At 44.5% G+C, this 288,358-nt stretch overlaps 1 protein-coding gene across 1 annotated transcript; it reads right to left on the bottom strand.

The window, feature by feature from the left end:
- Positions 1-64,457: 64,457 nt before the first annotated feature.
- On the bottom strand, positions 64,458-202,614 carry LOC126142373 (proline-rich protein 36-like; the record flags this gene model as incomplete). Its single annotated transcript, XM_049915287.1, has 13 exons — positions 64,458-66,638; positions 68,336-68,486; positions 70,531-70,786; positions 73,542-73,574; positions 74,398-74,559; positions 74,871-75,070; positions 75,844-76,067; positions 78,321-78,479; positions 80,676-80,841; positions 80,964-81,042; positions 85,744-87,245; positions 103,319-103,361; positions 202,417-202,614. Coding segments are annotated over 13 exons (4,074 nt in total), but the record flags the coding sequence as incomplete, so codon positions are not given.
- Between the last annotated feature and the right edge of the window lie 85,744 nt (positions 202,615-288,358).

Raw genomic sequence — 288,358 nt, 5'->3', positions numbered from 1 at the left:
ATACCAATTCGATTCTACACAGAGTACGCGAAAGAACTTGCCCCCTTCTAACAGCCGTGTACCGCAAGTCTCTAGAGGAACAGAAGGTTCCAAATGATTGGAAAAGAGCACAGGTAGTCCCAGTCTTCAAGAAGGGTCGTCGAGCAGATGCGCAAAACTATAGACCTATATCTCTGACGTCGATCTGTTGTAGAATTTTGGAACATGTGTTTTGCTCGAGTATCATGTCGTTTTTGGAAACTCAGAATCTATTATGTAGGAATCAACATGGATTCCGGAAACAGCGATCGTGTGAAACCCAACTCGCTTTATTTGTTCATGAGACCCAGAAAATATTAGATACAGGCTCCCAGGTAGATGCTATTTTTCTTGACTTCCGGAAGGCGTTCGATACAGTTCCGCACTGTCGCCTGATAAACAAAGTAAGAGCCTACGGAATATCAGACCAGCTGTGTGGCTGGATTGAAGAGTTTTTAGCAAACAGAACACAGCATGTTGTTATCAACGGAGAGACGTCTACAGACATTAAAGTAACCTCTGGCGTGCCACAGGGGAGTGTTATGGGACCATTGCTTTTCACAATATATATAAATGACCTAGTAGATAGTGTCGGAAGTTCCATGCGGCTTTTCGCGGATGATGCTGTAGTATACAGAGAAGTTGCAGCATTAGAAAATTGTAGCGAAATGCAGGAAGATCTGCAGCGGATAGGCACTTGGTGCAGGGAGTGGCAACTGACCCTTAACATAGACAAATGTAATGTATTGCGAATACATAGAAAGAAGGATCCTTTATTGTATGATTATATGATAGCGGAACAAACACTGATAGCAGTTACTTCTGTAAAATATCTGGGAGTATGCGTGCGGAACGATTTGAAGTGGAATGATCATATAAAATTAATTGTTGGTAAGGCGGGTACCAGGTTGAGATTCATTGGGAGAGTCCTTAGAAAATGTAGTCCATCAACAAAGGAGGTGGCTTACAAAACACTCGTTCGACCTATACTTGAGTATTGCTCATCAGTGTGGGATCCGTACCAGATCGGGTTGACGGAGGTAATAGAGAAGATCCAAAGAAGAGCGGCGCGTTTCGTCACAGGGTTATTTGGTAACCGTGATAGCATTACGGAGATGTTTAACAAACTCAAGTGGCAGACTCTGCAAGAGAGGCGCTCTGCATCGTGGTGTAGCTTGCTCGCCAGGTTTCGAGAGGGTGCGTTTCTGGATGAGGTATCGAGTATATTGCTTCCCCCTACTTATACCTCCCGAGGAGATCACGAATGTAAAATTAGAGAGATTAGAGCGCGCACAGAGGCTTTCAGACAGTCGTTCTTCCCGCGAACCATACGCGACTGGAACAGGAAAGTGAGGTAATGACAGTGGCACGTAAAGTGCCCTCCGCCACACACCGTTGGGTGGCTTGCGGAGTATAAATGTAGATGTAGATCTAAAAAACTGTAAACAATGCACAAATACAAATCACCAAAATGGGGTGAGGAAAATCAACACTCAGTCTATGACTGAAAAAGTAATGCAGGGTGTGCTGCAGGGATCAATACTGGGACCATTTCTCTTTTATTTGTATGTAAATGTTATTAAACATCCTTCTAATTCCGTATAATTACTCTTGCGATGACACCTCTCTACTGTTTTACGGTGAACGTGAGGAGGGCATAACATATTTTTCAACATATGAAATACCTGAACTGACTACAAATTTTAGTAATCAAAGTCTTACACAAAATCAGTGCTACTGGAGTTCAAGGCAGGCAACTCATGCCACAGATGTATAGTAAATATCTGTAGGATTTCATATACAGACAATGAAGACTGTAAATTATTTGGTCTGCACTCAAATGGCAATCTTTGATGGCAAACCCATGTTAACGATGTCTGCAGTAAAATAAGCAGTGCATTGTACTCACTTAGCCAACTGTCCAATATAGTTTGTAATAAAATGCTAAAAACAGCATTCTGTGTGACAGTTTTTCCACTTATAAGTTATGTGATGAAGCTGTGGGGGTGTGCTGCTGATACGCCCTTGAACAGGATACTGGTGCTAAAAAAGAGAGCTGCTAGGCAGATACATGGCATGAGATACAGAGCTCTTATCAAAAATAAATAAATGTCTTTCTGTATAGTCTGCTCCAGTCCCGAATTCCTGAACCATTACACCAACAACCTGAAAACAGTTTTCGCATCCCGCAACTACCCTCCCGACCTGATACAGAAACAAATAACCAGAGCCACTTCCTCATCCCCTCATCCCCTCAAACCCAGAACCTCCCACAGAAGAACCCCAAAAGTGCCCCACTCGTGACAGGATACTTTCCGGGACTGGATCAGACTCTGAATGTGGCTCTCCAGCAGGGATACGACTTCCTCAAATCCTGCCCTGAAATGAGATCCATCCTTCATGAAATCCTCCCCACTCCACCAAGAGTGTCTTTCCGCTGTCCAACTAACCTTCGTAACCTCTTGGTTCATCCCTATGAAATCCCCAAACCACCTTCCCTACCCTCTGGCTCCTACCCTTGTACCCGCCCCCAGTGTAAAACCTGTCCCATGCACCCTCCCACCACCACCTACTCCAGTCCTGTAACCCGTAAGGTGTACACAATCAAAGGCAGAGCCACGTGTGAAAGCACCCACATGATTTACCAACTGACCTGCCTACACTGTGAAGCCTTCTATGTGGGAATGACCAGCAACAAACTGTCCATTCGCATGAACAGACACAGGCAGACAGTGTTTGTTGGTAATAAGGATCACCCTGTAGCTAAACATGCCTTGGTGCACGGCCAGCACATCTTGGCACAGTGTTACACCGTCCGGGTTATCTGGACACTTCCCACTAACACCAACCTGTCAGAACTCCAGAGATGGGAACTTGCCCTTCAGCATATCCTCTCTTCTCGCTATCCGCCAGGCCTCAATCTCCACTAATTTCTAATTTCAATTTGCCGCCGCCCATACCTCACCTGTCTTTCAACATCACCTTTGCCTCTGTACTTCCACCTCGACTGACATCTCTGCCCAAACTCTTTGCCTTTACAAATGTCTGCTTGTGTCTGTGTACATGCGGATGGATATGTGTGTGTGTGCGAGTGTATACCTGTCCTTTTTTCCCCCTAAGGTAAGTCTTTCCGCTCCCGGGATTGGAATGACTCCTTACCCTCTCCCTTAAAACCCACATCCTTTCGTCTTTCCCTCTCCTTCCCTCTTTCCTGACAAAGCAACCATTTGTTGCGAAAGCTTGAATTTTGTGTGTATGTTTGTGTTTGTTTGTGTTTCTATCGACCTGCCAGCGCTTTTGTTTGGTAAGTCTCATCATCTTTGTTTTTAGATATATTTTTCCCATGTGGAATGTTTCCCTCTATTATATATATATATATTTAAAAAGAAAGATGATGAGACTTACCCAACAAAAGCGCTGGCAGGTCGATAGACACACAAATAAACACAAACATACACAATTTGCCGCCGCCCATACCTCACCTGTCTTTCAACACCACCTTTGCCTCTGTACTTCCACCTCGACTGACATCTCTGCCCAAACTCTTTGCCTTTACAAATGTCTGCTTGTGTCTGTGTACATGCGGATGGATATGTGTGTGTGTGCGAGTGTATACCTGTCCTTTTTTCCCCCTAAGGTAAGTCTTATATATATATATATATGTATTTGTGTGTCTATCGACCTGCCAGCGCTTCTGTTTGGTAAGTCTCATCATCTTTCTTTTTAAATATATATATATATATATATATATATATATATATATATAATAGAGGGAAACATTCCACGTGAGAAAAATATATTTAAAAAGAAAGATGATGAGACTTACCCAACAAAAGCGCTGGCAGGTCGATAGACACACAAATAAACACAAACATACACAAAAAACTCTAGCTTTCGCAACCAACGGTTGCCTCGTCAGGAAAGAGGGAAGGAGAAGGAAAGACAAAAGGATTGGGTTTTAAGGGAGAGGGTAAGGAGTCATTCCAATCCCGGGAGCGGAAAGACTTACCTTAGGGGGAAAAAAGGACAGGTTTACACTCGCACACACACACACATATCCATCCACACATACACAGACACAAGCAGACATTTGTAAAGGCAAAGAGGAGAAAACTCTTTGCCTTTACAAATGTCTGCTTGTGTCTGTGTATGTGTGGATGGATATGTGTGTGTGTGTGCGAGTGTAAACCTGTCCTTTTTTCCCCCTAAGGTAAGTCTTTCCGCTCCCGGGATTGGAATGACTCCTTACCCTCTCCCTTAAAACCCAATCCTTTTGTCTTTCCTTCTCCTTCCCTCTTTCCTGACGAGGCAACCGTTGGTTGCGAAAGCTAGAGTTTTTTGTGTATGTTTGTGTTTATTTGTGTGTCTATCGACCTGCCAGCGCTTTTGTTGGGTAAGTCTCATCATCTTTCTTTTTAAATATATATATATATATATATATATATATATATATATATATGTATGTGTGTGTGTGTGTGTGTGTGTGTGTGTGTGTGTGTGTGTGTGTGTGTGTGTGTGTGTGTGTATATATATATATGTATACACCTAAAAAAAGTGCTGGCAGGTCGACAGACACACAAACTAACACAAACATACACACAAAATTCAAGCTTTCCCAACAAACTGTTGCCTCATCAGGAAAGAGGGAAGAAGAGGGAAAGACGAAAGGATGTGGGTTTTAAGGGAGAGGGTAAGGAGTCATTCCAGTCCCGGGAGCGGAAAGACTTACCTTAGGGGGATAAAAGGACGGGTATACACTCGCACACACACATATCCATCCACACATATACAGACACAAGCAGACATATTTTTCCTTCGTGGAATGTTTCCTTCTATTATAACTATATATATATATATATATATATATAGAGAGAGAGAGAGAGAGAGAGAGAGAGACTTATCACATTTATTAAGCCATCACGGTGACAAACCCAAATGCTAAATGAATTTACATATTCACAACACAATATATAAGAACTGTTATTACAGAAAAGAATGTGTGGAAATTCCTTTTTCTACAGCAAATTGTTGGGAAGAGGACACCACCAACACACAATCACATGAACTCTTACAATGGCCACTGATACTGGACTAAGTCAAAGATCGTAAAATACTACACCAGAGTAGTTCTTGTCTAAGATGATAACCACATGTTTGATATTGGTAGTCATCACTGAGCCACCCCCTCCCCCACCCCTAGCAGTGCAAAGCATGGGGCAGGAAATGGGGTAGTGGAGCCAAGGTCAATTGAGGGGACGTGGCAGTCAGTCAGTGTGAGGTCTCATCTGTGGCACATTTGCCTGACCAGATGTGTTGTGGCTGATACCAGGAGGGAGGTGTGGCTTGACCATTTCTTGTAGACTGGGCAAGTGCAGAGCTGTGTAGTTCTGAAACAACATAGTCTTGATGCCATGCCAGAGGGCAGGAAGTTGGCTGGCATGGGAGACAGGAAATGATCGGTCCTGCACAGTGGCGGCGTCATGCTGCATGGCAAGAGGCACTTGGATGGTAGGTTGGTCAAGGGCTCAATCAAAGCAGTGATGCCATCTTCTTCCACATCAGGAGGAAGGGTGAAGGCATGCAGGAGTGTGACATGATGTGTAGAGTTGTAATATTTCTGGCTTAGTCAGCCATCATATTAGGCTCCAAGAAGCTGTTCCCAGAGCAGTGGAGATGCAAGAAGTATATAGATGGTGAAATGTGGTGTGAGGTACCTGTGACAGATGTTAGATTCGGTACCATTCCCGTGAGAAATACCGCCTGCAGAATGCTACTGCTCTGTGATTGGCTGCTGTGTTCAGAGTAAGGGCGCCAAAACGTTAAAGTATAGTTATTATTATTAGTTAAAGTACTCATTGGAATGACTTCACTTTTTAATATAAATATCTCTCAACAGATGACTATCAATTAGTCATTTTAGAATTATTAAAAACAATTTAAATCAAACACAAAAGACTGACAAAATTGCGGACAAAGCACTTCGGAAGCGTTCGGATCATGCCTTTTCTGGTATGACGCATGAAGTATTTTGAACTGTTCTTCACTCTGGATTAGGCAGTCGAGATGTACAGTCATCTTGTCTGTTGCAGGATGTTTTTGCCAGTATTCAGTATTAAAAGATTCACTCCAGTAGTCATGAGGCACAGACACGTGCCACAAATAGTGTAAAGATACATTTTTGTAGACATTGGGTTTGATCATGTTCTTTTCTGTATCAGAAGGCGTTGTATTAAGATCATGTAGTCTTCTCGTGTGGCTATATTAAAATATGTGAGTGGCACCCCAAAGAAGTGATACATTATTTCAGAACAGAACCTCACTAAAAGTCAGTTTCAGCCTCAAGATACAGAACCTACGACCTGCGTGCTGTTTTCTGCGCTGGGGACATCAACTTGAAGACGGCAGGTTAGTGAACAGTGCAGTGGAAATAACTAGGCACCTCATGTGTACTGCATGCACAGAACAAATGTGTTCAGTGACAGGTGTTATGCAGTAATGCAGAGAAGGTAAAGGAGGATGATCGTTATTAACACCAACAATCAATTCATTCTTCCTTTCTTGCCACACATGGCATCCCTTGAAGAGAAATCTTTAATGTTTGAGTGCTTTGGAGATATGAGGCTTGATTATTAGTGAGAACTGTGAACTGTGAAAAATTTTAGTAAAAATTCATAACATCGAAATTGACTAATTTGCTAATAAAATATGACAGAACTGTGTAGGAACTGTGTCAAATGTCTTTGAACTGTTTTTGAACTCTCTTTTGAACTTTACTTGAACTTTGAATATTGATGCCACAGACATTTTTTTTTTTTTTACTCATGGAACATAACGTTTGTTGAGAGTGAAACTGGATGTCTTGATGTGCAATAGTCAAAAAACCAAATACGTGTGCACGGTCCATGGGATTACGTTATTATTTCTTCAAGAAGTTTTTGTTGTACTACGAGGTGATGCAACGCAATGCGGGTAGGCAGCAGTAGCAGTATGAACGGGCACAGTTCATTGCGGCAGATACACGCCTTGGCAACCAGCAGCAGTGCCGAGACATAGCTGTAGCAGCATTGCTGAACTGGGTGTTTCAGCAGTCCAAAAAGCAATATGTCATTGCAGCTTCAGCAGAAGGAGCAGGGAAGGAATTTCCCAATGGCAGCACACAGAATAGCATTTAAGAGTGTTACTCTGGTACAGCAATTTAATCTATGTAATGGACAGTTCAATAGTTGTAAAATCTTAAAGTGTAGTCTGAAATTGGTTCATTTAAACCTATTTGGCTAAAATTGATAAATTTTATAAATTATAAAATGTCTGACGAAAGGGAAAAGAGATATCTTCTTAGAAGTAGGGAAAGAGATCAAGTAAATATTGATGTCAATGATCCTTCAGATCAGCCACAAGACTTGCAAATAAATAACATTGTAGATGATTTAGCAGATCAGTTGCAAAGTTCAGATAATATTGAGATTAATAATGTTTCTGAAAATGTTGATTCTATGTTAAATGATTGCACTGAAAACGTACAACAAAATGGTAAATTTGGATGACGATGTCAGAGACACAGAATCTGACGTCGACATTACAAATGAGCCAACAGTGGAGTCAGGTAGATTAAGCCACAGAACTGATTCTTCTGACACCCTGCCAACTGAGAGTAATAGTCAGGACAAAGGAGTTGAGCAAGATCAAAATCAATCTATAATGTCAATGTTGCAATCATTTATAGCAGAGCAAAAATTACTTTTAAAAGAACAAAAAGAGGAAATTATAGCAGGGCAAAAAGAAACTGAAAGGAAAATAGATAATGGGCGAAAAGAAACTAAAGAGGAATTAGGAAAAAAAATAGAGACAGCATATGCAGCAATAACTCAAATCAATAGCAATTTCAAGGCTTTAGAACAAAAGGTGCTAAAACTGAAGCTTGTTCCAGTAAATTTATTTTTTTATTTATTATTTTATTTATCTCTTGTTCCAGTGATCCATGTTGTGACAGTATCACAGGATATGGAACGTGTCAATTTTATAAGCTTTTGGCCAGAATTTATGGTAATACATAAAACAAAACAAAAACAGTAAACCGTAACTTAGGTCCCACTACAAAAAAAAAAAAATACATTTTAGATACAGATAGAGATTACAAAACAAAAAACAGTGAACAGTAACTTAGGTCCCACTACAAAAATACATTTTAGAGAGAGATAAAGATTACAAAATAATAAGTGTTACAAAGAAATAAATATTGCAAAATATATGTTTACAATAAAAATATTCGGTATTATAAATACAAATTTGGGCATACAGTTGCAATTTACAATACAAGAGATGTTAAACACTGTAGTTCAGGAACTCTTCTAATGTATAAAATGATCCTTGCAATAGGAACTGCCTTAAGGTTTTTTTAAACAGGAGATCATCATCTATCAAACACTTAACTCTTGAAGGGAGGGCATTAAAAATCTTACAGCCACTGAAATGGACTCCTTTCTGCACCATACTTAGATTTGGCTGTTCATAGTGGATATCATGTTTCCTTCTAGTATTGTGACTGTGATATGCACTATTCAGCTTAAAGATAGATTTTTCTTTCCTTATGAAGCACATCAATGAGAATATATATTGCGCAGTGGATGTAAGTATTTCAAGCTTCTTAAAAAGATTCCTGCATGTGGCTCTAGGATGGACTCCACACATGATCCTTATGGCTCTTTTTTGTACACACAGTACTTTTTTAGCCAGTGGCTGAATTCCCCAAAATATAATTCCAAATGCCATAATTGCATGAAAGTAACCATAATATGCTGACTTCATGGTTTCCATATTTCTATAAGAAGAAACAATGCGCAATGCATATGTTGCTGAACTTAGTCTTTTGCACAGATCCACGATGTGGTTGGACCAATTCAGTTTGCTATCAATATTCAAGCCTAGGTATTTTGAGGAATCTACCCTGTTTATTCTCTGCTCACCTACCTTTACAAATATTTCCTCATCTTTGGATGTTTTGTGGAACTGAATGTAGTTTGTTTTACAGTAATTTAAAATAAGACCATTAATGTTGAACCAGTTCACCATTTCATTTAAAACCTTATTTGTGGTTACCTCAAGCTTATCTTCTGAATTATCAATAAGTAGTGTAGTGTCATCCGCGAAAATGGTGAATCTACAATATTCCGTAGAGAGAGGAAGATCATTTATAAATATAATAAAAAGTAGGGGGCCCAGAACTGAGCCCTGCGGCACTCCACATGTGATGGTACCCCATTCTGAAGATATTGGGACACCATCTTGACTATCTACTACAACTTTTTGTTTTCTGTTTGACAGATATGAGTCGAGCCATTTCCCTGCTGCACCACTTATACCGAGATGTGCAGCTTTTTGTAAAAGAATTTGGTGATTTACACAGTCAAATGCTTTTGTTAGGTCACAAAATATGCCAATCACTTTCAGTTTTTTGTTGATAGATTCCAAGAGTTTGCCAGTAAATGCAAATATTGCATCTTCTGTTAACAAACCTTTCTGAAATCCAAACTGACTTTTGCTGAAGCTATTGTGTTCACTGAGATGCTTAACTATCCTGGCATGCGTTAGTTTCTCTAAAACTTTTGAAAAGCTTGTCAGAAGTGATATTGGCCTATAGTTAGCAGTATCCGTCTTATCCCCCTTCTTATACAGCGGTTTTACAACTGCATACTTAAGCCTCTCAGGAACTATTCCTTGCTTAACTGATGCATCAAAAATGTGTCAAAGGACTTTACTTACATGGCTGGAGCAGTATTTTAATAATTTGTTAGAAATGTTGTCAATTCCAGCAGAGTTTTTACTTTTCAGGGATTTAATAACTCTTTCAATTTCTTGAACAGTGACTGTTTTTACCTTCATGTGTTGCAAAATAGATAGGGAAACAAAAGAATGGGATAAGAAATTAGAATTATATAATCTTGAAATAAATCAGAAGTTTGATAGTAAAGTTAAAAAGTTGAGTGATGATATGGAGGCTCAGGATTGTCTAATATCAACAATAAATAGTAATGTTAGTCAAGTAATAAAGGAGCAAGTCAAGGCTGCTAAAGAATGTAGTGATAAAAATGACCAGCAGTTAAGAGAGTCAGAAAACATCAAAGAAGAGCAGCAAGTACTTAGTTGTAAGGTTTCACAAATAGGTGCTCATTGTAAAGGTACCACAGATGCGAATCAAGGTGAATTGAAAGAAATTAGGGAAGTAGTGAATCGACTTCCAGAAAAACGCAAGGATAAAGTGTGTGTGCATGTTAGTGATGTAACAAGTCCCACTATTGAAACTTCCTGGCAGATTAAAACTGTGTGCCCGACCGAGACTCGAACTCGGGACCTTTGCCTTTCACGGGCAAGTGCTCTACCAACTGAGCTACCCAAGCACGACTCACGCCCGGTACTCACAGCTTTACTTCTGCCAGTACCTCGTCTCTCATTCCAGTCCCACTATTGTTTACCACCCTTTCTCTAGTAGATGTAACATACATCCAGTTGATTTTATTAAACAGTTCGAGGGTACGCTTCCTGAAAACCTAACAGAACAACAAAAAATAAAAGCTGTAGCAAGCAGATTTCAAGGAGACGTAATATCATGGGGAACAGGGGTCAGTAACACATGTACTACATACAAGGAATTTGTACAAGCATTCTTAAATCAATATTGGTCTACTAGCACACAAAACAGTGTCAGGAGCAAAATTTTTGAGGGCAGGAGTTTTGCAAAGTAGTGGTTGTAATAGCTATAAAGAGCTTTTTCAACACTACTGGAAAAATATGTTGTGTGATCATGACATAAAGCGTATTTACATAACCAAATACCATCCCCAATCAAATATGAGGGAAATAAACAGACTGTTTAGGGCTTACTGTTCTAAAAAGAATCACATGTGATTAGATTATGTGGAAGAGTTTGAGAGAGTTATAAACGAGTTGCCTCGCTCTACCACAGAAATACCTCCTCAGGAGCTATTGACAGGACAGAAAGTACCTAGTATTGTTGAACAGCAGGTAAGTTTTCCACCGAGAGATGACCTCTCAATTACTAAAAAAAAAGGGACCTAGCTCTAAGCAGGATTATAGAGAAATCAGATAAAAGACAAAGCAAATACAACAGGCAGGTTAAGAAAAGGAAATACCAAATTGACAAATTGGTGCTGATCAAGACAAGAACCAGGTCTTCTAAGATAAACTCAAAAATTAAGAAATTTCATGAAGTGTATGAAGGGCCATACAAAATAATTAGGATACCACACCCCAATGCTGTGGAAGTAGCTAAAACAAAAACGGGAGTAAGCAAAGGACTCTACAGTATTGTAGACATCAAAAACTACTTTGAACATTAGGTACCCTCAGTGGGGCAATAGCATTCTTTGCATTGGCAGGTAGATGACGACTACCAGGTACCCAAGTTAACTAACAGCATTACTTCATTTCCTTTCATGCTGTTCGTTCTTCCTCTTCTTTCATTCTGAGCTGTATTCTGTCTTCTTTAACATTCTATCCACAGCTATGACAAAAGTTTTAGATGAACTGTGACAACAAACCCAATTATTGACAGCATAGAAACCCAGCAGGATAAACATCTGTATTGCACGGGTGAAAAACAGGAATTGATGGAATGCAGATGCGATGCAGATAGCCGTACCGTAGGTGCAACCACAACAGAGGGGTATCTGTTGAGAGGCCAGACAAACATGTGGTTCCTGAAGAGGGGCAGCAGCCTTTTCAGTAGTTGCAACAGCAACAGTCTGGATGATTGACTGATCTGGCCTTGTAACACTAACCAAAACAGCCTTGCTGTGCTGGTACTGCGAATGGCTGAAAGCAAGGGGAAACTACGGCCATAATTTTTCCCGAGGGCATGCAGCTTTACTGTATGATTAAATGATGACGGCGTCCTCTTGGGTAAAATATTCCGGAGGTAAAATAGTCCCCCATTCGGATCTCCGGGCGGGGACTACTCAAGAGGATGTCATTATCAGGAGAAAGAAAACTGGCGTTGTACGGATCGGAGCATGGAATGTCAGATCCCTTAATCGGGCAGGTAGGTTAGAAAATTTAAAAAGGGAAATGGATAGGTTAAAGTTAGATATAGTGGGAATTAGTGAAGTTTGGTGGCAGGAGGAACAAGACTTCTGGTCAGGTGACTACAGGGTTATAAATACAAAATCAAATAGAGGTAATGCAGGAGTAGGTTTAATAATGAATAGGAAAATAGGAATGCGGGTAAGCTACTACAAACAGCATAGTGAACGCATTATTGTGGCCAAGATAGATACAAAGCCCACGCCTACTACAGTAGTACAAGTTTATATGCCAACTAGCTCTGCAGATGACGAAGAAATAGAAGAAATGTATGATGGAATAAAAGAAATTATTCAGATAGTGAAGGGTGACGAAAATTTAATAGTCATGGGTGATTGGAATTCGGAAGTAGGAAAAGGGAGAGAAGGAAACGTAGTAGGTGAATATGGATTGGGGCTAAGAAATGAAAGAGGAAGCTGCCTGGTGGAATTTTGCACAGAGCACAACTTAATCATAGCTAACACTTGGTTTAAGAATCATAAAAGAAGGCTGTATACATGGAAGAAGCCTGGAGATACTAAAAGGTATCAGATAGATTATATAATGGTAAGACAGAGATTTAGGAACCAGGTTTTAAATTGTAAGACATTTACAGGGGCAGATGTGGACTCTGACCACAATCTATTGGTTATGACCTGTAGATTAAAACTGAAGAAACTGCAAAAAGGTGGGAATTTAAGGAGATGGGACCTGGATAAACTGACTAAACCAGAGGTTGTACAGAGTTTCCGGAAGAGCATAAGGGAAAAATTGACAGGAATGGGGGAAAGAAATACAGTAGAAGAAGAATGGGTAGCTTTGAGGGATGAAGTAGTGAAGGCAGCAGAGGATCAAGTAGGTAAAAAGACAAGGGCTAGTAGAAATCCTTGGGTAACAGAAGAAATATTTAATTTAATTGATGAAAGGAGAAAATATAAAAATGCAGTAAATGAAGCAGGCAAAAAGGAATACAAACGTCTCAAAAATGAGATCGACAGGAAGTGCAAAATGGCTAAGTAGGGATGGCTAGAGGACAAATTTAAGGATGTAGAGGCTTATCTCACTAGGGGTAAAACAGATACTGCCTACAGGAAAATTAAAGAGACCTTTGGAGAAAAGATAACCACTTGTATGAACATCAAGAGCTCAGATGAAAACCCAGTTCTAAGCAAAGAAGGGAAAGCAGAAAGGTGGAAGGAGTATATAGAGGGTCTATACAAGGGCGATGTACTTGAGGACAATAAAAATACTAACTTGAATTCTTTACAGACGAATGGAATAGCTAGTAGAAGCCAACCTCGGGGAAGATCAGTTTGAATTCCGTAGAAATGTTGGAACACGTGAGGCAATACTGACCCTACGACTTATCTTAGAAGCTAGATTAAGGAAGGGCAAACCTACATTTCTAGCATTTGTAGACTTAGAGAAAGCTTTTGACAATGTTGACTGGAATATTCTCTTTCAAATTCTGAAGGTGGCAGGGGTAAAATACAGGGAGCGAAAGGCTATTTACAATTTGTACAGAAACCAGATGGCAGTTATAAGAGTCGAGGGTCACGAAAGGGAAGCATTGGTTGGGAAGGGAGTGAGACAGGGTTGTAGTCTCTCCCTGATGTTATTCAATCTGTATATTGAGCAAGCAGTGAAGGAAACAAAAGAAAAATTTGGAGTAGGTATTAAAATCCATGGAGAAGAAATAAAAACTTTGAGGTTCATCGATGACATTGTAATTCTGTCAGAGACAGCAAAGGACTTGGAAGAGCAGCTGAACGGAACGGATAGTGTCCTGAAAGGAGGATATAAGATGAATATCAACAAAAGCAAAACGAGGATAATGGAATGTAGTCGAATTAAGTCGGGTGATGCTGAGGGAATTAGATTAGGAAATGAGACACTTAAAGTAGTAAATGAGTTTTGCTATTTGGGGAGCAAAATAACTGATGATGGTCGAAGTAGAGAGGATATAAAATGTGGACTGGCAATGGCAAGGAAAGCGTTTCTGAAGAAGAGAAATTTGTTAACATCGAGTATTGATTTAAGTGTCAGGAAGTCATTTCTGAAAGTTTTTGTATGGAGTGTAGCCATGTATGGAAGTGAAACATGGACGATAACTAGTTTGGACAAGAAGAGAATAGAAGCTTTTGAAATGTGGTGCTACAGAAGAATGCTGAAGATTAGGTGGGTAGATCACATAACTAATGAGGAAGTATTGAATAGGATTGGGGAGAAGAGAAGTTTGTGGCACAACTTGACAAGAAGAAGGGATCGGTTGGTAGGACATGTTCTGAGGCATCAAAGGATCACCAATTTAGTATTGGAGGGCAGTGTGGAGGGTAAAAATCGTAGAGGCAGACCAAGAGATGAATACACTAAGCAGACTCAGCAGGATGTAGGTTGCAGTAGGTACTGGGAGATGAAGAAGCTTGCACAGGATAGAGTAGCATGGAGAGCTGCATCAAACCAGTCTCAGGACTGAAGACCACAACAACAACAACATCACAAAGTACACCATGGAACAATTCATTTTTGAATTTTAAAGAACCAGCAAGAATAAGATTATGCATTATGTTTAAAAAATCTGACAAAAGTAGCAGATAAGTGAAACATGGGCTTTAATTATATCAGACATGAAATACAATAAGTTTTCTAAAGATAAGCTAGCAGTCGCAGAAGAAGAGGATGATGCCAAACCAGGTAAGTGAATATGACAAAAATTACTAAAGAATAAGATTTGGTGGCAGAAAATGAGGTCAGGAGATTACTAGTGCAAAGGTTGTGTTAAGCTTTATGGAGGTAAATACTATATTAAGTATGAATTGCCAGTGATGTAGTTTCTGCTGAGGTAATTGAGTATGTGTTTATAGGCAAGGGATGGTCCTGCCAAAGAGGTTTATGTTGTGGGGGAGTATCAGTTTTAGGCGACAGGTAAGTCGGCTTATTGTAGATGAGAAGTGAGGAAAGGAGAATTATTTGGCGATGTGTAAGTCGGCCCATTATAATGTAGTGTGAGGAAGTGGAGGTTTAAGGCGACGTGTGAGTCGGCCCATTATTCAGGAGGTATTCATTGGCGAAGTGGTTTCCGCCAACTCGTTATGCAGTACAAGGGAATAGACGTATTATTATTTACATGAGCAAGACACAACACTAACATGAAAATCTCAAGGGACACAGACAATACATTTACAATTTAAAGATAAGGACACATTATATAAGGTATGGAGATTGGTTTATAATAAGGAGTATGAAGAGTAAAATGCTAGCTATGAACAATTCAGTCAGCCCCTACGAAAAGAAGTCACATAATGCTTAACATACGAATATTGATGCTATAATGTTATGAAATGATTACACATGTGTACACATGGAAACAGTTCCACTGACTGTTTAAGTAGTAACAAGATTTATGATAAGAGAAAGGTATGGTAACTCTTACTGTTGAGTGACGCAACGTTTCTGGTAGCCAAAATTTTCTTTAAGGGATTTATTCTAAAAAGTACTCTCAATATCTGTGAATCGCAACTGTGTGCCTATTAATGATTAAGAAACTGTTGAAGTAACAACTGAAATGAGACTGGAATGAAATTTTCACTCTACAGCAGAGTGTGCACTGATATGAAACTTCCTGGCAGATTAAAACTGTGTGCCGGACCAAGACTCGAACTCGGGCATTTGCCTTTTGTGGGCAAGTGCTCTACCAACTGAGCTACCCAAGCACGACTCACGCCCTGTCCTCACAGCTTTACTTCTGTCAGTACCTCGTCTCCTACCTTCCAAACTTTACAGAAGCTCTCCTGCGAAACTTGCAGAACTAGCACTCCTGAAAGAAAGGATATTGTGGATACATGGCTTAGCCACAGCCTGGGGGATGTTTCTAGGATGAAATTTTCACTCTACAGTGGAGTATGCACTGATATGAAACTTCCTGGCAGATTAAAACTGTGTGCCGCACCGAGACTCAAACGCGGGCCTTTGCCTTTCGCGGGCAAGTGCTCTACCAATTGAGTTTCAATCTACCAGAGAGTTTCATATCAGCGCACACTCCACTGTAGAGTGAAAATTTCATTCTAGAAACATCCCCCAGGCTGTGGCTAAGCCATGTCTACGCAATATCCTTTCTTACAGGAGTGCTAGTTCTGCAAGTTTCGCAGGAGAGCTTCTGTAAAGTTTGGAAGGTAGGAGACGAGGTACTGGCAGAAGTAAAGCTGTGGGGACGGGCCGTGAGTCGTGCTTCGGTAGCTCAGTTGGTAGAGCACTTGCCCGCAAAAGGCAAAGGCCCGAGTTCGAGTCTCGGTCTGGCACACAGTTTTAATCTGCCAGGAAGTTTCAAAATGAGACTGTATTAACAAAATGTAGATATAACATTACAGAATATGAGAGGTGTAGCAGTCAAATAAGTCTGCGTAACGAAACAGTTATACGGTGCTGCGCTGTCTGCTAGATTAAAAGCACATGACACCAGCTGTTGTCTGTATGAATGAATCGGTGAGTATGTCACATGTTGTGAATGGACCTGACCTTATGTTGCTATGGGCAACGCCCTATCCATATGTTAGCAGTCACTGTTTACAAACAGTGGCACTACATGTAAGAATAATGTTTACTTTTTGTGTCTATTTAGGTACATATTCATTAAATGGTTTAATCGAAAAGCTTATTCCAGGGTTTATTTAAGTTCTGGTAGAAATCTAATGTAAGGCATTTTGTATTGTTACATGAATTGTACCGGTCCTGTATGCTGGAGTTGGAGACTGAGAATGGACAGTCACTTGTCAAACCCAGCACCAATGGAGACTGAACTACACAATGTAAGACCACGGCATGGACAATGGAATATCAAGTTCCTGTTGTGGATCGCATTTGTTTGTTCCTGTAATGGTGAGAGTGAAGTGCTATTTCAAAGTGTACGTCAAATAGTGAATTGCAGTTCATTCTTTGTATTTCTAAAGTGAACATCAGTTTGACAAAGTGTTAGTAAAGTGTCCTTTAAAAGACGGTAATGAGCCGATAATAATATATATATTTAAAAATTTATGTAATTTATGTAACAGAGTAATTTTATTTGCACCTCTTAAAGGATGGCAATGAGCCAAAAATAGGTGATTATTTTTTGAGGGGCTATGTGTTTAGGTGACTTCATAACTTTCTTTGGTGAATTTGAAAGACAGCTATGAGCTGATTTTTATTCTGTTTTATGTGATTTCCTTTGAAAATTCTCATATTTTTCAAATGTTTTGTGTAATCATATAATGATATACTGTTTGTAAAATGTTGACTTCTTATTCAAAGTATTGTGTGATCAGTAGATGTAACTTCATGTTGATAATGTTTGTGGTGTAGGGTGTTACTGTTTTGAATTTATTGCAGTCATCATATAATTTTCTTATTCTCAGATTTTTGAAGAGTTTACTAATAATGATAGGGAAAATATGTAAAAGCCATCTCCATGTTTATGTGTTGATATCAAAGTAGGGATAGTGTGACAGCTTGGCTCTTGAGAGATTACCTATTAGTTTACAATTCTATCAAAATTTGGTTCAGTTTATTTATATATTTCCAAAATTGTGTGTTGTCTTCGAGAACATCCCAAGTTTTGGAAATCTCAGAAGGAAGGGGATGTGCAATATTTCTGGCTTAGTCAGCCATCATATTAGGCTCCAAGAAGCTGTTCCCAGAGCGGTGAAGATGCAAGAAGTATATAAATGATGAAATGTGGTGTGAGGTACCTGTGACAGATGTTAGATTCAGTACCATTCCCGTGAGAAAGACGGCCTGCATAATGCTACTGCTCTGTGATTGGCTGCTGTGTTCGGAGCAAGGGTGCCAAAACGTTAAAGTATAGTTATTGTTATTATTTAAACTACTCATTGGAATTACTTCACTTTTTAATATAAATATCTCTCAACAGCTGACTATAAATTAGTCATTTTAGAATTATTAAAAACAATTTAAATCGAAAACAAAAGACTTACGAAATTGCAGACAAAGCACTTCGGAAGCATTCGGGTCACGCCTTTTCTGGTACGGCGTGCGAAGTGTTTCGGGCTGTTCTTCACTCTGGATTAGGCAGTCGAGAAGAACAGACATGTTGTCTGTCGTAGGATGTTTTTCCAATTCTTATTTAAGTTTCTGTTCTTCACTCTGGATAAGGGAGTCTGGATTAGGGAGTTGAGAAGAACAGACATGTTGTCTGTCGTAGGATGTGTTTCCAATTTTTATTTAAGTTCCTGTTCGTCACTCTGGATAAGGGAGTCTGGATTAGGGAGTTGAGAAGAACAGACATGTTGTCTGTCATAGGATGTGGTTCCAATTTTTATTTAAGTTCCTGTTCATAATTCTGGATTAAGGAAGTTGAGTGTACAGTCATGTTGTCTGTTGCAGGATGTGTTTGCCAGTATTCAGTATTAAAAGATTCACTCCGGTAGTCATGAGACACAGACACGTGCCACAAATAGTGTAAAGATACATTGGGTTTAATCATGTGCTTTGCTGTATCAGAAGGTGTTGTATTAAGATCATGTAGTCTTCTCATGTGGCTATATTAAAATATGCAAGTGGCATCCCAAAGAAGTGATACATTATTTCAGAACAGATCCTCGCTAAAAGTCAGTTTCAGCCTCAAGATACAGAACCTACGACCTGTGTGCTGTTTTCTGCACTGGGGACATCAACTTGAAGACAGCAGGATAGTGAACTATAACAGAACCTTCGTATTCCACACAGTGCAGTGGAAATAACTAGGAACCTCACGTGTACTGCATGCACAGAACAAATGTGCTCAGTGACACACCATATGCAGTAATGCAGAGGAGGTAATGGAGGATGATCGTTATTAACACCAACAATCAATTCATTCTTCCTTTCTTGCTGTAGAGTCATCAGGCATGTGAGGAGGTGCACAGAGCATGAAGAAAGTGTGGTCATGTAACTGTAAGGAGAGATTATCAACCAAGCAAACAGAGATGTTGATGTTAAAGTGTGTGATGCAGGAGGGTGAGGGCACTGTGGGAAGCTTGAGGTGAGCACTCATAGTGGCAGTGTCAGAGTAGTAGTAGTAGTAGTAGTAGAAGGGTTGTGTGGGCGCACAACAGCAAGGTCTTCAGCGCCCGGCAGTGTCAGAAGGAGGCAAGTCACACAGTACTGAATCACATGGATCACATGTGTTGTTGGCAATGGCGGAGTGGACAGTGAGGGCAGAAGCTGGTACACAATGACAGTTGACCACCTTCTTCATTCCTTCTCATTATAAGTAACCTGTAATTTGTGTCTTACACAGGTCCTGTTATTGTTGTTCAATATATGTCTTTATTACTATCAACAGTAAAATTTACTTGAGAAATGTCTAAAATTACACGGAGACAAAATAACTGGGTAGTACGTTCAGAAGGCAAAATTTCAGGTACTGCCAATATGTAAATGAAACAGAATATTCTAAATTTTTAGGTATTAATACTGATAAGAATGTGAACTCGAAGTCAGATGTTACAGATTATCTTAAACATGTGTCCTCTGCTGTCTTTGCATTGCAAATAATATCAAATTTTTAAGATGAAAATGTGGAAAAGTTGACTTCCTCTTCCTACTCTCATTCACTAATGTTTTATGGTATCATATTCTGCTACAACTCATCATTGAGGAAGAAAATGTTTCTTGCACAAAGCATGTATAAGGATGACATGTGATGTTCACTCTAAAACCTCTTGTACAAAGCTATTTAAAGAGTGAGACGTAGCGACAAATTGCCTCATGGTATTCGCTTCTGAAAATTACAGACAATAATCAACCACATTTCAGAAATAACAAACTCATAAACATAACATTAGAAACCTTAGCATAGTACAGAAAAGATTGAGTGGCTTGGTCTTAAAAATCTTTGACCGCTTGCTCTGTGATGTGATGAATTTAATATGTAGTAAACTTAATTTCAGACAAACAGTGAATTCATGTCTACTTAACAAGTCCTCCAAGACAGAGACAGAGACAGAGACAGAGACAGAAACAGAAACAGAAATAGAAATAGGAGAAAGAGACAGTTGAATTGAACATAGTTAAGTAAATATCTCTGTTCAGGGTTCAAATCTAGCTGCAGCTTAAATTTGGAATAAAAACCATCAGCAGTGGTGGCCAAAGACTTCCAACATAAAAAATCATCCTCATTCCACTAACAGCCTTATCAAAGAGGGCAGAGGAGCAGACAAAAGTTCAGGGCATTCTCTTGCCCAAGGGGCAACAAACTGCCTTAAAAGGCAAAACAGACACCAAATCAGCAATGGCATGAGGGTTTAGAAAGCAATGGAATCCACTGCATTAAAGACGCACAAGGTGTAGCATCCACAGGACATGTGGCCTGTAATTTAAAAGTTTCGTATTGGTCTCTTCATTGGAAAAAGACTCCAGATTAGTTCCCCATTTGGACCTCCAGAAAGGATGAAAGATAGAACAATGAAAGGGCAACATTCTATGAGTCAGAAGTTCAACATGGCAAGGAAGCAAGGAAATCTGAAAAGAGAAATACTGATTCTTAATCTAGATATTGTGGTGGTCAGAGAAGTAAAATGGAAAGAAAATAAGGATTTCTGGTCAGGCAAATTTAGTGACTCATCAGCAGCAGCCAAAAATGTTGAAGCAGGAGTAGGATTTGTTATGAATAGGAAAGTAGGACAGAAAGTGAATCACTGTGATGAGACCAGTGAAAGGGTGTTTCTCATCAGAACTGAAAGCAAACCAAACCAAAGCAGACAACAATAGTTCAGGTATACATGCCAATGTCACAAGAAGAAGATAAGGAAATCGAGAGAGAAAGTATATGAGGCTACCTAATGGCTAATTTAGTATGTAAAGGGAGATGAAACTCTAATATTCATGAGGGATTGGAGTTTGGGTGTAGGGTAAGGAGTAAAAGAAAGAGTTATGGGAGAGTATTGGCTTGGTAGTAGGAATGAGAGAGGAGAAAGACTAATTGAGTTCTGCAATAAATGTCACCTAGTAATTGTGAATACTCTGTTCAAGAATCACAAACGGTAAGGTTCCAGCTATATTACATTACAGTCAGACAGAGATTCCAGGATCAGATACTCAATTTAAGGCATACTCAGAAGAAGATATAGAATCAGATTATAATTTAGTAATGTTAAGAAAAGACTGATGTTATGAGAATCGTCCAGAAGAATCAGTGTGGAAGGAAGCAGGATGCTGAAGTACTGAGGAATAATGAGATACATTTTAAGTTCGCTAAGGATGGGGATACTGTGATAAGGAATATCACAATAAGCAGTTCAGTTGGACAATGAGACATAGGTATAAGGAAGATAATAACCTTGTGGGAAAAAAAGGAATACTTTGATTGATAAAAAGCAATATAAATTACATAGGAATGAAAGAAAGTGGAAGTGCAGACAAGCCAAGGCACAATGGATGCTGGAAAAATATGAAGAACTCAAAGAAGAAATGATTGTCAGAACAACTGATTCAGCAAATAGAGAAGTCAAAACAACCTTCAGTGAAATTAAAAGCAAGGGTAGCAACATTAACTGTGCAATGGGAATTCCACTATTCAACACAGAGGAGAGAGTGGATACATGTAAAGAGTGTACTGAAGGCCTGTATGAGGAGGGAGGAATTATCTGATGATGCGGCAGAAGAAGAAACTGGAGTCAATATGGAACAGATGGGGGATCCAGTATTAGAGTCAGAACTTAGAAAAGATTTGGAAGACTTGAGGTCAAGTAAGGCATCACAATTCTTAAAATTTTTTGGGGAAGTGGCAACCCACATTATTCAAATTGGTGTGCGAAATCTGTGAGACTGATGACATACCATCCGACTTTTGGAGAAATATCATTTGCATAATTCAGCAGGTAGCAAGAACAGATAAGTGCAAGAACTATAGCACAATCAATTTAACAGTTCAGCCATTCAAATTGCTGACAAGAATAATACACAGAAGAAAGGAAAAGAATATTGAGGATCTAACAGATGCATCCATGGTCTAGGGGTCAAGTCAACTCTTAGCCGTATTGTGAAGCGGACATGCACAGGGACTCTGTACAGCTCTCCACAAGCAGGCCATTGTTTACTCATACAAACAGTGGTATTGTAGTGTAAACAGACCACCTCGAATGATGATGACACTTTTTTACAGTAAGGCCATGATCAAATTAATGTTCCATTCCCAGAACACAATACCTAAAGCATACAAAGTAGAGCGTTTCCTGCATGAAGTAATGCATGTCAATCCACGGGAACTTCTTGGCATACATCTTTCAATCATATCCAGCACAATTTACCTGAAATTTGTTGATGAAGCAGTGTGTGAATGGCTGATTCACCACGCCACCGATGGATATCATTTCCACCACTTGGATGGCAACGTGGGTGTAGTGAATGTCAACCATGCAGGACTCAGCATTTGGAACATATGAATCTGTGAGCTACTGTTTGAAGTTCTGACCACGCTTGTCATGAACTAAGTCATGAGGAAGAAAAGTGGCATATGTTCAAGACATACCCTGTTCTGAATGGAGTGCACCAGGTGCAAATCAAACAGCACAAACACGTCCCATAGTCTGTTACCTTTGGTGTCTGTCGAGCGATCATCATTTATGACAGTTAACCACGGACTTGTTCAGGTTGTGGGCAGGAAGGGCATCTATGCTCTGAATGCCTGCAGAGACGCGTCATCCAGATACCATGTGCAGACACAATGCCTACATCACAACCAACAACGCTGCCTTTTACATATGTTGAGGCAGTGAGGAATATGATAGATGCAGATGTTGTTCCGTTCCGGTTAGTGACCCTCGCGGGACCAGTCTCTAAGCCCACGACAACACTGCCTCCATCAGAACCGTCACCATGCGAGCGCCAGAAGATCGATTCAATCTCAGACATGGAGATACTGGAGGTGCCTACTGTTTGTTATGATATACAGGATGTGGACACGTGTTCCTGCAAGCAGAAGTCACCCAAGCTACGAAACAAGAGGAGGCTGTCTGCAGGAAATGCTTCGCGAGATGGTGACATGTTGCAGGAGGATGAGGACAATCCATCTGCGGCCTGGGCTGTGGACCCCACTTGATCAGTTCCTGATTCACTGCTGGCAATGTCCACCAAAGGACAAAGCCACATTGATGATGCTCAACTCATCGAAAAGTTCCCTGGTGATTTTGTAGCTAAGACACCAGATGAATGTCATGTGTCATCTAATGTACCACACCTCCAGCTTGGTGACTGTGTGTCCAAGATGGAGGTGGAAAGAATGATATCAGACTCAAGTGACAACCTGATGCCTGCAACCGACAGATTGTCAGATGGACCTTGTCTCTCCTGATCAGTAATTTATATGGTGCAGGTGGCAGGGACAGTCGGATGGGCAATGTGGCACTTACTGGCTTAAACGATTACAGGATATGTCATTGTACTATCCACTAACCCAGATGTATCAGACAGGTAAAGTCAATGTCAACGGCATTAGTTCCGCAATCAAAACAAAGCAGTTAAAGGACATGATTCGGATGGCAGACATTGATATCTTGTTCCTTCAAGAGGTACGGCCTGATCTGTGCCTGGATATTTATGGAATGCATTTTACGTCAACCCAACTTCTGACGGTGGTGGTGGTATGGCCATACTACAACACGTTGGCATCGAAGCAATGGGTATTCAGTATTTTCTGTCAGCGAGAGGCAGTGTGATCACCATCAGCGCAGTCTGCCTTGTGAATCTGTATGCCCCATCTGGTACTGCAAAGCATTGAGAGCAAACACACTTTTACTCCACTGAGGTAGCTTCATTGTTTCAAGGTGCTACAGAGCACTTGATGGTGGACGGGGAATTTAACAGCGTCTTAAGCACTGAGGATCAGATATGTCCCATGTCCAGCCCTTCAAGCTATGGCCAGGGATCTCACTTTGCATGGTACATGGACACTCATCCATTGAGACCAACGTGGATATACACACTTCACCAGTCACTCAGCCAGCAGGTTGGACAGGATTTACGTCTCCTGAGGTCTTCGGGCAGCAACTGTTGGTACCAAGCTGTGGCCCACTGCTTTCACTGACCATTAGGCCTTCATCTGCACTGTGACTCTGCCACAACAACAGACAAACCGTAGTAGAGGGCCTTGGACTCTTAACGTCAACATTCCCTGGGAAGAGGCTTGCTGTGTAGCTGCCACTACTACCTGGTACAAATATGAGCAACGGCATCATACTTACAATTCCATGACACAATGGTGGACATACTGCACTAAACCAGCTCTTCACCACATGCTCATGGCATATGGATGAGACAGAGTGCTTTGGCTCCAATTGAGAGAACTAGCATCGCAAATTCCTTCGCCAGAGCACCAAACGGCCATCCACTGGACACAGGCATGGCTTCTACAGATCAAGCTGACAGATTGGATGGCATGCGGTATCAAGCGAGACTGCAAGTTCCACCCTAGAGGAACATGCTTCTCTTTGTCACATCATCAGATAATGGAGATATTTTAAGAGACGACTCATCACAGCAATTATTTTGGTGGACGGGCGACATGCAGAGACACACAACGCCATCTCCTGTACCATCACAGATTATTACCGCACTCTCTATCTAGCAGATCAATCACATGACAATGACGTTGAGGACATCCTGCACTACCTGCCACCTTCAGGCAGGGAGCAAGGAGATGCCACATTCTTAGAGGTCGTCACAGGGCGTGAAAAACAAATCCCCTGGACCTGATGGTCTTCTGCTTGAATTTTACAACATCTTTTCTGACCTTATGGGAGGAGATTGGCAGCAGATGTGCTGCAAACTCCTGGATCCAGACTTTCGCGTCCCCTCCGAATTTTTCTAAGGCATGATCATCCCTGTGCCAAAACCAAATAGGCTGTGCAGACTGCAAGACTTCCGGCCTTTGATGTTAGTGAATTTGGATTACAAGCTGTTCACCCACATTCTTTATACTTGTCTCCTCACTATTGTCAAAAATTCCATTCATGCCAACCAAACATGGCTGAGAGGTGGCAGAGATATACACACTGTGTTAAGCTCTTTTAGAGATGTGGTAGCACTCATGTCGGCATGCTGCTTAGAAGGCGCCCTCATGGCAGTTGACCTAGACCACATATTTGACCAAGTTGAGCACCATTTCTTGCAGGCCGTCTTAGAGAAGATGGAGCTATCCCCAATATCAACTAGTGTGGTTCTCTGTCTCATTCACAGAGCCCCTCCACAGTCCAGGTCAATAGCTACCATTCGCCACCTTTCACTATTCAGTGCTCAGTGTGGCAAGGATGCCCAATGTCAGCCTTTCTCTTCGCCGTCACTCTTGAGCCTGCACTTCATGGACTATGACAGCATTTGGAGGGCATTTGCCTCTGTAATATGCGTTTTAAATGCTGTGCCTATGCAGACGATGTAGTTTTCTAGGCGACGTTGGCAGAAAATATATGTATGGCGATTGTGTGGCTTCAGTGATACGGCGAGGTGGCCAAGAGCTGCATCAACTTGCGAAAGTCAAACTACATGGAGATGGGCAGAGGACTGATTTTGAGTATGCCAGTGCCCATTACCAAGGTCCAGCTATGAAATGTTTGGGAGTGACCTTCCATGGGAACATGCAGCGTACAGCAGCAGATACACATCGCAGACTACTTAATTTGATCCACATGCAAGTTTGTCTCCATAACTTTCAAACACTTGACTTGATCACGTGGATACATTTTGTCAATGTCTACCTAGCTCCAAAATTTAGTCATTACATACACATTCTCCCAGTGGCTTCTATGGTATCTGCCCATTTCCATGTGGCCTTAGGTCATTTCATCAGCAATGGCAGGGGGTTCAAGAACCATTATAAGATGCTAACATTGCCCACACATGCAGGCAGCATTAGAATGATAAACATACACAACAGGGCGTGCACTTTCTTTCTGCAGACCCCTCCAGTCGCTAATTCATGTTGGACATACCATGGCAGCACTGTGTCACATTTACACCTATCTGGTCAACATGAGTTATCTTTTGAATGCCTTCCCAACCATGTGGGATCCTAGAACCAAGTATTTCTACCGCTACTTTCAGCTGACACTGCCTGATAATGCAGTTGAATGTTGACATCTGGAGGTTGGCTGGAGGCCAGTGTGGAGTAACATACACTGACCTTTCCTTTCCACCACAATCAGGGTGCTGCAGTATGTGATAACAACTGAAAAATTCCCCACCTGACAACATTTACATGTTATACTTCTTGCTGAGGATCCTCTCTGCCCCAGATGTGCCACTGTTGACACTGACATGTACCGTTTCATTAGTGGTACAGCTGCCGACTGCTGGCTCCTCACATGGTGCATGTTGGCGTTGTTGCTATGATGGACGCCTCGGTCTGTAGAGCCCAACGAACTGATCCATCCCAATGTTACTTACTACCCTGCTAATCATCATAATGCCACAGAATGGGATAAGGGTGTGGCACTGTCAGACTTTTTTTGTGAGAGTGTTGCAGGGTTGTTAGAATTTTGTCATTATTTAACAAGCAACTACACAGTTTCCAGAATGAAATTTTCACTCTGCAGCGGAGTGTGCGCTGATATGAAACTTCCTCGCAGATTAAAACTGTGTGCCCGACCGAGTTCGAGTCTCGGTCGGGCACACAGTTTTAATCTGCCAGGAAGTAACTACACAGTTTTATGGCACAAAGCATCGTATGGTTTGCTCTTTGCGAATTACTTGAGGTCACTATTTACGCCTCTCTATACCATTGAGGTGTACTGGATGTGAGAAGAGATTGAGATATAGTACATGATGGACTGATAAGAGACATCAGCAATAATTATGGGGTGTTCCACCCTTGCTGAACGAGAAGACAACTTGGACATCCTGCCATCTAGCTGCTGTGAACATCCCCAAAAGAAGATTAAAAAGATTAAAAAAAATAAAAAATATATGAACAACTTATTACAGATAAAAACATAACAACAAAAAAATTAAAAACAAATAAAATATAATACTAGTATTGTACCCCCTCCTTTATCCTTTTCTACTTTTAACAAAATGTTCAGAGGCGTATTTAATAATTATTTTTGTTCGTGGGTGGAGCCTGAAGTGGTGGTAAACAAACTTCCTAGTTAGCTTTTAAGGTGAAAGTGGCTGTGTCACTAGCTTTGTTTTTGTTTTTAGGTTAGACAGATTTTGGGGGGAGTAGTATGGGTGATAGGGGCCAACTCCTGAAGAGCAAGAGGTCTAAGGAAAAAATTAAACAAGAAAATAAAAAATAAAAAAGGGGTTAGTGTCTCTGAATCATAATCAACATGTCCTTGGTCCCGGGTTTGAAACTTGCCACTGCTTAAATTTTGATTACCAATCAGCACTGGGGGCTGGAGACTTCCAGCATAAGAAGTCACCCTCATTCTGTCAATGACCTTGTCAAAGAGGGCAGAGGAGCAGACAGAGGTTCAGGGCACTCTATTGTCCTTGGGGTGGGAAACTGCCCTTAAAGGCAGAAGAATCAGCAATGATCAATGGCATGAGGATGGAGAAGGCAATGGAAACCACTGCATTAAAGACACATAATGTGTATCCACAGGGCATGTAGCCTGTAATTGAAAAAGTATCATGATGATCTCTCCATTGGCAAAAGATTCCGGAATAGTCCCCCATTCAGATCTCCAGGAAGGGACTGCCAAGAGGAAGGTGCCCATGAGAAAAAGATTGAATTACCAATGAAAGGATAATGTTCTACAAGTTGGGGCATGGAATGTATGAAGCTTGAGAGCAGTAGTGAAGCTAGAAAATCTGATAAGAGAACTTGATAGTCTTCTTTCCATTTCTCTTCAATGACTCCTACTATATCTAGATTGAACCTTTGCATGGCTCAATCTAGATATAGTAAGAGTCAATGAAGAGAAATGGAAACAAGACTAGGATTTCTGGTCAGCTGAGTACAGGCTAATATCAACAGCAGCACAAAATGGTATTCATTATGCATAGGAAGCTAGGGCGGAGAGAGTGTTACTGTAAAGAGTTCAGTTAGAGGGATGTTCTCATCAGAATTGACATCAAGCCACCACCAACAACAATAATTGAGGTATACATGCGAAAGTCACAAGCTGAAGATGAAGAGATAGAGAAAGTATATGAGGACATTGAAAGGTAATACAGTATGTAATGGAAGATGAAAACCTAATAGTCATGGGGGACTGGAATGCAGTTGTAGGGGAAGGAGTAGAAGAAACAGTTACAGGAGAATACGGGCTTGGGGCAAGGAATGAGAGAAGAGAAAGACTAAGTAAGTTCTGTGATAAATTTCAGTTGGTAATTGCATATATGCTGTTCAAGAATCACAAGAGGAGGACGTATACTTCGAAAGGGCTGGGTCACACAGGAGGATGTTTGTTAGACTAAATCATGGTCAGGTAGAGAACCTGAAATCAGATACTGGATTGTAAGGCATATCCAGGAGCAGATACAGACTCAGATCACAATGTAGTTGTGAAGTTTCAGAGATTAGTCAGGAGGAATCAATACACAAAGAAGTGGGATGCAGAAGTACTAAGGAACAACAAGATACCCTTGAAGATGCAGCAATAAGGAATAGTATTATAGGCAGAACAGCTGAAGAGGAATGGACATCTCTAAAATGGGCAATCACAGAAGTTAGAAAGGAAAACTTAGGTACAAAGAAGTTAACTGCAAAGAAACCATGGGTAACAGAAGAAATACTTCAGTTGATTGATGAAAGCAGGGAATTCAAAAATGTTCAGGGAAATTCAAAAATTCAGAATACAAGTCACTGAGGAACAAAATAAATAGGAAGTGAAGGGAAGCTAAGATGAAATGGCTACAGGAGAAATGTGAAGAAATCAAAAAAGAAGTGATTGTTGGAATGACTAACTCAGCATATATGAAAGTCAAAACAACATTCAGTGAAATTCAAAGTGAGGGTGGTAGTATTAAGAGTGCAATGGGAATTCTACTGTTGAATGCAAAGAAGAGAGTGGATAGGTGGAAAGAGTACATTGAAGGCCTCTATGAGGGGGAAGATTTGTCTGATGTGATAGAAGAAGAAACAGGAGTTGATTTAGGAGAGATAGGGGATCCAGTATTACAATCAGAATTTAAGAGAGCTTTGGATAACTTAAGATCAAATAAGGCAGAAGGGATAGATAACATTCCATCAGAATTTCTAAAATCATTGGGAGAAGTGGCAACAAAACAACTATTCACTTCGGTGTATATAATGAATGAGTCTGGCAACATACCAACTGACTTTCGGAAAAATGTCATCCACACAATTCCGAAGACTGCTATAGCTGACAAATGCAAGAATTACCACACAATCAGATTAACAGTTCATGCATCCAAGTTGCCCACAAGAATAATATACAGAAGAATGGAAAATAAAATTGAGGGCATGTTAGATGACCAGCAGTTTGGCTTTAGGAAAGGTACGGGTACTAGAGAGGCTTCTGATGTTGTGGTTGATAATGGAGGCAAGACTACAGAAAAATCAAGACACATTCATAGGATCTGTCAAGCTTTAAAAAGCATTCATCAATGTAAAATGGTGCTAGAGGCTCGAAATTCTGAGGAAAATGGGGGTAAGCTATAGGGAGAAATGGGTAATACATAATATGAGGTGTGTTCAAAAAGAAACTGAACTTTTGAAATAGCATGCCAACCAACAGAGATAGCATGCTGCAAATACGGGGCATGCCTAGCAGCAGATTCAGGAGTGGTTTAAAGAATTTCAACAGGGCAGAATGTCAGCCTGTGATGATTCTAAGTCTGGACCTCCTTCCACATCAACACATGATGGCCATGTGGGTAGTGTTCAAGCTGTGATTCATGGAAATCATCGTTTAACTGTTCGGGAAGTTGCTGAGAAGTTGGGCATCAGCGTAGGATCATGCCATCACATTTAGAGTGAAAAACTTGAGTGCATTGTGTCAGTGCAAAATTTGTACCACCTTTGTTGACTGAAGATCAGGCACAGACCCACGTTGAAATGTGTGAGGGGCTGCTTTCTTTCCACTGTCAGTGACAATGAAAACTTTCTTAAGAACACCATAACAGGCAATGAGACATTGGTGTATGGCTATGATGCTGAAACGAAGATGTAATCATACCAGTTGGTGAGTGGGAAAAGGGCTACCTCATCCAGAAAAAGCACGCATGAGTTGGTCCAAGATCAAGGTGGTGATGGTTGTATTTTTGGACTACAAAAGCATTATCCATCATGAATTTGTGCCACATGGCCAGATGGTAAACATGGAAGTCTACCAAGGAATCCTAGTGCGCATGAGGGATGCTGTGCACAGGAAGATGCTTGAATAGTGCGAAAACCAGAGTTAGATGTTGCATGATGATAATGCGCCAGCCCAGGTGTCACTCTCTGTCTGCCACTATCCAGCAAAAATCCACTGTATTCACAGGACCTAGCCCCAGCACACTTTTTCCTATTTCCCAAACTGAAAAACATGTTGAAAGGACACCATTTCCAAACCATAGAGGAAATATAGCACAATGCAAAGAGAAATCTGTGCGACATCCCACAAAATGTGTTCCAGGGAGCATTCCGAAAACTGGGAGAAATGATTAAAACAGCACATTGCCAGTAGAGAGGACTATTTTGAGGCAGATGGCGCTTAAAATGTTGTACAATAATCAAATAAAGCTTATGCAGCAAAAGTTCTGTTTCTTTTTGAACACAATTCATATGTACAATAGGCAAGAGGAGACAACAATAGTGGAAGACCAAGAACAAAGTGTTCGAATTGAATAGGGTGTAAGACAGGGATGTTGCCTTTTGCCCTTATTGTTCAATGTGTACATCAAAGAAGCAGTGAAGGAAATAAAAGAAAAGTTCAGGAGTGGGACTAAAATTCAAGGTGAGAGACGATCAAAGATATGATCACTGCTATAATTGCTATCCTGAGTGAAAGTGAAGAAGATTACATGATGTGCTGAATGGAATGAACAGTATAATGAGTACAGAATATGGATTGAGAGTAAAATTGAAGGGAGACAAAAGTAATGAGAAGTAGTAGAAATAAGAACAGTGAGAAACTTAACATCAGGATTGATGATCATGAAGTAGATGAAGTTAAGGAATTCTGCTACCTATGCAGCAAAATAAACAATGACAGACAGAGCAAGGACGACATCAAAGGCAGACTAGCACTGGCAAAAAGGACAATCCTGGCCAAGAGAAGTCTACTAGCACCAAACATATGCCTTAATTTGAGGAAGAAATTTCTGAGAACGTAAGTTTGGAGCATAGCATTGTACGGTAGTGAAACATGGAGTGTTGGAAAATCAGAACAGAGCAGGACTGAAACATTTCAGATGTGGTGCTACAGACAAATGCTGAAAATTAGGTGGACTGATAGGGTAAGGAATGAAGACGTTCTGTGCAGAATCAGACAGGAAAGGAATATGCAGAAAACACTGACAAGGAGAAGGGATAGGATGATAGGACATCTGTTAAACAATCAGGGAATGACTTCCACACTACTAGAGGGAGCTGTAGAGGACAAAATCTGTAGAGGAAGAGCTGCGTGGGATTAGCCGAGAAGTTTAAGATTGCTGCAGTCATGGACTGCGCGGCTAGTCCCGGCAGAGGTTCGAGTCCTCCCTCGGGCATGGGTGTATGTGTGTGTTTGTCCTTATGATAATTTAGGTTAAGTAATGTGTAAGCTTAGGGGCTAATGACCTTAGCAGTTAATTCCCATAAGATTTCACACACATTTTTTTGATTTTGTAGAGGAAGACAGAGACTGGAATACACCCAGAAAACAATTGAGGACGTAGGTTGCAAGTGCTACTCTGAGAAGAAGAGGTTGGCACAGGAGAGGAATTTGTGGTGGGCTGCATCAAGCCAGTCAGAAGACTGATGACTGAAGAAAAGGGAATTATATGACAATCAGTTTGGCTTTGGGAAAGGTAAAGGCACCAGAGGGACTTCTCTGTCATTGCACTTGACAATGGAAGCAAATGCGAAGAAAAATCAAAATATGTTCCTAGGATTTGTCAACCAATAAAAGCATTTGACTGTGTAAAGTGGTGTAAGATGTCCCAAGTTCTAAGAAAAAAAGGTGTTCACTATAGGGAAAGGTGGGTAATATACAAGAACCAACAGGGAACACTAAGACTTGAAGACCAAGAATGAAGTGGTTGGATTAAAAAGGGTGTAAAACAGGGGTGCAGTCTTTCCCCTCTATTCTATTGTTCTACCTATACATTGATGAAACAATGACAGAAAAATAAGAAGGGTTCAAGAGAAGGCTTAAAATTCAGGGCAGAAAGATATCAGAGATAAAATTTGTGATGATTTTGCTATTGTCAGTGAAGATAAAGAAGAATTATAGGATCTGTTGAATGGTATGAACAGTTTAATGAGTACAAGATATGGCCAAAAGGAAACCAAAGAGAGACAAAATATATGAGAAGCAGCAGAAACAGGCTAGCGAGAAGCTTAACATCAAAACTGGTGATCATGAATTAGATGAATTTTAGGCTTCCTGCTACCTTGGAGCACAGCATTGTATGTTAGCAAATCATGGACTGTGAGAAAACTGTAAAATAAGCATTTGAGATGTGGTGTTACAGAAGATGCTTGAAAATTAGGAGTACTGGTAAGACAAGGAATGAGGAAGTTCTCCAAAAATCGGCAAAGAAAGTAATGTATGGGAACCACTGACAAGAAGAAGAGACAGATGACAGGGTATGCGTCAGGACATCAAGGAATAACTTCCACCTTACTAGAGAGAGCTATAGAGGATAAAAACTGCAGACAAAGACAGAGATTGGAACACATTCAACAGATAATTGAAAATGGTGAAAATGCTATTCTGATATACGAGGTTGGCACAAGACAGGAATTTTTGGTGGACTGCAACAAACCACTCTGAAGGCTGACGACTCAAAAAGTTCACATGGTAGCAGGAGGTCACAATAACCATCTTACAAAAACGTGGCATCCAGTGCATTTTGCTGCCCTCAACAAAGATTAAAAAGTCTTCTTTGTAATATTAAACTTATCCAGATCTGTGAAGGTTAGATATTTATAGCGTTCCGTGCAAATGTGGCAAGTCTTATGTGGCACAGAGATTCCAGGAACATCAGCGACCCCCCAATTAAAAGAATCAAGCAAGTCAGCTGCCACTGTACACTGCCTCAAATCTAATTATGAAATGTAATACAATGGAACCAATATTGTGGTGCAAACACCAACTTTCTGGGGCATCATAATTAAGGAGTCCACCGAACAGAGATGTCAGAAAACCTCTTAAACTGAGACAAAGGTTTCAATTTAAACAAAGCTTGGGATCTGACACTCAGTTTATTAAGATCTGGTCATCTCATCCACCACAGATGGAAAAATCTAAGAGACGGTGAATTTTATGGAATATCAGTGAGAACCATGAAAAAAACACACTAGGAGTCACACACACTATAATATTTTTTTTATTTTTTGTATTTGGATGAACAGCCTCGACATATTTTTCAAAATAAAACATTATCAGTCTGCATATAGATGTATCGAGAGAATAAGTTGAGGTTCATGTATGGAATAATGTGCATTTTCAGTGGCTAGATGTCAATTCATTTTGAAGTTGTACTGTACGTAGTTCTCCCACATGTACTATAAGATTTCCATATGTATTCCATGCAAAAAAAAACCTTAAAATTCATGTGTGGTTTCACAGGCACACAACATTAGGCTCTGCTGCAGTTGCCAGCAGCCTCAGAGTAGTAAACATGTTAAAGTATTAGGTAATAACAGAAGCTAACAGGTGTAAGAGTCGGGGGAGTGGTTTTCTCTCAAGGTGACTCTTTACTTCTATTGCACGTATTTGAAGTAATCCACACATTGATCCTGTATTTAACACTTTGTGAGAATTAGCACTATCCATAATTTGTTGTTATTGTACTTTACAAGAGTAGCCTGCAGTGGTTGCTTCTGCCTGTTAATGTGCAACTGTACCCATTCCACAGCCCTGATTTACTGTACATTACATTGTTGTTGTTGTATTCATCTGTGGATCACTTTTACAACAATATTGGACATGTGTGAATGAATTAATTAATGAAAAGCAAAACAGGGAATGCTAAACCTGAACAGAATCAACTGCAATTGAATAATACATGTGTTTTGAAAATCTCTATGTATACATAAACAAATATATCTAAAAACAAAGATGATGTAACTTACCAAACGAAAGTGTTGGTATGTTGATAGACACACAAACAAACACAAACACACACACACTCCTATCCTTAATAAAAGTCCTCAATCTTTCCTCTCCCACATCCACACCAGCTATTCAGAGCATCCTCCTACAGGCCAACCACAAATTAGAACAGCATGCCACCCTCCACCTCAAAAAACTATCCAATCTCCTGGTTTCCCACCTCCGGAAAGGCAACTCACTCACCCTCCACAACCTTTCCAGCAAACCTCAACCTCCTCTCATTGCACACAGACCCAGTCCCTCCCATCTACTCAGTCTCCCACTTCCAGCTCCACTCCCCCCAAAACCTCAAAATTCTAATCAACACAATCTGGAACCACAACACCCTAATTCAGTAGTTAACATTTCCTCCAAACCTCTCCCCATTCCGAAACCTCTGTCCTATCCAAAGGCCTCACCTTCAGCCCTACTCCCAGATTCAACCAAACAGCCCTCGTCAAAGATTTACTGTCCTACACTCGTACTCTCTGCTGGAAGTATCACTTTGCCATGAAGAAAAATAATCCTAATCCTACTCCTAATGATCCAACTCCCCAAGACACTATCCAAAAATAATCCTAATCCTACTCCTAATGATCCAAATCCCCAAGACACTATCCAAATTGAACCCTGCCTGGAACAGTTCCGTCCTCCGTCACAGCGGGACCCACCTCCTCTTCCTCAAAATCACACTCTCCAAACCTTCCAGGAATTTCTCACTTCCAGCCTTGCCTCCTTGCCTCTCAATCCTTCTTGAAAAACCTTAATCCTACTCCCAACTTCACCACTGCTGAAGCCCAGGCTATCCGTGATCTGAAGGCTGACCAATCCATTGTCATTCTTCCGGCAGACAAGGGTTCCATGATCATGGTACTTGATCGTCAAGAGTATGTGGCTGAGGGACTGCGTCAGCTTTCAGACAACACTACATACAAAGTTTTCCAAGGTAATTCCATTCCTAATGTCCAGGCGGAGCTTCAAGGAATCCTCAGAACCTTAGGCCCCCTACAAAACCTTTCACCTGACTCCATCAATCTCCTGACCCCACCGACACCCCACACCCCTATCTTCTACCTACTTTCTAAAATTCACAAACCCAATCATCCCAGCCTCCCCATTGTAGCTGGTTACCAAGCCCCCACAGAATGTATCTCTGCCTACGTAGATCAACACCTTCAACCCATTACGTGCAGTCTCCCATCCTTCATCAAAGACACCAACCACTTTCTCGAACACCTGGAATCCTTACCCAATCTGTTACCCCCAGAAACCATCCTTGTAACCATTGATGCCACTTCCTTATACACAAATATTCTGCACGTCCAGGGCCTCACTGCTATGGAGCACTTCCTTTCACGCCGATCACCTGCCACCCTACCTAAAACCTCTTTCCTCATTACCTTAGCCATCTTCATCCAGACTCACAACTTCTTCACTTTCAAAGGCCAGACATACCAACAATTAAAGGGAACAGCCATGGGTACCAGGATGGCCCCCTCGTATGCCAACCTATTTATGGGTTGCTTAGAGGAAGCCTTCTTGGTTACCTAGACCTGCCAACCCAAAGCTTGGTACAGATTTATTGATGACATCTTCATGATCTGGACTCACAGTGAAGAACTCCAGAATTTCCTCTCCAACCTCAACTCCTTTGGTTCCATCAGATTCACCTGGTCCTACTCCAAATCCCATGCCACTTTCCTTGACGTTGACCTCCATCTGTCCAATGGCCAGCTTCACACACCCGTCCACATCAAACCCACCAACAAGCAACAGTACCTCCATTATTACAGTTGCCACCCATTCCATATAAAACGGTCCCTTCCCTACAGCCTAGGTCTTCGTGGAAAACGAACCTGCTCCAGTCCGGAATCCCTGAACCATTACACCAACAACCTGAAAACAGCTTTTGCATCCCGCAACTACCCTCCCAACCTGGTACAGAAGCAAATAACCAGAGCCACTTCCTCATCCCCTCAAACCCAGAACCTCCCACAGAAGAACCCCGAAAGTTCCCCACTTGTGACAGGATACTTTCCAGGACTGGATCAGACTATGAATGTGGCTCTCCAGCAGGGACACGACTTCTTCAAATCCTGCCCTGAAATGAGATCCATCCTTCATGAAATCCTCCCCACTCCACCAAGAGTGTCTTTCTGCCGTCCACCTAACCTTCGTAACCTCTTGGCTCATCCCTATGAAATCCCCAAACCACCTTCCCTACCCTGTGGTTCCTACCCTTGTAACCACCCCCGGTGTAAAACCTGTCCCATGCACCCTCCCACCACCACCTACTCCAGTCCTGTAACCCGGAAGGTGTGCACGATCAAAGGCAGAGCCACGTGTGAAAGCACCCATATGATTTACCAACTGACCTGCCTACACTGTGAAGCTTTCTATGTGGGAATGACCAGCAACAAACTGTCCATTCACATGAATGGACACAGGCAGACTGTTTGTTGGTAATGATGATCACCCTGTGGCTAAACATGCCTTAATGCACGGCCAGCACATCTTGGCACAGTGTTACACAGTCCGGGTTATCTGGATACTTCCCACTAACACCAACCTGTCAGAACTGCTGAGATAGGAACTTGCCCTTCAATAAATCCTCTCTTCCCGTAACCCACCAGGCCTCAACCTCCGCTAATTTCAAGTTGCCGCCGCTCATACCTCACCTGTCATTCAACAACATCTTTGCCTCTGTACTTCCGCCTCGACTGACATCTCTGTCCAAACTCTTTGCCTTTACAAATGTCTGCTTGTGTCTGTATAAGTGCGGATGGGTATGTGTGTGTGTGCGAGTGTATACCTGTCCTTTTTTCCCCATTAGGTAAGTCTTTCTGCTCCCGGGATTGGAATGACTCCTTACCCTCTCCCTTAAAACCCACATCCTTTCGTCTTTCCCTCTCCTTCCCTCTTTCCTGATGAAGCAACCATGGGTTGCGAAAGCTTGAATTTTGTGTGTGTGTTCGTGTTTGTTTGTGTGTCTATCAACATACCAACACTTTTGTTTGGTAAGTTACATCATCTTTGTTTTTAGATATATTTTTCCCACGTGGAATGTTTCCCTCTATTATATTCATATACATAAACAAAGATATGTTTGAAAGATTTTCATGAAAGAAATCAAGTAAATAAATAAACTGTCTAGAAGATGATTAAAACTGTATAAAACATGATTATTTTGTTCTTTCTCCAGTCCATGGTTATTGTTTAAAGACACTTTATATTAAACTTGTAGGAAAAAAATACCTTGTAACAAATGGGAAGTATGGAAACAACCAACTAATTGGGCAAAAGCATTACTGTTGTTTGCAATATAATATCTTGACACAAAAGGAACAAGATCTGTTCGTATTACTAACCACCTCTCTGCCATATCAAGTTTTTATGCGTGACTGATTTGGAGTCTAGCAGTGTGTCCTTAGACTGCACAAATTCTATCAAAACTAATAAATTTAGTAGTAGTGAAAACAGTTTAGAATAGATGTGTTCTTGAACTCTGACAGAAAGTGTTTTTTATCCAAAAGAAATGAAACTGATTCAACAAATGTATTTACTTACAAATATGTTTAGTTAGTGGTAGTTGCCTTAAAAGTATACGCCATTTCAGTCAACAAATATCTGCAATTATTCCTTCAACTGCAGAAAGAGTACCTGCAAGCCATGTTTTTCCTTTATAATGGACACAGTTACAGTTACTGTGCAAGATGGCGGCGAGGTAAAAGTAACTCGTGTATCCCCGCGAAAAAAAGTAAATTTCGGTAGTAAAAAGAATACGTGTGTAAATTGTAAAGACGAGATCTCGAAGCTAAACGAACGAATATCCAGTTTACAAATGATAATCGGTTCTTTAAAGCTGGACATACAGAAACTTCATGCAGAAAAACGTGAGTCGCTGAAGAAGCAAGAATACTCGATCTCTGCACACAAGTGGCAAACAATGACGGGAGAAAACTGCACTAGGAAAGTGCAATCCCAAAATAGCAGTGAAACTTCAGTATGTATAAACAGTGAAACTTTAATGCATAAAAACTGCACTCAGAAAGTACAGTCTCAAAGCAGCAGTGAAACTTCAGTGTGTATAAACAGTGAAACTTTAATGCATAAAAACTGTCAAACTAGAACGTATAACGACCTCGTGGGAGTATTCACTACTGAAGATTCAATGAACACGCCAGCCAAAGTCGAAAAGTTACGAAATGAACCACAAAAAGTAAACAAACCGTTGCTTGGTGAACTTCCGACTGCTCACATTGTAAAATACGGAAAAATATGCGTGTTAGGCGATAGCCACGGCCGTGGAATTGCCGCAGTGCTAACGGAAAAATACAATTACAGGGCAAACGGTTTCGTGAAGCCTGGGGCTCCATTAAGTGAACTGAAAAACCTTACAAAATTACGTGAAGTAACTAGTTTGTGTAAGGATGACGTTGCTGTATTGCTGGGAAGATCAAATGACGTATATAGAAATGAGTCGTTCAAGGCTAGCACAAAATTGAGAAAATGCCTCAATAATTTATCTCACACGAAAGTACTCGTTGTCAATATCCCGCATCGTCACGATTTACCGAGGTGGTCGTGTGTAAACAGTGAAATTCATGCCGCAAACAAGAGTTTCAGTGAAATATGTACTGACTTTGTAAATTCAGACGTTATTGGCATAAACAGTTTGGAGCGAAGGCTCCATACAGTTCACAGTCTTCATTTGAATGCATTAGGAAAGGAGGTACTTACGGAAAAAATTTTTACTCGTATTTCGCGGTGCAATGAAGTACCCAGGACAAGTGGAAAACGATCGCAAATAACAAAGCGTTCTTTTCATGCAGCGAACAATATAGCCATCAATCAGTGTCAAATCAAACGAAATGGTTTAAAACCAATAGGCCAGAAACTAACATTCAAGCTCAGTCAGCTACATGCATTGACAATATTTTAACGAATTACGTATTTGAAGATGGATATAAATTTTGTCTAGATCTAGGAATTTCTGATCATTCAGCATTATTCATTGAGCTACCCAGAGCAGGTAGAGAAGTCCCATGTAAAAAAGGATCTTCAACCAAGAAACTTTGACTCTATTCCATGATAAGCTCAAGGAGACAGAATGGCACTTTGATAAAAATATTTCATGCACGGCAAATTTTGAAGCATTTCTAAGGGATTTTCTAAGTGTTTTCAATGAAATGTTTCCACAAAAACCTTATTTTAATAAAATGACAAAATTAAAATGGATCACTAAAGGTATAAAAATCTCCAGTGCTAAGAAAAGGCAGCTACATAAGGAACTAAGACATAATAAAAAAAATTGAATTTATTGAATATGTTAAACGATACAAAAGTACATTTAAGAAAGTTGCCAAAGCAGCAAAGGAAATGACAAATAATAAATTAATCTTAAAACATGAGAATAAATCAAAGGTAGTGTGGTCAGTTGTAAAACACAAATTAGGTATCAAAGCCTCTAGACATGGAATTAGTACAATTAAGCTTGAAGATGAAAACATTGTAAATCCGGCTCAAATTTCAGAATGCTTCAATGAGTTCTTCATTAATGTAGTGAAACCAGAGGTTAATGTTGCAGATTATGAGAACAATGTATGTCCCTTTGGACTAAATCATAATTCTGAATGCCTCACAAAATTCAAAACAGTTTCAACAATAGATGTAGAAAAAATTATATTAAAACTAAAAAACAAAAATTCTGCAGGTTGGGATGGAATACCAGCAAAAGTCCTTAAATTTGTGTGTAAAATAATAGGATACCCACTATCTAAAATAATAAACCAATCCTTTGAACAAGGAAGCTTCCCAGAGGTGCTGAAGTATGCGGAAGTAAACCCGTTGCTCAAAAAAGGGTCAAGAGAGGATATGGGGAATTATCGTCCCATCTCCCTCCTTCCAGTCCTTCCAGAAATCTTTTAAAATGCTGCTGCTGCTATGCAGATTCGAAATTTTATCTAGAAATATGATATTATAGAGGAAAACAAATTTGGTTTCCAGTGTGGCAAAAGTACTACTGATGCAATTAACAAGTTTATTGACAAGATCAGCACATCATTAGACAACCACAATTAAGTTGCAGGAATCTTTTGTGATCTCACAAATGCCTTTGACTCTTATCTATAAGCTTGACAAGTATGGGATCAAGGGTAATGTTCTAAATTGGCTTACTTCATACTTATGAAATAGGAAACAAAGAGTGATTGTCTCATCAAATTCAGCAAATTACTGTTCAAAATGGAAAACAGTAGCCCAGGGTGTCCCTCAGGGCTCGATTCTAGGACCTATTTTGTTCTTATTCTATGTTAATGATTTACCGAACAATATAAATGCTCCATCGATTTTATTTGCAGATGACACGTCTGTATTAATTAAAAACCACGAGCCAGAAAACATCCCTCTCTACATAATAAACACAATGAACAAACTAGAAACATGGTTCCAACTGAATGGATTAAGATTGAACATCCCCAAAACCTACATGGTCCAGTTCAGAACAAAACAGTCAAAGCCCCAAGAAATTAACTCATAAAAATCAGGATATAGAAGAAGTAGATTCTGTAAAGTTTTTAGGCTTAAACCTAGATAAAAATTTAAATTGGAATAAATATGTTGATTACATGTTAAACAAATTATGTAGCTTTGCATTTGCTATGCAAATATTAGCTGGTGCAACAGACATGAATACAAGGAAAATTGCATACCACAGCTACTTTCAATCAGTTGTAAGGTATGGTATTATTTTTTGGGGAAATTCAAGCAATATATTGCGGATACTAAAGCTACAGAAAAGAATAATAAGGAACATGTGTACTGCCCATCCAAGGACATCATGTCACCCACTATTTGAAAAACAACAGTTATTAACAGTTCCCTCCTTATATATCTATGATATTATCATCTTTCTACATAGCAATTTAGAGTTATTCGAGAAAAACTGTTTCAATCACGCATATAACACGAGAAACAAAGACAATTTTATGCTTCCCACTCATCGCTTAAACCTATATGCGCAGTCTCCTCAGTATACGGCAATGAAAATTCATAACAAGCTAAAAGGAAAGAATGTTCTGTGTATGAACCTAGAGACACTGAAAACAAAGCTATATGATATACTTGTCAAACGCTGCTGTTACACTGTTGAGGAGTTCATGAAGTATGAACTGAACATTTGAGCAGGATAAATTTACATATAGTCTTTGTAAATGTAGCTGTCCTTCACAAAAGGGAGGAAATAAAAATAAAAGTTTATATCAATGTTAAAATTCTTTGTACCAATTAGGCCTAAGTTGTGTTATCCATTTTTTGACGTGTTTCCTGTACACTAATCATATGATTAGAAATTGTATGTTATGAGATGAATAAAACATTATTCACTATTCACTATAGTCTGTAGCAAGCTTACCACCTGTTCCTTTGGACTTGTCAACTCTGATGAAACTTGACACAATGTAAAGGACATAGCTAATGTTCCTTAGTAATGCAAAGAGTCTAATTTAATTTGTGATCTATACTCTTTAAATATTCCTAAGTAACAAATTATTTGTAAAATAAGCATCACAACAGGCCCTTGAGACTCCAAACAAACATATTGATAACCTTAAATGGATTGTAGTTAACGTGAAACTTCTGCATTCATTTCCAAACACCAAATAATATTATGATGTTCAGAACTAATGCTGTTTCTTGTTTGTTATGAAATTGCTCTTTTTTACAGTGGCTCTTTGTGCCCTTCATGATTCTGTGATGCTTATTGAAGTAGGGATTCTCTATTTCTGATATTTAAACAAGTATTTCTGTATGACATACATAACAGATACATGTGGTAGTCAGCCAACAACTAGATCTTCTCATAACACTGACATAAATTAAGAATTGACTTGCATTTATGCAACACCCATTACCACTCAGGACTGGAGCAACTTAATTACATTCTCCGCCAGGGTTTCGACTACCTCTCGTCATGCCCTGAAATGAAAAATGCATTGCCTACTATCCTTCCCACCCCCCCTCACCCCACAGTGGTATTCTGCTGTCCACCGAACCTACACAATATCCTCATCCATTCCCGCACAACCGCTGCTCCCACCCCCTTGCCTTATGGCCCATATCCAGACTTAGATGCAAGACTTTCCCATACATCCTCCCATCACCACCTACCCCAGTCTGGTCACAAACATCACAGATCGCATCAAAGGTAGGGCTACCTGTGAAACCAGTCATATGATCTACAAGCTAAGCTGCAACCACTGTCCTGCATTCTATGTGGGTGTGACAACCAACAAGCTGTCTGTCCACATGAATGGCCACAAACTGTGGACAAGAAACAACTGGACCACCCTGTTGCTGAGCACACTGCCCAACAGCGCCTGTGCCATAAGGGTCCTTCCATCAACACCAGCTTTTCTCAATTGTGCTGGTGGGAACTCTCTCTGCAATATATCCTATGTTCTCATAATCTTCCTGGTCCCAGGCTTCGTTAGTCATTGTCCTTACCCATCTATCCCCTTCCCTGTTCCCTTTCCATCACTCACAGCCCTCTATTCCACCAATGCACCCAATCTTTTTACTTCTCTCCTTTTCCACTGCCATCCCTCTCTGCCTTCTTTGTCTAACCTCCTGACTGCATCTAGCTGCCCTAACATCTCTCCATCCCATCCCCATATGCCCCCCAGCAGCACTTTACCATCCCTCACCCTACCCTGTTATCCCTCCCTCTCTCCACCCCAGACTCCTCATTACCTCCACACAGTTGCCTCTCCCATTATGCACTGCTGCTGCTGCTCGTAGTCTGGCTTCAGCTACCGGAGACTGTGATCTTGTGTGTGAGAGTTGCATTTTCTTTATGTGTGTATTTATTGTCTATTTTTAGCAAAGGTCTTGTTGGCAGAAAGTTTATTTTGTAACAATCTTTTTGTTGTGCCTATCTGTGACTCACCATCTCCACTACATGGTTTCTATATTTCAGAATGATGATATAACCCAGAGAAAACTACGAAAACATTCCCCAGACCATAACACTCCCTCCTCCTTCTTAACAGTTGTTGCAGTGTGTTTGCTTTCAGATGTTTCACATCATACTCACCAATGGCTACCTCACTGATGGAGCATAAAACATGATTCATCTGGATAGGTCACCTTGTTGCCACTCGGTGGACATACAGCTGTGATAGTGATGTGCAAATCCGAGCTTTCAGCCCCCCAATGAACAGCAGTCAGCAATGGTGCATGAGCCATGTACCTGCTGCAGAGGCCCATGTGCAGCAACTTTCACTGAACGGTCTTTGAGAGGACACTATTGGTAGCCCTCAGTTCATCTGGCCAGTCAGTCACTCAACTGTTGCACATCTATTCACGCGCATTTATCTCCGCAGCTGCCTATGGCCCATGGTGTACCACAGCTGCCTTGGTGCTGGTTTTGAATAGCACCATTTTGCTATGCATAGTACACTTTAACCACAGTAGCATGCAAACAGTTTACAAATTTATCCATTTCAAAAATATATCTACACATGGCCCGAAAGCCAATGATTGTGTCCTCTTGCAATCAGATAAATTACTGCATTTCTGCATTATGCAATGACTCAACTTTCCTCAACAATCTTTACATATCCTCCGCTGCTAGTCATGCCACCTGCCATATGTGAGTGCAAAAACAGGCAGTGGGCACATTAATGTGAATGGGCCATGTAGCATAGTGGAGATGCTGAAGAGAACTGAAAACACTCCAAAAGAGCACCAAGTGACATGGCACCAGCATTTCAGAGAGACAATATTCAAATAAATGTCCAGCCTCCACTTTTTAAGTTTCCCATAGTTTCCCTAAATTGCTTTTCATGGATGCTGAGACCATTCCTTAAACAAAACTATAGCTGATTCCTTCCCACATCCTTATCTATAATGACTGTAACATCAGCAGTACGTTAAATTCTAATCTCACTTCCTTCTTTCATACTTTGTATCTGGAGACACACTGTTAACAGTACTACATCCCTTTTGTTCATGCTCATGAAGAAATTATGTAATAACTCCAAAAGCCTAAGGTTACACTGCTCTTTTAAATTTTTACATCTGCAAGTATTGTTATAGTTACAATATTTCAGCAAATGGTAAGTATATAATTATATGATAATTATTGTCTCCCAAATTAATTTTTCACTCTTCAGCAGTGTGTGCTGTTTTGAAAACTTGGTAGTTGAAGTATCCTTGGCGGAGTGGTGTGACTGGTACTGACTGAATTCACACATCCCATAAACAACTCTTTCTTTGTTAATCATGAACCACCTCAGAACAGCTTTTGAGGACAAAGTTCTACACTTCAGTACAGCTGAAAAGCCCATCTTGATAATATGTAGAGGGTGACCACTATGATGAAGTCCACAATTCTCGGAAGTGGTGATGAACCAGGAGGTATTGTGGATAATCAGCAGCACTGTACCACATGGCTGTGAGATTGTGGGCCACTGAAGCACAGATCCAAGCATGGATGCAACTGACAGATGTCCAGTGGCCGATGATCGTGCTAAAGGCTTGAGACAACACTGTCTGAGTGGTAGAATCAACTGCAGGGACAAGCACTGTGTTCCAAAGCGTAGTTTCATAATAGCTGATGGTCAGTCTGCAGCCTGGAGAACAACTGTCTTTCAAGGGGCTGAGTGGCAAACTGAATACTTCTCAGCAGACCAAAGCAAGTGCAGGGTCACATGGACACGTGACACACAGACACAAATAGGTGCCTGCAATTGCAGCACTAGATACCCCAACCTGGGCACCACATATATGTGTGGCTTGCTTCCCCAGACACTGTGACAGTTTGGCAGTAAATAGCAGTGACTCTTCTGTTGACAAACAACCTCCTGAGGTAAGGCAGGAGCCATGCCTGGCCTACAAACCACATCCATGAATGTGGTGGCCAAAGATGCAAGGGCCCAGGCCTGCTTATACTAACTACACTACTCCCCCTTGAAGATTGGTCCTGCAACCATCTCAGAGAAGCACAGCACTCAAGAGAGGAGTCACTGAGCAGCCACCAGAGCAGACTGAAATGAAACAACAGGAAAATTAGTCAATGAACACAAAAAAAGATCCCAATGAAAGAAGCACATCGTGTCCACATAGGGGAAAGGGAAAAGTCTGACACAGGTGGTCAGAAAGATCAGGCATGGGCAGGGCTGGCAGCAGTGGAATGTCCAAGAAGTCACAACCCAATGCGAAGAAAACATGACAGGATTGGCAGAGCCAGCAGAGATGGCCAGGCTGGCCTCAGGACTGCCACACGGGACTTGGGGAGGGGGTGGCAAGGCCAGGAACAGTGTCAAGATGGCTCACTACAATATGGCCATGGACCACTGCAGAAGCACTCATATGGATTGCTGCAGCAGCACCAGCGGGGACAGTGGGGCTGGCCACCAGTTTGCAGAGATGAGGGCTGGCTTCAACATTGCTGGCAACAAGGGCTAGCTGCAACTGGCCCAGCAAGAGCATGGACATCAGCTTCAACAGAGCTAATTAGTACACGAGGGCTAGCCAAGACAGTGCCGACGATGACAGGATCGTCGCTGATGACGTCACGAGCATGGGCTGGATCCGTACCATACTGAGTTCCATCAGAGAACTCTGAACAAGAATGGCAAGCAGCATGGCATGACAACATGGCAAACAACATGATGGAAAGTGGTACAGCTTGTCACACATAAAACTCCTGGATACCTCAACTGAATGCAGGTCCTGATCACGCCAACCTGAAAACAGTGAGGAAGACTGTATGACCCGAGTGAGCAGAGAGATGCTCTGTACCACGTCCAGAACTGCCTGACCCCAGAATAGAAGGTCCAGAGGCAATGGTGACTCTGGTGATTGAACAAGCGTGGTATACAGAAAGATGAGAAATGTACCAAGTAACTACTGAAAACAATGCAGACCAACAGCATAAAGGAAAAAAACACATTTTGAAACAACATATGAACAGACAGCTCAAACTATGCTGAAAAAAGAACATTGCAAAGAACTTGCATCTGCATCTACATGATCCACAATTAAGTGCATGTCAAGGGGTTCCTCAAACCACCTTCAGGCTATTTATTTACCATTCAACTTCCAAATAGTGCAAAAGAAAAAATTAAAATTAAATTTTTCTTTGTGTGCTCTGCTTTCTCTTATTTTATTATGTTGATATTTTCACACTCTCAGGGGAAAGTATGCGATTGAAATTTCATGAGATCTTGCCGCAATGAAAAATGCCTTTGTTTTAATGAGTGCCATCCAAATTTATGTGTCATACCCAAGCATTCTCTCCCCTATTTTGCAACAATACAAAAAGAGTTGCCCTTCTTTGAACTTTTTTGATGTCTTCTCTCAATCCTATCTGATACAGGTCCCACACCACACAGAAGTACTCCAGAAGGATGACCAAGTGTAGTGTAAGCAGTCTCTTTAGTAGACCTGTTGCATTTTCTAAGTGTTCTGCCAGTAAATCACAACTTTGGTTTGCTTTCCTCACAACATTATGTATGCAATAATTCTGGTTTAAGTCATTCGTAACAGTAATCCCTAAGTATTTAGCTGAAATTATTGCCTTTAGATTTGTCTGCTTTATCATGTAACCAGAATTTCATGGATTTCTTTCAGTAATCATGTGAATGACTTCACACTTTTCATTATTTAGAGTCAATTGCCATTTCCTACACATTACAGATATCCTGTTTAAATCATTTTGCAATTGGTTTTTATCATATGTTGACTGCAAAAAATGGTAAATGACAATATCATCTGTAAACAATGTAGTAAGAGAGCTGGTCAGATTGTCTCCTAAATCATTTATGTAGATCAGGAAAAGCAGAGGGCCTGTAAGACTCCCTTGTGGAACACAAGATATTACTTCTGTTTTACTCAGTGACTTTCCATCAATTAATACGAACTGTGACATATCGAAGAAAACCTACTGACAAATGTTTATAAACATTGAGACAACCACACAGCTGAAAACAGTTATAGAAACCTAGAATTGTACAGCCCATTCCTGGTGCACAGGTGGACACATTCACACTGTAGAAAGATCTAAATACAGACTGTCACAACACAGTAATGGAGGGCACCACCCCATTAAGCCAAACTAGCACATAAGAGAAAAATGCAAGTGTTTGAAAAACACATGAAGAACTGACAGAAAAAGGAAACCCTGCTCCAGAAAAATGAATGAAGATGCCAAGAAGTACTGAAACACATGTGAAGAAAAAGGCTCATCGTTCCTGACCTGTCCAGCTACTGCCACCCTCAGGAAGAGGGCTGACGAGACGTGGCTACAAGATCCGGGCAAAATATAACATGGCATGGCAGCTTCAGCCCTAGTATGGAGAGGAGAGGATGGTGGCCAGGTGATGGACGGGAGTAGGAGCTGGAATTGCAGTCAGAAAATCTCGAGCAGGTGTTAGGGAGTGAGAATCTTGAGCAGACAATGTACTGACAATCCACACAAACTATGAGAGCACTGAGAAACCACACGAAACCATTATTCTCATTGCCATATGGCAGACAACGAAAGAACACAGTAGCATGAAACAATTATCCTTGTCACCATTAACAAATACGATATCAAAAGTTAAATTTAATAAGAAGTATCTGAAGCGTTTGAGACAAAAATGTGTGTTAGACATGGGGACAGCTCATCACCTTTAACATTTCACTGCACTTTTGGAAAAAATTGTAATAAGGATCTGCAATTTGGAGCTAAAAAAAACTATAACTGAAGTAATAATTCTACAAAGGAAAGTAAAAGGAATTAAGGTAAACTGCTTGGCTTTTGCATACAAGTAAACTTCTGGAAAAAAATTGCAGATAGAACTGGTTTGGAAACTTCAGCTGATGCACCAAAATACACAGAAATGAGTGAGTTGTTAAATTTAAATGTCTTGGAGAAACTACACAGCAGAATGGACTAGGAAAATTTGTAATAGATGTAAGGGTTAATAAATGTAAAGAGCATACGGTTTGACAAAAACATCTACATAAAGACATACATATCTAGAAAAACCAAACTAAAGCACTATATCACAGTGGTAAGACCAGAATGTTTATATGCATGAGAGTTCTTTATTGTGAACTACAAGCTGAACAGGACAGAGGTACTTGAAAGATAGATTATTAGAAAAATAATGGGCTCAGTACAAGCTACAGATGGTTGGGAACTGAGAAATAATGAGTAGATCTATGAAAATATAAAGAAAATATCAGAAGTAATGGTAGAAATGAAGATTGAGCAATGGAAAGTCCAGAAAGGAATAACAACAATGCTATGAAAAGGATACATTTCTACTCACCATACAGAGGAGACACTGAGTCGCAGACAGGTAAAACAAAAAGACTGCTATACATTTTAGCTTTTAGCCAAGAGGCCTTCTTCTGAAGCAGAAAGCTCACACACATCCACATAAATGCAACACACACCCATGGTCACTGCCTTTGGCCACTGCAACATAAAGAGTTGCGTGTGGGAATTCTCCCTGAGTATCTCCTACATTCCCGTAAACCGCTTGGCCCAGCCTTCGCTAGTCCCTGTCTCTACATAAGTAACCCATCCCCTGCTCCCACTCCAGGACAACACAGCCTTCCATTCCCCAACGCACCCACTAGTCCTTTTCCCCTTCAATATCTCTTTTTTTTTCTCTCTCCCCCACCTCCCACCAAACTTCCTGACTGCAACTAGCAGCCCTACATTGTCCTCATCACGCCCCTGCACACTCCCCCAAGCTTCACTACACATTCTCCCAACCAACGTTACCATTCTGCCCCACTCCTCCCCACTCCATGCCGCCTCCTACCTCCCACCACTGCCAGACTGGTGCTCCCATCACAAGCAGTCAGAAGTCAGTCCAGCCCCAGCAGCCAGAGAGAGCAAGTTGGGCTTGTGTGTGTGTGTGTGTGTGTGTGTGTGTGTGTGTGTGTGTGTCTTTTTGTTGTGCCTGTCAGTGACTCTACGCAGGGGTGGTGGCAGGGCACTACAGCCCAGCCCCCCCCCCCCCCCCCCCCCCCCCATGGAGTATCATATTACACTGGATAAAATGACTTCAGAAATAAGCGAATATATTACTCCAACAGATTCAATCATTTTATTTTTTATAATTATGCAGCAATATATATTGCAATGTATTCCAAACACATTTTAACAAAAGAATAAGAGTGGCAAATAGCTTACTACCTAAACCAATAAATATCATTCAACTTAAAATAGGTGTCTTGTTATTTATTAATAGACATTTTTTACCCTGAATTCCAAAACAGTTACCAAAAACTACTCTACGCAACACCAAATTTTACCAATCTGTCTGTAGAGGACCCCAACTCTCCTTTTGTTAAGCCATATTCCATTCCCCAACTTCTAGAATCGCCCCCAACTCTACGTTTCCTCTATATAATGGGCTGCAGCCCATCCTTTTCACAACACACAAACGAAGATTAATATACTCTGGGAACTCCTACCAAATGAATAGGCTAATTAAACAAATATTCCTGTGTTTCTACAAATAGAAATTAACAATAGCTTGGATTACAGAAATAAGAAAAGAACTAGACAGAAACTTCAAAGAATCTGCTATAGCAAAAAGAAACCTTTTTTAAGAATAAAATATTAAATCTAGAAGGCTTTCAAGGCAAAAGAAATAAGAAATCACAAACAACATGGACAAAAATTGAAAAGACAACATGGGAAGAAGATGAAGGTGTGCTGGAAAAAATAGGACGCAACAAAGAAAGAAGAGGAATTAAAGTGGTTACTTGATCCTAGATAGTCAATATGAAGATAAAAAACATGTGTATCTTTTAACAAGTAAGTTCGTTAGTTAACAACATTCACAAGTACAGGGCTGATTTATGACATTGCTGTCCATATAATTTGACTGCCACATTTTTAAGCACATAAATTCATTCTGACATCATAATTATGGAAGATCAATCGAATCTAAAGCTTACACAAATTTGATCACAATGCAAGCCACATAAAAAAAGAAGCTTCAGTGAAAAAAATGACGAAAAGCTGATATACTATTCAACTTCAGTATTACACTTGTATTGCAACGCCACAGCTTGAAAGACAGGAGGACAGTAATTTAGGCTAAAATTTATTGCTTTTGCCACATCCATTTTATAGAAGGGGACCACACTGATTTACGTTGAGGACTGCAAACATCATGTGAAAGTCAAGGTGATAAAATTGACAGTTATCCAGTAAATATGAAATTGGTCACTGCAACATAAGGAGTTGAAAGAACATCAGCACAAAGGGAAATTAAATAGGAAGGTTCACTCTACACCAATCGTTCAATGAGAAGAAAATTTATTATCGGTGCAGGTATCATTTTCGAACTAGTGGCTTTCCTACTGATTTATATTTTATATTTATATAATGTTATATTTAGCTGTTGTAAACATAAAAATTGTTAAACAGTTCAGCTATAGTTCATTATTAATAGATTATACAGATTAAGTTCCCAAGAACTATTCCATTCTGTTAATGTCAGCTCTGCATCTTCATGGTTCTCCTTCTTGATGGGTCCTAGAGAACACAACTAATGACTGAATTAATTCAAATCTGTTTAAAAAAGGACACCTCTTAGTACAAGAATAACAAGAATCCTTGAACAACTCGATAGATTCAGAAAAGAAGTTTTCAATAGGTAGTCATGCTTGCCGACTACATGGGTGTTCTGGGGCTTCAGCGCCCTATAATCACCCCTCTTCCTTGCCTGTTTCTGGCCAAGAGAAAGGCACTCCCCACAATAACAATGGAAGTATACTATACATATAATCACATCTTTTAAGCTTGCTTTCACATTTCCTTACATATAACACACTACAATAAACCCACTTCATTTGGCAACAATTGTTTTAAAATAACTACTTGTTGAAACTGAGCACTAACAAACAATAAACCAAAATACAAGGAAGTAGATTGTGACCAACTACCTGAGTACTGTAGTTGATTTTTTCCGTCTTTTGTTTCAATCATATAAGAGCAGTGTGGTTTACGTTTTCAGCGAAGTTGTTTTCACGTAATCTGGTTTGTTATTGTTTTGCTTGTTCTATGAGACACAGTTGCTTCCAAGTACTGGGAGCTTAGATTTTAGACCAAGAAGTTCTCATTTTCAGAAAAATGGGACGTTACCATGATAATAGTACAAAGAAGAGGGTCTACTGACCAGGTAAGTGGAGCAAAAGCTCTTCCACGGGCAAAAATTTTCGCGATTTTCAAATGTGGCTCACTAACTGGACACGTGAAAACCTTAAACACTATTTTGAGTATTGCTTCTTTAATGTACTTTCGAATTCAAACAGTGCGTTTGCTAGTCGCTATGATAAAATTCTTGTTGCCATCATCACAGGTAGATATTACTGGCACTGAACATAGTGACAAACACATTCAGTCAAAAAATTAGGGACTCAAGAATATGTGTTCTGCCAGTTCCTGTACTACATTAGCAACAAACAAATAAAAGGTAAGCATTTTTAAAAATATTGAGACCATCCTGAATATATACACCTTGTTTCACCATCAATATGCACCTACAGAAAAGTCATTCCCCCTGTAGGCAGCACTAAAAGAAGTAACTCATGGATGAAGAGATGGTCTGCGAAGACAACAGATAACAGCAAACAGAATAAAAGGACTGTCACAAAAAGATTGCTGAAATGTTATTGATACTGAACACAATGTACTTTTTAAAAAAGAATGATGATTTAACTCTTGGCATTACAGAACTCTTATGCACGTTCATATGGTGGGATCAAACTATGTACAAAAAGCTGGAGCAGAAGTTGAGAGATAATTCTGAGCCATTGAAGCTTGTGTAATGTTGTTGCGTGCTATACTAAAAACAATGTGTGTCATTCATGCATTCACAATTATCAATGTCATACTCTGGCATCAAAATCACTATAAAGTTTCACACAGAGACCTGGAATATTTAACTACAGCTTTAACAATCATAGTGTAAGTGTAAGATAACATGTTCTGATCAACAAAGCACATTCCTCAAAATATACGCATACAAAACAAAACAACTTTTTAAAACAAAGTAACTTTCATTGACAAAACCAAAATCCTTTAGTACTAATTATTGTTTCCCTTTCATCAAATTTGTTACAAGCTAAGGAGTCTGAACACCATAAATGTGTTCATTCTAACTCTCTATGTATATAATAGAGGGAAACTTTCCACGTGGGAAAAAATATATCTAAAAACAAAGATGATGTGACTTACCAAACGAAAGCGCTGGCACGTCGATAGACACACAAACAAACACAAACATACACACAAAATTCTAGCTTTCGCAACCAACGACTGCATCGTCAGGAAAGAGGGAAGGAGAGGGAAAGACGAAAGGATTTGGGTTTTAAGGGAGAGGTGTGTGCGTGTGAGTGTATACCCATCCTTTTTCCCCCTAAGGTAAGTCTTTCCGCTCCCGGGATTGGAATGACTCCTTACCCTCTCCCTTAAAACCCAAATCCTTTCGTCTTTCCCTCTCCTTCCCTCTTTCCTGACGAGGCAACCGTTGGTTGCGAAAGCTAGAATTTTGTGTGTATGTTTGTGTGTCTATCGACGTGCCAGCGCTTTCGTTTGGTAAGTCACATCATCTTTGATTTAGATATATTTTTTCTCTATGTATATAACCACATATGCTGTAAAATTAATTGTTACAAATTTAAATAGAAAAGAAAAAATTTAAATAGAAAAGAACATCCAGCAGAAGCCTGTTTAGGGAACTAGGGATACTAACAACTGCTTCCCAATATATTTATTCCTTAATGAAATTTGTCTTTAAAAATATATCACTTTTTCAAACCAACAGCTCAATTCAAGGAATCAATACTAGAAATAAGAATAATCTTCACAAGGATTTAAAGTTACTTACTCTTGTACAAAGAGGTGTGCATTATTCAGGAACACACATCTTCAATAACTTGCCAGCAGCCATAAAAAACTTAACAACAAATGAAATTCAGTTTAAGAGAAGCCTAAAGGATTTATTGGTTGCCAACTCCTTCTACTCCATTGATGAATTTCTCAGCAGAACCAACTGATTTGTACAAGTGCAAAATAACTTCTGCACAATTTCGGCGCAGTAATGTGTTCATTGTAAATAAGTATTATAGTAGTTCAATTACATGTTTATTACCTTATAAATCAAAAAACTTTTTTTATTTTAAATTCAGTGCATTAATGTACGTAAAATGATTCTTTCATATAGAGTTCATTAAAAAAAATGACGATCATTCCACTTTGGACCTGTGGAAGGTACATTAGCTTATTTGTTTCAGTTGTAAATATTTGTGATGTATTATTGTTTTTCTGACATGTTCTACATCAAGGAGGATCTCCTCACTATGGATCAATTGGAATGAAAGTAAATCTAATCTAATTTAATCTGATCTAATCTATAGATACATACTTTCACTTAACTGACTGTTTAACATATATATTAGTTTCACTATTACATCTCATGTCTGGATACATCCAACAACAAAATGGATGACTTCTCTTAAGAAAAATAATTTTAAAGAGCTGGTGGAAACAATAAATAATGAAAATCTGGGGAACAACGACAGCAAAAAACAGTTAGGAAAAGGTGGCAGTTATTTGCTGTGTCATACAGCTTTCAAGCTAATACAATCATCAAGCAAAATATGTCAGTGGAAGACAAAGAATGACATTCAGCCTGCAGCAGTGTACATTGTTTCTAATTTCCAGGCAGATGAGAACTTGTGTATTGAATGAGAACCAAATCTCAGAACCTCATCTTCTATGCGTAATGTTTTACCATTAAAGAAACAGTTTAACTGCACCCTACTAGACGTTTTCTGAATCAATTTCCTGCAAAAAAAAAAAAAAAAAAAAAACACAGATTCCAGTCTCACTTCGGAACACTTTTAACGGCAGAAAATTTAACAAGTCAAAGTTGTTAATTTTTCCGCAATATAAAAAGCATCATCAGGAACACTACAAACCAAATGCACATACTGAAGGACATATTTCAAAAATTTAAGTCGGAACTCATTGACTTGAAAAATGTTACTGTATTCTGTCGATTTTACAAAAAAAGGCTTTTGGAACAATCCCTGCAAATAATCAAATATTTCCTGTTTAGTTTTTTTACCAAGACATATTTCCACACCTGTATGCTATCTTCAGTGGGTCTCACTTATTTATTCCAGTGCATCATACATTACCTTGATTTACAAAATGGTAAGTATTTGTTATGATCTAAAACCTTTCACCACTCTGCTGTTATTTCATTTCATCATTTAGCATGACAAAACAGGTTTAGAAATACGACACAATTTCAAAGAGAGATGTCAATACCACAAAAGAGAGAAATTGCAACTCGTCTTATAGCAGATATGCTGAGTCTTAGATAGGCACAACAAAAAGACTGCCAAACAGGTAAGCTTTCAAACGAAAAGACCTTCATTTGAATTAGACCCCACACACACACACACACACACACACACCACACACGCTGCATAGGTGCGTGCGCACACACTCCAGCAAACACATCTCGCACCCACATGGCCACTGTATCTGGCTGCCGAGGCCAGAGACAATGGCCGTGTGTGTGTGTGTGTGTGTGTGTGTGTGTGTGTGTGTGTGTGTGTGTGTGTTCTTATTCAAATGAAGGTTTTTCATCTGAAAGCTTACCTGTTTGACAGTCTTTTTGTTGTGCCTATCTGTGACTCAGCATCTCTGCTATATGGTGAGTTCAATCTATCCTTTTCATAATATTGTCAAAATTCCATCCTGGATTTTCCATTGTTCAAAGAGATATGTTACATGGAAACATGACATATACAAGGTCTGTTCTGGAACATTCATAACTTCACACCAGTGGCATGCCAGAGCAAAATGCGATTGGCATTCCTTGCATACACCTGTGTTTAATGTGTAACTGCTGGAAGCTTCATTGTTTTACGTCTTTTAGTTATTGCTCAGTGATGTATTAAGTGTTGTGTCGCACAGTTTGCGAATTTCAAAACAGCAGTGCATTAAATTTTATGTGAAACACAAGAAAATCTTTACAGAGATACACCAAATGATACAGGAACCCTATGCTGATGAGTGCTTAAGCAGTATTTGATGTTACGAATGGTTCACACAGTTTAAAAATAGCCAGACAGAAGTCAAAGTGACTTGTTCAGGATGCCCTTCCATGTCTACCAGCAACACTCATGTCAGGAATGTCAACAAAATTATGCATGCAAATTGAAGACTGACTGTCCGAGAGAATGCAAAACAATGTAACATTTCAGTTGGATAATGTCATGAAATCCTGACACAGCATCTAGGAATGCGTCATGTTGCCACCAAGTTTGTTCCACGGCTCACGAGTCAACACCAGACAGACCTTCGCCTCACAGTCTGTGAAGAGCTTTTGGATTGCACAAATGAGTACAAGATGCTCCTTCAGAGAATCATAACTGGTGATGAGACATGGGTCTATGGTTACAGGAGACCAAGCTTCAATCATCACAGTGAGTCGGGAAAGGTTCTCGACAACCAAAAAATGCTCGTCAGGTCACATCAAATGTCAAAGCCATGCTGATAGTTTTCTTTGACTTTGAAGGATTAGTTCATTACATATTCATGCCACATAGACAAACTGTTAATTGATGGTACTATTGGGACATGTTGCAACACCTGCAATAAAATGTGGTGAAATAATTCAGGGCTCTTGCATCATGATAACAAACCCGCACATTCATCTCTGTTAGTGCATGAATATTGCCCAAAAAACAAAATCATTGTGCTGCTTCATCCTCCGTACACTCCAGATCTGGCCCCTGTGGACTTTTTTTCTATTTTCTAAGTTGAAAAGCCTGTTGAAAGGATGAAGATTTGCAATGATAGATGAGATAAAAGAAAATTCGCAGACAGCGCTTCACATGATCCAGCAAGAGGCATACCAAGCCTGCTTCCAGGAATGGAAACGGCATTGGGAGTGCTTTATCAATTGTGGAGCAGAGTATTTCAAAGAAGACCATGCACAAAAAGTAAAAGGTTAGTATATAAAATTTTGTGGACAAAGTTCTGGAATTTTTTGAACAGACATTGCACATTGATATTGTTAACTGTTAAATCCAACTGATAAATTAAGCACTTAACAAATAAGGTGTTACCCATTGGAGTTTGGACATAGGTATTGAGACAAGTCTTGAAAAAGAGAAAGAAAAATATTCGGTATTGTGACAAATTTATTTGACAAGTGCACAGGGAGGAAGGCAATGACAACAGGAGCTTGTTAAATCATCAAGATGAAAGTATTTGAAATGTATTTTACCAAAAATTGCACACAGAAAATGGGAAAAGACCTCTCATCATGTAAAAAATTGTACAGCTGTCTGGCCAAAAGAACACACTGCAGCTTAAAATCATAACCCATCACAGTCACAGGAATGTTACCCAGGCTTTTGTAATATGTTTAGTGAGTGCAAACATAGAGACAATCAGTACACTTGATAAACCCAGTGCAATGGAAGAAATGAGGACAGAGGCAGCAGTCCTCAACTTATCATTCCCTCCAATACTTGTGGGCTGGAGAAATAGAGGCCATTACTGTTAGGATATGAAAGTCACATATCTTTTCATTAGCAGTAACAACTACAGCTACAATGTGTGTGTGTGTGTGTCAATAAGACATCAGTTTAAAAGAATACTGTTCATGTTTTCCCTTTCAAAAAACCATGTATTTTCTCTACTTTGTCTGCCCACTTCAACATAGTGCTACTAAACGTGAGACAGACAACAAAGTAAATCCTCTCCCAATACTTCCTTGATCACCAAATACAACTGATTCTAGTAAATTCATTCTCACAATTTAATTGCCTATGTGGTATTGTGAATATTACACATTATGTCTAGAGTGTTTCTAAAAGTTATGTGATTTTAATATTCTACAGCACACAACATTTCCACTCAGTACATACTGAATAGTGAACTAATCTAGCTTGTCCTCATTTGTGTCAAGAACACTCACTAGTATAATTGGTAAAATCTGAGACATATTCATTTTTTATGTGATTGGTATGAGTGTATCAATAATTTTTGAATTATTAAAATTTACAATAGAACAAATCTTTCATACTATATTCAATACCAAATTAACTGCTGAGCTATGCTTAATTTTCTGGAAATTTTATACACTTTACTCACAGAACATAACTTAAAAATCAAATCTGCAAAATATGAGATGCAGGTATGGCTAAAGAGAGAGTGGAGTGATGACACCAAATCTCAAACATTCAGATGTGTGAGTAGGTGGTGGCCAATAATCACAACTGTAGAAACATTTCTAGATAAAAAGTAATAAGTAATAACTGTAACAAGCAAGATTCAAGTAAAAGGTGCTTAAAAACTGAAATGAAATGGGTGTGCAGCTAGGGTCTCCCGTCGGGTACACCTGTCCCCCGTTGCAAGGCTTTTTAGTTGATGTCACACGGGTGACTCGCATGTCGATGAGGATGAAATAACGATGAAGTCAATACAACACCCAGTCTGTGAACAGAGAAAATCTCTGACCTGGTCAGGAATCAAATCCGAGCTCCTTGCATGACAGTCTGCCCTACCCACCACTCAGCTGCAGGGTTGGAGGATTAACAACTGAGGAAAACTGTCAGCTCACAGAGGAAAAAAAAATGTGCAGACAGGAACAATAATTAAAAAGAAAACTGGGTCAGGAAATAAAACTGTATACAGAAAACACATAAGAAATTATCATAAAGGGAGATACATGATAACAGAAAGATGGGAACATCCAGTCTGCGTTCAGATAAGGCAACTGGTGCATGTTAAAGGATAGTTCCAGTCAGAAACACTGACAGCGGAGGGATACGAATCTTCTACATATATCCAACCCACATTGAGTTACACGCAGAGCCATACCAAAGTGATCCTGCATCCTTGTTAGACTGCCAGTGACAAATCAAATCTGCACCTACACCTGCCCCCCCCCCCCCCCCCCCTGCAAAACTACATTTCTGCATTTAGCTATTATTATACTTGAAAACTATTATTTAACTGAACTATATTTATATAAAATACTGCACACTACAAATTAAATGTATCATTGTAGTAAATAAATCATACATAATATAAAAATTCTAAAAAAAATTACATTATTGTAATGTTCACAGAACTACTGTATATTGGTTTTAGTATGATCTATAACAAAGAATCAATATAAGAATCCCACTAAGTGATGTCACTGTGTAACTAGGTGGAGGTAAAATAAACTTAAAAAATTTTAGCAATTTTCCAGCACATAAATTAACCAACAGGAATGGCGTCAGATTCATTGCATTGTGTCAACAAAAGAATTTTGAAAATCATGTTGACCTCCCTGAGGAAAAATTTTTAGAAGCAAAGCCCTGAAGATAACCCATACAACTGTTAGATGAGTATCAAACCCATCACACTGCTATCACATACTGGTCTCAGAAAGAAGTTCACTATGTTTACTGATGAGCCAGAACGTCATGACCACCTACCTAATAGCCAGTTAAGTCTACCTTTAGCACAGATAATGCAGTTGACCCATCATGACAAGGAAGCAACGAGGCCTTGGCAAGTTGCTGGAGGCAGCCGGCACCACATCTGCACACCCAAGTCACCTAATTCCCATATATTCTGGGAAAGTGGGTGAGGAGCTCTGATGCCAAGTTCAGTCACATCCCAGATTTGTTCGATCTGGTCCAGATCAGGTGAGCTGGGGGCCCAGAATTCACCACTGTATTCCTCAAACCACTACATCACACTCCTGGCCTTGTGTAATGGTGCATTATCTTATTCAAAAATACCACTGCCGTCAGTCAATACGATCAATATGAAGGGGTGTACAAGGTCTGCAACTCACAGACGACACTCCTCGGCCACCGTTCTGCCTCGCACGAGCTACACTGGACCCGTGAACGCCCACTTGAATGTTCCCCAGAGCATAATGGAGTTGCCGCCAAAATGTTTCCATCCCACAATACACGGGTCAAGGAGCTGTTCTCCTCGAAGACAATGGATTTGCACACACTCATCAGCGTGACGGAGGAGGTGTCAGGATTCATCAGACCACGCAATGCTGTGCCGCTGTGCCAACGTCCAATGCTGTGCTGCTGTGTCAACGTCCAGTGCCAATGGTCACGTGTCCATTTCATAGTTGCCGATATGGTGTTAACATTTGCACACACACGGTTAGTCAGTGCAGAGACCCATCGTTACAAGCATTTGGTGCACTTTGTGTTCTGACACACTTGTACTCTGTCCAGCATTAAAGACTGGTATTAGTTCCACCACAGCTCACCACCTGTCCCGTTTTACCAGTCTGCCTAGCATACGATATCCGACATCTGTGACGAGGGGTGGCTGCCGAACCCCACAACATCTGGACGTAGTTTCACCTCGGTTTCACTATGTGTTGAAGATACTCACCACAGCACTCCTTGAACAACCGACAAGTCTTACAGTTTCCAAACTTGCTCATGCCAAGCCTCCAGGCCATCACACTCTGCCCTCGATCGTACTCAGATCACGTACCTTCCCTATTCTACACAAGGACAGCATGCTCACTGATACTACATGCACCATGCATGTCTGACTAGCAGTCATTCCTCACCAGGTGATGCTGCTATGCCATGGACGGGTTTATATCAATAGTAGTTTGATGGTCATAATGTTCTGGCTGATTAGTGTATAAACCCACAGGGATGCGAATATAGACTCGGATCACTATCTTGTTTGCATGAATTTATTCCAAATAAGCATACTGCAGAGTACACACAGCCAAAAAAATAGTGTAAAAAGATCCAAGCGTAAAAAGGATCCAAGAAAAGACAGTAATCTGGAATCAGTTCCAAACCCAGATTATCCAGAAAGCCAAAAAGCTAAACTGCAGAAGCAGAACACAAAACATGTTTGGTGAGACTAAACATGTGGAGACACTTGGAAAAAAACAAAACAAGAGCCTAACAGAAATATAACAGAAAAGAATCATCAGTGACTAAACATATTTATTTAAAGATCAGAGAGCTTGACATTACTCACACAAAGAGGAGAGACACAAGAGAAAAATATTAAATTGTTGAAAATAACTTTACAGAATACAACATGCATGACTTTTATGGGAAATTCAGTGGGGAGATCCTTGGGTACACACCACAGAATTTGTTTTAGAAAGCAGGATAGTAAACCTGCTGTGACAAATCACGACAACTTGAGGGAGCAATTTCAATACTTCTCTAAGCTACATAACTTTCGAAAACAACCTCTAAGATCTCCCAGGGAGATTGCTGTTCATCACTCCCAGAATCTCAACATCCCACCAATATGCAGTCTACAGATGTATCATTAGAATCAAAAACAACAGGATGTATGGGGAGGATTGCATAATTGCAAAATTACTGAAGCACATAGAAAAAAACACACTTGAAGAGTTTAAACAAATCATTGTGGATATTTGGCACACACAAAAAAAGTCAGAAGACTGGAAGTACATACTCATCCACCCACCCGACAAGAAAGATGACAGCACAGACCATAAATAACTACAGAGGGCTCCCTCTCCTTCGTCATAAGTCAGTCCTTCTCAGCACGATTACTTCAAAGAGGACAAACACAGTGTGAACACTGAGACAGGTGATAACTACACAAGTTTCCTACTAGGGTGCTCATGCATAGAATAGACCTTCACTCTAAAATCAATACTGAAATAATGCAGTAACCCGAAACAGCTCATTCATTTGCACTTTTGTGAATGTCAGGAAGACACAACTTGACTGACCAATTGTCTCTGGTTGATATCCTAGAAAGGCAGATGCTAAATCCAAAGGCAGTAAGTCTCATTAACCAAACATGTACACAATGTCCAAAGTAAAATTTACTTGGAAAGTATTAGAACCTTTTGTTCACCAAGGAGATGGACTATCACCATACATCTTGTATCTAATCTTTGATCAAGTCCTTAAGGAAAGGGAAAAAGAACTAAAAAAATCAAAATTTCTGGAAACCTTTTCCGATTTGACAAACAAAGATGACATTAATACCCCTTGTTTAGCTTTCACAGATGATTTAATGATGCTAGTACATAGTGAAATCACATAAATAAGGCAGACATCACAGAACTTGTTGAAAAGATTGGCCTACAAATACCTCTAAAAATAAAAAACTAAGTTAATCTGCATTAAATTTAACATTTAGAAATTAAAGTACACAAATCAAAACAGTCACATACATCAATTATGTCAGTGAGATCGATTACAAAAACTGAAAAGAAGGGGCAGGATAATGCACGACATCCACAACCAAACACGCATATTCATATGAACAAAGATTAGACATTATGCCAGTCATCAAATCTGAAGCTCTGTACACCAGCAAATTTTTATTTCTCAACAGAAATGGCAAAACATCCTTCAGGAAGAATGAAGGATTATAAGGAAATTTCCTGGCCTGGACAATACAGAGGATCAACAGAGATTGAAATCCTCTAAAGCAACAGAGAAATGGTCTAACCTGCCAACAGACATTAGAAAAAAAGGATTTAAATTTTGTGGACATGTTCAAAGAATCCTAATGAGTACACTATCGATCAAACAAGTTAAAGAGGACTTCAAGAAAGCCCAGAGAGAAGCTGTGAAAGTAGTAGAGAAGAATCTGTTTAGTCAAAATAAAAACTGTCGGGTAGAATGAGGGTCCACGAAAAACAGGAACCAAGTAAATTGAAGGAAGAAAATAACCAACAGAGAGAGAATGAGAGCCATGTGAAAGGTCAAGAAAATGAATCCAAAAGTGCTGCGTGATCCAGCAAGCACCAAACACAAATAATAACAACAACAACAACTACAAAGAAAAAGGGCCTAATTAAGATTTGATTATTTTATTGTTTTATGCCCTAAAAACTCATTGAGTCACTGAAGTCAAGTATGGATAAGATGTCAGAGTTGACAGTCTGCATTCACCCAAGATACTGCAGTCCCTGGCAACCCTATCTGCTCTTTCACCTGGAACTTGAAAGCATCTACTACTTTAACTAGCTACGCTGTATCAATATTGCTGCTATATTTGGCATCAAAATCAGCTGCATATTTTTCAAGACAAGACACAGAGTTTTCATTTAAGCCATTTCCTGACAGGAAATTAATGCCAGTTGAATTTTTTGATATATGACAATATTATGAAAATGATGAACCACACTACTCACCAGATGGCAGAGATGCCGAGTAGCAGATAGGCACAACAAAAAAGACCGTCAAACAATTAAGCTTTCGGCTGTTTGACAGTCTTTTGTTGTCCCTATCTGCAGCTCAGCATCTCTGCTATATGATGAGTAGTAATCTACCCTTTCCATAACATTATGTTTATTCCATCCTGGATTCACCATTGTTTGATTTTTTTATACACGTGGAATTTGTTTTCCACCACACTTATTATTCTGTTACAGTACTTTAAAGTGTTCTGGCTCAACCAGTCTCACCCCACTCCTCAGTTGGCAAAAATGAGATACCTTCAGTCAAGTAGTACATTTGCTTCAGCACCAGTCATCAATGCTCGTATACTACAACAACGCAACGAAGCTGCTGCAAGATCTCCACTGCTGAATACGTGTGAGTATTTAGGCGGCAACTGCGTGAACCAAGTGCACTGTTGCCACACAAACAGACATCTGTTCTTCATAATGCTAGACGTGCCTGCACCTTTGGCAGGGGCCTGGCTCTCCATTCCCTCAGTACGGCTGGCTACACAGCACTATGTGTCACTAGAAATAACTGCTTCTAATCACTAATTTGTCGTTAAGACCTAAAAGATACGATGCGACAGCATCCTTGTACAATAAATTCTGTGAGATCTAGCTGCCAACTGATGGAAAGATAAAATAGGGTGTCAACTATACCAAGTTTCCAGATAGTTCACTGGATCTAAAGTCAGGGAGTAGTTTAGTGAGTCACCTTTTTCAACTGTGTGCACTTTTTGTGGGTATTTAAGCTGTAATATGTTGTGATAAATGTACTGAACACATTTTTCAGGGGATACCATCTGGTATCTTCCTTCAAACATGGTTTTACACAGAGTTGTGTATGTGGATCTTATACTTAAAATTTTCTTGAAATATTAAAGTGTTTCAACATTTGTTAACTGAAATGTTGGTGTTCTACCCCTCAAGGGTTAACTTGTAAGATGTAATTCACAGTTTAAAATACAGCATCTGGTGACTGTGAAGGAGACAGTAACACGTCATAATTCTAAGAACAGTCTTTCTCTAGCTAGAATGCCCAAGACGAGACGAATAGACAACATAGTAGACAAAACACTACAAATCACTGATTTCCATGCATGTTGGTGAAGTACTACACTAAGCACTCCATCAAACCACCTCAAAGAAAAAATGCTGGAGACAGAAAGGAGAGGAGCAGAAAACAAAAAAGGAGAAGGAGAGAGAGAGAGAGAGAGATCAAATGAAAAAGAAATATATAAATTCTTCAGTGAACTATGACTTCATTTTTGTTTCTAATAAGCTTGTTAGGTAAATCCCTGATAACATACACCCCTCTTCTGAAGACAAAGTGTGCACACTCAGTAACATCAACTAGGTGTTTTCAAATAAGCAAAACACTCATTTATGATTTTTATCTGCAGCAAATGAATTAATTATTCACATTAAGTCCAATACATGTGCTGTTCCAATTTCTTTTAAGTACATCATTACCGCCCAGCAGAGAGAGAGAGAGAGAGAGAGAGAGAGAGAGAGAGAGAGAGAGAGTGAGTGTGTGTGTGTGTGTGTGTGTGTGTGTGTGTGTGTGTGTGTGTGTGTGCGTGCGTGTGTGTTTGTGTTTGTGTGTTTAGAAATGCCAATTGATAGTTCTCACTACTTAATTGCAGCTCTAAAGTAATTCTTGCATGCCACACTGCATGCAACACATTAGTCTTCATCGAATTTTATTCTGCTGTGCTAAACAACTACGACTGCTATCTTGTGATCTGAACTAACACAATAATCTTGAGACTGCCAATTATTGTTACTGAATTCTGCAACAAAAGAATGGAATTTTATCATTGCTATGAATGTTGAGGGAGAGGGGGGAAAAAATAAAAAAAAAATTATGGCTTTGAAACAGTTCTTTATGTTTCTAGTTAAAGAAACGCTATACATCATTTGACTGATCCCTTTACAAAGGATCACATTAAAAACTGCTCACTCAAAACCGCCGACTTCATCTGCGATTTGTCTACCAAAAAGAATTCTTTACAACGAATTAAAATTATCTACAAATATTTTGCTTTGACATACGTAAAAATTACAAGATGTTCACATCAATTCTAAGTCTTTTTTACAAGCATCGTTTGTTTAAAAAAAATACAACAACAACAAAGGGATAGTTTGGCCTCAGGAATTTTAAATTCCCTTCAAGAACACTGACGGCCCAAATTCCACGTTTCTCTTATCTCTGTACATTTTACAGGCATGTGAATTTACAAAATGCGAGAACACACGAAAATTATAATAATGGGCTTGCCACCCCACTTCACTTTCTAAGGACAAAGCATATTACCAATTATACTATGACAAATACACAGTCAGTATTTCTCAACTGTTTTCACCAAACACTTAGATAAAATTTGGCCACAGAAATTTTCAACTGCACACACTACTTGGACCACAGCCTCCATAAATGCTCTGTATTATAACTCTCGAGATTACAAAATGTTGCAGGACGACACGAGACATGGCAGCACCTATTGAAGCAACTAATAACTGATTTAACTTCATTTTATAAAGGTAAGTGAAATTCTGTTCTTAATGTTCCGAATCCATAGAATTTTATCTCATAAAATTACTCTGACAAGTTATTCTGAAAGACACATATTAAGTCATAAAGAAAAAAATAACTATTTCTTTGATCAAAAATATAATTGCCGAGATTGCTCACTCACTAAAAAAAGTATTTATTCTTCCTTATATTTAGAAAAACAATCACCGAATTCATAGTACGTCACATCTGCAAGATCCCTACCTCAGAAGAATCGGTCGGCAGAACATTATTTTTGCAAATCAAACTTTTGTCCCTTTATGTTACCTGAGGGGACGTATCCAATATCTACAACACAACATTATATTACTATTAAATTACACGCATACTCTCTTCTCGTAATAAAATAAATTAGCACTCAGACACAACTCAAGTTGTACAATGTCGCTCACATGTGATTTAACAATTTATACATGTCCTGTCGCAGCAATAAGACTGCGTAGGAAATGCTTGCATCAGCAGCCGACTGAATAAAGGAACCTATCTAGGGGTAAAAAAAAAACAACAACAAATGGAATAAAATACAAAAGGTACGGTAATAAATTAGAATGCCTCACTGCTGATACAATTGCTTCCTAAACACATTATCATCGTGACTGAGATGATTCTTCTTTTTTGTGCAGGTCTACGACATGGGGTGGCGGTGCAGCAGGGGAGCTCGGGCAAGCCACTTTGTGGGCCATGGTCGGCAGTGATGTCCGATGGTGCAAGTGATGATTGTTGGGGCTGGGTGCCTTTGCACGTTGGTGTGGCTGTGGGAAAGACTGGAACAGTTTTGCACGTTGCTGTTCCTCTTCTTCGGCACGGAAAGCGGCGGCCACGAGAGGATTGAAACGTAACTGAACAGGGTCAAAACGGTATGCACTGTCTCTGAAGGGATCAGCTGGTGGCCAGCCTGGAGGTACAGGCCCAGGAGCAAAATGTGGAGGTGCTATGGGTGGCGGGGGGCGCAACGACCCAGGCGGAGCGTGCCTCGCTGTCAGATAGTGGTAACCTGTCCTTCCCAAAAGTACTACATCGTCCTCTTTGGGTCGCGGCTCCTCCTTCACCCGTACAGCCTCTTCAGGTGCAGCACCAGCGGCAGATGTGCCGTTACGTATGGGAGATCTGTCGCGCACTACTGCCTGTTTGGCATGTTGTTGCTGCTGTTGATGTTGATGCTGTTGTTGCTGCTGTTGCTGCTGCTGCTGCTGTTGCTGCTGCTGTTGTAACAAACGCTCTCTTTCACGTTCCAGTTCACGTCGTTCCTTCTCGCGTCGCTCACGTTCCCTTTCCCGTTCAGCTTCCAACTTCCGCTGTTTCTCTCGTTCGCGCTGTTCTTCACGTTCCCTCTCTCTACGGCAGCGTTCCCTTTCACGTTCTCTTTCTTCCAATTCTGCTCTCCTCTCCAGCATGCTTGGTTCTGGTTTCAGACCCCATGGACCAGCAGCAGCTGCAGCTGCTGCTGCAGCTGCAGTTACTGGAAAACCAGCTGTTGTTCTCTGTAACCTGTAAGCAAACAGAAGGAGAAATAATTCCAAGTATTTTCCTTTTTTAAACATCTTTAAATGATAATAGAAAATACATGTATGTGTTGTAGAACGTGTTTGACACTAAGGATTCCAGTTGTTTCGTGACTACATATACTTACAGCAGTAAAACTGCATGAAGAGCCTCCTCTGTTTCTAACACTTATGTCTGAGCCTTAATTACTGGCTTCACACAATACAAGTAATGAACTGAACGAAACTGTACAGCTATGGAAGGAAAAATATACTAATGTTTGCAAAGCACAGGAATCATTGCTGACTTGGCAAAGGGCAATCTCCTGACCAAACAAAATTAGAAAGAAGGGGACAGTAAATCAAATGGAGAAATCTCTTCTACACGAAGAATGTCTTGGATTCTTCTCAACTAGAAAACAAGATAATATTGCTATAAGTGACGTCACTGTCGTGAGCTTGACAAAGAAGTTTTGTGACTGATGATAAAGGATCTCTCTCTCATTGTGCTTATGGGAAAATTAGGTGCACAGAAATTTTAAATTCACACAGAGAAAGAATGACTGGCCAGTCAAACATAGAACAAATGACATACAACACACGGTGACAAAACAAAATCATCAACATTTTCCTTTCTTAAAATTATGTAACATACACGCAGAAAATATTATGGATATTGAAACATACAATAGTAAATACTGTTTGGCGTACCATTACTGTCAAAGGAAAGTCTTTCTAAAGTATCCAGAGCATCCACTGAAGAGAGTAGCAAAAGAGGAAACTACCAAACAACAAGCTAATGGGATCACTTTATGAGCTAAATAGACCATATGAATAGTGTATGAACAACAAAAATGGCACCACTTTAGCAAATTATACTATTCATGCACTCGAATCAAACACAAAAGATTGGTGGTAGGAAGTTGATGAACTGCTGAGGTTATAGGAAGGAAACATGATCTTCAGTAAGAACATCAGAAGTAAAAACACACATGATGGACATAGTTCATGAAGCAGAGCATGAAAATATCTATGAAGTATTAATACAAGGGTAACAATAAAGCATAGTTAGAGATTTGTAAGAAAAAGTAATTTTTTCTCACTGGGGCTGCATTAACGACAGAGTCTGAAAGAAAACAGAAGAGATCTGACAACTAACGGTTTCATACCCTGCCCGGAAAAATAAAAACTATGAAAATTCTACTACAATTAATTACTGTTTCAATTAACAAGCAGACTAAGAGTAAGCAAATCAAAGAATTTACTACTAATACATAACAAATTTATTATCCCACAACCAAGGATTATGTAATTATTTGTGGACATTACATGACGCAGAACATCAACATATCTGTAAATACTGTTACAGAGTGCAATGCCAGATACTTCAAGGAACACATTACTTTCATTATGCGAACCTATACTATTCACTTCCTCTCATAATACTCACAACGAGACAAAATCACAACTTCTTTGTTACACTATTTGCACAATTAATTGGCCAATGGGGTGGGGGGTGGGAAGGGGGAGAAGCAAAGCTAACTCTGTACATCACTTTTTGTCAAAAAATGTAGAATGTAAGCAACATGTATTTCATGTGTAGAGGGCCTCTTGGTGCCAGAATAAAACTGAATCTAATGTTCTCTATCTTGTTTGAAGCAATTACTGATTCCACACAACCCCGCCAATGAACCAACTACTAACCTGCTCCAGTGATCGTGGACTGGTCCGAGAGCTCCAAGGGGTGGAAGATCTCTTGGAGGAGGAGGAAATACTGATGCCCCAAGTCCAGGAAATGCTGAGTTAGGACCAGCAAACGTAGCTGGATAGCGACCAAATGGAGATACACCACTCGCTGGAAACAAAAGTGTTGCATTCTTACAGATTACATAAATAAAGCACAAAAACAGTAATAAACTACAAACACAATGTATGTTCAAGAAACTTTTGAAAGAGAAATTCATTTCTCTATACCCCTAAATGTCCCAGTTCTTTTCCCCTTAGCTACTTTTTCCTCATTCACATCAAAACAAAGGCGTAACTATCCCGGCAGCTAGAATGTTTCTTTCTGTTAAGTTATAGCAGAGCTTTCCACTGTCAGCTTCAAAGCAAACAACCATGATTATCAGTAACATTTCGTTGCACTTGAGTCCTTACCACAGCATATACGAACTACTCTCCAATTTTCAGTTTTTCAATTTTTTCACAAAGTCTCTTTTCAGGTTAATACATACTTTCAAAATATACAGAATTAGAATGTAGAAACCTACACATTAATGAGATGCTTATATGTTACATTACTTAACCATGTAGTATTATAAAGTAGTCTGATGACAGAAATCTAATGTTTAGGGATTTATTTGAACACTCAACAAACAGCAGTCATCTACCCCACTTTTATTTACCTGTCAGTTACAATCAAAAGAAGCTATACAATTGTCAGACAGCAACCTTCCCTCCTTCACCTGTGTTTTGTTTACATTTCTGCATTACAACATATTTCAAAATGTTAAACCACTATCAAAAACTTTATGAAATAAAACTATATGTATCTCTCTTATCAAAATGTAAGATACTGGGGGTGGAAAAAAATATGGAAACACCACAAACACAACACATTACCATGCCTAATATTGTGCAGGAACACCTTTGTCTCTGAAATGATAAATGCAAATCCTGTATGGTTTGTAAGGGAATCTTACACCAATCTTCCTGCAAAATAGTGGCACGTTCATGCAACAATGATGGAGATGGATAACAACCTGCACCCTTCTCTCCAAAGTAGACCACAAAGGCTAAATAATCTTGAGATCTAATGACTGTGGTGCCAGGGGAAATGCAATAGTTCATCCTCAAGCTCACAAAACCAGTTCTGGATGATGCAAGCCATGTGAACAGGTCACACTCACAAAACCAGTCCAGGATTGTGCGACCCTTGTGAACGGGGCCCTTTCTTCTCAGAACACAGCACCACCACTGGAGAACAAATATTGTACCATGGGATGGACCTGATCAGCCAAAATGGTCACACAATCTTCGGCAGTAATGCAGCTTTGCGGAGTATTCATGGGGTATACAGAATAAAACGACATGGTTGCCCAAATCATCACTGAACACCCATCATTATTCACTCCTGGGAAATAAACTCAGCCAGGAGTTGGAAACACTGAGAAACAGGACTCATCGGACCAAATTACATTCTTGCATCACTCGGAAGTCCAGGTTTTATGACTCCGGCACCACATTTTCCTGTTACAGGCATTTCTACAATTCCCTCCTTCCCTTCATTATGTTTTGGTGCTGACAGGGTTCACAAATGTGACATTCATTTCCGCAGTGACATCTGCTGCTGGCATCCTCTTATTTTTCATCACAATCCTCTTCAATGACCGCCTGTCATGATAACTCAACATACAGTTTCATCAGTGTTGTGACTTGGTAGATAATGATTTTCCACTTTTCCTGTATGTGGTATAAATTTTTGTTACACTTCTAACATACTAGACACAGGAGTACCCACCATAAAAGCACCTGATGCTCACAACATATTGAGAACACTGCACAGGTGCCATTCATGATCAAATACAACAGTGCAACCTGTAGGCGTGGCGAGATCTGCATTTATGTTCAAGCATGCATTTCTCAAAGTTTGTCGGTATTTTTGTCCAGTCCCTAAATCTCTCGATTACTTGCCACAATTGTCATATTTATTTCAAATGAACATGTATGATAAGTAAAGTAAAACCAAATATCCAACTGACCATGATGAATTTTGATTCCAATATTTGCTGACTTGCTAGTCTACACTTTTTTTTTAATATCCAACCAATTTCAAAACTGATCTCTTGCTGTTTACAGGTATACAGCTCAATTCACATAGCTGTAGAATTTCAACATACCTAGATGTGAAGCAGGTGGATTAAGAAAAGTGGCCGGGTGAGGACCCGCATCAAAAGGCGGTGTTCTGTGGGTGGCAGCAAGTGTTGTTGCAAATGGAGGCAGGTCGTGAGGCCTCGTAGGTGGAAACAAATGGTTCGGTGGTCGCAGCAAGTCTGCCTTCCCTGCTCCAGCCTTTGCCTCGGCTTGCTGCTTCTGCTGGTGGTGGTATATTTCCCAGGCAATGCGAACATGCATTGCATTCCAACGTCCAGTTTTCTGCAACATCAGGCAATACATAAATACACAGCAATTATGCACAACTTACATTCTGCGCTGCTCTTACGAATCACTAATTGAAATCAACAAGTCACCAACTGTGTAATTTGTGGTCTCAAGAAAAGTAAGCAGTCACTGCTCCTGCTACTTCATATACAGTATGAAATCATAAAGCAGTAAAAACAGTAACACTTACTTCTCTTTTTTCCACAAGAAATGTGAGAACACATTCATCTGAGAACAACAACGGAAATAATTAAAAGTTAGATTCATTTCCTAAATCAGGCCTGGTCTAATGTTAAGCTTTTTACTGATAAAAAACAAAACAGTCCTCTTACATGTTTCCTAATTTGTTTACTGTTAACAAGAAACACAGAATCTCTCTTCACCTCTTGATTTAATCACTATAGGAAATATTTCTGATGTGAAATAATGACTTCAAGTTTTTTTAACTTGAAATGTGTTCTTTTATGGACATTTGTTGCAAATGTATTCACTTCTGCAGGCAAATTAAATATGAACCACTACTTTTCCAAACATGTCTATATCTTTGCAGAAATAATTATTTTAAAAAATCCCTAGATAAAATAATGTCATAAATCTCATTATCCAGACATAAAAGCTGTTAAGAGCCTAAAACTGAAAGCATTAAATCATGCACACATTTGTTGGTTGGTAAGTTCTCCTTCCACCCCAGTTACATTTTTCAGTGACAGTCGTGTAGTTTACATCAGCACGTACCAGCACAATTTCTGAATGCCTAATCCACGAGCACTTAAAGAAGATGTCTGTCGGGAGTCACAGATGCTTTAATACAGACAGACAGTGCTTCAAAATATCACGTATATTTTAATCTTCCAGTAAAAGCTTCTGCACTAACTAACCAGAAATTATTGTGCTGCATACATTAGTTTTATAAGTGAAACAAAATGATCAACTAACTAATAACAGACCTTTTCAGCCTGGTGAGTTAATAATACTATATTTCAAAATAGAGCAGTAGGGCATGATATATTACCCAGTTTCTGTCAAAATACCAATCACCCTAGGGTCATAATTACACAGAATCCTAAAATGAGTATTTTGATACACAGAATAAATGGCCAGAAATGAAAATTCCATGTGGTTATGAGGTGTTTAAAAAGCAACCATTTTGTAAACTGCTTATGTTTTGTAACAATGGCATCCTATCTTTTAAAACAAGTCACAATCACAAACTGTGACTACAGAACAATTTACCACTTCACAATTCAAGAATGGTTGTCAAAGATGGAGAATTACTTGTTAACCCCTTTACTTATTTTTTTCTTCAAATCATGTTCAAAAAATATTTGTTTTTATTAATGAGAAAGTCCTATAATGAATGACATTACTTATCGGCATGTAAAGATGGCTTTTGAAGTTACAAAATTTTGAAAACCCGAAGATTACTCGTGCACTGGACTTTAACTAAAATATCCTGAAATTTGAAGTCATTTTTTAGTTTATGCATAACTGCGAAGTCTAACGAAGTATTTCACAATGGTTTCCTGGGAAAATAAATCTTGGGAGGAGCTGGCTGGAGCACAGTGGATGTATTTATCTCACACCACTGGCAAGTACCTGTCACTCAGCTGACAAACTGTCATCACTTTTAGTCTCTAATGATGTAACATCACATTCTCCTTCACTTTCTGAGCCGTTAAATTCAATGTCAAGGTCAGTAATCCTTTTTGAAAGCATTGCCTAAACAACAATAGAGTCTGGAAGCACGCACTTTGTTGTCAGCTACTATCCAAACCTGCACACAGTATAGACAATATCTAGTGGCAACCACCTCTATCAAAATGCAACAGCCAGGCTGTAAATGTAGTACCAGATGCTCTCTAGTGGCCAAACATGTAAGTATCAGTGCTGAAATGGATGTAAGTGGAATTTTATTTTTTCGAGGGTGTCTTCTTATGTTGCTCAAGTATACTCATAATAAAAACAGTAACTCGGGGCATTCTGTTAATGGGGTTAAATGAACAGAAAGACACAATATCATGGTGCATCAATATGTACAGTCTGTGAAATTAAACTAATGCACAAAAGAAATTTATAGCCATGGACTGACACTATTGGGAAACTGGATCATTTGACTTACTGCTTGAGGTTCTTATCAGAGGATTGTTCGAACTTCAGAATTTGTTGGGACTGTGCGGGATCAAGAAAAGTTCAGAAACATCATACCATTAACTTGTCCATTAAATAAACCCTTCAAAGAATAAAATGTAGACAGCATTGTTAGAGAATCAATTACCCTGGTCACAATGTGTGCAGGGAGAAAGACAAATGGTTCCGAGTGCATGGTTCAGCTCCGTTAATGGATTATGTTTTACTGCAAGAACCGAGATTGGCTACCTTTACTATGGACAGCTGTTATAGCTAAAGTTTTTGTTGTAAGAGGTAAGTTGATTATGTCAAGAAAAATTTAAATATTAATTTCCGACCATTACTTTCTGATCTCAAAGTAACATTTGCATAATTATGACTCTAAAGGTTTAGAGACAACCCTTATAAACACAAGACTAAGACTAAGCGAATATTTGAACTCCAAGTTTGTGTATATCCTGTAATATAATGACCACTGCAATATTTATGTCAATAACCATTATTAGGAAATACTTGTGTGACAGCAGAGTGGCACTGCATGCATAGTTACAGGACTTGCTACTTTTAGGAAGAGGACGTGTAGAACAACTAACTACAGCTACATAAGCAGGTGAGCACCTACCACTGGCTTGGGTTTCGAGGGATCACCCATCTGCTGCGGAAAGAAAAGAAAACAAAGCATTACTTATTAGAACAGGGAAATGCATTCATGCAGTATGGACAGGTTTAAATATAATGTTACAGGATAATGGCACAATCACAGGTTTAGGGATCCATTTAGAGTTCATTTATTTTATAGAATTTATTAACATTGGCATAAATGTATGGTATTAACATAAGGATAACAGTTAAAATGTTTTATTAATGGAACCCACATAGACAAGCAATCATCTATGAGGGACATGCTATCAAATTTTTCACAGGTATGCAAACTACAGCAGTCAGCAAATACAAAAAGCATACAACACTGAATGATTAATGTGAAATGACATACAGCAGTGCTTAAGAGTATTTATTGTAGTACACAAATTCCATTATGTATTACAACATACTTGCATGTCTCCCCCTCTTTAAAAATGAATAAATAAGGGATGGTAGCTATTGAATAAATTCATCTTTGATTATTTTCAATTTAATAACTTCGTCTGTCTGGCAGTTCATTTTAGTGAGGGCATTGATAACTGGTTGCTGGTGACAATTACTTAAAGAAGAAGAAAAGTTTACAACTGAGAAACATCTATGACAGTAATTTTGACATATAATTTAAACATAGTTCTAATTTGCTTGGTTTTATTGAAGATGAATCTCTAGATATATTTCTCCATAAGCAGTGCTAGTCATGAGCTTGTCGAGAACCAACACAATATGGCAAAGCAGTAAGCCAAGCCACAGCATGATGACATAAATGGAGTATCACTGCATGCAGGTAATTTATTTAAGATTATATAAGATGCAAAACACACATATTAAGCATATACCTTTGGTGTGAATGTGGGAAGGTGACTGGGAGGTGCAAATGGTGTTGAACCTCCAAGGCTGGGATGTAACAGTCCCGGTGAGAAACCAGGGTAACTTGTCAGACCAAGGTTCTGACGGTAGAATGGCGAGTCGACACTCCCGAGCTTTGGAATATCCTTAAACTGAAACAGCCCAGATATTTAAAATACTGCATTTACTTTACCAAAAAGGGAAGTTAAGACAGTTAAAGGCAACAACAAACTGAAAAAAGGAATGACTTGTACACAATGTCATTATATCACCTTTTTGCGCCTTTTTTCAATAAAAAAGTATAAATTTTCAAACTAATGTAAACATTACAGAAGTAACTAGATCCAAGAAGCAGAAATAAGTATTTTTCTCATAACCAAAGTATAAATTTTCAAACTAATATGAACATAACGGAGGTAACTAGGCCAAAAAAGTTGAAATAACGTATCAACACGGGACTTACCAAAGGAGGTGGGAAGAGCGTGGGACCTGGGGGAGGAGGTGGCAACAGAGGTGCTGTTGTATGCTGATGAACATGTGTGTGCTGGTGTTGGTGATGATGCATCTCAGTTCGTAAATACGGTGGCGGACCTACGTTGAGAGATCTATCTTGTGATGCAAGAAACCTGTTGTCTAACTCTCGGCGCAAAAGATCTGCTTGATCTGTAAACAAAAACACGGAATTATAGTACTAAAAAGAAGCAGCAAACATACGAAACAAAAATGTAATGTAACACATTCTTGGTCAATCCAACGCGCACTCTGTAGGGGACACTTTTACATATGATGGAATTGGTCCCATTATTTACTTATTATTCACTGCCTGTCATTGCTATTCCCACTGTAATAACTTCAAAACTTGCACAATTATTCACAGATAATAAAATACACCCACTACATTATATAACACCAAAATCCAAGGACAAACAACTACATCTCACAAGCACCTGTGAAAATAATAAAAATACTGACTCCTTACAGCTGCTTTGCAATGTTTCCCTACCAAAAATAAACATAAAAAACAATAAAAGGTGCGGTGTGGAGCCATCTACATTCCATAAACAACCCGTGATGTACCAGAAGAAACTTCATCGCTTTTTAAATGGTGATCATGCAAGAAACACATCACATCAGTTCTAATTTTAAATTAAAAATTTTTCTGATATTCACATTTAGATGACTATTGTACCAATGAAATTTTTAATTCTACCTTAGACCATGTTTTCTCCGATAATAGATACTATTCACTAGGATATTACAGAAAAAAGAAGGAAAAAATGTTAACTGCTCGTATGCAAGAAATTGGAAATAAAGGACCTTACACTAACAGAGACAATGCAATATTATTTGTAACTGACCACATGCTTTGCATACTTTTGGTACTACAAATTAACAAATTTTGATAGCGTTAATGGCATCATTACGTGGACACTTACTTGACTGAAAGAGAGACTCTGCAGAAAATGGATTTGGGTTTGTTGTAACAGCTGGGAGACCTAAAGTAGCTGCAGATGCAGCAGCAGGAGGGAGAGGTGGTGCAAACATAGGAGGTGGAAAACCGTGTGTGGGAGGATGTAACGGATGAGCCGTTGCCAGTGGCACAGGGGGCGGAGTTGGTCTCGGCACCGTGCCTGCCGGGGACAGCTGAGGCCCGCTCGAACTGAAAAAAACAACAAAACAAGATTGGTGCATTAATTAACAAACACGATATGAAGTGGATAGACTCTTCTTATATAAATGACACTTTCCCACATGCATGTTTTTTAAAACAATATCTGAAGCAACAAAGATCAATCATATCTGTGATTATACACAGTGCTAATGCAAAGTTTCTGTCTGAGGGCGTTGCTGCAACATACGTGCTACGTAGCAGAACTCCAAGGCAGGTATATAAGCAAGTAATACTGGTGGTATTCATGTCTTTCCAATGTTTGTGCAGTGGAAATGTGAACTGTGATGATATTATTACCAAATGCATCCAAACAGGACCGACATACTGTTATTCAAATCTCGGCTGCCAAATGACAGACACAAGTAGATACCCATCGGAGACTGAAGAATACGTATGGGGCAGCTTGTCTGTGGAAAACCACTGTTGAGTAATGGTGTACTAAGATCAGTTCTCAGTACTGCTGCTTCAGGAAAACACAGGTACGCATATCACAAATGTTCTAACACAAAAGTTATATCAACTAAGGTGTTAGACACACTACCACCCATCCTAAAGTTCTGATATCCCCCCACACCATTATCTTGCCTTTGGTCCCCTAAAAACTGCCTGAAGAGGTTGACTATTCTGTTGGATGAGGATGTGCAGCAGGCAATTACAGACTTTTTCAAGCAGTAGGAGAAGGTGTTTTACCAAACTGGCATCTTCAACCTGGTGCATTGGTGCAATGATTGCTCTCTCGATTTTTTCCCGATCAGCATACTGATTCTGGACTGTGCAGCCTCCGAGAAACTTTTTGATTGCCCCTTGTATTTTTTTAAATTATGTGGAGGATTTAGAATTTATTTTTACGCTGAAATCTAATCGAGTCTTAATTCCTTTAAAGGTTTCATGTGCAAAACCAGTAAACTGCAAATTTAAAACACGTTTTCTCAGATTAACTGACTTAGCATGTACCATATTTGGCACAGCAACACACTGACAAAAAACAGACAGTGACATCAAACTGCTCACGAATTCTTAGTATTTGAGACACTAATCACTGCAGATATGGCAAAAAACAAGAGGATCATTTAAGTAATTACCAGGCATTATGTAAAGGCTAAGAGAGTCAAATCAAACACTCAACATGGGTAAGATGAATCTTCATAACTAAGTACCACATGAAGAGGAGACAGAATAAATGATGCAGGTAAAAGAAACAAAAAAAAATTAACCAGAATGGAAAAACCAGTAAAACAAATATGGTGAGCAAGGGAGTATACACCTGAACTAGTTACAACACAATTTTCATATTTGGTTGCTCAAGGAACCACGATCTTGGAAAGATTGACATTTTCTTGTATTCTCGATGTCACTGTTTGCTGCAAGAGTTATTGTATATACTAATCTATTTTCTATTGTGTTTTATTTTGGCTATTATTTGATTTCTAGTTCAGAAAAAAATTCAATTTAGACATTAAAACCATAAAACGTGTAAGGTAATTAAATCAAAGGAAATGTTTATCACATTCTACACTTAATTTTTGAGCAAGTAATTTTTTTTTTTTAACATTGCCGTATTTGTCTCTACATTTAAATTATTGAAAACTTTATCAACAGTATGCAATAATTTTGAGTAATCAGAATTTTGTTGGGCCATGACAAGAGTCAATGTGTCACTGAACTACGTTTACTGGTCAGACACTACTGCAAAATATTTAATGATCCAAACAGAGTCGGATACTGCTTTCTCCAAAGAGACTTGGTGTTCTCAGTATCACATACCAATTTATAAACTCTCGTCACTTGTAATGCATAGTGCTCTACTGTGTGACCAGCTTTCGGTACTCACACCTTGAAATCATTTAGGCCTGATGACAAGGCTACCAAGTACATCCCGCTATATTCCAACTCTCTGCATGTGGGGGCAGGGAGATCTGGAGATTGTAATGGCTACGGTGTAAGGCGAATTCAGCCTTCCCACCTGCCAGACATTTGGGAAATTAGAGCACAGTGACTACATATTGAGAGATGCTGATCCACTTTGTTCAAACAACTTTGGCTTACTTCCCATAAGCTACTGTACAATTCTTGTGAGAAAGAATATTACATTATGTCTTAATTCAACTGGACATCTCTATCTTTCTGTTCATTAATTGTCATTCACCTAATATTAAATACTGGCCAAAAACTGTTTATACAGTTACGGCTATACTAATATGAAGAGTGCTAACAATTACGACAGGAGTTGCAGAAACTCACCTGACCCAGGCTGGAGCCTTGGAGTAGGCAAGACTAGAAGACACTTGTGCAGCTGAGCTGAAGGGCGACGAGCTACACGAGGTGATAGCTATACTAGGGAGTGCTGCACCAGCACTCACCGGTGTGATGCTGCCGCGGCTCAGGCTGCTCACGTTGCTGCTGCAAGAAAACCACGGTATATCCATTAGTCGACTGAAAGAGGCCACCCCATACACGTACTTCATGACAATACGATTAAAATAACTTGTCAGCCGGCGTCTGTCATTTGCTACTACAATGTTTCTACAGCAGTTGTCACCTACTCTTCACATGACCAATTGTGCTAGCAAACAGACCACATTTGTTTCCAGCATTTATTGGTTGCAGTCTAACCGCCAGGAGGCAGGGCTCAGTGTTTCAACTGTTCAATGATACTTGTTCCGAGTGTGTAGGATAAGTGAAGTGAAACTTGGTTGTGGTGTGTGTATTGGCAACAGTCACATAAAGTTGTTGCAAGGTACAACGGCTGTTCAAAAAGTGACTAACTTTTATTTATAAACTCAGTGTTTATCCAGATACAATTTTTTGCCACTAGTCACCTTCCAGGTAGTTCCCTTGACCTTATAGCCACCTCTCCTAACGCTCCTGCCACTGCTGGAAGCATTGTTGCAAAGCCTCTTTTGGTCTTGTGCACAGCTGCTCCATCGAATTCTGCATGTCGTCTTCCATGTTCTGAAATCTGGACCCTTTCAGAGTCTTTTTTACAGTTCAGGGAAAAATTAGAAGTGCTAGGTCAGTGGAATAAAGGAGACTGAAAATCCACAGCTGTGTCGAGCCTGGCCAGGAAACTAAAGTGGGCGCATAAAGCTCACTGTCCACATATCCGGCTGTTTGCATCTCACTACTTCACAAAGGTGATGCAGAACGTCTCAGTAGTACTCCTTATTTGCTTCGATACCTTCTGGGGTGTATTTGTGATGTACCTCACCATTGTACTCAAAAAAGATGGTCAGCATGACTTTTACATTGCTGTGGATCTGCCTTGCTTTTTTTTAGCCTCAGGGATGACAGGTGCTTCCAATGCGATGACTGTGCCTTTGTTTCAGAGTTGTACTGATAAATCGATCTCCGAACAAAGATTCTTCAGCTCGGTCACTAGCAACCTTCGGCACAAATTTTGTTGAGAGCTTCTCGATGTCCAAATGTTCCATTAAAATGGAGTTAATAGATCCAATATCAATTTTAATCTCATCTTCAAGTTCTTCGATCATGATTCAGCTATACCGCATCACTAGGGTCCTTACGTGATAAATAACAACCTCATTTGTGGATGTTGAGGGCCTACCTGAATGTGCTACACTCTTCACTGATAAGCAGCTATCTTTGAAGCATTTGTACCCCTCTTTTAGCTGTGTGGTACCCATTGTTTCATCCTCAAACACTTCTTGAGCTTGCAGATTGTTTCAACTTGAGAATCGCCAAGCTTCAAACAAATTTTGATGCAATAACGTTATTTGACTTTTTATGTCATTTCGCCCACAGCACAAAATCCAATGACTACCACTTGCATTTGTTCACTTTTCAACAGCTAGCCAGCAACTGGTTTTTCCAGGTCACGAAAAAGAGCAGGCATCCCCATTACATATGCGTACAACCTCAGAGAGTCCATGTGCGCCAATACTATTGCTGGTTTTACATAAAAAAATAAGGTTGTAGTCTTTTTGAACATCCCTCATATGACTGGAGGAACTCAGTTCCAAGATGCCAACTAACAACTAATTTTAATCAGCCTATAGTTTAACAAATAAAAGAGTATCCAAAAATAAATGCTAACAATGCAAGTACAAAAACATCTACATACTCTTGTCTTCAGAAAGGAGTAAAGGCTTAATTGTAAAGATGCTAGATGGAAGCAAAATAAGGTGATAAGTATGGCACATTAAAGGAGTTATTTCTAACTTCTTGCTAATCAGCAAAATTCCATATAACCCACATGGAAAAGGAGCTACACTTGTAACCGCATAGCATAATTTTCAATTCAAGATACAGGCACAGAGGAAAAATGAGAAAATAAGATGGCGGAGTGCTGTAAAAATAAAACACTAAAAAGGAAATTGACTGGCTGCAGATTGTAAATATTGCAAGATGATGAGGAACACAGGAAAGGAAAATACAAAAATGAAGAGGAAAGAGAATAGAGTGGTATTAAAACCTAGTTAATGGGTAGACAACATACATTAACATTATTTATAGGAGGAGAAGGTGACAGTAGAAGGAAGAGAGGGAAAGGCAGAGGAATGAGAGATAAAGAGAAGGTGGGGTGAGGGGAAATGTTGCAAGTTTATGCAATTGCCAAACAAACAGAATGAACTCTACCTGTAGCTGTCCCTCTCTCGGTTTGGGCTGTGGCCTCGTGGCGAATGACTGCGACCTACAACAGGAGTCGTCAGAATATCACGGTGACTTGTGGTAGTTGTTGTTACCACTGCTGTAGCTGTTGCCACTGCTGGTGCTGTTGTTGTGGTGGCAATTGGAGCTGATGCTGAAACAAAGAACAGTAATATAAAATGAAGTTTGTGTGATGTGGAATTATAATAATGGAAGACTGAATGAGAAACAAAAGAAGAACAATGGTAAAAAAATAATACAAAGCAATGAACTCACCAGCAGTTACGGGTATTGAGGCAGCTATGCTATGATGCGGCACCTTGGAAGTAGCTGAGCAAGGTGATCTTGCTGCTCTCTGGAATAATAAATATAGCCATCAGTAAATGGTGTCAGGCACATTTACAGTCTGTGTGTGTGTGTGTGTGTGTGTGTGTGTGTGTGTGTGTGTGTTATATATATATACCTAAAAACAAAGATGATGTGACTTACCAAATGAAAGCGCTGGCAGGTCGACAGACACACAAACGAACGCAAACATACACACAAAATTCAAGCTTTCGCAACAAACTGTTGCCTCATCAGGAAAGAGGGAAGGAGAGGGAAAGACGAAAGGATGTGGGTTTTAAGGGAGAGGGTAAGGAGTCATTCCAGTCCCGGGAGCGGAAAGACTTACCTTAGGGGGAAAAAAAGGACGGGTATACACTCGCACACACACACATATCCATCCACACATATACAGACACAAGCAGACATATTTAAAGACAAAGAGTTTGGGCAGAGATGTCAGTCGAGGCAGAAGTGCAGAGGCAAAGACGTTGATGAATGACAGGTGAGATATGAGTGGCGGAAATTTGAAATTAGCGGAGATTGAGGCCTGGTGGATAACGGGAAGAGAGGATATATTGAAGAGCAAGTTCCCATCTCCGGAGTTCGGATAGGTTGGTGTTAGTAGGAAGTATCCAGATAACCCGGACGGTGTAACACTGCGCCAAGATGTGCTGGTCGTGCACCAAGGCATGTTTAGCCACAGGGTGATCCTCATTACCAACAAACACTGTCTGCCTGTGTCCATTCATGCGAATGGACAGTTTGTTGCTGGTCATTCCCACATAGAATGCATCACAGTGTAGGCAGGTCAGTTGGTAGATCACGTGGGTGCTTTCACACGTGGCTCTGCCTTTGATTGTGTACACCTTCCGGGTTACAGGACTGGAGTAGGTGGTGGTGGGAGGGTGCATGGGACAGGTTTTACACCGGGGGCGGTTACAAGGGTAGGAGCCAGAGGGTAGGGAAGGTGGTTTGGGGATTTCATAGGGATGAACTAAGAGGTTACGAAGGTTAGGTGGACGGCGGAAAGACACTCTTGGTGGAGTGGGGAGGATTTCATGAAGGATGGATCTCATTTCAGGGCAGGATTTGAGGAAGTCGTATCCCTGCTGGAGAGCCACATTCAGAATCTGATCCAGTCCCGGAAAGTATCCTGTCACAAGTGGGGCACTTTTGTGGTTCTTCTGTGAGAGGTTCTGGGTTTGAGAGGATGAGGAAGTGGCTCTGGTTATTTGCTTCTGTACCAGGTCGGGAGGGTAGTTGCGGGATGCGAAAGCTGTTGTCAGGTTGTTGGTGTAATGCTTCAGGGATTCCGGACTGGAGCAGATTCGTTTGCCACGAAGACCTAGGCTGTAGGGAAGGGACCGTTTGATGTGGAATGGGTGGCAGCTGTCGTAATGGAGGTACTGTTGCTTGTTGGTGGGTTTGATGTGGACGGACGTGTGAAGCTGGCCATTGGACAGGTGAAGGTCAACATCAAGGAAAGTGGCATGGGATTTGGAGTAGGACCAGGTGAATCTGATGGAACCAAAGGAGTTGAGGTTGGAGAGGAAATTCTGGAGTTCTTCTTCACTGTGAGTCCAGATCATGAAGATGTCATCAACAAATCTGTACCAAACTTTGGGTTGGCAGGCCTGGGTAACCAAGAAGGCTTCCTCTAAGCGACACATGAATAGGTTGGCGTACGAGGGGGCCATCCTGGTACCCATGGCTGTTCCCTTTAATTGTTGGTATGTCTGGTTTTCAAAAGTGAAGAAGTTGTGCTCATCAAAGACACCAACCACTTTCTTGAACGCCTGGAATCCTTACCCAATCCGTTACCCCCAGAAACCATCCTTGTAACCATTGATGCCACTTCCTTATACACAAATATTCTGCACATTGAGGGCCTCGCTGCTATGGAGCACTTCCTTTCACGCCGATCACCTGCCACCCTACCTAAAACCTCTTTCCTCATTACCTTAGCCAGCTTCATCCTGACTCACAACTTCTTCACTTTCAAAGGCCAGACACACCAACAATTAAAGGGAACAGCCATGGGTACCAGGATGGCCCCCTCGTATGCCAACCTATTTATGGGTCGCTTAGAGGAAGCCTTCTTGGTTACCCACGCCTGCCAACCCAAAGCTTGGTACAGATTTATTGATGACATCTTCATGATCTGGACTCACAGTGAAGAACTCCAGAATTTCCTCTCCATCCTGTGGTTCATGGTGTGGGTTCCTGTAGTCATGTCCTAGTTCATGAACCACGGGCAACGTATGAGTGGCCAAGTAAGTGGTCCCGACAGTCGGGATACCAGTTACTTCGGAATAAGGCTGGGCATCTCGGACATATTCTGAGTCGTGGTCACCTTTGTGCTCATACAGCAAAGACTACCAAATCCACCGGTTAGTCCCTCAGCCGTTAGGGGTAAAACCCAATGGGACTCGGGGCAAGTAAGGCTAGCAACCTGCTTCCCTGGTACTTTAAATATGATGCTGGCAACAATCAGAGCAAAATGCCTCGGACCTTTGGAGGTGACGGAGTCCCACCTCTAACTGACAAACCAGGGACTCCTAAGATACACAAATATTCTGCACGTCCAGGGCCTCGCTGCTATGGAGCACTTCCTTTCACGCCGATCACCTGCCACCCTAACTAAAACATCTTTCCTCATTACCTTAGCCAGCTTCATCCTGACCCACAACTTCTTCACTTTTGAAAACCAGACATACCAACAATTAAAGGGAACAGCCATGGGTACCAGGATGGCCCCCTCGTACGCCAACCTATTCTTGGGTCGCTTAGAGGAAGCCTTCTTGGTTACCCAGGCCTGCCAACCCAAAGTATGGTACAGATTTATTGATGACATCTTCATGATCTGGACTCACAGTGAAGAAGAACTCCAGAATTTCCTCTCCAACCTCAACTCCTTTGGTTCCATCAGATTCACCTGGTCCTACTCCAAATCCCATGCCACTTTCCTTGATGTTGACCTTCACCTGTCCAATGGCCAGCTTCACACGTCCGTCCACATCAAACCCACCAACAAGCAACAGTACCTCCATTACGACAGCTGCCACCCATTCCACATCAAACGGTCCCTTCCCTACAGCCTAGGTCTTCGTGGCAAACGAATCTGCTCCAGTCCGGAATCCCTGAAGCATTACACCAACAACCTGACAACAGCTTTCGCATCCCGCAACTACCCTCCCGACCTGGTACAGAAGCAAATAACCAGAGCCACTTCCTCATCCTCTCAAACCCAGAACCTCTCACAGAAGAACCATAAAAGTGCCCCACTTGTGACAGGATACTTTCCGGGACTGGATCAGATTCTGAATGTGGCTCTCCAGCAGGGATACGACTTCCTCAAATCCTGCCCTGAAATGAGATCCATCCTTCATGAAATCCTCCCCACTCCACCAAGAGTGTCTTTCCGCCGTCCACCTAACCTTCGTAACCTCTTAGTTCATCCCTATGAAATCCCCAAACCACCTTCCCTACCCTCTGGCTCCTACCCTTGTAACCGCCCTCGGTGTAAAACCTGTCCCATGCACCCTCCCACCACCACCTACTCCAGTCCTGTAACCCGGAAGGTGTACACAATCAAAGGCAGAGCCACGTGTGAAAGCACCCACGTGATCTACCAACTGACCTGCCTACACTGTGATGCATTCTATGTGGGAATGACCAGCAACAAACTGTCCATTCGCATGAATGGACACAGGCAGACAGTGTTTGTTGGTAATGAGGATCACCCTGTGGCTAAACATGCCTTGGTGCACGACCAGCACATCTTGGCGCAGTGTTACACCGTCCGGGTTATCTGGATACTTCCTACTAACACCAACCTATCCGAACTCCGGAGATGGGAACTTGCTCTGCAATATATCCTCTCTTCCCGTTATCCACCAGGCCTCAATCTCCGCTAATTTCAAATTTCCGCCACTCATATCTCACCTGTCATTCATCAACATCTTTGCCTCTGCACTTCTGCCTCGACTGACATCTCTGCCCAAACTCTTTGTCTTTAAATATGTCTGCTTGTGTCTGTATATGTGTGGATGGATATATGTGTGTGTGTGTGTGTGTGTGTGTGTGTGTGTGTGTGTGTGTGTGTGTGTGTGTGTGCGCGAGTGTATACCCGTCCTTTTTCCCCCTAAGGTAAGTCTTTCCGCTCCCGGGACTGGAATGACTCCTTACCCTCTCCCTTAAAACCCACATCCTTTCGTCTTTCCCTCTCCTTCCCTCTTTCCTGATGAGGCAACAGTTTGTTGCGAAAGCTTGAATTTTGTGTGTATGTTTGCGTGTCTGTCGACCTGCCAGCGCTTTCATTTGGTAAGTCACATCATCTTTGTTTTTAGGTATATTTTTCCTTCGTGGAATGTTTCCTTCTATTATAACCATATATATATATACATATATACAATAGCATCCAATAGAGATTCTTAGGCAAGGTACCACCAGTCTGATGCACTGATTATGGTCGCAACACATCTTTGGCAAGATTTTTTTTAACTACTTGGAAATCAATAGATGCTAAACTGCAAAGTACACTATTAGCTACTTCTTTTTTAAATTTTTACTAATAGTACAGAAACCGCCCTTCGTGGGTGTGCTCCCAAGATGCATTTCTTAATACTCTAGATCTCCCCTGTGTACTTCCACAGTCAAAACTTGCCTGTAATTAATGAAATTTAACTCGACATATTCAGAATTAGACAACAAGGGAGGGTTTACATACCGCATCTGCAGCGACCGCTGCAGCAGAGACTATGGCACGTGGCGAGGGTGGCGCCAAGTAGGGACTGTGCTGCAGCGACGACGCATAGGGCGCATACAGAGGATAGCCGGGATAGCCGGCCAGCGCAGAGGGCGGTGGAGGATGATACGCAGCTGCGGCGGCAGCAGCGTGGGCAGCAGCAGCACTCACAGGCACCGCAGGGTGGCCGTGGGCAGGCACGGGGGCCGGTCCGGGTCCCGGTCCCGGACCCGGAGCGACCGGTGCAGCAACAGTGGCAGCAGTGGGCCCCAGCGAACCCAACAGCGGCGGTCCCGCGACACCCGACAGGGCACCCACCGCCGTCGTGACGACGGGAAGTGCCGCCTGCGGCTGCGGAGGTGACAGAGCCGGACCGGGACCTCTGCCATTGGCGAGTACCGGCAGTGGCGCAGGAGCGACAGCCGAAGTCGGGGGCACCGCCGCCGTCGCGGGAGCGGAGGACAGTCCCGGAGCGGGTACCAGGCCGTGGTGGTGGTGGTGGTGCCCGTGGCCGTGTAGGTGGGTGTGGCCGTGGGGATGCCCGTGCCCCAGGCCGTGGGGATGGCCGTGGAGGTGGGCGTGCGCCAGAGACAGAGGATGGCCCACGTGCGCGTGCGGTCCACCCGGGATGACCGTGACACCGGCAGGAGACGGGCTGCGCACCGCCGCAGCCGTCGCCGTCGGTACGGGAGCACCGAGGGGGCCGTGGCAGGCGCCAGCCGTGGTAGCCGCGACGGGGACTGCCACGTGAGCAGACACCGGTACCGCAGCCGCGGCCACCGTGCCGGGCAGGCTCGAGGGCACCGCAGAGGGAGACGACACGGCCGCAGCCGAGGTCGCGACCACAGGCGTGTGCACGGCCTGCTGTGGCTGGTGCTGTGGTAGCTGCTGTTGCTGCTGCTGTTGTGGTGGTGGTGGTGGCTGCTGTTGCTGGTGGTGGTGCGGGTGCACTGGCGCAGGAGGTGGGAGAAGAGGGCTAGATAATCGTGGGGGCGGGGGCTGTTGGTGGGGTTGCTGCTGCTGCATTGGCAGTGGCAGTGCTTGCTGTGAATGCTGCTGGGCCTGTTGCTGCTGTTGTTGGTGTTGTTGCTGCTGTTGCTGTTGCTGCTGCTGTTGTTGTTGTTGCTGCTGCTGTTGCTGCTGCTGGAGAAGAGATGTTGGTGTTGCTGGCTGCTGCTGTTGTTGTTGCAGCTGCTGCTGCTGTGGATGTGGCGGCGACACTTGCATGGGCACCGGTGGCGGCTGGTGGTGCGGTTGTATGTGGAGCGGGTGGGACAGCGCAGACATGAGCGAAGCCGAGGCAACAGAGACGGCGGTGTTGGAGGCGGCAGCGGCGGCGGCGGCAGCGGCGACGATCGGAGTGGGGGTAGGAGTGGGGGTGGGCGACGGCGACGGGCTCGGGCTGCGGTGGGCACCTGCCCCCGGTGAGCCGGTGCCATTGTTGAGGGCCGCTGTGGGAGGTGGTGGGTTGCCCGGTAACTCATCTGCAACAGAAAAGAAATGTCGTCTCTGCATCTAATCCGATTACTGGAGATCGAATTTCAGAAGTTGGTTACTTGACTTCTATCGTGGAATAATGTTTACAGCAACAAAATAGGCCTACAGCATCTCCTAAAAAGACCTGGCAAGTATATATCTGAATGAGATGTCCAATGAAAAACCACAACTACTCTAGAAGTCTTTTCTTGTGCAATACTTCAGAATGTTACAACTTGCAAAACATATAGATAGCTCTGACGGCAAATCTATATCGATGGTTAAATTCGATGGTTTAAATGACATTATGGCCTCAGAAAGAAGATCTGACCGCATTATTACGTGTAACATTAATGACGGGTAATCAGCACTTTGGTAATGCGGGAAGTACGGGGCACACCTAGGCGTAACTACAGTAAGTAAGTTCCAGTGTATATAAGTTGAAATAGTAATGCAGAAATAAATACACAGGTACAGAATCAACTATACGAGACAGGCGCATCAACCTTGTCTTCGGGCTGACGACCACGACAATAACACAAACCTACCGACGATGGCTGTGCGTATGAACTCTGCACGTGACTGTGGGACACTGAGCGGTAGCTCACGGCGTCGACGTTTCTTGCCAGGAACGTTGCGACGGAGCGGCAGAGAATGCTAGCCGCGACCAGAAGGCAGCTTATTTCAGAGAGGAGAGCCAGACAGTCCCGGAGCCACCTCGCTCACCCTTTTTTGTCTGTTTTTCGGGACGCGCGGACGCCGGTGAGAGGCCGCGGTAATTGAGCGCCCGCTGCTAATTTGCTAACTAAACACGGAGCCTGGTAATTGCCCAAAAAAGGCTCGCGGGCAGCGAAGGCTGCAATCTGGCCGCCAATTTCCTATTAGCTTTCGGGTTGTGGAAGTCAAATCCGAAAGTCTCATCGACAGAAGTCGTAATGTTGCAATCTGCTGCAGTTAGTTAAGACATGTGACCAATATACACGAAAGAAGGAGCCCCTGAAGAAAATAGATTTAACAAGTAACTTTAGCTTCAAAGGTACCAAGAAAACATTTTGACCATTTGAAAATCCATCGTCTGTTTGTTAAAATGCCAATACTACCACATTTTAGTCTTTTTTTTCTTTAACTTATTAAGCTCCTATTTCTCAACCGTAACTGCTTCGTTCCAATCTTCTCCAGTTATCAACAACTCTCCTTTTCGTCCTCACAAAACCTCATTAAGTTCGCAATGAGGTACGCCACGACACACGGGGTTGTCACATACGAGATACAAACGAAGACAAAAAATACGCATCCTTACCTCACTTACTGGTATTTAAAATACTGCCAGAAATAGGATATCTGATTTTTTTAAACCGAGTTTTGTAGTGTAACTCGAGTCGCGTGAACTAACCCTGATGCAGCCAACCCCAGGCAATTAAGCGACGTACACACTAAGACAAAACAATGACACACCGCGAAGGAATTACCCGAATGGGACAGAAATCGATAGATGTGATGTATATCCCACAGACAAATGAAATTACAATTTTTAAAAATCTGGATCGTTTATTCAAGAAATAGAGCGTCACAAATTGAGAAAGTCAATAACGCGTTGGTCCACCTATGCCCTTTATGCAAGCAGCTATTCGGCTTGGCATTGACTGAAAACTTAACATCGTGATTGATGGTCACGAAATAGATGAAGCTAAGGAATTCTGTTACCTAGGCAGTTAAATAAATGCACGGAGTAAGGAGGACATCAGAAGCAGACTAGCAATGGCAAAAAGGGCATTCCTGACCAAGAGAAGTCTCCTAGTATCAAACATAGGTCTTAATTTGAAGAAGAAATTTCTGAGAATGTACGTCTGGAGTATAGCACTGTATGGTAGTGAAACATGGACCGTGGGAAAATCGGAACAGACGAGAATCGAAGCGTTTGAGATGTGGTGCTACAGACGAATGCTGAAAATTACGTGGACTGATAAGTTAAGGAATGAGGAAGTTCTGCGCAGAATCGAAGAGGAAAGGAATATGTGGAAAACACTGATAAGGAGAAGGTACATGATGAAAGGCCATCTGTTAAGACATGAGGGAATGACCTCCATGATTCTAGAGAGAGCTGTAGAAGGCAGTCAGATAATTGATGAAAGTGGGGAGTTCCGACCATAGAATGACCAGCAAGGCATTTAATTCCAAAGTTGCTTCTTCAACACGGTTATCGTCAGTACTATCGCCTTTCATGGAAAGGTCTGTTATATTCCTTTGTAATAACTTTGTGCGTGTGAAGTTATACCATAATTGGAAAGTTTCTCACGAATTGTGTTTGTTATAGTTATTGTGTAAATTGTCACGCACATACGGGAAGGATAAAACCAGGAAGTCTCGTGTGGCCAAAAAGACCGGAATCGACGACGCAAATGAAAGTTCTCTTTCGGACCCTCCAGCTACGGATCGCCGAGAAAGCGTTAATATGATTAGCACAGAAGTGTGTGTGTGTGTGTGTGTGTGTGTGTGTGTGTGTGTGTGTGTGAGAGAGAGAGAGAGAGAGAGAGAGAGAGAGATTCTTCTTCACGGTTCGCTAAGCGCGTTAACTACGCTGTTGACGGCAGAAAGTTTGCCCATCCACTTTTCTCCGACGATGCCTTCGAGGCACACTTTCTCGTCGCCGTCACTCTGACGGCGAAACCTGTAACTGCATATTCGCTCTGACCGTCAAACCTAAAACTGCGTATATCTAGTGGCGTCGTTCCGAAACGAGAAAGGATAGCCATTTTCTGTCGTGCCTGTTCGACTCCAAGATCATTTCAAGGGACACAAATTATCAACCAGTCAATACCACCAGTTTTCTAACACCGCCGGCTGCTCTGTGACATTGGGAAACAACTTACGAGTAATATGTACTTACGTGGTTAGTTCCCTGGGGGAGAAAACTGTTTTAATATCCCTGTTATTACACGCACCATCTATCCACTGTTCTCTCAACGAGTTACAATACACTAGTAAAAAATAACTGTTGCAGGAATTCTCGCCTTCTCTCCTGCCTGTCTGTCTCTAAGTAGGCGCTGTTTTTTTTTTTTTTCAAAATAAAAGTTGAACACTCGCAATTATCTGAAAATGCTACGAACTAAGTTCCTTTTTAATTACCGTTTTCTGCGTTTATGGCGGTTACTGCTTCGACATACCCCGCTCCTCATGCTCCCGGCGAAAAGCGTTCAACGTTTTGTCTGCGAAACGACTGAGCTTCCGGTGGCCGCAAATGCGGATGTGCGGAATAATAATCTAAGTTAGGAGCCAGTATCAGTATTGCCATTTTCATCTATCTGCATTACATGCGATCGGTAATAAAAATTATTGTTGGTTTAAACCGTAATTATTACCCATTTAGGATGGAGTGCTACGATTACTAGCTTTAATGTACAGTGTCCCGGAAACGGCGACACACATAACGCTCAGTGTAACAAATGAAATATGTTATGGGAAATGGGTTCAGCCACTACTCTCCAATAGCACCGAGGAGGCTGTTAGCCTACCTTCCCCACCACCAACAGTGTCACATGTCCTCACTTCGAAAAAGTTTGGAATTTAAACCTCGACAATGACTCAGTGACCGGTGATCAGAATGTTTACGCCACGTCGTCTCCTCCCGCAGCCCGCCAAATACTGGCAGTGAAAATTTCATCCACAGCCAGGATTCGAACCTGCTTACCTCTGAATCGCTGTCACCGCACAGGTTTGCGTTAGCGACGTCTGATGCGGAGGCTCGATCAAACATTTATCTTAAGTACCTTTACAGATTCACAATGCAACGCTTACTACATTGAGAAATACAGTACGTTAACGTGATTTAACATAATTGTGAATTAAGGGACACTTGATACATAAACTATACGAATAACAATATGTAGAGACCCCAGAAGTGTATGATTACAGGTACTTGTTTTATTCATCTTCAAATTGATCCGTGTCCTTTATGTTAACAAAAGAGGCAAATAAAATTACAGTCGTGACTGGCATCGTCATATGGTACACAAACACGATAAAATTAAACAAACACTCATGGCTATAGCTGAGGGCAGCCCTCCATTACGAGCCACGATTGTTTACCATAATTCTATCAAGTTTTTATATCGCGAAACAGTGCCGATCATGGCTGTTGTCTTCATTTGCCTCTTTTGTTAACTTGAAGGACACGAATCAATCTCAATATGCTCATTACGATTGAAACAGTTCACTGAACGAATGTGGTTTTTTAGATTTTTTCAAACTTTGGATCGCTATTATCTTCAGAGTCACCACGTTTACCCCTCATCATACATGAATCACTTTAAACGGTATGCAGTATGGGAGAACTTTCAATACTTCATTTGAGTTCCCAGCAATGATACGGGAAACTTTTGCAAAAATTTTTACGAAATACGTTTCATTAATAACGACAGAAAGCCGTAACTTACGGAACTATCAAGACTAAGACGGCCTAAGCCGTGTTAACAGATTATCACGATCGACCACTACGTTCTTAGTGAAATGTAAATTACGAGGTCCAACTTCCTTACACGAAAATCTGGGCCAACTGCAATCATACCGTTAGAGCTCCGGCGCAACGAACGGGTAAAATGATTGACGAAATTTGAATATCCACAAATGCGTAAAAAGACTTTCGGGATCGGAAACGTGGCTTGCGGATAAGATGACTTACTTTTCTCATCCGTGCAGACCTCTGTCCATAGCAGTGTCCTCAAGTCGAATTCTCATCTGAATCTTTCGACTCCGAAACCCAAGTCTCCAAACACCTCGGCGAATGCGAGACGTACCAGGGGAACAGGTGCTTGGCACGGAAAGCTGAACCGGAAGACGACAGCAAAGCGGTATTCCCCGTCACTACTGGTCCATTATGTGGCACAAAGCCCGCAGACTTTCCTGCCCCGCTGAAGCGCCAGATGCTTTCCGTCGGCGCGGCGGCGGTTTTTTACGGGCGCGGCGCGGCGCAGCGCTGTGGAGGACAGATAGCCGGCCGACTTTATCGGGCCCGGCCGTAACAAATTGTGTCTGAAATCTCCGGAGCCGCTGCCAGCTGGCCCGCGTCCAGCGCGCCCCGGGCGACCCGCCGGAGTTTCTAAACAGTCATCAGTGATTTAACGGCGGCCAGTTCCGCCTCCGACACGGGAGCCGCCTGTTACTCGCGCCAGCGTCCGCCAGAAGACGCGCATTTCGGCCTCACTTAGCACAGAGGGCCGGAATAAATTGGCGCTCCCACTCTGGAGCCATCCTAAGAGCTTACGAGCCGGATAACGTTGTACGTAAAAGGCTGGTGCCGAGGGCGTTGAGATACATAATGTGACTGCTGGAAACGTAACTATCCAGTGATCTGTTTCGTATATAAAGCAGAGTGTATGTCTGGAATCTCCTCCCGAACCCTGAATCGATTTCAACCGAATTTGGCACATGAACAGCACACTTCACGAGTATCGGCACTGTGGGGTTTATCACCTCCTAGCTCCAATAGGAGCGGAGATACGGGCAAAACCGTGTTTTTCCAGGCGCCGACACGTAGGCTGCCCTGCATGACAGGTGTGTTGTCTTGGAGCAGTTTCGGCCTGCTTAATCGACGTGCTGTGCACGGCAACCTGTATGTCAGGGGCAAACAAATGATTTTTTAAATCCCTTATGTGTAGCATGGCCTGCATGAAAGGCACACTTTGGGAGTAGTATGGGCCTGCTCTGTTGAGCTGAACTGCAGGTGCTATATATGCCAGCGAGCATAGTTGTTGACAGGTTGAGAGCAGGGGATGGACAGAATGAGGGAGTGGAGATGGAGATATGGCCTGAATGAAGGAGTGGGGCGGAAGATATTGTCAGAATGAGGGAGTTGGGAGGAAGACATGGTCAGAGAGAGAGAGAGAGAGGGGGGGGGGGTGGAAGTAGTGGACAATGGGAGGGGTAGGAGGAGATGAAGAGACAGAAAGAGTGGGGGGGGGAGGATACACACAGATAGAGGTGGGAGGACAGGGTGGACACAGAGCAGAGAGGGTGAGGAGGAGGTGTGTTCAATATACATGTCAAATGCGTATGTGGGCAAAGCTGCTGGGAAAAGGCTATAAACAGCGTTACAGTTCAGGGACACGAAGAGGTTTGCGGATGACACTGTTATCTCAGAGACAGAAAAGGAACAACAGTTCATTGAAATGGATAGCCTTTTGAGAAGAAATTATAAAATGAAAACACAAGTAATATAGTGGTAATGGAATATAACTGAACTGAATCAGTCAATGCTGTTGGTGTAAGTGAGTGAATTACGTTAGGAAATCATACACTACAAGTAGAAGATGGGCCGCAAAATCACTGAGGATAGCCAGATAGGATTTGTCCTCTTTAGTTTCACTAATTGATAAGTTTGTTTATCCACCAAATATTTCTGCCGCAGTTGATCACCTGCCCTAGTAAGTTAATAATATGTAATCGTTTCCAAAAATTATTGGTTGGATTCCTCCACTGTGGATATCAGAGAAACAATGGCTAACTTCAGTAAGTAACGACGCAGAGCAACGAAACTTTCTGCAGTAGCTACCGAAACATTTCGGAAGATGGGCAAACTTTCGGCGCGTATGTATCTTTACATGGGTTCTGTATGCTGACAAAAGTTGCAAGTTTCGTGAGTCGTATACGACGCGCAGGAAGCGGAGAGGATATAATGTAGATGGCAAAGAACAAGAAAAGTGTTGCTGTAAGAGAGAACTATGTTAATATCGAATATAACTTTGAGCACTAGCCAGTTTTTCGTAAGGTATTTGTCTGAAGTGTAGTCTTGAACAAAAGTAAGTCGGGGACGGACGGTAAGCGCTTGGGACAAGAAACTAACACAAGCTTTTGAAATGTAGTGTGCAGAAGATACAATAACTGATGAGGAGGTACTATAACTGGGGGGAAAAGGAATTTATGGTACAAGCTGACTAAAAGAAGGGATCGATTGATAAGACACATCTATGAAGCATGAAGAAATCGCCAATATGGTAATGGGAAGGGGGGGAGGGGGAGAGAGAGGGAGAGGGAGAGGGAGGGAGAGAGAGAGAGAGAGAGAGAGAGAGAGAGAGAGAGAGAGAGAGAGAGAGAGAGATTTTTTTTTTTTTTTTTTTTTGGTTGGGTTTAAGGGCGCTCAACTGCTGAGGTCATTAGCGCCCAGTCACTGTTGTTTGAGCACATGGAATCTGGTAAAACTCAAGGGGATGGAGGGGACACCAGAAGGACCCGACAAAGATGCAGACAAAATAAGTAAAAAGATTAAATGTCCTTGGACAAGCCAGTTAAAGTTATAAAACGCAGAATACGAGCAGCTGCTCAAGCGTCATCAGCTAAAACATCTGGTAAAGTAGATGGCAGGGACAGGACAACACGAAATTGACTAAAGCGGGGACACGACAATAAAACATGGCGCACTGTTAATGCCTGACCACAAGGGCACTGCGGGGCTGGGTCACCGGAGAGCAGGTAGCGGTGGCTAAACCGGCAATGCCCAATCCGCAACCTGGTCAGAAGGACCTCCTCGCGCCGAGATGGTCGGGAGGATGTTGTCCAAGCAGTTGGTAGCGGTTTTACTGCCCGGAGCTTGTTTCCTTGGAGGGATGACCAAGCATCCCACCACAACGACACAAGCCTCTTACATACATCCCCACGAACGTCGGATGACGGGACACAATGGGAGGCTGGCCGAGGCAGGAGGACTGCAGCCCTGGCTGCAGCATCCGCAGCCTCATTCCCAGGCACTCCCACATGTCCGGGAACCCACAGAAAGCTGACAGAACCACCATTATCAGCCAAAGAATGGAGGGACTGCTGTATCCGTTGTATCAAGGGATGGACCGGATAGGGAGCTCCAAGGCTCTGAAGAGCACTGAGTGAGTCAGAGCACAGTACATATGATGAATGGTGGTGGCGGCGGGCATACTGAACGGCCTGATGGAGAGCAAAAAGCTCGGCCGTAAAGCTGGAACACTGGTCGAGGAGCCTGTATTTAAATGTGGCGGCCCCGACGACAAAGGCACAGCCGACACCATCGTCAGTTTTGGAGCCATCGGTGTAAATAAAGGTGTGACCGGCAAGTCGAGCACGAAGTTCGGCAAACCGTGAGCAATACATTGCAGCCGGAGTACCATCCTTCGGGAGTGAGCTGAGGTCGAGATAAATATGAACCGGAGCCTGGAGCCAAGGTGGTGTCGGGCTCTCACCCTCTCTGAAGGTGGTAGGGAGGGCAAAATCCAATTGTCGAAGCAGGCGACGGAAGCGGACTCCGGGGGGCAGCAGGGCAGACACATACAACCCGTACTGACGGTCGAGAGAATCGGCGAAGAAGGACTTATAAGTGGGGTGGTCGGGCATAGACGACAGCCGGCAGGCATACCGACACAGCAGTACGTCGCGCCGGTAGGTCAACGGTAACTCGGCAGCTTCAGCATAAAGACTCTCGACAGGACTAGTGTAGAAGGCTCCGGTCGCAAGACGTAACCCCCGATGGTGGATGGAGTTGAGCCGGCGTAAGAGGGACGGCCGAGCGGACGAGTAGACGAAGCTCCCATAATCCAGCTTCGATCGGACTATGGACCGATACAAGCGAAGCAGGACAGTGCGATCCGCTCCCCAAGATGAACCGCTAAGAACTCTGAGGACATTAAGGGAACGTGTACAACGGGCCGCCAAATAAGAGACGTGTGGAGACCAACACAGTTTCCTGTCCAACGTGAGCCCTAGAAACTTAGTTGTGTCCACGAATCGGAGAACAACGGGACCGAGATGTAAGGATGGCGGAAGGAACGCTTTATATCGCCAAAAGTTGATACAAACCGTCTTTTCTTCGGAGAACCGGAAGCCATTTGCCACGCTCCATGAGTAGAGGCTGTCTAGACAACGCTGAAGGCAGCGCTCCAGGAGGCATGTTCTCTGGGCACTGCAGTAGATCGCGAAGTCATCGACAAAGAGAGAGCCTGAGACATTAGGTGGAATGCAATCCATAATGGGATTGATCGCGATGGCAAAAAGGGCTACGCTCAAGACGGAGCCCTGAGGCACTCCGTTCTCCTGGAGGAAGACGTCGGACAATACGGAGCCCACACGTACCCTAAACTTTCGTTCCGTTAAAAAGGAATCAATAAAAAGGGGCAGGCGACCGCGTAGGCCCCACCTGTGCATAGTGCGGAGGATACCTCCTCTCCAACAGGTGTCATAAGCCTTCTCCAAGTCGAAGAACACGGCTACCGTTTGGCGCCTTCGCAAAAAGTTGTTCATGATGAATGTCGACAAGGTCACGAGGTGGTCAACAGCGGAGCGGCGGCGACGAAAGCCACATTGGACATTAGTAAGGAGCCGTCGAGATTCAAGAATCCAGACTAACCGAGCATTAACCATGCGCTCCATCACCTTACAGACACAGCTTGTAAGAGAAATGGGGCGGTAACTAGAAGGAAGGTGTCTATCCTTCCCGGGTTTGGGTATAGGAACAACAACGGCGTCACGCCAACGCATGGGGACTTGACCTTCGGTCCAGACGCGATTGTAGGTACGGAGAAGGAAGCTTTTGCCCGCCGGAGAAAGGTGTGCCAGCATCTGAACGTGAATGGCATCCGGCCCCGGAGCAGAGGACCGGGACAGTGCAAGCGCACGTTCGAGTTCCCGCATAGTAAAGGGGGCATTATAGGTTTCCAGATTCAGCGAGTGGAAGGAAGGTCGCCGAGCCTCTTCTGCCTCTTTCCTGGGAAGGAAGGCAGGATGGTAATGGGCGGAGCTTGAAACCTCCTCGAAAAAGCGGCCAAAGGCGTTGGCGACAGCCACCGGATCAACAAGGACCGCATTACCTGAGGTCAGGCCAGGTACCGAGGAGTGGGCCTTAATGCCCGACAGCCGGCGCAGGCTACCCCAAACGACGGAAGAAGGAGTAAAACTGTTAAAGGAGCCGGTGAAAGAGGCCCAACAAGCTTTTTTGCTGTCTTTGATGACTCTACGGCATTGCGCTCGGAGTCGTTTGTATTCAATACAATTCGCCAACGTAGGATGGCGGCGAAAGGTGCGTAAAGCACGTCGTCGAGCACGGATAGCGTCCCTACAAGCCTCGTTCCACCAGGGGACGGAAACGCGACGTGAAGAAGTAGTACGAGGAATGGAACGTTCGGCAGCATGGATGATAACAGCCGAGAGGTATTCGACCTGACTGTCACAACTGGGAAAATCGTGGTCTGGAAAGGTTGCCAGGGATGAGTAAAGTCCCCAGTCAGCTTTCAGTATGTTCCAGCTCGAAGGACGTGGGGATGGGGTGTGGTGCAGGAGACGAACGACACAGGGGAAGTGGTCGCTCGAATAGGTGTCAGAAAGGACATACCACTCGAACCGACGGGCAAGAGTGGTAGAACATATTGAGAGGTCCAAGTGGGAGAAGGTATGAGTGGAGTCCGAGAGGAAAGTCGGGGCGCCGGTATTGAGGCAGACAAGATTGAGATGGTTGAAGACATCTGCCAAGAGTGAGCCTCTTGGACAGGATGCAGGAGAGCCCCAAAGGGGATGATGGGCATTGAAGTCGCCAAACAATAAAAACGGCGGGGGAAGCTGAACGATCAGGTGCATCATGTCAGCCCGACTAACGGCAGACGACGGTGGAGTGTAGATGGTACAAACTGAAAAAGTAAAAGCAGAAAGAGTAAGGCGGACAGCTATTGCTTGGAGTGGGGTGGTCAATGGGATGGGATGGTAATAGACGTCGTCCCGAATGAGCAACATGACCCCACCATGAGCTGGGACACCGTCCACAGGGGTAAGGTCATACCGCTCCGAGGTATAGTGGGTAAAGGCAATACGGTCAGTCGGGCGTAACTTGGTTTCCTGGAGTCCAAGGACGAGCGGACAGTGCAGGCGGAGGAGCAGTTGTAATTCCTCCCGATGAGATCGAATACCTCTTATGTTCCAATGAAACAACGCCATCGCTAGTCAAAAAGTTGTGGGAACGAGACGGGGGAAGAGCTGGTCACCTCGACGGCCGCGGAGGGCCAGGTTGCGAGGGAACAACGCTACAACCGACGGGAGGCGGATCCGGTTCCATCGACTGGTCGCCAGCTGCGGCCGCTGTCCCTGGTTGTGTAGGAGGGGCAGCATCATTTGCCGACGAAAGGCCAGCTGAGCGCCTGGCAGCAGAGCGTCCCGGCGAAACTGAGGACGGCCGGGAGCGGCGACTCACGGATGGAGCGTCAGTCGAAACGCGCCGGGGTGGAGAGGGGGATAAAGATTTCTTCTTGGAGGCCTTCTTGGAAGGCCGAGGAGGCACAGGGACGGTGGGCTGGACCCGAAGAAGGTCCTCACGCGCGGGGTCCGTTTTGGAACGCCGGACCTCGGAAGCCGGGGTCCGGAACGTTTCCCCGATGGACGCCTGAGAAGAGGATCGCTTCTCAGGTGGCGTGTGGGGGGAAGGAGGAGGAAGGATGGCCCCTGGGGCAGAGGGGGTGGGGGCCACGGGGGAGGAGGATTTGGAAGGGAGGGATTTGGGAGGCGGAGGCAGAGCCCCCTGATGGGCGGAGGAGGCGGAGGGGGGATAGGAGAGGGGTGAGGATACCGCGGAAGGAGTGGACACAACTGAGGCAAATGTAGTGGTCAATGGCACGGGATGGAGGCGGTCGTACTTCTTCCTGGCCTCAGAATAAGACAGCCGATCCAAAGTTTTGATTTCTTGTATTTTCTTCTCCTTCTGATATGCGGGGCAGTCTGAGGATCTAGGCGAGTGGACGCCAGGACAATTAACGCACCGAGGTGGTGGGGTGCATGTATGTTCCTCACGAAGAGGACGGCCACAATCGCCACAGAGGGGCTCAGCCTCACACCGTGACGACATGTGCCCAAAGCGCAAACACCGAAAACAGCGCATAGGAGGCGGAACGTAGGGTCGCACGTCACACCGGTAGCACATTACCTTTACCTTCTCTGGGAGAACGTCCCCCTCGAAGGCGAGGATAAAGGCCCCAGTGTCGATGCGACGGTCTTTGGGGCCGCGCTGGACTCGCCGGACGAAATGCACGCCTCGGCGCTCCAGGTTGGCCCTGAGCTCCTCATCAGATTGTAGCAGGAGGTCACGATGAAAAATAACCCCCTGCGTCCTATTGAGTGCCAGATGTGGGACAATGGAGACTGGGATGTCCCCTAGGCGGTCGCACGCCTGGAGCGCCGCCGACTGTGTGGCGGACGTGGTCTTGATAAGTACGGACCCTGAACGCATCTTGCTGAGAGCCTCGATTTCCCCGAAGATGTCCTCAATGTGCTGAACAAAGAACATGGGCTTGGAGGTGGCGAATGTCCCCCCATCGGTCCGAGAACAGACTAAATAGCGGGGGAAGTACTTCGCTCCAAGCCGGCGGGCCTGTCCCTCCTCCCATGGAGTGGCCAAGGGGGAAGGGGCAGGAGAACCAGAACCAGAAACGGTACTTTTCCTTTTAAAAGACTCGGCCGCAGAGCGACCCGATACGTGGTGACGTTTCATCTGCGAAACGTCCGCCCCGATACCACCCACTCCGACCAGGGGCTCTCCCCACGGGCGCCACCCAGCCGCAGCAAGGGCCACCTGGCAGGATGACCATTGCCGGGAGTCCTGATGCCCCAAGGAGACGGGCATCTACTCCTTGGCCAACGTGGGGAGGGTGCAGCTCAGGTATCGGCAGTACGATCCCTGTGTTGTCAGGGGGCTACAACCTAGAGGGTACATGACGACCCCACCACAACGGGCTGGCTACCGTGCTGGATTTCTGGTGCCATGGAAAGTCCATCATGATCGCTGGTGCAGATGGAGACGCACTATGGGCGTAACTGGGACAACCCAAAAGGCGTTTAGGCCCAATTTGAGCAATAGTGGGTATGGTTACAACGCCGGTGCAATGCTGAGTGCCAAGGTCTGAGTGCACTTAGGACCAGTGGTACACCACGTAAGGTGTCCTTCCCCAAAAGGCTCGTACTTCTGTAGAAATTTAGAAAAATGGAGGTCAAACCCCAAGGGGGACCATCACATGGAAGGCCGAAACGGTTGAACTCCTTTTAGTCGCCTCGTACGACAGGCAGGAATACCTCGGGCCTATTCTTACCCCGGACCCGCAGGGGGGGGAGAGAGAGAGAGAGAGAGAGAGAGAGGTGGGGGGGGGGTTGGGAGGAGGGGCAGGAACTTTAGAGAGAGATCAAGGCTTGAATATAGTACAGTTCATGTAGGTTGCAGTATTTATCCAGAGATTAATAGACTTGCAAAGGATGGACTACTGTGGAAAGCTGCATTAACCAGTCTTCGGATTCAAAACAACAACGACGACGATGACAGCAACAAAACAGAGTGAACCCGAACGTACCGACAAAATTTCAGAGGTTGTTTAAGACAAATTTAGGGGTATTTTGGTATAAGGGATCCGTCCAGTGGCTCGTTAGAGAATAACGAACAACCACTGGAAAATAGCATAATAGACGTAATATTCCAATACTGGGAAACAAACAGTAATTAAAGTTGATGGCAGAAATGTTGCCTTTTGAGAAATTTTTAACTGCTGTGGCACTTGCTCGAAGGAAAGTAGCGTACATATGTTTCATTAGATTTGTTACCCCAATTACCGTCGTTTCCAGAAAATATTTACACAACAGTGAAAAAGTCTATGTTACGTAATCACTAAAACATACAACACGAAACACTGTCATGTAAAAACCCTAGGATACAAAAGCACTGTAATGCGGTAGCCGTTGCTGCGATGAAGTTCACAGTGTTCTACAGCATTCAGTGAACGCATACAGGAGGTGTATATAGGTCAACTCTTCAGCAGTGAAGCTATCCATGCTGCTGTTTATCGCTGTTAACGTAGAACTCACACAGTTGGAAAATCGAACCTGAGACACAAGCAAGCAGTACTGAACGCAAGAACAATTTAAATATGAAGACTACAGTGGGCATTACTGTTGTCGACACGCAGTATCGAAGTGACTAGGAGCAAGTTTGTCTCCAAGCAAGACACAGAGATATCTGAAGTGCAATTCAGATATAAAGGTAACCAGGAAAGATATCAGCCGGAATGCCATTACTCTGTAAGGAGCCACTAGAGGCAAAGGATACTTGAGCAACCTCCGAGATTTTGCCGGTAGAGTTCGGATTCACCCCTTACGTATTCAGACACTTCAGCCAATGTCAATAACGCACCGTAGGGTGATGTAACGCTTAACAGACTGGAGTTTAGGAGCACGATTCAGACCCCCGTCCTACCATCCATATTTTGCTTTTCCGCCAACAGCGAAGCGCCAAGTTACTGTCGCCACCTTTCTTATCGCCTTGTCATCGATTACGATCCTACAGCGTCACAGACAAGATCCAAATTTCAGAATCTTCACTCAAACAGACCGATTTCGCATTGTAAAACCTCCTCTACACCCTTCATCAGTCTCGCATGTTTTTGCAAAGGGAGACATCTAATTACAAGATACTGAAGTATCTGTGACACAATCATGCGGAATGTGTTGTTAGTTCTTCGTCGGTCAGCTTGACACGCAAGCCAGTTAAGATAAGGAACGAAGGAAAACAATAGCAACGAAAGAGCCACTACATCAAACGAGATAAGCTGCAAGTAATTACACCTAACACAAACGTCCCAACGCAATACGAGCAGCAGTAAGACTAACTTGTTTCTCTCTTGTAACTGCCAGGTGTTTAACTTAGTGAGGTACTGGCAGAATGAAATTAAAAACGCCACCTAAAATGACCACAGCAGTTGCTTCGATTTACAGTTGGGATAGAAGTCTGCATTCACGTATATTCCTCAATACATCACTAACAAATCACACAGTTCGCTAGTTACATTTACTTGTAATAGTTTATATAATAGCTGATGTCACATGCTCATTACCGAGAATTTACCTGCAACAATATACATTTTTAGAGTAGTTCAGAGTAGATCTGTACCAGTTACTGTAATGGGCAGACGTTATTCATGAAAGAAATAGTGATAAGAGAAAGATGAGCAATTAATAATGGCATCAAGTACCTTCTAGCATAAACAGTGTGGTACCATATGGTGTTATAGAAATGGCTGTAAGTATACAACGTTCCTTTTCGTGTGTCTCTACCTTTTTGGTCCTCAATTGCATGTTTAAGAATTCAATGAGTTTTTTTGCACCTTCACTTGTGAAACCGGAAACTGTTATATTTTATGCCAAACGCGTATCGCTTGTTTGTCTACATAGGCCTATCCACATCTGTGGCCTCAAATTACCCTATATTCGTCGTGACTGTGAAGTGTCGTGCTACATTGCATGTGAAAGGCGAACCTGTGTGAAAACTAAGTGCAGTTATGCTATGGTCTGTGCTGATAGTGAAGAGTTCTTACAACAAAACAAGGGAGTTGACAGAGTGAATTTATATTTTACACATGAACCGTAAGTACGAATCCAAACACTCTCAATCAATACGTCAAACTAGCACACATTAGCCTAAAAAGCAAGAGCCAATGTATCATGAAAAATAAGACTTCATTGCTATGTCAAAGTTTCATTCTGGAAACAACAGAAAGCTATACACAAGCATAATGTAATTTCAGACAGCTTCTAATGATTTTGTTAAAAATTTAGTAAAATGAACTTGGTGTCAATACACATCAAAATTTTCAGTTGCGCAAGTGACTGCAACGAAAACTGAAGGATTATCTTAACATTATGAATGAAACATACCCAACATTGGTGTAACATTCTACAATATTTGCACCGGCGCTGCGCGTGTTTCCTTCATAATTTACAAAATATTCTACCAAGAATCGACGGAACAATCAATCAATGCAATTACTAAAACTATAAAAACCACGGTTATAGTGAATGTCACTGCCTGCTGATGAAAATACTGAGTTAAAAAAGTTTATTTGTTGGGCGAATAAACCCTGTGACGTAGTGATCTTCGAAAACAAACTGCTTATGTCCGACGTAACTCCTCTGTCAGCTACGCAACAGATAATTCACTTGACAAAAGAACAAAAACTTGATGTACACACAGCAAATACCATTCAAGACGACAGGGACGCAGACTGAAAACTTAATCAACCAATTACGGCAAGAAGCGTGTAGGATTACTTACGTTTCCGAGTGGTGGTGAAGAGATCAGAGCCTGCATCGGACCCCTGAAACAGAGAAAGAGAGATGGCTTGAGTCGCTGCTACCAGGAACCCAAGCAGGCGGCGGTGTTTACACACGCGGGCCGTGCCAGTAAAAAGCTCTCGCTCACAATAAAAAAGTAAATACCCAGGCGTGCTTCCCAGACACTGAGATAGGATCAATATTTACACCGACTTTACGGGGCCTTAACACACATCGTGGCTTGGGTAAAGAAACACACACACACACACACACACACACACACACACACACACACACACACACAGAGTCAGCCGATTAGAGAAGTCGTCTGATGTCAGTTGTTGCTCGCCGTGTAACACGGCACCTCTCCAAACAAACCCATTTAGAACAAACAAGCAAGCAGAAGTGAAAGGCAGAAGACGCGTTCCCTCCAGCGTGCTACAAAGGCGTGTCCAGCGAGATGGGTTCTCCCTGGCATAGGTGCTGACAGCGCCAGCCACTAGCCGGATCTTGCCGTCAATCATTCTCTTAACACCTCTCCAAGATAGCCCCGCCTAATCGCGTTTACGACATGCGCTCCTGAAGGCTGCGCCAGAACTTCGTGTCAAATTTCCAGGAACGCTAGTGCCTTCACTGACGTTCAGCGCGACGTACTGTGTAAACTAAAATTCAGAAGTGACAGTAAGCTACAGGTCTACCACGAGACCGAATGCGGAAGCGCCAAATATACATCTGCCTCGACACTCCGCAATCCACCTTAACAACGTGTGTGGAGAGAGGGTACTTCCCTTTTCTATTCACGGCATACGAAAAACCGGGTAAGTGGAACAGGCCTAGTGCTCTGAGTTTTGCTTAGAAAATTGATGATGTACATGGATAATAATAATTTCGTAAGGCTCAGTAGCCTGGTGCAAATCTTCCTACTGAACGCCACTCCGGCGACTTCCGCATCTCTAACCTAGCCCAGTTATCCAACCAGGGAAAGGGAACCTACAATGTATAGTGGACTCTGAACCATTTGTTGCCTCGGACGACTCCTCTCATAGTTGAGAGGTGAAGCCCAGCTTAAAACGAAGACTTAAAAATTCGTGTCCCGACAGATATTCGATCCCGCGACCTCTCGGTTTCCAGGCACACGCTTAATAGCTGCACCACCAGGCCCGACATAGATATACATATACATAGTTCATCTGCCGAAATGGACTTTGAAAAGTGAGTTTGTGAGTATCAAAATATGTGACATATGTGGCTGTATCTTTTGACTGTAATCACTTAGAAGCTTAAACGTCTAAGGGGACCATTGAGTTCAGTATGTGGCATAAATTTCAACTTCATATCTCTACGCGTTCCTAAGGGGGGCGGGGGGGAGGGGTGGGGAGGGATGGAGGGAGGGAGGGAGGGAGGGAGGGAGGGAGGGGGGGGAGAGGGGGAGGGAGGGAGAGAGAGAGAGAGAGAGAGAGAGAGAGAGAGAGAGAGAGAGAGAGAATGGGGAGGACGAGAGTTTTCAACAGACCGGTAGTCCACAGAGTGATTCAACAAGGGTTCCCTTTCATCGACTGAGGTGCGAAACCATACAATTGTCGTGCAAAGATCCTAACCGACACACACAAGATACTAGTGTCACGCCTTTTCAGCCGACCGTTGTGGCCGAGCGGTTCTAGGCGCTTCAGTCCTGAACCACGCTACTGCTACGGTCGCAGGTTCGAATCCTGCCTCGGGCATGGATGTGTGTGATGTCCTTAAGTTAGTTAGGTTTAAGTAGTTCTAAGTTCTAGTGGACTGATGACCTCAGATGTTAAGTCCCATAGTGCTCAGAGCCATTTGAACCATTTTTTCGCGAGTCTTCAGTAACAATCCGTTTCGAACAAGGCTGGATTTTTTTTAAAAAAGGTTTTAATGCCGCCAGTTTTTATTATTTACTTATCTCGTTCTCGTGACTTCGGCTGTAGAGGTATTTTCAAGTGCAAAGGTGATAGTGGCTCTACAGTTGAAATTACGATAGCCAGATAAACAAACAACAAAAACTGACGCTCAAATGGCGGCAGTGATTTCACTGCGGCAGGAACTGCTGCTGTGGGTGACTGAAGATCCGTCTTAACCAGCAACTGCACTGCAATGGCCATTTGAACTCTGATACTTAGCGCAAGCCCACTGCTCACAGTGGTACAAAGCTGCGCGATCTCAATGGGCCAAACGCAGTAGGTGACCGAAATCATGTGGTCTGGTCGCGATTGTGTGTGTGTGTGTGTGTGTGTGTGTGTGTGTGTGTGTGTGTGCCCTTTTCTTTTCCCCTCCAAATAATGCAAGATGTCACATGCACCGACATCCAAAAGGGGTGTCGGTGTTGAGTATGTAGATCAGGTCGGAGATGACCCTGTGATGTTTTGGGTGCGTTTTTCGTACAATGATTTGGGTCCAATGATTCGAGTTGCCGTCAATATGAACCGGGACGTATATTGCAGCCTTCTACTACATTAACAGATTAACTAAAACAATCTTTTGGGTCAGTCTCACTTAATTTTCAATTCCCACTGGTTTACATTACATACGCCTGAAGATTCACCTGAACTGCGTGTATGCTTTCGAAAGGCGTCGTGAGAGAAAAAGTGACGTACACAGACAATTATTTTCAAGTATCTTTTATTGTCACAAACAGTTGCAGTTTCTAACCACAGTCCAAGATGGATGGCGTAAGCTTCTACTACATCTTCGTGAAGAGCGTGCTGCGGACACTCCAGTATTTCTTTCAAGACAGCAACAGCCGTTTTGAGAACGCTGTATGCAGACGTTCCTGGTCTGATGAATCTCAACTGGCCCTGCTGTACCACCCGATATTAATCCCGTGGAGAATGTTTGGGACTACTTGCAACAGCTGATGAAACGCAGCAATCAAAAAAATGGTTCAAATGGCTCTGAGCACTATGGGTCATCAGCATCTGTGGTCATCAGTCCCCTAGAACTTGGAACTACTTAAACCTAACTAACCTAAGGACATCACACACATCCAAGCCCGAGGCAGGATTCGAACCTGCGACCGTAGCAGTCACGCGGTTCCAGACTGAAGCGCCTAGAACCGCAGGGCCACACCGGCCGGCAGCAATCAAAACCCTCCCAATTTAGTAGCTTTATGTGATCTAATCATTTATGATTGCTTCCGCTGAGTATGGCGTACCTGTAGGAACCTGAGGTCTTTCTCGCTGAATTGTGACTATTAATCAGAACACAAACGGTTAAGCGGTACTGGCGCAATGCCTACTGTGGGTGAATTTATGCGGACCGTAGTGAGTTTGTTTTATACTGCACGAGAACTGGCTTCAGTCATTACTAATATCAAGCTGTTGGGCAGTGCAGTAACGAGTACCGGGGCGCAACAGACAGTGTGGTGCGTCGCTTAGGCGCATTTTTACAACAGCACAGCTCCAGCCCCTTGCGAATGGCCGTTATTAACAACATCGGCGCGCCGTGGGAGTTTCACAGAGAACGGCAGGGCACGACACGACACGCTGTGCGCATGCGCAGTGCGGCGCGGCGCAGGCGGACGCACGCGAGTCGTGGTGAGGTGAGGCGACCGCGCCAAATTACAGGGGCCAGCCAACAAAAGGTGCGCCGCCGGAGGGAGGGTGGGAGGGGGAGGGGGCGCGGCGGCACGCCTCCATTATACGGCTAATGACACCTCGGCGGGCCAGGCCTGTAATAAAAACCCCGGCGGCGCGCCCAGGGAAAACTGAGACCCTCCTGCTGGATCACACGCTAATTCTGGCACTGTCCGTGTGGCGGCGCCACACACCAGCCTCGCACCCGACGTGAGCCACTGTGCGTCACGGCGAATCCACGCTGAACCACAAAGTACGTAAACTTCTTTGTTGCCTAGTGGGGCAATTTACAGTGGAAGAGACTACCTGTACGAACTCTGAGGGATGTTGGCTTACAACAAAACTAGCCACTTCGTTTTCAATGTTACAGAGAGAACGCCACACGTCGCGTGCTCGGTGCCAAGCTGTGCTTTAAACCTTTGAAAAGTTGCAATGTCAGAGACTGCTCGCATTTGACCAGCGAGAATAATCGAAAATAAATCAAATAATTCGTCTTTTGTGTGCAGATCAACTACAATGGTTTGCTATCGGTACACACGGTTTTTACTTAAGCGCTTCACTCACAAGCGCATTATAATCATATTTCTGTGGCAATTTCTAGCACAAAATATTGCACCTCTTTCAATAGCCCACGGAAGGACTGGTTGGAATTGGGGATCAAGGTCGAAGGAAAGGAAAATTGGAGGAACAAATATACACAGACAAATATGCCGGACATCAATGACAGAGAAGAATACAGGAAAAGATTAAAATGTCACGAGTGGAACCGCCAGGGGAAACGGAAACTGAAGATCTCGGAAGAAGAGCGGGAGAGAAGAAGAGGAAGACTGAAGAGCTTCTGGGAGAAGATGAGGAAAATGCAGTCCACGAAGGGGCTACCCGTGGTCCTACCGAGGTCGTAATGCAAAAAGAAGAAGAATAGCCCATGGAATGATTCTTTCCCTAAGACTACGTCAAAACATGTTGAGGCTCCACACGGATGAGGCTCCAACCAGTTAGACTGACACAGATAATCTCTCTCTCTTCCCTAGCAGTTATCCTGGCGTAGAGGCGTCGATGTTTTTCTTATGATTTAGTGAATTTAGTGTTTTTTCACTTTGTACTCGATACCTTCCCTAGCGCGACAGCCGTCAGTTACCTTGTGAATCGTGCAAACTTTGCTCTCTGTGTCATCATCGCCGGCCGGGGTGGCCGAGCGGTTCTAGGCGCTACAGTCTGGAACCACGAGACCGCTACGGTCGCATGTTCGAATCCTGCCTCGGGCATGGATGTTAGTTAGGTTTAATTAGTTCTAAGTTCTAGGCGACTGATGACCTCAGAAGTTAAGTCCCATAGTGCTAAGAGCCATTTGAACCATTTTGTCATCATCTATCAACTGTTTGAGTGCTGCATGTTGTGACTGGGGGACCAGCCAAGCATTTGCCTACATGTTGGTGGAAATACGCCTAATAACCACACTCAAGCTGACTGTTTACCAGACCATTGCCAGTAACTCGCTTCGCGGTTCGATCCTTGAGGGACTTGCATCTGTCTCTCCCATGCCAGCGCGTTAATTTGTACAGAGAGACATGTAACGACCTTCGACAGATCTGGTGAAGATTACGCCACGAATCATTCGACGCGCTACTGAAAATAACAAATTATTATAATATACATACATCAGTCTTCCGATAGATCATGCTACGACAGCCGTTAGTGTATCGTTTATGTAGTTGGGACAACACTTCCATACTAAATTAGATTTGCAATCGATTTCGGTTTTACATTACACCATTTTCAAGCCTATCCATCGTACCAGGTAATCACCTGCTGTCGCCATTAACTTCATAAGCAGGAGAGAAGCGTTAGCATGGTGGACATCGATTTTTTGCGCCCTTATGAGATTTATGCTGATGAGTACTCGGTACTCACATAGTAACCTGGTGCCACAAGAGGGCTGAAGATGGTATAATGTAGCAGTGAAATCGATTGCAAATAAAGTAAGAGCTATAAATTCAGCACAAGGTGTCAACCCTACTACTGACTGACTGACAAACACACACACACACACACACACACACACACACACACACACACACACACAAGTCATGTGATACCTCCCAATACAACGTCGGAACTCCTTTTGCCCGGCGTAGCACAGCAACTCGACATGGTATGCACTGAACAAGTCGATGGAAGTCCTCTGCAGAAATACTGAGCAATGCTGCTTCTACAGCTGTCCGTGGCTGGTTAGGTGTTGCTAATGCAGGATTTTGTGCACGAACTGCCCTCTGGATTGTCCCATAAATATTCGATGGGATTTATTTCAGGCGATCTGGGTGGCCAAATAATTCGCTCGAATTGTCCAGAATGTTCTACAAACCAATCGCGAAAACTGTGGCGCGTTGTCATCCACAAAAATTCTATCGCGGTTTGGGAACATGAAGTCTCTACGTACCCGAATATAACCATTTCCAGTCAACGATCGGTTCAGTTGGATCGGAGGACCCAGTCCATTCGATGTAAACAAAGCCCAAACCACTACGGACCCACCATCAGTTTGCACAGTGCGTTGTTGGCAGTGGTTCAAAAATGGCTCTGAGCATTATGTGACTCAACTTCTGAGGTCATCAGTCCCCTAGAACTTAGAACTACTTAAACCTAACTAACCTAAGGACATCACACACATCCATGCCCGAGGCAGGATCCGAACCTGCGACCGTAGCGGTCGCGCGGTTCCAGACTGTAGCGCCTAGAACCGCTCGGGCACCCCGGCCGGCCCTGAGTCCATGGCTTCGTGAGGTCTGCGCCTCACTCGAACGTTACCATCAGCTCTTACCAACTGAAATCTGGACTCATCACACCAAGCCACGGGTTTCCAGTCGTTTAGGGTCCAACCGACGTGGTCACGAGCCAAGGAGAGCGAAATCGCACTGTTAGCGAAGCAACTCCTGTCGATCGTCTGCTGCCACAGCTCACGAACGCAAAGTTTCGCCGAACTGTCCTAAGGGATACGTTCGTCGTACGTTCCACATTTATTTCTGCGGTTACTTCACGCAGTGCTGCTTATCTGGAAACACACTACGCAAACGCCGCTGCTCTCGGTCGTTAAGTGAAGGACCTCGGCCACTGCGTTGTCCGCGATGAGAAGTAATGCCTGAAATTTGGTATTCTCGGCACACACTTGTCACCGTGGATCTCGGAATACTGGATTCCCTAACGATTTCCGAAATGTAATATCTCATGCGTCTAGCTCCAAGTACCATTCCGCGTTCAAAGTCATTTAATTCATGTCCTGCGGCCATAATCACGTCCGAAACCTTTTCCTATGAATCACCTGAGTACAAACAACAGTTCCGGGGGAGGGGGGAGGGGGTCTGATGGGTATTGAACCCCTGAGTTCAAAGGATCGGATATAATGTGATCCCTGCCTTCTGTCTGATGATGATGGTATCGAAATGATGGGATGCGAATGTCGTAATTGTGCGTGTATATTTAATGTTGGAGTGTGAGTGTTATGGTGTTTGTATTTAAAGTGCAATATTTATCATGGTTTGCTGAAGTTTCTGGTATTGATCATGATGGGGAATTTTGTTCTGGGGTTAGGTGGATTTTGTCCCAAATTCCTGATGAGAAGGTGGTTGGATTCGGAGGTTTGGTGGAAAAATTTTATGGATTTCTTTTGAATGATTTCCGGAATTATGTTATGATTTGTGCAGATGTCTCTGTTTGATTGGTACCGGCTAGCATCAGCAGCAATTCTAAAGTATTTGTTTTGTACTCTTTGTACCTTTGCTGTATTCGTGTCTGCGGCCACTGACCAAATTTCAGAACCGTAGGCGATGGCTGGTTCGATAACCATCAGCGCGGAGAAGACGCAGGCCATACTTTTTACATACAGAAGGATACCTCCTAACCTCCACATCCGGTTCAGTGATAAAAATCTCCCATGGTCAGACACTGTAAAGTACCTTGGCATCAAGATAGACAAGAGGATGACATTTCGAGACCATGTCACAGACATCTGCAACAAGGCTACAGGAACGATATTCAGACTCTACCCCATTAAATGCAATAGAATAAACATCCGAACCAAACAAGATTTTTTAAACAATAGCTCCGCCAATGCACTGCCGTTTTATACCCTGTGTACGCGGAACTACTGCCATCTGTACGTGTGCCTATCGCTATCAAATGACTTTTGTTCGCCTCAGTGTATTCGCCGCATGTACATTTAAAATGACGGGATATCTGTGAGAAATTTCGAGCGATAAACCAGGAGTGAGGAAGCGATATCCTCATTTTAGAACAGGCCTCTATTGGTAGGCAGATGCAGCACATCCATCCATCCATCCATCCATCCATCCGTCCGTCCATCGGGCATGCGGCCGATGGCAATCTCTCCCTCCTCCCCCCACCTCCCAACCACCTTCTCTTAGAGCGCCCTCGGCGCACGAAACATCCGTTAGCGGCGATAATCTGGCTCAGCAGCCATTTCAAGGCCCGCTGCGTAATCGCATTACATTTACGAGCCAGCTCGCTACATCAGACGGCCCGGCGGCGAATTAGCTCGCTCTGCTCGGCGCCGTAAATTCGCCCACCCGAATATCAATGAAGAGCGCCGCTACGCGCCAAGTTTGGAGAGGCGGAGAATCAACAACCGCCCGCCACTTGTCGCGGAGCGCAATCAGCGCCAAATTACTCCGATTATTAAATAAATTGCAATTAATAGCCAGGTCGCCCAGAGAAACGCCATGTTAATTGCATTTTAATGACTCATTATACGTGCGCTCCCTGCGCCGCTACCAGCTCCGTTATAGCTCTCCCTCCCGCTTCCGTCAACCTGCACTTTCCTTACCCGCCTTTGTTCACACACACACACACACACACACACACACACACACAGAGAGAGAGAGAGAGAGAGAGAGAGAGAGAGAGAGAGACGCCGGAGGAGGGGTTGGTTTTAATTGTTATTCCACAAAGCCCATCCGCTAATTCTCCAAGTCTTACACGGATTTCCTCCTTTTCCCGAGCGTTAACTGTGTCCTTTACCGCAAGTCAAAACTTCTGAAAGTTACAAGAAAACTAACAAAAAAAAAAGAAGAATAAACGAGGGAGGTCACAGCTAGATAGCTGGCTGTGTATAATGAAAGTTTTAAGCCACTTCTCCCGCGCCCCCAGGCAACCTCCAGTTTAGCCTCCCTTAATCCGCCGTTTTTTTTTTAAATCTCAACCTGCAACTAAACTGAGGCTGTTCTACATTAAAGGCAGTATGCGGAGGGGACCCTTCCGCTTTGTGTGATGAAAATCAAACGATTTAATTACCGCCGGCAACGCCCCTCCAGCTTTGCGGTAGAGGCGATTTTCTTCACCACGCGAGAATACTGCCAATTATCGACCCCTCCACTAACACCCCTCCACTAACACCCCTCCACTAACACCCCTCGTCGATGCGCGTACAAAGAAAAGAGAACAGAGAATGAAGAACCTACTTGGTCAACCTTGCCAGACACAACATCCAAACGTTCCACTGCTCGACTAACCTTTTATCGGAAACCGAACTACTTGATCAACCGCGCCAGACGAAACAGCTACACATTCCAGTTTTTCGCGTATACTCGCGTAATTTTTTCTCGGAAAATGACTTACAATACTTGGAATTAATATCAGTTCATCTCTTTCTATTCTGAAGTAAGAATGATGGAAAAAGAATCAATGGAAGTGTCATTAGGCTAAGCAGTTTCTCGCAGTCCAACTTTTAGGACGTACGATATATTTCGGAGTAGTTGAGGAGAATGTTGTCTATGTCTTGCCGATATGTCTTTCGAAAAACCTCACTCATTAACTGCTGGACATATTTATCATGGTCTATTCTTAGTTTTTTTTACTGTGCACCGTCAAGAAACGTACCGAGACTGCACATAGCAGCGGATTAACTTTACGCCACTATAGATTTTGAACATCTACATCCGCACTCCGCAAGCCACCTGACGGTGTGTGGCGGAGGGTACCTTGAGTACCTGTATCGGTTCTCCCTTCTATTCCAGTCTCGCATTGTTCGTGGGAAGAAAGGTTGTCGGTATGCCTCTGTGTGGGCTCTAATCTCTCTGATTTTATCCACATGGTCTCTTCGCGAAATATACGTAGGAGGGAGCAATATACTGCTTGACTCCTCGGTGAAGGTATGTTCTCGAAACTTCAACAAAAGCCCGTACCGAACTACTGAGCGTCTCTCCTGCAGAGTCTTCCACTGGAGTTTATCTATCATCTCCGTAACGCTTTCGCGATTACTGAATGATCCTGTAACGAAGCCCGCTGCTCTCCGTTGGATCTTCTCTCTCTCTTCTATCAACCCTATCTGGCACGGATCCCAACACGTAACTATACTTCTAACAATATTCAATTTGTAACGATATACAAAACGACCTTTTCCGTAAACAAATAGTCTACTCACAGTTCATAAAATTCGCTTTCGTCAGAAGCTACCAGCTTAAAGTAACCCTCTAACTTCACAAATTTTACAGAGAACCATTTCAAGCAGATGCCACACACCAGTAAAATCATACTATGCCGTCTAGCTATAATTGTCCATGGTCAAACGGAGAATTAATATTGCTAAACCGGTAGCCTTCAAATAATGACCGTTTTCCAGAGGCGAATTTTACTCCAAATGGTTCAAATGGCTCTAAGCACTATGGGACATCTGAGGTCATCAGGCCCCTAGACCTAGAACTACTTAAAACCTAACTAACATAAGGACATCACACACATCCACGCCCGAGGCAGGATTCGAACCTGCGACCGTAGCAGCAGCGCGGTTCCGGACTGAAGCGTCTAGAGCCGCTCGGCCACAGCGGCCGGCGAATTTTACTCCATGTTTACTAACTGCCACGGCTAAGTTGCAAATAGATGAGCCTATTAAGACACCGAATCCCTCTCATGCGGCACACCTAATATACGATTATAATAACGGAAATAGACTATTTCGAGAAAACTGCCACAAATGAGCAAGAAGTTGAAGAGGGCCAAATACAGAAGACATTAGGATTTAAGAATCTTCTTATTTTTTACCATTTGACGCCGTTCTTACTCACTTGCTGCTTCAGCTGTGTTAATCATGTGTGTAAGAATAATTATGATCCCTGTTTCGCGATACCAAGAATAAATGACATAAAAAAATCACAGGTGACCCCCAATACCGGATCAGTGAAACATGTTTGGCATAAATAATAACATCCAGTTGCACAAGACGGACAATTATTATTTTTATCGACATAATAAGAAGCCGACCGGGGTGGCCGAGCGGTTCTAGGCGCTACAGTATGGAACCGCGCGACCGCTACGATCGCAGGTTCGAATCCTACCTCGGGCATGGATGTGTGCGATGTCCTTAGGTTAGTTAGGTTTAAGAAGTTCTAAGTTCTAGGGGACTGATGACCTCAGAAGTTAAGTCCCATAGTGCTCAGAGCCGTTTGAACCATTTTGACATAATAAGAATCTTCCTTAGAAGTAACGATGTTCAACGACAGCATGAGATAAGAACCCAAAAACTGAACAGAGAGGAAGTAAACATGATCATCGTTTTACAAGTAACGTAGTCCTAAAAAAGGGTAGCAGTAATAACAGCAACAGATACACACGAACAAATACAGTGCAGTGCAGAAGCTGCCGTTCACCTAAACCTTCTTCAGTGGGAACAGAACGCGGCAAGAGGAAGATTTGGAAACAGGTGTGGTAAGAGGGGAGAGAGGAAGGGGCGCGGGTTTCTTTGTTCCTCTGCCTCCTTCTTCTCTGTCGTCTCTTCTTCCGCCTGCTCCTCTGACTGTCAATCCGTCTGGGTGGTTTCCGTTTCTACCTTGACAGCAGGCCCTCACTATACGCCAACACAACTCGCGTTATAGCCTGCTGCCTGCGCACGCGAACCAGCGCCGGCAAAGCGACCGCGTCAGCTCGCGTGGGCGTGACGGAACGCGCTCTCTTGCGGCGGGTTTATCTGCATAATGTATGTGACGGCGTTATTAGCTCCCCATACATATTAATTCGAGGGCGACACGAGAGCGCAATATAATTGCCAACTGCCTCCGCAGGGACTTTAACAACAGCACTTATCTGCTCGCGGACGTCACGTCGCGGCGCGGCGCGACCGCATTTACATAGATACGCCGACACGAACGGGAGGGCGGAAAAAAAGGGTATCGCAAATTGAAGCCGCGTAATACGTCCCACGTCTGCGAGCTGCGCGGTGCTAAATATCCGCGGGAATGAAAAGTGTGTTGCAGGCTGGAAGATAAGTGTAGAAACACGAGGTGTAGCGAAGACGGTGTGAGGGAGGGCAGAGTAATTCGTCACACTCGACGAAGCACTGAAATTGGCGTGTGCAGGATGTACGAGCGTAGCACAATGCAAGGCAACACGATGTGAAAACTCCTCATAACAGACGTCACAAAAGTGTTCCACAGCAGATTGCGGCGACAAAGTCAAGCATTTACCATACGTAAAGAAACAAGAAAAGGGTGCAAAACCAGCGCACGTGATGTTTCTCACTTTGTATTCTACCGTTTACACAGAGAAGCTTGCACTTGTTTCTAAATAACGTACGATTTGAGGTACCACCTTGATGCAGAATACTATTTGTCCAACCGAAAAATGTTTCGGAATTTATAATATTGTAAGTAAGTTCTTTTCGTTTCTCGAAATATTAAAACATATGCAATGAAACTAAATTAAAGGTGAATACATCACAAGCTATATGCTGAAACATTTAAGCACATGATCGTAACATTTCACGTATTTCAATTTTTATAAAACTGTTATGACGTACTGTGATTCAGTTTACTTTCATTGCACGTATTTTAATTTTCCAAGTACTACAATCAAAAATGAAAACGAAGTGCGGCTTCACGAGGCTTAGGGTGTTCTCGTAGGCACGGTTTAGACAAAAGAGTACGTAAAAAGTATAGGTATTCCTAACTTTCGAAACCAAACGCATACTGGTGAATAAATCCTAAAGCAACAGTAGTATACTCAGTTCGGAGCCTAGATGTCCCTGGAAGTTGAATGAATGCAAACGTGAAACTGCAGTGAAATACTGGCTTCGAATGGAAGATTTCTCTCGTACACTTGAGTCTTTGTCGTGTTGTCAGAAACTGAGAAGCACTAAAGTATCAAATCTGACATGTTCGGTTAATACAAATATGTTCCTCACTTTACAGGTGTGCATTTGTTTAGGCTTAGCCGTGATTTATGGATGTTGCGTGAAACAACAAGTTTACTGACTCCCGTCAAAATTTATTTTATTTAATTTCCACTACGTGTTTCAGAAATCTGAATCTCTATCATCTGGCGGATTTGCGGGGATTAATGCGAGATGTATATGCTGTGTTCCTACTCTGAGATAACCTCTGGTACTCTTTTGTTATTGTCTTCTTCTACGAGACAATGCTACAGGCTACTCATAAGTCGTAACAACACAAGCAAACCGCTTTACTCGCCATAAATCTACCTGACGATGGATGTTTAACACGATCACGCCGGCACTACGAATTGTGTTTCTCACTCTGGGGTGGTGGGTGTACTCATTCTTATTTCAGGGTGCTGCTTTGCCTGAACCATAGCCGTATTCGAACGCCATACTGTACTGTTTTAATACTTTGAGCTTTTACTTTGCATTCTTTTAAAACAACCAGATATCACAGACAATAATTTTACACTAAATTAGTCATAAATGATGTGATATCTCATTTGTTCAGACAGCTCTCTCGTTGGAGGATCACACAAAATTGTATTCACAACTTTTCGTTGCGACTAGCTGCTTGGTAATCCATCATACGTTCACGTACTGCTGGTAGAGTAATTGGTACAGTGGAGCGTGGGCCACCGGTGGTACACGCTGCCCGATAGTAGTGTCTAGTGTGAGCCACCGATGATACTCGTCGTCGTAAGCGAGTTAAGACCTCTGATCGGCGTAACAAAAATAAAATGAAACAGCCTGCAGCGCATCGATACTTTCTTCTACAAGGTAACGCTACGGGGTTCAAGTGGCTTATTGGGATGTTACACGGCAAGTTTACGACTGAAGCAGGGAGTGGTGACCCAGGGCAGTTCAGTTGTGACAACTTTAACGCCACATTATTTGTTGCCAGACTCCTATCCAGCGCTGTTCGCGAATTAGTGAACAGATGTTTATGAAAGCGTAATTGAGACGTCTGTCTGGACAAAGTAGGGCCGCTTGATGGATGCTGATTGCTGCAGGGGGCGACAGCAGACAGTGGCCGGGTAGAGAAGAGACGCAGCCGGCATAATTAACCCTTTATGGCGTGGCGCGACGACTCATTCAATTGGGCGCGGCTAGCGTGGAGCGTCCGCGCCGGCATATAACGCGCTAATACGCCGCCATAATGGAGCAGTGGCGGGTTCCGCCGTAATGATAATTTGCGCCGCCGGCGGGGGTTAATAAATAGCGAAAACGCGAATTACTGCCCCGGCGGGTAGCGTGGAGATTAATCGCGCGTTCGCCCTTATTTACGATTTATGAATGATTTATGGGCGCAATCAAGTCCTGCGCCTAGGCCCAATTACCAGTCCAGTCCCCGGCGCAGCCGACTCCTGGATAATATTTATTAGCAATCCTGGCTACGCCGTGTGCCATCCGCGAATGTACCTGCCCTGCAGGCACTCCCACTGCATATATTCAGCCTCCATATTTATCCCCGAGAGCTCACTGAAGAAGAATAAAAATGAGGAAGGAACTAAGGCAAGTTGGAAACAACCATAACGGCGTGTTGGAAAACGAAAGGAATAACGCTTCGGACTCTTGAGGGCGCTCTGATCGCGATTAGAAACTGGGCATTTCCGAATTGTAGTGTAGTAACTTCACCTTATCTGTTTCAGAATTTGCGTCGCATCTTCGAATCTCTCCAAGCAGATATACGAAAATTGCGTTCAGTGAAATTTGAATTACAAAAACGTATGAAATCTGCTCCCAGTATTCCTAGAAACGAACTCCTCAGCAAGTCAACCTGGGAGTCCCCAAAGCTACGTAAACTTTCGGACCCTACTGTAGTTGCCGGCCGGGGTGGCCGATCGGTTCTAGGCGCTACAGTCTGGAACCGCGCGACCGCTACGGTCGCAGGTTCGAATCCTGCCTCGGGCATGGATGTGTGTGATGTCCTTAGGTTAGTTAGGTTTAAGTAGTTCTAAGTTCTAGGGGACTGATTATCTCAGAAGTTAAGTCCTATAGCACTCAGAGCCATTTTTGAACCTACTGTAGTTGCGCCAGGTACCTTGGAGCTTCCGCTGGTTGGTTGGTTGGTTTATGGGATTAAAGGGACCAGACTGCTACGGTCATCGGTCCCCGACCGCTGGTCGTTCACGTTAGTCAGGCTTTGGCCTCGCCCACACCCTTCGTTTCCGTGTATTTTCGTCGGTTACTCAAGTTCTATGCACCTGTGGTTAATGGAAATAAAAAACTAAAGGCAAGCTGTGCATTCTCAACGATGGTTATCACTAACGGATGGACAGAAAATGTAAGTATACGAACTGGTCGTGCATTAACTCCGAACAGAGTATGTGCAGAGGCCGTTTAAATAGTGCCAGTGGCGAAATAATGACTGAATAGCAACATTATTGTTCTCCTGACTACGCAGACGCGCAAATTACGAAAAGATTACGTAATTGCAGGAAAAAACGAGTCCACGAAGAAAATGATTTCCGCATTTTTAAAGAAGAATTTCAAGATTCTAAAGACAATGTTTTGAATTTCGTCGCAAATATGCCGGTTTACGACAGCTCCAAGACTGGTTTATGTAGAGATAAAGAGAAGCTGTTAGGGCGATCCAAAACCGTATCGGTCTCCCTCTGGCTTTCTTACAAAAAATTGAGTGAGAGATTAAAATTCATAAAATAAGGCAAAAAGGTTAATCATTTGCTGCAGCAATGTTGTAGAAATAAAGCAACGTAAAAATAAAAGTAAAACCCATTTAAACGTGCCTGTATACTATATGGTTGTCCTACGACTGGATTAAATGTGAAGGGATGTTCTTACTAGAAAAACGGTTGGAAAATTTACGACTAAAATATTCGTAGCAAAAAAACACCACGCTTCGGAAGTGCAGGACATCCCCGGTATGCCCGCAGTGAACTTCGGTGACCTCAAAAACTGTCGCTGACTACTGATTTTCGTCTGCGGTGAACTCTTCAGATATGTTTAAAACAATTCTACTATAGTAAAGCAAGAGGGGCACTGTCGAGAGATAAACGACATTAGTTAGGCATTGCCAAACAGAACTAAAAACGGTACGCTGCATCACCGATGGTGTGGAACCCGTTCCATTATATCAGCAGTTAGCGTTCGACACAAATTCGCTGTTTACGTAAGTAATGACAATCAAAGCAACAGAGAAGCGCACTGATTTCTCAAAAAAATTGTTGAAATGGCTCTGAGCGCTATGGGACTTAACGTTTACTTCTGAGGTCATCAGTCCCCTAGAACTTAGAACTACTTAAACCTAACTAACCTAAGGACATCACACACATCCATGCCCGAAGCAGGATTCGAACCTGCGACCGTAGCGGTTACGCGGTTCCAGACTGTAGCGCCTAAAACCGCACGGCCACCCCGACCGGCACTGATTTCTCAACAACTGGAGTTGGAGAGTAGAACGCATTATCTAGATGTAAGAACTTGCTTTGCTACCTGATAAACAATTTTTTACTGAGAAAATTATCACAAAATTTTGTTGATGCATACTGAACTCCCTTCTGAGACACTGACAACATCAGTAAAGGGTAATAAAACTTATTTCTTGTTCTCGTGACATAGGAATGGACATTACCATTCTTCTCAAATTGTGATGGATTATGTATCTTAATTTATTGTGAATTTCTAAGTATTATTTTGAAATTCCCAACATATAGGTAGTCCCAAGGAATGCCCACGTTTAAAACTTTCTAAACATTTCACGATTCTGAAACAAGAGTTTCCACAAGTGGCAGTTCGCAGTGTGCCGAGCATTTTATGGTTTATATTCTTGACATTTGTATCTAGTAAGATTTTGTGTACGTTCTTTACAGCAAAACGAGATACCTCGGATACAGCAGTAATGTGATATATCCGTAAAGTTTGCCGAAAACTACGCGATACAATAAGACAAAGAGTGAAAATACGTTTTCATTGAAATCCTGATCTACAAAATATCCTTATACCCAATGTGTAATCAGCATCTGAATCATCGCTTATCAGTACGTTGTCTTTATTTGCTGCTTATGCGTCAGCGACCGGTTCACAAATACATTTCAGCTACTACCTTTTAGTACCGCCGCCGTAATAACTGTCGAAGCCAAAAGCTGTTTACAAGCACCCGTGTTTTAAAAACTAATTTATCACCATTTCGAAACTTTCTCAAACAAACACCGGAGCAAGAGTCTTCAGGAGAGGTCTATTACAGTAATCACTGCAAATTATAGGTCGTGAGGCAGCAATTACCTCGGGCTTCTTGTTTTGCACCTTAACACAGTTTCTCAGTCCGACCTGACAAAAACTGACGGCTTACCTGCTTGTGCAAGACGTAATTTTATAGCACCTTTTAACGCCGCAGGAAGGTTTATGAGTAAGGAGTTTGGAACAGGAGGAGAATAAAACAGAAAAAAGACAAGATAGATACGAAACAAGGGCAAAGACTGTAACAGAAAATGGCACGCGTCTAATGGCAGGCAGTTCTTTACACGCGCCGGATAGCAATCGCAGGCGTGTTCGGCACTTTGCAGCGGTGGTAAATGTCAACCCGCTTAGGCCTTCGCGACCCAGTTTTGGCGGCCTGTTTGCCACCACTGCCCACACTCTCCGCACACAGAGAAATGCCGCAGTCACGAGCTAATGACTCAAACGAGGTCTGCCGTGATGACAGGCGAATCGGCTGTCACGCCGGTCGGACTACGGAGGCGGCGTGGAACGACCTGCGCTATTAACAACGACCTCCGCCGTTGAGTAACCTGTTTTACGATGGTGGAGAACGCGTTAATACAACGGCGACGAAAGCTGTAAGCCAGAACGGAGAAACGAGTTTATTCAACCGGATGCAATAAGTACGATCAGAGTCCTCAGAAAATTGGCATCGTCAGGATTGCTTTCCAAAAGAACAGAGAGCAGGAGAAAACAGAAAGGCTCTAAACGAGAGGAGATAAAAAATCGTATATATAATAGTGCAGAGGATGACAAAGTCTATTATAAAGACAAAAATCTTTGAAAGCAAAGAGAGAAACCTTATTTCGTACACTTGCTTCGCAGTGTTGGCGTTACCGAGGTGCTCAACAAATTTCATTAGCAGGCATTGCAAGAGAGGTGTTATGCATCACGGAGTGGCTTACTACCGAAATTTCGAGGGTGCACTTTCGAGGACGAGTCGGACAACGTAGTACATCCTCCCATATACATCTCGCGAAATGACCACAACGAGAAAATTCAAGAAATTACAGCCAATACAGAGACTTGTCGACAATGATTCTTCCCAAGCGCCATTCGCGAGTGGCACAGGATACGGGGGATCAGTTGGTGTTAGCGAAAGTACCCTTCGCCACACACCATTCCGTGGATGTAGATTAAAAAAAAAAAAAAAAAAAAAAAAAAAGGCATTCCTGGATATAGAACCGATGTCAACGAACTAGGCAAATATTTAAATGTGCGGCGTGTTTTCTTTGTGAGAACAGTTCCGGCTACATACTTAACCTTTCAAATAGGAATACACATCTTGTTTCTCCAGCAACAATGGTGACCATCTGTGTGACGAGAGGCGGAGGTTATCCCACAGAATCTGACGTTATATAACATAACACGCAGTGTACAACACAACAGTCAAAGGTCATGGGAAGGGGAAGGCGGAATTATTGTGAGTGAGAGAGAGAGAGAGAGAGAGAGGACGATGAATTGATGGAAATGAATCTACAGAAACATGGAAAACCGTAATCAGAATGAAGATCACTTTAGGACTCCTTGTCCAGTACGGTACTCCTAAAATTTAGTATGTCTTTTTCACAAGCCTGTAAGCACGTTCCTAGTTTACAAATAGGAAGACAGAAGCCTAATTACATTCTCAGAAAACAAGCGTAACTAGCTTACGAAACACTATTCCTCGACTGGTTTATAAGTATTTTCTTACCGCACACTTTACACAGCAGCAGTGCAGGTGTCACGCTGCGACAGAGCAATCTCCTGGCAAATTTGGAACAATGAAGACGTGACGCATCGTTTTATACTGTTTGTTGTTGTTGTGGTCCTCAGTCCTGAGACTGGTTTGATGCAGTTCTCCATGCTACTCTATCCTGTGCAAGCTTCTTCATCTCCCAGCACCTACTGCAGCCTACATCCTTCTGAATCTGCTTAGTGTATTCACCTCTTGGTCTCCCTCTATGATTTTTACCCTCCCCGCTGCCCTCCAGTATTATACTGAACTAAGTTATTCCTCGATCCTGTCTGACTTCTCCTCTGCCTTTCCACTGAAAAACATTGGGGTAAAAGCGAAACGCTCTGGAAGCGTGAAAAACTTCCGTGCAAGAGAGGCTGTAACCAATCTGCGCATCTGACGTTTTAATGCGACGGTCACGGGAGCCGGTGGAGGGAAGAGACCCACGATTCCAGCAGATGACTACTGCACGGTGTGACGTGTACTCCCGAGTCACGCTTTTCCATCGAGGGCTTCACACGACGGATCGCGGTTACTCCACAGCTGCCTCTCTGTATATAAACAGCCTTCCTCGTGGAATGTAGGAGCAAACGGCCACAAAATCTCGATGTTCTTCGAATGCTGTTTCATATGAAGTGCATATGATCCACCAGCCGCCAACGTCGTTTGACCGGTGGCTAGCGACATCAGCAAGGCTGCAGGTTCGAGTCTCGAAACAGCCAAGTATTTGGTCCCTGGTAATACAAACGAAGGTTCGGCGCGATCCAGCAAATTCTGCACGAATGGCTAGAAATTACCTTTTGCCTCTTGCCGCTTTTAGCTAAAGGATGTTTATGATCAACAATCGCAAAGAAGTGATCGCAACTACCAGTGCATTTCATATAGCTCAGCTGATCGACTACTTTTTCAGTTATATCGTCTCCCATCGTGTTTACCTATGTATCCTTCATTTCAGAATATTGGTGCCAACAGGACAGTTATCAGGCGGTTCAGACCGCGTTACTACGTACTTCCGTATCATTCAGAAAGTTATGATTCCGTCTCTCCCCCTGAAGAATTGATGCCAATGTAATGATGTCTGAACCACAGGCAACGTCAGCATGTAACAAGCGGAATAATTGATTAACAGTATTATAAATAAAACGTCGAATAAAAAGGGCAGTGGTAAGTGATTTTCGTGCCTAACGAGTTTACAATGTGTAAATAATAGCACGACGGCGCGCGGAATAATTTGGAAGCAGACAGTTAGCTGCCGCCGGCCATGTATCACTGTGGAGTGACGCCACGCTGTTGGCCGTAGCCACACAAGAAATAATTAGGCCCACCTGCGGCCGCGTTGCTGCCGTCAGCAGCCGCGCCCTCCTCGTCTCTCCGCATCGGCCGCTGCTTTGGCGGTCAACGTCGCCGCTGTACGTGCGGTGGAAACAACCTTCGATGACAGCTGAGAGCTGGCCGACAAATTATAGTTCCAGCATAAACTAATGTTTTAAGCCCGTTAAATTTTTATCCCATTTTTACAGAAAGTGAGACACACACAACGTCCAAAGTAGCAGTAACATGCATGGGTAACAACAAGGGGAGGGAAAAATTGTGTGTGGCAACACAAGGCGGAGTTTTTAAAAGCAAATACACAACCACCTCATATTATTGCACTGTAACTTCTAACGGGACATCATCCACTGGCATTACTTTTCCGCAACAGTACCTGTCGATACCAGTATTATTTTTCGAATTTTGGACAGGTCAATATATCTCAGCTGCTTTTCTGAAAACTTTTATATAATTTGTACACAATATGTTATATTTCAAGTTAAAATTTATGAAAAGGAATTACTTTTTTTCGATGTCACAATCCATAAGTACTAGCTCTGAGTGTACAGTTAAACTTTTTTTTTTTTTTTTTTTTTTTGGAAACATTCGAAAGTACGAATTATTTGGTACACTTAAAATTTCTATTATTGATTACGCAGCCTAGTATTGTTTACTGTGTTTATTTCTGCACTCATTTATGAAATAATAATCGAAGTTAACAGAAATTCATTTGTCAATAAAAATTGTAAACGATTCGGAATGTGGATATTACCATAAACTGAAGTAGTAGTAAACATGCCTCCGATGTAATCGGACGTATTTTTGTATTTTGGGCGATCAATGTAATTTTGGCTTTGTTAGTGTGAAAATTCAAAAGACTGTATGATGTACCACAATGTGTCAAAATATATTAACGTACCAAGAAAAATTCCGCAATAATAATCCTGAAATTTATTTAGATCAATTCAACCACGAGGACCTAAAATGTGAGAACTTCAGCTTCAAGAATCGGATCCCTAGACAAGAAGAACTGGAGCCAAGTCTACACGAAAAGGTAAATAAACTAGAAAGTCTATTGTTATCTTCGATCCTCCCATATATATAAGAGGCTTCGCTTATTGTGGACAATAAACTTAGAAAGGAGGGGGAGACTACAAACTCTATCTACGGAACAATCTGCTGTGGCATTATTATTTTTTTTATAAGCTATCACAAGTAAATGTAACAGAACGTGTTAAAAAGGTAACTAGCATGAGAAGTTGACAAACAAATCTATGCAGTCTTTTCCATCGTTTACTTTTTTTTTAAAAAAAAAAAAGCTAGAAGCGACGAATGCCAGAAAGACTAATGCCTTTGTAACATCTGCAAAAACGAAGTCAATTTTCGATGTCTCTTTAATCTCTTTATCGGAAAATGCTGATACACATTACCGGATCCGTGAATAATACACACGCCATCGTAAACCAGTATTAAAGGCAGTAAACCAACAGTTATCTCGGTAAACAGTAACGCGCTGATGTGATGAAAATGTTGGGTGGTGCCACGTGAACAGTTTGGATTACCTCTCCGTCATGTAGCGGCCCACAACTCTCGCCGATTACAAACCCGCCGGCAACTGATTGCAGCTTTGTTCGCGCACCCTTTCCCGGCTCGCCCGTTGTTATTGCCGGCCTGTTATTGTTACACGTTATGGGCGGGTGCTCTAGGTTTTGACACAGCTGGTGCGGAAACTCCGGTGCAACAAAGGCAGCGGGGGAGGGCACGGGCGGACGAGTCGGGCTCTATCGGGAGGGTGAGGAGGGAGGGCGAGGAGGGGAGCTGGGCGTAATGAAAACTAATGAAGCAGCCGCCACAAAGGCGAGGAGCAAAAAGCGCCTGATGATGTGGTAATCCAATAAACGGGCACTGGCCCCAGTGATATTAACCCGCGCGCAGACGCTAATAAAAGCCGCATCATAAACCGCTTAATCGCCTGTCCGTCGGTGTCTGCGGCGCTGCAGCCCGCCGGATTTTCGGCGACCTTGTTTCAAAGCGCGCCCTGTTTTCCCTTAATTCCAACCCGGCCGCTCTCCGGGCCCCACCGCCGTAGCTGGCGGGGGTTGGCCTGCGAAATAAAAGGAAGCCAACTCTGCCCCTATTTCTTTGTTGGCTGGGACCTCCCGGCGCGCTGATTAATCCGGTTTGCGATCGGACTGTGATCTATTTTTCATTCACCTCTCTCTCTCTCTCTCTCTCTCTCTCTCTCTCCCTCTCTCTCTGTGTGTGTGTGTGTGTGTGTGTGTGTGTGTCAAAGAACCGAGTGCTATATTCCCTGGTCAGTCGTAAAGCTAACTACTGACAAGTGAGGACAGAATGACAGGAGTTTTACGTCACACGATTCAGGGAATTTCCATTTCTTCTTACTGACAAAGCGTGCCTGCGTATTCCCAATACTTGCAGCCAATATTCCTCAGCTCCTACTTTTTTCCTCTACTTTCAGATAATAAAAACAATTAGTCGTCGTTTTTCAACAGACCAGGAACAGTAATAGTTACTCTCATCTACCAGATAAATAGCACTGAATTGCCTTCGTATCCACAACAAAAGCATCGCCGGATATTGACTTGCGGTCTTAACAAAGGAAATACTTTCCTGGTGCATAGTAAACAATGTTTATTTAGCCACGAACCAAATTTCCGATTCTGAGGCCTCCATCAGGTAACAATGTTGGCCTCCTAAGAAGTGGAAAGCCGCTTCGTTATTAAACAAATAGTACTTGCAAAACATCACGAAAGTGTTTCGTTTGTCATGCTCTGGCTGGCAAGTACCGACGGAGAGTTCAGGTAATATTCCTTTGAAGTTCCTACACGAATAGACGGTTCGAAGTAGTATGCATGGTTTAAAAACGTCGTGTGTTCCAGCTTTGTTTCGGGGAATGGATGCAGCACTCAAATACGCCATTCCTGTTTATCATTGTGCGCTCATATAGACATAGAATATGATATTATACTGAAAAGTGTGCGATTACGTAAATGCGAATAACTAACCACCCCTAACAGCTGCCACTAGTGTACCGACATACCGTAGAATTTCGTTGCAAAAACAGCCTTAATGCGGTCGAAGGACGAAGATTAATTTTAAATAAATAAAGGAAGTAGAAACGGAGATGTGGTTTACGAACACAGTTCTTTTACAGGGAACTGTTACTGTGACAAGGAAAATATCTGGTCATCGAAATTTGCCAAAGTAACGAATAGAAGCGAAATTAATGAACAAAATTCGCCTTACTCGTTGCACGCAATATTTTTCTCAAGTCTTCAATTAGCTCAACGTACCAGAAATAATCGTATGAGTAATAAAACGGAGTAAATATGAAATAATGTTAGTGAACGTCTTTCTATAAGTTCACACTGTTTCTAGAAAAGAAGTGTTCCAATTGTACATGAATTCGAACATTTCTGATGAAAAAAAGATTTTACATTAACATGATAAAAGAAATAGTTGTAATAAAATTATGAATGATTTCCGCAGTCGTCACGTCAGATACAGTATTCAAACTGTTCTTAAATTACTACTGATACTGATGGCAGATATGGAAACGCAATTACGTAGATATTTTCTGCACACTCATCTGTTCTTCCAACTCGTACTTTTGAGTTTCTCCACAAGCCAGTCACGCTTCCGGAATTCTAACTACCATCGCAGTCCATGAGCACGAGTATCAGCCGTTATTATTTCTCGTATCCTGAACTGTCTACCAGCTCGAGTAACGACGTATTCCTCAAGCAGCCCTGGACGTATCATTAGATTTAAAAAAAAAAAACAAAAAAAACCGCAGCATTTCGCTCCCATCTGTGTTCCTCCACTACTAAGACGTCAAATCGAATTCAGCGATAATGCTTTTTACTCCGTTCATTGCGTGTTACTGCTTCCATATTAAGACGACGCTTAAAAAGTAAGGGGCCGAACCGCTGGCGATTTCTCGGCGCAGTTTCTCGTTCTGCCGAGTCGGCGCCTAATTTTCAATTCCACTCGACAACTCAATAAGCAGGTTTTAATTAGAATCGTTAACCGCTTTACGGCCGGCTGGAACAACAGGTGGATTTCTCGCTCGCGGCGAATATAATTGCGATTTAATCTGGACTGGTGCTGGGCGGCCGACCAAGCCACCAGCTGCGGCTCCGGCTCCGCCGAGGCCCTGCAGCTAACGCGCAACACGGCAATCGCCGGGATGTTACGACACCGGAAAAACAGCGATCAATTCGTGTTAGCCGGCAATTTCGCTGTCGTCAAATTACTCCTTTTGCGCTGTTACTAGCATCGGCGCACGTAGCAAAAAAATAAAAGCAACACAGTGAACATCTGACCACAGCCGGTGTCTTGATCACCGAGTGTTTTCCCTTGCTTGCAACACATTCCGCTGTTGCAACGCTTCGGAAGCCACGGCTAGGCTTTGAGAGACGACAAAAAAAAGGCTACTTTTTATTCTTTACAACTGACGGCTGGCAGTAAAAGCCTTAATAGCGTTCGCAAACTTATGGTAAAATAAGTGAAATGTATACACGACTGTCGGGTATCCGTTACGCTCTGAAAGTTGCTTGAAAGGTTATCCAGGCAACGGCTAACACGAAGAAAACACCAGTATCGATTAGCACAACACGATGTGCATTTGCCGCTTCGCTCCGATGATTGCCTTACACTAAGTGTTTGCCGGCTTCCTAGTTAGATTACTATCTTTTCAGCTGTCTACCTGATGTAGGTCCGAACAATTTCATTACCACAACTACTTTCTGTACCTTTCATACAATTACAGTGCATTAGACAAAACACTATTACTTTGGCGAAAGGGTTACAAACATATGTGGACATAACGTATAGTTCATACATTCTTAATTTCTATACTACTCGAAAACGTGCAAGCTGTGCTTGGTCCACTTGCCCCGTTAATTCCTTTCCGAAGTCCGACCTTTCGACAATATCCATCACTGCCTTCTTGAGTTGCTATCCAGACACAGGTGATGGTCGAGAGCTCGAATTTTCTTTGAGAATTAAAGCGACCAGTGGGCCGAGAACAGTTAATACAACAAATCCGTCGTGAAATACTGGTTGGAGCTAATAACACATTTACAAAAAAAACGACGCGCCCAATGAATGTCTTCAACCGAAGCATGATTTGAACAGAATGTTCGGAGAGGGGAGGTTTAAGCTCAGCATTTGGCTGTACGAAACCTATGACGGAACAAACCAAAATCCAGCAGCTGTGGCCAAATTTTACAACATTGCGTTTCTGGCTGTTTCATCTTATCGGAGAAAACGTACAAGGGCACTGTGGGACATAAATCTCGTTAGAGACTGATTTTACGTACAGACGTACAACAGTATAACTGTTGACTATCCCATCTTTTATTTGGACAACAGTCACAAACATCTGAAAATGTTCTACCTTAGAAACTTCCCAGTAAATTAAAACTGTGTACCACACTGGGATTCGAACGCAGGACCATTGCTTCTGTGGACAACGGCTCTACCAACTGAGCTATCAAAGCTCATAGCTTTGCTTATACAAGTATCTCATTACCTACCTTCCGAACTCCGCAGAAGTTCATTCTCGGGATTTATTAGGTTCTATATTTCTTCTGGGAACACACACACGCTAGAAGGTGAAGCCATGCGGTGCAGCCACGCGGTCTGCAGCGCCTTGTCACGGTTGCCCCGTCGGATATCGTGTGTGTGTGTGTGTGTGTGTGTGTGTGTGTGTGTGTGTGTGTGTGTGTGTGTGTGTGTGTGTGTGTCGTCCTTAGCGTAATTTAATTTAAGTTAGATTACGCAGTGTGTAATTCTGGGGACCAATGACCTCTCCAGTTTGACCCCACAGGAACCTACCACAAAATTTAAAAGGTGAAAGACACGATCGCAATTAAGTAACAGAGTCACAGTCAGTTGTCCGTGGACTGTAAAGCAAAGCCTTTAATGTCGCTATCAATCTCTGCTCCAAACGGTTCGTTCGAATACATCTACATCTACATGGATACTCTGCAAATCACATTTAAGTGCCTGCTGGCAGAGGGTTCGTCGAACCGCCTTCACAACTCTCTATTATTCCAATCTCGTATAGCGCGTGGAAAGAACGAACACCATGGCGTCTTCTTCGAACACATAGTTGCCAAGGCGGCAAGTAATGAAAGAGAAGGTGGATGGCGTTCCGCTCGTAATCAATATACAGTTCGTCATAGACGATGCATTAGGTTTTCAGAGCCGGAACAGTTAAGGAAAATAGCTTTAACCTGTACAAGTGAGCAAACAATTGCTTTAAATGATTTAGGGAACTCTGACACAGTAAGTTCGTCCGAGAAGGGAATTGAACCTTGCTCCTTCTTAACGCTTGTGCCACATCATCCATTGAGGCGTCAAGTAAAACAAAGTCGATCACAGCGTGACGACAACTAGCTCGCAATTCGTAGACACTTTATCCAGTCCGCACTGGAATTAATTAAACAGAGGAATGGAACTAATGTAATTGTGTCGTTACATTTTTCACCCGAGTACTCTGGTGCCGCACAGGGCCGCTCGACAATTGCCCCCCCCCCCCTTCCCCCCCCCCCCCACACCACACACACATGAGCGCCGCCATCACTTTTTTACGCACGCGCTAATAATTGCGTTATCTGTGCGCGGTATTTTTTTTTATTCCGCCGGCGTCCGTCAAGTATAATGGAACGCCCTCCACCTACCAACCAGCCCATCAACAATTCTTCGCAACGATCCGTCCGCGAGCCAGCGGACGTGTTTTGAAACAAACATGAACCGCTGTCAGCGCCCATATTTTTTATCCGGCCGCAAATAGGCACAACAAAAATGAATCTCTATAAACAAGCCCGAATGACGCGCGGCGAGAATACACGTTCGCGAACGCACTAGCGCAGATGCGTCCACAATACAAATGCAAAATAAAAAGAAAGGTTGGGAAAAAACTGCTGGTAGAGAAAAAAAGGGGGTAGCGAAGTTATTTGCGCTGACATGTAATCGAGGGCCCTCCGATGCAAAGCGGCGAGCGGCGCTCAGCCGTCATTTCACACGCCAGCGGCTAACGTGTCAGCACCAGATGGCTCGTGCCAACTTGTCTCTCGCCCACGCAGCAAGAATTAATTAATGATAAATGAACCGCGCTGCGGCTGCCAACGAAGGTGTCGATTTGTCTCCACACCCCTCCTTTTAACACACACACACACACACACACACACACACACACACACACACACACACACATATGTCCAGTAAATGTACGGCGTTCTGCTAGATACAAATGAACACGACTGCACGCGAGGCGTGTAATTGACGTCTTTTCGAAAACCTGACTGTAGTCTGTTGTTTGGCCTTTACGAAAACCTGAGTGTAATTTGTTGCTTAGCCCAAAGTGGTGGTTTGAATTGAGTGGCATACAGCTATTGAGACCAATCACGATTTTTCAAAAATATCCAAATCTATAAATAATCTCCACATTAAGCTAATGTTAGACATTTGTGCTCTATTGCCGTGAAGAGACTGCCTCCCCGATACTCGTGTATTATTATATGTGTTTTAAGACGGAAGTTAAAAGTCCACTCTTTTGTACAGAAACTTGTGTAGCAATTGGAAGGCATTACAACGTTATTCAAACGTAGCGTGTTCAGAAATGAGGACGCTATAAGACTACAATTTCATTTAATTACGAAGGTTCTAGACGCTACAGTCTGGAACCGCGCGACCGCTACGGTCGCAGGTTCGAATCCTGCCTAGGACATGGATGTGTGTGTGATGTCCTTAGGTTAGTTAGGTTTAAGTAGTTCCAAGTTCTAGGGGACTGATGACCTCAGAAGTTAAGTCCCATAGTGCTCAGAGCCATTTCAACCATTTTCTGAACGAAGGGATTATCTTGACTACAAGACTAACGAGATGGTTTTAAGGGCGAATAAGAAAAATTTAATGGCGGAAGATAGTGGACAAATATTTTACTTACGGCCACGGTCTGAGAGAACACACGGAACATACAGTAAAAAAAATATGTGAACGTTCTAGAAACCATTTAGCTGATCACTAAGTTTCCGTCACTACATTGTCGACTACTAAAGTAGCGAAGGTTCAGATCCCCACTCAATATCACTGTTAGGTCTAAATTTTTCCCAAACTGCAAAATATAGATCAGCATATCGCCAGTATGTAACAGGGTTAGTTTACGAACAAGACTTCACGTTTTACTTCTTGTCCTTAGCTTAGTTGTGCTCTTAGACTGTCATTCAGTACGCTTTGGCGTCATTAACCGAAATCATTCAGTGTTCCATTTCCATGCTGAATATACGATAAGTTTCCAAACCCTTACAAATACGATGTTTTAATAATGACGTCACTTCTCCACAATGGGGAAGAACCCAGTTTAGTGTCCGTGTAGAAGACAGACAAAAAATCGGAGAACAAGTCATCAGCTCGAAGACCCCCTACCATTAAATAACAACAGTACCACTTCAGTTTATCCGAGTTCCATTTTAAACTCGTAAAAGCATACATAAAATTCAGATGATTTTTCTTTTCTGTGACAGATTTTTTTTGCCACGAAATCAACAGTAAAGAACAATTTGGAATGCATTTTACATAAACCGCTGAAATAAGCAATACCAAACGTAAAAATCTTTTCGCTGCGTCTTCAAACTGCCAGTCTTACTCCCTACGAGATGCGCATGAAAAGAGTAGAAAACAAAGCAAAATAAAACCACAAAGCTGTTAATTCTATTTGATGCTGAGAGGTATCAACTCGATAAACTGGAAGGCGTACCAAGTATGCGGAGAGGCGCAAATTACCAACGGGTGACTAGTACCAGTGTAACACTCTGAATGTTACGGCAGAGAGCAAAATTTCCGGCCGAAAGAGCGCTGATTCGATGAAAGTCCGAGCCTCACAGGGGAGGCAGCGAGCGGCAGCGCATTTGGAAAGACGAGGCCGCGGCTGCGTTAGTTACAAATCAGAGGAGTGCTCAAAGGGAAAAGGGCTGGCAGGCAAACGGGCGCCGGCCCTGCGAACAGAACGCCACGGCTGGCACGACTGTCGCCGTGCGAATTAGCGCAGTAATTGGATCCGCAATCCAGCGCCAAATGAGACGAGCAAGTGTCTGGCGCGATCAGATAGCGGCAGCGGTGGAGGCGCCCCTACCACGGAATTAAATGAACCCAGAGAGAGAGAGAGAGAGAGAGAGAGAGAGAGAGAGAGACGGAGGGAGGGGGGCCGTTGGAGGTTGGGGGGGGGGAGGAGAGGATTTGGCGCGATCGCTGCTCCATCTGCGGTGTGCGGTTGGCCGCTCGCGCTCATTAGCGTTATTAGCAAGGCGCCAGCACCAACTGTTTAACCATCGTCGTGGGGGAAGGGGCAGCAAGAAAACGCCACTACCGGAGCAGTGGACGCGTCCTCAACCGCTGCTAATTACTGAGAGTTACGTAAGTGCGGCCATCATACGCCTGCAGTTTCACTCCAAACGGCATTTCCGGAACTGTGTTCCCGTAACACTGGTGTCCCGCGAGAAGTGAATGAGAGCCCCGCGAAAAACTACCAATAACAGGGCGCAGTTTTCTTACATTTTTTCGAATTTTTAAAATTTTTATGATTTCTGTGTTATTTACAGTGGAAAAAATCAATGAATAAGGAAGTCTTTCTCGTGTCTTAAACTTTTATCAATTTTATGAACCTTCAAAATGAACAAGGTGTTCCACCAAAGTACCAGGATTCTCTACCTGTTCCGTCGGAGACAAAGTTTGGTAACCCTTGCATTAAGGGACGTTTTACTGGCATTACAGTCCATTAAAAAGTACTTTATTGGAAAGCTGTTCTTTTATTATTCCCGTATCAGATACATACAAATTTAATTGAAAAAATATATTTAAATCATCAAGAGCTGCTGATAAATAATGCTTTACTTACTACCGGATTCGATGTTCAGATCATCTTTAGTTCAAATTAATTTATTTACAAAGCTATATGGCAATATTATTACTGTGGCGTCAAATAAAATAAAAAAACACACATTTTGTCACAGCCGTCAGTAGTTACATACGCCAAACACTCAATAGTAAAACTTACTAACAGTGAAACATATTCGTTTACTGCTCAGCACTGATAACACTAGCGAACATTAACTGTGTTTTACCAGGATGACATAGTGTGATGATCTAAACTGTTATATTTATGTTTTAAGCTATTTAATGGCGTGCTGGTCTACAAATGACAGTACTGCACTGGCAGTAGGAAATTTAAAAATGCCGATCAGCGTGTCAGACACTTTGTTTTCAGTCTGCACATTAAGAACATTAGCAGATCCAGTATCGTATTTTGATCGCTATTATTAACTCATCAAGTGCCATAGACTAAGTTTACACTGAACCACATGCTCAGTAGCACCTTCTACTGGTCGGTACGAGCTGGTGAAGCATTTTTCCCTGTGCAAAGAAGTGTTATCATCAATTGGAGACCAAAATGACGATGACAATGGTTATGGTCATTCTCTAGAATCAGTCACACTGTATTATCCGTGGCAAGAATCGAGCTGAAAACTGATTGTTGGTGCATGCCAGAAAAGGACTAACGTATGTCACACTGGCGGGAGGTTCAACAGTGGAATTAAAATTCAAGGTGAAAGGATATTAACGATAAGATTGGCTGATCAGACTACTTCCTCAGTGAAAGTGAAGAAGAATTATAGGAGCTGTTGAGTGGAATCAAGAGTCTAATGAGTACAGAACATGAAAGAGTCAATCGAAGAAAGCCGAAAGTGATGAGAAGTAGTAGAAATCGGAACAGCACTTTACAGAATTCGGGATCACGAAATAGAGGAAGTTAAGGAATTCTGGTACCCGGGCAGGAAAGTTACCCATGATGGACGGAGCAAGGACGACACGAAAAACAAACCAGCTCTGGCTAAGAGGGCATTTCTGGACAAGAAAAGCCAACTAGTATCAAACATAGGCCTTAATTTGAAGAACCACAGGGTACGAAGCACAGCTTCTGAGATGTGGTCTTACAGACCAATGTTGGTTATTAGGTGGACTGTTAACGAAAGGAATATACGGAAAGCACTTCCAAGAAGACGGGACAGGATAATAGGGCATTTGTTAAGACATCATGGAATAACTTACATGGAGAGAGCTGTACACTGTACAAGGTAAATACTACAGAGGAAGACAGAGGTAGGAATAAATCGAGCAAATAATTGAGGACGAAGGTTGCAAGCGCTACTCTGAGATGAAAAGGTTGGTACAGGTGAGGAAATCGTGGCGACGACACGAAGAAGGTACTCCTCGTAAAGAGCTGCGTTTCTCACCTTCTTTGAAATGTGTACCATTAACGACCGCTTCACGTGTATTCGCTTTTAACTGCATATCTAAATTCATTCAAACAATTTATTGTGACAGTAGTACCCTTGCAATCTGTGGCCTTCCACAAAAGAGAAATAACAAACGTCCCCATCGACAGCGTCATTCTGTTAAGCCTACACACACACACACACACACACACACACACACACACACACAAAGGATTTTCCCTAAAACCGGCGGGGCGACTGCGCAGAAATTGGCTCATTTGTTATTTAAAAGCAATTACCGTTAAAAGCAAGTTGACTGGCAGCACATTAAATATTTGCCAGATGCTCGATATTGCCTCAGCGCACCGACTCCTTTTTATTTATATTGTAAACACATTTATGCAGCAGACAGTGACGGAACAGAAAGCAAATTTCCTCCAGTATCAAACGTGTTTGGCAAATAAATTAAGCAGACGTCATCTGCGTTAATGGAGAGCTGATTGTAAAAAATAAAAAGCCAAAGCCGGTACGGTATTTCCCCGAACAGGGAGGGGCATGAAAATAATCTTCCAACGCGCAACGCTCCGGCGTCATTTTTTATTCATTTCATTGTTGCCGGGAAAATCCGCCGATAAGCGTAATGAAGGTAACGCGAGGAAGTGAAGAATCGTTCAAAAACAGCTATGTCTCACTTCACAAAGGAATTTTTCCTGACTGGCGCGGGCACGGATGCAACAGAAAGGAATGTTTGTCGGGCGAGGTTGAGAAAATGTTTTCTGATACCAACCACAACAGAAAAAAATTGTTGAAAACGTCCTATTGTAGTGAATTGTGACTCTTTCAGACACGTATCAAATCTTCAAGGAAGTATACCAATGAAAGGGAAACCTTGAACGTGAGTGGTGTCTTTCCAACCAACATCGCGGATAAAATGAAAATGAAATGCTGACTGCATTTATAGTGCGAATATCATTATCAAGATACGAAATGGAGTTGAGTATCTACAAACGCTTGAGCTACTCGAGAAAAAAAAAGGCCTCGCTCTACCATATACAAAATGCATGCAAAACGTGCAAGAGTCCCGAGTATTATGTCTATAATGGTTGATCAGCGAGGAAAATTAACTGTTTGACAGTGTGGTCAATTTACTATTGTCACTGTAGTGGAGCAACAGAACTGGAATGCGTACGATCCAGCTTTAAACCCTTTTTGAGGTATTAATCTTGTTTTGAGCCCAGTAATATCCCCACACAAACTAACCTAACGTTTGGCGAATCTGCTGCTGATTGGTACCAGGTGGTAATAATTAAAGTGCGGCTACTCGCGGAGGTCATGTGTGGGTTGTCATTATCGTACCGCAGTGAAACGTGGTACATAAGCCAATGCCTTAATGCACAACCGATTTACACTGAAAAAAAAAAAAAAAAGTGTTTCAATTTTCGCCGCCAGGTGCAAATCTGGCGCTGTACAGCATCTCGTCGACATCTCCGGTGTTCATATTGGTCGAACTGTGTAAGCGGCGGTTATTAATACAATCGAAATTGTCGTTTCTCATTTGTTTGGCCTTTTCTACCCACGTCCCGTTCCCAATCGATTACATGCAGAAACATTTCTCTACGTCTTTCTTGTCAGATTTGCACCTGGGTGCCAGTATAAGTCAGTTCCAAATTAATGCATTAGAATATTTACCAAGGTTCGCTATCATACGATAATTACTGTCCACAATGGACCTCTGTGAGAAGCTCCACTTTTAATTATAACCACTTGGTACATAAGGGCACTTGCATGCAAATGAAGTGACGCAATACCTCTTTTTTTTACAACTGTAATTAAACTGCCAGCGTAAATGTTGCAAATACAGAAAGAATTACGCTTATGTGAACAAAAAGCTAAACGCATATGGTGTAACTACTAACCGCAATTTTCGCATATATGATGTGCATTCAGTAACTACCGCAACACATTTTTTTCTGGAAGCAGGTTGGTTTTTTTCAGGATTCCTATACACCATACTATTCCCCACTCTTTTGGCTACAAAACCCAGTTTATGAACGTGATCTTCCTTCAATGCGACGGCTTTACGCCACTTTACTAGGAGGGCATATATGCCCACATGGTAACACTACTGGTCGACGTCCGAGCCAACATCTTACTACATCAACAACCTCCACATCATCTACTTTCCGCGGAGTCATCCACCACTGGGCCAAACAGATGGAAGTCGGAAAGTGCGTAGAGTGGATGAGGAAGGACAGTCCAGTGAGTTTTGTGAGCTCCTCTCGGGTGCGCAGAGTTGTGCGAGGCCTTGCACTGTCATGGAGACATATTTTTGCATTTTTGTGGCAACGAACAAGTTGACGTCGTTTCGCGCCGGGTGGCGCGCGGAGGATCAGAGAGATTTGTGTGTCACCGATGACTCACCGTGCTTTTGTTCACTCCCAGGCCTCCGCAGATATTCCACACGCGCCAATGAATATCGGTGATGCTCTGGTTTTCCGCCGAAAGAAACTTAATGAGGCCCGCTTCAGTCAGGAGCCGCGCGACTGCTACGGTCGCAGGTTCAAATCCTGTCTCGGGTATGGATGTGTGTGATGTCCTTAGGTTAGTTAGGTTTAAGTAGTTCTAAATTCTAGGGGACTGATGACCTCAGATGTTGAGTCCCATAGTGCTCAGAGCCATTTGAACCATTTTGAAACTTAATGACTGCTCTCTGTTTGGTACGCACCTCTGTTACAGACGCCATTTTGTTGGCTACGTATAGCACCGCCATCTATCGGAACTTCATTAAACCATAGGGGCTGAAGTGGGAATACTCACAGTCAGCAATGTTCCACAACAAATACTGCATTTGCTCAAGCGGTATTGGCCGAGGGAAAACATGTGTTGCATTTGTTATTGAATGCTCCTCGCTCAAGTGAAGATATTAACAGCTCAACGAATTATTTAGCATAGGAAGTACGACGATCACAAATTGTATGAGCCGGATCCGGTCTCTCTGCAAAATACCCGTATGTCTTAAACAGTCATTCTTGCAGGCACGACACAACACAGATGAGGCTGAGGGTTTGTAGAACGTAAGCAAGGTATAGATCACTGTAATGAAAAACCCACGAGTTTGGGCAACTGTCTAAGCATCAGAAACACATAATCGGTGAGCGTTCATTACGAAAAAATTGTATTCACGACATAGCGGTAGCGCTGGGACGTGTGTTTTGGAAGCTGGACCGCTAGGCGGTGGCCTACTGACTACTTGTTGCGACTTTTTAAATCAGGCCAAGCGACGCAGCCGCCGCCCAAGGGCGACCAACGGTACACCTGGCCGGGCGGCTGCGGCGCGCGGCGTGGGCGGACACAGGCCTTGCTTCACAGCCACCGCTCTCGCCTCTTAGCCACTTCAAAGCCGCCGACACCGCCGCCTCCCTTAGCACACACGCCGCCCTCGTATTTATGCGGCTGCAGCTCTGTCGGGAGCAAAAAAAAAAAAGAAGAAAGAAAAGAAAAAAGGCGAGGCAGCAAAAACCGGGGGAACAGAATAGCGTGCCGCGGGAACATCCTCGCTCGGAAAGCGATCTCTCTCTCTCTCACTCTCTCTCTCCGCGCGGTTTGAGGCGTTACGTCACGGACTGCGCGGCCCATCCCGCTGGAGGTTCGAGTCCTCTCCCGGGCATGGGCGTGTGTGTTGTTCTCAGCATAAGTTAGTTTTGAGTAGTGTGTAAGTCTAGGGACCGATGACCTAAGCAGTTTGGTCCCTTAGGAATTCACACACATTTCTCTCTCTCTCTCTCTCTCTCTCTCTCTCACACACACACACACACACACACACACACACACACACACACACACACAGAGAGAGAGAGAGAGAGAGAGAGAGAGAGAGAGAGAGAGAGAGAGAGAGAGAGAGAGATGTGGTGGTGGTTAGTGTTTAACGTCCCGTCGACAACGAGGTCATTAGAGACGGAGCGCAAGCTCGGGTTAGGGACGGATGGGGAAGGAAATCGGCCGTGCCCTTTCAAAGGAACCATCCCAGCATTTGCCTGAAACGATTTAGGGAAATCACGGAAAACCTAAATCAGGATGGCTGGAGACGGGATTGAACCGTCGTCCTCCCGAATGCGAGTCCAGTGTGCTAACCACTGCGCCACCTCGCTCGGTGAGAGAGAGAGAGAGAGAGAGAGAGAGAGAGAGAGAGAGAGAGAGAGAGAGTACTGTCACGCAGGATAACAATAAATCGGACTCATTCAAAACAACTGAAAGCAGGAATTCCACACACAGACAACTTAGGCACAAGGTAAATAATCTGGTGCCCAGACGAAGACTAGATTGTCTCTAAAATAGTCGCGAAGATCTAATACAACGGAAAAAGGCCTTTGGTTTGTCATTGACTAGTCGTACTTCTGGCCACGGCAAATGTGTTGAAGAGGGAGGCTGTAACGTGTCGACATATTTTTTTATTGGGTCTACCACTCTGCTTCCGCAGTTTTGCTATAGGTGGCACTAGCGGCAAGCGGTGGAGCAGGTGGTGGATCGTTAAATGTCAAACAATAAGTTCATGCCTTTGTAAACACGGCGACATCGAAATATTAGTCGATATGTGTTGCTCCATTAAATTATTCTAGACTGAATATGTTAACTTACGAGCTAAATTCTCGTCATTTGCGGCAAGTTTAAATCTTCTGTTCTGACGTGAAGAAATCTGCAGCTGAGGCTCATAAACCGCTTAGTTGACACTTATGGCGAGGCGCCAGTTAGTCAAAGAACGTGCAGGGGAACTGTTTCGACGCTTGAAGAACGGTGATTCCGATGTAGAAGACTGGCATGGCGTGGGAAGACAGGTTTTCGAAGCTATTGTGACCGACAAGCAATTACGGGAGATCGTTGTGAAACTGAATTCATGCGTTTAAGCCGAGAAGAAACAACAAGCGACCGCGTTACAATGAAAGACATTATATTGCAACAAGACAATGCTCGACCACGTCGCAAAACCGGTCAAAACATACTTGGAAACGTCCAAACGGGAAGTTCTAGCCCATCCGCCGTATTCTCCAGACAGTTCCCTCTGAATACCACCTCTTTCTTTTTTAGGTGCGTGGCAGAGGATTCATCGAACCATCTTTGCAATTATTTATCATTCCAATCTCGTACATCGTGCGGAAAGAACGAACAACCGCATCTTTTCGTACGAGCTCTGATTTCCCTTATTTTATCATGGTGATCGTTACTCCCTACGCAGGCCACCATCAAAACGAGGTATTTTTGCACTCGGAGGAGAAAGTTGGTGATTGGAATTTCGTGAGAAGATCCTGTTATCATTTCAGTGACACTCTCACCGCTATTTCGCGATAATACAAAAAAGTGCTGCTCTTCTTTGAACTCTTTCGATGTACTCCGTCAATCTTACCCGGTAAGGATCCCACACCGCGTAGCAGTATTCTAAAATAGGACGGACAAGAGCAGTGTAGGCAGTCTCCGTAGTAGATCTGTTACATTTTCTAAGTGCCCGTCAATAAAAAGCAGTCTTTGATTAGCGTTCCACACAACATTTGCTGTGTGTTCCTTCCAATTTAACTTGTTGGTAATTGTAATTCCTAGGTATTTAGTTGAATTTACGGCCTTTAGATTTGACTGATTTATCCTGTAACCGAATTTTGACCGATTCCTTTTAGCAATTATGGGGATGACGTCACACTTTTCGTTATTTAGGGTCAAATTGCCGATTTTCGCACCATACAGATATCTTTTCTAAATCATTTTGCAATTTTTTTTGTTTTTTGATGACTTTACTATTCGATAAACAACAGCGTCATCTGCAAAAAACCTAAAACGGCTGCTCAGATTGTCTCCCATATTGTTCGTATGAACAAGGAACAGCAAAGGCCCTGTAACACTACCTCTGGGAATGCCAGAAATCACTTCTGTTTTGGAAATTTGTGGTAAGGTCTTATGGGACTAAACTGCTGAGGTTATCGGTCCCTAAGGTTACGCACTATAAAAAAAAAAATGTTCAAATGTGTGTGACATATTTATGGGACTTAACTGCTAAGGTCATCAGTCCCTAAGCTTACACACTAATTAACCTAAATTACCCTAAGGAAAAACACACACACACACACACACACACACACACATATATATATATATATATATATATATATATATATATATATATATATATATATATATATATATGTGTGCGAGGGAGGACTCGAACCTCCGCCGGGACCAGCCGCACAGTCCATGGCTGCAGCGCATCAGACCGCTCGGCTAATCCCGCGCGGCGCACTACTTAATCTAGTTTCAACTAACTTAAGCTATGAACAACACACACAATCAGGCCCAGGGAGGACTCGAACCTCCGACGGGGAGAGCCGCGCGTACCATGACATGGCGCCTCAGACCGCGCGGCTCACTTCTGTTGTACTCAAATGGTTCAAATGGCTCTGAGCACTATGGGACTTAACTTCTAAGGTCATCAGTCCCCTAGAAGTTAGAACTACGCTAACCTAACTAACCTAAGGACATCACACACATCCATGCCCGAGGCAGGATTCGAACCTGCGACCGTAGTGATCGCGCGGTTCCAGACTGTAGCGCCTAGAACCGCTCGGCCACTAAGGCCGGCTCTGTTGTACTCCATGACTTTCCGTCAACTACTACGTACTGTGACCTCTTGATAGGAAATCACGAAACCAGTCACGTAACTGAGACGATATTGCATAAGCACGCAATTTTACTACAGGCCGCTTGTGTGGTACAGTTGCTATAAACATTCTGATGATGTATTTTGCACAGTATGACGAACGATACGTTTGCTGTATCTAAAAGTCTGAAGATGGCGTGCTGTAACACCGAAACCGATCGTGATTTTTAAAACCAGTAGAACGCAGCTGATTGTGTTGTTTTTTATTACACATAAGATACACCAGCAGTTGTAGTGCCAGTATCCACCCGAAGGTCGATGAACGGGAGTCGAAAGATGTTGCACGTGTCTGACTTGTTTGTTGCTACCCGCCAAGAGACGAGTGCGTGCCGATGCAGTCGCGCCTGTTTTCATCTACGTGAAAGGACGCGGTGCCTTTCCTAGAAATGAAGGCTGGGCTGTCGTGACGAGCAGTCTGGATTCAGAGCGTCGGCGGCGAGCTGGCTGGATTGCGCCTCGGCCGACTGCCGCGCATTTCGAATGCGTCGGTCGCTCGTCTCGCATAGGCGCCAGAGGCAAAGCGCACTACTCGGCGCTCACAATGGCGAGTGGGAGGACGGTGGAAAGGGGGGGGGGGGGGCGTGGGAGCAGGAGGAGGGGTAGAAAAAAAGGAAAGAGAAGAAAGACGGGGGCTGAGGCCGAGGGGGACACGTATTGATTTCAGGCCCCGCCGCCGAGTGTCCCTCTGTTCCTTATCTTACCAGGGAATACCTCTTGCTTCTTTTGTCGGGCACATTCTCTTTTATGAGGAGGAGACGGAGCGCAAGTGGGCCGCGAGGGAAGAGCCGCGCGAGAAGGAACTGGCGAGGAAGCGGTGGAAGTGTCGCCGCTTTCGTCTGCCGCCCCCTCTCGTCTCCCGCCCCGTCCCTCGTCGCCCTCTGCGCCACTCTCCATCCCCCCTCCCTCCGCCCCTACCGCTGCTGCCGCCTCCTGCTCCTCCTCCTCCTCCTCCTCCTCCTCCGTCGTCACCACCGTAGCTACCACAGGCACTCTCACCCCGCCTCTTTCCACCCTCTCTTTTACGACGCAGACAGCAATATTGGGCGGAGATTGCTTCATCATTTAAAATGATGCAGTGCACTTGTCGAGTATTAGGTCGCTGTTAAAGCGACGGTAAAACTTTATGGTAGGCAGCAAGTTTGACTTTTATTCGCTGGCAGGGGACGGAGATAAAAATTGAGGGGAGGAGGGGAGAAGGGTAGGAGGAGAAGGGAGGAATAGGAACAGAAGGAAGGCTAGCGGTGATGGACGCAAAATGGTGGGGAGTTACGAAGATCCGACGGGCGGATGGCCAGCAGCATACGAAAAAAGTCGCGTCGGCAACGGGACGGGCAACCAGTTTATAAGGTATCGCTCGTATGTCACTCGCCAACAGGTAACCTGAAAATAACAATGCCGTGGCAAGACGGCTCAACAGGCCGCAAAGATTAAGCGTCTCCGACAAGCAGAATCTCCGGAGAGAGAGAGAGAGAGAGAGAGAGAGAGAGAGAGAGAGACCTGCAGTACTAGCTGAACACAATACGGTGCTCCCAGATGCTCTGATCTAGGCTCTACGACCACACAAAATAACAGTTTTGGACATTTTGACTTTAACGGAAAAGCTCGTCCCTCCACTGTGTTTTCAATGACTGATCGAGGTGCGTAATCGTCTCTTTGGTTTTATCAGACATGTTTCACAGAAGCCATGAACTGTCCTATTATTGGCTACTTTTGATGCTCCCTTGCTACTGTTTTTGTCTTGCTAATTTAGCAGCTCCACAAAACACTACCGAATTCCTTCATTGCATTCGTGTATTTCATATTACTTGAAACCGTAGTTAGAAGTTTGGATGTAGGTAGCCTCCAATCTATAAATGGACTTACTATGCGTCAGAAGAGTCCACTTCTAAAATGAAAAACAAAATATAAAAACAGTCGCAGTGTCCTCATCAATGCACCTGGCTTTATTAGCTCTTCCTCACAAGAAATGTCCATTAACATTCTCTACAGACACTGTACTTCCACACAGCCTTGTAAGGAGGTTTTTGTTTACTAACCTGTGTACAACGCTAACAGCAACTCGCTTACCCAATTAACGGCGCTATTCTACTGGAAGTATCTTTCTGAGGCGGACCCGTTACAACAGGACAGACCTCTTTAGTGACTCGTTTGTAGATGTTTTACAATGATTGCACACCGAAACTGTCTATTAGGTACACAGCAGACTATATAAGGAGCGAAAGGCCGGAAACACTTGCTGTGAGAACCGGTTCGCCAGACGCGGCAAACAAGTTGCGAGATAAGTGATGCCACTGAATTTATATTTTCATTTGCGGCATAGCAAACCTATTATTAATGTTAAGTTCTGCCTGTTATTCGACTTACTCGTATGCAAACATAAACTCAGAATGAGCTACTAGGTACCTTTTACGTCCGTAATTACTGATACTGTACAGACTGTACTGAAAAAATGGCATTCCACCACTTTTTTTACATTCAGTGATGCGGTAATGCCACAAGACCACCAGCTACATTTTAGCTCCGGAGGGTACATATTCAGATTCCTTAGCTTTTAACATGTCTACATGTATATTTTGCGTGGTTTTTTCCCACCTTTTGCCAAAAACGATATATATAGGAATTACAATAAAAATGGTACATGAAATTTTTACCAGTATGGCAACGTAAATTACCTTTCTGAAGCTGTTTTTCTTTGTATGTACTCCAAACAATACCTCTTTTATTGCTATAGCATGCAAAAAACGAAAAGAGATAAAAACACTTAATGCTGTTAGAGGCGAATTACCTGAAGATGGATCCACATTGTTCGAAATACCACTGACCATAAAGAATTTGTGACTGGCGATCGAATTTATCATTCTTCAGCACCCAGTTTCTGTTCAATGCAATAACTTCAGGCAAGTGTAACTGTTCCTACGACGAGTTTACTTGCACGCAATCGCCTCCTGCTACGGTCTTTGTAAGTATTTCCTTTGAAATTTGGTAATCATGGCTGTCTCGCCTCCCACAGAGCACTTCTCTGGTACCAGCTTTGTTTTCAACAGGCTGCTGTTATTATTTCTGCGATTTCTGTAACATACCGGTTTACCTAAGTAGACAGTGTTCGGTATTAAGGTGGACTTCCACTTCATTTCATTGTTATTCAGAATGTGCTTACTTTCACACAAGCATAAAACGATTTTGGAACTCTATCAAACGTATGTGTTCGGTCAAAATTTTGGTTGTTTCCAACCTTGCGCGTGCTTCATTACTTCGCTTGCACATAACCTGAGAGGGGCAAGCACCCACACTTACATACACCTCTCGAACCACACCAACAAAACTTTCTCTTTTTGTCATTAAATATTTCGCTTTTGATATTCTCACTTCGTTCTGATTAAAAGTAAATAGCGGTGTTATGAAGTCGAGAGTTGGTTTGAATAGCAGTCCTTTACTAGATATGACACTACTGCCTTACACGGCCTATAGTTTGCCGTGAACCACGATGCAACTCAGCAAAAAGCCGTAGGCAAAGAAGTGATAAGTGACATAACAGCCTCAGAACTGTGCGGGATGGAACTCAAGACATTTGGATCCATAATCCAGGACTTTACCCCACATCCACCTCTCCGAGAAAAATCGTCCCTCTCACACAAGCAGTAAAAAAGAACCTAACCCTCGCTTCACCTTCTGGAGACACAGAGATAGATCACAGATACTTCAAAAATTGGCGGCTACACAAACCGAAACATTGCATTAAAACAAGCGTTCACTTCCTAATGCTGTGAAATGTGGAAAATAACCTCAAGTGGCAATTATAAGAGGAGGAACGGCAGCAAAAATGGAACAGAAACGTAATATGTAGAACACTGTCCACCCAACCTGTCAGTAGAATTTTATAAAAATTTACTACGTCATAGGAAAAACCAACCACCAGAGCTGTTTATAACCTATAGGCCCTACGCACTCACCCAAAAGGTAAACTAAATAGTAAAAATATGTACATATCCCAGGCCAATAAAGATGCGTTGCAGAAAATAAAGGCGAAACGCGTATGGCACGAGAATTGTGTTTCATTCAGTTGTAATCAAACGTTCCAGAACGCAAAATCTATCAATATACCGCAACAAACACGAGATCTTCGCAAGAAATATCGTTCGAAATACAAACGATACTGTTTGTGAATCGACGTAGAATGCTGTGGCCTGCAGCAGCGGGCAGCTGTTCGCCTGTCAGGAAGCGGCTGTGGCAGGGAGAACCCCACGACCCGCTGATTCAGTCGCGACCGCTGACGTCACCGTCTGGCTAATAAGGACAAGGCGTGCGCCCCCGCAGCAGCCTGCAGGCGACCAATTACCATTTATCGCGGGAGCCCGCCACAGCTGTGCGGCGAGGCAACAGCCCGAGCGCAAACAGCGAACAGCGACCGGCTGCAAGACAGTCGGCCTCCGCGGGAGAGGGGACGAAGCTCGATTTGCAATTACTAAACTGTGTTGTTCACACTAAGCTAGCTTCCAGACTAGCTTTCCGCTTAATGTTACACATATGCTGAGCTCCACTGAAAACAGCGTGGCACTAAGCTCACTAACATAGAAAACATTTTAAGGACGCGATGAAAAGTTACCGAAGACGTGGGGCGCGTCCTATTATGTCAAAACACGGTTCAATCTGTGACCAGTTCTCTAAAAACAAAATAAAAACTAACGAACTGTATTTTTCCTCATTTGCATGCTTACATATTCCGTTCTTATAACAAATAACTATTATGAGGACCAAAACCTAAATATCAGAGTAGAGAACCGTTTAAACAAAAAAATGGTTCAAATGGCTCTGAGCACTATGGGACTTAACATCTGAGGTCACCAGTCCTCCAGAACTTAGAACTACTGAAACCTAACTAACCTAAGGACATCACACACATCCATGCCCGAGGCAGGATTCGAACCTGCGACCGTAGCGGTCGCGCGGTTCCAGACTGAAGCCCCTAGAACCGCTCGGCCACACCGGCCGGCGTTTAAAAGAAGTGTCTACAATAAAATAATCGCTTGCATCACCTTACAATATCCAGGAAGGAATGTTCTTTTCAATTAAGTATCTATTCAGAACCCAGTCAATGTTTTCTAACTAAACATTTGAAGAGAGAAAATATTCCGTGAAAACTGTACATTAACATAAATTCTGGTCCTGTGTTGGTAATAGCCGATGCACGGACCGTGTTTTAGCAAGTATATAGAGGACATTAAAGTGTCAATACTTATATTTCCTTTTATGTGCAATGGATGTTTCGTATCACCATAAACGAAGTCAAGCAATTTCGGGCCTAAATTACGGCATCATAGCATAATCGACATAAGCAGAATAGCAATCCTCCCAAGCCGAAACACACACAGATATAAATAATCAATGGCCTATTTAGAAGTATGTTAAGCAAAAATTTATGAACAGAGTTCTGATATTTCGACAATAGACAGCAAAGTTGCCTCAACGATGAATGGCGCGAAGTGATGCGCTCTGTTTGCAGTGGCCTGTAGACAGACAAAGTCCACAGTTGAACAAAGCGCATGTAGTAAATAGCAGATTTCTTTAACACAGCCGGCCGGGGTGGCCGAGCCGTTCTAGGCGCTACAGTCTGGAACCGCGCGACCGTTACGGTCGCAGATTCGATTTCTGCCTCGGGCATGGATGTGTGTGATGTCCTTAGGTTAGTTAGGTTTAAGTAGTTCTAAGTTCTAGGAGACTGATGACCTCAGAAGTTAAGTCCCATAGTGCTCAGAGCTATTTGAACCATTTTTTTCTTGCACAAAACTGGAATTTAAAAGAAGATTTTGTAGTCCGAAGGCACAAGCGACAACGGCTTATAACCTTTCCTCAGTCTATACACTGAAACCGACAAACTAGTCTGCCGCAGATCTTCCTAGCGAAATAATAACAGCGTTTCAGGGAGTCCATTCTGTCGGGTTAGTTCTTTAAGATTACACCTGTTCTTCGCAGAAAAAAAAAATTCACCTCTGACCGGTTCTCTCGTGTATCCTAGTGCTTTCGTATGATTCTATGCCTTACGAGGCATATTTCGCATCGATGGCCAACACATTGGCTGCTTAGTGACGCCTTTTGAGTTCCGTAATCGCACACTATACTCCAAACGAAGCTCTGTATATAATTACGACGCTGGGAATTACCGCAGTCATGTGTTTTGCAGGATAATACACCTATCGCGCCGTGCACATAAACTTTCGAAAATGGGTCGTAAGGCTTATTTTCCCAGTGTTATTACGAATAATGGAACCTCGGTTGCTAGTTCTGTCGGCAACCTGTAATTCTCCCGGCGTTACAACCACACAGAGAGGGGTGCCCGTTGTACCTCGAGTCTTTCAATTGCGTTTAGACCGTCAACGTACCATGCGGAATGATGGAGAAAGAGAGTCCTTGTTCTGTTGCCGCCGCCTCTCTCTCTCTCTCTCTCTCTCTCTCTCTCTGCGAGCGAGCGAGTGTGTGTGTGTGTGTGTGTGTGTGTAGTGATACGGACGTGTAAATGAACGTAAACAAGTTGTTGCCACCGGTATATTTAATCACCTTGCCTACAGCACCGCAGTCCAATCTGCGGGTTAAGCACGACCCCCCCCCCCCCCTCCACCCAGTTTCGGGCACGGTCATCGCGAGGCCCCAACATTTTCCATCTAGCGGAGAACTGGCCCGTAAGCTGGCTCACTCTGCGCGCCGCGGAAGGGCTATAGCGAAATTCATTGGCCATAAAATTGCATCTCGCGCGCGGCAAGGCCTCTAACCTTTTTAAAACGCCATCACATTTCGTGGAATTGGCCTTCGCAATCATTTTCCGATAATAGTGGCGACCATCTTCCCCATTACACGCTCGCTGGAAAATGATTACGCAACTCGTTAGGCTCTCGCATGCCTGTCGTAATTTCCAGCGCTCGGCGTTTACCGGCAGGGCCAGAGGGCGCACGCACAGAGGTCGGCGAGTCGTATTTTTCCGGGTGTCAACGCCGTACGTTTAAGACTGCAAACGTCGTTCCTCTCGCAGCTACTGTGCTGTGAAAACTAATCATTTACAGACGCGTGCCAGTGATTCGTATGGCGAACACTGCACATCGGAATATCCAACAAACAGTGCGTTCATTAGCAGTAGGCTATAAAGGAAAAATCGGGTATAAGAAAACAAAACCTGCGGTCACTACTTCACGAAAATTACATTTTGTTCGGTCAGTCTGGCTGAACTAAAGTAAAATCTTTTACAACAATAAAGAACTATGATAATTATAGTGAAATACGATGTGTGTAAGAAAAGTAAGAGAGCGACTTTTAATCTACCGAAATTTTTAATTTTTTCAAACAATAATATAATCCCCTTCAAAGCAGTTTCCTTCGGCAGCTATAAATCGGCAAAGTCGTTCCTACTCTCGGTAGAGGCCCTGAGAGGCTCCACTGGTAGAACTTTTAATATATCGGCCACGCTCTTTCGAATGTTCTCCAGAGTCCCAAAATGATGTCCTTGTAAGACATTTTTCAACTTCTGGAAAAGAAATAGGTGATAAGAACTCAGACGAGGTAAAAAGGGGGCCTGTGGAATAACAGGAATGCCTTTTGAGGTAATAAATTCCGCGATGGAAGTGGTCGTGCGTGATGGGACGTTGCAGTATGCACCATCCACTTGTCTGGAATGGCCGGTCTCTTCCAAAAATGACTTATACCAGCGGAAAGCTTATGCTCTTGGTATGGAATGTTCCCCATAGGCCTGTTTCAACTTCTCAAAGGTCACACTCACGGATTCTCCAAGATCTTTATAACAAGACAGAATAACGTTGCTGGAATTCCGCTGTTCCATTTTCGTAACAAAAAAAAAAAAAGCCTCAATGGTGATGTATTCAAAAACCGTGTGATGGCGGTAAGGAGCTGAAACTCGAACTGAGCACCTGGAACGGAGGAACACACCGGTCAACAGAAGGAGAACAACACAACGTACCCAGGTCGCTCGCAGTATTGTCAGTCTCATTTTCTTTTCTAGCACACCTCGTGTTACTGTCGTAAGTGTGTCACCAACTTTGTCAGGCTGAATATTCTAGTCTGCATTCAACTGTTTCCTGAAAAAGTTCCTACGCGATTCGAATCACTGTGAGTCACACCGAAACTGAAACCTGCACGTTCGTTTAGATTCAGGTCGCGAGGGTTGACTGCACAGCTCAGCTGACCAGTTGTTTCTGATATAGCTAGTGGTATTATCACACTGTTGTTGTCGACGTCAAACACCACCTGCTGAATTCTTTATTCTGTCTCCCATCTCTTCTCCAGCACAGGTCCCGCTTTAGGCATAAATACAAAATTATATTACCTGTGTAGCTCTTCCGCCGCACCAGTCTGCCGAGCTGACGCGTAACATGGCTTTCCGAAACGCGTGTCGGGAAACAAACCGGATGAGAACGGTGGGGCACGCCCGCAGGCGGGCATATGCACTCGCCAAACACGTATTGTGCCCGTCACACGTGTCAGCCGGAAGGGAATTACGGCGACAAGCGGCTGACAGCTGACGCGTCACAATAGCGTCCTCTCGTGGCCCGCGCCGAACAAAAAAGGGCCACTGAAGTGCAGGGTGCAGGTGCGCCCGAACTCCCTTCACAGACCACTCACTGCCTACTCCACTAGAGGCGCCCGCGTGTTGAGTACATGCGTAAACTATGCGTTACCGAGATGTCAAAGAGGCAACAGCGGCAGTTTTGACAAAAACATTCCGCGCGCTGTACAGAGGACAATGGACACGTCAGTTCTGTGGGTTAATAGCATTAGCGTACCGGGCAACACTGTGTGAGCTGTTTGTCCCACCTAGCAAGGTACACTGTCTCAGGTCTTTTCCGCTTTAACATTTGGTGTATTTATTCAGTGTCTTTGTTTCTTGCAATAAAGCATTTCTACCCTCTTCAAGTTCCGTTTCATTGCAGAGGCGTCTTCGAATACGTCGTGTCCCACTTAAAACCAGTTTCACAGTCCTAATTTAGATTCATAAGTGCGCTATCAAAACCCTATTTCTACATATTCGACCAGTGATTTCGCCAACTATTTCAGCCTGCAATAATTTCCCTCTGCCCTTCCAGTACGCTGCGAGTGCATATGCCCGCCTGCGGGCGTGCCCCACGGTTCTCATCCGGTTTGTTTCCCGACACGCGTTTCGGAAAGCCATGTTACGCGTCAGCTCGGCAAAATCAAACGTTTGCGCTGAATCGCAGGCACAACAAAAACAGTGCTGAACAAGTAAGCTTTCGGCCAAAAGGGCTTCATCTGAATCAGACTACACACACACACACACACACACACACACACACAGTCTCTGGCTGCCGAGGCCCGTCTCGGCATCCGGAGACAGTATATATATATATATATATATATATATATATATATATATATATATATATATATATATATATGTGTGTGTGTGTTATCTAACTCAGAAGGAGACCTTTGGACGGAAAGCCTATTTGTTTATGGCGAGTACCAACTATCCTTTCGATAATATTGTCATTATTTGATCCTGGATTTTCCATTGTTTGAAGCGTTAGTAGTTCTAGGCGCTTCAATCTGGAAGGTAGCGACCGCTACGGTCGCAGGTTCGAATCCTGCCTCGGGCATGGATGTGTGTGATGTCCTTAGGTTAGTTACGTTTAAGTCGTTCTAAGTTCTAGGGGACTGATGACCTCAGAAGTTAAGTCCCATAGTGCTCAGAGCCATTTGATTTTGTAACCAAACCGAAGACTGCGATTTATCGGCACAACACTTAGAAAATGCAACAGGTCGACTAAAGAGATTCCTTACACCATGCCTGTCCACCCTCTTCCGGAATTATGATGTGCGACACACATCACATGGGACTGTCGGAGGGCATCGAAAAAGGATAAGGGCAGCAGTTTTGTATTACTACGAAATAGGGGAGAGAGTGAATTGGGATGGGAAAGGCGTTTTTGGTTGCGGCAGGATCTTCTCGTGAAATATCGATCAGCGACTTTCTCCTCCGATTGAGAAAATATTCTGTTGCCGCCAATGTACATCAGGAGAAATAATCATCCACACAGTTTTAATCTGCCAGAAAGTTCCACTTAAGTGATTGTTTTTCCCGCGCGCCGTTCGAGATTGAGGGTGATTCGATGAACCTTCTGCCAGGTACTTAATTGGGAATTGCAGTGGAATCATGTAGAGGCAGAATGGTCTTAGCGTGGCCTATATATTAAGAGGCTTGCTTCAAATGTCTAAAATAAAAAAGAATATATAATTCAAACATGTCCAGCATGGCAATGCCTACTACACTACCTAACTAAGCTACAAAATTCCGTCATAAGAGACTCTCACTGTAGCGCGAACTCCCTGCAGCAATGCAGATAATGGAAGAAAGAATAAATTTTCGCTGTGCCATATGACGAATGGTAACAAGATAGATTTTTAAGGGGTCACATGAATTATTTTGCATGCTTCTGAAGTCTACGCGCCTGTGTTGTCCCTAAGCCCCTCATTCTTGGCCTCGAAATATTTCGTACAGCACGTGTCAAATTCAAAGTGACAGTAGAAAAACTTGACTGGTTTTCCCCGAATCATGCGTGAACTACTATTCAATGTACCCATACTCGTCGCGAGTATGTCGACTCGAGAATTCCGCAAATAAATTCAGTCGTCAGTTACACTAGTCGGGCCCCGCAACGAACTTGTCATGTCATAATATTCGGATTGTCTGCCACTTCGCGTGCAGGGCCCACGGGAAATCACTACGTAATTGAAACGGTGACCCACTGAAGGTCATATCTTTATCGTGTGCTATCGGGAGCTTGCATGCATTTACACACACAGCCAAGAATTAAAATCGTCCGAAATTGTTACTCGCTTCCCTCCGGAGACTGCTGCTGGCTCACGATGTCTGCAGCGACACGTGTTGTGACGTGCGCGGCAACGTCTGACGTCGTGGGCTTCTCACTAGGCGGTCGGCCTCTAAGTATACTGCAAAAATAATAAAACAGCGATCGTCTTATTACAGAGGGAGGCGACGACAAGTAGTTTATTTTCTCTCCGAGGTAAATTTACTGCCACGATCTCGGCGCGGATAAACAAGGAATAAAAGGAAGGCGTCGTTTGCATATCGTTAGGAGCGGTCGCGGTCAGGAAATAGAAGCGACTCGTGTGACAGCTTGCCACGCGCCTGCAGAGAGCGTGAGTACGTGGCGTGGCGTGACGCCAGCGCAGTGGCGCCAAGGCCGGTGGCGGACAAGTGGCGAGGCGGCAGCGGGGGTTCGCGTGACCGCCGCCGCCAGATAGCATCGCGCGCGCGCATTATCAGCGGAAATGCAACAATTTGGGCCCTCGAGCGGGCTCCGCGTGGCGTGCGCAGCGCACATAAAGATCGCCGCCTGTTTGCGGCGCTGTCGCAGCTCGCAGCAGCAGCAGCGCAGCAGCGGGGGTAGTGAGTGGCGGCGGCAACGATCCGCGCCGTGCGCGCCCACCCGTGACCCAGATAGCCACGCGCGCCGCCGGGGACAAAAGAATATAAATCCCTCGCCGCCGTGCCGACAGCACGCCCCCGCAGCGCGCGCTGCGCCTCGTGCTGCGTTCCAGGGTCGCCGCTCTGCACGTCGTTCACGGTCATCCCGGGATTTGTTACTGAAGAGAGGGACATTCTTCTGCGAGAACTACGACAGGAACCACGATTACTTTCGTACTGTAAACTGCTAAAGCTTGTAACTCCAGAAAGTGTAAATGTAGATGGTGTCACGATAGCAACTATCAGCCACCACGAGAGACTCACAGCAACGTTACCGGTTCTAGCGAATGGCAGCAGCTCAAAGACCTTTAATTTAGGAAAAGTATTTTACAGATTGTTGTTGTTGTTGTCTTCAGTCCTGAGACTGGTTTGATGCAGCTCTCCTTGCTACTCTATCCTGTGCAAGTTTCTTCATCTCCTAGTACTTACTGCAACCTACATCCTTCTGAATCTGCTTAGTGTATTCATCTCTTGGTCTCCCTCTACGATTTTTACCCTCCACACTGCCCTCCAATGCTAAATTTCTGATCCCTTGATGCCTCAGAACATGTCCTACCAACCGGTCCCTTCTTCTTGTCAAGTTGTGCCACAAACTTCTCTTCTCCCCAATCCTATTCAATACTTCCTCATTAGTTATGTGATCTACCCATCTAATCTTCAGCATTCTTCTGTAGCACCACATTTCGAAAGCTTCTATTCTCTTCTGGTCCAAACTATTTATCGTCCATGTTTCACTTCCATACATGGCTACACTCCATACAAATACTTTCAGAAACGACTTCCTGACACTTAAATCTGTACTCAACTTTAACAAATTCCTCTTCTTCAGAAACGCTTTCCTTGCCATTGCCAGTCTACATTTTATATCCTCTCTACGTCGACCATCATCAGTTATTTTGCTCCCCAAATAGCAAACCTCATTTACTACTCTAAGTGTCTCATTTCCTAATCTAATTCCCTCTGCATCACCCGACTTAATTCGACTACATTCCATTAACCTCGTTTTGCTTTTGTTGATGTTCATCTTATACCCTCCTTTCAAGACACTGTCCGTTCCGCTCAACTGCTCTTCCAAGTCCTTTGCTGTCTCTGATTGAATTACAATGCCATCGCCGAACCTCGAAGTTTTTATTTCTTCTCCATGGATTTTAATACCTACTCCGAATTTTTCTTTTGTTTCCTTTACTGCTTGCTCAATATACCGATTAAATAACATCGGGGACAGGCTACAACCCTGTCTCATTCCCTTCCCAACCGCTGCTTCCCTTTCATGCCCCTCGACTCTTGTAACTACCATCTGGTTTATGTATAAATTGTAAATAGGCTTTCGCTCCCTGTATTTTACCCCTGCCACCTTCAGAAATTGAAACAGAGTATTCCAGTCAACATTGTCAAAATATTTCTCTAAGTCTACAAATGCTAGAAATGTAGGTTTGCCTTTCCTTAATCTATTTTCTAAGATAAGTCGTAGGGTCAGTATTGCCTCACGTGTTCCAACATTTCTGCGGAATCCAAACTGATCTTCGCTGAGGTCGACTTCTACCAGTTTTTCCATTCGTCTGTAAAGAATTCACGTTAGTATTTTGCAGCAGATTATATCTGCGTAATTTTAGGTACCATTCCCGAAATTAGATAAGTATTTAGAAATTCCTGATAAGCTCGAGGAATGATCGATGTTCATTACACAAGGTGACATAGCAACAGTGAGACGGAAGAAGACGCAAAGACACAACTCGACAACTTAAGTAAGGTAGCCAGAAAGATAGGACTGAGGATCGCCTATAACAAGACATTAAACACCACTATAGACTGGGAAACATCGGAAGGCACTGTGCAAATGGTGGGCAAATTTAAATACCTGGGAGAATTTATAACAGGAAGGAACAGGATCTAGGAGGGAATAACAGAGAGGGTAAAGAAGACGAGGTCAGCCTTCTGCATGACTAGAGAGATATACAATAAAAAGAACATATCCACAGAGGCAAAGATAAGCCACTACAAGGCAACAGTGAGGAATGCAGTATTATATGCAGCTGAGACGATGACACTAGGAAGAAATGGGGCAGAACAACTAGAGAAAGAAGAGAGAAAAATACTGAGAAAAATACTAGGTCCCGAGAGAGGTGGATGCGAAGACGTAGGGAAGAATTGTACCGCAACATGAGAACAATATCCGGGGAAATCAGACTCAAAAGGGCAAGGTTTGCTGGGCATGTAGTTAGGATGAGTATGGACAGAAAGACGAAGAGAGTGTGGGAAACAACAGGGAGGACAAGGGGGAAGACAGGAACCAAGTGGGTTGTTGAACTTCGGAAGGACTGGTTGGAATTGGGGATCAAGGTCGAAGGATGTGAAAATTGGAGGAACAAATATACACCGACAAATACGCCGGAGATGAATGACAGGGTAGAATACAGGAAAAGACTAGAATGTCACCAATGGAGCCGCCAGGAGAAACGGAAACTGAAGATCTCGGAAGAAGAGCGGGAGAGAAGAAGAGAAAGAACTAAGAGGTTCTGGGAGAAGAAGAGGAAAATGCAGTCCACGAAGGGGCTAACCGTGGTCCTACAGAGGCCATAACGCAAGAAGAAGACAAGGTGTAGCAAAAAGAATCATCCGATATGGCACGTCTATATTTCTGAAAATAATAAACAAATACAATTAACTTCGTTTTTTGGTGAACGGGAAACTCAAAACGTTCTTTTTTTAATACCTTTTCATAGGGGTTCAATATGCCCCCCTTAAGATGCACAGCATACGCAGATGGGGTATTCAGATTGTTCCCACACTGCAGCGAACATGTCATAAGTTACAGCTTCCTCAGCTGCTGTTATGCGATATCTCAGTTCATTTATTGTTCTTGGTAACGGAGGCAAATAAACATGTATAAACCCCCACAAGAAATAATCACATGCAGTCAGGTCCGGTGACCTTGGAGGCCAGTAACGTAAGGATGAATCATGTGATCCAGTGCGACCGATCCATCGTTCAGTATTCCTCTTATTCAAAAATTGCCGCACTTCCAGATGCCTATGTGGCATCTGTGTTGTTCATGCTATCCTCTAAAGCTCTATGCTGTAGGAGGATCCACACCATACCTCCTAGTACGATGAACAGTTACTACTGACCCGCACTGCGCCAAACACAGAACACTCCCTGTTCTCCCCACACTATTTTAACTAGAACTTACGTGGGCACCCACTGCTGCTACCTAGCGGGAACCATTTAAAACTAGAGAGTTGGCTGTTTCCAACAGTACGTTGTTAACGCTCTTACCTCAAGTAACATACTTGTTATGATATTTTTTTGACACATCCTAAACTTGTAAATAGGCTGAACTGGATGACTGGTTTGTGGATAACCCTTGTGTTACTGGGTAGATTTTCCTGATAATTATACGGAGAACGCTGCTGTATTAAATTCTCCGCACAGTTAACAAAGGCAAAGTAATTTGTTCACGCTTCCAATTCAGCTGAAAAAGTGACATCATCAAAGCTTACCAGCAAGTCCACGTTGGTTTTCTGTAAGATCTTGTATTTTCTGCGAACACCAAATTCATCGTTAGAGCCAATGGCCCTCTATGTTTGACCATGATGTTCTCAGGCGTCGGTCTTCGACAGTCACGAGAGAAAGTAAATCAAAGTATCACAAAGAGGGTTTTTAAATTTCTTCCGTTCCATCTCCAGATAGCTTGGAAGCGCACTCTCTTTGCCGTAAACTGCTCTAAATCAGATGATCTTTTTCATGACCAACTCTTTTGTTGCTTTACGATGAATTTCCTTGTTCTTATTAACTAAAGCGGCGACTGGTGGATTTTTCTTGTCTCGATGCCGGTAAAACTCGGATTTTACAGGCGTGAGGCAAGGAAATCTTTGGTACTGACTCCTTGAAAATTTTTTTGAGTTCAGTGTCGTGAAAGTCTTCTGGCAATTTCTTTCGCCACAATACGCACTAAAATAACAGTTGGAACCTCTGGCGTTAATGAGAGTAGACTGGCAGCGGAGCTAAGTTTGAGCGAAAGACTAACGTGCATCTACATTGCACAGACTTGTCGGCAATCTTGCATGTACAAAAAGTTCCAGCCCATTAGTCTTTTGCAACACTGTCAAGCGTCATTCAGTTCGTGCAAGACTACCAAACTTCCGTCTACATTTGACAAATCTGGCACGATCGTGCAAGCCTGAGGACAAACTGCTACGTGAAGACCAGGCTGTAGTGTGAATATCGCTAGTGGAAGTGAGTGCGAGGTAAACTGCCGTGGCAGCGGTCTTCATTTGGCCGCGACGCAGGCGGTCGGTCACCTCTGGCGGAGTTTGCCGGCCCCTGGGGGATTTGGCGTACTTTTCCAGCTCGGGCGCGGATCGCCGGCGCCGGCGTCCCCCCACGGTAGCCGTGAGCCTCTTTGTGTGAAATATAGCAGTTGCGCGGCACGCCGGGCGCCGCTGCGATATTAAGATTCATGAGATAACCCCGGTTCCGAAAGCCAGCCGGCACGTCCTGGGGGCTGATAGGATAAAGAGGAGGACTCCTGGGAAAAGTGCGCTCCGGCCGGGGAATACAAAGCAGGCCGCCCCGCTTTTATGATGCCGAGGCGGCCGCCTGCCGACACTGACGCCGTGTTTCCCTCTCCAGGGTGTGATTGTCGCCGCTGCTGCTGCTGCTTCTGACACGAGCCACGCAGCAACGAGAACGAATTCACCCGGCCCATCCGCAATGAGCCAGCACACAGCGCGCGGAACTCCGCAGGTACAAGAATCTCTGACCTTCCGCTGTTGTTTTAGGACTGATAGTGACTTAGAGGAGTTTTCTTCATTCTGGTACTCTTCAATACGCAAATGCGTTCTTGCCCAAGTTAATCAGCCGATAATTACGTTTTGTTTATTAGCCGGTGTTTACTGGTCTTTAAAAACATCTTCCTCCTGTGGATCGCTCTTGGGCACTGTGGCTATCACGATTAATAGGCATGAGCCACCCAACCCCGCTACATGCCTTAAAAATAAACGCCTTATTAATTTTTCTCTGCCTTATTTATCCGTGTGTATTTTAGCTACGCTAGTTTTTCTTACTTGTAATTTTCATATCGGAATTTTTTTCAAGATATTCGCAAATTAAAAGTAAAAGATTATTTACATTGTAAATACGGCCAGTTTTTAATTACTAGATGATGAGAATGAAGAACTGTAGCGAAAAATAACCACCCTTCTGCCGCTCTTTTTTTCGCCGTCCTACTCATTTCCCTATCTGAAGTAACGCTATGGGAAAGGCGGGGCGGTGTGACGTCTATTACTGTCACTATCACTATCGTGAAGAGTTGTCATTTCAGGTAGTGCTGCCACTATTTCGCTAAAAAGCTGCTTCAAATAATGAAGCCGTATGGTAGAAGAACTTCAAACAGGAGACGTTGAAAACAAAATTCTGGTATTTTGTTCAATGCTGTTACAGAAGAAATATTTGTGACGAATGTAGAGTGAGATGCGTAACACAGTACTTTTGAGATGATTTGACAGTTCATATGTCGCTCCTTTTTTCCGCCGATTTCGTGAACCATTCTTACGAACGATATTGTACTGATTGTGTTATACTGATTACGATGCAAAGTACCTTTGGACATGCATGCAACTCCCAAGTGATGGGGTGACTCATATTTGGTGTGCTCTCGCTCTGCTGGGAATGTCGGGAGTAGCGTTTTATGTTCACGCTGTTGCGTGCATTGCACGTGCCGCACACAGCATGCGCGAATGGATCGCCGCTAATTTGCCGACGCTCGTTTATTTTATGAGATACTCGGATCGGTAAGTGGATCTTCAAGATGTGAAGAAACACGGAACGGCGCTCTCGAAGACCGCGTGAGCTGATGGTAACACTGCAGCTGGCAGAGCATACAGTTTTGCTTTTCCGGAAGCTGGAACTTTTCCGAGAAACACAACTGAATAAGCGGTAAAAACTCCCTTCTTCCTATGGTACTGGAACAATGACCAACGAAGGTTGAGGCCAGCAGGGTTACGGGAACGAAGGACATATAGCAGGGAAAGTTCCCACCTGCGCAATTCAGAAAACCTGGTACTGGTGGAAGGATCCATATGGCACAGGCTGTGAACAGTCATTGAAATGAAGGATGTCATGTTTGGCAGCGTGCTCAGCAACAGGGTGGTCCACTTGCCTCTTAGGCTTCCTATGGTACTGGGAACCACTTCAGTGCTTTCTTTCTTTTCCGCCAGTTTCCCTTCAAGAACGTTAAAGATGAAAATGCTGTCTCGGATGATATGTCGAATGTATTTTAGTCTTCAGTTTTCCATTTCCTTTAGTAATCTTCTCTCTTCGATGACACCGCTTAAGACTTCCACGAGGGATTTTCTTTCTGTTCAGCTCGTTTTTCTCATTTTTCGCCAATCCACATTTCAGCAGCTTCGAGTCGATTCGTGTATTCCATACAAGAACTTCGAAAGGATTCTCCGACGTCAATACTAATATGTTTGCTGGTTAAAATATGCCTCTTTTGCCAATGCAATCCTTCGCTTCCATTAAGCATCTACTGTCAAAATGGTTCAAATGGCTCTGAGCACTATGGGACTTCACATCTGAGGTCATCAGTCCCCTAGAACTTAGAACTACTTAAATCCAACTAACCTAAGGACATGACACACATCCCTGCCCGAAGCAGGATTTGAACCTGCGACCGTAGCAGTCCCGCGGTTCCGGACTGAAGCGCCTAGATCAGTTCGGCCACCGCGGCCGGCTCATCTACTGTCCTTTGGGAGTATACCACCGAGATGCAGCATTCTATTCATTTATTTTCCGAGTCTGTAATTATTGTGAGTTACCAGCAAATTTCCCAAAATGCACACTTCCACTCTGCCTCGTTTCCATTGTTTGATGCAACTGATTTGTGGTCGGACACCACTGTCCCGTATTTGAATTAATGTTCGTTCACAACGTGCTGACGTAGTAAGGGGGGGGGGGGGGGCAGGGAGCGTAGGACGCGAGACTGTTAATGTTGGCAGTGACCGGACGCAAAACACTCGTGGACCGACGTCTGTCATCTTCAGCCCATCTAAGACGTTGTGAAGAGCTACAGATGTCTTCTTTCCTTCGATCTTTAAAGAAAGAAACTTCTTGATCAGTCCTGTGTCAAAACGTTCTAATCCTTGCGCAACAAGCTCTACGAGGACAGTGTGGTGAATTAACACGACGACGAAAGAAGACAGAGTGGTAAAAACGGACAGACATTACAATGACCAACCAACCAACCAACCACACACACACACACACACACACACACACACAGACACAGAAGACAGGGGGGAAGCGTAGAGGGAGAAGCTGCACGCTCACAAGAGTGATTCGTAGGTCGGGTCAGGGAAAAAACGTGCTGTGTAGGCGAGAGGCGAAGTGTCCTCGCGTAACTAGCCAGGAGGGCGAGCGCGGAGAAGAGGGGAAAAATGAAGCGCTAAGCGGCCGGCGAGAGGAGGTCGACGCGTGACGGCGGTGGAGGCGGAGGCGGGGGCGGGGGCGGGTGCGGGGGCGGCGGCCGGAGGCGGTGAAAAGCGGCTGCTCGGCGGCGCGGCGCGGCGCTCTTGTACGGTTTGCCGAGCAATCCCGGGGGCTTTGGCGGAGCCCGGGGAGATCGAGTGGCGGTGTTCGTTACGGCTCACCCGCCGCGCCACGGCCCGCAGCTGGAACTAAAGCCGGCGAAATTGCGCCTCCCGCCTTCTTCCCTCGCCGCAGCCGCCGCCACTCGATTCCTATCTGGCGCGAGGAGCCGCCACTCCGCCACTAGTGCTACACGAGACGAGGGCGCAGCCTCCCCAGGAAAGGGAAGATGCATGCCGACAGCCAGCGGCGCCAGGCGTGCCTCACCGCACGAATCACACACACACACACAAATGGCTCTGAGCACTATGCGACTTAACTTCTGAGGTCATCAGCCGCCTAAAACTTAGGACGAATTAAACTAACTAACCTAAGGACTTCACACACATCCATGCCCGAGGCAGGATTCGAACCTGCGACCGTAGCGGTCGCTCGGCTCCAGACTGTAGCGCCTAGAACCGCACGGCCACTCCGGCCGGCCACACGCACACACAGCCACAGCGTCCGGGCGCTGGGGCTCAAGCGTCCACACGCACACACAGCCACAGCGTCCGGGCGCTGGGGCTCATGCGTGTGAACAAATTTTCTATTTTGGAAGGAAAAGTTTTTTCCGAAAGGTACAAATTTTAGTAGTGTTTTTCTCTGTGCGTGTTTGTGTCTGAAGGTCTCATGTATGCAGAGAGTAGCAATTTATGTTTTTCATATTAGCCGTGCGGTCTTAGGCGCTGCAGTCATGGAGTGTGCGGCTGGTCCCGGCGGAGGTTCGAGTCCCCCCTCGGGCATGGCTGTGTGTGTTTGTCCTTAGGTTAGTTACGTTAAAGTAGTTCTAAGTTCTAGGGGACTGATGACCTCAGCAGTTAAGTCCCATAGTGCTCAGAGCCATTTGAACCATTTTTTATATCTCATTTCCGGATACATATCATCTACAACGACTGCCCGTGTCGATGATGATGATGTGTTCTGACAAGAAGCAATCAAACTGCAAAATATATTTCATGCCATCGCGGAAGGTATTTAAACGCTTAGACGCAAGCGTTTCTGCCCACTTTCCGCTGAATTTTCAATATACACATAATGAACGTTCCACATACTTACGTTTGCGAATTAATACTATTGTTTCAGGAAATCACGATAGGCTTGACCTCAAAAATCTCCTGGTATATTTTCGAGTCTGATACGAAATACGGAGCTTGTGACAGTTGTTCGGAGTGACACTTCTGCGGACATTGAATGTGTCGACATTGTGTGAAGCCGAAGAGGACCTAACCTAACTTCTTTGCTTTCACATTCGGTGGCTTCGCCAACTCACAACCAAGCTACCACCGTCCAATCTAACATAAACCTCGGGGTATGCTACAGATCAGTAAACAAATTCTTGTAGCAGCATGTGAAAAATCGCTTGTCCCACCAAGGGCCCCAGCCTCCGTAGAAATGCCTATTCACAGAAATGTACCGTTGCTCAAATTTTCTAAACGCCTAAACTTCGGGAGTTCGGTAGCCTGCCGCTTATGGGAGTTCGTAAAAGTGACAAGTGCAGTCATGTGGACACCGAGTCAGATGCAAGGCGTGGGAATGGTGGAAGCAGTGAAGACGGTGCTAGCAGTCGGCGCGGAGAAACCTCGGCTGGCGCTGCGCAGTGCGCTGTGGTGTGGTGTGGTGTGTGGTGGGGCTAATGAAGCGGCTGTCGACGGCGCCAGTGGCTGCGGCGGCGGCGACGCGCCGGGAATAGCGGGAGAGCCGCCGTGGCGGCGCCCACTCCCCATTACTATGCCGGCCCGCGTCGCGACAGTCTGCTGTCTGCGGGCTGACGGCGGCCCGGGGAATCCCCAGCCGGCGCGTCTCATTTACTGCGGTTGGAGCGTGGAGACGAGGGGGCTCATAACCACCCCTCAGCAACATTTTGCTATATCTTTACGTACATCAATTTCCAAATTTTTGGGCCAACTTTCGCGGAATTCAGTATCGTGAGTACCGAGAGTCTCGATAATGGCAAGAGGAGCTAAATAAAATTCCACGGTTCGTTTGACATTGCATATTTTCCGATGGCGGTCACAAAGGGCTTGCAGACTGACGCCCGGTAAAAATCATTCCACGCAGGAAAAGGCGTCCATCCATAGGCAAACTATACCTGCTAACGACAACAAATCCTACACAATTGGCGGCTCCACAGGAGGACCTGGCTAACCACAGGAGGTCGAGGAGAAGGCAAGACAGAAGCTAAGAGATGCTCCACTGAGAAACACCGACAGAAAGGCTGTCTTTCCGGTATGTAGATGGAAAAAACGACGAACAGACACAGCATTCTCTCCCTCTCCTCTTTTTACATACTCGCACAATCGCTGTCTGGAGACCTGTATTCACAATCTTAGAACTTCGTGAAAAGATTGTAATGATGAGTGCCCACTTCCAATTTATAACGCATGAATGACCAAGTTGTCAGAAATGCGAGACTTTATTGCTATTACAGTTCTTAAAACAATTACATGACACAGTTACATCTCTAGTTTTTGGGCCAATGGATTTCTGGTGATGTATTTATTTGAAAATCTTGGAAAGTAGGCTGAACCTATGTATTCACCGTCGATGTAAACAAATAATTTATTTTTAAAATCTTACGCGTCTGTAGTTCTTTAAGAGTGAAGGTCACTGCAGGTTAATATTTCGAAGAGAAGGAGAGGGTGGAGGGAGAGAGGATCAGTAATAAAATGTCAATCCCCCCCCCCCCCCCCAAATAACCGAGCCCAGATAAATCCGTGGTGATCCTTCCTCGGGATGAATACCTGCGCGAAGTGAAATTATCACCTGACATGGCTAGAGTGGAAGCTGGGAGGCTTTACGCCAAAACAAAGTATCAGAGACAAAACGGGTAACCGGTTTTTCGTCTGTCATCTGGAAAAATTTGTTATGTAATTGATTTGCTGTTGTATGCAAGTAAATGACTGCAGTACTGGTACACATTGATATCTCCGCGACGTAGTACCGTAACACGCCTTTAGAGAAGATAACCAACGCTACAACAACGCCTACTGAGTTAGTGGAGGTGTATGACTCCAATGCACCGCCAAATGTAACATTGGTTAGTAACAGCAGGGTTTCCTGTATCGTGAAACAGGTCCAAGTGGCAGACCATCTCTCTCTCTCTCTCTCACACACACACACACACACACACACACACACACACAAAATCTACCTCTCTATCTATCTCTTAAGAATCGGGAGTGTTAAGACAAGTGGGGGCGCTGCTGCACTAAGACCGGCGTTTATCACAATCAACACGTCCGTGGAACAACTGAAAACCAATCGCGATCAATTTCCAAGATCTCGCACAGCATTGTAACATGACAAAGTGGCCGTTGCGTTTCGTCACTGCTCAACGTCCCAGCTGTGCAGGATACAGTCACTTACGCTCCTACATTGGTTTATCCCATTTTATGCCGCCCCCCCCCCCTTTTATTCCCCTTGGATGAAGAAACCATTGCTTGAGACGTGTCTGACTGCGAGATCGTTTTCGGGGTGGAAAGCCTCCTGTTTACTGAAGTCCAAAATGCGGTCTCCTATAGCCAACGCCTTTGCTAAGCTATCCACCGTTCGAAAAAAAAAAAACAGTGTTGCAATGGTTCAAATGGCTCTGAGGACTACGGGACTTAACATCTGAGGTCATCAGTCCCCTAGAACTTAGAACTACTTAAAGCTAACTAACATAAGGACATCCAATACATCCATGCCCGAGGAAGGATTCGAACCTGCGACCGTAGCGGTCACGCGGTTCCAGACTGAAGCGCCTAGAACCGTTCGGGCACAGAGGCCGGCGTGTTGCAATGAATAGCGAACATGTAGGTAACGCCTAACCCAAGTCACCAACTTTCATGGCCGCAGTTTCATCTTTCTCACTTTGACTTTATGATGTGTGGATCCCAATAGTACTTACACTGAAGGCGCCTGTCACTCAATTGAACATATTTGAGGCGTAGCTACGAAAGCGAGAGGTAACTTCTGCACAGAAGACAGAAGGTAAACCGGCTTTCAGCAGCACGCCCTGCGAAACTAAGCAGGTAGGAACGTGCGCCAATGCAACCCAGATGTGGCACAAGGGCTGGCGCGCCCGCAGTCGGAAATGGAAGCCACAAAGCGTCAGCTGTAAGACAAAAACGCCCTCAGCAGACTCCGCGAAGCGTGGCGGTACTCCACCCGCAGCGGCAGCGGCAGCAACGGCACGGACAGGTGTAAGCCGCGCCATTACAGAGGCGGTATGTGGGAGCGATGCCAGATACCGCCGGCTGCGAGATGCGAGCCAGCGATACCCGCCGCCCTATCTGCCAACATCACTCGCCAGCCAGCACCGAGGGCGCGCTATTAAATTTTCAGCTTCACCTGTTTCAGCCACGCGCGTAAGCCGCGCATAACGAGCGGTACATGCGACTTGCCACCTATCAGCACCGCTGCATCGCCACTTGGACCCACCGCAGAATAGCTGCTTATCCGCGCATTTACCTGCCCTGCAACTACATAATAAGCACCAACTGGTACTTTTTGGCCCGTGTGTGTGTGTGTGTGTGTGTGTGTGTGTGTGTGTGTGTGTGTGTGTGTGTTGCTTATCCGCGCATTTACCTACCCTGCAACTACATAATAAGCACCAACTGGTACTTTTTGGCCCGTGTGTGTGTGTGTGTGTGTGTGTGTGTGTGTGTGTGTGTTGCTTATCCGCGCATTTACCTGCCCTGCAACTACATAATAAGCACCAACTGGTACTTTTTGGCCCGTGTGTGTGTGTGTGTGTGTGTGTGTGTGTGTGTGTGTGTGTGTGTGTGTGTGTGCACGCGCGCGCGCGCGGCGAGCAATCTACCAGCGTTGCACACATTTAGAAGAGAGAAGAAAAGCCGTGGGCTTTACATGGTCATAAATATCAAAGTAATGAATCGGCTAGAAGTTTCACTTTCCTCCTCTCATTTCCGCTGGTCTCTTTTCTTCACAAAATGCATAATACATTTCCGCATCAGTAAAAGCAACAGCTCTGTGAATTCCGTAATTTTTTTTTTAATGGTATAGTGACATAAAGCAGTGAGTGGCTGGTGTTTGTTTACACGGAAATGGCTTGTAGTTTGAAACCAGCAGCTATATACATTCTCATTTCAAAAGAGTTCGTATTACAGTCTTCACCAATAACGCCCGTAATATATGTTATGTTATGTGAACCGGGGACCTAGAAACGACGGAGAGGCTCCGTCCCCACCGCAGCCGCGATGGTCCGCAACGCCACGACGACTACCGCAGTCCACTTCACCCCTCCGCCGCCCAACACCAAACCCCGGGTTACTGTGCTGTTGGGCCCCCGGTGGACGTCGAGAACTTGTCTGCGCAGCAATCGCCGACATAGTGTAACTGAGGTGGAATAAGGGGAACCAGCCCGCATTCACCCAGTCAGATGGAAAACCGCCTAAAAACCATTCACAGACTGGGCGGCTCACCGGACTTCCACACAAATCCGCCGGGCGGATTCGTGCAGGGGACCAAAAACAAAAGTCTAGTAAAGAGGGCTCCAAAATGCGTACCTTAAGAGATATGAGCACTTGTTTAGTAGAAGAGATGTGTTTCACAATATCGAACATGAGTAAGTGCTCATCATAGCTCTTAAGATATGCATTTAAGCCCTTGTGTACTAGAATTTTATTCTTATAATGATTGTTCCTACCATATCCCCAAATAGTGACCATTCCAATTCTGATTTCATTCAGAGCCCTGTAGTATATCTCCCCCCTCCCCCCCCCAAAAAAAACTCCCAAATAGAGAGTTAGATGTGTTTCTGTCTATTCCGACAAGCAGCAGAAAATACTCTCTTAAAACACGTATCTGAAATAGACAAATAAATTCCTTGCAGTTTGCCACCTCATACAACCTATCTCCAGGTGAGTTAATTCATGGCGATGCTTGTTAATTCCAAAAGAAATCACATAGCCGCAGCTTTTTGCTCGTTATAATTTTTACACAGTGTTTCATAAGTTTTCTACAAAAGTATACTTTATCCTTTACGATTTTTGTTCACTATTTCCTTAATTCAGTCACCGAATGACAATATAAACATACTGGTAGTGTCGAAAGTCTGGAGCAGCGCTACAGCCCTGTCGGCTTTTTCCGATGCGATAATTACACATCCGCAGCTAAATGAACGCTGCGATAACGGCATGTAAAATCGCAATTGGTCTCACCATTACCCAAGTCAGGTCTGGTGTTGCTACGATGTGCCGGTTGCTGATCACGTGCAACAGAAATCCATTAGCAAGCTCAGCCAGTGGGAACCGCGACGGGCATGGAACGAATGGCGGAAGCCTCGCAGCTCGCTTCATTCGCTTCGCTCTGCGGTATTTTACAACGCTGTCTTGAGTGCACCTGCAGGCTATATGAAGTGTATCCTCGGGGGGGGGGGGGGGGGGGGGGGGAGACGTGTTTGGCAACATCACGACACTTTCTACATTGTAGTTGGGTTGTAGTTTCACGTGCGGTCTTCACAGAGTTAGTCACGTTTTCTCTGCTCTCAATGACGAATGTGACTCACCGTTCAAAGATTTCCTCAGTGAAGCTACAACTGCCCTCGAAAGTGCGGAGAAGCAACTTTTCAACATCTTCAGTTTTCTTCATCTGTTTTTAAGTTTTCACCTTAGATGCCACTGTGGGTTTCATCTCAACTGTTCAAGCTGGAGTTTGTTATGACGTCTCATCATCACAACTTTAAATCACTCAGAATGCAAGGAAAAAAAACACTGCTTATGCATTTTTCTTATCAGACGAAAGAGCAATCAAGTTCAGTTTGCGACTAGTACTATTTAAGTGGAAATTTCACAAATTTTTCAACTATGTAAGCCCATCTCTAAGTCACTTTTCATCGCAATGTTTATAATGAAAGATAGATCAGTCGCTTGTTGTACTATCGACCAACCGTGAATCGGAGAAGTGGAGGTGATAACGAGGTGGCGCCGAAGTCTACGGCCTTTTTGCCTTACGCAGAAGTATTACCAACAGGACTGGTCGTAATCGCCGGAAATATGGCGTGGAACGTGTTTTTTCGACCAACATCTAAAATTAGGGCTAAGAAACGTAAAGGAAAATCTTGGTTTGCGAACGGCGGTTGTGTATCGTATTCTTTGCAAGTGGGAACTGTAATACACTGGTGAGAGAATCAGCACTTCGGAGGATGAGTGTATTACGTAGAAGCGTCACATAGGCATACAACAGCCGAGCAAATCTGCTATTGCTGACATTCTCCGCTTGGCACCTGATATCCTATGGGATATAACAACACGAAAGTCTGCACTTCCGAGCGAGGTGGCGCAGTGGTTGGCAATCTGGACTCACAATCGGTCGGATGACGGTTCAATCCCGAGTCCGGCCATCCTGATTTAGGTTTTCGTGATTTCCCTAAATCGCTTCAAAAATGTCGCGATGGTTTTTTCTAAGTGCACGACCGACTTCCTTTTCTAATCCGATGAGACGGATGACCTCACTCTTTGGTCTTGTCCCCCCCAAATCAACCCCCAACCCTCTGCAGCTTTTGGTACACAGTGTATTAAGGAAACAAATTCTCTCTCTCTCTCTCTCTCTCTCTCTCTCTCTCCCTCCCTTGCACAGCACACAGTAGTTCCACTGAAGTCTTGAGAATGACACGGTGGCCACTTGTACAGATATCGGCAATTGTCTATCACGTAATATGAACATCTGCGCACTGTACCCGGTGCTGCAATATGAACATCTTTTGAATGTGGGTTCCTACGTTTTTCAAGAAAATGCGAAACTAGATAGTAGTCCATCATAAACGTACGATTACAGATGTACATAGCGGCATCTCAATCCGTATGTCATATTTTTGCTCATTAATTATTAAATTTCCGATATACCCTCTAACAATTAACGCAAAAAAGACGCACCACAAAGGAATTCCAGAATGGGACGGAGGTACGTTGATGTGACGTACATGTACAGACGAACAAATAATTACAATTTAAGAAAAAATCTGGATGATTTATTCAAGAAAAAGAGTTTCACAAATTGCGCAAGTCAGTTACGCGTCCTCCTGAAGGATATCGTGCCACATTTCGTCCATATGGCGCGTGAAATCGACTAAATCCCGACCTTGTTGGAGGGGCATGCCCATAATGCTCCAAACGTTCTCCATTGAGGAGGCATCCGGCGACCTTGCTGGGCAAGGTAGAGTTTGGCAAACACGGAGACAGGAAGAACAAACTCTCGGCGTGTTCGAGGGTGCATGGTCTCGCTGAAGAGAAAATCCAGGATGGTTTGGCATGAAGGGCAATAAAAAGGGGTTGGCATGCCGTATTGAGGGCGACAGACAGGTTGGTATCTCACTGCTGTCCGGGGTGACTGCAGACACGTATTCTCTGGTCATCGGGGCTCGATTCGATGCGTGACTCATCACTAAAGGCAATTCTATTCCACTCAATGAGATTCCAGGCCGGAGACGCGTTGAAGACGCCCCGGACAGCGGTGGGTTATCAACATGTCTGTCGCCCGGCATACGACACAGGAAAATCAGGAGTGATGATGGTCTGGAGCACGGTTTCATTTCATAGCAGGAACCCTTTGGCTGTTATCCGCGACAACCTTATACCACAGCCGTACGTCGACGATATTGTACGGCCCGTTTTGTTGTCCTTCACGGAAAGCCATCCTGGGCTTACGTTTCAGCAAGATAATGCCCGCCGGCACACACTGAGAGTTCCTACTGCTTGTGTTCGTTCTGGCCAAACCATGCCTTGGCCAGAAATATCGCCGCTGCTCTCCCCAAATGAGAACGTTTGGAGCACTGTGGGTAAGGCCCTGCAGCCAGCTCAGGATGTTGAAGATTTAACGCACCAATTGGATAGAATTTGGTGCGATATGGCCCAGGAGGACAAACAATGGTTCAAATGGCTCTGAGCACTATGCGACTCAACTTCTGAGGTCATCAGTCCCCTACAACTTAGAACTACTTAAACCTAACTAACCTAAGGACATCACACACATCCATGGCCGAGGCAGGATTGGAACCCGCAACCGTAGCAGTCGCGCGGTTCCGGGCTGAAGCGCCTAGAACCGCTCGGCCACAACGGCCGGCCCCCCCCAGGACGACAACCAACAACTCTTGTCTATCTACGCCAAGCTCAACAATTGCTCGCGTAAGGGACAGAGGAAGACCAATGAGTTATTGCCTTGCTCAATTTGTGAAGCTCTTTCTCTTGAATAAATCATCCAATTTTTCTAAGATTGTAGTCATTTGTTTGTCTGTACATGTAATCACATCCTTCCAGCGGCGCCTGTCTTTTTCCTTTCTTTTTTAGAATGTATAGACATTCGTACTGTCTTAATGTATTTTCTTTAGGTCCGTTATCAGAAGGCTGAATGGGGTCGCCCCGGACCCATACACCGTGGGAACAAAATCCTTAGCTATTTGTTATATCCCTAACACGGGAGCGCCAGTAACTATACAGTTTACAGGCTAATGTCATCCCACTAGACTAGTGTGCCCCGCCAGCCGAAGTGGCCGAGCGGTTCTAGGCGCTACAGTCTGGAACCGCGCGACCGCTACGGTCGCAGGTTCGAATCCTGCCACGGGCATGGATGTGTGTGATGCCCTTAGGTTAGTTAGGGGACTGATGACCTCAGTAGTTGAGTCCCATAGTGCTCAGACCCATTTTGTGAACCACCAGTGTGCCCCGTTTGACAGGAGTCCCATCTGACTGGGTGTGGGTGCGCCCAGCTGAGCCGCCTCCGGGGAGCGCAGCAGACGCCCGGCAGGGAGCGCGCTGGCCGGCAGTAAGGCCGCGGTGCGGCGGCTGACGTGTCAGCCGGGCCGGCTGGCCATGAATAATGCAGCGCGCTGCATGTTTGATGCGGCGCGTCGCACCTCTGGCGCATTGTAACGTGGCGCCGGGCGCGCGCACGGATTTACACGCGGGGCCCGACCCGGGCTGGGCCGGCGCGGCTGCGCGCTTTCACGCCTGCGGGCGGCGGCTGCTACTCCCGTGACACGTGTCTCGCGCGCTGGCTCACACCGCCGCGCCGACCGCCACTCACCCCTGACGCCGACTGTGTCCGACGCGGGACAACCCCGGCTGCGCGGATTTAGCTCCAGTTTCTCGCCTCGGCGGGGCTGTCGTTACCCTGTTCGACCATTTGGGCTTCCGGTAAACTAGTAAGCCCCAGGTAGTTTCGGCACGCTTCCATTAGTAATCGACGTGAATATAGGTCAGACTGTCACAAATGAAAAGAAACATATATTCCAATTGAAGAGAAGTTTGTATCTCTTTACGATTGAGTTACAACTTTTAAAGCATACTGTGCATATTATTGTCGGTGACGCACTGGTAAAGCGCCAGGCTACAAATCCAAAGGGCATGCGGTAAAATTTCTGTCACCCCTAGGATTTTGATCAGTCACTTAGCACATCTTACTCATGTCCGTAACGTACAAAATGCCCGGTTGCACCTTAGCTCGGCGACCATGTTGAACTGAAGTTCCCCCTATAACTGACTAGGATGTACGGTGGATGATCCATGAAACTTTGCAGTGATAAGATACGTCAAAGTCATCTTAAATTTTTTTTATGTTGTAAATCTATACGCGGTATTTCATGTTTTCTTGGGTAATTTATTATACTTTTAACCTTATTTCCCACCTCGGTAAAGACTCTCTGCAAACAGAAATATAAATTCGAAAATCTAAGGTTAACACTTCTGAGGGAGTGCATTTGCTTTGTCGGGCACCTCTGTCCCATTACACTGATATTCAAACTAGATCAGCTTGAACTATTTTCTTGCTAGTTGACATGAAAGAAAGCAGTTTCTGCCTTTTTCCTTTTCAAATGGTGTAAAATTATTTTTAACGACGAAAGGGTTTTCATCTGCTCAGACTTGCGTTCATGCCTGTTTAGGTATATGTGCGGAACGATAACTTTCAGCAGACTGGCTGCCAATGGATGGACAAACAAACCTTTTTTTTCTTTCAATTGTTACAGTTCCAGCTGGGAAGGCATGTTTGTGCAGTATAAGTCATCATAATGGTCATATTCGGCAAATCACACAACGCTGTATGCTTAGGAGGCAGGCTGTGTCTTCTTTTGTCGTGACTGTGGGCCTTGTTGCATCCAACCTGCCGTATAACTACATCAGCAGCAGAGAAATAAGTTGCAAAATTGGAAAATTGACTTTTAATCCTTGGAATCCGTTACGTCAGTTGGTAAAACAAATTTTACATTTTTTTCAGCACTTCCGGACTTAAGACTGCGGAACTGACTAAAAATACTGATATGCTATCCATGTTCTACTGTTGTCAGTAATGGCCAAATTAGAATTCGGTACCCTCTGCCGCGCAAAAGAAAGATGCAGTAGACCTCGTATATGTATTCCCGTGAATTTACAGTAGAAAGATAAGGCAAGCAGAGTTTTCTTTGTTTATCTGTAATACTATCCACGCTAATCCGACACACAGAATCACGGCAAGGTACGCTCAATAGGGTCCTTACAATACAATTGGTATCACATTCATCACGCATCTGTACAAGTCACTGCTCATGTTATCTATGTTCCTGAACAACAACACAAAAGCAAAGGCTTTGCCTTTAGCTCTCGGATTAGCTCTTACCGCCACCAGATACCTTAAGCCAAACAAGGCTTGGATATGGCCCACACTGTTGCGTCAAATGCTAAGCGATGTTGTCCTTTCGTCAATGAAAATGTGCGGACTAATGTACCGGTGGTTTACTTTCATGAGACAAGATAAACGACGGAAGTAAGAAAAAATGGGGGATCGCCTTCGTAAGTACCTAAGACTGGAAGTCACTGTTTAAGACGAACATTGCAAATACTAATATTATAAACAGTGTTAATTGCGTATGATGTCACCTATTTTTTAATAAACTATATGGTGAATATGAACTGTCGCGTTGGTTTTTCCGTTAAGATCTTAACATCAGAGCTCGAACTGTCTACCTGCGAATGCTTCGAAGCACCTTAGTATTCTCGAAAGAAGCTTCGGAAGAGAATCCATCGTTGTCAAAGAACGTCGGAACGGTGTTATTTGGCAACCATGCAGTCGTAGCGGAATAAGCCGTTACGGCTGGCAGCGACAGCTGTTGGCCGTTCAAATATTTCACTTTTCGGCACTTGCGCCAGCGGCACGAGGCGTGTCACCTGAAAGGCGGAGTAAAGGCTTTGTAATTCTAGCTTTCACTTGACAGCTGTTAAAACAAATTGGCGGCTGCTTCACGTGTTGTTTCTCCAAACAATGGGAGAGGGCGGCAGTGGCAGTGCGTTAGGACAAATGGTAGAAGTTTGAGCGCCCCGACAGCGAGACATCCCGCCGGAGTTATTCCCTCCGTGAGAACACTCCACACCTGCTGCTCGTATATGTACATTCAGTTAGGGGCTCTTAAGAACAGCTAAAGTTTACTTGTGCTGTATTTCTCATTGCAAGAACTGAGTGCCGTTAGAAAATTATATCGTTTCACTTAAAATGTTGATAGTTCCTTCAACACCAACACAGATAATAACGTCCAGAGTACCAACCGCACAACAAAGTACTTATCCCTTCATCTGCCCCCGATCATCGAAAACCTTTCAGCAAGGCTGAAAGGTTTGTATCCCATCCTAGTCTGTCTTGTGGATCACTACAGCGTTGTTTGCTGTACAAATATTACCAGTATACGATTATTCGAACGGATGTACGAATATGACATTGTATGAACATAGTATGGCCTAGACAGGTTCTTGATAGTGCGACATCATTTCAGTTTCGCTCACTTAGTAACGTCTCGTTTAATCGCGATACGCAAATATGCACAGCTAAAATACTGAAAACTCCGATTACTTTCCATTTGGAATATCTGTATCCATGTTAGTGCACGAAGCCTTTCATTCTGGTACTAAAAATCGACTTTTGGCGCCAGTTTTCTCTCCTGATTTTAGTTAGCTATTTCGGTCATTACCGTGTTAATAAGATATTCGTTTCTAAGTAAATATGGTTCTGCCACATCTTCCTATTTCACATACGATTTTCGTGCTCGGCCTGAATGAGAGTCGATGTTGAAATTCCAAATACAGGTAAGAGCGCTTTTATAACAATTAATTTTGGTTACTGCGTTTAATATTATTTGTGCTAAGAGTATGTGATTATTTATAAAACAAAATCGGAATCATTTGTGTTGCTGCGTGTAATTTGTTTCGAGTTCGATATTCGACTGCAATAACTTCTTTTATGGTGGCTGCGTAAGCAAATACAGGTCGCCACAGGCAGAAAGTGGGTGCGTACCGGTGTTTTGTGGGGCGCAGACTTGGCCAGAACACGACGAAACAACACGAAGAGATAACACGGGTGCTGCACACTTGCAGTGTCGCAACGAGGAAACACATGGCGGAGGGGGTGGGGGGGATACGGGAAAAGGAAGCCGCTAACGAACGTGGGGCGCCACGAACCATCAGAGGCGCATTTCGACCGCCCACTTTTATGATAATGGCGCGCGGGCGAAATTTGTAAAAGTTCCTGCGCGGTATGTTTCACACGAGAGCGCTAAAGGCAGCCACAGAAAAAAAAAAAAGTGTAGGGAGAAGTGGATCCGCAAGAATAACACTTGCTGGTGCCGGGTGTGAAGTGCACAAAATGCGTGGGGAGGCGACGACGATCTTTGCTTTCACTGCCCGTTCCTGCTCCTCTTCCAAGCTATCCGCTTGTTAGTCACTGTCTCTCTTCCACACCATTGCGCCGCGTAAATTTTCTTTTCGCAGTATCATTACGTGTGTTTAGCATTTCCCGTGGCCGCACTGTCACTTTCCACAAACGTGCTGTGCCTGTCTCTCCTCTCTTTCTTTCGCTATTTTTTTTAGTTTTCTTTTTTTTATGACGTCTCGTAAAAGCGCAACGTTTCGGAACGGCGCGGACGCGGCTTTTACGCCATTCGTTCCAGCGTTTGGACCGCTCGTTAAAAGTCTCCTCCGCTGCTGTCCTTGCAACGCCGCACGCACACATACACACACACACACACACACACACACACACACACACACACACACACACACACACACGGTGGGGGGAGTGGGAGGAGGGTAGGGGGAAGACACCCCTGAGCTGCACCGCACGCGGAGCGCACATATACATAAACCGCCGCAATTTGAGCATTTTATGTGAATGGTGTGCTGGGTGGACGCTTAAAGCGAAAGCCATTTCATCGCCGAAGCGGCCGGGGTGGAAGAGGAGGAAGCCGTTTTATGGACCGCGGCAGTTTCCTAGACAATCTGAGGGGGTTTGTGTGCGTGACTGCAGAGGGGACGAGCGACTAGAGGAAGGTGGTGGGAGGAAGTGGAGGAGGGAAGGGTAGAAGAAGAAGAGTGGAGTGGGAAGGGACGGTAGGGGGCAGAATGGGAGGACGGTTCTCGCGCCCGCTGTCGTAATGACGGAATAAAAACTTTTATAGTGCGTCGGCGCGCATTAACACGGCGTCCGGCACTCACGCCTGGGCGCGTTTCCTCGCCTGTCTGCTGGGTTGTCACTGCCGGCCGCTCAGAGGCCTGGGCTGCCTCCGGCGGACAGCAATAACGTCTGCCTACTGACGAACAACTGGCGCCGCACTCCTGCCACCACACTCACTTTCAGTAGGGCAGGATTCATATCCGCGGCTTGCCGCCATTGTCAGCGTGTAACTATTTAAAGGGAACTAAAATACACGCAGTCTGGATTAAAAAAAAGCAACGATATTTCTGACACCATCCCCATCAACTGCAGGTCCTCTTAATGTAACCGACTGAAGCACACCCGCCGTTTTCGTGGCTCGTGGAAGTCTTCAAAAATTATTTATACCCGATTGTGCATGGAAACAACCAAACACTTGTCACTTCTAGTTGTCATGAAACAGAGTGTGACTACGGTAGGCCTGCCGATGTGGCCGAGCTGTACTAGGCGCTTCAGTCTGGAACCGCGCGACCGCTACGGTCGCAGATTCGAATCCTACCTCGGGCATGGCTGTGTGATGTCCTTAGGTTCGTTCTGTTTAAGTAGTTCTAAGTTCTGATGACCTCAGATGTTAAGTCCCATACTGCTCAGAGCCATTTGAACCATTTGACTACGGTAGGACTTCCTGCAGAGTATCACATAGAGTGTTTCTACGACTTTAGAGGATCACTTATCACCTTTACGTCTCAGTGAACATGTGCACAGGGACTCTGATGATGCAACCGTATACTTAGATGCAATGTAGCACCAGTGAAGTCTGTGACGATAACCTGAATCCAGTATCTGGGAGAACAAACTGTGCCACAGCACATTCTACATATAGTACCAAAAATTACGGCGTTTCTCTTTGAATGTGAGCCAGAAACTGCGCTATAACTACGCCATTTCTCTTCCAATGAGCGCTACAATGCAAATAAAACGGAAGAAAATATGTTTTGTAGTACTGTCTCAATGATTGATAGAAACAGCAGTGGCGATTGCTGAGCCGATTTCAGCCACTCTGTTGTCCATTAAGACTAGAGACGCAGTTGTGTCATTTCCACTTAGCACGCACACTGTGCTACAATCCACGCAACACCACGCCAGTAGAGCCAAAAACGGAAATAACACGAAATCTTGCAATATCCCAACCACACCATCTGAGCTCTAACCAAGGGACCAATGAAAAGTCAGAACTGGAAGACCAATCGAAAAGCGCTATGTTTCTTCCGCGTGCAGGTTTGTATTACTGATGTTGTTTCGGCGCATTGAAGACTTCTGGCCAACATGTCACCCTTGGTAACATTTCTTATAAAGATATGTTAATGAGGCATCAACAGTAAAAGCCTTGAGGACATCCTTACACACACACACACTGAGGTGACAGAAGTCAGGGGATATCTCCTTTTGGCCGGCGTAGACGCAGCAATTCGACGTGGCATGGACTCGACAATTCGTTGGAAAGCCCCTGTCAAAATATAGACGCTTGTTGCCTCTACAGTCGTCCATAACTGCTTATGTGTTGCGGGTGCAGGGTTCTGTGCACGAACTGACCTCTCTGTTATGTCCCATAAATGTTCTACGGGATTCATGTCGGGCGATTTGAGTGGCCAAATCATTCGCTCGAATTGTCCACAATGTTCTCACTTAACATTTCCGGGCATCTCAGCCCGGAAATGTTAAGTGATGGCAACACCTGCCGTGAAAGCCTTCATTCTATGTCCAGAATGTTCTTCAAACATCATTCGCGGACAGGTGTTGCCCGGCGACATGCCGCAATGTCATTCTTAACATGAGGTCCATGAATGGCTGCTAATCATCCTCCAATTAAACGAACATAACCATTTCCAGACAATGATCGGTTCAGTTGCAACAGAGCCATGTAAGTGCAGTACACACCATTATGGAGGCACCAGCAGCTCGAACAGTGCCTTGTTGGAAACCCGAGTCCACGGCTTCGTGGGGACTCGTCTGAAAAGGCCACGGTTTTCCAGTCGTCTAGGGGACAACCGTCACAGTGACGAGCCCAGCAGGGGGGCGCTGAAAGCGCAAAGGTACTCGCGCCGGTCGTCTGCTGCGGTAGCCCATTAACGCCAGTTTTCGCCGCACTGTCCAAATGGATACGCTCGTCGTACATTCCACACGGATTTCTGCAGTTATTTCGTGCAGTGTTGCTTGTCTGTCTGCACTGAAAAACTGTATGCAAACACCGCTGCTCTAGGTCTTTAAGTGAAGGCTGTCGGCCACTACGTTGTAGGCAGCGAGTGAGAGGTAGAGCAAGAAATTTGGTATTCTCCGCACACTCGAGCTCAAAAGGGTTCACCTATGAAAAAAAAAAGTAACAACCCAAAAATAGCTTTAATACAAACACATCGTCACTAGTGATGGTGTAAAGAATGACAGCAGACCTACAGTCGCCGCTGCGTGTTTGAGGGTCATCTAGCAGAAGTACTAGTGCAGGAACAGGGAAGTGGGCTCCGCCTCCGGAGCCGGTGGTCTGAGGAGCGGCAATATTTTGAGAGGCGGCGGATATATCGGCAGGTCCTCCAGGAAATTGGCCGCCGCACCGCAAACTGTCGTCCGATAACTGCCCGCCTCTGATCGCAGCTATTACCGCTAAGGGACGCCGCCATACACTTTAATGTCGGGGTGGGCGGGGAAGACGGGCTGGAGAAGGGGAAAAAAAAGAAAGAAAACCGCAAGGCCGGCCGTAACTGCCGGCAACTGCACTTCGGCAACGCCACGCTGCACAGACCTGCTGAACACCTCGGCGTCTGGCGCGTCTTCGCCACACTCTCTTGTGGCAGTGTACTTTTCGCACGTATAAAAACGACAGCTTTGCTCTGCTTTCTACCGGAGTATTACCGAGGAGGAAAACGATTTCAACTGACCTACTCCAATATAAAAAAACATGACGTACTCACTTCAGGCGCAAATTTACGATGCGCCGCAGCTATGCAAATACTTTTTTGGTCAGTAAAATGTAACTAGACATTTTTCTTGTGTACTCTAACACAAGTAAAGAACTTGGGATGCAAACTGAGTTATCAAGGTTTGGAGCAGGAACTCATTTCGAAATAACCTCTACCTTTCAATTTCAAACAGGCAGAAATAATATGGTATTTTTCACCGTGCAGTAAACGACGGCAAAAATGAAAATGTCAGAACTGTGTGGAAATTATCTTCACTATGATCTACGAGAGAAGTCTGACTGATTCTTTTAATGTGCCTGACAACACACGCATCCTCGACACTCGACTTGTTATCAACAACTCCATCAATGTATGCCTGTAACGACATGCTGTATTTAATGATGAGCTCATAAACTCAGCAGGAAGTTTTTCACAAACTTCATCATTTACGTGCGGGCTGCACCACTGTATATACACCAAGTAACACTGGTTGGCACTCCTCGTACCATCCTTTCTTTCATTCACAGCAAACGCAATTTCTCTCTGTGTGAGTAGCTCCTAGTTTGAGAATTTACTAACTGTATTAGTTCTCCATGGCAGATTTACTCGCTCTAGCAAATTTCATACACACCAACTTGCATGAATGCATGACTACATTACTAGCGATTACAGATTTATCCAAAGACTTCATCGATGTCACAAATTTTGACAGGAAAATTGAATGCTTCCATTACATTAAAAATACATAAAAATTCGGAGTATATGAAGCGGGATATCGCACGACAAAAATAAAATGAATTCACACATTTACGTGGCGCCTGTCAGTTGCTAAAGCTTTAAAAAAACCTTTCGTGTATATACTTTTACCTATTACTCCCTTTAGGGTAATGTACAATCAGCTGGTCTCCAAAGAGCCCGTGGGAGCTCAGCTGAAATACTTATAAGGTTACAGATATGGCTAGGAAGGCAATGAGTAGTGAAGCGGAAGTAAGAGTGAACGACAGTAACGCGTACCGGGCATTGTGATACAGACATTAAACGTTTCAGTACTATGCAGTGTCTTTTTCATCCTATTAGAGCTGAGTGTTAAGATTTTTAATGGAAAGTTTGGTAATTTTGATAAGGCATGTATCGGGAACAACACGGCCCCGTATTTAGTCTTCAGGCGCACGTTCCTTGGGAGTAAAACGCCCCGATCGCCGTAGTTATATCAACACAGCTGGTTTTAGACGGAAACTCGGCCGTGATAGAACCGAATAAGCGAGTAGGCATCTTGAATACACGATTATGTGTATGGAAAAATTTCACCGTTTGGTACTTTACCTCTAATGACTTCAATCTCGAGTGACGGCTTTCTTTGAAATATACCATCCGATCAACTAAGCCTTCATTACAGACGTATTGCTAGCTCGATCTTGACGATAACACAGCGAAACAACGGTGGTCGCGATGAGGAAACAAACGCAATTTCATATGAACTCATAAATGGTGACAGTGAAACGAGGCTGGCGTAACTAAATTTTTATTTTGTTGGTCTCAAATGCGAGACTGGTCTTCTGTGACCTTCACTATCATATGCTAAGGGTGATACGCTTAACTGTATTTTTGTGTGCAATGTCACTTAAACCACATAGTTTCTCAGATCTGACGACAAGATATCAACACCGCTGGTCAATATTTTTGCCGGACTTCCGATACTGGCGTCCAAGCAGTGTCGCCCAGCGCTTTCTTTCTGAGTAATGACGGCGGTGACGGTAATTAAGACACCAATGACGATAGCACGAGATCTAAATGTATCGCCAGAGCTGAACACGTGTAACCTCGCGGACCCGTCCACCTAGCCGGGCACTCTTCTTTACTACTCCCCGAGGATGAAAGAGAAGGCGACGCCGGCTGGAATGCGTTGCCCGCAGGTGCGGCGCGGCGCGGCGCGGCGTGGCGTGGCCGAACTGATAAATTAGGATTCCCGGACAGCAGCGGCGGTGGGCGCGCTGCCACGGCGCGTTTATAAATAGTGGCAGGCAGCTGGCGCCACTAATGAATGGCAGCGATAAGTAATGGCACGGGCCACACGCCGCCGGCCGGGAATTATTCCCGACAGCGTCCTGGCACACACGCTGGCCCCCTGGCACTGGCGCCCGCATGCTGCCCGCCTCTGGCGGAGTTTCCGCTTCGGCGCCCAGCCTGGTTGGTGCCTGCTCAGTTCTAGCAGCCAAGCACCGTCAAATGGACCAAGCGGCACACGTGAGCATGCCCTAAATACAGCGTTGGAAGCGTGCTTCGGCGGCGGGAAATCGCGAAGGCGACGACCAGTCACTCCAGTACCGGAATATGTACACAAACGCCTCATTTTTGTCGTGTTCACTGAGGGCATATCCCAATATGTGTTGCGGGATGCCAACGACGCATCCGTTAAGGAGAGTATCTAAAGAACACTACAGGAAAGCGATAAGTCATCCGACTGACACTAGGCTCTACTACGTTCATCATGCGGAGACACACACACCTGCCGTGCTACCACGTAATTATATTGCGCAGTGAATGGTCAACTTCATCGGTAGCAAACGTCAGGTCGCACAAATTCAAATGTGGACATGTTCAGGGTGGTCCAGATATCTGATGACCGCCTGCCCAGAGTGTTGCAGGCCCGTCACGGAAGCCGAGCCCTGCCAGTCGACGGGACCGTACTTTTCTTTGTGGGTTTTAGCCTGAAGGCCGAACAGACAGACGAGTCTTGTCCGCAAGTGCCATTCGAACAGTGAAACGGCATCACGAATGTAAGAGTGAAGTTTGCGAACGCAACAATGGCAAGAGCGAATGATTCAAATGGTTCTAATGGCTCTGAGCACTATGTGATTTAACATCGGAGGTCATCAGTCCCCTACAGCTTAGAACTACTTAAACCTAACTAACCTAAGGACATCACACACATCCACGCCCGAGGCAAGATACGAGCCTGCGACCGTAGCGGTCGCGCGGTTCCAGTGAGCGCCTCGAACCGCTCGGCCACTTCGTCCGGCACCTGCCGCTACCTACGAGTTATATACAACCCACAAAGCCTTCAAATACCACGCTCAAGGTTTTCATAATCTCTCCCTCGCTACGTGCTAACTATTAGTCCTACACAAAAATGAACAGTACCCTTTTTTTTAGGAAATTTAATGTAAGTAAATTTTGTACTGGGATACAGTTTCGCCAGAGACCACAGTTTTCTAAGAATTCAAGAAAAACGTACGAAGACGACCCTAAAAACACGTTTTCCTTCAATAACTCGAAAAACGCGGCCAGCACCGAAAATATATTTCAGTACAAAACTTAATTACATTAAATTTCCTACAAAAGGTCCAGTATATTTTTCTGTACGATTAATAGTTTGCGCGTAGCGTGCGCGAGAGTGGCGCCTGGTTTGAGGCGCCATGTCACGGATTGCGTGCGCGGACCCTGCCGCCAGAGGCTCGAGTCCTCGCGCGCGCGCGCGTGTGTGTGTGTGTGTGTGTGTGTGTGTGTGTGTGTGTGTTCTTAGCATAAATTAGTTAAAGTAGTGTGTAAGTCTAGGGACCAATCAATGCCTCAGCAGTTTGGTCCCTTAGGGATTCCCACATATTTTAACATTTCGAAAGAGAGAATCTGAAAATAACGTGCGCGGGTTTACTAGGCGTTGAAGGTTGCATAAAACACATAAGTAGGCAGAGCTGGAAGACACTGTATATATGGTAATATACGTACCTGTACGTGCTTTCTTTGAAAGAGTATTGCTGATGTACAATACACCGAGGAAACTTTTCATACACATTCCAACTACTCTGACATATAGCAACGCATTAAGAGTTCTGGCACATTAAAACTGTGTCCCACCTCAACTCGACCTCGGACGCTTCCCTTTAGTGTAAAATCATCTCGCTTAAAATAGTGAGCAATCCATAAACATCTCGCAACGCAACAACACATCTAACTCACTTTGCATTGCCTGTTAAAGGAAACAGTAAATGGTTGCACCCACGTCCACACGCAGTTCTAATGCGCGGTCACACTTCTGCCTTCGCAAAGGTAGTAACAATAGGAGTCGATGCGTGATGGTCTTCATAGATAGCGATTTACCGTGAGCTGTTGCGTCTGCCCAGAAGAGGAAGTGCAGTAGTTTCATTTTGAAAGCAAAAACGAAGCTGGGAGCAATGCTGCGATCTGTTTCCAGCAGCAGGCTAACAACATTGCTGCGGCGGAGGGAAACCAGTGCTGGCGGATTACTGCCGCGGGAGAGGCCGCGCCAGCTCGCAGGAAATACAAAGTTCCGTAATTTAACTTTCGGCAATAAGCATCCCATTAATCTGCAAGCCACGCTTTCACCAAAGGCGGTTTCTCGCGCGCCGCTGCTATGGCGGGAAAAAAGGCGAAACAACAGCTCAAAGGGTGTGCCGAAAATAACGAGCTGGCTGCGCTGCTCAAAGCGTGACATATTAGCGGCGTGATTCCTCGAATTTGAGTTTCTGAGATGAAATAAAGGCTCAGCACGCAGACGCGGTGTCACAAAATAACGAAGCAGATAAAGAACAGTAATGCTGCCTCGTAATCCTGTGACGAAGGTTATCCGTTAATTAATGTCTTTGGACGCCCAGGCTGCACTTTCCAAACTGGTCACACTCTGAATTCCTTTTTTTAATACGTAAGCAAATGAGGTAACTAGACGGATTTAGGGGAAGTGAATCTGATACTTTTAATTCCTCCGATCCCTAAAGACCACTCTAACAGACAATAATCCTGTAAGTGAGGGTTTTATTCAGCTGGGAAAAATTCCGCATACGACAGTTCTGAGAACGCAAATCAAATCTCAATTTGTACCCTGCTATTCGAGTGAAAGTGAGTCCTAATGTATGACAAGAAGGAAAAAAACGAAACTGTAAAATATGGACCTACCCATCCACATTCAAATTAATTGTTATTCAGTACATTGTACGAAGCATCCTGGAATAAAGAAGAAAGACGACACCTGGCAAGGACTGTCCTTTTTTTAAAACTACAACACGCTTCTGTAATTTCATATATCCTCCTTCAATTTCCAATGATACAGTTTTTTTACGTTATGTTACGCAATGTTGTCCATACTGAATGGGATGACGTAAAAAATAGTGCAGAAACATTGTCTACTACTCTGGTTCGGTTACTATAGGAAGTGAACGCTACAAAATTCGGCTGAATCCTTATATCTGGAACTAATGACCAGTCCAGTGTTCTACAATTATACTATAAAATTGTATCTCACAAGCCAAGCGGGAAGTATTATGTACGGCCAGCTATCTCTGAGCTATTACGACATTCAGCTACATATTGTAATAAAGTGCTTAGCTAACCCTGATGAGAAATCATTAACGAGAGTTGTAAATAAACAGCGATATGAATATTCAAAAGATTCTAAACCTAATGGAATTACTGCAGGATGAAATTTTCGCTTAAGAGAAAGGAGGGACATGGTTATATTCACGAACCGAGCTTCTATTAACCATTCGCAAATTTTCGTCACTTCAGGCGCTAAAAATCCTTCCAACAGATTCCTAAATGTGTCACGAGACCTTTGAGAAAGCTACACCCTCCCTTGTAGATGACCTCCACGGATGCGGACAAAACGCAGAGTTTCAACAAGATCCTACTAGAGGACATTGGAAAAATGCTTCTGAAATTTAGAAAACATCACATTGTGTAACTACCTAGCCGACTCGACAACATCGGACAGTAAATAACCAGTCCCGACTTCTCGTCACATGACAAATTTTATTACGCTCCTGTTCAGGGATTGTCCAGGTAAAACAGAAGAAAACAGTATATTGGTGTTCAAGTAGTGGTCGAAACGTTTGCACATTTTACTATACGGCGCAATCTACAATCCAGACTGTACGCAAAACCGATCTCTACTTCCGGAAGATAAACTGCGTAAACCATTTGGCAAGTCTTCAGACCATTAGCACTAGCAACTTGGGATACCGCAGACCGGCTGACGGCCGTGCATCGTGGGCGAGCGGTTATCACTGCCACAAATAGCACAATGCGGCACACGAGCAGTAGCAGTCCCCGTCTCACACACACACACACACACACACACACAGCGCGCGCCGCGCATCTCATTACATAAAACTAACCAATTACTTTCGCAGCAATTATCGCCGCCCGCTTGCGCGCGCGCCGTGGATTAATCCCGGTCTCCAATTTGCAGAGCCAGCGTTAGTAATTGTTTCCCCATTCGCCGCCTAACTACTCAAATTGAAATGTCTGCTCTAACCCTGCCGACAGCGAGCAGGCAATGTTTGCATAACAGATCGCCGAGCGGTTAAATTCCAAATTCAGTGCAAATAGGGAGGGCTAAACGCGTGCCAGCTCAGCCAATCAGCGAGGATTCCCTTCTCAGCTGCCTCGACTACAGACAACATGGGCCAATCTCACTTTCACAGTTCGCGTCTTGCTCATCATCGAGCCTCTATCTTTACATTCATTCAGATGTACCATTCCTGTTCTGAAATAGCTGCCTTGAACTCTTCTTCCAATTTAGACTCAGTGCTCATCATATACAAGTGCAATCTCTCAAGAACGATGATGTACACCTTAACAGAAAAAAACCGAAAGAGTTGGCAACTCTTAACTTTCTTACTTTTACCAGTTTTAATTATATAACATGACGCGCATAATGCAAGCTGTTCTAAATAACGTCGTCAAGGAATGCTTACGTCTGTCCAAACCGTGGCGTTCCTAACCTGTTTTGGTGAAGAATATTCGTGAGTTGAAGTTACACAGGCACCTTCATTTCACATGCTGTTGACAAATAACCAAAGCACGTGTGCGTACGATCTACCGGAGGGCATACCTTCAGTGTAATTTTTAAATTATTTTTAAAAAAGAAAATCGTATAAGACAGATTGTCCACGACGTGTTTTTATGCAGTATTAATCTAGAAAGTCGGATTCAAGAATGGAAAAATACAAAAGCGTTATCAAGTACCATTCACACTTTTTTTTTGTTTTTGCAGAAATACTATTTTCTCAGATCACTTACGAATTTGAAGACTGTATGTCATTGTTACATTCGGGTATTTGTGCCTGCAGTGTCTGTAATTACCTTTCTTGTGATTTATTGCGTTCCGTCACGAGAAACAGAGAGGTCAGAGACTTAAAAGTTACACGCGTATGCGACATTACGGAACAGTGCAGTATTTGAAATACAGAACAGGCGAAGTCCGAGTAGGGCTAGAGACCCGTACAAAATAATGTGTGCAGATGATTCGTCCGACCCGGCAATCTAGAATCTCGACGACTTTTGTCTGTTATCGATACGACACTGACAAGATTCGATCCCGGGAATTCCAAGACATTCCAGAAAGGTTCAAGTTTAAACTTTTTGTGAAATTTCGCACCTGCTATTGTAATTCCTTCGAAAAACTCTACTGACGGGCACACAGATGGATAACAAAATACAAAAAAAAATTGTGTGATACAATTACAAATTAACAATTTTCAGATTTTTTCCCTTTACTCGTTCTGTGAAACATTGTTGCATACCAAATTTCATGATTCTAGGCCAGTGGGAAGTACTGCATGGGTTTAGATCGGTGAGTTTACAAGTATCGAAATATGTGACATAAATGGCCGTATCTTTTTACTGCATTAACTTAAAGCTTAACTTCTTTACGCCGCCAAGGGATCGTAGACTTTAGTATGCGACATAAATTACCAGTCTATACCTGTTCCTGAAAAGACGGGTTCGCCGGCCGAAGTGGCCGAGCGGTTCTAGGCGCTACAGTCTGGAACCGCGGGACCGCTACGGTCGCAGGTTCGAATCCTGCCTCGGACATGGATGTGTGTGATGTCCTTAGGTTAGTTAGGTTTAAGTAGTTCTAAGTTCTAGGGGACTGATGGCCACTGCAGTTAAGTCCCATAGTGCTCAGAGTCATTTGAACCATTTTTGAAGACGGGTTCCTAAGTCGGACATACTGATGGACGAGAACAAAGTGATCCTATACGAGTTCAGCTTTTTTTTACGGAACCATGAAATTGGCAGTAACATCCCGGCCACATGGGAAAATTCCTGTGCATGGAAAGGTATGTAGATGTAAACGAAAAACTGACGACGGAAGGGAAATAAAGCATAAAATTTCGATAAAGGACGTTATACTGCTAGCACACACGTATGTAGTGTGTGGTCTCACTGTGCTTGAAAGACAGCAATCACAGTTTCGGCTGCCTGTAGCAATCCCCGAAGCGTTGCTTTCTGTTACATCCCCACAAGAATGTTACCTAGTGTGGCGGACACTTTTTAGGCTCTTGTTATGTTATAAAATAATTGACCCTTTTATGATCTCTTTCCTATTGTAAAGGGGTACTTTTACGACTTTTTTTTTTTATTTATTTATTTGGTGCATGGTCCTAGCTTATAAACGATTTGTCAGCGCGCGCGCGCGCACACACACACACACACACACACACACACACACACACACACACACACACACACACTTTCTCAGAGAGAGAGAGAGAGAGAGTTGACGCACTTCCGTACTGTGTCAGTCATATTCTTCCACGAGATTTAGTCCATTTAGAGATATTAAGCGTCGTCCAGAGGAGACGTAAACATGTTGGTCAGCGGGGCGCCGGCCACGGAAGCAGAGAGGAGTGGAGGAAGCGGAAGTGGCGGAGCAGTCCACTTGCCGGGAAGAGGCGAGCAAGGAGGGGTTCCGGGAGGGAGGCACGCGGCCAGCCAGCCTAAGCCAAGAGGCGGGGGCGGCGGAGGCGGTGGCGGAGGCGGAGGCGCGCCTTCTACGCTCATTTCCTGGCGCCGCTTCCGACGGCATGAAATACGACCGCAGTCCACACACAGCGCCGCCCCCTGGGGGCAAACAGCGCAGCGCCAGCCGCTGGGAACTGCAAAGAGATAAAGCCTTCACACACACACACACACACACACACACACACACACACATACCGCCTACTACTACCGCCTTTCTCGCCACCATTAATATTCCTGCTGAGGTGTTATCACCAGCAGCTGAAAAGTTCGTTTGTAAATCATTACTGAGAAGTAGTGTATACCTGGCAACACCCTAATTGCAGACATCTGACATAGCAAACACTGCGCTCGTAGGTCCTACACTAACTTCATTCCTGGTATATCTTTGTGGACATCCTTCACACGGGCTATTTATTATAACGCTCAGCCAATATAGTAATTATATTCCAACAAACAGCAGCCAGTGACCATCATCAAATTCAGTTTGTTGTAATCGAAGTATAGGAACTGTCTCCAAGAACAATACTGAAGTACACTTGACGATAACAAGTTGAATCAGTGGATGCCTGGCAGCCGAATTATTTGATGACGTTATTAAGAAAACACTATCTAAAAGAAGGGATAGCTTATATGGCACTGGTAAAAGCCGAAATTAGGGAACATATACTCTAGAGTAAAACACCGCGTTCAAAAATTCAGTGCTCAAACTAACAGGAATGAAGACAAAAACAAATATATTTCGTAAAGCAACAGTGTGCCCGAAACGCATACTGCGTGACCACTCAGCATGCACAGATAAAACACAAGTGGAGCAGATAAAATTTGTTGTGCCCAACACTGCTGCACCAAATGGTAGTTTGAGTTACGTAGTATCATGTGATATCATGCTCTTGGACGCTGGGGTTACATGAAAACCAAGGTATATTCTACTCTGTTGATTCGGAGGCAGAATGGATTGCGAGATTTCTTGCAACATTGACACAAATACAGAACACACCACGCAATTTCCAGCCACCACGAGACTCCCTGCTACGCCAATGCACTGAGGTTAACGCTGCGCATTTTGAATATTTATTGTAATGTAATAGTGATGAGAACAATAAAACAAGGAAAACTTCAAACACCGTTTTGTTCTCAACCGTACACAATAACCTCCTGCATACTCAGTACTCCAACAATTTGCATTTCCGGCACATGGTTGTTCTACGAAGTACATTTGTTTCTGTCTCGATCACGAACTTTTTGAACACTCTGTATGGAGGAGTTATATGAGAACGGCGGCTGTTACTGCTAGTGTGAAACGATGTGACTGGGGCAACAGAGTACATCGCGGCGGACTTCATCAAACCCGTCAGACGACAGATGTAACAAAAAGTGGAAAAGAAAAAGGTGCGAAGCAATTGCGATCTTAGCTGTGCCTTATTACAAGGCTCTATTGAAAATGAAGCCTTATTACAAGGCTCTATTGAAAATGAAGCCACCCTGGGCTTCCATTTCAACACGATTGTGGGATCCGTACCAGATAGAGTTGATACAAGAGATAGAGAAGACCCAACGGAGAGCAGCGCGCTTCGTTACAGCATCATTTAGTAATCGCGAAAGCGTTACGGAGATGATAGATAAACTCCAGTGGAAGACTCTGCAGGAGAGACGCTCAGTAGCTCGGTACGGGCTTTTGTTGAAGTGTTCGAGAACACACCATCACCGAGGAGTCAAGCAGTATATTGCTCCCTCCTACGTATATCTCGCGAAGAGACCATGAGGATAACATCAGAGAGATTAGAGCCCACACAGAGGCATACCGACAATCCTACTTTCCACGAACAACACGAGACTGGAATAGGTACCCTCAGCCACACACAGTCAGGTGGCTTGCAGAGTATGGATGTAGACGTAGATAACGGCCGACCGCAGACGGCTATGGTTCCAGTGCTTGCCACACCCACCTTGGCGAACAAGGTCGACGGACCTTGCCCCAACTGAGGGCGTTTGGAGCATTATGGGCAGGGTTCCCCAGCCAGCTCGGAATTTTTGACCATTTACAGCGCCAGTTGGACAGAATTTGCTAGGATACCCCTCAATGCCAAACCGAATAACTGCTTGCGTAAGGGCCAGAGTTGGACCAACGCGTTACTGAACTGCTCAATTTGTGAAGCTCTCTCTTGAATGAATCATCCGATTTTCTGAAATTGTAATGATTTGTTTGTCTGTACATGGACATCGCATGTACCGGTTTCCGTCCCATTCGAACAATTCCTTCAAAGTGTGTGGTTTCCTTTTTTTGCCGCGCGGGATTAGCCGAGCGGTCTGAGGCGCTGCAGTCATGGACTGTGCGGCTGGTCCCGGCGGAGGTTCGAGTCTTCCCTCGGGCATGGGTGTGTGTGTGTGTTTGTCCTTAGGATAATTTAGGTTAAGTAGTGTATAAGCTTAGGGACTGATGACCTTAGCACTGAAGTCCCATAAGATTTCACACACATTTGAACATTTGTTTTTTCCTTTTCTTCTTAAGGAGTGTATTTCGTTGCCGAGTGGAACGGTACAAAATTGTGAAAGTGGTTCATTGAAACCTCTGGCAACCAGTTGTAGATGTTCACTTCACCACACGCGTTCGCCTGTGCACGACTCGCACCGGCAGTGTGTTGGAGCGCAGCCGCCCACGGCGTGTGCAGCGGCGGCGGCGGCCGCGGGGCACGCGGAACCGGCAACCGGACACGGTCACGGCCGACTGGCTACAGCCCGGGCTGGGCCAGTCTGGGGCGTGGCGCTGCCGGAACAGGTTCTGCCTGCCTTCGCTTCTCACCTCGCCTCACGCCTACAGGCGAGGGGAGCGCGCTGCGCTCGTTATGCAATTCCACACCGGACTTCACCGGCAGTGCAATGGGACCCACTCGCTCTTCCCATAAAAGAGCTTGCCAGCGTAGCGTAAAAACACGGCCTCGTGGCAGACGACCGCCACATTCAGTTACTGACCGTACCCTATTTCTGACGAGTAGGCGTGGATCGTGTTATTTCCGGTACACCTCGAGGGGAAATAACTAAGTGACTGGCAGTTGTTTACAGGACAGCTACAGCTACAGGACAGCTACCATAACGGCAGCCAATCAGAGCACGAGTTTCTTCACACCTTCTGTCCCGTGCATAGTAATGTGCTACCTCAGCTGCCGGTTACGAGCAGCTACCGACGGCAAATATTTGTGTATAATGGAAATTGGAAACACTGAAAGTTTGAAATAACAAAACGTACGAAAAGAAGAAAAAAATATGGCAATATCATGAAAAGGGGAATTGCTACTCATCATAGAGCAGAGACGCTTACCCGCCAGGGTAGCCGAGCGCCCTAACGCGCTGCTTCCTGGACTCGGATTAACGACGAGGGCCGGAGTGCCGGCCAGCCTGGATGTTTTTACGCGGTTTTCCACATCCCGCTACGTGAATACCGGGATGGTCCCCACGTTCCGCCTCAGTTATATATATATATATATATATATATATATATATATATATATATATATATATATATATATATATAGTGTGTGTGTCTGTCGTCTATTTTTGACGAAGGTCTTGCTGGCCAAAAGCTTACCTGTGACAGTTTTCTGTTTTTTTTTTTTTTTTTTTTTTGGTGCCGATATGCGACTCAGCTTTCCGTTATATGGTGAGTAGCAACTTCCCTTTTCATAATATTGTTACATTCTCTCCTGGATTTTCCATTGTTATAAAAAAATGAGAAAGTCACATTACGATTGATTTTAAGTGAAGGAATTGTAATTATGATATTTTAACATCGTTTGTGACGTCTGACAAAGGAGTTGTGGCAGAAGTGTAGTAAGTTTGGAATTAAAAAAAAAAAAAAAACATAAAAATGAAAGTTTGGGTAAAGATGGAAGAATCATGCCTCATTAGCAAGGAATCACTGATTGCGCACAGTATTAACTCACGTCCGAGCAGTGACAGTGAATTATCAGTGACGTCACTGACGCGACTTAAAACAGAATGTCCTGTATTTCAGTTCCTCCTTTTTTTTCAGGACTTAATTTGTTGACGATGGAAGTAGAGGAGTATTTCCTACGACTGGAACACCACGGAGTTTGGAAACCAAAATTATACTATAATTTTATTTACTTTCATTATGCTGCACACTTGTAGCTAAATTCAAATGACTTCTACTCACAACACGTTGCTCTGAGCAACAGGTGTCCTTTCGGCTTTTACATACGAATTCGCTTGAATTCTTAGCTGATTATTCTTCGTGTTTCTAACCTTGCCTTCTTTTGTCATCACAAACCACTTGACACAAAGCAATCACGTTAAAAATAAATGAAGTGACGTACCAGCGCTTGTAGCTTATAGGAAAACGAGCGAGTAACTGGTTAGAACATGTTTACTATCGCGGTGAGACACGCTCGGCACGTTCAGCGTTCCTCGTGTCACGAACAAAGGAACTTACACACTTCTAAAGATAGTGGAGGTGTTTTTCAGCACAAGGAGGTCTCTGTAGTAGTCCCTGTCTACTTCAATTTATTAACCACGGCAAATATATCCTATCTTGGCATTTTCAGCGTTTCCAATTTCCAGGCTCCAACTGTCATCTGCAATATAAAATTAATTATTTTGATTTGATTTTACTTCTTGCGTTTCTCTAGTTTGGGATGTTTGCTTATAAGGAATGCGTTAAAACGTCAGTCAAACTGTTTAAGAAAGGAAACTATTAAACATCTTGCTAACGGAACTCAATAATCCACCTTACCGACGAACATAGACCTAGCCAGCACGGAACAGCGTGAGTGCTATTTCCGGAGTCACGTGTGCAGACAGCTTTCCCTCCGTAACACACCGTCAGGTGGCTTGCTGAGTATGGATGTAGATGCACAACGGTCAATAACTTTTGTTACTCTGGTCCACGTATAGTCGACGTTATGTCCGTGGATCTGCACAATAGCAGGAGATAAATTGTCTCAACAATTTTCTAACGTAATTTTTATTTCGGCTTTCCACAACCCATGAGGATGTTGCTCAAGCCGAACTACAAACTGCACTCAGGAATATGGTACCTAACATACGTGTCTGACTACTTTGTCTCACACGACTACCTCAAAATGGTTCAAATGGCTCTGAGCACTATGGGACTTAACATCTGTGGTCATCAGTCCCCTAGAACTTAGAACTACTTAAACCTAACTAACCGAAGGACACCACACACATCCATGCCCGAAGCAGGATTCGAACCTGAAGCGGATAGAACCGCTCGGCCACACCGGCCGGCAGAAAACGCGAAATGAACATATTTTTCATTACTGTGAGCTGCGTACAGTTTGCAGTCGATTATTGTTTCTATAAGCAGGACAATGCACCATCATAAGCATCATCTGTGAGCCTTTGGTTTGTGGTCAACAACACTCCTGCACTGGGCTGTCCTACCAAGCGTCCCGACTAAACCGAACGAAGCACCTTCGGCAAGAGAAAATCGACTTTGCTCCAGATTGCACAGATTGCAGTGCCCAACATCACTGCCTTCTCCGGTGCCGGGTTTTTTAGGAAATGGCTGCCGTTCGTCCAAAGACATTCAGACACTTCATTAAAATGTCCCCAGCAGATTTCAAGTGGTCATAAAGGCGAAGGGTAGACACACCCCATAAAAATGTCCACTAACATTGTCGATGTACTTCTGCACGGATAGTGTAGTTTTAACCTGCCAGGAAGGTTGTAAGCGTAACCTAATTCGTACCGATTTGCAAACAGAAGAATGAATATAAATGAACAAGGTAGAAATACGGCACAAGGTTATTGCCCAACCTAATTCCAAAATGCACAGCTGCCCAATGCACGGGCTGCACCCGCGTTGTCCGCTGCAGTGCGGCTATCCATCAAATACGTGTTTACGACACAACCGTACCACTGACCTACAGGTCCGCAGTGTGGCTGCAGCAGACACCGAGCAACAGAAGAACGTGGCTGTAATCCGCTTTGGCCGGTTGGCACCCCGCCGCTGGGGGACAAGCGACGCCACACACACACACACACACACACACACACACACACACAATGCGACCGCGGCGCCGGGGAAGCTTCAAAAGATGATACCTTTTGACACTAAATGATACCAGCCCTCGGGCTGGCGCGCCAGTCCCCCCTCGGGCGGGAACAGACGGGGAAGAAGCGGGCGCAAAAATCCCTTTGATGTCAAGGCTGCGGCGCGGTGCGTTAAAAAGAATCTGCTTGAGAGATTGGTTCGGCGTGAGCGATCGCAGGGACTGCGAGGCGAGGCGAACCCGCAGACCCGCTCGGGGCTCCGTTTCAAAGCGGCTCCGTCGACCGACACTAATCCCCAGAGATGAAAGCGGCTGCGCAGGCGACACCGCCACCGAGCAACAACAGCCGTCTCACAACAAACAAACAGCTGCCGCCGCTCCCCTACTACTTGTGTGCGCCTCACACTCCTCGTTTCCGCTAATACGTCTCCGCTGAAAGAATAAGTGGGATGAAGTACCCCGTTATACCTGTTCCCTGCTGCTTTTGTTTGTTTTACCTTCAGGAATTCTCACCGTCTTCAGCGCTACAACTCTCGCAGTAAGTATGCATCGGCGGCTGCAATATCGAGCCTTGGTGTGTGTGTGTGTGTGTGTGTGTGTGTGTGTGTGTGTGTGTAACTTCTGACGTCAACAGTCTCCTAGACTTAGAACTACTTAAACCTAACTAACCTAAGGACATCACACACATTCATTCCCGAAGCAGGATTCGAACCTGCGACCGTAGCAGCTTGGCCACAGCGGCGAGATGAATATAGCATGCAGATTCAGAAGGATGTAAATCGCAGCAGTTGTTCGGAGATGCCAGGACGGGAGAAAGTAGCATGGAGAGCTGAAGACTACTTCATTTATTGAACCACTAGTATGAAGCATTAACAACACTAACATCTGATGTCATGAGTCCCTAGAACTTAGAACTACTAACCTAAGGATATCACACACATCCATGCCCGAGGCAGGATTCGAACCTGCGACCGTAGCGGTCTCGCGGTTCCAGACTGTAGCGCCTAGAACCTCTCGGCCACATCGCTCAGCCAATAGATTTTTAATTATGCAATAAGTAAATAAATGAAAACAAATTTCCACCCTCTCCAGTGTTATTTTAAACACCTTGAAACATTCCGTGACTATTGGAGAGAATGTGCCCAGTCGAGTAAAAAGTGACATTAACGTTCTGGCGTTTTGACTGAAAAAAGAAGCAAAAATAAAAAACTTAAGAGCGCTACTACTAAGGCGAATACGCTGTCTTCCTCCCGTCCAATAACGAACCAGCGCATTTCGTTGTTCTCCCACATTTTCTCATTCCCATAAATTTCTTTCTTTCATATTATCTACTAACTTCATATCCAAATATTTCTCGCAGTTCCTAAGAACATCTCATTTCCTTATATATTACTCCTCCTGCATTTCTGCCATCATCTCTGTTACGTAGACGTTACTCCACTTTGCAACGACGTTCTTTAACGGAAAACATATTCAGCAATTTTTAATCATCATTATAAATATGATTATTTCATTATAAATATGAATACTGTTATCTAAAGATCGTGGATAACGTACACAGGGATGCGTACAGTAAACAAACCCTGAAAGTGTCTTGGAGAGCCCTAACTGCAGAAATAAGTGAGGAGCGCCGGAACGAAACTCGATAGATCCACTTTTGCTGTATTCGCGTGTTTGAGCTGTACCTTCTGTATTAACAAGAAATGCTGGTTTATCGGTTTTTGTTCCGGCGCTCCTCAAATGAAAGCTGAACCATGGCAAGCAATTTCAGCACCATCCTTCCAGATACACTTCTACGAGAGTTTTTTAATTGTTAAGAAGTTTGAGAAGGGGAGTACGATTATAAAACCAAGTATAAACGTTGGTAACATGACCACCGAGTTGTCTTTTGTATCTCGCAGCTCCTGCTCAAACAATATATTCGTTTGGCGTAAACACAACTTTTTCACTCTGAAGGAATCACACAGACCACCCAACTTCTACACCACACATACCGCGACGCCTCAAAACGTAGGCAGGTCCGCCACAATTCAACAGACAACGATGGAGACCCGTTGCTCTCAATTAAACAGCGATACACCACTTCTAGCACTTTCCTCGCGCACTTCTGTCGAACTGTCATCAAATCGACCGCTCCCAGTGACCTATCGACAGTTAAGTACGTATTCCGCGTGAATAATACTCGTTAACTTCGCATTTGCACAGAATCTTCGAATAAACGAAGACACTCACTAGAAGATCCAAATTTATAACCGTGGTCAGACGTAACACCTGTATCACTGGACGAAAAGGAGCGCTGCGATGGAACACAAACACGTGTCTCAGCAACCGCTTCATTTGCACAAAATCGTGGCAGGCACATACGCGGAACGAGAATGAGAGCTCCATAACGGAAACGCGCCTCCAACCGCCCCGTATTAACTCGGCGCCCTCGTGACGGTGTGTAATAACGTCAAAAGACGCGCCACCTCTTACACATTCAAATATTCAGCTTTTTAAGCACGACTCAAAAGAAGGTTTGTGTCCATTACCGGTAAATTCTGGAGCGTAAATTGAAATGCAAAGTAGGCAAGTTTCCCTCTACGGACGGAGCAGTTTTTTTCTGGGCCTTACCTCCCACACAGGGCCACACTTTTATGAAGGTTTCTTTTTTAGACCTCGCAGGGAGCCCGTCAAATTACTTATGCATTCAAGATTTTGTGGGCGTTATGCACTCGTGGAGCACTAATGCCCCGGTGGGCGGTCCGACGGCGGGGCAGACAGATACTCCCGCGGCGCGTAAACATCGCAGAGGCCACCGCACAGAGTTAATTCCCAGAGGCGAGCGCCGCAGCTGAATGGGAATAAGCGTGACAACCGGGTAATTGTTACCCCTAGCAGCGGGAGCCGCTCCCGGCAGGCAACGCCCGCGGCCAGCTGCACTGCGCCAGGGGTGCCCATATCGCTCTCTGCACTTCCTCACGGCCATCGGCCAACGCCGCATCTTACGCGTCAACGCAGCATCCCACACGGTCCCTTACATCTGGGGACGATGCCCATGTACAATACCGAAAAATTCCTAGTCTGCAGCGTCCGCCACAAACAGGACACAGTACGAATTACGACAGTAAGTTCTCTATGATGATGAACTGATGACAGCGGGATCATATTTTTTGCTAACATTACAAATACCGTGTTTACTCTGAAATGGGCGATGTCATACAGTTTGGTTAAGCTTCCACTCCATCCCACCGTTTATAAGCCGGATACCACTATTATTTCGGATACTTAAAATCAATTGTTTCGAAAATTTATCGCGCTCTGATCAACTTCAAGTAATCTTCTCTACGTTACTCTTAACTGTCATTCTTTTCAATTCTGTTCATGTTTTCTTCCACTTTTTCTGATTTTTCTAGTGGTAAAACATACATCGTCCTAAATAACAAATATCTGCGGAGAAAATAAAACAACACTAAGAGTCTTTGCTATTGCCTTATTTAATTTAAACTGTAAAACATCCTAACCGCTTTTTTACTTATCTCAGACAGAGTATTCAGTAAACTCTGCTGTGAGTAGGGTCATCATCTATAACTCGAATCACTGAGTCACAACGGTACTGTATAGTAGCTGGGGTAACCACTTTCAAATCGTAGATACATGAGCCTGTACACTATTCAATACTACAGTGGCACAGTGGTAAGAGTTTTGACAATGACAGTTGTTGAAATATCTGACGACACAGAACACACATGGTGGTTGCAATACAATTGTCATCTAACATGTACCTTACAATTATCAAGAAGGTCGAAACCAGTTGTCCTTAAAAGTGTGTACAGTATATGGCGTTTCACCAGAATATCTTTCATTAAAAACAAGTACAAGTTACTCAATTGTAATGTGACATACTACAGAAACGTGCAGACCTCGCAGATGCACCTTCCTCCCGTGTTGACATCGCAATCGTGTTACACGGCCTGCACTTTCTCCAACATGTTTAAGAAGTGCATGTGATGATGTATTTGATGTGTCAAGGAAGGGCAAGGAGCTTGTAACCACTGGACATACTGCGACAGGTTACCCCGAAAAGGCAAACACGGCACATACATATCGTATCATCTCTCACAAATACACTTGATGACGAAGGTTTAAACATCCGAAACGCATATTTTGTGCCAAGGATGTCTACTATGTCTACAACGAAAAAAATGCCAGGTGTGTCCAACCTGCGGCCCATTTGCGGCCCAAAAGAAGTGTCAATCCGGGCCAAGAAGTGTACATCACACAATCGAAAACTAAATCCATTTACGTAAATTATGAGAAGTTTAATATTTTGAATTTGAAACTCCCGGCACACGATGCTACTCTCTCATTGGTCCATCCTGTTTCTCTCTCTCTCTCTCTCTCTCTCTATCTATTACTCTTTTTTCTCAGCGTTTATTGCTAATGTTACGTCACGTGGGACGCAAAACAGCCCGTCCCTTTCCAAAGTGGCGTAGGTAGGCTAAAAGGTTTGACATACCTGCTCTTTACGACGCACGTTAATTTTACGACGTCTTCAACTCTTTCACCTCGTTCCTCCGTGCGGAGCCCACAGAAGTAGCAGCGTTTCTGCTCCGAGCAACCCCTCGCAGAGAAAGCGGCCAACCTTCTGGTCTTGGGACCACCCCTGGCAAGGGGCTATTACATATGTTGATTAAGGCGGGGGCGGGGAGCCATCATCAACACTTAGCGCACTTGGCTTTGTGCGGCCCCCGGCGGCCCTCGTGTATTAATTGGCCCCCGCGGCTGCGGTGGCGGCCCTGCATTTACGACGTGCTGAGTCACCAGAGGGGCAACACAATCCGCCGCAAATTAGGCGCGCTCGCCCGCTCCATCAATCACGGCCGCCAACAATGGGGGCGCCGGATCCGCGGTCAGCCCGGCACACACATCTCGGCCGGCGACACTTTTATGAGTCACGCCTGCAGCCGCGCCCACGCACGCGAGCGGGAACAATACGCCGCCCACGGCGACTGCCGCGCAGCCACGAGCCGACACCGGAATTAACTCGCCCATCGACACCGCGCGAACGTCTTAATCCGGGCCGGTCCGGAGTCATCCGCCTCGTGAAGACTGCACAGCACGAGTGGCGTCAACGGACACTGCACGGCACCACCTAGAGATTACAGTTTAGCTCATACAAAATTCGCCAGAGTTGCCATTATGTTGACCTGCTTCGCGGGGTTGCCAAAGTTCAACTCAAATAGGACGGCACGTGAGGAACACGGCGAAATCCTTTCCATCCTGCATTGTCAGTACGAAAACACACAAAATATCTGCACCTGTAACTCCTAAGCACCTTGCGTTGCCTTTAAAGGATCCCCATTACAAAACGCGCAGCTCTTCGTTGGATCTTGCCTACCTCTTCCATGAATTCTTGTTGGTAACGGTGCCACACTCCAAGATTGGTCGAATGAGTGTTTTGTGGCTGAATTAAAATTGTGTAACACGCTCCAAATGAATCTCAATCTGCCGTCTGACTTTCCTACTATTGGTTTTATGTGGGGACTTAATTTTTTGCCGGTAGTTACTGTGTGCAGTTATCTACTGCCTGTAGTATAATGGAACAGTGGTGGTCTAATGGGGAGAAGCCGAAGCTCATAACAAAAGAAAATAAGCACCCTCCGTGAGTCCGACACCACACGCTGCCTTAGGCAAATGGTTCAGATGGCTCTGAGCACTATGGGACTTAACATCTGAGGTCAGCAGTCCCCTAGAACTTAGAACTACTTAAACCTAACTAACCTAAGGACAACACACAGATCCATGCCCGAGGCAGGATTCGAACCTGCGACCGAAGCGATCGCGCGGTTCCAGACTGAAGCGCATAGAGTCGCTCGGCCACACCGGCCGGCAGCCTTAGGCAAACTACAGGAATTTCCAAAATAAAATGCTGTTGCACCGTAACATACGCCAGACACAGAAGGGTTACCGTATGTTCGCATGGTTCTCCCTACGGAGCAACTACACACAAATCTTCGGTAAGTCTCATAACTTTGGGTAAGGAGAACACGACAATTCAACGTTATCAAACTCCCAAAACTCCGAAGAGTTAAGACTGCAAAATTATAGAGGCTATTGCCGTTTCATTGTGTCGCACACTCCAACACAGAGAGATGACTATCCACGGGGTCTTCTTGGGCGCACTCAATGTATAGTACACCTGGAGGAGTCGTGAATTCCCTGATTCTGATGACTGTCAACTTCGTTTTTGTACCTGGCTGGAGTCAATCCAAACAGCGTACAGCGTCGCAAGGTTGGAGCACCCAGAAATCAGTCGGATACTACACTCAATTCACTATACTGACAGCAAAATCACCAACTTAACTGCCTACGATCCCGTGTCCGTCACAAAGCAGCTGAACTGTCACCACTAACGAATACTGTTTTTATCTGGACACACACATGGGTTGTTCGATGGGTGATTGTGTCAGGAGAACAAAACAGAGTAATCCCTTAACACTGGGCGACGCTTTCAATACTCTAGCTTAGGCTGACTCGATACACACAACACCAAAACTAACTGAAAACAACGACGAAATGAAATGGGAAACAACTGTGGAGAGAGAAACGGTACTTCCTGCCCCTTCGCGGAAACATCTTTCTTCGTGGATTGGAACGGTCTCTTACTTTTATCTCCTCAAAAAATGGTTCAAATGGCTCTGAGCACTATGGGACTCAACTGCTGTGGTCATAAGTCCCCTAGAACTTAGAACTACTTAAACCTAACTAACCTAAGGACAGCACACAACACCCAGCCATCACGAGGCAGAGAAAATCCCTGACCCCGCCGGGAATCGAACCCGATAACCCGGGCGTGGGAAGCGAGAACGCTACCGCACGACCACGAGATGCGGGCTTTATCTCCTCTCTTACATGTTAGTGAAAATTAAGTGACAAGTGGCTGACCATAAAGATGTACGCATAAACTTGTCCATTTTTCGCCAGACTCATACACACACACACACACACACACACACACACACACACCTAAGCAGAATTTGTGCTGTATATCTACCTCTTAATGTGAGTGCAAACCCTAACCAACTGACATGGCTATTAAGATGAATAAGCGCTTTCCTGTTGCTGAGACATCCGACCTGCTCGTATAGCACTAGCTTGAGACACGATGAGGTGAGCGTCACTATAACTGACCCTTGGCCTAGTACACCAGCCAAGCTGAATGTTGTTTTTGGGCAATTTTCCACGCATGGCCAGGCAAATAGTGAATTGGGCCCTACACTTTGCCCCAGAAAATGCGATACACTAACAGTTTAAATACGAAAATACGGAACACAGAACCAAGTTCACCAGACTCACAGACAGGTTAACTGATGAACGTCGCAAGAGGTAGGGCAGACGATCACAACCTTGAAATAAAAATACATTTACCCAATCGTGAAAACAGTGAAGCTGAACGACGACACAGTCGCTAGGACAGAGAGAGATTATCAGAATTTGCCGAAAGTTGCCAAAATTCACAAACGTCAACATAACGGCAGCTACAATTCTGTGTAGGCCCACAGCCCGTGTCGACTTCGGCTAAGACAACCAAGCTAGGCCGCGGTAGTTATATAAAGGTAATCACTGGCGCTCGGGCTGCACTTGCAGGAGATATCTTCAAGAGATAAATCGAGAACTGTAGTCTCCCGCAAACAGAGACGAAACTTCCGTCAATAGATTTATATACCGATCACAGCCTCAGAGCCTGGCTGTTTTAACTGAGGTGCAGTAGCTGCTCTGTCTCGTGTGTGTGTACGACACGCGGTGACACACGGCGCGCCGAGGTTTCGACGGTCTGGAGCCCGCTGCGTCGGCACGGCTCGTAAGCGGATTAGTGAGCCCAGCCTTGTAGAGCGCCCCACGTGCGACCCACACCTGGCCGAGACATCAGTCGCCGGGCCGCCCACCTCTGCCCGACAGCTCCCAAATTCCTGCCGGCAGCCACGTCTGCCAACAGATGCGCCTCACCTCCGCCAGTACGGCTTCACTAGCCGCGGCCCCTGGCGAGGCGGCAAAGGACTATTAATATTCCCGCTCTAAAAATACGACAGCCGCCTTCCCCGAGCGACGCCGCCGCCTCCTCCTCCTTCACGCCGGCTAAATCACTTTAAACGTGACGCGCTAAATTGCGCAAATCAATATTGCCGCGGGGGAACCTCTCGTCGCTGTCGCGCCCAATAAAAATATGTAACGCCTCCCCGTCGGCCGACTGGTCGTAAAAGACACTCGCAGGCAGCCACGGCGGCGGTGGCGGCGGCAGGACAGAAATAGGCCCCACCGGTGGGTCGTATGTTTACACCGCCTCCACGCGCCGGCCGCTGTTTCACGCCGCGTTTAGCTTTACGGTTCGTTCCGGAACCTCTTCGCAAACGAGTGGCAAACGCCCGTGTGTAAGTATTCTTAGACGCCCAGAATGCCTTTATTATCTCGCCAAAGACTGTTTATTTTTGGCATAGGACTGCTGTTTGCGGTGAGGCTTCTACGTTAAGATTCAGGAATCTCTGGGGCGTATTTCCAATTACAAAACCCACTTGAACACTCCCCCTTTGATCGGCATATAGATGTCACAACTGGAACTTTGCATTGCGGTTAGCCTATCTTTGAGGCGACGTTTATTCGGCAGTACCCGTGTTTATCACCGCAATTCCATGAACAAGGGATCAAAGACGTGAAAGCTAGCAGGTGTGTCCAACCGATCCTCACTCTTTTCCCCACGCCGCTACAGCATTTCGCAGCCAAGTCCCACGTGGCACTAGCAATTTAGCCATTACTCACGGGTATTCCACATTGGTTCAAATGGCTCTGAGCACTATGCGACTTAACTTCTGAGGTCATCAGCCGCCTAGAACTTAGAACTAATTAAACCTAACTAACCTAAGGACTTCACACACATCCATGTCCGAGGCAGGATTCGAACCTGCGACCGTAGCGGTCGCTCGGTTCCAGACTGTAGCGCCCAGAACCGCACGGCCAGTTATTCCACATTCTCTGGCTTACTTTATTGTATTCTCTGGTCTACTTACTGGGATACATCGCTGCAACAATCAAAAACTGTATGACAAAGGATGTTTATTTCAATCTTACACACACACCCAGTGCTGTATTATCGTTTCCAATAACCATTTTGTGAATACGAGATTAGCTGCACTTACCTACTGATAACATTTTGGATTATTGTACTGTGACATTTTAAAATCACAGGACCAGATGTCAAGGAAATCTTTCTTTCCCCTAAGAACGATGGTGCGTGACAAAATAATTTCGTAATTCCATAGTATGACAACCGGACAATCCAAATTTGCTAGCGTTTCGCAGCAGGCTAGGATGTTGCAGCACCTACCACGCGGCAATCTTACGTGCATCAGACCAGCTTGACGCATACCCGTGAACTTCATCGGAGCCAAAGTTCCATGGAAACTCTCCGTGTGTGAACGGCGCGACGGTGATCCTTCCGGGCACGTATTCTTTTCCAGGAATTTAGAAGCATGTCATCACAAAAGTAACAGCTGGTGCTCTTAGCTGCAATTAGCCGAACCTTCTAGATAACTGCACTCTGTGGACAACGGTATTCGAGACACACCAAAGACGTTCTTGTATGTAGCACTATCCACTCCACCTGCGAGAAATACATCCAGGAGAACCCCCACATAAACAAGGAAAGGGACTGAATTTTATTGAAGGGATAGTAATGACACGACAATAGCGCATGCCGCAGCAAATGGTGACTCCGCAAAAAAAAAAAAAAAAATAAATTACCTGCTTCTCCGTGTTGACGGGCGAGGAGTGCAGGTGAGGGTCCTTCTTCTTAGACTTCTTGCCCTCCCTCTTCACTCCCCCGCCGCCCCCCACGCCCTTCGGTAGCTCCTGTAGCCTCAGTATTGCAGTTGTATGTGACACTCGTACCCAATAAAACAGCACACTCCACTTCTCCAGGCGCACACGGCGGGTGTCGGATCACCCGAGGCACGAAAACGAGCTCACTACATGCCACGACTGGCGCGAGTAGTAACACAGTGTAACACAACACGCGAGGCGACAGCGGACCGTACAGTCGCGGAACAAAGACGAATCACAGTTTGGTGGGTGGTCAGTGCCGGCGTTGAAGAACGAGACGCTGGCGCGTGTGCCCCTTCTGTCTTTGCGCCGGCGGTGAGAGTGGCAGCGGCGGCGCCGACTTGTGGTAAAAAGTATTGATTTCTGTTGCGGTCTGGAGGCGGCGCGGGTAGGCGAAGCCTGCCAGCCGCGGCTCCTGGCTGCTGCAGTGACGGCGCTCGCTGGGCCTCGGCGCGCGCGTGCGTGCTGCCCGCGTGACGCCGGCAGAGGTCGCTCGAGTACTGCCGGACTCGCGGCGACTTGCTACAGACAGTGGCGCGCCGGCGGTTGTGGCGGGGGGAGACCGGTAGGCCGGCAGCCGCAGGCCGGGAGCGGGAGTGGGGGAAGGATGCGCGCGCAGCGGCCGGCGGCGGCGCGGGGAGCAGACACCTGCCACAACAGTGCGTGTTAACCCGCGGCGGCGGCAGGCGTGCCACCTGGCGACAAACTGCGCAGGCCTCCCCTCCGGGACCTCCTGGCCTTCGTGGCCGACCCCTGCTCCCCTGCCTGTCACGCGGGATGCCGACAAAAGCCTCGCTCTCCGCCTGCTTCCCAGCTTGAGGGCTGCAGCCTACCGAGTTACAGCCGAGTTCCGTAACCCTCCCGAAATGACCTTCACTGAACGCGTAACTGCAGGTAGTTTAGGACTTCCCTGCTACAAAGGCAAATCAAAACCAAGCTACTACGCTTCATCATATGTAAATCATTATAATTAGAAATGTAATTACTATGGGGGTGTCCGACTGCAAAATTTCATTAAGGGGATATTACAGGCATAAGTAATGATAAGTGCCCCGCGGGATTAGCCGAGCGGTCTGAGGAGCTGCAGTCATAGACTGTGAGGCTGGTCCCGACGGAGGTTCGAGTCCTCCCTCGGGAATATGTGTGTGTGTGTGTGTGTGTGTGTGTGTGTGTGTTTGTCCTTATGATTATTTAGGTTAAGTAGTGTGTAAGTCTAGGGACCGATGACCTCAGCAGTTTCCTCCCTTATGAATTCACACACAAGTAATGATAAAGTTCTATAAAACGAAGGCTCACTCAACAGCGTTGTAAGAAATCGTCAAGAGAAGATGTGGAGTTACGAGTTCATTTGAATGGAACGACGTGTTAGGGAACGTTGTAGGAAATATATAATACATGCCCTGCAATGGAAGCCGGCCGGGGTGGCCGAGCGGTTCTAGGCGCTACAGTCTGGAACCGCGTGACCGCTACGATGGCAGGTTCGAATCCTGCCTTGGGCACGGATGTGTGTGATGTCTTTAGGTTAGTTAGGTTTATGTAGTTCTAAGTTCTAGGGGACTGATGACCTCAGAAGTTAAGTCCCATAGTGCTCAGAGCCATTTGAACCATTTTTGAAACCTGTAATGGAGTCTAAGAACAGCATAACTCAGAAAAGAAAAGCTCACTGTACCCAAGAAAGAATACAGAAATAATTAGTAACGGAAACGCTGTTTAGCGTAATCCCCAAATGGCAAGAACGAATGACTTTCGCGTCAGCACATGGAGAATTCTATTGTAACAGAATTACACAAAAAGAGGCATTTTTCCACTTTTACAGAATTACGTCGTAACTTTGTTTGGGGGAGGGGAGGAGGGGGGGGGACCGTGACAGCGAAATGAATAAACGACTTGATGCGATGATGATGATGCGACTGCGAAATATGTACAGAACGACGTTGGAAAGACAGACATTTTTCATTAACTGTCGACTGTTGTACACTCCTCATTGGATATTTTTATCGCTACAAGTGAATGTTTTTAATGTATGTCCGAATACGCTATCAAATATTTTGTGCTACACTAATTATTAACTCACTTTTGCTTTTGGGTCTATGCTCTCTGCCTCTGTCTCTCTCTTTCTCCCTCTACAGTTTACCGTCAGTGAGTATTTTTGCATGTAATTAGTTACAGCCTTATGAGGGATACGTCTGTCGTTCAGTCTTAAGAAATGTAGTCTTATGAAATTACACCGTATTATTTACGGCCCACTAAACAGCTAACTCTGAAATACATCGTGATGATCGTCTTGGACACTGAAATCTTCAACATATGCTCAGACGGCCAGGATGGCCGAGCGGTTCTAGGAGCTACAGTCTGCAGCCGCGCGACCGCTACGGTCGCAGGTTCGAATCCTGCCTCGGGCATGGACGTGTGTGATGTCCTTAGGTTAGTTAGGTTTAAGTAGTTCTAAGTTCTAGGGGACTAATGACCTCAGAAGTTAAGCCCCATAGTGCTCAGAGGCATTTGAACATATGCTCAACAGGTGGTTCGGTTCTGGAGTAACTAACAGCTAAAATTTAAGGGACACAAACCGTAAAACGATGACTGTACCCCAATGTTACTGAAATACTCTGTTCAAGGATATTTGTGCATGGTGGCAGAAAAACGTAAAGAACGCTATGCGACGGAAACATGAAGACAGCTGCCCACGTTCGTGGGAAGTACTGATTATTCTTCACCATCGAATAACCGAACTAAATATCGTGTCTGGCGAATTCGACATCTCCAGATTGCAGAAATGGTTCAAATGTCTCTGAGCACGATGGGACTTAACATCTTAGGTCATCAGTCCCCTAGAAATTAGAACTACTTAAACCTAACTAACGTAAGGACATCACACACATCCATGCCCGAGGCAGGATTCGAACCTGCGACCGTAGCGGTCGCGCGGTTGCAGACTGAAGCGCCATGAACCGCTCGGCTACACCGGCCGGCTCCAGATTGCGCACCACATAAAATCACCCCTTTATCTTCTCTTTATACCGAGGATCAAACCAGCTCATTCGGCCGGCAGTACACACACACACACACACACACACACACACACACACACACACACACACAGAGAGAGAGAGAGAGAGAGAGAGAGAGAGAGCTGCCGACTCTTTGGAGGTATTTGAGATTAACGGATTGGCTATCCAACCAATACCACACTTATATGGCAGCAGGTGGTCTCGCCTTCTTAATTTAGAAAGACGCTTCTTGTGTGTGCCGTGTAGGTAGGCTGAATGGATTGGATAGTAAGAGAGCGAAGCTGGAAGACGCAACCCCATTACCGATTCACGACTGGCGGACATTTTAATGCGGCCTCAGTCGTACTTTACAAGAACGGTAACAAGCCTGCAGATGAATGTCCGTCAGTATCCGAGGCAAACCGCGACTGCACCATAAATTACTATCTTATTACTCGCGGGACACGTCCAATTAAAGCGGCCACATTGTGACGCTCGTTTCTCATTCAAGCGACCTCATCATAATCCACCACCGTTCCTGTCCCGCTCCAACCCGTCTTTTTATCTCCCTCCTCCACCCATCCATCCATCCGTCCTTCGTCTCTCCCCCCGTCGGCTCAGCAGTCTCTCTCTCTCTCTCTCTCTCTCTCTCTCTCTCTCTCTCTCCCGCTGCGCGGATAAAAGAAGCGACGGCAGAAAGCTTTTGTGGCAGCAGACAGAACTTTAATAAGGGGCTGCTAGGACGTAATATTGATCTCGAAAGCATGCAAACGGAGAATTGAATCCGGCGGGCGGGCGGCGACGGTCCACCGGCGAGACAAAGAGAGGCGCGGCCCGGTCCCGTGAGCTCGTTACACGCCCCCGCGATAAGTATCAAATTAAAGTGGCACCCGCCACGCATTCATTAGCACGCGGCTGACCGACCGACCACACTTTTAAATACATCGCCACTCTGCGACGCCGCTCACCGGTAAGGAGAACGAGCGAAATAAAAGAGGAGGAGGAGTAAAAAAAAAAAGTGCCCCTGAAACGGACGACTTCCAGAAAGGCGAAGCGAAAAGAAACTACCTCGGCCGAAATCCGCCACTTGAAATGCGACGCGGGAGAAAAAGAAGACGAGCAAAGCTCCTTTCTAAAGATTTAAACAGCTTAAAATTGCCTCGCCCGCATAATTGCCGATGCTAAATGCTGGGGAGATATTCTCTGCAGGTTTTGTTAGGAGAGGCGGTCTTTCAGCAAACCGTTCCGCCGTTTCGGTTCGCACGGGCACGCTAGCGGAGAATTCTTGTTAATTAGCTAACCCACTCCCGGCTTGATTTGTCAGTGTCACGGAACAGGTCTGGCTTCCAATTTAGTGGCCCTGCTGCGGGTGTGGGAGGATTTGGAAAAAAAAAACGAACACTCGTCGTTTCTGTTAAACGCCCAGTGTGTCATTTCCTTGATATGTAGTCGACTTAAATCACACTCTAAAATTAGGAATGAAACAGAACAGGAAGAAAAAAAAGAAACCTTTCTGAGCGTACTCTTTCACTGGAGTTCGAGAGTAGGAAAATATTTAATGAAATATGACGCAAATAAGATACGCACGTGTGGTCAGTAGACTAATTGCGCTTGCGCGTGAAGGCGAACCGAGAACACCTTTCCTTTCTATTCTCAGCGGACAGTCGCTTTATTATTCTGATTAAGGTATATTTAACACTGTGTTGCCACTTATGCTACACAAAGCATGTGCATGTCAGTTTCCCAGTATGAAGTTTTCCCAGACGTAAAAATTTCGCCTATCTCAAGAAAAAAAAGACGTCTTCTACGAGAAAACGTGACGGTCGCGCAACTCGGGAGCTCCATACTAGACGGTCACAAGAGATAGAATAAGCAAAAACGGACAGATTGGATAAACAAGAAAACCATCTTAGCTGATGTACACAAATTATCAGCAGGGATTAGGAGGAAAACCTTACTCAGGATGGTCATTAAACTCTCGATCCATTTCTATGGAGCAATAGATGCAGTTAGATAATACGCAAATATGTTTATTGACAATCTATGTAGACATTTTCATCGCACTTCGATATGGCCTCCGTCCACTGCGAAACATTTCTCCCACCTTGCAGGAGTAGACTTTAATGCGTTCTGAAGCAGATCTTGTGATCACGGATTCGAGCTCCTAGATCGAAGGGACTCTGTCCATCATTTTGAACACCCTTGACTGATGTACCTCGCAGCGAAAAGAACTGGAAAGATGTCACGTCAGTTGAAAGTGATCTTGTGAACCTGTGCTTGTCCATCTGTTGGCGAATCTTCGGGTAAGGCATTTCCTTACTGTGAGACAGAACGGAGTGTGATCCATCCTGTTGGAGCCGAACCTTATCACCAACGCTTTCTTGCAGAAGCTGTGGTTCCAGGAATCATTCCAGCACATCAATGATCATTTTTCATGTAACCGTCTCTCCTGCAAAAATGAAGGGCCCATAAAGTATGGTGTTTGAGAGAGTAACGCACCCACTAACTTTTAGTGCGCCTCTTTTACATTCACCGATATCGTGGGATTGCTCGTCGATCCATATGCGGCAGCTGTGTTTTAACTTTTCTGCAGATGTGAAATTGTGTCTTCATCAGTAGAAAAAAAACTGATCCATGAGGTGTTCGTTGTGTGCAGCTTATATCGGGAAGACTGGCGAGTTACGCACTCTCCATTGTCTAATTTGTGAAGCACTTGAATGTGCTACTCCTGTTTCTTTGGTGTAAAGTGCAAAACTTCAGAAATCGTTTTCGGCCCACTGATGCGTTCGCACTTCTTTCGATTGCTTAATCGGTAGAAACGGAACCCTTATAGGCTAACTTTGTCAATAGATTCGTTTCTCCCGGCAAAGAACTCACATATAAATTAAATCTATCGAAAGAAGCAAAGCAATTTCGTAAGTGTTTAATCCGCAAAGAGAAATCAACAAATCTGCCTCCCTAGGCGAGTAAAGTGACTGACTGTCTCTGTCATGGTAAGACTGCGGCGCTTAACTCTGCCACTGACGCAAAATCTCAAAATGCTCGTGTTACTGAGGTAAGAAGAATGGTGCCATATGTTCGTCCTTTGATGTACTACGCCCCCACTAAGGCACACATCCCAATTACTAGCTGAGCAGACTCCTGAAACTTTACATTACGTTCTCTCTTTTTTTCCGTGCTCCGATTTTGATGGAATTAAACCTGTGTGTTGTAATACCCGGTCACGTTACCTGTAAAAACTCCATGAAAATTCGTCTAGCAATTTTGGAGTTTACTGTGTTCAGACTGACACGGCGGTTTATATATAGATGTAAACCGACTTTATCAGAGAAATTGATTAGAATTAATTATATGAACGGATTTCATGAGCCGGCCGGGGTGGTCGAGCGGTTCTAGGCGCTACTGTCTGGAACCGCGCGACCGCTACGGTCGCAGGTTCGAATCCTGCCTCGGGCATAGATGTGTGTGGTGTCCTTAGGTTAGTTAGGTTTAAGTAGTGTAAGTAGGCTGTTTAGGTTTTTATGTTGGTAACGTCACCTAACGCTCTGTATGAAACTCACTGGTTATGCTGTGTGCAGTCTGTGGCTGGTGGGCATTGTTGAAATAGACGCTATTGTAGTGTTGGGCAGTTGGCTGTTAACAGCGCCCACCAGCAACAGACTGCACACAGCACAACCAGTGATTTTCATACAGAGCGCTAGGTGACATTACCAACATAAAAACCTAAACAGCCTACTTACAGTAGTTCTAAGTTCTAGGGGACTGATGACCTCAGAAGTTAAGTGCCATAGTGCTCAGAGCCATTTGAACCATTTGGATTTCATGAACACACTATCTGAAAACAGCCGGGAAGTTATGCACAACAATCTTGTATGAAGGAAAACATCAACCGTAATAATAACTGCTTTGCTGTTCTTGTAAATAATTTATTTAATGACTGGTTTCGTAGCCCAGAAGCCACATTATCGAATTAGATTTGGTAAATCGTGACACTAAAATTGCGCCACGGACAGGACCGAACATTCCTTGTGCAAGAATAAATGATACAATTGGCAGATCGTCAGACAAGCCGAGAAGTATGGGGGCCACAGGTGTGGACCTGATAATGGGGCTTCTAGCTACGAAACCGCTCGTTAAATAAATTATTTACAAGAGCAGCCAACCGGCTATCATCCAAAAATTATGCACAAGTCTGTGCCGATGTGTCGCATGCACGCTTGCTGTCAGTACACACCGATTAGCAAGAATGTCGGCAGAAAGCGGAGTGCACGCGTAGTCTCCCAGTCGGCACCCAATTACGATGGAGAAGACGTGGCCGGCTTAGCGCGGCGCTGCGCTGTGCTCCCTCGCGCGACGCCCGCAGCAGGCGAGCGGCGCTAAGGCGTCGCGACGGAAACGGCTGCTCCGCGCTCTCGGCGGTTTGCGGCGCAGCGCGCTAATAACGCCCCCGCGCCGCGCCTCGCCGCGCCGGCGAGCTCCTTAATTACAAGTCGGAAGGCAAACAAGCCGGCGCGGCCCATTACCGTGCCGGATTATTGCCTGTTAAGTCGATTATCCGGTTAATCTAGCCGGGGCCTCATTAGGAGCCAGATAAGCGCTAGGTGCCGCCGCTGCCGACTCGCTACTACCGCACGCACATACGGTGCCAAGCGGGGGTGCCGGAACACCCCCCCCCCCTTACCCCAGTTCCATCCTCCTCAACTCGGGCCGTGGCAAGTGCGAGTCCACTTTTCACGAGCTGAAACATCGACGGTGGGTGGTACACTCCACGGGCTTGCTACAGGCATACCTGCCGCTGAAAGGATTTATTATATAGCGTAAATAAAAAATAGTTAACTATACTTCGTCGAGGGACATGAAAGGGAGGCAGTGGTTTGGAAGAGAGTGAGACAGGGTTGTAGCCTCTCTCCGATGCTATTCAATCTGTGTATTGAGCAAGCAGTAAAGGAAACAAAGGAAAAGTTCGGAGTAGGTATTAAAATCCATGGAGAAGAAATAAAAACTTTAGGGTTCGCCGGTGACATTGTAATTCTATCAGAGACAGCAAAGGACTTGCAAGAGCAGTTGAGGGGAATGGACAGTGTCTTGAAAGGAGGGTATAAGATGAACATCAACAAAAGCAAAACGAGGATAATGGAATGTAGTCAAATTAAGTCGGGTGATGCTGAGGGAATTAGATTAGACACTTAAAGTAGTAAAGGAGTTTTGCTATTTGGGGAGCAAAATAACTGATGATGGTCGAAGTAGAGAGGATATAAAATGTAGACTGGCAATGGCAAGGAAAGCGTTTCTGAAGAAGAAAAATTTGCTAACATCGAGTATTGATTTAAGTATCTGGAAGTCGTTTCTGAAGGTATTTGTATGGAGTGTAGCCATGTATGGAAGTGAAACATGGACGATAAATAGTTTAGACAAGAAGAGAATAGAAGCTTTCGAAATGTGGTGTTACAGAAGAATGCTGAAGATTAGATGGGTAGATCACTTAACTAATGAGGAGGTATTGAATAGAATTGGGGAGAAGAGGAGTTTGTGGCACAACTTGACAAGAAGAAGGGATCGGTTGGTAGGACATGTTCTGAGGCATCAAGGGATCACCAATTTAGTACTGGAGGGCAGCGTGGAGGGTAAAAATCGTAGAGGGACACCAAGAGATGAATACTCTAAGCAGATTCAGTAGGCTGCAGTAGGTACTGGGAGATGAAGCAGCTTGCACAGGATAGAGTAGCATGGAGAGCTGCATCAAACCAGTCTCTGGACTGAAGACCGCAACAACAACAACAACAACAACAACAACAACGTACTTAGTCCTCGTATCAAGGTACGTTTACCTCCACAATGCTGTAGAAATGTTTAGTTCTAATGGACTGAATGGCAGTATCCCTAGGAAATTTCAATATCGCCCACACAAAAAATCGTATTACTCGTCAGCTTCGTTCTCTGTCTATGCAGGGTTGTTCGTCAGTCTGGGATCCGCATCAGATGGAACTGATGGAGTAAAGAGACAAGATCAAAAGAAGAACAGCACGTTAAAATTCTGGAGTGTACGTTCCTAGGAGAGTTAACCAACGTACTGCTTCGTCATACTTGTATCTCGCTAAAGGTCCACGAAGATAAAATTAGACAAATTCGAGTTCACACGTAAGGTTACCAACAATCGCTCTTCCCACAAACCACACGCGACTGCAACAGAACAGGGACGAAGTGACACTCGTACACAAACTATACTCCGCCACACACCTAAAATGGCTTCAGGAGTATCGAGATATATGTCTAGTTAGATTCAGATTAAGACGTAAGATCTCGAGGAAAAAAAAGAAAGAACAAGAAGAAGATTCCTCATGGGTTCGTTTGTCAAGTGTGCGGGGGGTGGGGTAAGTCACAAGTCAGAGATGATTATCCAACTTCTCAACTCCAATGGCAGGCGATCCGTCTACATCCACTCCGCAATTCACACTTAAAGGCCTAGCAGAGGATTCATCGTACAACCTACAGACTACTTCTCTGCCGTTCCACTACCCGACAGCGCTCGGGAAACACACTCTTTTCGTGTGAGCTCTGACGTCTGTTATTATATTACGATGATCAGTTCTCTGTATGTGATCTGGTGTCAATAAAATATTTTCAGAGGAGAGAGCTAGTGACTGACATTACGTGAGAAGATCTTGTGCAAGGAGAAACATCTTTTTGTTTTAATGATTGCGACCCCCACCTCGCGTATCATGTCCGTGACACACACTAGCTGTCCGTCAACCGTATCTGGTATGGAGCCCATGACGCGCAGCGGTACTCCAGAGGAAGACGCACAAACGTATTGAAGGCAGTCTCTTTAATAGACCTGTTGCATCTTCTAAGCGTTCTGCCAGTAAAAGGCCTTGCAGATAATATTATCTGTGTGATCCTTCCATCTTAAATTGCTCGTTAACGGTAATCCGTACATACTTAATTCAATGGACGGCCTTTGGGATTTTCTGTGTAACCGAAATTTAACGGATTCGTACTTCCCATTAGGCCTATATAAGGTCAATCGCCACTTTTCGCATCATACTGGTATCTTCTCTAAATAATTTTGCAATTGGTTTTGGTCTTCTGATGTCTCTACTAGAAGGCACATAACTTCATCTGCAAACCATCTAAGAGCACTGCTCAGGCTGTTTCCTACGTTGTTTATGTGGATTAGGAACAGCAGAGGGCCTGTAACACTTCCCTAAGGAACGCGAGATATTATCTTTTAGTCGATGACTTTCCGTCAGTCACTACGAACTGTGACGGTTATGAGAGGAAATCTCGCATCCAGTCGCACAGTTGAGACGATACTCCGTTGGCACGCAGTCTCATGAAGAAAGGTGTCAAAAGCCTTCAGGACATCTACAAATATTGAATCAGTTTTAAGAACCTCTGTCGATAGCACTCATTACTTAGTGCGAGTAAAGAGCTAGTTGTGTTCCACAAGAGAGGAGTTATGCATCACGGATGGGTTTCCTGCTGGCATCGTGAGAGCCTACGTTCCAGAAAACTAGGGCAATACTGTACTCCTAATTCCTTCACACACAGCCGTGCGTAGTAGCCACTTGGTCTGAGGCGTGTAGCCACGTCTCGTGCGGCTACCTCCGCCGCCGGAGGTTCGAGTCCTCCCTCGGGCGTTGGAGGGTGTGTTGTCCTTAGCGTAAGTTAAAGTTAGGTTAAGTAGTGTGTAAGCCTAGGGACCGATGACCTCAGCAGTTTGGTCCCACCACTACCCCCTCACAGTTTAACAAAATGAGCACAACGGGACAATCGGAGTGAGTAACAGCTTATAAGGGAGCCTGTCGGGAGTCTTTCTTACCACCAGCATTCGTGAATGGAACAAGAAGAATGAGAAATTGTACTGGCACCAAAAGTAGCCTCTGCCACACCCCGTAAAGTTCGTTGCTGGTACAGTCGAAGGTGCAAACGAGCGTGTCACGAACAGAGTCAGCTGAAACAAGTTTACTTTGCATGCACTTTGACGTCTGAAGGCGGGCGACAGGAAATTGGGCAATGACAATAATGCAGCCGGTTCGATTAAGAAAGCACTACGGATTCCACCGCTACTTAACAGAGACAATTTCTCGGTTGAGGCCTTAGCATACCTCATCCCCTTCTTACTGTAAGAAGATAAGTTCACACAGTATGCCTGCCAGTCTATCAATTCAGCTTCTCACTTGGAACGAAATTCCACAGCGGACAAAATTTGTTTTGTGGAACTCTATTACACATCTTTGCTGCAGTCACAGAAAAACACTTCGTAATGATTAATTGGTTCAAATGGCTCTGAGCACAATGGGACTTATCATCTATGGTCATCAGTCCCCTAGAACTTAGAACTACTTAAACCTAACTAACCTAAGGACATCACACACATCCATGCCCGAGGCAGGATTCGAACCTGCGACTTAGCGGTCACGCGGTTCCTGACTGAAGCGCCTAGAACCGCACGGCCACACCGGCCGGCGTAATGATTAGTACTCCAATACTGTCGTATTCAAGAGGTTGCCTCACATCCTATAAACAATTATCGTCGCATATAATAAATACTGCATACATTCAAACTGCTATGCATAATCGCATAGATAATTTTTTCGCGACTCCGTATCACAGTTCCGTATGACGGGCTGGCTTTTGTTTATTTATTGTCATATAGATGAACCGTTAAAATTATTTTATTATCCCAGTATTTGGATATGATTTTGTCGCTCACGTCAGTACGATCGCGTTAAAATCAGTATGACCAGTTCCTCGTTATAGCTAGCCGTTACATCAACATCTGTGAATGTTCCGCCAGTGTGTGATACTGGCTGTGTTGTTATGTGCATTGCAGTAATAGAGCATTACGAATATTATTGTTGTTTGCTACACATGTATCAGCAAAAATAGTTATTCAACGTTACTTTACGGTCTAAACACAAAGTGGCAAGTATGGAGCTCTGTTTAATCAGAAAGAGAGAGAGAGAGAGAGAGAGAGAGAGAGAGAGTCGTTCATCAGCTGCGGTGTCCTGTCGTTGGCCCGTCGGCGGCTTCGTATTGGCTCGGTTTACTGACAAAACAGAAATTAAATTTCAGGCTGCTGTTTGGGATGGCCCATATATTTTTTTCCCCGAGTCAGTCATTATTAAAATGTCAACGGCTGCTCCGCATCAAAGCCTCGCGGAGCGACAAATGAGGCTGGACTTCAAAATAAAAAGTATGCGCGTGGTTTTGGGCTGGGTTAATGACAGTTTCATAACGGCGGCCGCGTTCGACAGTGCGGGACCGTGCATTGTTAGCAGCTGACGCTGCGTCGAGATCTTCGATACATATCGCACGGAAGCTGTATGAGGCGTGGCGGCCATGTTCCGCACTTCTGGCGATACTCTCCGTCTCGATCACGCAATATTTGCTCTTCCTCACGCGTTTCCCCACATCGCCAATGCGGAAGGCGTAATGTCAAAACGCAAAACCAAGCATTTTGTGTTCAAAACGAGGGTTTCATTAAAAAACGCACGGAGATCGTTTCATCTCTTTTGGTATGTCGTTTACTGCGTATTGGATCGATGATGTACGAGGCGAAATAACCAGTAAAATGGTAATAAAACTGCTTTACGCCTATCACACGCAGACAGTATTAGTAATTGGGGTGAAATGCAGTAAAGCTATTCTGCCAAAATAGCTTTTCCGTTGAATATACGGCTGCACACTCTAATCATCGTAAAATAACACGTCAGCTGATACAGATTTTAGCAACTCTTTAAAGAACTTGCAATCTCATCACATTTTGCTATGAAAACTTTTGCTTTCTGCGGCAAAAATAATCCGCCATTTACAGTCACCGTGTTTTGAACATGTATACACGCTAGAATTTAATGTGGAATGTTCAGTTGCTACAATCACACAAAAAAGTAGCCAAACAATTTCTTTAAACCCAATTCTTAACGTTTTATGTGTTAGACAGTGTATTGCAAGAACTTCTAACATTTCATTACAGTTACAGCTCATCTGGATATTGCCCAGAAGAAACAATAGTTGAATGGCTAATAGTTTTTACTCAAATCAGGAAATGTCCCCAAGCCCCCCCCCCCCCTCTCTCTCTCTCTCTCTCTCTCTCTCTCTCTCTCTCTCACACACACACACACACACACACACACACACACACTCTCACTCACACACACACACACACACACACACACACACACACACACACACACACTTTCTACGTTGAAAATTCACTCGAAGAGAGAAAGAGGTATATTAATGTTTGCGCTTTAACAGGGGATGAAATTTTTACAATTTTCGCATTGAAATAATCAGCGAAATGCTTGAAAAACTTTGCTCTTTCCTATCCTCTTGTTACAGATGGTGGTTGCACACCAGCAATTTAGTGACGGTCCATAGGATTTCAGTTAGAATCTCAATGGTACCATACGGACGCATTACGATAATGTTAAGGTGCGAGTTTATACGGAAAGAGGAGGATAAAAATGCAAATTAAAAAAGGCAAAGCAAACAAATACAGCCCAGCGAATAGCTGTTTCTTATGAAAGGTGCTTCAGAATGAGCAACCGGGTTTTAAGGCTTTATAGCATTTAGTACAGACAGCTTAGAATTGTAAATAAGACATGAAATGAAAGAGCAACTCAAACAATTTTTTTAGAAGTGTTCACGTCAGCACCACTCGTCACAAGGCGCACATCGAGTCGATAGGCGAGTTCTTACAAACCTTGAACAAATAACTGGAATAATTGTTGCAACAACAGCTTCAATCTTTTTTTTCAGTCGGGTAGATAAAAGGGTAGCGGAGGTACATATACATGATCGTTTACGAACCCCCCCGAAGGTAAACTCGCATGGCGTCAAATCTGTTGAACGTAGAGGCCAAGCCGCGTGGTTCCCCCCCCCCCCCCCCCCCCCCTTCGTCGAAGGTTCGAGTTCTCCCTCGGGCATGGGTGTTTGTGTTGCCCTTCGCATAAGTTAGTTTAATTCATATTAGGTAGTGCTTAAGCTTAGGGACCGATGACCTCAGCAAATTTGGTCCCATAAGATCTTACCACAAATTTCCAAATTTCCGTCGAGGCCACGTAAAACAAGATCCGTCATCCGGCCCGCTGCTGACAATCCAGCGGTCGGGTACAACATCATTTAACCAATCACGTACTGAATTACGCTAGTGTTGTGGCACACCATCTTGCTGCCAAACAAAGATTTGTGGATGAGGTGCTTCCAGTTGAGGAAAGAGCCGTAGTTATGGCACATCAGGATAACAAACACCAGTTGCATTTGCTCCACTGAAAACGAGAAGCCCATAAACTTTACGCCGGGATGATGATGATGAGTGATCATCATGTGCCGGGATATGGCACAATAAACATCGGATTTAGGAGCGTCTCGTGGAAACTGTACCATATTGTAGTGATTTGCTGACTCTCAAGGAGAGCAAATTGTCTGTGTTCAAATTTCCAGTTATGTGAAGTGTGGATTCATCACTGCAGACGACACGTTACAGAAAGCCTTCATAGTCGTGTAGTAACATTTCGTTGGAAAATTCGCACGTATCGACTCGATGTGTGCCACGTGGCAAATGGTGCTTTCATTGAACACTCATAAGAAAAAATGGTTGAGTTGCTCTTTCATTTTACGTGTTATTTACAACTGTGTGTTGAATGTAATAAATGCTACAAAACCTTAAAACCAGGATACTCATTTTGAAACATCCCTTTTTCGCTACGCCAATGCCGTTCGGTAAAACGAGCACAATTATCTTAGTGAAGTAGGAAATCGATGTCCGTAGTTGAAGGAAGAAAAATAGAATAATCGTATTGCCAAACAAGCAGTCACACATGCGGATTATTGTTTTACTGAATGCTCTCAGCGAAAAGACCTCAAAAGCGTGTAACAAAACACAACGTATGCTTTTTTTTATCCCGGCCGTAATGTTTCTATTTCCCTCGTTCGGTGATAAAGATGAACTGGAGATGTTAAAAGTTCCACTGCAACAGAAATAAAACTGGGATAGCAGCCAGGGAGAAATTGGATATTTGTCGAAAGGGCTTCTCGAATTGAAGGTTTTACTGTTTGCCGACCGAATGCTGGCGCACTTCCCGGGGCTAAGTATTCACCCTGCAGCGCCAATAAAGTTGAAGCGGCGGCGCCAGCCCCGGATCGCCGTATATATCAAGTTTATTGTCGTGTAAAACGATCTTTAACGAACTTGCGCGGCGGAGCGGGCCCGTGTCCATAAAGCGCGCCCGTATTATGGATGTCGGCACAACGGCGCGTATTGTTTGTAGAGTAAATATTGCGAGCCCGTCGCCATTATTTCCTTCGGCTCGCCTCTGGACACCGCGCCGGCCGGTCGATCTTTCGGCACTAAAGCAATACAGGCTGCGTCCGAGGGCGGCAGGTACACACACACACACACACACACACACACACACACACACACACACAGAGTCAGTGAAATGATATCGCGCGCTCTCTGCCTCAAGCGCTAGTCCGTAGAACTACGCAAACGCACAGCGTAAGCAGAGGTGATACTGTACTTCTATTGTGCTCGAAATTGCTTCTGCACGCGGTCTGTAACGGCGATATGCAGCTACAGTTTCCACATTTGTCATCCCTCAGTATCTAGGTCACTACACGCAGAGTTATTTTTGTTCCAACTGCAAGAATATGTGCTTCCAATGATTTATTTATTTTGAGCAAGGGCGGTCTCGACTCAACAGTAAAGGTCACTGAAACCGAGTTGCCCCCATTCGACTTTAGTAACGTCGTCATTATCAGAGAAAACCTACAAAATGAGTAAGTTGTTGCACAGATGTGTAGTCAATTTTTTTAACACTTCGCCTTAAAATGTGAGAAAATGATAATGGCTTTTAAATGCAGCAATGTTCCTATTTGCCAACAGCCCCAGATTTGGGTTAGGATCCGAACTTTGCATGGACCCGTCTGCGTCTGTCTGAAGGAAGCAGGAAGCAAATAATCGGGTGATCAGAAAAAAAGGTGGGAAGATGAAAGGTTTAAGCCCGTGTCGTCGACGGTGTCGTCAGAGGGCAATCAAGGATAGATGAAGCTAATGTGCTTGTCATTTTCAAAGGAATCATTTCGCCATTTGCCTAACGCGATTTAGGGAAAATGACTGAAGTGAATGATCACTGTTAAAAGGAAAAGTGCTTGCAAAATACCCAAATAAATACAAATACAAAAAAGACGCTTGCATTGTTATGTCTTCATTTTTACAAATTACATTAATACTCTAAAATTAATGCGAAAATTCCCTCCGAACTTCTTAACACTGTTCCGACTTGACAATAATTTCATCACACACACACACACACACACACACACACACACACACACACTAGACTACCACCATGACAGCGTACGCACATTTTGTCTACCCACATGAGAAACACAGTGGTCCTAGCAAAGCATTCGTCAGGAAATAGTAAACAGCGCAGCACGGGACTCTAGAACACACGCTTAGCGGCAGCGAGTAGAACATTAATGTGTTTTACGGCGCCATTAGATCACAGTGATTTACAAACAACCCAGGTACCTCGCGTGAAGCTAGAATGTGGTTTCCAACAGTTGCCCAATTATTATGCTCTTAAAATAAGCTCATTCAAGGCCACTGCTTCAGTCATACGACCATCTGTAAATTACCGGCATTTCAGCAATTTTGTGCGTGGGACTATGTGGCACTTACAAAACTAAGAGGAATGCCGCCAGCTACCAACAAACTTTCTATTTTATAAGGCTGACCAAGTTGCAACGCTGTCAAACGTCCCACCGAATATGTTAGCAACTTTAGGAATACTTCTCTACTTATTAAAAACTACCAAACGCCACTAAAATAGTATATTTTTTATTAAAAAAGGGTACTGCTTCAGTAAGTCGGTAGTCACAAAACGTTACGCTGTATTAACTACAGAAGCCGCTTCGCGCAAAAAAAGCAAATGGAAAACTTTGCTGGAGTATCTTAGACAAAATGCAATGAATACGAATTAAACATCCGCAGTTAATGAGCAATAGTAGCTATTTCCGAGGGACAATATCGGGTGAGAAGTATAATAACTGTGATGAGTAATAGATTAGAACATTGCGAAAGTCCACTTACTACAAGCAACCAGTTCGAGCGATGAATACACTATCGCTAGTAATGGACGATGTGTATTCTATAAACTGTGTAGCTTTTAAAACGCCTAGTGGCCGAGCGGTTCTAGGCGCTACAGTCTGGAACTGCGCGACCGCTACGGTCGCAGGTTCGAATCCTGCCTCGGGCATGGATGTGTGTGATGTCCTTAGGTTAGTTAGGTTTAAGTAGTTCTAGGGGACTGATGACCTCAGCAGTTGAGTCCCATAGTGCTCACAGCCATTTTTTTTAAAAGGCCGCCAGAGGTCACGGGTCATTAAGGACTGAGATAAGCGCACTAAGGTGACCTTAAAGCTACCAACAAACTTTCTATTTTATGCGGCTGACCAAGTTGCCCTCTGCTCTACATTCATGCGATAATGTTAACAGGGATGGACGCCAAGCCGTAAATAATAATAATTTTAAGTGACTTGGTAAGTTCAATATTAACCCGAGCGCCCTGGCGCACCGCTTCTTTATGCGCTCGTACATAAGCGGGGGACGTAAAATTGCCGGGGAATGCGCAGTAAAACAAGAGCGTGCTTTACAATATTACGGCGTAAACTGGAGGCACCTCTGAAACTAAACAACAAATTCCTGACGAGAAGCTAAGCAGAGAGGTGTTTTCCACGCAGCTGGGAAATTACGCGACATGTCATTCGGCGAGGCGGGCGGATCGCCGCTAAACACAGATGCCGCTTAATAACACACCATTACGATCGCGATCGCGTGGCGTTGACGCAATTTTAATACAGATTAACGTTAATTTCATTCTTTTTTACGCGCCACTTTTCACGTTAAAGCAACATTTAAACGCCAACGGCGCTTCTTACGGCCTACGGAATGACCGCTATTGCTTAATTACCGTTTTTAAGGGCCCATCTGGACGAGTCCATTGCAGCTAGGCACGACTCACAAAAAGCTCGTCGTATCACCCCCAACCGTGTCATTAAACTTGTTTATGTATTTATTTACGGGGGAGTTATTCCGTCGTATAATCTCCTAATAAGCTGCTTTTTTTTTAGTGCAGGCGGCATTTTTACGAGGCGAACCGATAAAAACCGCGGGCCGAGGCCGTAATGGCGCATCCATTACGCGTCGTATAAGTTTTAACGCGAAAACGGACGCAGCCGGTGGCTGGGGTAGGGACGTTCTCGGGCGTCAGCGTCCACCAGCGGCACCGCAGCTAACCACAGCACACATTCGTAACTGGACTTCCGAAAAGTTAAGGGAAATAGCAACAGTTACCGACATAACTCTGCCACACTTCACCACTGCCCCTTGTTACAATCATCTGCGAGTGGCAGAATTAAGTGTCAAAAGCCATCATTAAGGAATCACACTACGTTAACAACAAAGTAAATTCTGTGTAGCCGTGGTAGTTGGGAAATAACTGACCCTTTGTGCACAAGCATTTGTAGATTGTACGTGTATTGGCGGAATGGGAGAAGCGAGGAGTTCTGCTTGTCACTGTTTCCCCTACCATGCCCGCATCTCGTGGTCGTGCGGTAGCGTTCTCGCTTCCCACGCCCGGGTTCCCGGGTTCGATTCCCGGCGGGGTCAGGGATTTTCTCTGCCTCGTGATGGCTGGGTGTTGTGTGCTGTCCTTAGGTTAGTTAGGTTTAAGTAGTTCTAAGTTCTAGGGGACTTCTGACCACAGCAGTTGAGTCCCAGAGTGCTCAGAGCCATTTGAACCATTTTTTCCCCTACCATCAGATTACAAAGGTCTCACCAGTGAAAAAAATGGTTCAAATGGCTCTGAACACTATGGGACTCAACATCTTAGGTCATAAGTCCCCTAGAACTTAGAACTACTTAAACCTAACTAGGACATCACACACACCCATGCCCGAGGAAGGATTCGAACCTGCGACCGTAGCAGTCCCGCGGTTCTGGACTGCAGCGCCAGAACCGCTAGACCACCGCGGCCGGCTCTCACCAGTGAATCTTCTGCTTCCTGCACGGTGCAGACACAGGGCAAGTTCTACAAGAGGAAGGTAGACTGCTAACATAGGCAACATGAGTATGAAGGGAACATGTGGAGGCTACAGATCAGTAACAGACACAACTCTAGCTAAATCAGTTAATATTCTTGATAAAATGATATGTGAACAGTCTTCTTACAAGAACTTTGAATTTGCCAGCCCACAAACTTGGTCTATGCGGTGATCCGCAGGTTTGCTTGACCAGCAGACAATAGATTAATCTCTAGAATTTAAAAGCGCGAACAGACATATTGAGCTGTGAGCAGTCATGTAATTCGAGGGCACAGGGGCAGCGCAACATAGCTTACCGGTCTAAAAATGATGGAGCCGTAACGCTGATTTCTCGCGGTGCAAATCGCAAATTTGCATCTTAATCACAGACCGGCTTTCTAAGACAGTTCTGCCGCCAATACTGTGACAAAAACTGAACGTAACAGTGCATGTTTTTTTTTCCAAGGTGGTGGAAACCAACACATGCAACGCGAAAAGGCAGCAACTACGATACTATTGCTAGTCATTAAGTGACGCCTACCAAGAACTGCAACGAACTGAGGCTGAAAGAGCATCTCTCAGTAATTTTGTTTCCTAAGACGCCGCACTGAAGGGAAAAGGTCTCTGTAGCTAACTTGACGGGGTGTGGTAATTCAGACGGTTGCTGCGGCTTTCTGCCGAGGGGCAATTCGGCTCGCCCAACTGACAAGCTGGTGGTCCTTGGTTGGCGCCGCCGTTGCCTTGGCTCGAATATGGAACTGAGAGCCCCAGATTTACGTCACCTTGTGTATTTTATGAACTAAATAACTGCTGATCTTGAAAACTGCACCCCCGAGCCCACCAGTCGATACCACCCCGCCAGTGGATAGTTGTCTACATAGACGAGCTATTGGTGGTTCCAGTTGGCTGGGGAAAATTACTTTTAGCGTATAAACAAGGTGATTAAATTCATCGACGTTTTAATTAAATAATTTACCGGGCCGCGCCTCCTACCAATTAACTCCTAACTACATAAACAGTCCAAATCTGTGACTGGAAACGCGGTTATAATGTAGCTTCCCTCCCCTCCCCCCCTCTCTCTCTCTCTCTGTCTCTCTGTCTCTGTCTCTGTCTCTGTCTCTGTCTCTCTCTCTCTCTCTCTCTCTCTCTCTCTCTCTCTCTCTCTCTCTCTCTGAACTGGGCTGGAGAGATGCTGAGACGTCGCCACGTGCTCTAAACATCTCAGAGAAGTCTCTCAGTTACACAGTAGTGCTGCGTGATTTGATCGTTTATGAATAATGCTCACGATGTAACATAACCGTTCGGTGTACCTATGGTGAACGGATGCACATTACTGCGTCTTTTTTTTTATTGTTGCGGTTTTTGACAGAATGAGAGAAAAGAAGCACTGAAACCCACTGATAACACATACCTTACACCTCTCGAAAAGCGCCAAAAGTCAACAATAGTCAAGCTACTATTCACCGTCAACATTCCTTAGTACCCCATTTCACAACAAAGTGCTGAAGAGCCTCGTTTTTACCGTGGGATGCTACCGCAACAGGGTGTTTCGAAATTCTGACACAGTTAATATGTGGTGACTCTGATAATGGGACAAGCACAGACATTCTTTAAGCGCGAACATCAAACATGCATTACTTCTCTGTGATAACGCGAAACTGAAGTGCCTTGAAGCTCAAAGGTAGATGTCGGAATCCTGGTAGTATGTGGAACACTACCTTCAAAACAATTTCACCGACGGAGAGAGAGAGAGAGAGAGAGAGAGAGAGAGAGAGAGGGGGGGGGGGGGGAGGCGGGGTTGGCTTGGGAATGTTTTTTTTTGTGGGGGGGGGGGGAGAGGGGACTTCGTAATGTTTTCTTATCTGATTAACACGGTCTATCCATTTGTTGGGCAGAAACTATTTTCCATTCAGCTTGTGTTTCTTCTGGACGTAGATCGAGGTGGGCTGTAACCATGATGAAATGTTACAAGCTAGACACGCTCAACAAAGCCCTTCCCTGATACCCATTTAGGGATGTATGACTACTCCGTCTATAGAAGGAGAACGTGCATACGTTTTACTAACAGATGATATAAGTGAGATATGCCCGGGAGGAAGTAAACATTATCTTCATCGTCCAGTGGTAGACAACATGCCTATGTTTTACGTAACGAGCGTCTACAAAAACAGTAGGGACAAGTATTGGTAAAGAACGATGAAATGCTACAGATGCGACACAACCGAACTTTCAGTAATACCGATTTAAACTAGTTGCCATCTGATAGCGTGCAGGTCTGCTTTCATTTGCGCTCCTATGGGAGCCTGACTTTGTCGGCTTCCCCTGTGTTGCCACTTCTGCTGCATTAGGGCTTGGGGGTGGGGGGTGGGGGGGAGGCTCATCTCAGTAAGCCGATGCAGAAGGAGATTCGCGTAAGGTTGTTTCATGTGCCTTAGAAAGTTCTATGGACGAAGTCCATAATGAGCGGCACAGTAGAGATAGTATAGAGACCTGTCACTGAATTTCAGTATTTTCATTTAGTGAGAGAGAGTTTAATACTTTGGATAACAAGCCCTAGCACAGCTCGGGCCACAACTTCGTGGTAAAAAGACCGCGTCGGAGTGTAAGTCGGGCCGCGATTTTTTCGAAGCTTGAGCCACCTATCGTTCGAAAACTGGACTCGTTTCGTATGAGAACAATGTACGGACGTGTCGGTACCTGTCCCTTGACTGGTGCTACCTTCTGTTGAAATTTATTGAATTATTTCGAAAGAAACAGTAGCGAACGTAACACCTGCTGTCCCGTATGGCTGGGCCAATACCATCACACTGACGTGATTTCGTGCGTGTACTTGTTAGGTTTCGCAGTTTGCTGTAATTATGTTACAAATACGTCATGTTCGTTGCGTTAGCAAGAAGCTTTGGATGTCCAAGTGGCAGAAACTGCTCTGTAACTCACCTCGCACTTTTTTTTTTGGGGGGGGGGGGGCAAGACATTAGACTTTCTATCATCTTCACTAAATAATTTTTTGATCTGTAAAAGAGTTGAAGAATACATGAAAAATAGATCTTGAAACTTGATCCTTTTTTTTAGTATGTATTACGCTTGAAGATGTGTTAGTTATAGATGTGCCAGTAACGTCATAAATGGCCTGTTTCCTGCGCTCGATATTCTTCTAAATGAACTCTCTCCAAAGTGCTAGGGCGCATTTCTATAGACATGAAGAGCGGGGCGCTGTGGCAGTTGCCTGCAGATAGTAACTTTTCGGACAATATCGCAACTTTGGGCCTTTAACGCCAGATTCCACTATAATGATACCGGTTACGTACCAGCGACATGAGAAAAGGCATTCAACAATCGGTACAACGGTGCTACTGGACACAGTACTCTCTTATTGTGAGGAATGGCACCGTGAGGGCACTAGCAGCTTCGACAGCTAACGTTTCACGACCCAGTTGCCAAGATAAAGTGCGCAATGTTACATGCATATCGAAGCAGGTGACTGTAGTTTAATTCACACCCCAATAGTTACAAGCGCACGTTTTCTTTTTGCAAAAACAAGAGTGCGAGATGTCATTTGAGAGTGGCTAATTGGCACGTCACGACGCAATGACACCGGCACACAACAGCTGTCAGTGGTGTGTGTGTGTGTGTGTGTGTGTGTGTGTGTGTGTAACGGGCGCTTGTACTGCAGCACGGTTGCGGCCTCGGCAGCACGCGGTGCTGGGGGTCGTGCCCCTGCCGCACGGGGGGGGCAGACTGGCAGCCGCGTCACTCGCCGGTAATAAAAGCTGCGCTCACTTTCCCATAATTCCTGCCGCCAACAGCGGGGGTAACTCGGGGCTTTAGAGCTGGCAGTAAACAGGCCTGATGTGTTTCCCCCCGGCAAGCGAATCATCTCGGTTACTGGGAAGTAAAAAGGGAAAAAAGTAGAGGAGGAGTAGTAGTAGGAGGAGGAGGATGGGGTAGGTGGAACGAGGGGAGCGCGGGAACGAGGCGGCTCCGAGGCAACGCCAGAGACAGCGCGCGAGTACCGGGCGGCTGCGGCCGCGAAGTGGGAGAACGGAGGGCAAAAAAAGAGAGAGGAAAGCGAGGGGAGGCACGAGAAGATACTGGCAGCCTCCCGCTGAGAACGCTACTGTGGCGAGCGCCGCGGGTGGCAACAAAGAAAACTAAACAGGGGAGCTGCCTCCGGGAAACCAGACAAGCGCGCCGCGCGCCGCGCTCTGCTTTAAAAAACAACTCGCACGCGCGTTATTTTTACGACTTAAAGCACGAATGCCATTTCAAAACTTTTTGTGCCCCCCCTCCCCAACCACTCACCGCGACACGGGCGAGAAGAGTGTACAACATACAGGGGACGGAATGAACACGTCTTGCTAGCTGTAAAAGTGTTTGGGACGCGCCAGTGTTTTTTTATTTTCCAAAAACAAACAAACACACAACGGGAGCCTAGGCGGATGCGGCTGAAGACGGCACCGCGTATGTTGGCGACTGGCGTTGCCGCCGCAACGAGGGATTTATACGAGCTGCGGAGGTAATTGAATTCGGAGCAGGTTCTAAGCGAGGTACGCTCGCTTGCCGGGTAGTAATGTTATCACAGCCGTAACTCAAGCGAAGCGACGCGGCAAGACGAGCCGCGTGAGAACTTTTTAACGTGGCCATAAAAGACGTCAGTGCCACAGGAGGTTCGAGTTCCCGTCTTCGTGTGACGACCACTCACAGTTATGAGTTTTACGAGCGGCTCCCCAATTATCAACCGTATTAACTGTCTGTTGCTAAACGTAAGCGTCAACACCTGAAAGGCTGCTTTTTCAATTTTCTACGCTGGCGCGTAGGACGCGGCGAGAATCGCCGGTGTGTGCAGGCAGACGACAATATTGAAAGAGCATAAAAGGTCTGTTGACATTTCGACAATCGCAAGTGGAAATCCCGCAGAAAGAAATGTCACTGTTGCTTACAGTGCGTCAACATGGGACGTGCAAGGGCGCAGTCGCACCAATCCACTCCAAATACATTTACACGAACTGTCCGTTGACATAAAGACGTAAATATCCCGATGTGCAGACTGAAAAACTACCTAATATGAAAACTAAACAGTTCATTCGCAATGGCTCTCATATTCACAGTTCTCACATGTTACTAACTCTTCGGCCACAAGCGCTGTATCGTCAAGTGTATCAAAAACGATAAACATCTTTGACAACTGATGTCTCTCCACGTAAATATCGTCAGACTAGTTTTACGCGTTCCAGGACACCAGCATAAAAACCTTTGGTTATGTTTCCAGGCCGGCCGCTGTGGCCGAGCGGTTATAGGCGCTTCAGTCTGGAACCGCGCGACCGCTACGGTCGCAGGTTCGAATCCTGCCTTGAGCATGGCCGTGTGTGATGTCCTTAGGTTAGATAGGTTTGAGTAGTTCTAAGTTCTAGGGGACTGATGACCTCAGATGTTACGTCCCATACTGCTCTGAACCATTTTTATGTTACCTGTTACGCACCCTTTGTCATCTATGCTTACTGATTCGTAACTAGTCAGTCAAAGGAATATGTAGCCTAGTAATATTATTTGATATTCTATTATTTTTATATTTTCCCAATTTCTTTTGGGCGCGGTATACTTTCCTTACAGTCGTTGACTGACTTTTCCTCACTTACTACCATTCATTCAGCTTCTCAGGCATTAGAATCACTTTTTTTTCTGTTGGAATTTCGGACGTGTTATACTTCAAGCTGTACACACTCCCCTTCGGATATTTTTATGATTGGTTCGTCAGTACAGGTATACAATTGCATATAGACACTACGACAGCGTTAGTATTTAGATTTTGGTTTGTTATCACTGAACGTTTCGTTTGGAGGAGGAACAGTGTTTTGGAATCAGTCCTCATCATTCGTTGTAAGTGGCCTTTCTGTTCTGACCCTGTGTGAGTGCCACTATATAATGGCTCTGAGCACTATGGGACTTAACATCTATGGTCATCAGTCCCCTAGAGCTTAGAACTACTTAAACCTAACTAACCTAAGGACAGCAGACAACACCCAGTCATCACGAGGCAGAGAAAAGTGCCACTATATAAGCTACGACTGTTGGTTCTGCAGACGTTTAAATATTTCATTACACAAAATTGAAACGCAGAATTGGATCCAGCACTGATCCGTGTGGACAACAGACTTGCATATTCTTTCTACAGCTGCTTGCGTACTAGTTGTGCGTCCGCAATTTTTTTTTTTTCCAGCCACGTGAGAACTTCGATTTAATGCTTCGCACGGACTTGTTGGCAATCACTAAAATTATAAACCACTCTGCGTGGAACCCGTTTCGATACACAGTAAACGCGGGCCCTGTGCTGTGACTAACAAGTAAGACTTTCAGTTTGGTCTATTCATTTAGCTTTTTCGTGGTTTCCATCTACATACATACCCTGGAAGCTACCATACAGTGCATGGCAGAGCATCCCTTGTACCACTGCTAACCATTCCCATCCGTAGCGCGCGCGCACACACACACACACACACACACACACACACACACACACACACACACACACACACACACAGTTGGAGGGGTGGGGTTGCCACCATGTCCCAACCATCTCCCAGGACGCAGTCTGTGGAGCAACCTCGCAGCCAGTGCGGCTGTAAAAAGCGAACGTTCCCTCCGGCCAGGCGCGGGGAATGAAAGCAAAGCGTGCTCGCCTGCCCGGAAACAGAGGGCGCCTGCAGCGACAATGGGCGGCGCGCCGTTGTTCTCATTAAGATAACGAGCCACTGGCCCGCCGGCCAGCAAGCGGCGCAGTAATTAATTTTTAACGCGTGCCGCGAGACGGCGCGGTAATGGAGATCTGACGCCGGACCAATTACGCGCCGCCCCTAATGGCGTAATTGGGGGAATTCCAATCGCGTTGACACGAATGAAATGAGACAATTTCCCTCCCTCTGTGGCGGTCGGCCGCAAGGCGGCGGGTATTAATTGGATTCTGGCAGTTGGGCGGATGGAGCAGTGAAGTCAGAACAGTGGGTAGCGGCGGAAAGCGCAGCATGCCGAACACCCCGATGCGCCAGCCGAAGGTCGTAATAACGATCAAGGACAGTTACGTAAAGGAGCGTAACACTGCACAGTTGCCGACTGCGGATTATCTGATCAAGAGGCTATCTGTTTTCGGAGAGACATCATCTCTTTTGAGAGGATAAAACGTGCCACAAAGACGTTAGCTGAGTGGTCAGCGCGACGGAATGTCATACCCAACGGCCCGGGTTCCATTCCCGGCTGTGGTCGGAGATTTTTCTCCGCTCAGCGACTGGGTGTTGCGTTGTCCTTACCATCATCATTTCATCCCCATTGACACGCAAGTCGCCGAAGTGGCGTCAACTGGAAAGACTAGCACCAGGGGAACGGTCTACCGATCGTGTGGCCCTAGCCACACGGCATTCCATCATTATCATTTCATTCAAGGCTGGAAACGGGCAGAGTTCCTGCAACAGATGCAGGGAATTTTGATGTGTAAATGGGCAGCATCTACGCTACTGCTTCTCGGGTAAGAGGAGCTCCACGAGTGAAAATTCAACTGCCTAACATTTCACAACACACTCTGAAGCATCAATGACTCGTCGATTTGGCGTAACACCTGTAGACAGAGGATTGACTACACAGTAAGCAGGTCAAGAGCATGTAGGTTGTAGCAGTTATAAGGAGATTAAGAGGGCTGCACCAGATACAATGGCGCGGACGGCTGCATCAGAACCAGTCTTCTGACTCGAGGTCATAACAGAACAATTGTTTAGGACTGAAATTACCAGAACGCGAAAAGAATTGGGTAGATCAACTGTCCCAGTCAAGATAGTGCCAGCCCCTGGATTCTATCAGCCGTGCGGCGATGAGGAGAAGCTCAAGCGTATCAGGTTTTCCGGATGCCAGACTAATATGCTGAAGTGAACCATCCGCTAACGTACATCCAACCGAAAACGCGAAATTCGCATTACAATATCCTGAAAGCTAATAAAAATGCTGTTCTGCAACAAAAATTTCATCTACAGCTGGACTCCGACAATAAAATACATAACAAACCAACTTCGGCTCATCACTGCAAGCTAATGGCGAATTACGTCAGAACAGGCTAACAACAAATGCTGAATTTCACATTTGCCTATGCGATCGTTTGTGAGAAAGGGCTGCGACTTGGAACTTTCACCATGAAAATGCCTTCAGATAAACTGCATTAATTGTGAAAGAAATCATGGTTACGAAAACCCGGTTCCTTGAAGTCTCTTGTTATCTCGCATCATACTTGACCTAAAACGAAACAAACTGAAAACATACAGCGGTCGTGTGGGAAAACACACGAACAGTTAATCGAATATATAAAACCATTGTCAAGTCATTAAACATCACCTCGGTATGCGCTAAGGTGGTGTTTTCTATACTAACGTGATATGTACTGGTAGCACTGTGAAGTTACACGCTTAGCAGCTGCCGATACTTCCTCGACTACGTCGTTCATGAAACTGTTAATGCTATGGAGCATCACCAATCGATAATATTTCGATATGCAGCACTGTTACATAGCGTTGAAGTTACCTTGGACACGGTGTCAACAAATTATCTTCGCTTGTGAGTGGCCGATGAGGATTTAAGTAACAGATCTCTGAACGGCGAATGTTTTGCAGAAACGTAAGTAACACCGATTGCGCTGCGAGAAAACTAACTGGATATGAAATACAAGAAACGTTTATCAGACAGGACCGGCAGCAATTTAACATTATTCGCTGACGAATCTTTTGTGTACAGGAAAGCATGACCGTTGGACGAACATAAGGGAATGCAGAAAGTATTTAACAAAATGTTCGCTTAGTGTAACGACTGGTAGGTCTCCCTAAATGAGGATAAATGTAGGATAGTGGTTCAAATGGCTCTGGGCACTTTGGGACTTAACATGTGAGGACATCAGTCACCTAGAACTTAGAACTACTAAAACCTAACTAACCTAAGGACATCACACACACATTCATGCCCGAGGCAGGATTCGTATCTGCGACCGTAGCGTTCGTAGGATAGTGACTAAATGAACAATAATGAGAGAAAAAACTGACCGTATTCGATCCCAAGAACAGTGTTGAACTTATTGAGCACGTCCGTCAGGGATGAAGTGTGGCGAACGGAAGACTCGGTTTTGTTAGAAGGGTTATGGTGAAGTGCAGTGCTTCTGCAAAAGAAATCGCGCATAACAGTCTACTGCGAGAATTTCTAGAGTATTTTTTTTTTCAGAGTTTGAAGTCCTTGCCAATCAGGCATGGTAGGAAACGTAGACGCTCTGCACGGATCGTAACAGGTCGGTATAGCACAAACGAAAGTGTTAACAGAAATTCTCTGGGATCTTACGTGAAGACCTTTGGACGTTGTTTCACGAAAAACGGCTGGGTAAATTTAGAGCACCTGTATTGGAAGCGGAGCATGACGCTATTCTGCTGCCGCCCTCGTATGTCTCGCGAAAGAGTCGTGAGAAGAGGTTAAGAGAGGTTACAGAGGTGTATAGACATTTTTCTCTGGATGAATACGTGAATGGAATACTACAGAAAATCGCTAGTGCTAGTAAGAATTATCCTTCGCCACAAGACGTACAGTGGCTTGCGGAGTATTCATGTACGCAGAGATGTCGGTGGACAGGCAGTCGCGGGAACAGCTTTCTGCACTGTTGACTCTGATTTCACTAGATGCAGTTTTCCACAGAATGACTCGTTCCTCCTGTGCCGGAGCCAGTGGGCTAGACGAGTGTTTAGTTTGCGCGGCAGCCGGCAGAGGCGCCAGTGGCGGCGGGCGCGGCTGTACGGCCGGCGCGGCGTCGGCTTTCCGGTCACGCGGCGAGCTGGCCGCCGCCTCCCCCTGGGGTTGTGTTGGATGCTTTAGAGGCCCCAATGATTGCTCTCGCCGCCGCGGCGCCGGCTCGGGCTCGGGCTGTGCGACACGCGCCCAGACGCGCGGCCGCCGCTGAATTTTAATCAGGCGCTGCGGTCTCTCCCCCGCCGGGCGGCGAGGACAATGGCGAGAACGCTGCCCCTTCACGCCCCCGCCTGTCCCTACCTACAGGTGCCCGCTTGCATTATTTATCTGCGTTGACCGTCAAGGCATCCTGCACGTCGCCACACGAAAGGCTACGAGTGTGTTCTCTGATCATATAAATGGGGTGGAGTGTTGCAGCGGTTCCAACTCTAACCCCACTATCTAACTAATTAATCACTTAGGATGGGATATCAGGAATGTTTTTGCCGTGACAGATTACTGTGTCGGACTTGTCCCGAAGTGTTGCATGTATTGGGCTACGCAGACCGGCTGGTAATGAGAAGGTCCAGCGAACTACTTGCAGTTTCCCTAACTCACCAGGACGTGGTTTGCTTACTTCGGGTCTTGTAGAGCTGTCGGTATGTCCCCATTGATTTTATTCTCCGCTGGTCGCAGATTCTAATATGCATACCATAAATTGTGAATAACAGACTGGCAAGTGCGGAAGTCTCAACGCTACTTCAATGAAAGTCTAAAAATAAAAAGGTGTCACCTCATTTTTATTATAAATAAGGAAAAAACAGTCTTTAGAGCCAGTCTACATCTACATCTATATCTACATCCATACTCCGCAAGCCACCTGACGGTGTGTGGCGGAGGGTATCTTGAGTACCTCTATCGGTTCTCCCTTCTATTCCAGTCTCGTATTGTTCGTGGAAAGAAGGATTGTCGGTATGCTTCTGTGTGGGCTCTAATCTCTCTGATTTTATCCTCATGGTCTCTTCGCGAGATATACGTAGGAGGGAGCAATATATACGTAGGAGGGAGCAATATACTGCTTGACTCTTCGGTGAAGGTATGTTCTCGAAACTTCAACAAAAGCCCGTACCGAGCTACTGAGCGTCTCTCCTGCAGAGTCTTGCACTGGAGTTTATCTATCATCTCCGTAACGCTTTCGCGATTACTAAATGATCATGTAACGAAGCGCGATGCTCTCCGTTGGGTCTTCTCTATCTCTTCTGTCAACCCTATCTGGTACGGATCCCACACTGCTGAGCAGTATTCAAGCAGCAATAGGTGAATTTAAGTTCGCAGAACTTATGGAGCACCATTGCGAGTACATGAAATTGTCGCCATACGGTTTTAATGGCCGTTTTAAGCTGCACGCACGCGAGATCGCACATAAACATTCTCCGAGGCACCTTTAAACACCAATCACTTATACGCCAAAAATACTGTACAGAGTGTCCACGGGACTTTCGAGTTGCCTCTCCAAAAACTAATCCAAGACTGGCCAATACTTTAACTTCATTAAATGTCTACGCTCATTAACTACATGGTGTCGACGCGACATAAATTTCTATCTAGAGTAGTGAGGTCGCTTCTGTGTTTCGAAATTGTCTACACAGGGCGCGTTCCTCATTAGTCGGTTAAGTCAGCCTACACAAGGTATTCTAAAATTTCAGTTGGCAACTTCTGGGACTTGGGACGAGTGGATAATATTTGGAATTCGAACCCATGTCCGGAAACTTTCCGTTCCTGTGCCGTAGCCATTTGAAAACCTGTTTGCTAGGTAGGTATGCAACTGAGTAGTAATGGCGGGAGGGGGGGGGGGGGGGGAGGTGCTTACGTCGGATCAGCTGATGTCATTTGACGTTCTCTCTCACCGTGTTCGAGCCTTAGTCTCGTGTCTGTGAGTGTTGGAGCAATTTGGTTGGGTACACTTTGCAGAATACACAGAATCATCCTTCCGTATGGCGAAGCTCATTCTATGGAAGAGCTGCTCGGCGCCTTTATCAAGAGCGTTATCCACAAAGTCCGACTCCATCACGTACCCTTTTCGCCACAATTACGCAACGACTTCGAGAAATGGGTATATTCACAGGCAGCAGAAGAAACTGTGGTGCCGCAAGATTTCGCACACCCGAATTGGAGGAGGCCGTATGCATCACGTTGAAGAGAACCCGTCAACGAGTACACAAACAATTGGGTGTGCTTCTTTGGTTATTAATGAGTGTTATGATAAAACAAGATACGTACTGGGTCACGCCTGATAAATTACTCGTACAAGTGGTCGTGTTATCAACAGGTTTTAAACGGCTGTAGCATGGAAACGATACTTTTCCGGGTGTGGTTTCCAATTCAAAATATTATCTACTTAGTCCCCAGTGCAATCCCTACAAGGTCGTAATGGGAATTTTAGAGGACCGTGTATAAAATTCTAATTAGAATGTGGTCTTGATTTTGGAGTTACTGAAATCATACTTACGTAACCGTCAGTGTAGATAATGTTGACAGTCTAGTTGGAGGCGAACATAAACATTTAATCAGTTAAGTTAGTTTAAGTAGTGTGTAAGCTTAGGGACCGATGATCTCGGCAGTTTGGTCCCAGAAGACCTTACCAAAAATTTCCAAATTTTCCATACTTCCACTTTCGCTGTCACGCTTCGTGACCGTCTGTCGTGTTGTGGGACTGATGCTTTCTGTTGCAAATGGAACAAGAATAGCAGCTCTCTATTTCTATTTTTAGCTAAGTTGCTGAAGTTTGAAATCATTTTCAGAAAAACTGCAGCTAATTCGGGCGCGGTTCTTCTCCGCATCCGACAAGATATTTTCATGCCAAATACCGCAGGAATGACGGTAGACTGAACCGCGAAACTTTCTGAAGTTTGTCGTTCCCTGCGCGTAGATCTGGGTTAGCGCTGACCGACTTGTTCCGTTACCTGAGAACATAACCAGCACTATTTTCATATTCGTAAATTCAGTGAAAAAGAACGAGCAACTCTGACAAATAAGCTGAACAACTATGTAGGATAAAATATTACTATCGGATCCTCGATGCACTAACACACTCTGGCTATGTATGTAGTGCAAGTCTGTATCCACCCTGTGCAACTAATTGCCACGAGAAACGAAGCCACGCCCTGAAAGCAGAGTGACGCAGGTTGAGCATTTGAGGCAAACTGTTGTCGGACTCTCCAACAGCGCTGGTCTCGCCGCTCATACAAGCTCGCGTGACGCGACATCCGCCGATCTCTCGCCGCCCTTCTGACCTGGGTTCTTTCCATTCCAGCTTCTCTGTTGCTCGTCACGTAGCCACTCTGCTCCAGCCGGAGAAATAGCCTCTCCGGCTGCGCTGCGTCCGGTTGACTTTAACGGGAGACGCACGCGAAAGCGACTGAAATTGTGAAAATTTTTTTATTGGATTTTCGTTTAGTAGATGGTATTCAAATTTCAGTTCCTGAATATTACGTTCCAATTCCACTCCTAAGTGTGGTAAAAATAACAATTAACAAAATCTTTGTTGTTCTGTATTTCCTCATGTTATTTATTGCTGCTGTACTTTCTTCCAGTTTTATGCAGTCACAGTGTGAACAACATTTCGGTGTTTAGCAGATGCAGAAATTCTACAGAAGTGTGTGCATGGAAAAACTCAAAATCCTAATGAAATTCACAACTCTCTGATAGTAAAACCGTACCCAAAGAAAACATTTGTTTCCGTAACTGCTGATGAAGTTGCTGCATATGATGCTTGTTTAGTTTTTAACTGTGCTAGTCTTGGCAGACTACGGACTCTGGAGGCTAGCATTGATCCACGAGCTTTCACACGGTCGATACTGAAGGAAATCGATAACAGGAGAATTGATGCAGCTGACCTTATTGTTACTGTATTTGAAAATCGGGTTAACCGAAGATGACAAGCAAAGAGAATGCTTGAGGATGAAAACGAGAATACATATGGTTTGCTCTAGTTCACCCAGATAAGGTAAGGCGTAATACAAACACTGTGAGGTTCCCGTAACTTTCATTTTGGCAGCTTTGTATTCCTTTTTCTCACAAACCACTGACATTATAGTACTTAAATTTGGCATGCAATTAATCAACCCTATAGCGAAACATTCTGTGGAAGAATTTTTCATTTACTATTTAATGGTAAAGCATTTATGAGGAGTAAAGCCCTAATATTTGTTATACTTTTTCACAGAAATTTGGAGAGCTGTAAGAATGTAGCAAAAGATGCTTCCAATATTCTGTTCCACAGATATCTGTAATAATGGTATATCAAACTCTGTACAAAAATGTATAAATTCTTCCTGACAAATTTTTTAAAAAAGGAGCATTTGTACTCATCTTGATGAAAAATTTCTACTGTTTATAATTAAGAACGTACAACAACTTCAATAAGCATGAAAACGTACGTTTGTATCCATTTAACATCCCTGAACAACCTTGCCAAATTTAGTTACATTGCTTTGAAAACTTTGAACTTTGAAAAAAAAATCCTACGAAGTATTGCAACATTGAGTATTCCGCCCGTTATGTTCGTATTACCGAGTATAGAAACTTGAGCGATATCGAGAGCCACATACCATTCTACGGCGCTGACAACAAGGAAGGAGCTGCCGCAGAACCGTTTACGGAAGCGCCGCCGCTTCGCTACGGCGTGTGACAAAGTGCGCAGCCGGCAAGTTGCGGAATGCTGCGGGCAAAGAGCCACGGAATCTGCCCTCGCCCACTCCCCAGACACATTCCTCGGCTGACCTGCTCCCGCCACGTAGCGCATACCAGGCACTGGCTTGCCCACTCTCCCAGTTCATTCATTAAACGTCACCTCCGCACGGGCAGCTCAGACTAGCTGTCCTCCACACATAAGTCTCAACGATATCATTATGTGGGTATTTCGCATCCACTGCCAATCTGGCTGCAACAGCCGGATATACCTATAAAGTTCCGTTCATCTATCACGCACTGCAATTTTGTTTGTCCGATCTACGAGATGCCACACTCGCAGGGGATCCTGTAAACCGAAAGCTTGCGGAGCATTAAAGGATTTTTGACAGGAGCGAAAGTGCTGCCGTCTTCGGAGGAGGGAGAAAAATCGCTTTCATTTTGTGCTTGGTGAGGAACAGGCGTATATTTGACGACAGGCTTCCACATACGACTGGGAAGCTACGGATTTAAACCTTTCTACGTCTTCCACGTCGTTCCTTATGTCCTTAGATTTTATTCGTAGCGGCTTACGTTGTTGAGAATTTACATCTACTTCAAAATTTCCCGTGAAGTATATAAACTCACCCTGCAGACTGCTCTCGCCTGCAATGATGTCTGCCCTGTGGACCAAAATTATCAGGTCACTCTTCGTCTCGAAGGATGGTGGTAACTGTGAATGTACACTTACAGGGACCACTGCATATATTCGACGTCAACTTACAGAAGGCAAGTGCTCTAAAGCGTGTCGGGGGGACGCGAAAAAAGCACTCAGTCGCTGTCGTAAGGTGGAAACGGAGCGATGTAGCTGGCGTCCCAAAGGACGTGATCACCGACTTCCGGGCCAAGGAACGAAGCATTTCGAAAACAGCTAATTCTATAAAATTTTCACGTGCCGCCGTGCATGGCAAGATGGCGCTATCAAAAAGCAGTGTAGAGTGAACTGGTGCACCACAGGCCATAGAGACGACATGAGTGAACGAAGACTGCGGAGAGGTGTACGGACGAACAGACATTCAACTGTTGAGCAACTGACCACCCACGTGAACCAAGGGGCTACCAACATTGTCTCCTAAACGACCGTTCAGTGACTGTTGCTACGTATGGGACCCCGCAGCAGGTGACTATTTCATGCACCCTTGCTGACTGCTGATCAACGGCGACGAAAGCTGGAGTTTGCACGACAGACAGCAAATGGACGTTCACTGAATCAGCTGAAGCACGTTTTACGCTCCATTGGACAGATGGCCCCGTTGCGGGTGCGGCGTGAAACGTGTGAAAGAGAACACCCTGCAACAAGCGTCGAAAAATTTATGGCCTGGGGAATGTTTCCGTGGCATTCCCTGGGTGATCTCGTCATTCTTGAAGGAGCAATGGATCACACAGGCACGCATCCATCCCGGGAATCATATCCAATTTGTTTTTGCTCTGCACGGTGGCGTCTACCAGCAGCGCAACGCAACGTGCCACACAGCTCGCAGAGTACCAGGACGAGTTTACCGTACTCCCCTGGCCACCAAATACCTAACATTAAAACCCGACCGCGGATCTGTTGGACCACCTCAATTGGGGTGTTCACGCTATGGATACTCAGCTGCTCATGGCACTAGAGTCGACGTGGCTCCACACCCCTGTCGCTTCAAGAACCTTCCTGACTCTTTTTCCTGCACGTCTGCCGGCCGGGGTGGCGGAGCGGTTCTAGGCGCTACAGTCTGGAACCGCGCAACCGCTACGGTCGCAGGTTCGAATCCTGCCGCGGGCACGGATGTGTGTGATGTCCTTAGGTTAGTTAGGTTTAAGCAGTTCTAAGTTCAAGGGGACTGATGACCACAGATGTTAAGTCCCATCGTGCTCAGAGCCATTTGAACCATTTTTGCCCATTTACTGAGTGCTCTTCCTCATCCACCCTACAGCCCGGATCTAGCACCTTCCAACTTCCATCTGCCTGGCGCAATGAACGACGCATTCCGTAGGAATCAGTATGTGGATGGTTGCGTGTGGCCCCGCAGTTCCATTTACACAAGTTGGGATCGGATCGGTGTCGTGCTAGACAGAAAGCCTGTTCCCCGGACTGAGAGGGAGTGGCCGCTCGGTTGCAAAAACGCCGATGCGGAGTCGGCGGTGCATTGGGATGCGGCGCCGGCGACTTCCTCTTTGTATAAGGCAGGCAGGCAGCCAACCCGGCCGCGGGTATGCCGGCGGCGTAGCGCACGCGGAAGCCCCGACCGGCATTAAAAGCTACGCGCGGCCCGTATACGGTATGTGCCCAGGCGGCGGCGATGCATACGGACCGGCGAAGGCCTCCGTGCTGAGCTGGACTGTCGCCGAACCGAGCGGACGTGACCGGTATCTCCGGCTGCTGCACACAACGTATCCCGTTGGTAAATTTGTCAAGCGTTTCCACATAAACAGCAGACGACTAAAATAGGTAAAGCTGTCATCCACCCGAAGGTTCGTTTAAAAACCACGGTGCTTTACTGGGTACGGTCCTGTATAGGATATGATATGTCGTCGCCTTCCATTGAACTGACTTATCCAGACGGTTATAGAGGTACTTTCCGTTTAACGTCGACTCCGAACCACAGTGCAACTCGACATTTCCACATCACCAACTATTGCCAGGTGTGTAACGAGTGATAAGTGTCTGATAAAAATCCTAGGACCGACCGGGAAAAAGAGCCCACGACTGCTGGATCCGCAGTATGGCAGTTTTCCAATTAGCTACCGAGTCGCCGGCAATTAAGCAATAACGTAGACAGCAAACTTAATCATAAGGGACAGGAGAAAGGCATTATGTACGTGTAACGCAAGTTTCATTTCGAACTCTTAACACTGACAAAGGCGATGACAAGGAGACTTTTCATACACTGTAGCTACGTCATACAGCCTCTGTCCAAAAAACTTCGAGACTTTACACCTGGCGTGTACGCGACGTAGCGCAGTAACTACGGAGACAGCTTGAACTAACAAGTGTAAACAACTGATGTGCATCGGACAAAAAAAAAAAAAAAATGGTTCAAATGGCTCTGAGCACTATGGGACTCAACTGCTGTGGTTATCAGTCCCCTAGAACTTAGAACTACTTAAACCTAACTAACCTAAGGACATCACACACGTACGTGCCCGAGGCAGGATTCGAACCTGCGGCCGTAGCACCAGCGCGGCTCCGGACTGGAGCGTCTAGAACCGCACGGCCATCGCGGCCGGCTGGGCATCGGACCAGTCAATTGTAAGCAGCGAGTGCTACGGAGTGGGAGTGCGGCCCTATGGTGTAAACACAAAAGTGTCACAAATCGTAGTTGAGCAAAAATCTCTGAATCAACTGTTCAAGACATTCCAGCAAGTTTTAAGTAAGAGAATGTTCTACGCAGAGTTCGACCCGGACATGTTGAGTCCCCACCAAAAGCAACTACGATTGGACGCCTGCCGCGACTGAATGCAAAACGCGTGCAGTTCCTTTCTGGAAAATACAAATAAATAAATAAATATCACTGGTGACGTGAGTTCCTGTTATCAGTTCAAACCTACCACAGAGCGGTAAAGTGCAAAAATCCACATGAAGGGTCAAACGCTTCGACGATGTACCCGACATTTAAGCCAATGTGACGCTCGAGTCGAACGTCATCCCGAAGGAGGATTTTTCTGCCGGTTTTGAATAATTGTACGAATTTTACGTGCGTTGTGCTCATCTGCGAGAAGATTACGTAAACACCCGACGGATAAAACCGCAGTCGTAACTTTTCTCTGTTTTTTATTAATCCAGTCTCGAATCTTTTGGGCTGACTGGTATAAAAAGACAAGTCAGAATTTAGGCTCGTCCGAGTATACTATTCACACGTTTTACCGGGTGGACCTAAAACAATGTTTTCTTCGTCCGTCGACAACCGCGAATAGAAGTAAAATGATTTACGTATTGGTGCAGTTGTGGCTGGAAACCATTAGGACCAGAGGTCGCTTTCATCCCTGGTGTTGTTTCGTTCGTCTGTCTATCATAGCTCTGAGCAATTACATTAACACAGGCTCTCCGCGACGAAAAGGTCTCATCATTGTATCCGCCAGAATAAGACTCTAAGGCAAAACGTCAAGATTATTTCATCCAAGAAGCACAGAACGATGCACTGTGACGCCGCGAGCCGAAGACCTCTGCTATTTTATCAATCCTGGGAAGGTACAGTAACAGTTTTCTGCGAAAAATTATCTCGCATACTCTACAACGGGAGCTTTCTTATTTGGTAAAGTATTTAACCTGCGAAACGTGTACCACAGACGATTTCGAGTTATTAGAAGAATGAGAATATTCTGTCGCTCTGGTTTCGTAACTTGGATTAAAACAGCCTTTATTTTTTTTTCTTTTTCGCTACTGAGCAGTTTCAGCTGCTTGAAATAAACAATATGAGATCACGTTCTTCTTGAACAGCTGTGACGTAACATATTACTTGCAAGAATAATACATAAACAGCTGTGAATGCATGAAATGCACGGGGTTATGAAAAAAGTGGACAAAGCTAATTTTCTGAAATGGGTATACGATGCAAGATCCGCAGAGGTAACGATCTTAACTATCGAAGTTTGTGGAGTTTGCGCATTTACCGCCAGAAATGATGGTGTTACGGTAAATGCACAGACTGTAGTCCATTTGTTCGAAGTCGCTCCGCAACGTATCCCCAGTTAACAGCTCACGGCGTCAATTCATGGAGTTGTTGATGTAATGGAGAAACAAACACATGAATTTAACGTATCCAGAAGAATAAGCTTCTAGTAAAGAGGACGTGAACCACGCATACAGCTACACGCCATTATTATACACCGTTATGGATCGTGTACGTATTTCAGTTCAGGCTGGTTCAACCTCGGTGAGTAACTCAAATTTTTCTCACAGTGTTGCACTTTATACCATTCGTTTTTACTTGAAATCATAGTGAAAAGTGGCTATTATGCGGCTGATCTGAGATTCGAATTCCTCACTACGGCGTCCGTCAGTTGACGTAGCTATGATTCGCAGCAGCATAACTGGAACGCCATTCGTTCCATTATGATCCACACGTACGCAGCGGTGATTCTTCCAAATCATCATCCTCTTTTGACTGGACTGACACCCCACCGCGCGGCCAGAGCTAGATGCGAGGACGCTCAACCGCAGCGAAACTACGGCGTAACTAGCGTCCGCATTCACAAACGTAACAGAGATTCTTTTCAGCCAGGGCGGCGTTCCTATCCACAGACGACCGAGACCGCCCAGCGTCCACGCACTGCTAATTGCGAGGAATGAAGTCGCATTGTGCGGGGCTACGCTAATTGGGACTCTGATGGAATGATTGATGAACGCTGTAAAAACGCGCAGAAATTCGCCCACCCGCCGTGGGATCTGTTCCGAGGCAACGCGAAACGAGCCGGCAGGAAAAAAAGAGGGGAGAGGATAACGAAAAAACGCTGATTGCTTTGCGCCGGATAAAACCTCGAATTTTTCCTTTTTTTTGCGCGAGTATTATTTTCCGGCGAGAGCTGTGATTCGAGACGTCCTGCACGCAGCAGCGTGTATGTTAATCCAGCGCCGAGCACAATCGGCATGGTCGGATCTCGGCGGCACCAAGGACGTGGTTTTCATGCAAATTGACGTATCTGAAATATGGCTCTATAAATATGAATACCGCCCTAAATATGAATATGTTACGGACTTTGCGCCGCGTGCAAAATAAGTGGGTATGAATCTATGAATAAAGAGTTTTCTTACTCGTGGAAAAACAAGGATGCGAATAAATGAGATACGTGCATCTGTGCTTTAACTTCATTGTAAACGGTACGAACGGCTACCGAATCGCGGCACAATTCTCTACTTATCACAAAATGAAGTTAAATATGAAGACGCATTTTCAAAATATCGGTAACCAACTACAAAATTATGCGTATAGAACACGATTCACCACAATAGCAGTCAGTAAATGCATCATAAATGCATCAGAAATGTAGTTACACCAGAAAGGAATTTTCGTTTCAATAAACCGCCCACTAACACAAGAGTAAGAGTAAGAAACTACGAATAGATGGGCAAAAAAAAAAAAAAAAAATTAATGCACAATGTTGAAAAACAATATATATATATATATATATATATATATATATATATATATATATATATATAAACAGAAGAAACAAAGAAAAGTTTATTCGCCTTCAAAGTAATCTCTAGCGGTCATAATAAATTTATTATAACGAATTACTTGATTTATCAAAGTCTGTTCTGATTCAGATCAAGGAAAATATTTCAAGAACTAGTAGGCCAGTTAACTAACATAAAAAGAACTCGCAGAATGGAACTGTGGCAAGAACAAATACCAGAACCGGTTACCAGAGCATATGAAGACTCCTTCGGCTGGCTTTCACCTTCGATAACTGACTTCGACAATCCTAAAGCTATAAAACCCCTGCAAGCCGATGTAAGTTTCGACTAAGTGCCACAAATTAAAGATCTAGAGTAGACTGCCAAAACACAATCAAGTCAGTCACGATTATAATCGAATTAAGAGTTTTATAATATTCATTACGAGTTCATGCATCTATTAATATACATACAGGGTGTATATAAAGTCCGCGAACACTTTCAATTATTTATTGCACAAGAACTAAAAATTGTACAGATGTCATACATATTGCATTTTGAAGAGAAACGCTGAAAGGCTCTTTTTGTGGTAGAGGCGGTACGTACACTAAATCTTTAATGTGTCCCCACAGAGAAAAGTCACACGGAGTGAGACCTGGTGATCGGGGAGGCCACTTCATGAAACAACTGTCCCCTTCTGTAGCACGACACTAGCGCTGACTATCGGCAAATTAGCAAACTACGCTGTGGCAGTATAAATGGAGAAAAAAAAATTCGGGTTTCTCTTCAAAATGACTTACGTACGATATCTGAACAATGTTTGGTTCTTGTGCAATAAATAAATCAAAGTGTTGCCGGACTGTATTTAAACATCGACTGAGGTTTTTATTTAAGCAATTTTAATTACTAATTCTTACAATGACGCGCTCTTACCCTGTTTTTGTAAGACGTCGGCCAGCCACATGTGGCGCGAAATTAGATTTTAGCACGTTCTTTAGCTAATTATTTAATATTTTATACCATTACCATATTATTAATAAAGGAAATGATCTTCCCGAATGAGCCCGCGATCATTGTGAATACCTCGTGAATAAAAGCGTCTACGTCGCTTAATAATTTTCTTTATCACGTCGATTCGGCTACTGGACATGTGCAGTCACCAAACCAAATCTTAGGGCGTGTTAAACAATGCTTAGTGTCCGCATCAATAAAGCTTATGCAAATGTTTTTTTTTATACTGATACTCAACTTATTTTTCCAAGTTTTAAATTTTGAATCTGATTAACGCAGTAGCCGAAACGATGTTATAAATAGGGAAATATATTAGTCGATCTAGACGGTTGTATTCACAAGACGACTATACCACGTGTAGTTTCATTTAAATTTGAGAGGTGGTCATGAAAGCGCATTCCCTAGCATGATTTACATTATCCAATTTAATCCAATGATAAGCAACGGTAGCCTGCGTTGTCACGACCAGGAGAGTTTTTAAGTCACTAGTAAGTAATCCATAGGTCGTCGGCACAAGGTAATTGCTGACAAACGAACACTTTAATCTAAGCATTTAGTGCGTATTCTGCAGGTGCTCTAATATCCACGTCCATTATGCGCCCTGAACCAATATCATCAGCCGCGCGGAGTGGCCGCGCGGTTTAAGGCGTCCTGCCACGGACTGCGCGGCCCCTCCCGCCGGAACGTTAGTTTCAATAGTGTGTAAGTCTAGGGACCGATGACCTAAGCTGTTTGGTCCCTTAGGAATTCACACACATTTCAACATTTTGAACCAATATCACCTTCACCATCATCATCATCATCATCATCATCATCATCATCATCATCAACAACAACAATATCAACAACAACAACTTCTCAATTCAACTTGTTCCATCTGGGACCTGCTAATACGAGACACAGAACCATCTTTGTTACAACATACCGGCAAAATCAAATTTGAAATTTGGATTCTTCATTAATTAGACACATTATTATTGTGCCGGTGGTGCTCTACCGGGCAGACGAGTCCCTCTAGGGCGCGCGGAATACTGAAAAACGAATTTTTTGTTGACTCTATGCTGCAATTGCTACCGGGTTCTGGAATAGCGTTTTAGTAATGTACTGGGTGATCAAAAAGTCAGTATAAATTTGAAAACTGAATAAATCACGGAATAATATAGATAGAGAGGTACAAATTGATACACATGCTTGGAATCACATGGGGTTTTATTAGAACCAAAAAAATACAAACGTTCAAAAAATGTCCGACAGATGGCGCTTCATCTGATCAGAATAGCAATAATTAGCATAACAAAGTAAGACAAAGCAAAGATGATGTTCTTTACAGGAAATGCTCAATATGTCCACTATCATTCCTGAACAATAGCTTTAGTCGAGGAATAATGTTGTGAACAGCACTGTAAAGCATGTCCGGAGTTATGGTGAGGCATTGGCGTCGAATGTTGTCTTTCAGCATCCCTAGAGATGTCGGTCGATCACGATACACTTGCGACTTCAGGCAACCCCAAAGCCAATAATCGCACGGACTGAGGTCTGGGGGACCTGGGAGACCAAGCATGACGAAAGTGGCGGCTGAGCACACGATCATCACCAAACGACGCGAGCAAGAGATCTTTCACGCGTCTAGCAATATGGGGTGGAGCGCCATGCTGCATAAACATCGTACGTTCCAGCAGGTGTTTATCAGCCAGGCTGGGGATGATGCGATTCTGTAACATCCAGCGCCATCTGTCGGACATTTGTGAAATTTTTTTTTGTTCTAATAAAATCCCATGTCATTCCAAGCACGTGTGTCAATTTTTACCTCTCTATCTACATTATTCCGTGGTTTATTAAGTTTTCAAATTTATATTGACTTTTTGATCACCCGGTAGATGTGGGCTTCTCATTTTATGCATCCTTTCTTACATGAAAATTACTATCACTATTTACTGCTGAAGGTGTACCCGCTACCGGAAAAAAAATCATCAACCTTCCGCAGTGGACGATCGTATACCAAGTTTTGTGCGCGGGGGGATGCGGCACCGCGAGGCCAGAGCGGAGCGTGGCGCGCCGCCGACTGTACCGGTCGGCGGTGGGGGGGGACTTGTTTCCTCGCACAATTTCACCCCTGGCCGGCCGCTCCCGGCGCCGCGCGAGACCAGAATCACAAATTCGCCGCCTCCGGCGCCGTGGGGCCGCAGAGGGCCCTCGCTGCTAACTTGCTCATTACCGCCGCCACCGCCACCACCACCCCGCAAACACTCCGCTACCGCAGCAACACTCGTGTCGGCAAAACCGCGCTCCGGCGCGCCGCTGCTCAGGGCTACACAAAGAATACGGCCTCACGCTCAGATTCTGCTGTTCCTCTCTAAACTTCACCGCTTCCTTCTAGTGACCCTCTCACTACAGATGGTCCGAACGTAACGTATACAAAGTGCAGATAGTCAAATTAAATTCTGTTAAATGTTGTTGTTGTGCTCTTCAGTTCGAAGACTGATTTGTTGCAACTCCGGGCGAGCCTATCCTGTGCAAGCCCATTCATCTCTGCATAACTACTGCAACCGACATTCACCTGAACCTGCTTAGTGTAATTAAGCCTCGGCCTCCCTGGACCACATTTAGCTCCAACATTTCTAGATGCCTGAGATTATTTCCTATTAACTGCCCCCCTATTTCAGTCAAGTTGTGCACAATTTTTTTTTTTTCCACGATTCCTTTCAGTATTTCCTCATTAGTTACTCGATCTACACATCTAATGTTCACTCTCTTCTGCAGCACCGCATTTCATAAGGTTTCATTTTCTTCTAGTATGCGACACTCATCGTCCTCGTTTCACTTTCAAGCACTACTACGCACAGGCAATATCTTTAGAGAAGGTTCGCCGCGCGCGGTAGCTGCGCGGTCTACGGCATCTTGTCACGGTCCGTGCGGCTCCCCCCGTCGGAGGTTCGAGTCCTCCCACGGGCGTGTGTGTGTGTGTGTGTGTGTGTGTGTGTGTGTGTGTGTGTGTGTGTGTCGTCGTCTATAGTGTAAGTTAGATTAAGTAGTGTGTAGGCTTAGGGACTGATGACCTCTGCAGCTTGGTCCCATAAGACCTTATCACAAATTTACAGTTTAGTAAAGGTTCCATAACCCTTGCAAGTAGGCTGTTTAGGTTTTTAAGTTGGTAACGCCACGTAGCGCTCTGTATGAAAATCACTGACTGTGCTGTGTGCAATCTGTGGATGGTTGGCATTGTTGGAGTATTTGCTATTGTTGTGTTGGGCAGTTGTATGTGATCAGCGCATAGCGTTGCGCAGTTGCAGGTGAGCCGCCAGCAGTGGTGGATGTGGGGAGAGCCGGCCAGTGTGGCCTAGCGGTTCTAGGCGCTTCCGTCTGGATCCGCGCGACCGCTACGGTCGCAGGTTCGAATCCTGCCTCGGGCATGGATGTGTGTGATGTCCTTAGGTTATAAACTTCCTGGCAGATTAAAACTGTGTGCCCGACCTTTGCCTTTCGCGGGCAAGTGCTCTACCAAGCACTTGCCCGCGAAAGGCAAAGGCCCCGAGTTCGAGTCTCGGTCGGGCACACAGTTTTAATCTGCCAGGAAGTTTCATATCAGCGCACACTCCGCTTCAGAGTGAAAATCTCATTCTGGGTCCTTAGGTTAGTTAGGTTTAAGTAGTTCTAAGTTCTAGGGGACTGATGACCTCAGATGTTAAGTTCCATAGTGGTCAGGGCCATTTGAACCATTCTTTTTTTTTCTTTTTATTTTTTTTGACCCAATATACCGGTCAGACTCATTGTGGTTTTTAAGTAGTTTTCCACACTGCTGCACGGAAATGCTGGAGTGCACGAAACCCTCCCTCGGGTTACCTGACGACGGGAAGGGCATCAATCTTCTGACCGGCTTGATGCGGCCCGCCAACCTCTTCATCTCAGAGTAGCATTTGCAACCTACGTCCTCAATTATTCGCTGCATGTTATCATTTTGAGTACTGCTCATTACTTCCGTTTTTCTTCGACTTACTCTCAATCCACATTCTGTAATCATCAGACTATTCGTTGCATGCAGTAGATCATTTAATTCTTAGTACTGCTCCTAAAGTACTAAAACCCGATCCGGAATTGAGCAGTGCAGCGCTGACGTTACCCGAGACTATTCGTTGCATGCAGTAGATCATTTAATTCTTAGTACTGCTCCTAAAGTACTAAAACCCGATCCGGAATTCAGCAGTGCAGCGCTGACGTTACCCGACCAACGGCAACAGCAGGCGCTGCGCAGTCAGTGGGAAGGTCTCCGGAGAGAGCGCCAGCACTCGCACGGTGCCGGAAAGGCGGCGAGGAGCGGAGGCGACATAATCAGGGGACGTGCAGGATCGCGGGCCCGTTTGTGTGCAGAGCACGTCGCGGCGCTTCACACGCAGCCTCCCAGTACCCCGCCTGGCCAGCGGCGGACACACCGCAGCCTGCAGCGCCTGCCTGCTCGGCGTCCAACCCGAACCGAGGCACGGAATCGTGCAGGGGAAACAACTAAATTTGGCGGAGGAAGCTAAAACGTGGCACTGTCCTATGGCTACAGGAACCAGGAAAATTGCACGGATGAGTAAATTCCTTATCATTTCCAGCAGTTATATGGAACGAAACTGTCACTTGCACACATTGCCTATAATTTCTCGTTGAACCTCTCATTCTGGGCGAAGAATGGCATGGAAAAATGAAAGAATTTATTCCTCTCCGAAAATTATCAACAACTCATGCTTACGACGTGGGGTTTTCTACTTTCGTAATAAAGAAAACAAGAACAAATTAAACTGAAGTATATTATGTGCTTGCCCACTGTCTGCCAGGACTTTCATTTCAGTGACATGCGTGCACTATATGATTCATGCACTGTGTGATTCATACGAGAATGAGTTACGTAAAGCATTATGATGTTGTCGATGATGATGCGATCATGATGATAACGACAGAGGAATGGTTTAAAGTCGGTGCTGGAACGTAGCGAGAAAGTGCAGTGTTTAAGGCTTTGAAATCGTACTCGGGAGGGACGGGTTTCGAATCGTCCCTCTGGCCGTCAAGTCTTACAATTTCTTGGGTTTCCCTGGATCGATAATGGTTGCTCTGACAAAAGTCATTGTCGGCTTCCTGGCCCATCCTTGCCCTATTCGAGCATTTCTGACGTCTTGATGATTTCGACGACGACAAGGGGGCCTTGACAGCTGGCATCGCTGTTCTCAGCTCTTAACTGTGAATCGCAAAGGGCTGCAGACAGAAGCAAGTCGTCTACAGAACTGCGACGACACTGCTGCATTGCCGTAAAGGCGTATGGAAAATGGATTTACGGGACTGGCTGAAGTAGACGCGCGAAGCTGCCTGCCCAGGTCGACTGCACCTTTCCTCTTTCACTGGCGCTGGTACGGGCACTCATGCAAATTATAGTGGCAAGGAACGACACTTCGTTACGTATCTACGCGATGCCGGTCAAGTACTGGCGATGGGAATTTTTGCCATCACCTCAGTTCGAATCACCTACCTCCCAGGCGGGCGCCACCCCACTAGAATCGTTTGTCACATCGAATGCATCTAAAACATGGATTCCCAGACTTTTTGTCACTGCGTACCACTCTAGATTTTTAGATATTTGGGCGTACCAATATAGATTGCTCACTAGTTGACAAACCCTGATGTGAGGGAGATGGGAGGTGGGGGGGGGGGGGGGGGGGGCTGGGGGCGGAGACGTACTCGAAATACGCTCACTCCGAGTCCAGACGCAAGCTTTCTTCGAGTCACCAAGGGCTTTAATGTAACATCCAACAAAGCGACAGTAACAACAATAAACTGTTCACTGCGTGAAGTCTGCTGCAGCTTCACACACTTGTACACCTCGTATAAAGTGGCAGCAGTTGCAAAGCGGAACGAAAACTTCAGAATAATCACCGACAAGACCCATCAAAATATCGGCAGTGAAAAAACAATATGAATCATTCTCCGTTAAGGCAGTGACGAATGCAGGGTTGAGGACGGTACATTCCGACGTTCCTGTGTCACTACTTACGGGGAAAACCACGAAAAATCTTTAGGAAAATAACTGGGTTGTGGTTTGAGCACTATTCCAGAAATGTCGGTATTGGTAACAGGTGGCTATCGCCATTACGTCAGGCATGACGTTATGCGGAGCTACAGGCATAGCACGAGAGACAGAAATTTCAAGATCTTAAGGTAAACAAAAAAATTTCAATTTTTTTCACAGAGTTTAAAAACGAGCTGTGTGTGGCGATTTCGAAATACCCAGAATCCCTCAATACGGCGCAAATACGAGGTGGCGTTGGCAAAGAGAGCCGCTCCACTTTGGACATTCGCAGACCGCCAGCTGCGGAGGCACCACAGCAGACGGCCTGTGTGGATCACTCGCGCTGCGTTTTCCAGTATCTGCTGTCGCAAAGGCCGAAGGTAAACAAACGCCGGCGCGAGCGCACGGACTGAAGCGCCGTAAACAACTGTCGGGTTATTTTATCCGACGAGGGAAAAGCCGCGCGCTGCCAAACACTTGTAGCCAGTCGGGCCCGCTTTCTGTGCTGTAACAAATCACACTTCACGCACAAAGAGAGAGAACCACACCGCTGGCCCAGCCAGGCCTCTTACGAGTGGTAAAAAAACGAGGGGGGGGGGGGAGGGAGGACGAGAGAGAGAGAGAAAGAGAGGCAGGGTGAGGCAGGAGCAAGAGAACAGGGCGAAAGGGAACGCGCGATAAGCCCCTGTGATCTATATCCCATTTTGCCGCCACAACGGCGCAGCAAAAAACAATATTGCAGCGCGTGGCGGAGATGCGTTGTTTATGCCCCGCCATATTGCCGCGCACGGCGCGACTATTACATTTCAATACACCCCTGCCGTCGCTCGGCGGGCACCATTTCTCCGCATCCCTCGTAATCCGAGACAGACCTTAGCCACCGTACGCCAGCGCTCGACCTTTATCAACTTTTTACCCTCTGCTAACGAAAATAAAAACTTTGCAAATACAAAGTACGGTTTCGACGTGCTCCATTACGGTACATTCCTATGTCATTGAGCGCTAACTCTGCTCGTGTAACGCAAATCAATTGGTGTTTCCTAAATGGCTCTGAGCACTATGGTACTTAACATCTGAGGTCATCAGTCCTCTAGAACTTAAACCTAACTAACCTAAGGACATCACACACATCCATGCCCGAGGCAGGATTCGAACCTGCGACCGTAGCAGTCGCGGATGTTTCCTCCCAACCTACAGGAATTTAATGGTTTTAATTCGTAAATAATTGACAGTTCTACAAACACTGTACTAGACCCGCAAAAATATTAAACTAACCTGGCAATCTGTACACATTCACAGGTAGTCCAGAAACGCCGTTTCAGTCTCCAGATAAACTCAGCAGTAGCTCCAGAAAGTACGTCAGCGCGTGGTGAGGACCACTATACACCTCAAAAGATGGTGATGATGATGTTTGGTTTGTGGGGCGCACAGCTGCACGGTCTTCAGCGCCCATACAAAGTCCCAGTTTCTATACAGTCCAGTTCGTACACAATCCAATCTAACCACTGTCACGAATGATGATGATGAAATGATGATGACAGCACAAACACCCAGTCCCCGGGCAGAGAAAATTCCCAACCGGGCCGGGAATCGAACCCGGGATCCCGTGATCTAGAGGTAGCAACGCTAGCCACTAGGCCACGAGCTGCGGACACCTCAAAAAGAGATCAAGCACTATAACCCAAACCTGCTTCCAGTGATTAACACAAAAGTACAAATGGGATGACGTCAAATTTTGACCATACTGGGGATCTTTATAAATAAAAGTCCGTTTCAGTTGCCAGAACTTTTCTTAATTTATTTGCTAGACGTTTCCTTGTCATGCTATCCAGTTTGGCTACGTTCCCATGCGTTTGTTTGACGTGAGCGTGATCTCCCATGACTGGCTGGCCCGAATGCCATACATTTATGTCCCCATAATTAAAAAAAAATTATATATTTCAACCTTAGGTCACACTAGTGCTTTACGGTTTCGACTTATTACCAAGTCATTTTCAGATCTGAACACGATATATAGAAACTCGTTGACGAGTAAAATGAATACAAAATAACGTAAAATATTTAGTGAGTGGTTAGAATAACGATGTAATAAGAACGCTTATGACCGCTCTTTAACAAGAAATTACTAGCGTGGTGGTAGATTCCCTAATACTACAGTAGGAACTGTACAGCTGACATTGTGTAAGAGTTAACAGTAGTTCTCGAATGTCAGAGATAAAACTAAATTGAGCAGTGAACAGTAATTCTGTAGTAACAAGTAGCCTTGCAGACACACTAGCTAGACAGGCGACTGTTAATCCATTCGCAGTTCACTGCATTAGGCCGATAGCACACTACTGTATTGACAAAGAAATATGATCAAATATTCGTCATATTATTTCGACAAAGATCTTTGATGTGGCGCTAAAAAGGTGTATTATAACAAATTTATTAAAAATATTCGAAGGAACACAACAACTTTGAAGCCACGTTTACCAACAGACTACAGAGGCATCAAATAGATGTAGCGATTCTAGCGCCCCAAGCGGTTACATTTCACAATGCAGTGAACAGGAGACGAACGACTATTATGATCAAACCTATGGCGAGGCCCTAAATTTGATCATATTTATCTGACGACAGGCGGGATAGACAAAGTGCTCTTTTACACCATCAAATTTGATATGAATATTTGACATATCAATTTTGACAGAGAAATATGATAGTGTAATAGCGCATAGCTAGCAGCGGTACAATTCGTCGCACGCATTACGAATGAATTGTCCAGTAACTTCATGCACGCAGAGCGCCAGTCCAACGCGAACAGCAGACAGTGACGTATGAACTGCACCTGTCTTGCTGGCCTCGTCTCCACTGCGTTTCCACGTGGCCGGCGATTAGCCGTGAGATAGCCGCTGCCGGGGCTGACGTCTATATAAGGCTGTTTTTGCGGACTGTTTTCCGCATAGCCGAGCTCGGAGATTTAACCGACAAGCAATCCGTGCTTTCTGGCGTAATAAGAAGCTCCGTTTCCCACCGGTAATTAAGCGAGGGAAAAACGAAAAAAAAAAGACACACGGCAGGCGGCTGCATAACGCGAGCCGGTTAATACCGGGAAGCATGAGGCCCCGGCGTAACAAAAAAGTACGCGGCGGCGGGGGTTTTTTGCAGTGGCAGGAAGGGAGTTATTACCGGCTGCCGCGAAAACTGGTTCCGTCTGCGCGTTAACAAGCTGCGCAGCAGGGCACAGCGCCGCGCAAACCGTCTCTTCTTGTCGTCGCATACCAGCTGTCATATAACGCAAATAGCGTCGTAAACTCAGATAGGCCCATCTGGACCTCATGACAGGTCTCGATTCATCTACTGTATTGGTCGGTACACAGCTAAACCAGTCGGGTTCTCTCTCTCTCTCTCTCTCTCTCTCTCTCTCTCTCTCTCTCTCTCACACACACACACACCAGAGGTCTGAATCAGATGCGGGTTTCATCAGGAGTTAAAAGCGGCCCTCGCACGATCATTTTATTGACACAGGTACGCCACAATTCTGTAATGTCACAACTCTGCCTCCGTAGCGAAGACGTCGGCGTTCCACAATGTGGAAAACACAAGCAGAAATTATGCAGAACGGCCGAAAGGTGTCCGATGTTTCCGTTAATATTTCGATGGAGCAGCGTCCATCAAAATTCAGCACAGATTCGTAAACCACAGTAACAACTAATTACAAATTACATCAAGAGAACTGTGTAATTTATCGTTTACATGTGACGTTTTCTTAGTATTTTTTCACTGCAACTACTGCTGGAAAAGAAACAGAACCATCATCCTGATTGGAAGGTTACTATGCCTGTGGTGTTCCAAGAAAAATAAACATTTATGTTTACTGGAGACCAGACCTGGACTTATTTGCCAATTTCAAGTGAGGTACTGTATCTAGTTTCTCGTGTTTAATACCGAACATTTCTTCCAAATACCACACGGTGCTTTTATAGAAATCTTCTAGCCCACTTCTCGCTCTTTTGTTATTTACTTTTTTCAGTGCTTTGCAGAAATTCGTTCAGAGAGAATTTAATTTCTCTCGTCCTCAACAGAAACTGATGCGTATTGTACAGTATTACTCTTACACCCTGCAATATATTGAACAAGCATCAATATTTTCAAAGCTCTGCAATTGGGCAGACCTTCAATACCGATCTGACGGTCAATATTATTCCAAAAATAAATACTAGGAGTGTGTGGGCCCATAATAGGGTCGGATTTGAACAGTGCGGACCGTACCTCTATCAGAATAACAAATGGAGTGACACTTAAACAAAGTAAAGCAAGAACAGAGGCAAATACGTCGGTTCGTCGCTATGTGCGTAACTGTAATATACTTGTAGCAAACACGCCTGTGTAGTTCCTTATTGAATACCCTCGTATTACACTTCAGAAATGTAGTTTACCGAAGAGGTGGTGATCACACGGTGACCTGTAAGGACAGCAGGGTGGCTGTTTCCATGTGTCCACGTAAGCCTTGTTATCTGCGTGGGTGTATTCTCACTGACATGTGGCCGGGCGTTATGGCGCAGGAGCTGAACGTCATGCTTTTGTCGATGTTGTCAAACCCGACACATTCGAGCATGAAGTCTTTTTAAGATTGGTTGGTTAATTTTGGGGAGGGGACCATACAGCGAAGTCATCGGCCCCATCTTTTTAAGGGTTGCCACGTACGCCTCAGAACTGATGATGGCTCCTCCGGCCATTGTAAGGAGTCTGCGCAACGCTCGTTCTGCCGCTGAGTGGGAATCATCGCGTACTGGGGCGCTAAATTTCACCAAATAATCTGCTTGTCCAACAACTAATTGTACAGTAATCAACAGCGTCTTCGCCATGTGCCTTCTTCAACCACGTTTACATCTACATCTAAATCTCCATACAAACTCGGCAAGCCACCGTACGGTGCGTGGCGGAGGGTAACTTGTACCTCTACTGGCCGTTTCCTCTCCTGTTACACTCGCAGACAGAGCGAGTGAAAAATGCCTGTCTATATGCTTCCGTACGAGCCCGTATTCGTGGTCCTTTTGCAAAATGCGTGTTGATAGCAGTAGGATCATTATGCAGTCCGCTTCAAATGCTGGTGCTCTAAATTTTCTCAAAACTGTTCCTCGGGAAGAGTATCGCTTTCCCTCCAGGGATTTCCAGTCCAGTTCTCGAAGATTTCCGTAACACTTGCGTGTTGTTCGAATCTACCGGTAACAAATCTAGCAGCCCCCTTCTAAATTACTTCGATGTCTTGCTGTAATCCGACCTGGTGCGGATCCCGAACACTCGGGCTGTCATCAACAATGGATCGCACTAGCGTCCAATATGGTCTCGTTTACAGATGAACCACACTTTCCTAAAATTCTCCCGATAAACCGAAGTCGACCATTCACCCTCCCTACCACTGTCCTCATACGCTCGTTCCATTTCATATTGCTCTGCAATGTTACGCTCAGACATTTCAACGACGTTACTGGACAAGTAGGACGCTAGTAACACTGCAATCGAACATTGCCAGTTTGTTTTTTCTACTCATCCACATTAACCTAACATTTTTCTGCATTTAGAGCTGTCCACCATTCATCACACTAACTAGAATTTTGTCTACGTCGTCTTGTATCATCCTTCGACACATTGCCGTATAACAAATCGGCAAACAACCGCAGACTGCCTGCCACCCTGTCCGCCAAATCATTTATGTATACGGAGAGCAACAGCAGTCCTCCCATCACACTCCCCTGGGGCAGTCCAGACGATACCCCTGTCTCTGATAAACACTCGATGTCGAGGCCACGTAGTGAATTCTATTACTTATCGTTTAGCTACAATATAGCAGGTCAGCAACTGGAAGCAGTTAATTCCACAAATTATCTGTGGGTACGCATTAGGAGTGATTTAAAATGGAATGATCATATAAAGTTGATCGTCGATAAAGCAGATGCCAGACTGAGATTCATTGGAAGAATCCTAAGGAAATGCAATCCGAAAACAAAGGAAGTAGGTTACAGTACGCTTGTTCGCCCACTGCTTGAATACTGCTCAGCAGCGTGGGATCCGTACCAGATAGCGTTGATAGAAGAGATAGAGAAGATCCAACGGAGAGCAGCGCGCTTCGTTACAGGATCATTTAGTAATCGCGAAAGCGTTACGGAGATGACAGATAAACTCCAGTGGAAGACTCTGCAGGAGAGACGCTCAGTAGCTCGGTACGGGCCTTTGTTGAAGTTTCGAGAACATACTTTCACCGAGGAGTCAAGCAGTATATTGCTCCCTCCTACGTATATCTCGCGAAGAGACCATGAGGATAAAATCAGAGAGAATGGAGAACACACAGAGGCATACAGACAATCCTCCTTCCGTGCGAACCATACGAGACTGGAATAGAAGGGAGAACCGATAGAGGTACTCAAGGTACCCTCCGCCACACACCGTCAGGTGGCTTGCGGAGTATGGATGTAGATGTAGAAGTCTTTGACGTTTGTCTTATGTCGTTTCCACAACACCACGAACTCTGCAAGATCGCGTTGCTTTAGACGAGCATCAATTGTAGCAGCCATCCTAAGGGAGTGCTACGACAGCGCAGTTTGCGGGAAAAAGTTGCCGGCCGGAGTGGCCGTGCGGTTCTAGGCGCTACAGTCTGGAGCCGAGCGACCGCTACGGTCGCAGGTTCGAATACTGCCTCGGGCATCGATGTGTGTGATGTCCTTAGGTTAGTTAGGTTTAATTAGTTCAAAGTTCTAGGCGACTGATGACCTCAGAAGTTAAGTCGCATAGTGCTCAGAGCCATTTGAACCATTTTGAACCGGGAAAAAGTTGAATTAAATTTCAGTAAAAGCAAGACGAATGTAAATACAAAGACGAAGAACAAAAGTGGGATTTTTGAGAAAATGTTGTGCTTTTGTTTCCGAGTGACCCTCGTAAATAATGGCTTAAGATAGTTTGATAACATTTCTTTACGCAACGGGAACAGAATTTGTGGCGCATGTCTTAAGTTGGAAAGAAAGAGAGCAACGCGCTTGAGGCTTACACCTGGCCTCAGACAAGGTCTCCACTTCACACGCTGCAAAATGCCAAGCCGCGACAGCGGACATCAGCTCCGAATCTGATTCAATTTTGCGACGAGGCAAGGCAGAGCGAGGAAGCTTTGCGATTCCAGAGGGCGGATGAAATGGAAGCAATCTTGTTTCGGCGCTACGCTGCGCCCGCTCCGTTCTTCAGCGTTGCCCGCGCGCCGGTTCCCACCTTTCCCGCTCCGCCACCCTCCGGGGCGCGCGGCCCAGCGAAGAAAGAAGTGTCATAGCACTCTCAAAAGCCTGTTAGCACATTATTCGCGGCTGGCGCGAGAGAACAAATACGGTCGTCGGTTCGCACGGGCGGGGAGGGGTTGGCACCGCCGCTGCGACGTCGCCGCCTCCAAGCGGGCGAGAAAGTGGGATCAAGATTTTCAGTGTGGAAATATAATAAAAGGGGCGAAAGGTACGGAGGGAAGGAAGGCGGCGGCGGCGGCGGCGGCGGCGAAGGAGGAGAGAAGAGAGAAGAGAGAGGAGAGAAGAGAGGAGAAGCAGAGGCAGCGGCGGTAGAGGCTTCGAGGGAGGGGTGGGTTAGGGTGGGGGGGGCGCGCTCTCAATTTGGCGATGGAACCGCGCGCGATAAAACAATTTGCAGGGCGCGATATCTGGCGGCGCGGCTGACAAATTGAGGCGCGGCGCGCGCACTGCTGCCGCCTGATTTAGCCCTGTGCTACTCTGCTCGGTTCACTCTGCGTTCCGCCAGTCGCGCTGGCAGAGTTCGTGCTTTAACTCGCCCGCTCCCTGCCCGCACTCTCGCGGCGCGCCGTTAGCGTTCAGGGCGTGATGGCCGGTGACGGAAAGGATGAAGGAATCGAGTTCAACATTATTGTCACCAATGAACGACATTACTCCGGTATTTTTTTACCGTTGCGCTGTAGAGTACCAGCAGGCTATGGGCACGTAGGCATATTTCTCTTTCGGGAAAATTTTTTATTTGCTTTAGTCCAGCGCTTGTTGTAAGTGCGGTCTCTGGAATCCTGGCGTCCACGTTCGAAATGAACATAAGATTGAATCTCAAAATGAGTTTTGCATTAGAAACGCAATTATTGTTAATGTCAAAATACGATCAATACTCTTGTTCAACTAACTTCTGATTCATCGTTGGAAAAAAATTGAAATTAATGCAATTAGCGGAATTATTGTACAGTTTAAAAGATGAATATCCTCATCTGTCACAAAAGGCCGTCTTGATACTTTTACCATTTCCAAATACATATAGGCCTACGTGTGAAACACGTGTCTCAACTTATTTACTGCAAAAAAATCCCTGGCTTGAAGTCGAACCCGTCATGAGAATTCAACTTTCGTACATAAAGCCCAGTACTAAGTATATATGCGAAAATAAGTACCAGAACCACTCATCTCAGTAGAATTTAATTTTAAAAGCCCTAATTACGTGACTCAAAATTTACTTTACTTTAAAAACTGTCTGCGTACTTTCAAAATTGCTTTTTTTGAAGTAAATAAATATTATCTGAAATAATTATCACCTTTGTTTCAAATAATGTACTTACAGAATGTTGCATTCGAAAATGCATTAGAAGAGTATTATAGAAAGAAGCCAGGTGTCCCACGATAAAAGTGGACATTAAAAAGGGTTCCCAGTCTTTGAATGAACTAAAAAACTCTGATTAGCACGAGGGCGTGGTGGAAACTAATGCCTCCGACTTTTTATATGGAAACTCAAAGCTTCTGAAACAAAAAAGTTATTAAGATTCTGCATCTTTATTCTTCATGTCTATATATTTATCCCTCAACATACGTCACCCTGTCGACGAACACATTTCTCCCACCGAAAGACCCGTTTGTTGATACCGCCATTATAAAATGTTTGACTTTGTTGACGGAACCACCACACCTCTACTTGCACCGCTGTTCCAACTGACATTATGTCGGGACAATGTGACAGAATTCCTACATCATTATAAAATTATGCACACTATTCTTGAATTCATGGTTACACAATTACACCATCTTCACTAGTCCGTAATAAGTTGTGAATGAGTGTTAATTTGGATATTGTTTCCGGTATTATCTGCTGTAAATCTCATTACCTGAGCTTCAAGAGGGCTGAAAGCTGCCTAACGGACACTTCATTTCGACCAAATATTGTGGATGACATTATTTCTAAAATTATCCTTCGATTACCTCAGTTTCGAATCCAATCGATAGCAACGCAAGGAAATGTACAGTGAAGCTCTGAGAAGTGATAAACGACGGCTACATACATGACATGAGCGGTCCTAAGGCCCAAGACATGTTTCTTGGAGTATGAAAGTACTTCGCCGTGCATTTAATGTTCGAACCAATTTAATCTAGCGAGGTATTCAAGTAACTATGGATTCTCGAACTAAAGTATGCACTCTAACAGCAACCGGTAATTCTGTGCACGGTATTATGTTGCTGTGAGGGTTGCGGTAATTTCTAATTTTTTTCCGCTTAAGTGGGCGTAGAACGAGCAGAAAGTTAATGTTAGCCGGCCGGTGTGCCCGAGCGGTTCTAGGCGCTACAGTCCGGAACCGAGCGACCGCTACGGTCGCAGGTTCGAATCCTGCCTCGGGGATGGATGTGTGTGATGTCCTTAGGTTAGTTAGGCTCAAGTAGTTCTAAGTTCTAGGGGACTGATGACCTCAGAAGTTAAGTCCCATGGTGCTCAGAGCCATTTTCTTCCTTTTTTGTTTTGTTAGTGTTAAGACTGCTAACACAGAGTATTTTCATCTGCTTTGTCTGACACCTGGCAGTAAGCTGGAACCTGCGCTGTGTTCTTGTTTAACTAAACTCCTACCTATTCAGTAATGAAACTGTGAAATGAGAAGTGTGAGACCTTAATACAGATGTTCCACCTAAAATGTCATGGAAATTTCGCATATTGCAAATATCGTGCAATTACTTCTTTCTGTAAATATTAAAACGTTATTTGTAAATTGAAAGTAGGATATGTTTTGTAACCTACGTAAATTATTCCTGTAATATGACGTGATTTTACTGGTAACGCCGTTAGGGTATTTTAGGGAAATGTAGTATCGTTCATCAAAGAGTCAAATTAGGAAGCTAGCATCGTCTCTGAACGCGGTTAACGGGACGTCACAACTGCCAGAGCACGTGCGCGGCACGAATGCAGTGTGAGATACCAGAGAGAATGGACGCGCAAGCTGCGTGTCTAGTGATAAATGAGACCGACGTAAGGCAACAAGGGTAAGACAAGTGTGGGGAGCAACAACGCCATCCTGTCCCATAACTGGACACTGCACGTTGAATTGTGCCCATTATATATGGTGCAACAAGAGCGCTGTCGACGACACCAAATGCAACGTTTGAACATCTACGACGAACAGTAAGATCGTTTTATTTTCGTTCTCGTTTTCAAACACTGTCAAGCATTACCCAGTTGCTTCAAATGAACTTTATTTGAGTAGTAATAAGTGTTGCACGCGAAAACTGCAGATTCCCTATCTATTTATTATTGACGTCATTGTTACCTACATAGGATTCAAATCCTTTCCTGTTATTGAATGTCGGAGTGGCTTTGCTTAAGCTGAAAGGAAGTTACTAAGAAAGAATAATAACGCCAGTTTATTTTCTCACTGTTTAGGAAATATAACTGAAAGTAGTTGTTGATAATGCCTCATGAAGTTAATTGTTCCGTCCTATGATAATAGAGGCAAAGTTCATCTAAACCAAAGTAAAAGCAAAGTTAATTTAAATACTATATTAATGACAAATCAACATTTTAATCTTAGGCTGCAGGCTTTTACACTTTTTCATTTTATGTGAATTGTCAAAGTGCTCTTGCACGTTGGCTTGGTTCGTATTCCGGCGTCGCAAATTTAGTGAAATACGTGGTTATTTATTCATTTGAGTGGTTTTCCAATTACTTACAATATGTGGGCGTGTTTCGTTGGCTAATTTGAAGAAATCGATTCACGGAAGTAAACGTCACAACGAAGTTGCGTAATTATTGCTACGTACAACGAAAGAGCTTCCGGTTTCAGTAACGAGACTTTATCACTACTCAAAATTATTATTCGCGAACTTCTTGTTGCCATACACGTACTTAAACAGTTATATCATCATTCCTGTTCTTATGGTCGTAATTAACGGACAGACAGTGCCCACGTCGGCTGGCGGCTGTATTACGTACTTCAATTATTTCATCCGATTTTTGTTGTGTATCAGTCCAGTTTCTTGGTACAACTTTCCGTTTCGTACTTTACCTGAGTGACTGCACTATTTTACATTCATTATTCGAAAGTCGGATAATTCAGAGACCAGAGGAAGTGCAGTAAGTTGTTCGAATGAATAACTTGTACACTTCTCCCCACCAACCGGTAATTTTTCTTCAGAAACAATTTTGCCGTATATGAAATTATTGTTTCTATTTGGCGCATGCGATCCGTCAAACTTTCGCATTAACCGATTACGGAGGGGGGAGGGGGGGAGTGGGCAGGATTACAGATGGACAGCGATATTACTGTTGTCAAAGGCTTTCGAATGTTTCTGAACTACGCCGTTCCATTCTCTGGACACTATCGTTTCAGTTTCGATAAATCAGAAATGTAGAGATAATTAACTGAGAAACATTTTCGCAATGGGACGCAGTTACTTGTTTGTGGGATCCTGATTGCTCGCGGTTTGGAAGGCTATGCTGAGTATCATTCCAAGGCGAATAAGGATACCTTTTACAGAACAGACGGTGTATGGCGGTGTGTGCTTGTGCAGAGAAGCGTCTCGCTTCACGAACCTAGAGCGTGGAGGAAAAAGAAAAAAGTTTTTTAAAAAGTACTCGTTATCAGCGGCTAGAAGCAACACTTTGCCTGCGTCCGAGGCCACGCTATCTGGGCAAATAAAAAGCGGCCGCGGGCGCGATAGAGGTATTTACTGCCAGTCACGCGAGAGGGAACCCTCGCTTCGCGTGCCCGCATTAGCCGGCGCGCGGTGGTGCTTCGATCCCAACACCAGCGTCGCCAAGCTGTCTGGCTGCGTGTCACGGGACACACGCGTGAAGAGGACGTCCAGCCCCACCCTTCCGCTCTTAAGCGATGTCCAAATGCCAGCTCTTCTACAGTGCAGCTGTTGAATCTGTACCGAAAAAACACTGCACAACTTGGGAGTAAAGGAAAATGAAACAATATGTCTCGCACTGCCAATACATTCCTGTGTCGTCAATACCCTGCGGACAAACTACTATATCAGCTACACTATGGAAAGGATAAGGAATCTGCCATGAGCCCATGGAAACTGACTGTAGGTCTGAAACTACTTGTGGAAACGCACAATGGTCTAGTTGAGCAGGGATTTAAATCCCATACTTCCCTCTTTACATATGTAAATTCTTAATTTTAAGGATTTCCGTTCCCTAATTAGTTTTAGTTTCTAAAATACATAAAGCGGCAACCGTCTCAAAACACTAACAAAGCGAACTACAGTAGCGTCATTGGTGAAATGCATGTAGAATTTAATATTGAGAAAACACGGCCTGTCCCGTCCCGAGAGAGCTGGTTAAATGTCAGTGCTACCGAGTAAGTAAATAAACAATAATTCCCGGCCCCTTAAACATGCTGTATGTCTCAACCACTTCCTCAACTTTTGTAGATCGCAGATATTTTCCTGTAAGTACGTGAGTGCAATGTACATTCTTCTCTTTACTGTCACGTACGCATACTTCACGACGTCGGTACCGCTGGAGAAGTTGAAAACATATGCTACAAGGACCGCAATAACCGATACATTTGCAAACTCTTTTTACAATTTCTATGGAAAGAATGAAATTGCTGGAATGTAGGAGCCATCTCAAACAATTATTTAGCAGATGAGTTTAATTTATTTTCAACAACTCCTGCGTTCGTGGTATCTGCATATGCGGAGCTATTTCTTTCCTCGAATTGAAACCATACATTTTCAAAATAATGGTCAATCATTTGAAGCTTCCGATTGTTACACATGGCCTTTAACGAAGGCGATCGAAAATCTGGAGCGTTTCGTAAAGAAATCGCATTCATCACAAGTCCACACACTCTTGATCGATTGTCAGACCAATTAAAACATAGCAAGACGGAGAAAGTAACATCGTTCCATCACGTCTTCTTTGTCCACGGCTCGTATCTAACGAATTAGCTTCTCTGCTACCGTCAGTTGTAAGCACAATAGATTTGCGTGGCAAGATACGCAATTACATTATATGTACTGACAGATGACGTAGCCAAAAATGCCCTTTGTGAATGGGAAGAGTTACCTCACAATGTAATGCCCTATCAGAATTGCATAAGGGCTGTGATTGGTCGATAATCAAAAAGCATGCTTCAAAAACGGAATGACCTCAGTGCTTGCAACAAAGTCACTCTTTTTGAAGCATGGCTTTTTGATTAGCGGCCAATCCAACCTTAATGCCAGTACTACTGTTAATAATGCCGTACGTCATAAGCGAATGGAAATTAACCAGTTTTCGTGCTGGAGATACTTACTGCAGGTACCGTTCTAACAGCATTCAGTGTTTGAACAAGAGCCTGAACATAGGCTTTCCATGACAGCTTACCATCCACTGAACACCTAAAAAATTCGGATTGTTCAGACTCACTAATCATGTGCCAATTGTTTATTCAGAATGTCAGTTGTACTCGAAACGTGTTGGGAACTGTTAAAAACCGAGTCTTACTGTGATTTAGCATCAATTTTATTTTCTACGAGTCACGAATTTACTTCTTGAACAGGACTATTTGATGCACTGCCTATGATGCATTCAACATCCTTCACTACCAAGCTAGTGTCACCAGAAAACAAATATTTTAGAATCATCTGTCTTGTTAGAATACATATCATACAGGAACGGGAAAAACTGACTGGTTAAAACCGATACCAGTATTTTAAATAACCTTTAGTTTTCAGTATTTATTTGGCCTCATTCAAACAGGTATTTTTTAAATTAATAACCGGATAAAAAACGGAAATAATTATCCATTGTAGCAGTGCTAAAATTTAGTTTTTAAATAAACTGTTTTTAAAAAAGGAGTAATTTTTATCCGAAAAATTCCCACACTTTCGAAATGCAGGGTTGTAATAGAAAATGAGAAAAACGATAAAGGATATTTTAGTAACAATGCCGACAGAAAGGAGCAACAAACACATCGCATAAGAATTGGTACAGCGTTGCTGAGAATAACGTACCCGTTACCATGTAGCGTGGCCTATTAGATGGTACGCGCGTACATGCCGTGTGCAAGACTGTGGTATTTTCTCGCATTCGATGTCGGACATCAGTTGCGTAACAGAATGACAGCAACCCTAATCTGGAGCTATTTCATGAAGTGTGGTATCAATGAAGTACAATGCTCCATTTGTTTTAAAAGGTTAAAAACGTTAAGAGCCACAACAAAGTAGTGACATATGAGGAGAGAACTCAACAATTCACTCGTAGTTTGCGATAAAAATACAAGGTAGCTGTGCTGCTGCCTGTGTCTATAAATTATGCCTTTATTTGCTTGTAGCCCTTGAAAACGGACAAACTAACACGAAAAAAAAAGAACCCTTCAACCTTAGTTTTCACCCTTTAGCACTGACTATTCGTAATGCCCCAATAGTCGTACGATCATCAATTACATTACGATTTTTGTGCAAAATCTCTAAAGTTAGAATCAACAGAAAAAATATTGGTGGCCGAGCGGTTCTAGGCGCTACAGTCTGGAACCGCGCGACCGCTACGGTCGCATGGATGTGTGTGATGTCCTTAGGTTAGTTAGTTCTAAGTTCTAGGGGACTGATGACCTCAGAATTAAGTCCCATAGTGCTCAGAGCCATTTGAACCACTTTTTTTTTTTTAATACTGGTGACTTTGTAGTATTCAGCCGCTAATCACTTGCCGAGAAAAGCAGCAAACCACCGATTGCTTTAAAAGTTTTTTGTATTTGCCTATTTAATACTATTTAATACTTTGATTCTCATATCTTGAAACTGAGAGTGAAAATTTTTCAATCTTTGTTAGAGTTATATGTTTATTACGGGAAATAATAGCAATAAAAACCGAAAATCGGTTATTCCAGAAACTGGTTATTTTGAGCGGATTTAAAAGTCAGGTGAAAAAATTGATATAACAGGAAACCGGATGTTTGAGCAATAATCGGCATCCCTAACACAATATGCGAAACACTAGTGGTCCCAGTACTGAATTCTGAAGCACGACCTAATTAACCGTGCCACAAATAAATCGCCTCCTCATAGCCGTTCTCACTAGCGTGGGAATGAAGTTTTGATATCTGTTCTCAAAATGTACCGTCGTGTTACTTTAGTATCAACGAGTATTTAAGACGGCGAAAGAGGATTCAAAATTATCACTATAAAAACTTCTACATGTAAAGGTAAAACTCAATAAAGTCTCTACTATTTACGGTTCTATAGTCAAATTTTTACACGTTGGGATGTGGACATTATTAGCACAGAGTGGTTTCACGTACAGCGACAATTTCGTAGCGTGTAGAGAAGAGAAGAGAGAGAGAGAGGCGCCAGTGGGCTTTGATTGGCAGGCCGCATCCGAGTGCTAACACGCAGCCGACGTGCTGTGGCGGCCACTTCATTAGCCGTGCCGTGCGCCGCGAGCACCTGCCGGCGAACAATGGCTGGACCGAGGGTCCGCTTTTTGCGCCGTCCCCACGGCCCGGGCCGCTGTTTTATATGTATTACCGGCTCGCTTTATGTGCGCCAGTCGCCGCTGATAGCGTTAAAAGCAAAGGATGCCACAAAAAAGGAAAAAAAACCACGCCCGCCGAGACAAAACTGCCCGCCGAGGTAGGGGAGCAGCGCGACACACACACACACACACACACACACACACACACGTCTTCAGAGAGTGAGGGGGAGATGTAGTCAACACAACGCTATACACAAGAGACTGGATGCTCGCCGTATCTCTGCGCTTCTATTGCGGCGGAGGAACTCACCCTCCAACACAGTGGCACCCCCATATGCCCGTGGAATAATGTGTCGACATAAATTATTGATAGGGGGGGGGGGAAGCTTAGATAAACCAGTTTTCCCTCCTGACTCCGCTCAACAGAAAGACAAAGGCATCATGAGTCTATGTACTCACAGTTATGTAAGTCCTCGTGTGTCGCCCGAATATTACGTTCCTTTGGCGACGTGTAAAACCGCTTCGAAGAGATATTCATCGCCCTTTTACAATGAAATCCGTAAGAAGGCTGATGCAAAGGTGCAACATGTAGTACCGGAGGGAATGGATGAAAGTGCCACAGCATGTTGGCAGCGGTGTCCCTGCACAGGAAGTTGACGTAGTAGAACGTGAGGTCAGCGTGAGAATAGCGCCAAATGAGACTAACCCCACAACACGGGGTAATTGAAGGAGCGGGGACAGATAGTGTGTGGCAATCATTGAGCAGTTATGGTGCACTGAGATAGCGTTCTTCATTACATGGCCCGGGGACAACATTTGGAAGACTTCACACATGGACGAATCATCGGGCAATCGGAAGAGGGACGACAGTACAAAATTTAGATTTCATAAATAATATAAGACCTATTCTAAAACACGTTCGGTAGCATATCTCTTATTTAATTTTCACTGGTAGTGTCTGCAGAATTTGTGTGTGTGTGTGTGTGTGTGTGTGTGTGTGTGTGTGTGTGTGTGTGTAAGTACAATGTAACTTCTGCACCATTTCAGTGCAGTAATGTGTTCATTGTAAATAAGCATTACAGTAGTCGTATTACACGTTTATTACCTGATAAATAAATAAATAAACTTTTTTATTTTAAATTCAGTGCATTAGTATTTGTAAAATGACTCTTTCATATAGCGTTCATTAAAAAATGACGATCATTCCACTTGGGACCTGTGGAATGGTACATTACTTGTTTTAGTTGTAAATGTTTGTCATGTATTATTGTTTTCCTGACATGTTCCACATCCTGGAGGACCTCCTCACTACGGATCAAATGGAATGGAAGTAAATCTAATCTAGTGGGTACATTAAATACAGTGTTTTTTTTAAGCACAAACTACGTCAACACACAAGAACCCATTATACATGTTTTAATAAAAGGTCGTCGACTCGAAAATATCTGAATTAGTTCGAATCCAGGGGATCGCATGATCCTATGCCCGAGACGGCACCGAACGATATGCAAATCACGTGCCACGTAATTTGCATATCGCTTTCAGGTGGTTTAACAACCCTTTCGAAACAACTGTAGCTGCTTCTTCAAGTAGTCTCTCAGTTGCCTACACGAGGCTATTTAGACCCTGTTAGACCCCACTGTCTCACCAAAGAAACGGCCGTACCCGGAATAGAGCCCTAGATCTCTTCATGTCACTTCTACAGTCTTCGCGATTCTTCCATGAATGTTAGTCCTTTGTGATCCACAGAAGAACGTACACGAAATTTGGGAAGTAGGGGAGAGACACACTGACAGAACTAAAGGTGTGAAAATTGGTCGTGTGTCGCGCCTGGATAGCTCAGTCGGTATGAACATTACACGCGATATGAAAGATTCTGGGTTAGAGATCCGCATCGCACACATATATTAATCTCTAAGGAATTTTGTCTTTCTGGGATGCTAGCTTCATTCTAGAACTTTGCTTCAAGATGAGGGACATCTTTGTGAGTTCGTAGACATATATTAAAGGGATGATGCAAAGTAATTGGTTTCGATGAGGTAGTTGTTTATGATGGTACAAAGACAAGACTACTGGGAAACACAGCGAATGTATATTCTTAAGTAAACCTGGCAGTCAGAAAATACCTTTCTCTCGAACCCAGAGTTTGATTGCGGGAAAAGTAACAGTTTATTGGCTCTTTTGCTCTCGCACAGCTGTTCAAACGATAAAAACTTTAAACTGGCATTCATTGATGCGGGGCAAGTGGGTTTCGTTTGGCAGACGCGATCCCTTGTTTACCGCGGCGGCGAGTTTCAGCTGCTAACATTCCGCGGAGAAACAAACACGGAGATTTCCTCTCTCTCGTGCGCGCGGGCACCGAAGTGCGGTATTTACAACGCTTCGGCCGCGAAGTTCCGCAACCCGACCTCCACCCCCTGAGACGCTATAAATGTTTGGACGGGTCTTTTGCAGAGGTCCCGCGCGCCACTGCCCGTCTCCATTACGGCCATTAGCTCGCGGCTGCTGGCTTCACAAACTGTTCGTGCAAGCCATGTGCAGCTGCTGAACTGCTTCCCACACGCGGGTCCACAACGCGAGATCAACAGAGGTTACACATAGGATTCAGGAGGGCGAAATCGGAGAAAGTGATCATTTCGCGTTTAGAAATTGAATACGGTGATAATTTAAAAGTGTGACTGATGGTAACTAAATGGAGGTGTCTCTAAGTAAGGCATTAAAAACAGCCACATAAACATATCCCATGAATACTTGTCCATTTAGAGGCTGCAGTGCTTCTTTTGTTCTTAAGTTGTGCCGTCAGTGTCCACTCTCCTTGGCTAGTACTGAATGTTTTTAGGCATTAATTAATAAATAACAGTACGAAAATCATCTTCTGAGGCTTTCTGCTACTTTTCAGATTTACGTCGAAGACTAGAGACATTGATGTGTGGCTGATGTATGGCAACTGATGACGTCTTTAAAAGCATTCACTGCTGTGCATTGTTTATACGCTTCCTTTTGCATCTATTCTATTGGGCATAAATGTCTCTCTATGGTCGAAAAAACAGACGCAAAACACATTTTCCGATAAAAGGTATACCGTAGTCCAGACGCAGGTTGCATAGGATATTATTTCTCAGGCATCTATTGACACCATGTTCTACAGGTAACATCCAACCAATGCTCCCTTGACAGACCTCCGTTAATACAAAGTTGCACTGAACGGATTCGGACGTAAGCCGATATTATTTTAAAATGAGAGGGAAGGATATGACATAATACGCAATTCCTATCAATAAAATCAATTTCATGCGTTCCTTGTTCCGTTCAGTTATCTCACTTTTCAAAATGTGGCAACGTTCTCCGTACAATGAAAGAATGACACAGCCCACAAGGGGACAGAGAGGAAAAGAGTTTACGGAACTCTACTGTAAAAATAAGAGTTCAGATAACTAATTATCTTTTAAGACACGATGGACACAGTCTGATATGGCATTGGCAAAAGCAGAGGAGGGCCACGACTGAAGTACATAGGTCAGCGTATGAAAGATGTCGGCTGTAAATACAATACAGAAATAACAAATAGGGCAGAAAGACGTGAGACTGTTGCCATAGACACTGCTGCTGCCAGCCATACTGCTGCTATCGAATCCTCGATGTCAGCAAAACAGGAGAAGAAACTGCCTGGCAGATCAGAACTGTGTGCCGGACCGAGACTCGAACTCGGGACCTTTGCCTTTCGCGGGAAAGTGCTCTGCCTATTGAACTACCCAAACACGACTCACGCCCCGTCCTCACAGCTTGGGTAGCTCAGTTGGTAGAGCACTTGCCCGCGAAAGGCAAAGGTCCCGAGTTCGAGTCTCGGTCCGGCACACAGTTTTAATATGCCAGGAAGTTTCATATCAGCGCACACTCCGCTTTAGAGAGAAAATTTCATTCTAAAAACAGGAGTAATTTTGACAGTCTTAGCTTCTGACAGATCCCACCACAGCCCCCCCCCCCCTCCCCGCACCAGCACCCCTTCGTGGTCTCCTTAGGAATCATAAAAAGTATATAAAACAATGTGGATGTCCATTTAGGTCTATTCTTATCTTCCAACTGTCAGCTGCAACTTGACGATTTCGCTTTCCTCGTTCCATGCAGTCTGCAGATACCTACTGCATGTAGTCGTGATAGAATATCGTGAAGCAAGCTCCGAATACGCGAAACAATAGCATCGGCGGCGCGGGATGATGTCGCAGCACTCGTCGATTTTAAACTGAGCCGCCCCCCCCCCCCCCCCATCTCTCTCTCTCTCTCTCTCTCTCTCTCTCTCTCTCTCTCTCTCGACAATTCTTACAATAGCACACGGAGAGAAAAGTTTGTCTCGTTCTTTTTCGCCACAGATGAAGACTTAAATCAGGCGTACGCAGCCAATATCTCAGCCGCAGCACAAAAGACTGCGACATTCGCGCCGGGTGCGGGCAGGGAGCAAGGAGGAGGTGGAGCAGTTTGCTTGGCTTCCGCGAGAGCGATGCGAGGCGGCGCCGCGGCCAGATACATAAAACAGACGGGGCGTGGGCGACGCGCACGAATCCCGCGCAGGCCTCGCGGAAAACAATGCCGCCGGCTAAGGCGCGCGCCATGAATATTGCATACGGCGCGAAAGTATTCTGCGGAGCGCGGCGCAGCGAGAGGGACACGCTCCGAAAACTTAAACCTGTACGACACGGGCGTTAAGAACAAAAGATGTCAGACGGAGGTATCAGCGCTAATTCTAACGCACGCACGCACGCACGCACATACACACACACACACACACACACACACACACACACACACACACACACACACTCACTTACGCGAGGGGCAGCTTAAGTGACAAACTGGTAACATACGATTTGTATGGTTAGATACAATTGGGGCCATCAAGGCCTTCTCGACAAAAAAAAAAATGGCTCTGAGCACTATGGGACTCAACATCATAAGTCCCCTAGAACTTAGAACTACTTAAACTTAACTAACCTAAGGACATCACACACACGCATGCCCGAGGCAGGATTCGAACCTGCGACCGTAGCAGTCCCGCGGTTCCGGACTGCAGCGCCAGAACCGCTAGACCACCGCGGCCGGCCCTTCTCGACAGTACGAACATAACGTTATTCCCCTAGGAAGCGTTATGGGACCTCTGCTGGGTGACAATCTGAGCAGTTCTCTTACGTTGTTCGCAGATGAGATTTAGAAAAGATTGCTGTATGGTGTGGCAGATGGTAGTTGACGCTGAATAACGAAAAGTGTGAAGTGATCCACATGAGTTCCAAAAGAAATCCGTTGGAATTCGATTACTCGATAAATAGCAAGGCTGTCAATTCAACTAAGTACCTGGGTGTTAAAATTACGAACAACTTCAGTTGGAAAGACCACATAGATAATATTGTGGGGAAGGCGAGCCAAAGGTTGCGTTTCATTGGCAGGACACTTAGAAGATGCAACAAGTCCACTAAAGAGACAGCTTACGCTACACTCGTTCGTCCTCTTTCAGAATATTGCTGCGCGGTGTGGGAACCTTACCAGGTGGGATTGACGGAGGACATCGAAAGGGTGCAAAAAAGGGCAGCTCGTTTTGTATTATCACGTAATGGGGGAGAGAGAGTGGCAGATATGATACGCTAGTTGAGATGGAAGTCATTACAGCAAAGACGTTTTTCGTCGCGGCGAGATCTATTTACGAAATTTCAGTCACCAACTTTCTCTTCCGAATGCAGAAGTATTTTGTTGATCCCAACCTACATAGGTAGGAATGATCATCAAAATAAAATAAGAGAAATCAGAGCTCGAACAGAAAGGTTTAGGTATTCGTTTTTCCCGCGCGCTGTTCGGGAGTGGAATGGTAGGGAGATTGTATGATTGTGGTTCGATGAACCCTCTGCCAAGCACTTAAATGTGAATTGCAGAGTAATCATGTAGATGTAGATGTATACAACTAAATTACTTTAATGAGTCAAACATTTGAATCAATAAAGGGGCACATATGCAATTTTGGGAGATGATAATACACATTTCGGAGATTATATATACGCACACACACACACACACACACACACACACACACACACACACACACACACACACACACACACAAATGTTGGAAGTGCCCTCCACCAGCATCAACGCACAACTGAACTCGCTTCCCTGTTCCCCACTCAACGCACAACTGAACTGGCTTCCCTGTTCCCCACGGCATTCTGTCAAGTGTATCCCCATCAGTGTTGCCTATTTCGTGTGTAACGGCCCCAAGGAGTTTTGCAGCTGTCCGTGGTCTAGACTTTTAAGATACCCCCACAAGTAGAATCATAGGAAGTTAGGTCAGGTGATCGGGACTCAAGTTTGAGATTATTCGACCACCAAACAAGGAAGCTGGTTACAAGTTACATGGAAATGTCAGACGTGTGACTCTTTGCTGAACCGAGAGCCACACTCCTATCTTTGCATCATGCAGTGGTGTTTCGTGGATGATACATCAGCCCAGTATCTGCCGTTTTGTGTGTTGTTGTGACCTGGCAGATGGATCCATGCCTCATCTGCAAATCAGGTTATGTAGAGAATGGACGTTGAATAAGAAACCCCCTAAGCCATCGATAGTAAAGCATAACTTTCTCATGATCTGTTTCTTGCTATGCCCGCATCATGTGCACTGTGTATGGTACAATGCCCATTTTTTCGCAGCTTTCTGACATGTGCAATATGAAATGCCTAGCTCAGTCGACGCAGCGATTTCCTTGGTGAGTTATCCAATCGTCTTTGAACATTATCAGTAAGCTCTGTAATCAATGATGGTCTATGTTTACCACTGTCGCTGTTTATAAAACTAGCTGTCTCCGTCTTCTTTGCAATCAATAAAATTGTTGCCTTTCTTGGAACGAGTCTGTCTTCCAATATGTTTTGAACTACAGCAACCTATTCTCGAAGTGTTTACTGCTTGTTTCTGCCAGGTGAACGCTGCGAACGAATTACTAATTAGCTCGTTATTATCATGCGGCCCGAACTATACACTCATAGGCTTCACAAACTGCGACCGACAATGCTACGACCGAATTAAGACAAGCAGAGCTAGCGCGGAATTATACCAGACAAAGGACATTATGCCAAGAAACAGCAATCAACTTGCAAACAAAGGGCGGTACTTCTGATTCTCGCATTAAACAACGTTCCCGTTTCTCGAGCTTTCGGAGGGAAATAATGAGCCATTGAAGTAGTTTAGGTTTAAATGGATGGCCCTGTGCTATCATATTGCGCAATAAGGTGCACGGAAATTGCCACATATCAGCCGTTCTGGCATCTTACAGCTCTCTCATTTCACGTGCAAATATTCAATTAACATTTGAATATTAAAGCGCAAGGGTAGTAGTTACTGGGCACATAACAGAGAACGAAGAGCAATACCTGCAATATAAATGAAGGCTGGGCCGGAAGAACTGTCTTGAACAGTAATCCACTGCGATGACAATTACAAGGCAGCTCCAGTAAACAAAGTAAGGAAATGTAGACTCTTCGAAGGATGAATATTTTTTAAAAGCGGTTGCCAACGCCTGTTAAGTATTTCTTTAAATGCGTATGATTGTCTTTCATTATAACTACTTGTTTTTGTTTACAACATAATCACGTTATGAAAGTTCAAATATGAATCACTTGTCGTAGCACATCACACGAATATGGTAATCTATGTCATTACTGCCCCATTTATAACTGTGCTATCAAATTGGACACCCCATTTTTTCTGCAACGACACCTGTTGGGTTCTGTAGATTTTCAGCACTTCAGATGGTGCAGCACTCATATGGATCGCCATACTGTGATACGCCGTGACATGATTAATATTATGTAGATTGAACAGTGGTAATGTTGTAAACTGAAACCGGCAGTTACAATACAATTGGACAGCTGCGTGCCATGCATTTAAAAATACTCTGCCAGTAGTTGAATTGTAGACGGGACTCTACTGCTGTACTCACAATTTCACCTAGTAATTGTCATTGTCTGAAGGAACTAACAATATTTTTCAGAATGTGATGATGTTTGGTTTGTGGGGCGCTCAACTGCGTGGTTATCAGCGCCCGTACAATTACCCAATCTTTGCTCAGTCCAATTTCGCCACTTTCCTGGAGGATGATGAAATGGTGAGGACAACACAAACACCCAGTCATCTCGAGGCAGGTGAAAATCCCTGACCCCGCCGGGAATCGAACCCGGGACCCCGTGCTCGGGAAGCGAGAACGCTACCGCGAGACCACGAGCGGCGGACATTTCAGAATGTATAGAACTAACGACTTACGGCAAAAAGTAAGAAGTGAAAAAGGTGGTGGTCTGGTGGGCTTGACTTTCAAAAGTAGTACTCGAAGTACTGCACAGAGCAGATGCCACAAAATTCAATAAATGGAATGAATTCCAAAACTTGTCCAATAGCGGGGCGAACGCGTTGCAGCCACAGTGGAACACTGGATGAATACCCGTCGAAGACAGCACTTACCTTGTCATCTTCTCCTTCACTATCACACTGAAAGAAAGAAGAGATACCCAAGTTAATAGCAGTCCATAGATTTAGCGTTAGAAAAATACAACTACACGCTAATTACATAGTCTCTTACACTGTATAGAGTGAAAGTTTGAATGTTTGAACTGGAGGCAATTAAATGTGTATACTTCCAAATCTGCTTTCATTGCCGTTGTCAGCTGAAAGACCGTGTGTGTGTGTGTGTGTGTGTGTGTGTGTGTGTGTGTGTGTGTGTGTGTGTGTTATATATATAATGTGTGTGTGAGTGTTATATATATAATGTGTGTGTGTGAGAGAGAGAGAGAGGGGGGGGGGGGGGGGGGGAAGAGTACACGAAGTGCCTTGAGCTACACACTCCGAGGTTTCTTGCGGAGAGTACATGTAAAGGTAGATGTAGATGGAACACAGCCATAAAATGCAGAGCGCCAAGCTGCCTGCAACCCATGCAGCACGAAGCTGAGCCAAGCGTCGAGAGATGGCGCCACACGGCAATGATTATTTTATGCGTCCCCCTTACGTTATTCAAATAGCTCCCAAGCGGACATGTTTTCGCTAAAAGTGGGTGTAAGCCCACATACTGGTCCACTCACGCAATGTTCACCGAGTATCCGCTGAGTACCAACAGTACCTGAAGACAGCATCAAGGACCATTTCCACAGACGCCGCCGGGAAGAACCCAACAGCAAATTCTACAAGCCACTGGATTCGGACTAGACCACAGTTATAGATTAGTCAGTGGAAATGAACTTCAAATTAATGCCACGGACCAACTTCATGTTCAAGTTTCGTAGTGTAACGCCAGTATTTATAAACTGTTTTAAGCTGCTGCTTATCTGTGATGCCAACATTTTGCAGTAGATATTGCCTAACCCTATTTGGTCCTGTCACGAGATTGTAGAGTTGATTCGTGCAAGCAAGTCATCTCGTAACAGCTACTACTTGTACTTTCGATGGTTGGGGGTGCTTTTCCTACAACATATTTACGTTCGACACAAAGCATATTTGGTAAATACAACAGTACTAAACACGCAACCGGCGTGGCGGAGAAAATTTCGTACCAGCAGCAGCTTTGTGTGTGCCACGGTTGAGTCTTGGCCCAGAAAACAGTTTGAACCTGGCAGGAAGTTTCAGATCGGCGCACACTCCGTTGCGCAGTGAAGCTTCATTCTGTCATCTATCCCATTCGCTTGCAATTTTTGTTACTTTAGTGTGAAATGGTCCCCACGCGAGGTACACGACTGTGGCAGCAAAACTGTCCAAAATCCTTCCTCTAGTCTAAAACGAATTCTTTACTGTTACCCACAGGGTTTCGTGCGAACAGAGTCGACTTTCTCCCGAATATTCCCGTATGAGTTCTAGAATCACCTCTGCTACACTTGGGCTGCACATTCCTCTTACGATCCCGGCGGTGCATCTCAGAATTCACCTGATGTCTGCCGTGGTGCCTACCCCACAAGTATTCGAATTGCTGGAACAGTACTACTGATCGCTGTAGCCCCCCCCTTCCCCCCCATCTCTCTCTCTCTCTCTCTCTCTCTCTCTCTCTCTCTCTCTCTCACGCCCTGAAACAGATTTATCAGACCGCAAACAGCCATTTATCACCGGTTTTACAGTTTCGTGTAATCGTAGTATTGATCGAAACGGTACTGCGCAATTTCCGCCGGGCGCCTGCAACGGGAGAGGGCGTGGAAACGCGGTGAGCGGAGTGGAGCTGAAAGTTTGATGCCGGCCGGCGGCGCGCTAACTGACGTGGTTCGCAGGCTGGCGTGGACGGACGCGGTAATTGCAGCTGATTGAAATGCTCTCGGCGGTGGCCGCGTGAAAAATGCAGCAGCGGCGTCGTGTCGGCCGCCGACACACCGCACCGGCTTTTCGACCGGCCCGACGCCTGCCACGGGCCACACGGCGGCCTTCACAGACCGTCCCCAACCCGAGCCCCGACCACCATCCCCACTGCCATCTTAGCAGCACTCAGCTTGGAACATCGCACTTCGGCAGCACTTTCACGTCGAAGATTTTCGCATACATTGCACCACTGTCATCCATCAGCTCGGATCTTCAGTTTCTGAGAATTTTGGAGTACCCTGTACCGAATTAGCGACTGTGCTGTCTATCCGTATCTGAAGCCACCAATATACTCTACAAACGTGTGTACAGGCAGATATAACTACTGATTCTCTGAAGTCAGTCGCCTGTAGCTTGTAAGTGAGACTTGGTACTACCACGGTTTTGTAAAACTTCGCCTGGGTTTCTCTCCTGGCTTTATTCTGCAAATTTCTTACACAATCTATCCACGTGTGGAAGTAATTTGTTTTTATTTTTGTATTATATTGTGCTGCAGTGTGAGAGATGAATAGGCGGAACGTTCCTCGAGATGAACTACGATGACGGTTTCCACTGCACGCCATACTGTTAAGTACTTGTAAATAATCACGGTGTCTAACGGCGCCAGGACCCAGTGTGTATGCATCGTTTCGGGGTAAGATGAAATCTCTTAACTTTTGACGAAGTACCGAAGCATCGGTGGTAGCGGAAACCTAACCGGCTGAGTGTTACGTGCAAGAGGTAGCGAGAGTTTTAATTACCACCTCGGAAAAGCCATTAATCTTCTGTTTATTTGCAGCCACATGTCCACAGAAGTACCACAGCTACACACTGAAACCCCCGGGCGATAGTATACCGTAACGTGCTACTATAGGAGCGAAAAAGAAAATTGGCCGTTCACAGATGGAGTGGAAATGGGCAACGCCATTTAATTTTTGGCTGTTCTAGTGGCGTGCTAGGTCCGTCTTCTCACACAAACATTTACACTTCACTATTACCGGTTTCGTCCGCTGCGATCCTAAATAGGTTGTAAAAAGAAAAATAAAATAAAAAAAAGACTGAGCACTATGGGACTTAACTTCTGAGATCATCAGTCCCCTATAACTTAAAACTACTTACACTTAACTAACCTAACGACATCACACACATCGATGCCCGACGCAGGATTCGAACCTGCGACCGTAGCGGCGGACTGGATTACTCTGCTATTCACAATAAAGTGCCTGGCAGAGGGTTCAATGCTGCATTCCGAAAGGGAAAAATAATTAATTGCTTTCATCTTCACGCTCTATGCCATCCATTCGATTACTTACCGAATATGAAACGTAATTAGAAAACTCATTCGTCAGTCTGGAACATTACCTAGTCTCGATTGTGATTGTATCAGGAACACACACACCGTAACAGCCAGCTTTGAGCGTCATCCCGATTAATACCTATGCTAGGTTTGCGAATGTGTGAGGAGGTGCAAACACACCGTAGTAGCCAGCTTTCTGTCACTAAAACCTAAAGTGGACGTGAAAATTGTTCAGTTTCGCAGGCATTCAGCGCAGGGAAGGAAATAAAGTTAATATTTTAGTTAGCTCGTGCAGAATTTCAGTTACGAAAGCGTAAAATATAAATTGTTGCCCATAATTTTTAAGCTTGATTAGAGCTACAGCAGCTGGACTCTCTTAATTTTCGAAAGACCTACTTCTTTGACTGTGTGGCAACGCTCCCTTCACCTACCGTTATTTGCCAGAAACCTTTCTTCATTATATTCAACCACGTCTGATATATTTGGGACGGTGGGTGTTGTAAGAGTGTGTTTATTTTAGTTGTTGCTTCTCGTAGGTTTTTTTATTATAATGCTGCGGTAGAATTTTCACAACTACAAGCTGTTACCGATTAGTTAGGTGATTGTCTCGTAGTCGAACAGAAGGTGAGTCTCATACCTCTCGATAGAATTGTCATCGTTTATTGAGCTATCTTCCGCACCCTGCATGCATATTTATTTCTACATGTTTAGCTATATCTACACTTCGCAAGCAACATAGTTGCGTGTGCAGTTGAGTACCTCTGCTGCCGCTAACACCCTCTTTGTCTGTAGCAGTTGCGTCGTTGGAAGAATGGTTGCCGATGAACTTCAGTATGAGCTCTAATTATTCTGATTTTCTCGTCGTGATTATTTCGCGAGGCACGTGTGGGGGAAAAAGTGATACTTTTGCGGAGTCTTCTTGGACGTTATGTTCTCGGAATATAAAAACAGTTAACCTCTCAGCAGTGTGCGATTTGTGCTTTTACCAGGGGGGGGGGGGGGGTGATGTCTTATGGGGTTAGTATAATTATATATGTTACTAGCTTCGACCGTGGCGTTACCCATGGTTAAACAGTTATTTATAAATAGATGTTAATGCCGAAACTCACTATTAACGCGTATGCACTATCACAGAAGCCATCCCTTGTTGTATCTTTAAAAGTACATTATAGGTAAAGGTTATTTACAAAATCATCTACATACAGGTATACGAGGGGAACTCAAAAAGTAAAGGCACATTTGTGAAAAGCTGTACTTATTCTGATGATAGAAAACTGAAACATGCGTTATTTTTCTACGTAACCTCCCTGGACTTCAATGCAGTTTTCCCGACGTTTTACGAGTTTTTTTTTTATTTCATCAGAAAATACGTTTATCGGTTGCATCTGTAACCAATTTTGCACCGCAGCAATGACGTCTTCATCACTTTCAAATCTTCTTCCCTGTAGTGCTTCCGTTAAGGGTCCAAACATGTGAAAATCGCTTGGAGCCAGGTCTGGACTGTTTGGTGGATGTTCCAGCACCTCGAATCTCAACACCTTTATTGCGTCGGCTGTCCGTTTGGCAGAATGTGGGTGAGCGTTATCTTGCTGCAGGATGACGCCTCTTCACAGTTTTCCACGACGTTTGGTTCTGATTGCAAGTTTTAGTTTCGTACGCAACACATCACATCCACCATACAATACAGACCTGGCTCTAAAGCCTCGTTTACGCTGGGGCGACGTCTTGTAACATTGTGGTATGCTATGGAAATGTGGCGTACGTTGTCCTGCCATTTAGTTCTAAATGTTTTGAAATGCTTAACCACTGCATAACACTTTTTCAAAATTAATAAGCAAACATGTTAATAGTATTAATAGTAAACTTTCAGTGTTCGGCTCCACAAATTCAAATTATATGTAAAGTCTTACTCCAGTGCGTGGGAAAAAACATCCCAGGTTGGGATGCATAATCTAAAACCAGAGGAGGGGATGGTCTGATGCAGAGGGGGGGAAATCCCCCCATTCCCCCCCCCCCCTGCAAATCGCACACTGCCTCTCAGTGATGCAAAGCTCTTCTAATCCGCCACTGTATTTAGTTGGGCGTCTTCGTAACGTTCTCGCGCCGTCTAAGGGATCCCGTGACGAAGCGCACTGCTTTTCGTCGGCTTTTATTTGTGCACTGCTGACGGCATGCGGACGCAGAGTCCTGTTCTCGAGTACCGCTGATTAGATTATCTCGCGGGAAAGCACGATCGGCACCGACGTCCCTGTCGGCGAGGTGCAGCTGGTCTGTGAGAGGAGCGGCAGCACCAGTATAAATCTCGCCAGGCGCTTGTCGACGGATGACAGCTTGTTTTGCCGCGAGGCGATGAAAAACGCGCGCTCCCCGGCGCCCTCGCCTCACCTCAGGCAGCCGGGTCATTAAGGCCTGAATGCTGCTACCGGCCGGCGTGTGAACGCCGCGGCGCGGGCACGTCTTCCCGCGCCTCGGCCGCAGCCAGGTAACACCTCGCCCTCGCTCTCTCTCTCTCTCTCTCTCTCTCTCCCCCCCCACCACCACTCCCCCCCCCCCTTCCCCTCGCCGCTCTTCAGCACGTGCGCCGAGCGCCCGGGTGGCTTTGCCTTGGAGAGCGCTCGGCCCGAATAAAAGGCCACTCGTGGAGGGTTCGAGGTGTGTGGCCGGCGCAGCAAGGGCGTCGGCAAACACTGGGAGCCGCTGCAGGCGCAGACACCTGCCGGGAGATGCGCCGGCTGGGCACACGAGGGCGCCAGCTGTAATTTGTGCCGCCTGCCCGCTACGCGCGCGCCGATAAAAGCGTCACGGAAACCGGTGGGGACCTCCCAGCGTGTGGGGCCGCTTCCAGCAGCAGCTTCTTACCCAGAACAGCGTGCTGCTGCACTTGTTTTTGTCTTTGTGTGTTCAAAAAAAAAAAAATGGTACAAATGGCTCTGAGCACTATGGGACTTATCTGCTGAGGTCATCAGCCCCCTAGAACTCAGAACCAGTTAAACCTAACTAACCTAACTAACCTAAGGACATCACACACATCCATGCCCGAGGCAGGATTCGAACCTGCGACCGTAGCGGTCTCGCGGTTCCAGACTGTAGTGCCTAGAACCGCTCGGCCACTCCGGCCGGCCGGGGATCGGTTACTGCTGCCGCCAAGTACCCTACGTCACACACCTTCGGGTGGCCTGTGGAGTACTGATGCAGATGGTGATGTAGATGTGGCTGTGTGTGGACCGAATTCCGCTGTTTATAAGCCCGAGTCGAGCACGACTTGGAGCTTTCTTCTGCTGTCACGGTCTGCTCTTGCAGGATTCAAAATATCCGACGGCTCACGCAGCTCGCTAAAGACCTGCGTATCACCTCAGCTCCATAAACACGAAAGAGACTCCGTGGAAGTGATTTCACTACCCACTTTTGAGACATTAATGGAGTGGTACAGGTTTTCATTTTCTTAAAAATAAAAACACTCGAGTAAACGTCTCATAAATGGAAATTAGATTAAAATTTAAATGCACTCCTCACGAATTCTGCGAGAGGATCTGCATTTTATAAACCCTGCCTCTCCCCCTTTACTCGCAGACGAGCAGGTGAGCGAACATTCTGATAATTAGATTGCCGAGTAAAAGCTAATTTCATTAAGGAGTTTACAAAGTCAGACACGAGCCGGTATAAAAATGAAGGGAGGGAGCGGGGAGTTTTTAATTGCGCGCTCTGGCTCCGAGCCTGGGCTGCAGAGGCGGCTGGTGGCGCCGCCCTCGTTTGTCACTGTCTCGTCGCAGCCGCCGCCGCCGCTTGCTAACTTCCCATCAGCTTTTCCACTTTATTTCCCAACAATCCCGTTTTCCGGAATCCTCGGCGCTCCCTTTTACCGCGCCCTGCTCTTTTTGTTTGTCCGCGGCGGGCCCTCCGACAAGCCACACACACACACACACACACACACACACACACACACACACACACACACACACACACACAGCGGTGCAGGATATCCGGAGCTCTTGGCGCCTGGAGAGGGCAGCCGTCTGCCCCGCCCCCACCACCCCCCGCCCTCCTTATGTGGCGGTCGCCGGGCGCCGCTGCCCCGCCTCGTCCGTCGCGACGTTAATCCTCCGGCGCTCTCGCCGCGAGCCAAGGGGGAGGAGGGCGGCAAAGTGGAAAAGGGCCTCTCTCGCTTGCTTCCCTCCCACGTTTATCCAGCTGTGTTACGAGGTTCTTACACTAATAATACATTACCTTCCTGTTGTCCAGCGACCAGTACCAACTGCACACTTGAGCTTACAATAAGCTTCTCCATTCGTGACCCGTCGCAGCTATTAGTTCCAGTAATTAAAAGCCGTCTCTTACACTCTTTCTTACATGACAGGCAACCGTTTTCAGAACATAATTCTTCGATTTTCAAGCATCTAATTTTTCACAACCTGTCGTATCCCGAGGGTTTTAGCACAATACCAATAACGATGCTTCACCTCTACATATGCATCTACGTACACACACTCTGCAAGCCGTCAGCCGGCCGCGGTGGCCGAGCGGTTCTAGGCGCTACAGTCTGGAACCGCGCGACCGCTACGGTCGCAGGTTCGAATCCTGCCTTGGGCATGGATGTGAGTGATGTCCTTAGGTTAGTTAGGTTTAAGTAGTTCTAAGTTCTAGGGGACTGATGACCTCCGATGTTAAGTCCCATAGTCCTCAGAGCCATTTGAACCAAGCCGTCATACGGTACGTGGCGGAGGGTACCCTTGTACTACTAGTACTGTTCCATTCGCAGATACAGCGAGGTTTCCGACTCTCCTTATGATTCCTTATTAGCCCTCATTTCTCGTATATTATCTTCATTATCCTTACAAAAATGTATGTTGCCGGCGGTAGAATCGTTTTGCAGTCAGCTTCAAACGCTGGTTCTCTAAATTTTCTCAATACTTTTCCTCGAAAGAAAGTCGCCTTGCCTCCAGAGATACCCATTTCAGTTCCTGAAGCATCTCCGCGAAACTTGCGTGTTGTTCAGACTTACCCGGTAACAAATCTAGCAACCCACCTCTGAGCTGCTTCGAAGTCTTCCTTTAATCCGACTTGGTGCTGATCTCAAACATGCGAGCAGCGCTTAAGATTAGGTCGCAGCAGTATCTGTACACCGCCTTCTTCACAGATGAATCACAATTTCCTAAAATTATCCCAATAAACCGAAGTCTGGGAGAAGTGAAGCTGTGAGGACCGGGCGTCAGTCGTGCTTCGGTAGCTCAGATGGTAGAGCACTTGCCCGCGAAAGGCAAAATTTCCGAGTTCGAGTCTCGGTCGGGCACACAGTTTTAATCTGTCAGGGAGTTTCACACAGCTGAGATGATTTTTTGGAACGGATGGTGGTCTGATCTTAAACCGAAAACGATCATCTCTAATAAAATATACCGTTACAACTGTGTAATTGCATAATTCAGTTCTTAACATTCATTATAGCTGTAGGCTTACAACACCGCCACCATAAAACAGTTTAAGAGGCGTCATATCACTACATTCTCATATCCTGGTATCCTCCAAAAGACAATGGGGGGAAAAGTTCCATTTAAAGATGACACAATTATTTCAATATCTCGGTAGGCAAAATTAGAAATGACAACGCTATCGGCTTTATTTGCAAGTAACTGTACACCCTTTCCATGTTTCATGTGCGGTTTTGCTAACCCCCCACCACTGCTGAGTGTCAGCCCGTGAACCACCCACATGGAGGAATGCAGTAGCATCGGGACTGTACCGCGGCGCAAGAACTCGTCCCGCATACTCGGAGACGCCGCCGCCGCGGGCCGTTTTGGGGGAGCATTTCTTTGCGACGTCGGCGGAACGGCAGCCATTGGGCGCGCGATTTATTGACAGGGCGCAGGTTGCAGCGTCGCCGGAAGCGACTCGCTCCTTTTTATTGCCGAACGCATTACATACAACCGCTGCCAACCGCAAGAACACACAAAGAGAAAAACACAAAGCGCACATCCGTCTTCCAGGTCGGCATCCCAAATATCGCAATTGAATAGCGTGCGGCGCATACGGAATCCCTGAAATCCGCCGCCTGCATTCCTTGCGAGTCGAGCAGTAACCTGAACAAAAAAGAAAATAAAAAACCAAAGCATCACTGCTTCGCACTTCATCAAGAAATCAAACTGCATCAAAAAACTATTTTAAGCTGTACATCCTCTCGTAAAGCTTAAAAAATTCTGTTTCGTTATAAAATTGAATAACCTAACAGATTTCGGATGTATTTCTGGAATTAACAGTTCCGCGCCAGCACTGTATTTTTATTTGTGTTTATTTCTTCTTAGGCGTCCATTTATCTTGGAATAAGTAAAACTGACACTGTGCGATCTGGCTCCATCAGGCTAAACAGATTCAGGGCCAAGACGATGCCAGTTGTAGCTTGATTGATTTGAGTGAGACTGAGCGTTCGAGAACGAACCTCGACCCCGAAACTACTCACAAACAATGAAATACAAATAAAATGTAGTTGTCGAATTGCCATGTCCAGCAAAATGCGTTTTCAGCTAACTACCTGCACATAAAATTCTCTTACTAAAATAATAGAGAGGGCCACGGAAGACACTGGATAATTCTATCGCTTGCGTTCGATTAGCCATTCGTTCCTCTCCGCTTAGCTTCCGTACCTGCTTACTCCTGTGAGAGCACAGATTTCGTCTGTCATTTGTTTGAAGCCAAGTTCCAGAAGACCTAACACAAAATCAAGTTCGACTACTTTTGTCGGTCCCACGATTCCCGTGATATGACTACAGGTTAATACAGAAACACGTCTCAGGTTAACCTTACTTGCAAGAGAAAGCTGTGAACATCTGTAAATGTAAGCAGGCAATATAACATCAGCCATCTAAACGCAGCCACAGAAGGAACGCCAGGCGTCAAAATAAACGAATAGCCAGAGCAGCTTTTCTGACAAGAAAACGCGAGACTAAACGAGCGTAAAGCGTCGGAAGCTTCCATTAATCTCGAGCCATCCGCTTCAATTTCATGCACCGTTCCGCTTGCAGTCAGTCTGATTAACTTATTCTCCGAATCTCCTCCGCTTATACAACGTCAGAGACCGTTTTATCAACTACTGCAGGAAAAAATGTTATCACAGTCAAACCTTTCTGAGCGTGGTTACTGTGGAACCTAGACCAGTTGTTCCGTTCAATGTGAGAGGTATATATGGAAGCCAAAACTGCACTTTCCATCCGCTATCAACTGCAGACGTGCGCTACTTTGAAGGTCAGCTGTTTTTTGACGGGGTCTGTGCAGCGAAACTAAAGTTACGATCAACGTGTCTAAAAAATGGCTCTGAACTCTATGGGACTTAACATCTGAGGTCAGATGTCCCCTAGAACTTAGAACTACTTAAACCTAACTAACCTAAGGACATCACACACATCCATGCCCGAGGCAGGATTCGAACCTGGGACCGTAGCAGTCCCGCGGTTCCGGACTGCAGCACCAAGAACCGCTCGGCCACTACGGCCGGCAAAGCAATTTTCATAACGGATGTTCTTGATGAATGTCGCAAGCTGAATTGTCCTCATGGCATAAGACTTAAAAAAATGAAAAATGTCGTCCATACATTTCAAACCTCCAAAAACTGTTTGAGCGAGAAAATATAGACCTAAAACAACGTTAAGCATTATAAACGTTCTGTGTTGTTTCCTTTCTAAGTGCCAATGAAATTAAAAAAAAAAAAAAAAACAGTATTTTTGTCCTTCAATACAGCTGCCCTTTTCGCTATTGAACAAAGGTATGTACAGTGAAACTGTTTAATCTGTTAATGTTGTTATTTATGCACACACTTTCTTTGCTCAAGATTGTAAACATAGACTTTAAAATGACACCAACTTCGCCATCGATTGTACTATTTATTATTATTATTATTATTATTATTATTATTATTATTATTTACATCACTGCAATTAACATCGTTTTGAAGTTGAAGTGCTGAGCTATTTGTTGTTGATTACTATATAGTTACTAAGCTAATCACTTCAAGAAGACTCAAAAGTCAAAATAGGGAATCGTGGAAATTATAATACGTGTATAATACATTCGACTTGGTGCCAATAAAAAATCAGTGAGACTGTAGTCCCAAAATAAACACGAATTTTGTAAAATCTAAATTATTTTTCGCTTTAATATACTTGTTTTGTGGAAGAACTTACGCAACGTGTCAAGAAAACAAAACAAGTCACAGAGACTGAGAAACTCAAAATCTATGCTCAATGATTCGAAGTAGACGGGACTAGGTTAACTTGCGCTATCGAAAGCCGACAGCATCTTACAGAAGTCAAAATTTTGGTTTCGAGAATCCTATCAAGTTGCCGACAAACTGAATGCCCATCTGAAATACGGTGCGATGCGATCTTATTCATAGCTGTTATTTTCTCAGCGACTGTAGAATATATTTGAGAATGAAATTCAGACTTCAGTTGTACTGCTATTTTCATTTCGCTGTACTGGTCGACCGATTTTTATTCTGAAACACTGTGAAAGATTTTAACGTTCCTTTCCCTCCTCCGCCATGTGTAGCACGACTAGACAGGACATTGGACGCCAGTCTGCATGCGAGTTGCATTGACCCGAGGGGACCGGTGTATTTGTGTCGTATGTTGGTCGTATAATGTGGGTTTGAAGCAGATCGGATACGTAACACAGCGCGGCATTCTCGCAGCAGCACACTACGCGGCGAAATACGAAGAGCGGCAGTTCGCGGCCGCCACGTAAGGGGCCCCACGGGGCCTCGTCTGTGTTGTGTGGCGGCGCGGCGTGCATTAAAAGATTGGAGGCGCGCGCGTTGTTTCCCGGCGGGACTCAATTCCGACAGAGGAATCACTTAGCAGGCAAAGCGGCCCTGTCCGGGTCGCCAGATTACACGTCTCCATTACAGGGCAGAGGGGGCCGCGGCCGCTCTGTCATCATCTCCGCCCCCTGCCCGGCCGCTTTGTCCTCAGACTCGTTACTCTGGCCGCGCCACCAGGGGTCCCCCCTCTCCACACGTCTTCCTGGGAGCGCCAGTCGCGACGCCCCGTGTCTGACTGCGACTGCAAAGGAATATGTTCCGCGGATATTCGGGGCGCACGGTGCTGCTCTGAAGGACGATCTAATCCCCCGATAAAACTGAGAAATCCCTGTCAATAAATCAACATATTTCTGCCATTTCATTGTTTTCTTTACGTTCTATTAAAATTCAGACCCAGCCATCGTAAATGCATCGAGTACAACGTAATGAAAAATGGCAGTAGTACACGCGCGAAACAAGTCGCAGCAGCTTGTAGGTACAAAACAAATACTAACAAAGAGATAGAGGGGCTGGCCAGTACTTAGCTCAGTACAGCCGATACATACACAAAACAGAACAGAAAATTTACGTATCATAGCTTTCGGAACTTTGTTCCTTCGTCAGGGAGGAGAGAGGGGAAGAAGGGAAAGTGGATTCAGTTACTTACAACCCAGGTTATGAAGCAACAGCGGAAAGGTAAACAGGGAGGGTAGCAAAGATGGAGGCATGGGTGTCAGAGGGAAGTCAAAGATATTGTACTGTAAGTACTGTTAAAAAATGGTTCAAATGGCTCTGAGCACTATGGGACTTAACATCTGAAGTCATCAGTCCCCTAGAACTTAGAACTACTTAAACCTAACTAACGTAAGGACATCACACACATCCATGTCCGAGGCAGGATTCGAACCTGCGAACGTAGCAGTCGCGCGGTTCCGGACTGAAGCGCCTAGAACCGCTCGGCCACTCACGGCACTGAATAGTGGTATAGAGGAAATGACTGTTTTAACTCCGTCTCGTGGGTCGAAGCGTGGCTGGTGACTTATACTTGGCTTTATGGCGTACGTTTAGCAGGGCCTAGAAATGATCTAGCTGCGCCGACGAACGAAACGATCGAAACCATAAACTACTTCGTTCATTGTACTAAATCGAAAACTTTCATTTCTTTTAAGATTGCACTACTAAAGGGAACACATTAACTGTTGTGCGATTCTTCCGCTGAAAATAACGGACCGTCAGTGTATAAGAAGATGGGAAACGGTCATTCAGGCTCGTAACAGCAATACAAAGTATGAAGGTTCGTGTAGATGTGAGGTGTAGCCTGTAAAATTAGTACGAGACACGCCTCTGTTTAGGTAACAATGGCTATTCGTATGTACTATGCAAATGAAATCGCAGTGAAAAGCGTAGTCCATACAAATGGCCTTAGCTTTGCTCACGCAAACGTGAGCGGAGCAGAATTAAAAACCTGAGCATTAACAAGAAGAGGGATGAAATGGAACAAATGAATTCCGCAAGGTACGTTTAAGTAAGAGAGACGCAGAGGCGTCTTAGAAACATCTGTAAGGACGTTTTTCTTAGACGCAATTTTCTATCACTGTCTGATTATGATTTTCGAAAGACATGCTTCTAGGCGACGACCCGCTATACGTGACGCCTTTCCCAACGAACCTGAATTAGGAGTAAATGCGCCAAGCTTCCAAGCAAACTCCACGAAATGTGAAGTGACTGAGGACGTGCCGTCATGTTATGAAAGGTATTATAGGAGCACTGAGAGCGTAACGGCCGGGAGCAGACAGTGCTTCGCCAGGACAATCGTTATTTTATTCATGGGCTCCGCAAATCTGCAAGCGCGCCGCCGTAATGGCGTGCCACGGCCACGCCATTGCGTTTCTGTTCCGTAACCGCAGTTGTGAACGACAAGTAGTTACTGCGCCAGTATTTCCGGCCGTTTTCAGTTTTATGGGGCGGATCACAAGTACTGCAAAAACGATGTCCGCCGGGGGCATAAGAGTTTCTTACGACCCGAGTAAAGCGGAATGACTCGCGATAGAATAGCTGGCGTGAGTCACCGGCAGGGGGATAAGCCGGCGACGTCAACAGCCAACAGCCTGCCAACTTGCTGCGTCCTGACACACCAGCGCCGCAAGGCGGCCGCCTAGGGTACTAAGATGCGGATCTCTCTCTCTCTCTCTCTCTCTCTCTCGACCAGTTCCACCGGAAAACACCATTTCTCTGCGTAGCATATACATCTACCTCATGTTGCTACCAATCCCTGAAATGATTACCCAGAATTACATGTATGGGATACATACAGGGTGGCTGGTGTAAAACTAATCTGTCAAATTCTCGATGTTAAGTAAGTTTCCCTAGTTAATGAATAAGAGGACTAACTGCTCTTTGCAGAAAATACTGCACTACTGAGATCAATTCACCAATGTGTGTGTGTGTGTGTGTGTGTGTGTGTGTGTGTGTGTGTGTGTGTGTGTGTGTTCATTCTGTGAGACGCGCAAAGCAGTTCCGCCATTACCTTTCCCACAGGGTGTTCGTAAATTCCCGTTGAAAACTTTAGGATTTGTAGAGGGGAGTGAGTGGATAATATTTTGAACTGGAAACTGTCGTTTCGTACTACACTCATTTGAATACCATGTTCGTAACCCGACCACTTTTACAAGTAACCGATTAGGCGTGACCAAGTACATCACTTGTTTTACAGCTCCACTCATTAATAGCCACGGAAATTGCTCGCATTCTCATTGACGGACTCTCTCCAATGCGATGCAGTACGGCCTCTTCAAATTCGGGCTCGAGGTGTCTCCTTGGAGCACCACAATCACACCTGCTGACTGTGAAGTCTATCCTTTCTCGAAGCACTTGTGTAATTATGTCGAAAAAGGATGTCAGACGTTGTGGAGAACAATCTGATAACGCGACGGGCAGCAACTCGTGCACTGCCGTGAACTTCGCCATTCAGAAGTATAGTGTCGGTGTATTCTGCAAACGTTACTCAGCCATGTTGCTCTAAGACTCACAGACTAGCGAATGAGACTCGAACCAGGTCACAGCGAT

This window comes from Schistocerca cancellata, chromosome 1 (genome assembly GCF_023864275.1).
Source record: "Schistocerca cancellata isolate TAMUIC-IGC-003103 chromosome 1, iqSchCanc2.1, whole genome shotgun sequence".
Classification (NCBI taxonomy): domain Eukaryota; kingdom Metazoa; phylum Arthropoda; class Insecta; order Orthoptera; family Acrididae; genus Schistocerca; species Schistocerca cancellata.
The sequence above is the reverse complement of the archived record's forward strand: the minus strand, read 5'-3'. Positions and strand labels throughout refer to the sequence as shown.